The 281,002-nt window shown below is 45.4% G+C and overlaps 7 protein-coding genes and 1 pseudogene across 17 annotated transcripts in view; 4 read left to right on the top strand and 4 right to left on the bottom strand.

Moving 5' to 3' along the window:
- LOC149857650 (glutathione hydrolase 5 proenzyme-like) overlaps positions 1-19,468 on the bottom strand; it is a 27,824-nt gene extending 8,356 nt beyond the window's left edge. Inside the window, exons 1-2 of one of the 2 annotated variants that reach the window (XM_090061914.1) lie at positions 19,154-19,468; positions 1,677-1,807 (exon numbers count right to left, since the gene is read on the bottom strand). In XM_090061914.1, coding sequence (XP_089918040.1) covers positions 1,677-1,807; positions 19,154-19,314 — 292 coding nt within the window. In that variant the 5' untranslated portion in view covers positions 19,315-19,468. The remainder of the gene's footprint in view (positions 1-1,676; positions 1,808-19,153) is intronic. The other variant, XM_090061915.1, reaches the window with a different exon arrangement.
- A 21,018-nt stretch (positions 19,469-40,486) lies between these two features.
- LOC149857651 (U2 spliceosomal RNA) lies at positions 40,487-40,610 on the bottom strand (annotated as a pseudogene).
- Positions 40,611-94,694: 54,084 nt separating this feature from the next.
- Positions 94,695-126,587, top strand: SMPD4 (sphingomyelin phosphodiesterase 4). 2 transcript variants are annotated; one of them, XM_090061912.1, is made up of 20 exons: positions 94,695-94,833; positions 95,162-95,305; positions 96,009-96,095; positions 96,447-96,589; positions 96,740-96,815; positions 97,607-97,715; positions 98,163-98,215; positions 99,837-99,988; positions 100,345-100,477; positions 107,970-108,041; positions 112,663-112,752; positions 115,889-116,034; positions 116,769-116,859; positions 117,661-117,761; positions 118,733-118,896; positions 120,217-120,422; positions 120,766-120,999; positions 121,792-121,923; positions 122,302-122,430; positions 124,960-126,587. In XM_090061912.1, exons 2-20 carry the CDS (start codon positions 95,267-95,269, stop codon positions 125,284-125,286), a joined length of 2,484 nt encoding a protein of 827 aa, XP_089918038.1. In that variant the 5' UTR covers positions 94,695-94,833; positions 95,162-95,266; the 3' UTR covers positions 125,287-126,587. The 2 variants fall into 2 exon arrangements, with proteins under 2 accessions (XP_089918038.1, XP_089918039.1); XM_090061913.1 differs by lacking the exons at positions 94,695-94,833; positions 112,663-112,752 and having other exon boundaries at positions 95,020-95,305.
- A 59-nt stretch (positions 126,588-126,646) lies between these two features.
- CCDC74B (coiled-coil domain containing 74B) lies at positions 126,647-133,689 on the top strand. 4 transcript variants are annotated; one of them, XM_090061917.1, is made up of 8 exons: positions 126,647-126,914; positions 127,938-127,979; positions 128,724-128,783; positions 129,131-129,293; positions 129,892-130,102; positions 130,226-130,308; positions 131,688-131,759; positions 133,321-133,689. In XM_090061917.1, the coding sequence occupies exons 1-8, from the start codon at positions 126,752-126,754 to the stop codon at positions 133,457-133,459; spliced, it is 933 nt and encodes a 310-aa protein (XP_089918043.1). In that variant the 5' UTR covers positions 126,647-126,751; the 3' UTR covers positions 133,460-133,689. The 4 variants fall into 4 exon arrangements, with proteins under 4 accessions (XP_089918043.1, XP_089918044.1, XP_089918045.1 ...); XM_090061918.1 differs by having other exon boundaries at positions 131,703-131,759; positions 133,321-133,687; XM_090061919.1 differs by lacking the exon at positions 126,647-126,914 and adding an exon at positions 126,933-127,352 and having other exon boundaries at positions 133,321-133,686.
- Positions 133,690-135,024: 1,335 nt separating this feature from the next.
- MED15 (mediator complex subunit 15) lies at positions 135,025-175,116 on the bottom strand. Of its 3 annotated transcripts, none has more exons than XM_090062465.1 (18): positions 174,978-175,116; positions 167,966-168,053; positions 165,460-165,511; positions 164,316-164,345; positions 160,511-160,723; positions 159,112-159,386; positions 157,971-158,330; positions 154,944-155,045; positions 149,636-149,755; positions 143,179-143,321; positions 141,682-141,809; positions 140,780-140,914; positions 140,301-140,364; positions 139,072-139,138; positions 138,485-138,645; positions 138,088-138,254; positions 136,695-136,793; positions 135,025-136,549 (listed from the first exon to the last, which is right to left on the bottom strand). In XM_090062465.1, exons 1-18 carry the CDS (start codon positions 175,043-175,045, stop codon positions 136,416-136,418), a joined length of 2,406 nt encoding a protein of 801 aa, XP_089918591.1. In that variant the 5' UTR covers positions 175,046-175,116; the 3' UTR covers positions 135,025-136,415. The 3 variants fall into 3 exon arrangements, with proteins under 3 accessions (XP_089918591.1, XP_089918590.1, XP_089918592.1); XM_090062464.1 differs by having other exon boundaries at positions 135,025-136,552; XM_090062466.1 differs by lacking the exon at positions 149,636-149,755 and having other exon boundaries at positions 135,025-136,552.
- A 3,782-nt stretch (positions 175,117-178,898) lies between these two features.
- KLHL22 (kelch like family member 22) lies at positions 178,899-208,074 on the top strand. 3 transcript variants are annotated; one of them, XM_090062252.1, is made up of 8 exons: positions 178,899-179,281; positions 187,881-188,160; positions 189,724-189,889; positions 192,049-192,767; positions 194,187-194,379; positions 198,693-198,926; positions 204,450-204,530; positions 205,737-208,074. In XM_090062252.1, the coding sequence occupies exons 2-8, from the start codon at positions 187,934-187,936 to the stop codon at positions 205,995-205,997; spliced, it is 1,881 nt and encodes a 626-aa protein (XP_089918378.1). In that variant the 5' UTR covers positions 178,899-179,281; positions 187,881-187,933; the 3' UTR covers positions 205,998-208,074. The 3 variants fall into 3 exon arrangements, with proteins under 3 accessions (XP_089918378.1, XP_089918379.1, XP_089918377.1); XM_090062253.1 differs by lacking the exons at positions 204,450-204,530; positions 205,737-208,074 and adding exons at positions 200,043-200,087; positions 200,248-200,378 and having other exon boundaries at positions 178,918-179,281; XM_090062251.1 differs by lacking the exons at positions 204,450-204,530; positions 205,737-208,074 and adding an exon at positions 200,248-201,337 and having other exon boundaries at positions 178,949-179,281.
- A 315-nt stretch (positions 208,075-208,389) lies between these two features.
- On the top strand, positions 208,390-227,534 carry CRKL (CRK like proto-oncogene, adaptor protein). The gene is made up of 3 exons (XM_090062254.1): positions 208,390-208,947; positions 212,942-213,407; positions 223,478-227,534. The coding sequence occupies exons 1-3, from the start codon at positions 208,634-208,636 to the stop codon at positions 223,610-223,612; spliced, it is 915 nt and encodes a 304-aa protein (XP_089918380.1). The 5' UTR covers positions 208,390-208,633; the 3' UTR covers positions 223,613-227,534.
- A 21,286-nt stretch (positions 227,535-248,820) lies between these two features.
- On the bottom strand, positions 248,821-277,706 carry LOC149857657 (T-box-containing protein TBX6L). Of its 2 annotated transcripts, XM_090063488.1 has the most exons (13): positions 276,880-277,706; positions 275,893-276,160; positions 275,237-275,386; positions 273,250-273,326; positions 272,156-272,229; positions 258,693-258,837; positions 257,463-257,565; positions 256,702-256,866; positions 256,017-256,163; positions 255,040-255,110; positions 254,143-254,234; positions 252,550-252,745; positions 248,821-251,484 (listed from the first exon to the last, which is right to left on the bottom strand). In XM_090063488.1, exons 1-13 carry the CDS (start codon positions 277,044-277,046, stop codon positions 251,058-251,060), a joined length of 2,082 nt encoding a protein of 693 aa, XP_089919614.1. In that variant the 5' UTR covers positions 277,047-277,706; the 3' UTR covers positions 248,821-251,057. The 2 variants fall into 2 exon arrangements, with proteins under 2 accessions (XP_089919614.1, XP_089919615.1); XM_090063489.1 differs by lacking the exons at positions 272,156-272,229; positions 273,250-273,326; positions 275,237-275,386; positions 275,893-276,160; positions 276,880-277,706 and adding an exon at positions 263,222-263,400.
- Positions 277,707-281,002: the final 3,296 nt, after the last annotated feature.

Consider the following 281,002-nt stretch of genomic DNA (forward strand, 5'->3'; position numbering starts at 1 on the left):
TAGATTCAAGGAACTGAATGTTGTAATTCTGAATATTTTCCACAGTGCAGCCTGACGACAACTCTCGAGTCCTATTTCACTTCTACTTTCACTTCTACCTTCCACCTTTCTCTCTCACAAGCCAGATTATACTTATTTTAGAAAAAGGCTCCAACCAATCTGGAACTCATCATTCAGCAGAACTCAAAGACCAGATAATCCCCCACCCACAAGAGAAGTGTCAGAGACCACAAACTCTCTCATTACCCACTGTGTGTTTTGTTCATGGAAGTCCCTGCAAGCCCTCACCACCCAGTACCCTCATTGTTGCTTTGGTACCTCATGCCCATGAGATCAGTATGAGTACTGGCAACCACCTAACATTAGGCAGATATGTGCACAAATCCTATCTTAGAGCAGACCAGATTGCTGCAAAGATGACTTGCAACAGAGAGCCTGTCAGCCCCTTTCATGAAGCAACTTAAGGGATGCTTCCACCAGTAACAGGAAAGATAAGCAAAGTTAAACATGCTTTAACACAGTGCCAGAACCTCAAATGAATGCTGCATTGTGGATATGAGTCTACACTGGTATGGAGCATACATATCCACCATGTCAATAGACCTCTACTTGCAAGGGGCTAACACTGCTCTGACTGATGTTAATTATGCCAGCAAATGCAGGTTTTGTGGATAAGACTAAATTAGTGGGCCATGGTGCAAGTGAAAAGTTCTGCCAACACAACTGCAGTGCAATGCCAAACCCAAGTATTTCCAGGCTGTTACTGAATGTGAATTTATTTTTTAAACTTCCTGTGCAATTAGTAATTTTTAAAGGCTTTGTTCTGTTGGCAGATAAGGTACTTCTGGAAACCAAAGTAATTAAAAACATGAACAGGAACACAAAACTGAGCTAGAAGCCAAACTCAGCTACCTACAACCACTGGGGCACCGAACATCCGGACTTGGTCTGGACTTTGGATTCTGTCTCAGTGGCCTAAAGGGGGGATGGAAGGTCTGGGAAGCCTTCACTCCTTCATACTATCTATGTATATGCATCAAAAGCCCTGGTGACCTGTCATACACCATGAACCAAAAGGATTGATGGTTGTGTACTACAACCACATGACTTGATGTAGCATGTCCATCTGGAAGTCCTTTGCCAGTGGTATGTGAAAGAAAAGCAGTAAAGCATTAGGCCTAGACCTCTAGCTAAGAAAACATACCAAACATGGACAGCCACATTCATCCCTCAGCAGTCACATCAGGGCTCACAGTCAATGCTTTCCTTCTGATCTCGCCTGCACTAGCCAAGAATACTACAGATGCAGCATCTCAGGTAACCCAGGATCCATCCAAGTCAGGGTTTGCTCAAACTTTCAATTGCTAGACTGTCAGATGCAGGCTTATTTTTTTGGGTACTTTCTAAATCTTTAATCCATAATTTCTTCCTTCCTACACTTTCTCTGTGACTCTTTGCAATGTTCCCACCACTGCCTGGTAAGGGAAGAAATGTCTGACACAGCTCTACTGGCACAGATCATTTGGCCTGGGAAAAAGGAGTGTACCTTCAGAATGAAACATATAACAGAAAGGCTCCTTAAGCAGCACTGGCTTCACCAGCATGGAAACAGATGCCACAGGAGAACAGGAGTGTTTTGTGAAAAGCACTGGAGAAGAGGCAGGGCCTCACCATACCTGTGGTGGCACTGTAGATGGTAAATATGACCCCGCCCCCCAGACCCGAACTCTGGGGGTTTAAAACAGAGGTGCAGATCAACGCAGCAATTGCAGCATCCACAGCCGAGCCACCACGTTTCAGGATGTCTCTGTGACAGGGAGAGAAAACAGCATTAAAAAAACCAAACCCCAACCCAGCCAGGAGAGCACTGAGCAGCCCCTGTGAAATCCTTCTACTGCGAAGAGGCCACAACGGGCATTTGAGGTGGAGAGAGGAGTCTGTAGCTGAGTGCCCAAAGCAGCAGTGGAACTACACCAAAAAAGGGGAAGTCAGAGCAGCCAGAAAGGAGTTAATGTTTGTCAGAGAGAAACAAGTGAAGGACAATCTGAGGCCCGCAGAAGGAAATGGCACACAGAAATGCTATGTGCTACACAAGATTTACTTGGGCCAGAGAACTAGCCATAGAACAATCCACGGAATTTGCTAATGATTGGTACAACACAGCAAGGGTGTGGCTCAGGAAACACTGGAAAGGAGACCAGAGAGCTACTTCAAATGAGAAAGCTACTGTGACTTAACATAGCCTTGAAATCTTCACTAGCATCTAAAGTGGCATCACTGTATTGATTCTAAGTTCATTGACAGTGGGCGCATCTACACAAGAGAATTACTGCGCAGTTGACTAATTAGTTGCATAGTAAACATCTTGGCATCTACATGTCCGCCCCTATTAGGCTGGAGTAAACCAATTTACACCGCAGCAGGATAGTACATGTAAATATAAGTACTATCCTGCTAAAAGGTAAAAAAACTGCAGTACTGCACATGTAGATGCTGCCCCCGCTGGCTGGGGCACAAGTGTGCTTCAGTGTGGAGGCTGCCTGCCTGATAACTAAAGCTGTGCATTAAAAGGCACACGTAGATGCACTCAGTATGAGGAGGAGATATAGGTAGCTGTGAAGCAAACTGCACTGGACGCGAGCACTTTGACGCTGGAAATTCAAGGGCAACTTCATTAGCATACCCTCATTGGTAGAGTGAAGCTACTCTATTCTTATGTCAGGACAAGCAGGCTCAATCAAAGACTGGATCCCAATTAAAAGCTCATGTTAAGCCCCTTTCAGTATACCACCCAAGCCTGGGAATGATTAAGTGTACTCAAACATCTGTTCCAAAACCCACTCACTACAACCTTGGGCATCCACAGCTATTTTTACAGGATTTCCTGGGACTTCCAGTTGTGTAATATATTCTTAACTCTGACAAATTTTACAATGCCCCGGGGTTCCAGGGAAACTCACATGTAGAGAGGGTAAGACCTGCCCAAGATCACATGCACAGAGATAGAACAGGGCCCAGACCGCCAATCCAGAGGCTTAATCGGAAGGCTCTTTCCTCCAGCATGAGTTTAAACCCTTACACCATGAGCTGCAGAATGATTCAAAAGCCCCTTACTCTCCTCAGATGAAAGGAATGAAAGGATCAGACCTTCCCTGCATGGTAGCCAAGTTCAGAAACCATGTTCTTCTCAGTACTGCATCCCATACCACTCCCTCTATGTGCTCTTGGTAGCAGACTGACTATCACTCTGTTCAGCTTTGGCTAATTCCAAAAGGTCAAACATCATGAGTCAGGCCCCTAAAAACTGATAGCTAAAATGGTTTTAAAACTACAGATTTTCCAAAAAAATTAAAAAGTGCTGGATAGTCTTTTATTTCTCTTCTGGATTTTGACTCTGGGGAGTAGCATTGGGGTCCTGTTTTTAATTATTCTCACCTATGGTCCTGAGGCTTTAGGACTAACAAGATTCCCACACCCCCACAACATACACACATATCATGTCCTCCAAGAGCTGGTAAAACTGTGCCAGGCTTTGAACTGTTCCTTTGCTGGCCAATCAGGAACATAAAGCAAAGTAGTTGATAACCCCAATTCCTGCCACCACCGCCAACACATTGTGGGGGGCACATGCCCCCACCCCCCAAATTTCTGTGCCAACAGCAGGGTGCAAGGCACAGGGCTGCAGCCTGGCCAGAGCTAGGGCCCAGCAGCAGTGGGGAAGGCAGCAGCGGTGACATGATTTCTGTGTCAATGAGGGGGGCATGGAGCTGCATCCCAGCCAGCCCCAATGCCCGTCAGCAGCAGGGGCAGCAGTGGTGTGGAATTGTGGCCCCCCCCCCAGGAACATTTTAGCATCACCTATGCTTGCCAGAATCACTGTACAGCATTTTCCCAGGCATCCTTCAGGCCACAGCTATTGGCCCAGGACTGAGGTGTTTCAATGCCAGTTTACATCTGAGTCATAGCAGTAGTCCAGCCTTTATCCAGCTTGGTTTAGAACAGGGATTACCCCAGGAAAGGCTTTGTGTTCCCGTTAGGTGGCTTTCCTGGAACAGAGAAACTTAGTTGAACACAAGCTAGAAAGCAGAGCAGTCCTGGGAAAGCTGCTGCCTGCTGAGGATGCAGCATTGGCCCATGTTGCTTCTATGAGGGGCACAATGAAATAGGCTTTGTCAACAGAAGCAACTTCATGTCACCACAACCAGACCTGCCCTGGGGACTTTGCCATTATAGAGACGGGGCAGATGCACACAAACTCACACACGTGCATGCACTGCTATCCTGGGAAAGTGTAAGCCTGAAACCAAAGAAGGAAATTGTCTCGAACCTCAGTCTCTCACAAGGACCAGGCCTACAGAGACTTGTTTCACATCAGTCTTTGTGAATGCGGATCCAGATCTGCACTAGGGAATGTTCTGTCTGTAAACAGACATCAGCCTGGTATTTCCTATGAATGTTATCTTAACTCATGTGCTTAAGTCAAGCTGAGTTACTCTGAGAGCTAGCCAGTAGCCATCAGCTCAGCTACAACCAGGAGACAACTACGAGAGGAGAAGATTTCATTTGAGTTGGGGAATGTCTGTGTAAACAGCTCCCTGTGGGCATCAGGGAGCAGAAGTATGTATGTACCTACATATATACATGGACTGCTATTTGGTCTTTGTTATCTACAATCCTTTATCTTCCCTGTAGACTTTTGAAAAGGTAGCGGGGATTGAAAAACCCCAGGTTTAAATCTATGCTGAAACCTCTGTCTCTCCCACGTCCTAACATAAAGAAATTCCCTTCTTTCCACTCCCACCCCCCATCAACTCAGGAAGTGATGAGCCCACTGTTTAAGATGCACATGCGTGTATTAATCTTTGCCCATAGTAGATGCGACACAGATCACAGGCAAAGAGAATGGGAAGGACACAATGCCTGCCACAAGTAGCTGAAGGCTCTTCTTTGTCAGGGAGCCTTGCTCCTGTAATGACTCCACATGCTATGATGTCCCAGCAGATGTGGCTCATGTAAAGTTAGAAAAAGCATGCTCTCTTGGACAGAAACTGGGAGACCGGAAACCCAGTTCCCAGACCTGGCTCTGCCACAGAATCCTGTGTGGTCTCGGTCAAGTCAATCTTTCTGTGCCTCTGTTTGCCTGTCTGTAAAACAGAAACAAAATGATCTCTGTACCTCTATTAGCAAGTGTTTGCAATACTTCTGGGGGCTCCTTAGAGAAAGGTGGTGTGTGTTAAAAGTACTTTTATACTTACATACCAATGGAGTTGACCTAGGGGGAGGTGTGGGGAGTTATTACAGTCATTTTAGAGATTGGGGACTGAGATGCAGAGGCTGAAGGACTTTGCTGATAGTCCTGCAGTTATTCAGTGACAGAGCCAAGTTCTGGCCCTGACTTCTTGTCCTAACTCCTAAATCATGTCTAGGTGTCTGTGTCTTAAGCACCACTATACAAAAGCTGATGTCAGGAGCGGAATACCCAAGAGCTAAGTTGCAGGGAAAGGCTGCTTTTAGAGAAAGCCCTTGTGGTTTCCAACCAACTAGGAAACATTCTTTTAAATGTGACAAATTCAGGGATCCTGGTTTTCTGTTTCCCACAGAAAAACAGAGAAAACCATGGATTTCCCCTTTTTATCAGAGAAAATGCAGATTTCTCCTTTTAGCAGAGAAACCCACTGATTCCCTGCTTTTGCAAACAGCTCTGCAGGCTGGTTGAGCTTCAGCCTGCAGGAGCTGTTTGCAAACAGGGTGGGAAACCCCTGCCCTGCCTGCAGGGGAAGGGTGAGGGGGAAGGGCAGGGCCTGAGACTCCCAGTCAGCCACAGCTCTGCTCAGCTCAGCTTTACTCTTCGCTTCTGGAGCCTGAGGTAAGTGGAGCCTGCAGGGGGCTGGGGGCCCCTCTGGCAGGGCTGGGGGGTTGCGGGTCGGCTGGGGGCACTGGGGGGGGGGCCAGAAACCAGCCCTGCCCCCACCAAAGCAAGCAGAGCAGTGGGGGAGCCAGCTCCATGCTGCTTCTGCTGCAGCCGTCTGCTGTTGGGGCAGGGAGCTGCAGACTTGGGTCCCTGGCCCCATAGCCCTGGCAGCTGGGGGCCCCCTCCGGCAGAGCCGGGGGGCAGGGGCTGTGGGTGGGGGCAAGAGGCATGAGTGGGGGGGGCTGTTGTGGGGGCAATGAGGGGCACCAGCAGGGTTGGGATGACTTTGGGGGTGAGTGAGGGCACCAGTAGGGCTAGTGGGGGCTGCAGGGGACTTTTAATTTTAATAACAGATTTTGGGGTTTTTATCAGAGAATTTGTGATTTTTTTATTATGTCCAGATCCCTGGACATAATACAATTTAGATTTTAAAACAGCCATTCACTGTCAGGAATTGCTGACGCTTCCCTAAAACCAGCCACAGATTCCAGCACATGAGTTCATGGCCATATTTCAGATTTATTGCTGTGCTTACAAGCCATAGCAGACATGTTCCCTGGTTCCCTCTAATGCCTTGCCATTATCTTCTCCGTGAGAGCTGCAAGGATAAATCACTTGCATCTTCCTGCACTTTTAAATACCTTGTGCCTGAAATAGCACAGCCCAAGGAAGGATTAAGGACAGGTTCAGTGCAACACTAATTGCTTATCCGCTGCAGAAGACTAGCAATTGCTTAATCCCCCAGAGCACATAATTGTCCTTTTATGGACATCTCTTCACCTCATCCTGGCACACGCAGGCACATGCTGGGAATACAGAGCCAACACCCTCTATTTTAAAATACATGCGCTTAGCATGTTCCAGGGGAGGCAGGAGCATATACATCAAATATAGACACCCACAGGTGGCCTGCTACCACTGCTTCCATCACCTGCTTAAAACTTTTGAGTTGCCATATACTTGCTTAATGCACAATGCTGGTCTCATTAAACATCATCTGATTATTGCAAAACTTTCAAGCTTTGAGCAATGCTGCATCCACGAAGAGCTGGACATGTGATCTTGTATAATGTGGTCTTGCACTTATTCCCCCTCCTCCAAGTAGGAGTAGGCCCAGAATAATACCATGTAGACATATTTCATCTTTTGAAATAAGCCTTTGATTTTCACTAAGGTCAATAAGGGCTTCTCAGCCCAAAATGAAAATAATGATTGCATATTGAAGTGGGAAGGAAGGGAAGAGAAATCCCCTTCAAGGGAAGACAAAATCTTGCCTGGTGGGTGTTAGACAGGTAGTACATGGGTTTCATATCATAACAGAAGCTTCTTCATCCTTCCAACCCCGCAAACCCTGGCCTGTTGCATTGCATCTGCCGTGCTGAATGTGAGCTTCTCCTTGCTATTACCCTGGTTAGCATCCTGCTCTTTAACTGGGCTCCTAGATGTTACCATGGACAAATCAGTGTGATGACAGGACAGGACTAAGTTTGTTGTGATTCCTTTTAGCAGCCTACAAGGGCAGGGGAGAGGAGGCATCTCTTCATGTCAAAATAAGCTGGTTTGGTTAAAAATGTATGTAATTTTAGAAACACTGATTAACTGGGTGGCACACTAGTAACTCAGCACCAGGGGACACAGAACCGTCAGGCCGATCCCAAAGTGCTTCACATGCTCTCTTACTGACTGAAACCCCTGTTAAATGGAACCACGGTGAGGGAGAAGGGTCAACAGAGCATCCGTCCATCACACAGCAGCAATGCCTGCTCTCCTCAAAGCACATGTATACACGTACCGTTGTCTGCTCTGATGTACCGGAAATCCAGTGCACTGGAGCAGACTCAGTGATTCGAGTCTGCAGAGCATGCGCGCTGACACACCTGGTGCTGTGTCACATGCATTTGTATGAATGCTGAAATACGCGTCAGCGCACAGAAAATGGCAGTGTGTGTTTTAATTCAAAAGTACACTGCCACCATTTTCTCAGTGCTGACATGCATTTCACCATTTATACAAATGCATGTGACACAGTGCTGGGGGCTTTTAAAAGCATACATGTGTACAAATGCCCAAAGAAGCATTTCCAGAAGGTGCCTTCGCCACTGACAACACAGAGGGGCACTGGCCCGAGAGAGGGAGGACAGGATGCCATCTCTTCTGTCACCAACACCATTTCTCATAGCACTTGGGTTTTCCTCAGGCCTCCCACCCCAGCACAAACATCGTACCCTCATGTGTGCTGTGTTGGAGACAATCACACTACAAGAGAACATGGACTTCATTTTATACCTCAGCTGCTGCCAATATCTTGGAGTGCTATCTTGGGAAAGTGCAATGTTGAAGGCCAGCAAGCAAGCCAGCTCTTTAAGGAAACTTTTCCCCTAGCCAGGGTGGATCAATGCAACTACAAAATGACCAGCCTGGATTTGCCCATAGGGTTCTGGGGTCCTGCCCACCTCACACTTCTCTCTGCCCGCTATTCTCTCAGCCGCAGCCAGCAGAAAGCAGGAGAGGCACCACCGCGAGCTGCAGAGCAGCACCAGGCAGTGAGCACTGGCCACCAGCAGCAAAGGCAGCAGCAGCTCAGACACGCAGGGGAGGTCAGTTAACAAAGACATTGCTCAAAGCCTAGCTCTGCCCCAGAGCAGAAAATGTGGTCTTGGCTGCACTCCATGTAAACATTTAATCTGGGGCAGCCTAATCACTTCCAGTTAGAGGCGCTTTTGCAGAGGCATCCAGGGGAATTTCTCACAGATTCAAGAGAAAGAACAAGATAGGAACAAAATCCAGGCTCTTCCTAAAGCCTAAATCCCTCCTGGCTGTTTGTTCCAAGCAGTATTTTTCACGCCTGGTTGACTGCAGTGTCTCAGCATTTTTCAACATCAGCTCAGCTGGGACAGAAGCATTTGAGCCTCTACATTTTCCCACCCTCAGTGTCCCATCTCCCCAGTTCAGACATTAGCTACAGCAAGGGTGGGCTTTCATCCTGGGACCAGATGGAGAATTCCTGAGGCTGTTCTGTGACCTCTGGAAATCCAAAGATGACAGAAAATTTTTCTTCTTGAAAATGAAAACATAGATGAGACCTCTTCTTGACTTAGGCTCCATCTTCAAAAATTGCAAGAGGCTTTTGAAGAGTATTCCCTGCTTCAGAATGGGGCTGGATATGAAAGCAAGAGCTGCTGGACTGGCTGGGCCTTCTGGCCTCCCACATTCACAAGATTAAACCTCCAAGGCAAAGAGCAAAGCCCCAGGTGGCCTTGCTTCCATTATGGCCAGTTTTCAGCCTTTCTTTGGAATGTGCTAAGAAGGTAGGAAGACTTTGGCTGCTGGGAGGGAAGGTCACATTGGGATTCCTGGTGGCACTGAATCCCCATTGGCCCTGCCTTTCTCTTACAGAGAACAATCCTTCTATGGTAGGCCTTCCCAAAAATCCCTTGGCAGCCTGCTGTCTACCACCCCCTTCCTCAGTTTGGAAACACAGCCAGGCAAAACACCCTCTTACAGTGGTGATTGCGGAGGGTTGGTCTCTGGCCACAGCTCAGTGCAGACAGCCTGAGCAAAAGGCAGATGGCAGCAAATAGGAATACAAGCTTATGTGCCTGCCTGAAAGGAAAAGTCTTTTCTAATGCTCACAAAAAGGTTGTCAAGTACTAAAATGGCAGGGGAGCTGAGGAGTGCTCCAGGAGTGGCAGGGCATCTCAGGAGTGGCAGTGCAGACTGCCAAAGACAGTTGTTCACATGTGCCTTCTCCTGCATCTGCGCTCTTTGTGGGATACAAGAAAGGCAACCTACTGCTGGAGAGGGACTCAGCCACAGGATTCAGGGCGCTGGCTTTCATACTACTACAGCCTCACAAAATAAAGGCTTGGGACAGTCAGGTCCATGTTCGTTGCTCAATTCATTGCGTGTGCTCTCACACCTGGGTCAGCAGTACCTTGGACTGGCAAAGAGGGAACCCATTAGGCAGCAGTCCTTACCAGTCTCCAACTTCCATCATCACTAATAGTACACACAAAGGGACAAACATCAGTCAGCACTAAAACCCTTTCCTCTGACAAATGACAGAGGTGTCTCTCCTAGCCACTGGGTTGGGAAAAAAGCAACCAACCACTCAACAAATCTAGCACAGAACTTGTGAGTGATGTTAGCAGGGGCAGGGTACTTCCCACATGCTGACAGCTTTGTTCTCTAAAGAATCTGGAAGGTTGTATTGACATCATAGTGGCCCCAGGCTCACAAATGTCCCTGGGAAATGGAAGGGTCATCAGCTAGGATGGAACCACTCATTAGGGCGAAGAACAATGATGCCTAAGACAGCTTTGTTTCAAAGGGAACAGCTGTTTCTCTGTTGCTTGGAATCTGGTCCAACCATCTTTGAAACCAGTAGTTTTTCTATTGAATTTAATAAGCATTGGCTAGAGCCTATATACAATGCGTCTTACATACCATTTATCAGACACTTTAGAAAGTCTTGAGTTGCAGCTGTATGTAATGTCACAAGACTCTCATTACTGGTTGCCACTAATGACTGCTCCTTGTCAGCCAGGCAGATGCTTTATTTTAAAAAGTTTTGGCTTTAGAATTAAAATCAGAAACATTTCAAGATCTGGAAAAGATCCAGGTCAGGGGTGAGGAGAGCTGATTTTATTTCAGGGATTTTAGATTTTAACATCTTGCATCACGTTGATCCTTCCACAAACAGAAATGCAGAGGTCACGGGATTGGACAGGATTCGAACTACAGTGGCCACAAGGGAGCTCTGAGTGAGATGGTAAGGAGCTGGCAATGGTAGCTTGGACATAGCAAGCGGGTCCTTAGAGACAGTGGATTCTACTGGAAGTGATCAAGCGTGTAGTGTCAAGGCGTTCTGCGCTGTCCTCTCTTAGGCCTGAAAGTGATTGTTATTGCAGTAAACACAACCTTTTCTGGTTTTTTGTCTGTTACTGGCATGGCATAACTTTGGCAAACAAATCACTTAGAGAAAAGAAGGGATGTGGCTACAAATTTCCATTGCACTATGGATTTTTTTTTTTTTTTTGCAGGAAAGGAGGGGGCAGAAAGGAGGGAAGGGAATGGGAATGGGAAGCTTTCAGTTGAAGCAGTCCAGCTATTTCCAAGAATTAGATTAGGGAATATGTGGTTGTAAAGCAAACAGTGCATCACACACAGATCTTCCAGTCATTTTGTTGGAAGGCTCCAACCCTTCTTCAGTCTGGAGAAAGGGATGCTGAAAATGCATCTTTCACCTTCTCATGAAAATTCACCCCAACTAAGCCAAGACATAAAAAGAACCAATCAATCATTTTCAGTTGACATCTGCTCTGTAGAGACTTGGGAGCTTAACAAATAAGCTCTGGCTACAAGAGTTAATCTGCACCAAGCAAGTTCCAGCCCCTCAGAGCTTCTCCATGCCCATCACACTGGGCATGCACCATTCTCAGACCAGCTCAGCATGCCCCTTCCAGACTGCAAATGCTGAGCAGACTTTCCCTGCAACTGCTTTTCTTGGCTGCTGGGAGTCACTAGGTGCATTTACATGTGCAGTTAATGGGATTGAATTTTCTGCCTATGCATCTGGGTTTGGCACAAACTGAGCCCAACAGGAGCAGTTTACTCCAGGGCTGCTCCTGCCCTGCTCTGCCCCCCCCTTCAGCAGCCAGGGGAAGCTCCAGGAAGGGGGCATGAGGGTCAGTCCTGAGCTCCAGAGCAGCTGCTCCAGGGGCAGCTCCAAGCCACTGGCAGCTCAGGGCCAGCCAGGCAGGGCAAGCTAGTGACAGCCCAGTGTCCCAGGCTGGCAGCAAAGCCATGCCTCCTACTCCATGCTTCTGGGGGTTTTGCCCTTGCACTTCCCCTGGTGCCCTGGAGCATCACAGCAGGGAAAGAAGGGGAGTGAGTTGCAGGCAGCCAGTGCAAAGGAAGGATGAAGTTTGCCTGGCTTTCCTTGCTCACATCCATTGTGCCTCTAGGCAGAGCCTAGAGCAGGGGTGTCAAACTCACCTGACCCTGTGGGCTGGATGAATGGCTCGGGGCTGGTCATAGGGCCTACAGACCCTCTCCCCTCCACTCCTCCCATCCCCATAGCATACCTAATCTGATGGCTGTTCCAGCTAGTCCAGGATCCACGCTACACATGGAGGCACTGCATGGAGTGTGGGTACTGCACTGGATGGAACAGGCACCACGTGTGGTACAGTACCAGAGCAGAACTGCTGGGGCAGGTACCACGTGCAGTACGGTTGCCACTCCAGCCAGACTGCACTGCACAGTGACCATTCCAGCCACTCTGGGGCCCATGCCACATACACCATGGATCCCAGATAAGCTGGCATAGTTGCTGGATCAGGTATGCTGGGGGGAAAGGAAGGGGTGGGAGTCTGTGGGCCCAGTCCCACCTGCAGACCAGTCCTGTACCACAGATCAGACCCCAAGGCAGCACTGGGGGCCAGATGGCAGGGCTCTGCAGCCTACCCATATGTTTGACACCCCTGGCCTAGAACCTAGAGACTATGTCTCAATGCTCCCTCTATTGATACACAGACAACATGGAGAGAAAGTGGTCTGGCAAATGCAAAGGGTTAAGGAAACAACTGGAAGAACCTTGCCCACAACTGCTCAGTCTGGAGAAGCCAGGTCAAAGCAGGTGTAGTCACCATGGAAAGCCATCAGAGAGCCCAGGCTGAGGCCTGCAGGTGAACCAGGAAGCAGAGTGTGCTTCAACTTCCATCTGACGGGTGGAGCTGTAGCCACTGTGGGAAGGCTTGCTGTTCACACATCCAGCTCTGCTCCCACATCACTGCCAAGCACCATTGACTTTATCATGTTTCCTTTTATCTGTCAGGATGTTAAATAGCCAGATAAGGAAATGGGGAGTGGGTAGGGAAGGAAGTTAATGGCAGGAACAGAAGGCAGTGGAGGGATAGAACAAAGGCATGGGAGGATGAGGTGAGGATAGAAAATGCTCTTTGGAAACTGAGCAAAAGTCAAAGGCAGCAGCAGGGAGTAAGGAAGAGTAGGAGCAAGAGATGAACACAAGGAAGAAAGAAGTAAAGCTGTGGAGGGGGTCAGGTGGGGATAGGAAGAGGTGTAGAAGGGATACACTTCTATGACCAGTGCCATAGCAAGGGTGGGGCAAGCGGGGCAACTGCCCCAGGTGCCAAAGTGAAAGGGCACTGACAGGTGCTGCCCAGCTAGGGTGGGTGCAGAACGGAGCCGTGAGCGACTCCTTTGCAGGGGCATGAGGACAGGGGAAGGGCAGCTCCTGCTGCTGTGCGCACTCCCAGGCATAGGTGGCAGAAGGCCGGGGCTTATGGGGCCTAACCCCACCAAACATGGGGCAGCGGTGGCAGCGCACAACACCGCAGAGCAGCCGGGGTGCGGGCTCTGGGCTGCTGCAGCAGCTGGGGAGGAGCGGGCACAGACACAGACAAGCGGCCAGGAACTAAGCCCAGCCCTGCCATCTGTGGAGCAGTGCCCAGCAGGTAAGTGTGTACAGGAGGAGGTGGTGGGGAAGGGAAGGATCATGGTGGGGGGCAGATCAACGCCCCCAAGGTGAGGGAGTGAGTGGGGCAGGAGAAGGGGCTGGGGTGAACAGGGCCCCAGGGTGGGTTGTAGGAGGGTCAGAGCCTGAGTGGCACATCCAGAAACAAAGGAGGCTCCCTCCACTGTGCACACGCCCGGGGCAGGCATGGGGAGCATGTGCACCCCGGATCTGTGTGTGGGGCATAGGTGGAGTGCCATTGCTTCTGTGCCCCACTGCCTCTGGCCCAGCAACCATGTGACACCATGTGCTTCCCATTGCCGGGCAGGCAGGGAGCCTTGGCGCAGCCAGAGCACAGCGTTGTGTGACTGCTGGGGCAGAGGCAGCGGGGTGCAGAGACCCAGCCTGCAGCAGCAGCCCGCCTCTGCCCCATGCACGGATCCAGGGGGCACACGCCCTCCACGTCTTCCCCGAGGGTATGTACACTGGTGGGAGACTCCAGCACTCCTGGATGAGCTGCCCAGGCTCCAACCCTCCCATGACCTGCCCCAGGGCCCTGTTCACCCTAGCCCATGCCCCACTCCCTCCCTCACCACAGAGGCCTCAATCTGCCCCTATATGACCCTTCCCCCCACCCCTTCCCTACACAGTTACCTGCTGGGCAGTGTCTGTGTGTGTGTAGAAATATCTTTTAAGTTAAAGTTTTACTCAACCCCCCCCCCAAATAAGATTTTCTCCCTCCGCCTACGCTCCTGGGTAAGCATGGGGTGGTGCCCCCCAGATTTGTGCATGGGGCAAGGGAGGGTTGCTGCTGTGGGCTTTACCCTGGGCGCCCAACTTTGTTGCTATGGCACTGGATGGGACAGAAAGTCCATAGCACTACTCCTGCTCTTGTAGCTATATTGGGGGTCCTGTGAGTTTTGGGTGTCCCCATCCGAAAGCCCTAGCTGCTGGCATTTTGGGTGCAGGAGATCTCAGGATTCATTAAAGAAGCTCTCTGCTGCAGAGAACCGGTTGAAAACCCAAATTTCAGTGCACCCTAAATGCTTGAAAACCAGAAGGCAAAGCAATAGAACCCAAATAAAAATGAGGGAGAGTCCTGAATCGTGGCTCTGCTGGGTAACCAAGAGAATACACTGTGCTTTACATTTAAAAAAAATAAACCTTTGGAAGGTGCATTCCACACACTAGTTAAGACTGTGAAGTGAACACATCCAATAGCTAGGAAATACCAGAATTAAATCAGTCGTATTAGGCAGGGTTCTTTGAGTAGATGTGATAACTTTTATTAGACTGAGTAGTTGGAAAAAAGTTCTTAGCGTGCTTTTGGGTACAATTACCGTTTTCAGGCATAGGGAGTCTCTGCTGTTCTGAGACTCCAAGGAATGAGAGACACTACAGTGTGGCAGGATGTCAGTGAGAATGGAAATAGGTAGAAATTAGAAAAACAAAAGGTAAAGCAGAGGCTGAAGAGGTCCAGGTCCTTCAGTCTCTCCTCACAGGGTTTGCCCTGTAAGCCCCTAACCATATGAGTGGCCTCCTCTGGACCCTCTCGAGTCTATCAACATCCTTCTTGAAGTACGATGCCCAAAACTGGTCGCAGTACTCCAACTACAGTCTGACCAATACCGCATAGAGGGGAAGTATCACCTCCCTGGATCTATTTGTCATGCATCTGCTGATGCATGATAAAGTGTGGTTAGCTTTGCTGATAATTTCATCAGGCTGACATGTTAATCTTGAGAGTCCACTAGGACTCTGAGATCCCTTTCTGCTTCTGTGCTGCTGAGAGGGTCACTTCCCAGCCAGTAGATGTGCTGGATATTTTTGTGCCCTAGGTGCAGCACTCTGCACTTGTCCTTGATGTACTGCATCCTATTGTGTACTGCCCACTTTTCTAACCTGTCCAGGTCTCCCTGCAATCGTTCTTTACCCTCTGAAGTATGCACTTCACCCCACAATTTAGTATCATCTGCAAACTTGGATAGAGTACACTTCACACCCACATCCAAGTCACTGATGAAGATATTGAAGAGTACAGGCCCAAGGACCGAACCCTGTGGGACCCCACTACCCACCTCCTTCTAGGTCGATACCGACCCGTCTACTACTACTCTCTGGGTATGACTGCTGAGCCAATTTGCCACCCACTGGACCATGTAAACATCTATGTCACAGCCTCTTAATTTATTTATGAGAATGGGATGAGATACCATATTGAAGGCCTTGCTAAAATCCAAGAAAATGACATCCACCTCTACTCCTGAGTCTAAGCATTTTGTGATCCTGTCATAAAACAAAACCAGATTGGTCAGGCATGATCTACCTGCTACATATCTGTGCTGGTTTCCCTGCTGCATTATTTTTCCTGCTGGACTCCCACAGATATGATCCTTCATAAGCTTTTCAAAGACCTTTCCAAGGATGGAGGTGAGACTGACTTACCTAGAATTACTCAGCTCCTCCTTCCTCCCCTTCTTGAAAATAGGCCCTTTTCCAGTCCTCCAGGACCTGACCCAAGGGCCACAAGTGCTCAAACAGCCGTGCCAGTGGTTCTGCTATGACACCGGCCAATTCCTTCAGTACCCTTGGATGCAGCTCATCCGGGCCTGCTGATTTGAACACATCCAGTCCATCCAAGTGACTGCACCAAGTCAGTGTCAATAGTTGGTAGGCTGGTGTCCCTCTGATGCCCATCTAAGAACCCAGTAGGAGACTTATCTTGAGCCCTGTTCAGGAACACTGAGGCAAACAACTCATTGAAGAGCTCAGCCTTGTCCCCCCTCTCTGTCGCTAATTGCTCCTCTTTGTTCAGTAGGGATCCTATGCTGCCCTGCGCCTTCCTTTTATTCCCTACATACCTAAAAAAAGACTTTTTGTTGTCTTTAATTTCTGTTGCTAGCCTCAGCTCTGTTGTTGCTTTGGCCTTTCTAATTGCCTCCCTGCAAATGCGGGCCAAGTAGGTATACTCCTCCTCGGTAGCTTCCCCATTTCCACCACCTACATGCCTTCTTTTTTGCCCTTAGGCTCCCCTGGATTGTCTGCTCCACACGAGGAAGGTTTTTGGCTACTTTCCCCCTTTTCCCTCGTACTGGGATAGTCTCCCTCTGTGCCTGAAGGATCGCTTCCTTTAGGAACGACCACCCTTCCTGGACTCCCATCTTGCCAATACTCTTCTCCTGCAGTGCATCATTGACTAGACTCCTAAGCACACTGCAGTTAGCCTTCCTAAAGTCAAGCACTTCTACCCTACTAGTTATCTTACCCACCCTATGCCATATGGTGAATTTGACCGATTGGTGGTCACTGTCCCCAAGGTGACCACGAATCTGCAGTTTCCCTACCAGGTCCTCCCCCATAGCCGACACCAAGTCCAGTAAGGCATTTCCCTTAGTGGGACCATATATCTCCTGTGTTAGGTGAAGGTCCTGCACCCAGGTTAAGAACCTGTGTGAATGGTTGGATTTGGCAGACTGCTCCTCCCAGCAGATGTCAGGGTAGTTTAGGTCCCCCATGACAACCACATCCCTAGATAGTACAGCCTCTGAGAGCTGCCTCAAGAATGCCATATCTAGCTTTTCCTCTTGGTGTGGTGGTCTGTAACAGACCCCCACCACCAAGTCCCTTTCCCCTCGACCTCCATGTATCCTAACCCACAATGCCTCAACTTTCTCCTCTTCTGATCCCATTTTGATGAGGGTAGATGTATAATGCTCCTTTACATAGAGAGCAGCCCCATGTCCTCTCCTCCCTACGCTGACCCTTCTGTACAACCTGTAGCCCTCAATGTGTACCACCCAGTCACTGGTAGGGCCCCACCAGGTTTCCATTAGCCCCACTAAATCGAACTTACTATCTGCACACAGAAGTGTGAGTTCTTCCTGCTTGTTTCCCATGCTCTTAGCATTAGTATAGAGGCACTTGAGCCCTCCGAATGGTGCCTTTCGTGCCCCCGTTCTGATGTCCAAAGGTACGAACTAGGGCTGTGTGAAATGCAACCAGGGATGTTTTGCCTTGAGTTTCGAGTTTGGATGGAACAATGTTTAGTATCGAATTTCATTTCGAATCAAAACAGGTGTTCCGTTTTGCTTTGTCATAACAGGAAGGCTGTTTCGATGTTTCGCTACATCAGCTGGGGACAGGGAGTCAGCCCAGCTAGGCTGACTCCCCATCCCTGGCACTACATCGGGCCGTTTCCTTTCATTTTGATTCTGCTGTTTCAACCTCAAAATGAGTCGAAACAGTGTTGAAATGAAATGGCCGGTGAAATTTCACACAGCCCTAGTACTTACCTGGGGTGTACTTCTGCATGTCTCGCAGTTTGTAGTTGGTTGTCATGCAAGGATTTGTAGAAGCCTTTTCTAGATGTAAAAGCAGCGTGAAAAAAAAGTCAGTCACCATGCACAGGAGGAAGCAGTGCACAACCTGGGAGACTATGAACGTGAGGAGCTGGAGGGTGGGAGAAGAGGGGGACGGGACTGGCACCTTTAAAGTGAGTGGAGAAGGAGACTCCAGAAGCTTGGGAGACAGGAGATGGTGACTAAGGTGAGAAACACTGCACCTCACAGCATTATCGTAGCAGGTGCAGGAAGGAAAGGGGAGGCTCCCAAGATAGAGCAGAAGCAGCAGCAGCAATAGGATTCAGCAACTGTGTAGATACCGGGAACAATAAGAATGACTTGGGACTCTAGGACACAGGAAAGAGGTGCAGCTGCCAACGGAGAGATTAGAGGACTGAGAGCTTGGGGGCAAGTCACAGAAAAACCAGGGCAACACTTTCTGTCATCCAGAGCAGATACCACAGGGGATGTCAGCAGGAGCAGGGTGTGTACAAAATGCAGTACATGGGAAACATTAAAAACGCCGTATCTTCCCTTCAATAAGCTCAGACATTACATTTGCTGTCCCTGGATCCTGTATCACTAGGGCACTCCAACAGTAGCCCTGGGGAGACCCTGCTCCAACAGGTTCTGAACAGACAAGGGTTTCCTTATCCAATCTGAACTCTCTGGACAGAGATAGGCTGTGCGTGGAAGTACAGTATGGGAAGGATGAGCTAGAGACCTCCCCTTGTGTCAGCTTTACCAGGCACCTCACAGGATCAAATGGATTTTAACCTTATTGGCTTTGGGAGGCTGGGGCCATTCTTGGTGTACAAGGGAGGCACTGAGGCACAGGAGCTCAGGGAGTGCTGACTGAGTGCTTACACACAGGATGTCTGTGACTAAGCAGAGAACTGAATTACATGAATAGCATGACATGTTAACTCCACGTGTCCCTACATGCTGCTGTGGTCCCAGTTCACACCGATTGCTCAAGCAGCTGCTGAGAATCACTGCTATGCAGCCACCCTAGGAAACACTGCCCGCTCCTCTCTCCTGCCCCACTCTATTTTCATGCCACTGAGAAAATGCACAGCTGAGGTAAAAAATGTTGCTGACAAAGATTCCTGAATACTGTATGGGAAGGAGTTAATTAAAGGCACTGCCTATTTCTCCTACTTCACCTCCCAGTTCCAACCACATAAACATCTGTATCTTCTGGCAGCAGCTGGCTTAAAAAGCAGGCAACATTAAAGATGCAAAAGAAGAATTAAAAAAAAAATAGCAGGTATGTACAAGCTTAACTTTTTTGCCTCCAAACAAACAACTCATTAGATCCAGGACTGGGGAGACAGGGCAAAAGCCCCAGTGCTATCTGGCTGGCTGATCATCTGGACCCCTCAGAGAGGACTCTTCCCAAAGCAGAAAAGTCCATTCACATACCTGCCGATGTTGGAGCAGGTCTGGGTGTCGGCTGCTACTGCAGCATCCAGGTAGAGCCCAGGGGTGCAGGAGGGTCGAGTGAGAAAGACAGCAAGAACCACCACAGCAACCAGGGCCCCTAGAAGCAGCAGCAGCACCAGGCAGACCTTCCCTTTGGACATGGCTCTCCCAGCTCCCAGGGTAGCAGGGAGGTGGATTTCACTCCTCTCCCTTAGAAGAGAGGCTGGTTTAGGACTCTTCCTCCTCACCCGAGGGCGGCTCCTCCAGCAGGGAGTTCTTAGCTCTAGGGACCGTCTGCCTGAGTGCTGGCCAGATACAGATTAGTGCTGATTTAGACTGAGGCCGTTTTAAGTTAGTGGCTCTCATTCTCCCCCCTTCCCCCTACACACTTCCTTCCTCCCATCCCCTCAAAGCAAAACGTGGAGGGGGAACCACCAGCACTTACTGCATTTCTTTGAAAACATTTTCATTTTCTTTGAGTGGGCAATTAACCTATTTGTTGCTGGAACATGTTGAAGGAAAAGCCTTTAGCGTCCAGTGCTCTACACACTTCCGTTCTTGCTCACTGTCTCCAGAGGCAGCTCCCATCCTAAGTCTACGTAGGCACCGATCCTGCCAAGTGACCTAGGGGCTTGACTGCTGCCACTGAAATCAGTGTACAGTAAAGTGCAGCTTGATCTCTCTCACAGGCATGTTTTCCACTCCAGCCTGGCAAATTACCCTGCTCGGTCCACAGAATTTCCCTTTTATTGCCATGGCTATCAAGTCCATTCACAAACTTAAGATGAATTGGGAAACCACCTGAAGAAGCTCCCGGCAGAAAGGCAGCTGCTGGTAAAATGCCAAGGTGGACACACTTCAGAGATTTAAAGTGCTCGTAGCTCTAAGCCCTGGGCTCCCATCTGCACTGTTCAGTAATCCCTCAGGGACAAGGAGCCCGACAAGACCTGCCTCACTTGGTGTCAAAAGTTCTAACTCATCAGCAACTTCTTTTAAGCTGGAGCCTGTATTCAACCGGTCCTTGCTACCCATGCGAGAGCCTCTTAAAGGCACAGTTCCCACACCCTCCACCCACACCTAGTATATACACCCAACTGCTCAACTCCAGCCAGTCATGCTCATTCCAGAGTGGTGCTGATTGAGAACCGGGTCACAGCTGTCACAGGGCAGAAGTGTCCACATGTACGGCTCCCTACCACTGAGGTGGAACAGCTACCTTTGAGGTGCTGCGGCTCTGTCCCCAGGGGGGTGGGAGCGAGATCCCAGCCCAGCACACTTTGCAGATGGACAGCGGGGGGGGGGAGGGTGCTGGCACCCACATGTGGTCGTTCCAGGGGCTGGGAGACCTGTGGCTGGGGGCATTTTCACTTCTCTGCTTTTCTTTCTTTCCTAAACAAGAGTTCAGTAAAGTTCAGTAGTCTGGCACTGACTAAACTCTACAGCAACTTGCCTGACTTGGGGGTGCCCAGGAGGGAGGATGTGCTTTGACATGTTTTTGGGTGCCCAGAAGCTGGAGAGGAAAGACAGGGGGCATAGTGAGGGAGCATGGTCGAGTAGGGAGGGAGGGTATAGCTGGCTGCTAGAAAAAGAGTTTCTATTGACCAAGCAGTGCAAGGGAGCTCATGGGTTAAAAAGGGCCAAGAAAAGAAAAAATATGGGACTGTAGAGTTCTGGCCATGGACCAGCGTGGTCAGCTACAGCAGTGGTGGGATGGACTAGAGTGATGATCCCTCCTCAAGGACTGACCAGACTCTTGTCACAGAGCCCCTCGTGTCCATGTGTAACAGCAAACCAGCTCTAGAGTACATGGGCTTCCCCCCGCCCCAGCCCAGGCAGCCCCAGGGAGCTGAGGGGAACTCTTACCATCCCCAACTCCAGCCCCTTGCCTTAGTTGCTGCCAGTCTCAGGAATAGCCCAGGGGCTAACGGACACAGACAGGAAGCAAGCTAAGGAGCAGAGAGGTAAGGCAGTCCCTGCTCCACTGGAGCAGGCAGCATAGCTGAGGGCTGCAAAGCATCTTGGGAGACAGAGTTAACTCGCCCTCCTCCTAGCTGTCACCAGCCCTGACATAGTAGGGATCACAGAAACGTGGTGGGACTCATCGCATGACTGGGCGGTGAGTGTCAAGGGCTATAGGCTATACAGGAGGGACAGGATAGGAAGGAAAGGTGGAAGAGTAGCACTCTACATCAAGGAGGAATATACTTCCTCGTTAATTAGCAAGGGGGTAGAGGGGGGGCACTCTGAGGTGCTCTGGGTTAGAGTAAAAGGCAGTCCAGGGGAGAGAGACTTAACGGTGGGAGTCTACTATAGACCTCCCAACCAGGGAGAAGAGCTCGACCAGGAATTCTTAGGTCAGCTCACAGAGGCAGTGAGGGCTAAGGATGTGGTCATCATGGGGGGCCTGAACTTCCCAGACATCTGCTGGGAGGAGCAGTCAGCCAAGTCTGATCGCTCACGTCGATTCTTAGCCAGAGTGCAGGACCTCCATCTAACCCAGGTGGTGCACAGTCCCACCAGGGGAGACGCCTTGTTGGACCTGGTGCTGGCCACGGGTGATGACCTGGTGAGGGGGCTGCGGGTGATGGGCCACCTGGGAGACAGTGATCATCGCTTGCTGGAATTCACCATCCAGCGTAAGGTGGCAAAGGGCTGCAGCAAGGCAACAGCCCTAGACTTTAGGAGGGCTGACTTCAACAAGCTAAGGAGGATCGTTGGGGAAGCGCTGAGGACCCAGAGGGGAAGGGAATCAGATGTCGAAGGTGAGTGGTTGCTCCTTAAGGAGACGATCCTCCATGCCCAAAGGGAGGTAATCCCAACAAGGGTCAAAGGGAGCAGGAGGGCACATAAACCCCCATGGCTCACTAAGAGCATCCGGGAATGTCTCCTTGCTAAAAGGGAGGCATATACCCAATGGAGAGATGGGGTCATCACCAAGAAGGACTATGTTACAGTCGCCCGAGGATGTAGGGGGGCAGTCAGGAGGGCCAAGGCAGAGATGGAGATAGGACTAGCTTCCCGGATTAAGGACAATAAGAAGTCCTTCTTCAAATACATAGGGGGTAAAAAGAGGGTCCCGGGTAATGTGGGGCCCCTGCAGGACACGATGGGCAACTTAGTCATCACGCCAGATGATAAAGCTAACATATTTAACGATTTCTTTGCCTCTGTCTTCCTAAGTAGGGACCAGTTCAGCCACCTCCCTGCTGGGCCCCCCTCGGGCCCCGGGAGAAACACGCCTGGGCCAGGGGTTAGCGAGGAGTTAGTTAGGGTACTTCTGGAGAGGCTGGACGTGTTCAAGTCCGCTGGTCCGGACGATCTTCACCCTAGGGTTCTACAGGAACTGGCTGAGGTCATTGCGGGACCCCTGGCGCGGCTCTATGAGCACTCGTGGTGCTCTGGCGAGGTGCCGGAGGACTGGAAGAGGGCCAATGTGGTCCCTATCTTCAAAAAGGGAAAAAAAGAGGACCCGGGAAATTACAGGCCAGTTAGTCTTACCTCAATCCCGGGTAAGCTCTTTGAAAAAATTATCCTGGCACACATCCAGGAGGGCCTTGCGGGGGAATGCATGCTCAGGGGCAACCAACATGGGTTCATCAGTGGCAGGTCTTGTCAGACCAACCTGGTGGCCTTTTACGATCAGGTCACCAAATCATTAGACGCAGGGGTTGCTGTGGATGTAGTCTTTCTGGACTTCCGGAAGGCTTTCGACACTGTCTCTCACCCTGTCCTCATCAAAAAGCTGGGAGACTGTGGTGTCGATGCCCACACGGTCAAATGGGTCGCCAACTGGCTGGAGGGCCGCACCCAGAGGGTGGTAGTGGATGGGTTCTTCTCGACCTGGAAGGATGTGGGCAGTGGGGTTCCGCAGGGCTCGGTCCTCGGGCCCGCACTGTTCAACATCTTCATCAGTGACTTGGATGACGGGGTAGAAAGCACCCTGTTCAAGTTTGCTGATGACACTAAGATGTGGGGGGATGTGGGTGCACTAGAAGGGTGCAATAGGCTACAAGCTGACCTTGACAGGTTGCAACGGTGGGCGGATGAGAATAGGATGGGGTTTAACACTGATAAGTGCAAGGTGTTGCACATGGGGAGGAAGAACCGGCACCACACTTACAGGTTGGGGAACTCCCCTCTTGCCAGCACGGAGACGGAAAAGGATCTTGGAGTCGTCATTGACTCCACGATGAACATGGGCCGGCAGTGTGGGGAGGCAGTCAAGAAGGCCAACCGTACCCTGTCATGCATCCACAGATGCATCTCGAGCAGGTCCAGGGAGGTGATCCTCCCCCTCTATGCGGCACTGGTCAGGCCGCAGCTGGAATACTGCGTCCAGTTCTGGGCGCCACACTTCAAGAGGGATGTGGACGATATGGAAAGAGTTCAGAGGAGGGCCACTCATATGATCAAGGGTCAGCAGGGCAAGCCTTATGAGGAGAGGCTACGGGACCTGAACCTGTTTAGCCTCCACAAGAGAAGGTTAAGGGGGGACCTTGTGGCCTGCTACAAACCGGTCAGGGGGGATCAGCAGGTATTGGGGGAGTCCCTGTTCCCCCGTGCGCTGCCAGGAGTGACCAGGAATAACGGTCACAAGCTGGCGGAGGGTAAGTTTAGATTAGATATTAGGAGGCGCTACTTCACAGTCAGGGCGGCTAGGGCCTGGAACCAGCTTCCAGGGGAAGTGGTGCAGGCTCCTAGCCTAGGGATTTTTAAAAGGAAGTTAGATGAGCACCTTGCCGGGGTCATCTGACCCCGGTGCTCTTTCCTGCCAAGGCAGGGGGTCGGACTAGATGATCTACCTAGGTCCCTTCCGACTCTAGCTACCAGGAAACTATGAAACTATGAAACTTGATCCAGAAAGGGATCTGGGATAGATGTCCCATAAAATGGGTTGACCTAAATCAGTTAAGTCTGATACTACAACCAACCAGGTTTATCTTAAACCGGTTTTGGTCATTTTAAAGTGGTTTATGTGCACTGAGCTTCTGTTCTATTGCTGGTTTAAACCAGCTTCTGATCATTTAAACTGGTTTATGTGTAACTTCTGTTCCTAGCTTTTCCAGGCAGGTTTAAACCACTTTAACAGGCTTATGTCTGTCTGCTTCAAGTTTACTACATTTAAGCTAGTCTAAGGGTTATTTCTGTCCATACCAGGTCAGGTGTCTTGTACTGTCACATGAGTCTGTGGGTCTCTCCAGATATACTAACATCACAAATATTGGGTAGGGGTCACCCCATTAGTTTTAGTTGTGGCATATTCTAGAGCTCGGGTATCTCAACCTGCTGTGGTTGCTCAATGTGGATGCAGATACATGTAACATCTGAACAGTTTCCAGTGCTAAGGACATAAATTACACATAAACCAATATAAGTGATTGGAAACTGGTTTAAATCTGTAACACAAAAGAAATTCAGTGCGCATAAAACCCTTTCAAAATGGCTGAAACTGGTGCAGTATAAACCTGGATGGCTGTAGTATCAGACCTGACTGATTTAGGTTAAATTGGTTTATTGAACTTCTGTCCCAAATCCCCTCCAGATTCAAGTTAATTCACAGTCCCTCAGCATCCCAGGATGCTTTGCAGGGTGAGCGGGCTAGCCTTAGCCCAAACTGGCTGGAGGACTGACCAAAGATGTGCCACAGAACACTTGCTGTCTGTATAACAGTGAACTGGTTCAAAACACTGTTTGATTTTCCTGGTACAGTTTTGAACTGTTCCAGGAGGCTTTAAACAGGTTTTAAAGGCTTGTATGCTTGCCCACTTGAGGCTTAAATCAGGCTAAGTGTGACTGCGTGCCCAGGCTCTCTGAGGTTGTCTGCAACAACAGGGCCATCTCAGCTCCCCTTGTTTCCCTCCCTTCTAGAACCATGAAGGATTGCCTCATTCTGGCCACCCTAATGGCAATATATCCATCTGGGGTGACAGCCTCCTATATCCATGGACTGATTCCTGTAACACCACTGTGATTTGTTAGTGAATCTAATGGGGGGAGTTTAAACAGTGTTGACAAAACCCAGAACTCCCTAATCACATTTGTACTTTGCCTAACCTGTCTCTTACCAGCATTGCACAATGTAAACATTCTGGGTTTCAAAGGAGCAGCAAGTGACAACCTGCCCTGCACGGGTGCCGTTCTGGCATCTAGCAATGGGGATGGGGAACAGGGTTTGCTGAAAAAGGTACTTTATTTTAACACTGTTTTCTGTCTGAATTGGGACCACAGTAAACCTGAATTCACTGTAAACTCATGTCCACTAAGTTGTGTCCCACTGTCAGACCTACACGTCTAGCTAAAACAAATGTGATGCTTAGGATTGCCAGTTCAGTTGCTGTATCTTCCGGTAAGGATTTCTCACGGAAGTGAATAATCATCTAGGATGATGTTTTTTCTAGACAACATAAACAAATCTACGCTTGCTTTGCTCCAGGAAACTAATTCATCCAGTGGCCTCAATATGGACTTTTTGGCTTGATTTGTCCATAATTTTGACATGTGCTATGAGGTTTAACAGCTTTTGCAATCATGCTGTTAGTTGAGGACAGCATAACAAAACATTTCTGGCCCTTAGAATCATAGAAAGTGAGGGCTGGAAGGGACCTTAGGAGGTCATCTAGTTTAACCCACTGTTGAAAGCAGGACCATCCCCAATTAGATCATCCCAGCCAAAGCTTTGTCTAGTTTGGTTTTGAAAACCTCCAAGGATGGAGCTTCCACCACCTCTCTGGGTAAACTGCTCCAGTGTTTTACTACCCTCCGAGTGAGAAAATTCTTCCTAATATCTAACCTAAACTTCCCTTGTTGTAACTTGACACCACTGCTCCTTGTTCTGTCATCTTCCACCACTGAGAACAGTCTTGTTCCATCCTCTTTCAAACCTCTCTTCAGGTAGTTGAAGGCTATTAAATCCCCTCTCAGTATTCCCTTCTCCAGACTAAATAAGGCCAGTTCCCTTAGTTTTTCCTCATAAGTCATGTCCCCCCAGCCCCCTCACCATTTGTGTTGCCCTCCATTGAACTGTCACCAATTTGTCCACATCCTTTCTGTAGTGGGGGGCCCAAAACTGAATACAGTACTCCAGATGTGGCCTCATCACTCCTGAATAGAGGGGAATAATCACTTCCTTTGACCTACTGGCAACACACCTACCAATGCAGACCAGTAGGCCGTTAGTCTTCTTGGCACACTGTAACCCCCAAGTCCTTTTCTGCAGAGATGCTACCCAGCCAATCATCCCTGTAGGATGGGATTGTTCCATCCTAAGTCAGGACTTTGCACTTGTCCTTGTTGAACCTCATGAGATTCCTTTTGGCCCAGTTCTCCAATTTGTCTAGGTCACTCTGAATCCTAGCCCTACCCTTCAGCATATCCACTACTCCCCACAGCTTGGTGTCATCTGCAAACTTGCTGAGGGTGCACTCTATGCCATCTTCCAGGTCATTGATGAAAACATTGAACAAAACCAGCCCCAGGACCAACCCCTGGGGCACTCCACTTGATACCGGCTGCAAACTAGACATCAAGCCATTGATTACTACTCTCTGAGCTCAATGCTTTGTTACAAATTACACTCTTAAAGCCATGTGCAGTTTGTTCTAGGCTGGGGCAATGATCAGGCAGAGCAAGTATCCAAAGTCAAATACAGAATCTTTATTCACTCGAGCGAGGTGCCTCTGCAGAGAGGGACCCCGCCTACTAGTTATAATACTTTTTTATACTTTCTAAGTGCATAAGCATTAGTTCATGATTAGCTTGTGATCGTAAAAATACCCAATCATCTATTAACTAAATCACTATTCTATCCAATCAAGCGGCACTGTAAGTGTGAACACCGAAGTTTAACTCTCGTGACTACATGCCTCATATGTTTTGTCTCAAGATGTTTCTTTATCTAACAAAAACAAATTGTGCCCAACCTTCAAGGTTCCCCTGTTGACAAGACTCCCCTGTTGACTGGATTCAGCTAGGTTCATATCTTATCAGTAACCCTCACATAGTACCTCTCTTCCCTCCCAGCCGTCTCGTAAGTGCTGTGTCTGCTTTAAGGAAATGGAGGTGAAAGGATAAAGAAATGGCCTCACTTTTAGCATTACAAAGCCTTGCTTTTAGCCCTACAAGATTCATATACAACAGCTTCAGCCAGTTTTCTATCTGCCTTACAGTCCATTGAGAATACTGTGGGAGACGGTATCAAAAGCCTTGCTAAAATCAAAGTATACCACATCAACTAGTCTCCCCATATCTAAAAAGCCCGTCACCTTGTCACAGAAGACAATCAGGTTGGTCAGGCATAACTTGCCCCTGGTGAATCCATGCTGACTGTTCCTAATCATCTTTTTCTCCTCCAAGTGCTTAGAAATGGACTCCTTGAGAATCTGCTTCATGATCTTTCTAGAGACTGAGGTGAGGCTGACTGGTCTGTAGTTCCTTGGATCCTCCTTCTTTCCTTTCTTAAATATGGGCACTATGTTTGTCCTTTTCCAATCATCTGGGACCTCTCCTGATTGCCAGGAGTTTTCAAAGATAAATGCCAATGGCTTTCCAATCACATCAGCCAACTCCCTGCGTTGAGCCGCCCACCTCCCTGTGCCCGACCACCTTCCAGGCTCCGAATGCCTCCCTAGGGGTGCCTTATGCTTGGCCGACCCCTCTCCTGGAGCACACTCGCTAGTCTGGGGGTAACGTCGCCACCACCACCCCGAGAAGGATCTGTCTCGGCCCTGTGTCCTCGGGGAAACACAGGCCTAATAGTTCAACGGGTACTCGACCCAGTACAGGCACTTGGGGCACTTCCCCAAGTCAGGGGGCAAAAAGCAAAGTCTCCCTTAGTCCGCAGACCTAAGGGGTCTCTTAGGCATAATTTAGACCCACCCCACAATAAGTCTCCCACACCAGTCAAAAAGGAGAACTTTATTGATTACAAAGGGTAAGGTAAACTAGGGTCCACGATTGGGCAATATCTTAGAAATCCTAAAGAGCAAACAGTGTGGCTGAGGTAGCTTTTTGATTACGCATCTGTGTTACTGCCAGCTAAATATCTAATCAGAGCTCAAGTAGCTTACTCACAAGCATCTTCCAGAGGCTGGTGAAATTCCCCTCTGTAAGCAGGCGGTTTCTAGCTTGTGAGTTTGGGGGAGAGAGCCAACTTTAGATGGTAAAGCTCCTCTGTGTCCCCCGCATGGCTGCTGCTTCACCTCATGGCCGAAGAGAGAGACTGCCTCCTCCCCCCCCAACTTATATAGCCCCTGTGACCTCATTCACCTGGTCCAGTGGAGGTCAGCCCCAGTTGGCTGTCAGCCAACCAATTTGAAATCTATCACCTGTTACCAGGCAGATTCCAGCTCCCCAGGTAGATGCCCCCCACCCAGGTGGCTGATGCCAGTCACGTAGGCAGAGGGGGCAGGTTTCCCCCGTCCCTCAGGAATGCAGCCAGCTCAGGTTACCTAAAGAGACAGGCTGAGGTGTGAATCCTCTGCTGGCCCATCTAATCACATAGTCACAGGGCAGAGATTTTGGGGAGAAACCAAGGTGGCTTTCTGCCACAGTCCTTAACCTGTCTTTTAGCACTGAGGACTGCTCACCTCCTCCCCATACTGTGCTGCCCAGTGCAGTAGTGTTGGAGCTGACCTTGCCTGTGATGACTGAGTTGAAAAAGGCACTGAGCACTTCAGCCTTTTCTGCATACTCTGTCACTAGGTTGCCTCCTCCATTCAGTAAGGGACCCACACTTTTCCTGATCCTTCTCTTGCTACTGATATACTTATACAAACCCTTGTTACCCTTCACATCCCTCACTAGCTGCAACTCCAATTGTGCTTTGGCCTTCCTGACTTCATTCTTGCATGCCCAAACAGTGCTCTTATAGTCTTCCCTAGTTATTTGTTCAAGTTTCCTCTTCTTATAAGCTTCCTTTCTGTGATTTAGTTTATTGAAGAGTTCCCTGCTAAGCCAAGTTGGTCTTCTGTCATACTTGCTAGTCTTCCTGCACATCTGGATGGTTTGTTCCTGCACTCTCAGTAAGGCTTCTCTGAAGTAATGCCAGATCTCCTGGACTCCTCTTCCGCTCAGTCTGGCTTCCCAGGGGATCCTGCCCATGAGTTCCCTGAGTGAGTCAAAGTCTGCTTTTCTGAAGTCCAAGGTCCTTATTCTGCTGCTCTCCATCCTTCCTTTGCTCAGGATCCTGAACTCAATCATCTCAGGGTCACTGCTGCCCAACTTGCCATCCACTGCTATATTCCCCACTAATTCTTCCCTGTTTGTGAGCAGTAAGTCAAAAATAGCATGGCCCCTAGTTGGCCGCTCCAGCGCTTGTACCAGGAAGTTGTCCCCAGTACTCTCCAAAAACTGCCTGGATTACCTGCATACTGCTGCATCGCCCTCCCAGCGGATGTCAAGGTGACCGAAGTCCCCCATCAGAACCAGGGCCTATGATCAGGAAACTTTTGCTAGCTGCTTGAAGAAAGACTCATCCAGGCTTTTGGTCTTCATCCCCCAGCAAACCTTAAAGCCCTCCTCACTGGGCTAGCAAGCCTGTCTGCAAAGACATTCTTTCCTCTCTTCATTAGGTGGATCCCATCTCTTCCCAGCAATCCTTCTCCTTGGAAGAACATCCCATGGTTGAAGAAGTCAAATCCCTGCTGGTGACACCACCTGCGGAGCCAGGTGTTGATCTGCATGATGTACCTGCTCCTGCCCGGGCCGTTTCCCTTGACTGGAGGGATCAACGAGAATACAACCTGAGCCCCAGACCCCCTCCCCCTTGCCCCCAAAGCCCTGTAGTAACTCTCGATACACTCAGGGTCTCCCCTGGCAGTATCATTGGTGCCCACATGGATGAGCAGCATAGGATAGTAGTTAGAGGGCCAGATAAGTCTCAATAATCCCTTCATGACATCTCAGATGAAGGCTCCGGGCAAGCAGCATACCTCTTGAAACTACAGGTCAGGTCAGCAGATGGATCCCCCGCAGAAGGGAATCGCCAAGTACCACCACCCGTCACTACTTCTTGGTGGTGGTCATGTCAATCCTTCCCACCTTGGTGAGGCCTGGCCTGTCTTCTTTCACCAATGGAACATGCTCCTTCCTCTCTGCTGCTAGGGCTGCATATCTGTTCTCCAGATGAACGGCTGCAGGTAGAAGTGAAGATCTCTGCTTGCTGCCAGAAGTCACAAGCATTCCAGCTTCCACCCTCTTGGGTGTCCATATCCTCTCTCTTCTCTAGCACTGCATCTGGCATTTCTTCTCACACAGTTCTAGAGGTCTCTTTCAGCATCAAATTGATGAATGCCTCATAGCAGAGGATGCTTTGGAGCCTCGCAACCTCCTCCTGTAGTTCTCTTGCCTGTTCCCCGAGAGACACCACCAGGAGGCACTGCTCATACCACAAGCAATCCCTGACCTGGCCATCAATGGAAGGAAGCTGCAAGCCGCAGTCCCCACAGCACCAAACCTGGACCTGGGTGGAAGTGTCAACAGTGAGCTATCCTGCCTGGACAGAAGCCTCGCAGGTGCAAGCAGAGGCAGCGACAGTGGCTCTTGCATCGCAAAATTCTCCAGCCATTTCCCTGGGTCTCAGTTTGCCTTCTCTCTCTTACTGCTCTTCTTCCAAGCAGACTTTCCCTAGCAAACTCGCTTGGAACTGGGCTGTTTTTTTCTCGTTGGCCCCAAAGGATTCCCTTTTTTTTTCCTGCTTCCTTATGCCAAACTGAAAGACTTGCCCATCAAAAAAGGGGCCACAAACTCGCCTCAGTACTGACCTCAGCACTACCTCCAAACTGCCTACCCTGTTTGCAGCCCCTGTTCAATTTCTGCCCCCATCAGATTTCTGTCAGAATCCACAAATTACCTTTCCATGGACATTTCATAGTTTTCTGTAACACTACAGGGATCACTATGTTGGTGCCTGAAAACAAAAGTGCCATGTATTACGGATGGGTTCCCCCTTACATTAATGGTATAAGGAATAAGTCATCCCAGCTACCTTTAGCTAAGAGCCAGAAGGACGCTCTGCAGGGTATTACCCTGAGAAGTGGTTATGACAAATCAGTCTACATTTCAGCCAAGACTGGGACAATGAGAGTGACATATATACAACCTAGCTCTGGACTCTGCTCCACGGCATTCTGACCAAGTGCTCTTGTGTAGGGGTGCTCAACCCCCAGCTCACAGGCCAGAATCAGCCCCTGGCACAGTGTCATCCAGACCACAGGGCTCCCCACAATTCTGTGGAAAGGCTTACAGGTATGGCCCTGTTCACTAGATTGAGTGTAGAGGGTGGTACAGGGTCTACTCCCAGAGTGTGGGGCCCCTGGAGCCCAATCCTGGGCGGGTACAGGTGGCATGGGTCCCCAGAGGCTGATTGCAACTGGGAGGGGGATTGGTGTGGGGCCTCAGACCCCAATTCCAGGAGTGGTGGTGACGGGCCCAGTCCGGCCCATGGACTGGCCCTGCACCGTTTATCTGGCCCATGGAGCCAAAACTGTGAGCACCACTGCTCTACAGCATGAGCTACAGCTCAGGTTTGACTGGCCGATTTAAAAACAAACATTTATAGAGCGTGTGTGTGCATGCGCACATGTATGTGCGTGTGTGCATGCTGCATAAGCCATTCATGTCTAATATTGTCCATACTGCTGGAAAGGGACTGTGCCAGTATCCTCTGTGGAAGCATATGTGGACAGGGTAGCTTAATGTTTACAACCAGGGCCTTATTATCCGTTTCTCAAGCCCATGAGATTCGTATCCCACCTCCTCTGCACATTTTCACACAGCAGCACCCTCAGTTTGCTTGTCTGGGAAGCTGAATAAGGCATGTTTCCCCAAATACTTGGTCATTCCAGATACTTTTTAAACCTCTCTCTCTCACCAGCTGGCCAGCCATATTTGCCCTGACCTTCACTTTGCTGTGATACACCTGTGCACCTGCCAGCATGCACATTTCCCAATGTATTTGTTATGTGGTGTTTACATTTGCTTGTTCAGCTTTCTAAAACTATTCAAACCCCCCAATCCCGACCCTCTATTATTTTACCCCCATGTCAAGGCACTTGCTCTGTAGACCTTATCACTTTCTACACCATCAAAAATGTGTTTCAAGATCCTGAAAAACTCAGGTACTGAATACAATCCCAGAGGCAGGTGGAGAAATCATCTCCCCCAAACAGGTTGGAAAACACGTACAAGCATATGCACTGTTTTAATAATGGTTCCCACAAGAGTCTGGCTGATATGTTGAAATGCACCTGCTATCAGCCATCTTGAAAAGGCTTTCCTGTTATTTATGAAACAAATGTTCCCTTTCAACCTAATTCTTATGTATCATAATCCAAAGAAGTGTCCTTTTCCCTCTCTCTGCAACACCCACTGCAGGGGTGTGCTATTCGCTTAGATTCCCAGAGCAACAAATGTATCCAGTGTAGAAAAAATGTCTGATGTTGGAAGCATAATTATTGGACACTCAGGAGTATTCTGAGAGCTTCCCTATTCCCTGGAAGACATTGCTTCACTTGTTTTTGGTCCCCTGCAGATTCAATGAGTACACTTCTTGATGAAACCAAGGGCTCAATCCATTAGTAACCCAATAATGGATACTTTCCCCTCCCTTCCAAGTTATCCAATGGGGAATTCACACATACATCTAGGTCACATACTCCATGTCTGGGAATAAGCTTGCCACTCAGTAGTCCTAAATTTCACCTGTTTGCCTTCTGTTGCTCATAGGTTGTTTTTCAGTGCTGCTGTCTGCTTCCAGTGCCATGTTAGCATGTCTACCTGTGTCCAACATTAACAAATATCCCATTTGCTCTTACACTGAAAGACCATTCATAGAATCATAGCAAATTAGGGCTGGAAGGGACCTTGGGAGGTCATCTAGTCCAACCCCCTGCTTAAAGCAGGACTGTCGCTAACTAGATCATTCTAGCCAGGGTTTTGTTAAGCCAGGCCTTAAAAACCTCCAAGGATGGAGATTCCATCACCCTCCTAGTAATAATTTTTTTCTCAATATCCATTAAACCTCCCTTGCTGCAATTTGAGACCATTGCTCCTTGTTCTGTCATCTGTCACCACTGAGAACAGTGTTCCTCTACTGCAGCACTGTCCATTGTTCCTACAAAGGATTCCTCTGAGCCAGCAGTGCTATTTTCTTTTCTGTCCATGTCCTGCACTTTGCTGTGCGTGCAAACTCATGCAAAATGATTGAGCAATGGATCCATGATTAAAGAACCTGTCAAAACCTACAGTTTCGCTTTCTGGTATGTCTTACTTAAATCCATATTCCTCATGTTTCACTTCACACAGCATGTGGTAGGAAAGGATTCCATGTCACCATTTCACTGTTCACCTCCTCTGTAATTGTTAAAATCATGATGCCCATCAGAACCAGTGCCTGTTCTGCTTTCCTTTTTGCTGGCATCCACTCTTTTCACTTTGAAAGTGAAGCACAGTTTAAACCTTCTCCAGTTGCCCAACACAGCTTCAGGGTTTCAGCTTTGGCGGGACTTTGAAATGCTCAATTCAGGACTGAGCTGGGCTGAACCAAGCAGCTGACAGGTGGTTGATTGCTTTTAGATCTCTGGCTACCTATATAAACACAGCAGTTTGCTGGCAGCAGGCCACGCAGTAACAAAGCCTGGCTGCAAGGCCGAATGCAGCATCCTTGGAGGTAAGGACAGGGTCTGTAGGGGATGGTTTGGAGGTTCCTGCTCCTGGGCATGACCTAAAACTGCACCCTGCTGGGAGTGGGTGGTCTGGTGGGGCTGCCAGTGGTGCGGGAGCCTCCAGGAAATATCAGGCCAATTACCACCCTGGTGAAAGGTGGGTTGGGGTGCCTTAATAACCCCAGCTTCCACCACCGGGTGGGTAACCCCTAGTAGGGGCCAGAAGGCAGACCCCAGATAGAGAGAGGGGCTAGAGGCTCAGAGGTAGAATACCCTTGACTGGTCAATGCTGGGGACAGGACCAGAACGGTCAAAAGAGCCAGGGGCCCACTGTGAGGGATGCCCAGAGCTAAGGGCCTGGGGTTTCTGACGGGTCTTGGAGGTAAGGCCAGGGCCTATGTGGCCAAAGGTCCCGGGGGACCGTGCCTGAGAGGTGAAAGAGTTCAGGGAGCTACGCAGCCCAGAATGAGGGTGGAGTAGGCTGCCTGATTGGAGGGAATCTAGTTAAGGGTCTGGATTGGAAGATTGTGGGGCCAGTGATGATAAGAACAGTGGATGCCATCTGCAAGGCTTGGGCTGCAGTGTAGGGGAGGAAAGGGACCACAGAGAGCGCCCCTTGGCATCAGGGCAAGAAAATGAGCAGCCTCCCGCCTAATTAATATCATAATTATATATCATCAAGGTGTGGCAGGCAAGAAGGCAGGCGATTGACCCAGAAACAGACGCGTGGGCTAATGTCAGACTGGCCCCAAGGAGGCCCCCCTGCTACAAGAGCACTTTCTTGGTTTATATAATCCCTTAGTACTGTGTTGTTCAGAAGTCAGTCAGAACCAAGCTATCTCACATAGGTCCACTTCACACGGTGTCTAGATTCTGACTGGCCAACACTGCCTATCGCAAACTCATGCAGGAACCCACCAGTTCCAAATGGCTGTTGTGAGCACCTTTGACAGGTACAAGTCCTCACACTGCAAATGGCTCCCTGCATCTTCTAGTAAAAAAACCTCTTACAGTGAAACTGCAAGGCCCTGGCAAAAACAGCAAGGCAACACAGCAGCAGATGTAAGTTTTGGTGGCAAAGGTTTCGAGTGCAGAAATAGTTCTGCTCTTTTCTGGGGCAACAGTCCCACCGACTAATTTTTCTCTGCCCTAAGAGGGATCATAAATTTTCAGCTGGCTGCCCGCCTGCAGTATGCCAGTTACTACTGGTCCACTATTTTATCTTAGATCAAGAGCTCAGACAAGGTAAATTCCTTTAGAGACAGCTTTGTTTGTGTCTCTCCTGATTGGGTAGCACCCGCCGATATCAGAAACCACAGTTCTTGTACACTGAAGGAATCAGAGGCAGGTATTTAAAGGCATGTGTGGGCCTAATGATCTAGGCAGACACATCAGCAGCACTAAAGGCACCTATACCTATCTTGGACATCTGCTCTGATGCATGTTAATCAGCACACACTGGAGCAGATTCAATTGAGTCTGCTGGAGTATGCTAATTAGCATGCTCCAGCCAACTCCACCCATGTATTCAGCATCCCTGTGCTTCAAAATAGCGGTGGGGCACTTTAAAACTTGTTGAATGAACTCTAGTTAAGGCATCCCCACCATCATTTTGAAGTGTGAGATGCTGAATACATGAAGCTGCTCTTGGAGATGCTCTAATTAAAGCAACCTCCCATCCCCAAACAGGCACTTGCAGACTGTTTACACGTATCTCCCACTGCAACAGGGGCTGTCATATTCTATGCAATGGGTTCCCAACCCCCAGGCCGTGGCCCAGTACTGGGACACAAAGGGTTGGGTGTCAGTCCGCAGAAGGGTTGGCTGCTGGACCAGAACTGACTGCAGACAAGCAAACCATGGACTGGCAAGCAGAGGACTGGAAGTGACCAGCAGACAGGCAGCCAACCCTTTTTTATACAGATCTGGTTGCCCGCCTGCAGTATGCCAGTTACTACTGGTCCGCTATTTCCCGGTCCATGGTCACTTCCAGTCTGTAGTTTGCCAGTCCTCAACACAAAAAGGTTGGGAACCCCTGTTTTATGCTGCAATATTTGCATTAATGTTTTGCCCAAGAAAGATATGGACTGAGCAGGCATTTAGCAAACAAAGTCAGGGTGGGATATTGTTTTTGAAACTTGTTTATGTCAATACTATAGCTTCCTTTTTACATTGTTTTGTTCTCTTGCTCATTCTCTTCTGTTTATAATAAATTATTCTGTTTTCTTTCTGTAAACTGGTCTGAGGCCTTTGTTAGGAAGAATGGCATATGAACCCAATCCTGACCAATCCAAAGAGTTCAAGGCCCGGCCATTCTAGATGCAGTTAAACTTGCCCATAAGACTACACCTCTGAATTACCAGAATTGTATTTTATTTAACAAAAGGGTACAGCAATATTAAAAGGTTCTTTACCTAGATTATTTGGAATTCTGTACCATCCTTGTCCCAGACTTTCCACTATGAGTGAGAGCTTGGAAGTTTTTTAAACAAGCAGAAAATAAAACACTAGTAGATTTAAAGCAAAATGGATTGGCAACTTTCTTGTCTCCTGGGCTCCAACAAAAAGAAAAGAAGATAAATTATTCGGATTAACAAAACAGCAGTGTTTAAAATGAGAGCATTTACAAAGGTGGCAGATTTCTCATGGGGGAGGCCTGATGGGGTAACAAACAGTCACTCTTGTGAATATTTATGCTCTTAATGAAAATTAGCTAAAATTTTTAAAATTACAATTTTCCAAAATCATGCAAAAAACTAAAGGAACTCTAGCGATTTGGAAAAAAGTTCTTGGCAAGCTTTCAGGAGCAATCACTCTTCTTTAGGCACAGGGAGTCCCTGCTGTTCTGAGACTTCAAAAACAGTCTCAGAACAGGATAAACTCCTAAAGGGAGTTTATCCAGAATGCCACTGTATACATCTAAAAGGGACAAGTTAGATACCAGGGTTGGAGCCAAAAACAGTTTCAAGATGAAAATTAATTTAAAGATGGATCCTTAACCCCAGAAATTAATTTGAAGGGTCCTTAACCCCAGAAGAAGAGACTACACATTTTTTTTTCAATCCCTCACAATCTTTATTCTTCCTAATACAAATTTAACTGTTAAAGTGTCTCACTTTTTTCTCTATAGTATCTGATCCTGGCCACAGGCAGACCCAGGATAACAGAAAAGATGAAACGGTGATCTCTTTTTCCCTGCTGTTATGGGAGAAACTATGCTTTTGGAACCCCAAGGCTAGAATACGGCTATAGGACTCATGCTGAGCCAGTTTGCAAGAGTATAAGCTCCAAGACCCCTTATTCCAATGTTTCTCAGTGCCTGCTGCTGTGCCTTGCAGGAGATACTGCGACTACTTATAGCTGAGGTCTCAAGGGCTCTGAGGGCACAAAGTGCTGTCTGTCTGGCAACTGTTTTAAAACTGACTTAAACATCAAATCACCATATATACAATGCAGTGGCAAATTTGCGATTTTCCCATCATAGGACAGCATGTGGCTTCTATCTGTCTCTTAAGAATCCTTAAGAGTCCTCGCCTCTTTGCTGAGTACGCATATTTGTCAGAACAGGATGCAACTTCTCTGATACATGGACCTGCTTTGCATAATATGTCTCCTTACAAGACAGCTCAAGGCCAGTTTAACCCTGAGGTTCTCTAAAAAGGTCACTTGTGTCAGCCTCAAGGCCTCCTAGAAACTGGCTCTGGGGACTGGGGGGAAGGAGGGAAGCTACCAGCTCCCTGGTCTCTCCAAAAGCTGCTAACATGAGCATTCAAAGCACTTCTCTTGCTCGTTTCAACAGTGCTACTGTGCCCTGAGATTCCTGGCAAGCCATGCACTGTAAAGAGATCCAGACGTGGCCTCATCATGCTAATCTGGATTCCACAAAAAGTTATTTCCCCTTAATTATGCTGGTTTCAAATGGCAGCTTTCTTAGAAATTGTCCATCTTCTGAGGGAATTGACAGAGGCTGAGCCAGTATAGGGGGCCAGGAGCAGGGAAGGGTCAAGAGATAAAAGACCAACTCTCACGCATTCTCTTGTCATGCTCATCCTGGTGATTTGGCAGGGTAAGGAGATGGTGGGAAAGACTCCCAGGGACTGTAGGAAGCTAATTGTGTGTGTGGCCTGTTGCACCCTGCCTTCCATTCAGCAGAAGTGCCCAGAACCTTAAGTGCCTTGACCCCCCATTAACTTCAGTGAGACACTGTTAGGCATCTGCCCTCAAAGATTTCTTTGATGAACCCAGGCTCGACGTAGGGGAGGAACAACAACAAATAAGGATCCTTGTTGCTTGCAGGGAGGGAGAAAGACCTCTGCTTGCTGGCAGCACTAGCTTGTGCTACTCCCAAGCAAGAACAAGCCATGACAACATCTTTGGGTGCCCACAGAAGTAACAGTTGTATTGTTTCCAAGCGCAAGGGGCTTGGGAATGTTTCAAACAGCATAGTTTGAAATGGTGCATCCTGTTTTGCAGTACTTTGTTTGCTTTTTGGAACATTTCAAAGGGCATATACAGCTGGCCTGCACATCTGATTGGTGGAAGCATTCCAATTGTTACTTGTGCGCCCATCCTGAGAACAATGCCAGTTATAACAAGAGCGGCATGGTCCATGCCCACCCTGTCGGGAAAGACACAGGATGGGAACAGTCAGGAGGTGACCCCTTCACACTATTCTGTAACATATCTGCCACCCCAAGAAAGAGCCCACAGGGCTTTCTCCTTGACCTGGCAATTCCCAGGACATCTTTGGAAGCCCCAAGCTCTTGGGCATCAGCTACTAAGAAGGCAGGGGAAAGAGAAAACTCACAAGGGGAGGTCTCTCCCCGTGTTCCTTCAGGAGGAACAAAACGGGGCTAGGACTTTAAATACATTAGATGTACAGCTAACACGTGTAACCTGCACCCACATGTTCTGCAAATGAGCCCATACAGGCCTCATTAATAGCTCCCTGGCAACAGGGGCCAGAAGGAAAACATCAACAAGCAAGCAGAGAACAAGAGAAACTACATGAGAATGAAGAAAAGACAATATTTGCAATACCTGAGTGGGTTTGGTAGGATAAGCCCTTCCCTAAACAGGTAAGGGGTTAGAGGTGGACTGATACATTGATCCCCCATATCGGATCAGCACTGACATAGGGAAAATGGACAGTATTAGAAATCAGCTTTTTTTTCCTGATGTGGCTGACAATGTGGCTGATAAATACCCCGTGCATGCACACAGCCAGGAGCACAGCCCGGCGGCTTGGTGAGCAGCATCAGGAGGTAAGTCTGATGTGGGGGAAGGGGTGAAGGGATGTGGGGAGGCAGACTGAGCCTCCCTGCAGCGGAGGGAGGGAGTGAGGCAGGCACTGAACAGCTGCGGCAGGGTGGGGTGCAGGATGGAGCTCCAAGTAGCTCATCCAGGGGACACTGGTGGGGGAGGTTTTGGCAGCCATTTGACAATTTTCAGGTCAGGACACTTGAACACCACCACAAACAGTGGGATAAACATGAATGTCATGTGTCCCTGGAGGCTGGGGAGGGCAAGATGAGCTCCCGCAGGCAGTAGCAGTGGCGTCAGTAGTGGGAGCATGGCAGCTGTAAGCAGGGAGCTCCCGCAGGCAGCCATGGTGCTGTCAGTGGGTGGGGTTGGGGTGAGCACTAACCAGTGGTTGGCAACCTCCCGCAGACACCGCTGGCCACCACTGTGGCAATCGCAAACTGCCCGCAGACACTGCTGGTGGTGTTGGCAGTGGGGGGTGGGGGTGGCGAGTGGCGACTGCCCGCAGGCACCACCAGCAGTGTTGGCAGCACCTTTTCATACGGGGTGCATGGCCACACTCAGGGGGCGCGTGTGCACCCCCTACATGTTGCCAGTGGGCATGAGACTGATTCTCATCTCAAGTACTTCATAAGCAAACCAGCACCCTATCCAGCTGGGTATGAGCTCCCCTGCAACTTATGGATTGAACTAAACAGGACTTACTCTGGAGCTGGATGATTTAATGCCACACTTTATAAGACTGGCTTAAGGGCAGTCCAAAATGTGAGTGTGGTGATACACCACAGACTGCTGACACCTCCTCACATGTGCAGTACACCCATGCATCCAGGATGAGAACCTAGATAAAGTCTGATGTGGCCACAGTATTACAGACAACAATAAAGTAGCGGTGTGGCTCTGCCACATTAATGATGTGTAGAGCAGGGAATGAAGTCAGTACTGGGCACTCACACGTCACATACTGTGCCCCAGTCAAGCAGCCAGTATTACGAGCAACAAGTCCCAACTCCCAGCCCCACCTCTACGCAAATTTCCCTAAGAACATTTCCATTATACTCAGACTTAGTAACCTGGGAACTCAAGCCAGACCAGATGCCAGAGTTGTTTCAAAACAAAGCAGCCTCAGGGGCTGTCTCCTCCATCTCTAGCACTGCAGTGTGCTAGCCTTACCTGCACGTTGGACTGGAGCCAAACTCCAGCAGATGAAGAGCAAACTTGAGAGATCACCGGACAAAGTAAAGCTGTGTACCTGCAGTGGCACCTTACAACTAGGACAGGATTCAGAGGACAGACCTGCCCCAGCTCCTACTGAAGCAGTCAGGCTGCAAGTGGGGTAGTGTCTCAACTGACTCACATTAGCAATCATTTTAGAGTTAGCTGTTGGAAAACAGATATATAGATATTTTTTTTTTATTGCACCGCTTCTGGAAGCACTGCAATATCAGGCCAATGCATGGAAGGGATGGAGCAAGCTCCAGTTCCACCTCCCAACACCAAAAATCTACTCAATAAAGACCTCCTATGGAAGACGTATTAGGGACAACCACCTGCCCTGGGGAGCCTGCTAGATCATCAGCCCACATTCCTGAAACAAAGAATAAGAATAAGAAAGGGTTATGTTAGTTTTTTTAGCTAGGGGGCTGAGGCACATGACTGATGAAGAGAGGTGAGGGAACTGGGTCTCTTGGGCGTGTCTACACATGTACTGTAGTGCACATTAGCCTATTTTAATGTGCATTAAAGCATCACAAAAAACTCACGGTCTTTACCTAATGCTCATTAAAATAGGCTAATGTGCATTTCTAGTACCTTACCATGGAGGTACTAGATTTCATGAGCATTACCTAAAGCATTAATTGAATATGTAAACATGCCCATGTAACCTGGAGATGAGAAGACTGAGGGGGGATTTAATAGCAGCCCTCAACTACCTGAAGAGTGGTTCCAAAGAGGACAGAGCTAGACTGTTCTCAGTGGTGGCAGACAATAGAATAAGTTTCAAGTTACAGCAAGGGAGGTTTAGATTAAATATTAGGAAAGAGTCTCTCACTAGAAGGGTAGTAAAGCACTGGAACAGGTTACCCAGAGAGGTGGTGGAATTTCCATCCTTGGAGGTTTTAAGATTAAACTAGACAAAGCCTTGGCTGGGATGATCTAGTTGGGGACGGTCCTGCTTTGAGCAGGGGGTTGGACTAGATGACCTCCTGAGGTCCCTTCCCTCCCTAGTTTTCTATGATTCTATACTTCTTTGAAAGGCACCCTGGGCACTGCAAACTTGAGGGATTTCAGTGTCAAAAGCTACAGGGAGATGCCACATGACAGCACTAGACAAAAGGTTAATGGAGGGGCTAGTTGCCTTAGTCACAGCTGGGGAAGTGTGTCTCTATACTGGTAACAAGCCCATGCCTGAGTTTACTAGCTAGTACTGCACACACAAAGTCCTTCCCCTTCCTCCTTTACAATGCTTCTTTTTCTCAGAGATGTCTATCTAGTCTGTGTGCGCTATGCTGTGAGCCTCGTCATAGTAAACATCTCTTGCTCCGTTATGCCAGGGAACAAACTAAGGGGTTTGCAGCAGAGCTGGTCAGTGAGTCTGGGTGTGAGAATGCAACTTGGGGTGTTCTCAGGAGCCTGTGAGCAACAACTGCTGTTAAATCTGCAGCCCAGGTAGGACAAGGCAATAAAATGAGAGCTTTCAGAGCTACAAGTTAGTGGAAGCTCGACAAGGAGAGAGGTGCTGAAAGAGGAAGGGATGGACAGGGAAGGGAGGAACCCAGAGCCAAAGGCAGACCTGGGTTCCCCTTCAGAGGAGAAAGGGTACCCCTAAAAGGAAAGGCAAAGGACTTGTGAACCCCTATATGAAGAGAGGCCCAAGACTAGGCATGCAGCCTTCTTGGATTTGGGGCTAGATTTGAACTATTCCCCAAACAGGGGCAAGACGAACTCTATAGGCAGAAATATGCCTAGTTGACAGGGCTGACATGATGACAACCACAGGAAGTTGTCAGCCATCTTTGTGTGTGTATTGGCAGTTGCAATAAAGACCTTTTGAGGGCAAGAAGTCTCCCTGTCTTTTCCTGAGCTCTGTGATAGCACATTGATAAGCATAATAATAACCGGCATCTGTAGCGTTACCAGGAAACACTCTACTGATATGTGGTCAGCACAATCTTGCACCCCCACCAAGGCAGGAAATCAACAAGATTTTGTTCAACAGGCTTGTAACACACAGTGCCTCTTACTGCATTACAACCCCAACCCCATTTTGGATTAAACACTAATGAGGAAGATCATGATTGACATTCTGTCTCTCCTTTATGGCTTTGAACTTGCTTCTGAGAATGCACAGGCATCAAGTCATACCGAAACCATGCAAGGACAGTCAAAACCAAAATGAAAATGGTGCGAGTTAGATGGGAGAGCAAATGTCACTGGGAAAGGAGATGATGCTACCTGGGAGATGGAAATACAAATGAAGGAAAGTTGACAACCCAGGGTCACAATGTAACTTGAATTTGGCATACAAGACATATGCACTTCACTGTACACACTGTAGTGTAGGATGGGTGGATAAGTGGGGTATGAGCTCCAGGCAGGGACATGCCAGAACAGGGTGAGGAGTGGCTCACCTTCCCGCCCCCTGCCCCTCCATTTGCACCTCCTCTATAGCTGTAGGTCCCAGCTCCAGTGTGGAGGGCTGACCAGGAGCACAAGTGTGACTGAGTGAGGCTTCAGTGAAGAGACTTCTGGGAATTGCAATTTCTGTGCTGGAGGGAGATGTCCCCTCAATTTTTTCCTGCCAAAAACTGGTGATTTTTTTAGCATGTCAGTGGCAAAAAATGAGGTGACACTTCCTCTGGGCAGCAGTGAACACCTGTGCCACCACACTGATAATACTGCTCATTACACAGCATTGCTAGCCACAGCACTCAGAGTCCTGGGTGTTCAGCTTTGCACAAAATGCCAGTTCATTTTCAAAAGCCCTGGAGATTAGTTAGGCTGAGACAAGCTATTGCATCACATCAGCACAAGCTGTTCCGTCTTCTCACTGTATGAGCCCTGCTGCTCAGCAAGCAGCAATGAGAAACAGACACGCAAAGGAGCTGAACTCTGTCATGATGGGAAAGGGAAGCCAGGGACTTTATTTCCCTAAGGCCTATTTTTCTGTACTCCAACTGCTAAACCATGAAGAAAGGGAGAGGAGAAGAAAGCTGATGTGGCTGTGCAGAAAAGAAAGGATGCTGAAGATAGCCCTTGGCCACCAACCAGCCCCTCATTCTGTTTCTTTCAATAAAAACAAACAAATAACTTTAAAGAGGCTTCACATTACTGAATGATGCATGCCAAACCTCAACAGTGCAAATGGTCATGACTATGTCAAAAATCACTCCCCCTTCTCTTTTAGTCTGTACATTGTGTAAATACAATTGCAACATCCCCAGCAGGGGCCCTCTTCCATGCATCTCCAAAGCACCCTGTCCTCTTTATTTATCATAACAAGAGCACAGTAGAAGTAAAACTCTAAGACAAGGGAGATGGATCTGAATTGAGTTTATCTGAGTTGGACAAGAGTCTGGGAAAGCTCTTAGTTTGGATGAGACTAGAAACTAAAAAGTGGACATAATCTCCTCCAGGGAAAACCCATTTCTAACCCTTAGAAAAAAAGCTATTTCCATAATGTAATTAAGCTACATAATCGCAAGAGGCAGAATGCTGGGACATAATTGCTCAAGTCTACATGGAGGCCTAACAAGGCTTCCCAGTAGTTTTGCAAGGACAAGGTTTGGGGACTGCATTCTCCACAATCTCCTCTCCTCTCCACTCCACACCTCCTTCCCTCTCCCCCAGTGCACTGTGTCTAGTTTGGGCACACTACGCTCTGGACAAATTGGAAAAAATAGGAAGAGCGAAACAAAAATGAACAGAAGTCTAGAAAAGCAAACAAAGAAAGGCTAACAGAACAAGGGTTATTTAATGTGGAAAAATGGAGACTGGGGCAGGGGTGGATCTGATAACAGTCTTCCAATACCTGAAAGGTGATTACGATAAGGATGGTAACAGACTGTTTTCTGTGGCCTCAGTGGACAGGACAAAGGGTAAAAGTCTCAACTTGCAGCAAGGGAAATTTAAATTGGATATTAGGAGGAAGAACTCTCTCACTATGAGCGGTTCATCATTGGGACTACCCAGAGAGGCGGTGGAATCTCCAGCCTTGGAAGGTTTTAAGACAGAGGTGGGCAAAATGCAGCCCGTGGGCTGCATGCGGCCCACCGGGCCATTCTATCCAACCCGCAGGGCCCCTAAAAATTTAGAAAATTAAAGTTTATCTGCCCCTGACTGCCTGTCATGCGGCCCTCAATGGCTTGCCAAAACTCAGTAAGCGGCCCTCCTCCTGAAATAATTGCCCACCCCTGTTTTAGGAGCAGGTGAGAAAGATACTTGACTGGGATGATTCGTACAGGAAGGAGTCTGCTTTGCACCAGGGGGTTGGACTAGAGACTCCCTGAAGTCCCTTTCTGCCCTACTTTTCCACGTTTATTAGTTTTGTTTATCTTGCATCAGATGGTTTACTGCATCAGCATTGGAGATCCATCAACACTGCAGCCACAATCAAGAGCAGTGGAACCTCATTGTGTCATCTATGATTTTTCAACTCCCATTCAAAACAAATCCAGCAGGACATGTTTTCTTAAAGTTTAAAACTCATCAGAACAATTACTTGCAATGGCTGAAAACTGTGAAGCCATAAAACAAAGCGGGTGCTTGTCTCCTGCCCACGGGTGCCCAGAATGAACTCTATCTGAACTCCCCATCGGCTAAACTAGCTTCAAGTAGTACAGCAATGAGCTAAAATTGTTGCTTCAGAATGGGCACATTCCGAACATACAGGATTTTTAGAGGACTTTATCCAGTGATAATGTTAGAGATTTTTAAAGTTCAATGCAGATAACACCCATTCTTCATAAACTTTACCCGAGAGGCATCACCATCAATGGAGCTGCCTTGGATTTACTGGCCATTTACCAAAAGAGAGGTCTGACATTGTACTGCTAATGATTACCCAGAACAGCCTTCCTAAGAGGGAAAAGAGGTACAGTTGGCAATACTCTAGTTTCAGCTGTGCTGGGGTAAAACCAGTGTTACTCCAGGAAAGTCAGTGGCATTACTCTGGGGTTTAGAATGGACAGCAGAATTGGGTGTAGTACACATACCTTTGTGGGCATGTGCTTTGGAAGAGCACAAGTTTCAGGGGAATGTTTTTAAGTAATGAATTTTTCTAGTTCATGAAAGGTGAGTGGCCAAGATAGTAATCCTGGGAATGCTGGGGACTGCACATGGAAGCTAGTACAAGCAAGCCCTGCTCTCTCACACTACCGGCAACAGTCTGTATGCACTATCCCATCTGTAAAATTCATCCCAGCTCTACTACTAATCCTCCACCCTAGCCTGCAGCTACTTTCAATTATTGCATCTTCCTCTGCTGACTCACTGCATCATGCTGACTGTTAAATGAGCCACACTTTTCTTGTAAAAGGTCTATCTAATAGGAACTGTGTATCAGCAAGTGCATCAACACTGCCCCCCAATACTTTCTGGGGAAAGTATGTGTTACTAAGATGGCCAGAAGCTATGGATTCCACATCAATGAATCTGCTTTTCCTGACAAGCATTTCACTGAGATAACCCAGAGGGGTAACACGGAGCTGGCTGGGGATTTCCCCCTCTCATCTAGCTGGAAACTGAAACTGAAAATTACTGTGAAACTTTTCTGTCTGATCCCAGCTGCTCAAGTCTGGGCAGATCCTCAGCAGATGTATCTCCGCATTGCTCCCCTGAGGTCAAAGTGCCTGGAGATCCACCTCCTGAGAGTCTGGCTCTATGAGGGTGATAAATAAGATGGCAATGAGAACATGATCTGAAAAGATGAACCAATTTTACCTTTTTTTTTTTTTATTTCTGAGAAGTCTTGAGCAGCCTTCAGGATACAGCACAGTCAAGCAACAATGTGTAGAAAGAATTGAACTACAAAGCAAAAACCTAATTGCCCATCTCTCATAGCAGTCATTAGGGTAGTCAAAGTTACCCATCTAAGACCTGCTATATTCAGGCAATGGAACCACTCCCATTCATTCTGATGGTGCTGGATTGAGACCCAGGGTCTTCACCTGGTTTTTGTTATCCAAGGGCTGTTTTTCACCCCTTGGCTGCATCTGGATGAGTGCACACATGCCGCACATGCAAGAATTCCCCATGTTGCTACTTTGCAGCATTGGGGGCAGGGGGCAGGTTTTTGCCCCAGCCTCCCCAACCCCACCTGGGGTAACCTGTGACACATTAGAGCGCACATGCAACAGGCGTATGCCAAGGACAAGTAGCAGTGGCATAACATGTGCCATTGTTACCTGTCCCTGGGGAAACAAACATCCATGCTCCTCTGGACCTGGCCTTTATATGGCAATCAAAATAATGCTTAGTTCACACCTTGGCCCACCTTCTCACAGGCCAGGCACCGCTGCAGAAGAAGCTGTAGCATTCTGTAGTATATGTTGGTAGCAAAAGAAGGATCAGGGAATGTGTGGTTCCCTTACTGAATGGGGGAGGCAACCTAGTGACAGAGGATGCAGAAAAGACTGAAGTGCTCAATGCCTTTTTCAACTCAGTCTTCACAGACAAGGTCAGCTCCCAGACTACAGCACTAGGCAGCACAGTTTGGGGAGGAGGTAAGCAGACAACAGTGGCAAAAGAAAAGCTTAGGGGCTACTTAGAAAACCTGGACATGAACAAGTCAATCGGACTGGATGGGATGTACCCAAGGGTGCTGACGTGGTTGACTGATGCAATTCCAGAGCCACTGGTCATCATCTTTGAAAATTTAGTGCAATTAGGAGAGATCCCAGATGATTGTAAAAGGGCAAACAGTGCCCATGTTTAAGAAAGGGAAAAAGAAGGATCCAGGAAACTACAGACCAGTCAGCCTCACCTCAGACCCTAGAAAAATCATGAAGCAGATCCTCAAGGAATCCATTTCTAAGCACTTGGAGGAGATAAAAGTGATTAGGAACAGTCAGCATGAATTCAGTCAGCATGGGACAAGTCATGCCAGATCAATATGATTGCCTTCTATGACAAGGTAACTAGCTCTGTGGATGAGGGAAGACTGGTGCATGTGGTATACCTTGATTTTAGCAAGGCTTTTGATGCACTCTCCCACAACATTCTTGTAAGCAAGCTAAGGAAGTATGGGCTGGATGAATAGACTGTAAGCTGGATAGAAAACTGGCTGCAGCATTGGGCTCAGAGAGTAGTAATCAATGGCTCGATGTCTAGTTGGCAGCTGGTATCAAATGGAGTGCCTCAGGGGTCAGTCCTGAGGCCAGTTTTATTCAATGTCTTCATCAAAGACCTGGAAAAAGGCACAGAGTGCACACTCAGCAAGTCTGCAGATGACAACAAACTGTGGGTAGTAGTAGATATGCTAGAGGGTAGAGCTACAATTCAGAGTGACCTAGACAAATCGGAGGATTGGGGCAAAAGGTTTCTCATGAGGTTCAACAAGGACAAGTGCAAAGCCCTGCACTTAGGACAGAATAATTTCATGCACCAGGAGAGGGTGGGGGCTGACTGGCTGGGCAGCAGGTCTGCAGAAAAGGAGCTGAGAGGTTACAGTAGACAGTAAGCTGAATATGCGACAGCAGTGTGCCCTTGTTGCCAAGAAAACTAATGGTGTACTGGGCTGCACTGGTAGGTGTATTGCCAGTAGGTCAAGGGAAGTGATTATTTCCCTCTATTCAGCACTGGTGAGGCCGCACCTGGAGTACTACATTCAGTTTTAGGGCCTCCACTTCAGAAAGGACGTGGACAAATTGGAAAGTCCAGTGGAGGGCAACAAAAATGGTGAGAGGGCTGAGGACAGGGCCGCCCCTAAGGGAGGATGAATTGGGGTGCCTACTCTGGGCCCCGTGCTTTGGGGCGCCCTGCAGAGCCAAGCAGAGCAGCCATGGCAAGTCCACACTGCTGCCGGCCTCACATCTGGCCACTCTGCACTCTGCCCCCGCCGGCCCAATCCAGCGTGTCCAACTGCTCGGCACCCCACTCCCTGCCACCACCGCCAAGTTTTTCGTGTTCAGGGGCGGTGCCCCACACAGGTTGATTTACCCTGGGCCCCGCACCCTGCTCGGGTCATAACAGGCTGGAGGACATGACTTATGAGGAAAGACTGAGGGAACTGGGCTTATTTAGTCTAGAGTAGAGGAGACTGAGAGGGGACTTAATAGCAGCCGTCAACTATATGAAGAGGGGTTTGAAAGAGGATGGAGCAAAACTGTTCTCAGTGACGGCAGATGACAGTACAAGGACCAATGTTTTCAAGTTGCAGCAAGGCAAGTTTAGGTTAGATATTAGGAAGAATTTTCTCACTAGGAGGGTAGTAAAACACTGGAACAGGTTACCCAGAGAGGTGATGAAAGCTCCATCTTTGGAGGTTTTCAAGACCTGGCTAGACAAAACTTTGGCTGGGATGATCTAGTTAGGGATGGACCTGCTTTGAGCAGGGGATTGGACTATGTGACCTCCTGAGGTCCCTTCCAGCCCCAATTTTCTATAATTTTGGGATTCTGTAAGAGAAGCCTGACCTCCCAGCATCCACACACACTCTCCTGAACCGTGCCATGGTTCACCCTGGTTCGGCTGCCTGGAGCTCTCCACAGACAGACTGAAATTGCCCCAAGCATGCAGAGAGCCCAAGGCAAGGCAGCAACTGTTACTCTGAGCACACCAAAGACACAAGTAAGCCCAGGAACCAGATGCTGTAATTTCCCAGAATAACTTTACAGAGTAAAACCACAGTTGGTCAGGAACCTGTAGCAGATCTGTAAGACTCAAGTCTTCCCTCCACATGGAATTAAATATACAAGAAAATGCACCTCATGCATACACAACCGATTCTAGTTCCAACACTGCCCACTCCAGGGGTTCAAACACAAAACAAAGAAACACACACATACAAAATACAATGAGTTAGGGCCCCCCCCTCTCTCAAATCAAGTGCTCAGTTAAAAAAAATACTGAATTTAGGGCTCTGCTTGTTTGACTGCATCTTTGGCTTCCTCTGTACCCACACAAACTGGCCTCTAAAAATAAATATCATGCGATCCTCACATAAATGATTCCAGGAGCTTCATAAGAAAAAAGCAGCACAAAATACCACAACAGGAACCCTACAAAGTAACCACCAACAGTCCGCCACGCAGTCATGTCCACATTCTTGAGATACCACAAGCAGATTAGATGGCACTGGTGAGTATTGGGGCTAGCCATGTAAGAACTGCACTGCCTGAACGCTAAGCTGGTAAGTCTGTGGAAGGAAAGGAGCAGGGGGCGTGATGGAGGCCCCCATGGTGCGGGAGGGATTGGGGCAGGGGCTGGGGTTAGTGGGGCCAGGGGAAGCATGCGCCCTCCAGATTTGTACACAGGGCAGAGGTGGGCTGCCCACTGCAGGCTGGGGCTCTGTGCCCTGCTGCCCCCTGGGAACCATGCATACACACACTTCAAAAATAGCATTTCGCAATTTACATTCCAGATGTCTTGATTTTTAAAAGTTTGTCTCATGACTTTTGACACAGTGGGGTTAGCAATACTGTTATGCACTTATTCAGTGTGCAGCTAAGCAGAGCACCCTGCAGTTTAAAGCTAGCTCAGGTAGGTCAACACGAGCTGCAGTCATAGATATGACTCTCACTGACAGTAGGGGACTATACAGCTGCACCAGGGCCAGTACTGGAACAAACACTGCTCATGCTGGTGCTCAAGAGTTTTGGCTGCTATGTAAGCATTTGGGAGTGCTTACCTCCATGCTAGCAGCACATCTTCACTAGCACTCACACTGGTACAATGCTTGCTGTCTGGTTTATATGGAGTTTCAAAAGGTGTGCGCAAAGGAATGCAGGTGACCAGCTGTGAACAGGACTCCTGCCTGCCCTCGCTCATAAAAGCCAGTCGAGGGAGACTGGGCCCCCTACTGGCAGGGGTTGTTGGTGCCTCCCTTTGGACATCCTTAATTCTGCAACTGTTTGGCCCCTGCTCAAGAAACCACAGCTTGATGCAGATTCCCTAGCCAGCTATCACCCATCTCCAACCTCCCCCTTTTGGGGAAGGTCACTGAACCAGTGGCTGCTCAGTGGCTCTAGACACATCTGGATGTCAGTGACGGAACTAGCGTGGGGCAACCATTCCAAGAACTGACTTGAAAGTGCAGGGGCTGAAAAAATGGCTGCCGACACAGCCATACATTACACCGGTGTCCTAGTGGCAACTAAAAGTCAACACTGCCCCCAAGGGTAGCAGCTACCCAAGGCACCCAGACACATTGTTGTGCCTCTACTGGATGCAATCAGATTCCTGAATCTTTGTCAATATGGCTTCCATCCTGGCAATAGCACAGAGACTGTGCTCATGCTCTTGGTTGATTATCATTGCCTGGAGATTGACAGGAACATTTTTGTCCTGCTGATCTTACTAGTGCTTTCAGTGGCCTTTGATACAGCTGACCATGAGGTGCTGGCCTGGTGGGTAACTGTAGGTCCTCACCACGCACACACACCACCTATACCCCTTTAACATGCCACACATACACCTACTCCCATACTCCTACCATACCCACAACTCAACCACCCCCCACCCCCACTATACCCACACACCCCCCCCCAAAACCTCAACCCCACACCCACCATACTCCCCACCCCCACCCCACCATACCCATACCCACATCCAGTCCCACACATCCTACACCCTCCACACACATCCACACATAGACCCCACACACACACCCAGTCCCACACACCCTCATATACACCACCTACCACACACTCACACCATACCCACAACATCCCCCCCAACCACACCCTCCACAATGTATAAGCAAACCCCAATCCCCTCTAAAAAGGAGACCTTCCTGGGCAAGGGAAGAGACTTCCAGTGGCAAAGGTCAGGGATTAGGGAGCAGGAATTCCGGTCACAAGACAGTGACTAGGGGGTAGGGCACCTGCCAAGGGGTGGGGCCACCCTTGTGGCCCTTGACACCTCACCAAAACTCGTTATGCAGACCTCCAGCTGCAATAATTGCCCGCCCCTGGATTAAAAGAACCCTTTCTTGCAGATTTTGATCTGGCCACCATCATCTCTGCCTCCATAACCTTGGGGCAAGAATACTGCAACGTGTTTCTCATGGGGCTGCCCTTGACAAACGTCCAGAAGCTGCAGCTGGTGAAGAGCACTGAGGCTCATCTTTTGTCAGGAGCAGGTCTCCAGGAGCATGTAACTCCAGCGCTCCAGAGTTTCACTGACTCCCAATGACTTTCTGGGCACAGTTCAAGGTGCTGGTTTTGAAGTATGAGGTACTAAAATAGTCTGGCCCCTAGGTACCTAAGGGGCTGTTTTTCCCTTATGCTCCAATGCATTCTCTAAGGTCAATCAAAAGCAACTTCCTCCAGGTATCATCAATGCACTAACCTTGCCTGGTGAAAACAAACAGGAGGCTGTTCTTGGTAATCTTTCTTTTGTTCTGAAACTCCTCACTCATTGAGGCTTGTCAGTGCCTAAGCCTGGAAACCTGGAAGTGCTCTAAGACCTTTCTAAGCTTCTAATTCACCAGGCATTCAGCAGGCAAGTCTAAACTGGGATACTGCTCACTGGGTGTTTGCTCTGTACAGAACTCTATTGGCTTTTATAAGTTATTTGTTCTCTCCTGTATTTTCATCTTGTTTGCTTATTTCACAAGTCATTTCACTTGGAGTCTTGTAGAGATGGGCTGTATAGACCTCCAAGAAATAACCAAATGAAACCACAACAGAGCTGTGCAGCACTGACTGCCTGCTCCAACTCCACTGAGTGCGAGGAAGCCAGTCACAGATAAAACCTGCACTCTGGCCTAGATGCTCAGCAGTTTTCTAGATCAGTGGTCTCCAAAGTGGGGTGCACGTATCCCAGGGGGAGTGCAAGATGATCCATTGGGGTGCGGGAAGAAAATATTACAAATTATATATATATATATATAAATAAATATATATACATATATTGGGGGGGTGCTCAAAAATTTTTTACTGATAGGGATGTGTGATCAAAAAAGTTTGGAGACCACTGTTCTAGGTATCAGCCTATGTGTAATGTTTTTCCCCTTGTTGTCCCAGGTGCCAGCCTCACAACTTAGCCATCCTTGCACCCTCCTCCCCAACCCCCACAAGGTCTCCATTTTACCACTGGTGAGTAAAAAAAAAATTCTTCTGAGCCTACCATGGACTTGATCCCTCAACCCCAAGGACCCTGGGCCCAATTCTGCTTATATATGCTGATGTAAATCCACTGTCTGGTAGTTTGGGATATAAGCGGTGCCCCCCCCAATCCTTTACTCCTGGCTCTGGGCTCCTCTCTAGCCCATCACACAATTGCTGTGGCTCCCTCCTTAGGAAGGCCTTTCCTGTCACCTCTCCCAAGCATTATTATCTTCCCCAAGGGAAGAATAAAGGCCTCTTTTCCCCCTTGCCTACCCTTAATTCTTCCTTATCTCTGCAGCTGTTTGACTCCAACTCCACTGCTGGAGTTTACTCAGGCCTTCCCTGGTCAGACAGTCATGGAGACACACACTGTGTATGACCAGCAGATTGTCAGCTTCCCTGCCAGCAGAACAGTCATGACCCTCCTGTTCTCCAGCAGTGGCTCTTATCTATTTTGGCAAACACCACTGAAAAGTGACCTATTTGTATCCCCATCCTATCATTAGAGTCAAGGCAAGAGAAAAAGCATACCCAATGGACGGGTCTCACAAAGTCAACTCCAGAGGTCTTTTTGACAATGCTTCAGGATGTAGTATTGATGCTTGGTTGATACCCTTGGTTGATACCCTTGGTTGAGACTCTCCCTCACGTGCTGTGCAGCTGCAAGCCGTATGCCAGAGCCTGGCAGCTCTGCCACAAAGCTGTCCAGGACTGCCTGGTGAGGGCCATCCTGGCTGCGGTGGAGAAGATCTCCACGAACCACACTGTCCCGGGCTGCGAGAGCCAGATGCGACCCAACATAGTTATCACCGACGAAGAGGCCAAGAAGGTTGTGATCGTGGATGTCATCATCCCCTTCAAGAACTGGCACCCTGCCTTCACTGATGCCCGGGCTTGCAAGCAGGAGAAGTACACCCCGCTGGCCAACACCCTGAGGGGCCACGGCTACAATGTGACGTGCTCATCGTGGGAACACTCAGAGCCTGGGACCCCAGCAACGAGAGCGCCCTGTGTGCCTGCTGTGTCTCCCACCGCTATGCCAAGCTGATACACTGCCTCATGGTGTCCGACACCATCCACTGGTACCGTGACATCTACATGGAACACATCATGGGCCACCACCAGTACTGCGACCCCACCAGACGAGCTGCTGCCAGACCGGACGTGGAGGGGACCGCCTGAACACCCCCCCTTCCCCCCCGCAGACCTTCACTTCACTCCGAGAGGCTTCTTCAACCATGGACGACCCCGCTCCACCCGAAGAGGACCCCCATGATGAGACTCGATATGGACTGAGGCACTTCCTCTGAACCACTTCCTCCACCATTGCGGACCATTGTAATGTGTTTGTGTGTATCTATCTCCTTTCTCTCTCAACATCGCAAACCCCCTCCCTCCCCTTCCCCCCATTCCCCACCCCCAGGGTTAGTTGGCTAATATTGTATCTCCTATAACCTAGTTGCGTTCCCCTCCTCACCCCCATCCCTCTATTGTTAGTCCCTCACTCGGGTGCTCTGTATTTCCCTATCAGCTTTGTCATCTTTTTTCTGGATTCCCAATCCTAAACATTTATTAGTAAAAGTCAATCTGTTCTTGATGCTTGGTTTCATCAGTCAGACTTATTACTATTAAGAACTAGTGCTGACAGTGAGTTTGGCCAAGTACTATGTGGAAATAGAGACAGGGTCTGCCCCAACTGGTCACAGTCAAAAGAGAGCTTCTTAATTTAGAAATCTCTCAGGGTTTAAGTGGAACATGAACCTGAGGGTTCCAACTGGTTTGTGATTTTTTTCTAGGCTCAGGAATTAACCAGATGTTGGTCAAAAAAACAGAAGGGCCTTGTAGGATCCAGAGGACCTGCTGGTACAGATTAAACAGCCAGTGTGGGCAGCCAGAATAGGTCAGGGCCTTCAAGAAATCACCCACATTGTGCTAATGCTTGGGAGAGCCAGGCTGAGGAGCCTGTGCTTTGGGCTTTGTCCTTATACTGTTCAGGATTGTGGATCTGCATGCAGAGACCTGCAGTATCTGCAGAGACAACTCCTGTTCAGTGCAATTTTAATAACTCCTGATGAGGTCACTAGTACATGGGAGCAGAGGGGATATTTCTTCTCCAAGGCTGTCTGAGAGCAGCTCTGTCTCTTTCCAGAACTGTGGTTCAACAGTGTTTGTCCCAGATGATAAAGCAAAATGGGAATTTTGAGACATCCTCTGGAAACGGATTTAAGAGCAAGCAAAGCCTTCCAGGAATTCACAGTCAGTGAAACCACCAGCTGCTTACTCAGAGTGAGCTTAGTCAGAGCAGAGTCAGGCTGGCTCCACAAGAACCCTAGCAAATCATCAATGAGGTCTGCACCACAGGTGTGTCACTGTCCTTTGTAGTGAGAATTTCCTGAAGTTCTCCTTTTGGGCTAGGGACAGACATTCAAAAAGCTGGAGTCTGAATTAATTCCATCTCTGCAGGTCAGTCTAACCTGCAAAGACTGAACTGATTTGGAAGCGAATAGACATTCACTTTTGATTCTGGAAATGTAGGCACATGTCTGCAGTGGCTCAGGCTAGAAGCTGGGGGTTGCTAGAGCAGCCCTCCCTTCTCTTCAGCAGCAGCCACAAGGCTGGAGGGAAGCTGACTAGGAGGCATAGCCAGGCCCCTGGCAGGGGCTAAGTATGATTGGGAGGGGTTTAAATCCCCACCCTGGCCCGTAGGGACCCCAGCCCAGGTGAACCTGGAGGGGGAAGGGGGGAAACAGCCCTTGCCGGGCTTGTTTCCAAGGACAGACACTGGCTGGGGCAGTGTCTCAGGAGACAGGGGTGGGGAAGCAATTAAACTCCCCTGTCTCCAGGTGGGCATGGGACCCCAGCCAGGATCTGCCCCACTTTCCCCCCTGCTCCTGCTTGGGTTGTGGGGGACCTGGCCACAGCCAGTCAGCATGGCCCTGCTATACACCCAAGGCTGGGGCTGGGGCTGGGGCTGCAGTTGCAGCTGGGGCTGTGGGACTGAGCTGACCCAGCCTGCGAGTGCTGCTGAGGGTTGATGTACAGGAACCAGCTAGGGCTGAGCCACGAGGGCCAGGCCCTTTTCAGCGGGCTTCAGCCGTGGGGGTTGTGCAGCCAGATTGCTCCCAGCTGCCCATGCCTAGGCCCGGTGGGGCTGTCAAGGAGCTGCAGCCAGCTAGGAAAGCCCAGCCCAGCAGCCCAACCCAGCAGCACCAGTTGGGGCTGGCCAGGTAGAGGGCTGCCCAGGTTGGCTCGGTGGAGCCAGCAGGCCCCAAGCCCAGCAGTCACCTGCTGCAGCCACTACTGTGCCCTCTGTCCTGTGTAGCACCTGGCCCCTGCAGCTGAATCACAAGCTGCGGGCTAGCTGGGACCAAGTGGACTGTTCTACTCTCCTCACCTCCAGCTGCCGCTGCTGCTGACACCCCCACTCCTGCCGCACTGAACTGCACTGCTCTGGGTGGGCAGGCGGAAAGCTCCCCCTGCCCCGAGAGGCACTGCGTGAGGCAGAAGAAGCAAGAGAAGCAGCTGGAGGGGAGGGGAGCAAAATAGCCCTGCTAGGTCAAGCCAAGTTTCCCCTTGCTTCCAGTGGCTCCAGCTCTCAGCTGCTTTCCACCCACTTCAACTGCCTAGTGTAGTGAGCAGCCCCTGTGGTTGGGCGCAGTGGGTGGAAGGCAGCCAGAGATGGAGCCAAAGCATCATGCACTGGGCAGGAGCTGCTGGGCTGAAGCTTCTCGCCTGCCCATCCAGAGTGGTGCGGTGTGGCAGGGGCGAGGGCTGCAGCAGCAGCAGCTGGAGGCGAGGGGTTCAAAACAGCCCACCTGGCCCTGACCAGCCTGCACCTTGTGATGTGGCTGCAGGTGCCGAGTGCTGCACAGGACACAGGGCACAGTGGTGGCTGTGGTGGGCAGCTGCCAGCTCTGGGTCCACCAGCGCCTCTGAGCTGACCTGGGCAGCCTGCTACTCAGCCAGCTCCTACCTGTGCTGCTGGGCTGGGTTGTCACAGCCATCCCCAGCTGGCTGCAGCTCCTAGTTAGCTCTGCCTCGCCTGGGCATGGGGAGTTAGGAGCAATCTGGCCATGCAGCCCCTGCGATCCCAGCCCAAGCCACAGCCTGCTGGGAAGGGCCTGGCCCCTCCATGTCCACCCTCAGCAGCACCCACAGGCCAGCCTGGTTCAGCCCCACAGCCTCAGCCTCAGGCGAGTCAGGCAGATAGTGGGGCCATGCTGGCTAGCTCTGGCCACACTCCCTCCCCTGCCACTGGGGTAGGGAATGGCTTACAAAGGCTGCTCTGCCCTGCCCAGTTAGACTTGAGCTGCTGGTGGGACATGGGATGGAGGGGGAGATTAAATCCCCATTGACATGCCCAATCTATACAGACATTGGATGATCCAGGTCCAGCTAATGTGCTGCTTCTTCTGGGCATGCACTAGGCTTAGCATGGAAATGCACTGAGTTTAAAGTAAAGCACCATTTTTTGTTTGCTTGTTTGTTTTAAAGTCTGCAAGCAGCCACAGTGTTCAGAACATGGAGATCTTCCCTCCAGTCCTGCCTTCCCTCCTCTCACCTCGCTTGATAGACTGATCTCTTTACATGCTGGGCCAGATGCCTTGAATGGTGTAAATCAGCACTCTCCTTTGAGGAAATGTACGTGTGTGTACTGCGCTCACACACTCAAAACCCCATCCAAAAAGCACAAAGTAAAACCTAGGTTGTTTGTATTTGGGGAGTTCACAACCTCTTTGGATGACAGCAGGCTGCTACATTAAGATCAAGCCCTCACTCTTTGCTGTGGCTTCTACTTCTAAGGGCACCACTTCCTTGATTAGCTGCAGCATGGAGCTGTCTGAACTAGCTGGCATACACAGTGGCAGCAAAACCTCATCTGTGCAGGGAGATAAAGAACTCAGCTTTCTGGGAATCTGGGTTCTCTTGTATAAATGGGGTGCTAAGAAGAGCAGGAGACTCAACATTCACTACAGCAGTGGTTTTCAACCTGGGGTCCGCAGACTATGTTTAAGGCATCCACGAAAGATGACTGTGATCAATCAAAAGTGCGTGAATGCCCACACTAAATTCCAAGGGGACTGCACCTCCATTTGAAATTGTTTAGGGGTCTGCAAATGAAAAAAATGAAAACTACTGCAGTAGAGATCTCACCAAACTACCCTAATCGGTATAACAGACAGTCCAAATGACTGACCAAGCCTGCTTTTCAATTTGCTACTACACATCCCCCTCTATGTCAGACACAAAGTTAGCAGACGATATCTTTTTCCCTTGTAGCTAACTTTGGCTCCCAGCTCCTGCAAACTCTGCGGGATAGAGGAGGTCACCCATTATTCTCTGCAACAAGTGCCCTTGCTTCAAAACTGGCCCTGGCAGCAACTAAAATAGCTTATTTACTTTTCTTTCACTTGAATTTCAGATCTGAAAACACTGGAGCAAGGGGAATTTCCAGACAGCAACACCAATCCAGCCTCTTGCAAAACTCTCCCCTGGAGCTTCGGCTGAATGAATACTTGCTCACTTTCAAAGGTAACAATTCATCCCTTCAGGTAGCACCTTCTCCCCCAGCCATTTCACACCCTGTGCTGTGGATGCCTTTTTACATGGGGTACCTATACATGTGCCTGACACCTCCTAATTAGCATGCCTTGTGGAGAAGATTCAGTTAATGGGAGTCTGCTGGAGCATGTTAATTAGCACACTCCAGTAGCCTTGTTGTCACATGTATTCAGCGTCCGCGTGCCTCAAAATTGCCATGGAGGCACTTTAACTAAAGCTTATCAAACAGGCTCTGGTTAAAGCACCCCCGCTGTCGTTTTGAAGCATGGGATGCTGAATACATGAGATACTGTGGGCACTTTAATTAGAGCGGCTCCTAGGAGCCCCAGCAATTAAATGCCTCTTGCAGAGCACGTGTAAAAACGCCCAGGGTTTCCTATTCTGAGAACAGGGCAGGAGCTCAGAATGTTAATCATAGGGTGCTTGTACACGTGATGGTTGTCACAATGTACGTGTGCACATGAGCTGGGGCAGCACCTGGCCAGCCAGCAGCCCACCTGGGTTTCCATGCACTGTCCCCACAACCTTCTCTGGTGACCTAGGCACCCTCCTGCTGCCTTCCTGTGCTACTCCAGGGGCAAGCCAGCCCATTTCCAGGCAGCTTCAGCTGTCCTGCTGCCTACAGACGCCTGCTGAAGGCAGAAGCAGTGAGAGGCCCAATTCTTTTTTTTTGGCGGATTCTGCCCACCTCTCCTGTGGCCAGGGGGTGAGCCGCTGGTGGGCCAAGCAGCCTCTGAGCTGCAGGGGGCCCTGGTCCTTCCCTCCATGGTGGCAGCACCCCCAAGGGCTGCCCAGGCAAGCTGCTAGCAGACTGGGTGCTGCCCCAGCTCGGGGTTGGGGAAGAGTTGGATTGGACCGGGTACTGCATCAAAGCTCAGGCAGTACCAGGTCCACTAGCAGCCGGTACAGGTGGCCCCAGGGGGTGCCGCTACCACGGACTGAAGGACCAGGGCCCTCTGAAGCTCAGGGGGCCACTCAGCCTGCCAGCAGCTCACCCCCTGACCACAGGAGAGGTAGGCAGTTTCCACCAAAAAAAAAAAAAAAAAAAGAACTGGTTCCCCGCCATATGACAGAAAAATTGAAATGGTGGATTTCAATTAAAAAAAACCAGACAACTATTGTTACTTGAGTGGGTCAGGAAAATAAGTGTATGTTAGATCAAAGAATGTCTTTGATCTTTTTGCCATACCATATGTGCTACCTACAGTCCCAGGCATGTACTTCCCTCTCACCTTCCTTCCCTATAATAGCAGCTGCAAAATATATCTGCCATGCTGAAGCAAGATTTGCAGCTGCCTAGAAAGATAAAGAAGGTCACTTATGAGTCAAAAGCAGACCCCCTGGCTGCTCCAGTTTTTAGAGAGGTATTTTAAACAGGATGCCCAACCTTGAATATAGATACTCTGATCAGTATTTAGGGCACTGAAAGTGCTGGTGGACATTGTGCATGAACCATGGGTTGCAATATTATGATTAACATACAGCCTACACTACTTGAGCAAGGAAAGTGTTAAGCATTATGTTAGAAGCAACAAAGGGAAAAAAAATCCACCTTTCTGAAAAACTATAAAGGGTGGAAAAAACAGAAGAAAGCAAAGAGGAAATGTCTGATCCCAAACAATACAGTTCACTTCCTGCCATCTCACAATGATCCAAGAGACAGACCCCACTGGGACCCAGGAGAATGAAATGCCAAAAGTGCTAGGAAAACAACACTGGGCACCCCTGCTGTTGAGTAACAGAAGCCACAAGCACTATTCACTGGCTCCTTCTGGAATCCTTTGACTATAGTTGTAGGAAACCTTCATGTTTTTATGCATCACCATACCTCCTAACCACCCACCACACAGTTTCACATGGATTTGAATCTGTTGCTAGACCACAGGGGATCCAGACCCCACCACAAGAGTCTCACAGCCAAGGATGGTCATAGTGCATCTATCACGGCACAGGGCATGTTCCCTAGCCACAATCCTCTTGTCCTACGAAGTGCTTCTTCTGTGAAGCTTCTACCACCATGCAAACAAGCAAGATCTCTGCCTGTCCCTCCTTCTATTAGAGTGTCCAAGTCTGATCACTTGAACCTACTGGCAGAAAGGACTTTTCTTGCTTCTCTGAAAACTTGTTTCAAATTGACAGAGAAAATGACTTGGACTGTGTTTGCACTGCATTTCGTAGTGAGAACAGCAGGCACAGACACGGGCCAGCTGTAACTGAGTTTTCTGGTGATTCCCAGGCAGCCTTCCACAGCACATACTGAAGCCAATATAGCTGTAGTTTCACTGAGCTAGCCAGATGAAAGCTGGCACAGGTAGCCTACACGTTGCAGTCACATTTCCTGACTAGGGTCTCGATAGCCTCTTGCTATGTAAAAGTGCTCCATCAACCACATCAACAAGTTTCATTGCTCTGCTTTGGTATCTAACAACACAGTGGCTATACAGACCTAATTACCAGCCACAAAATCCAAGAAGTCACTAGCTACCTTCTGCCTATCAAATCAGAAGGGAAACAGTGGACATGTTTGGGGCATATCATGGGCCTCCCAAAAATGTCCTGGGGACCAACACGCAGGCTCCCACAGACAGCCTTCAAAATGAACACTGATTGGTGAGAGGAGCAGAGGCCATCTAAGAGGAGCCTTATGAGCTATCTTTAGCCAGCAGGACACAGCATTTGACTACCACATCATACAGGAGCTGGAAGCAGGAAGCAAACAGGAGTAAGAGAGACTACATTTTGCCCCATGTGCCAATCTTGGCACAAGAATAACAGTGGGAGGAGGGAGGGCATATGTTTCTGTTTCTACCAGGAGTGAAAAAGAATTCAACCAGAGGCTGCTGGAAAATTAACATTTTATAAGAACGGAATTGCAGAAGTGTCTTGGAACACAGAAAGCAAATGTTGTTTTGGGGTTCATCATAGGCATCTCCATGGCCTAGCCTCTTTCAACAGACCATACTTTTGGAAATGGATGAGTCAAGTATTGACAATGAACTGGGGACGAAAGTGGTCCCCTTTTTGGGGACCTTATAAGGAGTCAGGTTGGCCAACAGCTTTAAGCTGTAGCAAAGACAAATAAACATATATTTTAAAAACAACTAAGAGTCACCAAACATCTTAAATTATGGGCTCCTAAAGCCCACTGAAGTGGGGTGGGTTGCTTTCAAATTTGGTGGAAGGAAGAGTTTGTTTTGATATACTTTCTTATACTGTATTTTCTTATTCTGACATATTTCAAGCTGCCCTGAGCCTTTTTTGGAGGGGGGAAGGCAGTTTATAACTCAAATAAATTAATAAATACATTTTCTCTGAGCCAGCATAGATCCCCTGCATTTATAGAGGACTCTCAATCTTGTTTTGCTTTCTCTGACCCCATGGCTGCTTCCCAGAAGAACAGACTAGAAGTGTGAAAGTACTTGCTCTTGCATACTCTCTCAATACCCTTTCCTTCTTAGAAATCAGGGACTCTCACAAATGCTCTGCTCCCTCTCTCCATAGGTAGGCAGGCTCTACTTGCTCAAACAAGTCCCTAGGATAGACTCTGTTTCTTGGCATTGGCACACTACGCTAGTGACATCCAGATATATCATTAGCCAGCCGCCCTGCATTAATCCCAATGGAGCCTCCAGTTTCAAGCAGAAGAGGTTTTGATTTCTGATTCCAAAGGAGCTTACTCTGAAGCAACCCTGCTTGATGAAGTGCAACTACTAACTGCCCCACACGCGTCAGTCTTGAGTGATGGAACAGAAGTCACGACAAAGAAAGCCCAGGAAGGAGTCCTGGTCTCAGTGCATCTGTTGGACAGATGGAAGACATGTAGCCAAAATGCACACCTGATAGGACCCGCTGCTTAAACAACAACTCACATCAGCACAGCCAGGCACCGTAACTAACTTCTGCATCACTGAAGGAAGCTGAAAGAAAATTAGACTGCAGACTTTCTGGGGACAATGGTGTCTCTTACCATGCACTTGCAAAGCTGGGCCCTGCTAAGAGGGCCCTGATCCCAGGTGGACATTTCTGCTTTGGTCTGCAAACCGAGCACTGATGATTTGGGAGAATTCAGAATAAGTTACCCTGTAGTGGTACACATGGCTCATCTGGTTTTCTATGCTCTGTTCCTGTTAGCTTCTAGGAAGCTGCCATCAAGGGGCAAGGAAGTGGTGTTGCACCATGTGTCATAGCCTAACTCTGTCCCACACTCCTATGGGTCTGGGATCCAATCAATGAATTCACAGGCTGCTTGAATAGCCTTGGACTGGGTAATGACCAAACAGTCTGTCACCCCTCTTGGATAATGGGGTCTCATGGTATAGCCCCACTGACCTTGGAACCACGGCTTCAGCACCCTCAAGCCCTGCTTAACTATATTCACCCTACAGAGACATCCTGGCTTGGGGAGCTCTAGTTAATCCCTTCAGACACAAGAGGGCCTTAAGGGAAGGAAAAAGGCTTAACCAGCCTTAGATACAAACTACTCGTAGAAGGAGAGAAAGTCCCAGGAGAGTTGGTCAACAATTTCAGAAAGCCACCCCCTTGAGGCAGAGCTGATCTATCCCCTTTTGTGATCCCTGGATTTGGCCCAAGTTACTGCCAATCTAATTGCCTCTTACCAGCCTCTTCTGTCTCTGGCTATGACAAGGCTTCCCTGGCTAAGCAAATGCACCCTTTCAGAGTAGTTCCCACTACCTCGGAGTCAGGTGGTCCCTCACATGCTCATGGGCTGGGAGCAATGGCAGACTTATCATTCCCCCCCAAACACACACACACACACACACACACACAGAGTTCTGTGAAGGCCTGGAGTTCATTCAGAGTCAAAGGCCTGGGGGCAAGGACATGGAGGCTCAAGCACAGAAGAGGTACTCACTAAGGACTGCTTTAGCACAGCTTTCTCCACGAGGAGTCAGAGCCTTTCTACAAGATGATCTAAACCTGAAATTCAGAATTAAACACAGGCATTTGTTCCTCAACCCCACACAGGGGAAAACATGTTGTGCCCTTGCCCACAGATTTCACTGTGGCTCTTTTCTGATCCATTTATTCCGGTGACCAGGTGCACTTGCAACCCTCCCAGTCACCCCCAACAATAACCTCTAGCACAGCCCAGTCCGGTTCTGCTCTGGCACAGATCTCTCAATGTTGGTTCTTTTTTGATTCACTTGTTCCTCTGGCCAGGTGCTTCATCCTCAAGTTACCAAGGACCAACATAAACACGGAAAAAAAACTCTCTCTCCACTCTTTCCAGGCCCAACCAACTCTTCACCCCCAACCCTTTCTATTGCAATGAAAGAAAGCAAAATCTTGCACTTTCCTGAGCACAGGCAAGCCCCAGCTGGTCACTGGCAACCAGGCAAGACTACTGGCCCTACTTTTCTTCAGGAAGACTCTGAGAGGGGAGTCTTTCTTGGTTTCCAGCCTGTAGCCTCTTCTCTCCCAGTGAGCACCAGAAAACCCCTCTACTTCCCCTCCCAGCCAGTCCCCAACTGAGTGTGGCTTTTGCTGTACTCTATAGGGATCCAACACAGTGCTGATTAAGGCCCAAAGAACCCTTTCACTTAGCTCTGGGCTTTGCCATCACATTTCTCTTCATTCAGAAATAAAAGCTGTTCAATCCTAAAAGATAAGGATGCTCTTTGCATGCAAAAATAGGCAAACACACTGTACTGTAACATTCAAAAATTGTAAGTGGCCTGAGGTATCCAGTTCTAAATAGCTGGAAGGTGCCCAGCTTTCTAAGAATTGGACTTAAAGAAAATAGGGCCCTTTAAAATCGTTTCCAGCCAGGCACCTAGAAGCAACAGCTACTTCCCAAAATTTTGACATTAAAAGCCTTCCTAAGCACAAGGGTGCTTAGAGCCAGAAAGCATTTGTACTCCTCAGATGTCACCTAGAAAGGCAAAAAGCACAATAAAGTTCTGGAACCAGTTAAGCATTTAAGCACAAGGGGAGGTTTGGTACTTCCCAGGGCTTGGAAGGCAGCCCTGCTGTCATATTGCAACTGGCCTTGACTATTCAATCTGAAAACTATGAGCCTTATCGTCTCACAGTTCATCGTCAATCTCTTCTGCATAACAAAGCCAGTTATAGGCAATATGGACCCTTCCCTTGAAGCTGCTAAAAGTTTTTTGGATTCAAAGTTTGAAATAACAAAACTGTTTGTTTGAGAATAGAGAACAAGAGGTTGTTTTCTTGGGGGGGGTAGGGTGTATTTTTGTTAAAAACAACAAAAGGTTGACACTTAAGTAATTCATTTCCAGCAATATTATTTATAACATTATTTTTTTCCCCAGTGAACAGCAACCTTTTGCTATAAATTTCCCCTTTTGGCAAGTCTCAGAGGTAACCTTAAGCCTAACTTGTGCAAGGGGGTCTAACCACTGGATATGATGGGAAAGAAGGGAGGGGGAAAGGGATTACAAATTCTGATCTATCAGGATACTTGAAATGCTGGGAACTACAGTGAGACTGAAAACTGTCTCCACTGCCAGGCGTTCTTTCTGTGGAAGGGGAATTTTAGAACAGGGAGGGAAAAGGGAATTGGAAAAGGAAAAGGAGGCAGAGGGGGAAAAAAAAACCAAGAAAGAAAAAGCCAGGATTAACTCTTCAAACTGCTGTCCAGAAATCTAGTTTTTATTACTTTTATCATAACAGAGCACATTAGTTAGTGTTTGTTATGGAAAATTACTCGTAAAGCTGAAGAGATCCAAGACCAAAGGAAACCATTGTAAATGCTAACACACTCTGTTTCCATCCCAGAATTGCATAAAGGAAGGCTACTCAGCAGAGAAATGTGTGTCTTGATTTAAGACCACCAAATGCTCATGTAGCAGGTTGGCTTGGCCAGAAAAATAAGCATTTCATGGCTAATACAGCCACACTCTGGTAGTAGAGTTAAGAATGTAAATAAGGAAGTGTATCAAGCCACAGGTTGCAAACATACTGATAAACTGTTTCCTAAAGGGAGGTTCTGACCTCTGTTGCACCCCAGTTAATCGTCATCAATTCTGCTGTATTCAGAGTTAAGTCATTGGTGTGGTGGGAACCAGAATCATACCAACTTCATGAATATATTTCTTTTAAACAGGGGCAGGCAATTATTTGGACTTGGGGGCCATTTAATGAGTTTTGTTAAGCTGTTGAGGGCTGCATGTGCACGCATGCACAGACACGCACAGAGACGCATGCAGACAGGCAGGCGCACGCACACGCAAGCTCTCCCAGTGCCCCCTCACCTGCCCATACTCACCAGCATACAACCAGGTCAGGCAGGAGCCACACCAACTGTACCCACAAAGCCCAAAGTGGCACACGGGAACACAGTGTGACACCAAGTTAGCGGTGCCCACTCCCTTACCAAGTCCCAATCTGGCCCAGGGAGGTCTGGATACCTTGCAGCTTCTGACTCTCTTCCCCCTGTACCCCCTCTGCCATCAATGGCAAGAACCATACCTGAGCTTCAACTCTCACTGGGGGCTGGGGTGTCTGGTATGTGAATGGCCACAGGGTCAGAGACGCACACAGACAGCCTCACAGGGCAGAAACCTGCCCAGGAGTTCAGTACCCTCTGCCTCAGGGCAGGGAAGGTGAAACAGGGCAAGTTAGGGAGGGGAGTGACTGCTGCTGCTACAGCCAGCTGGCATGGGGAAGGGAAAATTGTGAGAGGTGCCAAAAGCCAGGGCAGCTGTGGGCCAGGTAGAATCATTTGGCAGCTGAATCCAGCCAGCAGCTCATATTTTGCCCATGTTTGGGCACCTGCTTCCATGTATGTATCATAAATTGAAGTAAGCAAGAGATGAGAACAAATTTCTATACTCCCCTGCCAAACAGCAACAGCACTTAAAAATTCTGGATAAAAATGACCAGTGATCTGTCAAGCTCCTAATGGGCAGGTGCCTGCAAGATTAAAATTGCTATCTTAGTAGGCAGCAATCAACAGCCCTTTGCTGGTTATCTTGGCTTTGAGGCCAGGGAGCCTCAGGCTAGCACTCAGTTTCCTCCTCCAGGTACTGCGTATCTGGAGTGGCTTGATCATATCTGTTAGTAGGAACGCATAAACTGGGACCCTTTCTGCAGCAGACAGAATTTTTAATTTCCTAGGACATCTTTGATCAGCACTGATGGGAGAAGCACTTTATCAGCTGAAACTCCCCAGAAAATTTAGGCAGGAAAAGGCCTGAGTTGCGATTCCCAATAAGAATTACCCAGGGAATTTTAGCTAGTCAGAATGGACTCAACAAAAGTAGAATCTGTCCAGGATACTAGTTTTAACAGCTTCTCTCTGACCAGAAGGTGCCCAGAGCTCCTTCAAGATCACAAGAGGACACGTTAGCTGAGAGACAGCACAAAGATCAGTCCAATGCTTTGCCAAAAGCATGCTTCAACATTGGCTCCGTACTAACTCCAAGGAAACAGACCTTTGCTGTGTTGGGTTGTTAGTCACTTCCTTCTAGAAACAGCAGGAGCACAGTGTAATATCCTGAGTAGAGTACATGCAGGCTGGAAACTGGTGGAACCACACAGATGGAAACTTCCCAGGGGAAAGAAGTTATGTAAATGATGATGGGTCAATTGTCAAGGGGGGGAAGACTGAAGAAAGAGGGGCTGGAACAAGATAAACAAGGTAGTGATGTGAGGCAGAAAAAATGGCTGGAAAGGGTCACAGACTTCCAGGAACTGGGAAACAGTTTAAAGAAACAAAAAAGACAGGGAAAGAAAGCTCAGCAATGAAATCCTGAGTCCCCCCAGGAATTGATCACAGTTTAGCAGCCAAGGCCATTATGAGAACAGAATGAATTTAACCTCCGCTTAAATTGGACAACCCCACCACCCCCTTGACAATGAGTGGGATTTGTATTCAGTCTCCCTGCTGGTTTTTAACTTCTGCAATACTGAAGGGAAAATGATCTTGCTTTTCCCCAAAATATGCCAAGCTTGCTCCTCTCTACTAATGCTGGGTCATGTGGGCAGGACTGTATCATCTCTGGCACAGTTCCTGAACTCACTTTGAAGCTTTCATCTGATGAATAACTGGGTTGGGCAGAGCACAAACCCATAAGGGTAGGGTATATAGCTGTTTGCTAGGCAGTGTAGCTTACAGTACGAGTAGGTTCAGCAGCCAGGGTCAGGGATCTGTGGATAAGGGATTCACACCAGCTTTGCCTGTGTTCTCCCTTCTTACTCAAACAACTGGACAAAATTTTGGTCTCACAGAAGGAGAAACTGGTGCCACAGTCAGATGTTTCTTTGATGCAACTATTTTTTGGTTTTGTTTTTTTACACAAAACAGATGAATTCCTGTTTCCTGAACACAGTGGAAAACAAAAAAAATGATCCCATTTCAGAGCTCAGAGCACCATGCTCAACCACCAACCAGCCCAAAAGTCTCTCCGGGCGTCTCCATGGGCTATGCACCAGGATATGTTTCTCAAACTGATTTCTTTGTCTCTCTTATGTACCACACTCAACAAGGCCCTTCTGCCCAGGTAGTTTGAATCCCATCCTCCATTTTCAAAGTTGATCTGGAACTTCTCCAAAAATCTCTCCCGGTTCCAAAGAACTCTGGGACCTTGTGGCAGAATCCCAGCTGGCTGCAAACTACACAAGACTGACTACTGGGAAACCCTATTATCCGTGTTAGCAAAGTAGAAGCATAGTAGAGACACCGCTTCTTTGTTACTAAACATAACACTCCATCAGCTTTTACTCCACAGGCAGAGCTAGCAGAGCAAAAACCAACACACCAAATTGTAATCCAGAAGCACATTACAAATGAGTTGTTTCCACCTCTAGATTTCCATTTGAATTCCTCTCCTAATATGTTCTCATGACTTTAGAGCTGCGTTTAGGGAAACAAAATTCAAATATAGTTTTTGAAATCAGTTTATCAGTCTCCAACCCACACGAGTCTGGGAAGTTTTCTTTGAGATCAGATTCTGTCATCTTACCGTGATTAGACTTAGTTTTACTTAGTTTCACAAAAACCTTAAGGGAACATGCGTCATAGATAGATCATTTGATCAACAGATAGGCAGAACTAATGATCATCAAAAATCCCAGGAGTGGATAACGAGTTTAGTCTTTATCCCCTAAAGGATACTCCCTTGTTTGCAGAGATACCAGATGCAGATACAGAATATAAATAAGTTTAAAAAAGGTTGTTGGAAATTATAGTGGCTACATGCTAATACTTTGCAGAAAAACAGTGACCCTAAGAGAGGAGAAATCTGTTTAGGGTATTTATCTGCTCCTCATCAGCCTTGTACAGTGGTTTTCAACCTTTTTTTTATTTGTGGACCCCTAAAAAAATTCAAATGGAGGTGCAGACCCCTTTGAAAATCTATTGTGTGTATAGCAAACATAACTAGATAATTACTGACATAGTGTTGTGTTAACAATAAAATTAACAACAATAACAATAATGGAATTTTGTGAACTCACCCCATTTTGTCCTCAGTTTCAATGAGATGGTTCAGTTTGCTTCTTGGCAGAAAGCATGCAAAAGTTTGGTGGGATAGGTGACTGTTAGAGTCTTAGATCTCCTCCAGCATCCAATTTGTTTCGGTATTTTGTTTTTATTTATATTAAGGTTGAAAACCCATTTTCACGTAAGTATGTGGCGGTGAATGGCATCAAGACTTTTTAATAGCCTTATATGTCAGATCAAGGTACTCCTTTTTTACTTTCAAACAGAATTGGGCAGGAGGTTACTGCTTCAATTCAAGTTTCAGTGCTGTGTCACAGGATAACTTACATAATTGCTCCTCTTCTTCAGCTGTTACAGACCTAGAGTTGCAGTCTGCTACACAGGGGTTATGTATCCACTCATTCTCATTGCCCATTTCAGGAAAGTACTGGCAAAACTTAGATTGTAACACCAGCAAGTGTTCCTCAACTTTCCTTTCCATATCACTGTCCAGTGTCAACTTGTTTTCAGCCAAAAAGCTGTCAAGGGTTTTGAATGTGTCAAAGTTGCCTTCTCTTACTCAAGAAACCCAGAGTTGAAGCTTCTTGATGAAAGCCATCAGATGCAGTCCCCTACATCTACACCCAGGTAGTCCCCCAAATTGGCATGTCAAACCCTCACACATTCACATGTATTAGATGTGCTATAAAGGAGAGAAGTCAGGGCACAGACTGAGCTAGTAAGTATACGTACATCCCACTGAACTTTTGCTGGTTGGTGGCCTCCCATCAGTTTTGTAAGGTGTCACAGAGCACTCAGGTGCCCTGCTCCTGTAAAGAGGGAAGGGGTATCACAGAGCACTTAAGTGCCCTGCTTCTTCTAAAAAAAGGAAACTGCAAGGGAAAGAGCCCTAGCAGTGCTTGAGAAGCCCCAGCTGCTGGTTGCCAGGGCGACCAGAGTTAGCTAGTGGCCCACACCTGCCAGTGGTCAGCTGACCAGAAGGAGCAGGGCCTGGCATATATAAACCCCAGGGCTGAGGCCTGGCTGGTGATTTCTTGTTGGTAGTTGAGGGTGAGTGTATTTTGTCTGAGTGAGTAAAGGGGGAGAGGCTTAACTGCATGAACAGCTCCTGATATTGGTGACAGATTGAGCACCCTTAGGTTAGCTTGAATGGTGTTGTTATAGCTGGGCAACTTGAGTTTGTTATAGCCTGGGGGCTTGTTTTGTTTGCTGTTTAAGACTTATAGCATCACCCAAGCCACAAGGGGATGAAGAAGGCCTCCTAGGGGGCCCATGGTAGTGTGGGAACCTCAGCCCCAGAGGGGGGGACACAGCGAGAAGCTCCTGGTGGGTTCCAAATATAGCTTTCTGTAATTGCCTCAAGGTGCTGCCAGTTCTCCCAGTGAAAATTCCATCCAAACCAGAATGCACTGTCTCTATCTACGTCTGTCTTTCTCTCTCACACACCCTCTTGTTCCAGTTTGTAGCTTGATGCTGCAGGGTGAGCAGAGGGGCCATGGGGCTGCAGCATCACCAGGTCCTATGTAAAGTGGCAGTAGGATAAAGTGGGGCTGCCCAGCTGCACTCTGCCTGCTGGTGCTGAAACCAAAGGGGAGCTGGAGCAGCAGCAGAAGCTTGCGTATTGCCTGCTGGCTCTGGGCTGCCTGCTGCTGATACTCAGGCAGCCTCTGACCACAGGGGGAGCAGCAGTAGCAGAACCAGCAGGACTTCCCACTGGGTGGGGACACCATCTTTACAGTCACCTTTTGCAGCCCCCCTAGACTGCTCTGAGAAGCCCATGGATTGAGAACTGCTGGCCTAGGGTCTCCATAACTCATATAAATGAATATATTTATCTTCATCTGACCTCTGTGCAGGAGGGAAGTGTTGTTAAGCCCAGTAGGGAAGCTGAGGCAGGTGCCTATGGCAATAGTACAGGCATATGCTTGAGTTCACCTGTAGGAATCACATGCCCTCATATCCACTCTTTCTTGCCTATAACACCTCTTTTAGCACACACTAAAGACCTCTGCACTGTGCACTCCATGTCCCAGGCATTGCTGCAATATGCATTCCATATTCCCTTGCAAGTTAATCATTGGGATGGTGGTCATGGAAGTTTGCATACAGTTGTGAGGCTTCTTTGCCTGCAGATCCATTTCCCACAAAGAAATCACAGCAAAACGGTGTGGGACCCAGCACAAAGAGAAGCCGGGGAATTTAGGGGCATCATGTGTGCTTAAACTGCTAGCATGTATACTAGCTGACTGCCTATGTGCCACCACATGTGTTATTTTTACAATATACAGCTTCCTTTTGTTTTGATAATTGTCCTCCTCACTCTGCTACTTGCCCCTCTGCAAATATGCATGCACAAGAAATATTTATATTGGTCCAGCCAGTCATTCTACTTGTCCCCTGATGTCAGTGGGAGGTGTCAGTAATCAAAGGCCATATAGAAATTGCTTTCCTATATGAAAGTTATTAGGGCCACTTTCCCCAAGCTTGGGTTACTGATGTAGTTGCAGGAACAGAGGTCCATGTTTGCTGTAGCTTGGTACCATATGGCACTAGTCCATTGGGCCTCTGCTGTCCTTTTGAGACTTCAGTTCATGGGTGTGAGTTTCCAAATGCCATTAACACTGGGGACTGCCAGCTACAGGGGGTAGACTTATAGGTTTTAGGAAGCAAGAGTCCAACAGCAGGGGTGGGGACATTAAGGCATGCAACTTCCCGAGGCCTTGAGCTGGTCGGGGGTCCCCACTGTATTAACAGTTGTGAATTGAGTAGCAGTTGCCAGTTTGGCAGCTGCTATTAGCAGTATTAGGCCTGACACTGACCCTCTGTATGGGGCCACAAAGGGAATACCCCACCCCTGGGTGACAAGTGGCTTGGCTCACAGTGGACTTTCATGGGCAGATTCCCTTGTTTTGTGAGCAGCCACTCTTCATTAGCAAGGTTGGGCTAATGTTGGCATTGGTCAATGTGCTGTACATACCCGTTCCTCTTTTCCCGCAGCATCTTTGTGGTCTAGCTGTGGCAGGGTGACCCTGGGACCCTGAGCCATGTAGGCCTTGGAAACTAAGGATGCAAAGGAAAGGGTGGACAAGAGGTGTCATGCATGCCTTTTTTGAACACTGGCAATGGGCCTCTTCAGTATTACTTCATGCTTTGCAACCATTATCCCTGCACGCTTTGCAGACCAGACTTACGTGGGCTCAATGCAGAAATCTCTCAAGGGAACCCTGGAGACCATGACACTGAGCTTGCTTTCTAATGCCTTGCTGTTAAAAACTGCCCTGGAAAACACCTGTGCCCTCTAATGGTCAGCATTTCAACTTCCACTGGCAGGGAACAGGGTGATGTTTGGGGTCTTGTTCAACAAACCAGGGATCCTTATAACTCTGCTTCCCAGGCTCAACAACCCATTTCTGACCTTCTGGAATGGAAAAGGTTGCTTTTCTAGACCACGGCAGGGGGCTCTGAAATTAAGCACTGGAGTGGTTTCAGAAGCCTTGTCAATTCATACATGTGAATGGAGAGGACCTGGCAGTCGCTGCAGTGGTCCAGCATGGTTTGCCTTGCTAACAACTAGTCAAGCTGACTAGCTTAACCTACCACTGCATGAAAAATTCACAGTCATCACATCCTAGGGCAGAAGGAGCATTGAGTAGCTATCTGTGTGACCAGGGCCTTGTCACTGCCAGTGCAAGAACCACATGGGCTTTGCCCATTCCGATTAAAGAAATACACATTTCAGAACTACCTCTTCAGTTATGTGGACTCTCTGCTGAAGGTTCCCCCAAGATGGCTGTGGATGGCAAAGGACTTAAGACAGTAGCCAGCTTTTTAGCCTGGTAACTCACTGGACAATCACTGATTCTGCCAACTTGCTGTATGCTCTAGAAGCAGCTCAACAGGCATAGGAACAACCATGAAGGGGGACCCCTGAGCCAACCGTGTCCTGGTAAACCTGGACCAACTCACTTGCCCATAATGAACTGCCAAGGCAGTTTTACGTTAGTGCTGGTCTTGCCAAGCTATTTTGTGTCCTCTGGGGTTTTTTATTCTTCAGTTGGGTGGCCAGAAGGAAAATCATGTGGTACTAGGACATGCATCCAAGCCAGGCACTATACAAAGCCTCTTGCTGCTTCTCAGTGGATGCAAGGCCAAGCGTGTGGAATATAAAAAAACTGCCCACATAACTTCCAACCATGAATCTTCTTGGACTGTGGCCCTTGGGTTCTTTTTTACTACTCACTCACTTGAGCAGTCTGGGAAGAAGCACATGGCAGAGTGGTGGGCAGCCTGCAAACTCCAGATGTGGTATCTGCCCTAGGGCAACATCAACCACCTCTGGCAGAACACAGCAAGATGAGGCATGAAGGTGCCACTTTGTGTTCAACCCCCTGCATTAAAAGGCTATTGAGGACCCGAGGAACCCCATGAATCACTTCAAATCTTCCTTACAACCATATGGTGCAAAACCCAAAACGCTGAGGATGCTTTTCAGCATGTAGTGGGCAAGAGCAGGTGAGATAGGGATGCTTCCAATGAAATCCTGCCCTGCCCTTGCAGCTGTTAGTTACACACTAGAAAAGGCACCATCCACCCTCCCAAACAAAACATGAGATAATGGTGAGCAGCACTTACTGGGAGAAGGCTGCTGAACGTGCTCTGCTCTGACATCATCTTTGCTGTGGCTATCAAGCACCTCTCTGAAATATTTTGAGGGCAATAAACAGGAATGTGGAAGTTGCTTCTGGGTCCTGGTGGTTGCATACATTGTTTCAGCTGCTGCCTTCTTTGGCTCTTCCAGCACTCAGTGGCCCATATGAGGCCTGCTGAACACAGCTGAAAGTTCACTAGTTGAACTGTATGACATGGGGGCTGTGCTGAAGATTACTTGCACTCTTTTGTTCTCCCTGCAAACAGGGCTTCTCTACAAGCCAGATGGCAGAAGGAGTTGACACTGTCACAATGTGCTACTGAGGAAGATCTGCAAGGGAAACAAGTTTAAAAGTCATTCCCGGATACAGTAGGGCACCTCCAAGTCTGGAGAGTGGAGAGGTACAGAAAGGCAGAGGAAGGAAATCTGGGATTGCTGATGACAGACTTCCTGTGAGTCTACCCTGCAAAGTGCAAGTCAGTTGGTGGAGGGTTTGGACATGGAAGCAAGCAGGGTCAGCCAGTTAGAACCTGGCCTGGACCTCAGAAGAGCTTCAAGGCAGCTGGGGCACCAACTCTAGGGCTTTTAGTAAAGATGGCCAGCACAGCATCTAGAAGTGCACACACCTCCCCGCCACTGCAGACATGTTCTGAGTGACTTGCCCTGAGGCTATTAACCAAACCACTGGTGGAGATGCAGTCCAACTGATGCGTGCATTCTGAGGCTGACAAAATTACCTTTTTATTTACCAGAGCTACATCTCACATTTGATATCTTGTTACCCAACTCTAAACACAAAGCAAGATCTCAAACTGAAGAAGAATTTCAGTAAGATGTAGGAAGGTAATGTGTTGGTTTGTTTGTTTGTTGTGGGAGGTCAAAAGAAAATAAGACCAGATGAAATAAAAAGCCAATGTTACTGGAAATGACCTGACAGGTTCATTTGTTACACAATGGTTTATGCTCTATATTAACTTGTGGAGCCACATACATCAATGCAAAGTAGGTGAAAAATGTTCCTGTATGAGAATAGTACACATCATGTGCAGTGCACTGGCAGCACAGATGCAGGATTACAGAGTTAAGCCTAATTCATTTGTTTGCATGAATGAATTCTGCAGTTTTTCCATCAGTAGCTGAGGGGAGGGGAGTGGTACTACAAGGCAAACTTAACTCTGTATTAATAAAGATTGTATCAGTAAATGTGTTTGGATTTTTCTCAAGTGAGAGACATACTTTGTGTAGGTGTTTATGATCATGTACATGACTGTTTATGGTGTAAATATACAGTTGAGATACTACTGTGGCTACATAAAGGCAAGGAAATCATATGATCCCCAAGTGCTTCTCCCCACTTCTATAAAGTTTATGCTAGTGACTCTGGAATTAAGGTCACATGCTAAGTGACAGATATATGGATGTGGTCTACATTTCCAAATCTTGACACATTCATTACATGACGGTTACAATAACTTTGAGAGTACTCATGTGTTTCCTTTTCCACCCATTCCTCCACTGCTGTATGTAGTTGCCTCTGCCCTTATTTCCATATACCCCATCCCTTTCCTCTCCCTTTAAACTAGGGGTGTCAAACTCCTCTGGTCCCACAGGCCAAATGAGTGGTATGGGGATGATCTGTGGGCCAGATCGGGCTCACAGATCCCCTATCCCTCCCCCAGCATAGCTCATCCAGTGGCTGCTCCAGCTGGTTTGGGGCCTGTTCTGTGCACAGTATGGATCTTGGAGCAGCCTGAATGCAGTGTGGTCTGGCTCAAGTGGCAGCTATGCTGCACACAATGCCTGCCCTGGCAACCCTGGGACTGCACTGCCCATGGTACCTGCTCCACCCAGTCCAGAGCCTAGTGTTGCACATGACACCTGCAAGCATGGCATACAGCACCCATCCCAGACTGGCTGGAGCAGGTACCATGTGTGACATGGGTCCTAGAGCAAGTGCTGCACATAGCATAGTCTGGCCAGGGCAACTCATACCACAACCTCAAACTTTTCTTGTGAGACTCATCTACCCTGAACTTCTACTCCTCTCCCTGCAAAAATCTTCATGTATCATCTTTCTGAAAATACCTGGACCATTTTCTCACTATTTTGCTCTTCTCAGATTTCTGAGGGGAAACGTTTTTTAAACACCCGCCCCCCCCCCACAAACCTTTGACAGAGAAAAATGACAAGAAGAGTTTTGCCAAGGGTCAGATCTGAGCTGACACCAGCTAGCTACAGAGTCAGGTACAGCAGCTACTGCATGTCCCCTTGAGCTAGTTAGCTCATGTAAAACCTGGCAAGCTTGAAAGCTTCTGGTGTGCCTGTTTCACGTATGTACAGTACAAGCTATTTGTTCTGTAAGCATTAGATGCAAGCCCATCTACACGGTCCAGTTCTTTACTGAATGTCATTTCAAGGTTTCTCCATAAACAGGATATACCATGGATCAGAAAGGACAAATGCTGATGAGGATGGGGGGAAAAAGTTCTTCAAATCTGGAAAAAAAAAACCCAAAACTTGAAGGTTGACAAATTTCTAGAGGGCTATTTCTTAGGAACTCCTTGCTCAGTGGATGCAAGGTTTGGAATATTGACCATGCCCTGTATTCCTGTAATACATACCAAATGTTGGAGCAATCTGAGTGAGAAAGTAAATTATATAGCAATTAAGAGTCAACCTTGAAAGAGAATGGGATTCACAGTGCTCTGCTATATCAAAGGCTGCCTCACCACTGAACCAAAGTGAAGCAGTCATTTGGCCTAGATTATGACAGCCTTAAAGAAACAGAAAAACCCAAGCTTTGCATCCAAGACAAAAATGTACTGTACAAGAGAAAGTTGTGGAATGCTATGAGATTTCTTATGAGTATACTGTTCAGAAATTTTCATACTCGTACCTATATGGCTGTCAAGGAGGAATGTGAATGAAGGTTACTATATTATGCTGGAAACAAAGTGCTATATAAGTGATTTGGAATAAACCAATGTCAAGCCTTCTTGCAGCAGGCTAATAAACTACTGAGTGTGGAGCAAAGTAGGATTGGTTTCAGAACTCTGACTACTATAAAGATGGTACGAAATAGGGCTGTGTGAAATTTCAGCAGCCATTTCATTTTAGAGGTGTTTCGGTGCCCAAAACACCAAATCTGAAACTAAACAGAAGGCTTCAAAACATCTCCAAAACTAAATGAAACTATCTGAAACATTTTGGAAATTTTTAAATTTTTTTTTAAAGTGCTGGAAGGCTGGGGCCAGGCTTCTTCCACAGCTCCTCCTGCCTGGACAGAGGCAGGCACAGCCAGAGGAGCCGTGGGAGAACCTGCAGCCACCCAGCTGTGCCTGCCTCTCCTCAGCCAATCCGAATCTCTGAATTAGTGCCAAAACAGCGTCTACTCCAAAACAGATTCAGCTGAATCAAAACAGAAGTGATCTGAAACACTAAAACGAATCACTGTCTTCCAAAACCAAAATGAAACACAGCCATTTCACACAGCCCTAGTATGAAAGTTTACAAATAATTGCATCTAATACAGCACTTACAGGTGGTAGTAGCAGAGAGCATGCATTAGTTGTGGTCTTTTCTTTTTAAATATAAGGATCTGGTCCATCACCTTGGCACACATCCAGGAGGGCCTTGCGGGGGAATGCATGCTCAGGGGCAACCAACATGGGTTCATCAGTGGCAGGTCTTGTCAGACCAACCTGGTGGCCTTTTACGATCAGGTCACCAAATCATTAGACGCAGGGGTTGCTGTAGATGTAGTCTTTCTGGACTTCCAGAAGGCTTTCAACACTGTCTCTCACCCTGTCCTCATCAAAAAGCTGGGAGACTGTGGTGTCGATGCCCACACGGTCAAATGGGTCGCCAACTGGTTGGAGGGCCGCACCCAGAGGGTGGTAGTGGACGGGTTCTTCTCGACCTGGAAGGACGTGGGCAGTGCGGTTCCGCAGGGCTCGGTCCTCGGGCCCGCACTGTTCAACATCTTCATCAGTGACTTGGATGAGGGGGTAGAAAGCACCCTGTTCAAATTTGCTGATGACACTAAGATGTGGGGGGATGTGGGTGCACTAGAAGGGTGCAATAGGCTACAAGCTGACCTTGACAGGTTGCAACGGTGGGCGGATGAGAATAGGATGGGGTTTAACACTGATAAGTGCAAGGTGTTGCACATGGGGAGGAAGAACCAGCACCACACTTACAGGTTGGGGAACTCCCCTCTTGCCAGCACGGAGACGGAAAAGGATCTTGGAGTCGTCATTGACTCCACGATGAACATGGGCCGGCAGTGTCGGGAGGCAGTCAAGAAGGCCAACCGTACCCTGTCATGCATCCACAGATGCATCTCGAGCAGGTCCAGGGAGGTGATCCTCCCCCTCTATGCAGCACTGGTCAGGCCGCAGCTGGAGTACTGCGTCCAGTTCTGGGCGCCACACTTCAAGAGGGACGTGGACGATATGGAAAGAGTCCAGAGGAGGGCCACTCGTATGATCAGGGGTCAGCAGGGCAGGCCTTATGAGGAGAGGCTACGGGACCTGAACCTGTTTAGCCTCCACAAGAGAAGGTTAAGGGGGGACCTTGTGGCCTGCTACAAACTGGTCAGGGGGGATCAGCAGGTATTGGGGGAGTCCCTGTTCCCCCGTGTGCTGCCAGGAGTGACCAGGAATAATGGTCACAAGCTGGCGGAGGGTAGGTTTAGATTAGATATTAGGAGGCGCTACTTCACAGTCAGGGCGGCTAGGGCCTGGAACCGGCTTCCAGGGGAAGTGGTGCAGGCTCTTAGCCTGGGGATTTTTAAAAGGAAGTTAGATGAGCACCTTGCCGGGGTCATCTGACCCCGGTGCTCTTTCCTGCCAAGGCAGGGGGTCGGACTAGATGATCTACCTAGGTCCCTTCCGACTCTAGCTACTATGAAACTATGAAACTATGAGAACAGGTAACACAGCTTCATGGACAACAGTAAAGCTAGAATAGAGAGACACCATTTCCCACGCAACTTTATTTTGTATATGGCTGTCAATCACGTTGTTGAGATCCCCAAGGCCTTGCCTATCTTGCAGGTTGCATAAATAGACTCCTTTTAGGGAAAGGAGTCTATTTGGTTGAACCAATGGAAAGTAGGGCTGTGTGAAGCTTCAGTTGCTGATTCAATTCAGCAGAGGTTCGGCCCAATTTGGCAGCTGAATCTTCAAATCCGAATCGAATCAGGAGAAATTGAATTGGAACTCTCTGAATCGATTCGGAGAGATTCAGAGAGATTTGATGACTCAGACATAGACACAGCTTTAAATGTTTTTTCTACATACCTCAAGGTACCAGGTGGCTTGTGAACGCTGAGATGGTGGGGTGGACGGAGCGTCCAATGGGAGTGTGGGAGGGTCTCCAACACACTCACCGGTGGACCCAGAAGTGGACCAGAAGCACTTCCAATCCACTTCTGGTCCACCGTGGAATGCATGGGGAACCCCTGCCCTCTAGTTCAGCAACTGGTACCTCCTGGGTCTAGGGGGGCATCTGGGGTTCCCCCACAGCCAACTGTCGAGCCGGGGGCATGGGGGGGGGTCCACTGCTGAGCATGCTGGGCAACTCTTCCCTCCCGCCCCATGCTCCTGTAGGAGCTCCATCTGCCCCACCATCTCGGCATTCACAAGCCGCGCCTGGTACCTCAAAGTACATAGAAAAAAACAAAGCTGTATCTATTGCCGAATCAAAATTGAATCTTCAGATTTGGATTCAGCCAAATTGAATCAGGACAGTGATCCAAATCAATGAATCAAATCACTGTCCCTGATTCATGCCGAATCCAAATAGAATATGGCCCATTTCGCAAACCCCTAATGGAAAGCCTCTGTGTGAACATCCTTAAAGCAAATTATATCTGTCTTATAAAGGATAGATATAAGATGGACAGAAGAGCAGATCCCTGGTGTAATTCACGGTACTCTGCAGGAAGTGCCATGATTTACAATGATCCCCCGGACCCAAACAGAAGTTTGCTGTTGGGTCCCAGGGATTGGGGAATCCCAGCTGCTGTCTAAAGTGGCTGAGAGCCTGCATCCACTTTACCCTAGCAATGCTCCTCCCTCCTCCCAGCCCTGGCACTGTTTTCAGAATGGGAAGGGTGAAAGGAGCTTGTTTTGGGGTCCCTCCTGCTTCTTATATCTCTAGACTATCAGTCCCTTGTTCTAAGGTCCTTTGCTGAAGGAGTTTGCAACAATTTCAACAAGTGCTACATTTGCAAACCCTCCACACAAGTGCCTGGGACTACATCCAAAGAGAAGATACCTAAGCAATAGGTTTTAATCATAGAAAGATAGGGTTGAAAGGGACCTCCAGAGGTCATCTAGTTTAACCCATGACCCAGGGCAGGATCACCTCTATCTAAACCATCCTATACAAATCTACTGTCTAACCTATTAGCAAAACTAGAGTGAACCCTAAACAAGCACACCCTAACCTGCCACAGGAAAGGCAGGGGGAGCAATGCAGCCAACGCTCTGCTGCAGCAAGGTTGTTAAAATATGCCTGAGAGATCCAAGGAAAAGGGCCATGCCCTCTGCTACAGAAGAAGGCAAACCCCCCCACAATCCATACCAATCTGACCATGGAGTAAAATTCCTTCCTGACCCCAAATATGGCAATCAGTCTGACCCTAAGCATAGGGGCAAGACACTCTAGCCAGGTACGTTCAGGTTTAAATTCCAGCAGGAACACTGCATACCCCAGTCAAAATTCCCAGCTTCGATTGCAGCCAACACCCAATGCTTCTAATGAAGGTAAAAAAAAAAAAAATCTGAGTAAAACCCCCACGCTCCCATCCCCCTCCAAAATGGGCACACTTACAGAGTCATAAAGTACACATGGGTAATATTTTATATTTCAGTCTTCTGTACCTAGGTTTGAGTTCAAGATTTAAAAAAAGAACCTTTCACAGGGAAATAGGAAATAACAGTAAATGTGAGCATTCAAAACAGTGTTATGCAAGCAGTATTAAAGGTACAGCTGCCAACCTCATACTTCTATCATATTGCATGAAAACATTTGTCTTGCTGTTTCCTCTGTTGTACCTTACGGGAAAAGGAGCAGAAGACGAGTCTTTGAGAACAAAAGACTATAGAGATCATATCAGCCAGAGAAAATCCTGTCAGCCTCATCTGGCTCAACAAGAATCTCCAGCCAACACCTGCAGATACTCCTGTGCAAGATTTCCATTTCCCACATGGTGATTAGTTAGAATAGACATATCCTAAGTTATAAAATATCAACAAAATGAAACAGAGCAGAGCATGAACAAGCATCTACATTTCAAAGTTGAATCAATGCAGGAATATGGACCAAAATGTAGTGATGCGTGCTCAGGAGTGGTTAGCTCCAAAATCTTATCAAAGGTGAGGTACAGCCATAAATCAGCAGATTCCAGGTCGCAAAAAATTCCACAGAATTTAGAATCTAGGCTCAGCCGTGATATCCCTATTGGCATCAGGCCATTTCCCTGTTGTTGATTCTTGTTTCTAGAACAAAAATACCCAACACTTTGCTCAAAGATTTGTCACGTACACAATAATTACCTCTGTGTTTTTCCTGGTAGAATGAAGGTTTTGCAGTCCTGCTAAGCTGTTCTTTCTCTATATAACCACCCTTCTCCCATCCTGGTTCCTTTCAGGTAATCAGTGTCTTTCTTAAAGCCAATGCACCCAAGAAACTCAGGCTTTATTTTTAAAAAGTTAAATATCTAGTCCTCAGGGTTGCAGAGAATGCCTGGCATTGGCACTATTGTATCGGAGCGAAAAGACATCTCCCCTTAAAAGATCAGGAGCAGCAGTCTTGAATGACCTAGTGGAATAGCAAAAGAGCAGCTTAACTGTATGTATACCACTCCCAGGAGCTGAGTGTACTGGCCCCACAATTCTTTCAAGCCCTACTTCCATTTTCAATAGGCCCTGGAACAATTCTTTTGCCTTTGTGCTAGGCCTCACTTCAGATAATTTCTTCGGTCTTTATCTTAAAAGTCCCCCAGGCAAATTGTAGTTTTAAAACAAGACTCTTGCAAATGTTACCTCTGCCATGGAGGCATGTTACTAACTCTTTTCTCTCTATGCTAAACCCTACATCACTGAAGTCAATGGGAGTTTTACCACTAGATATCATGGATACAGATCCCAGTCTCCTATAAAGGATCTTCTTGCATACATATCAGAAAGCTACTGCCCTCCATCTCTGTGTAACATCCTTACTTTAATCTTGTTCAGATGCTACATTAATCTTCAATAGTTAATGAGATATCTAAGGTTCAAGGCTTTCCATTCTCCACTCCTGGCCAGTGACCCAAGCTGTTAATGTTGATTTGTCCCAAATACCAAAGTCTGACCACCGGTTCATATGAAAGTGAATTCCCCCCATGGGTAAATGACTGAGAAGTCAGCAGCTGGGTCCCTTGAAGATGTAAATAGTTTTGGCAGGGTTCTGTTAGCAACAAGGGAAGAACCTACTCCATGTCACTGTCCTACAAACAGGAGATCTTTCTGAGATGACTTATTATTTAATATAATTTAAAATATCCAGAGCCCTTTAAAGTGAATGATGGTAACAACTAGAAGGGTAAAAACAACCTGAAATACCATTTCTGTCCCAATCTCCAGTCAGATGCATCTTTCTTAGACTGTACAAGAACTCTGACCTCCTTCCCTCTCCTCAGATGTTATTTTTAAATCATTGTACTTTATATATTATTAAAGAGCTAACAGCTGTGTTTATTTGGTATTTTTGCCATATTGGGGATTTATAAGCACCTGAAAGTTAAAACATCCTTAGGATATCTGTGCCCAAAGGCAGATATACAGAATCACTAAGGAAAACACACACAATCCTGTGGGTATAAAAGAGGCTTTTCAGAAACAGGGTAAGAACTTGTATCATACTTGTAGTTCTTAAGCACATCTCAAACAAGTAATTTTACTGTTTGAATGTCAGGTGTATGGAGAGACCAACTCATCACTGCATCCATGACCACCCCAAAGCCCACGGAAATCAGGGGGGCTCAAGGTACATACAAGGGTCTTGACTTGCAAGATCATGGTTAAAATCTAGAATAACAGCATTGGAGCTAATGGAGTTTCACTGAAGACTAGTGCAGCTGAGGTCAAAGTCAGACCTAGGAATGTCATTTTGGCAAAATTTACTATACAGAAAGCAGCCTGCTCTTTTCTTCTCGTCGTTAGCCAGTGCCAAGTCCTCCATTTGCTTATATTGGCACATCTTGCTTTGGAAATCTGCACAGTTCTCCAAAAAGAAAAAAAAGAGGTATCCATTTGTGGAATCATTTTCCTTCATAATCATCAGGGACAGGCACAGGAAATGGAGCACAGTACTCCTCCAGAGGCTAAGCTTGCTAAATTGAAGAGCCAATATACAACTCTTCAGACAACTAGAGCACCTAATTATATACCAAACACTCTTTTATTTCTTTGGGGTGGGGGGGAGGGGAATAGAAAAACTATCTATATGTTAGTGAAGCAAAAAGCAGAGAAAGGCCTCTTCAGCAAAGATCCATTTCAGAACCAGATCCCAGCTACCCCACGGCGTTGATCCAGGATTTGGTTTAGTATATTTCATCTGGCATGTTACCACTATATACGCTGCTGTCAATTATTGCAATTCTGTCAGTGTTCCTGTATTTGGAGTTTATTCTTAAAGCTTCAGGTTTTAGTGACATGGGAAAATGTACAAATCCCAGCTTTCACTTAAGACTATAAGCTCTCACTTTCTGGATGAAAAATGTAACAACCAGGATGGTAAAAGCTCAAAAGCTAGAAGGCAAAATAAAAGAGCCAAAAGCGATTACCTTCTGAAATCTCATTATTTTTAACCCAGTCTCATGATTACGTACGCTGCTGACAAAGGATTTGTGAACACTTGCGGCTGGCAATACTGCCAGTATGATATACAATGAATATTTAATGTAACATCCCAAGGCTCTCTCTCTTTGTTGAAAGCTTACAAAATATCTAAAAGTTACAAAAATCACAAGTCATCAACCAAAAATGTAAAAATAAATACCGGCAGAAATAAGCAGAAATGTAGAAGAAAACCTTGTTTTTCTCTCCCTGTTGCCTATTATTTAGGTTTCTTGGAACAGGGCGACTATACTCAGTATACTTTCTCCCCCAGGGGTTTCCTTCCCTGTTTTCTCTTTGCCCTCTGAAAAATCTGCATCTCAGCAGTTCTTGTAACAGATGTTCTCTACCTTTGATGCCACCCCAATTATTGAGGGCTATTTTGCACAGTTCTTACAAACCCAATGAGCTGTCACAACTATAATATTTCAGAATAGAAGAAAAGGCTTCTTTAACCACATTCCATTTTGCCACTAAAAAGTGATCCTGCTCTCAGAAAGGGTAGGATGTAATACTACGGCTGTTCCAGCATACAGAACTGGAGCACAAAATGTGCACTCTGTTTGCCAGGCATGGACTTGCCTCACTACAAGAAAAGGTACCTTATAGTGAATGGTCTCACCGTCTGGACCCAGTCCTGAGAAATGGTAAGTACCTCAATTCATGTTGGAATCAAGTGGAGCTGAAAGACTCAGGATCTCATTCAGTGTTAGGAAAAATGTTCTACAATGAAGCTTAAATAAGATATCACTCACCAGTTCTAACTGATGAATAAACTGAATGAGAGCCACTAGTGTGCCCTTGATCAAAAGAAGGCTAACAGCATGCTGGGCTGCATAGGAGGAGTGTTGCAAGTAGATTGAGGGAAGTGATTCTTCCCTTCTGTTCAGCACTGGTGAGGCCACATCTGGAGCACTGTGCCCAGCTTTAGGCCCCTGTAACAGAGCACTAAGGTGCCTGCTCCTCTTAGAGCAGAGATAAGAACCCAGGTGCAGGTTGCCATGACAACTGGTTAATGAATGAATTGGCCACACTGCGCCTGGTCAGCTGGCCGGAGAAGGCAGGGCCTTTGGCCCATATAAACCCCAGGGCTGGGAGCAGGGAGTTAGTTCCTTACTAGCAGCTGAAGGGGAAAGTGCCTGCAGGGGAAGGAAGGATTCAGAGATGTGGTAGCCAGCAGGTACACTCCCCTTAGGACAAAGGGGACATCAGGAGCTCATAAGGTATCCTTGCCTACTAGATACTGAGCCTGAGAGGGGGAGTTTTACTCTTTTAAAAGAGCAGAGCATGCTGTGAGTTCTGTGTTAAGTTACAGCCCAGGGACTCATGGTTGTTGGCAGTTGAGTGTATGCTGTCTGATAACTACTGGTGGTTTGGGTGAGGCTAGCTGGGGAAAGAATAGGCCTCATAGGGGCCTGCTACAGGGGTGTAGACCCTGGCACCAAAGTGGGTGCTGCACTTGTGGGGGGTGGGGCTCAAGCAGGCCTGGTGAGGACAAGGAGCTGAACTAATAAAAGGACTAGGCAGGATGATGCTTGTATCACCTATGAGGTCTGGGGTGTGGTAAAGGGGTGGCTGGAGCCACACATACAGCCCATAAGGCTGAGAGATTCAAGAACCATTCACAGTGAAGCAAGATGTCAGGGGGAGTAGAAACAACCAAGTTAATAAAATCAAGCCTGACTGAGCCCAAAACTAAAGCTCAAGGGCAGCCTCCCTATATTCCACAAACCAAGATGTGGTGGGCAAGAATGAGGGTGCTTGTAGGGCACGGCTCCCATGATTAAGGACCTGGGGGTAATATGGCCACCCCCAAGTACCCCACAGCTGTTACAGTCCCCCACTACAGAAAGGATGTGAAAAAGTGGAGAGAGTCCAGTAGAAGACAATGGAAATGATTAGGGGGCTGTGAAACATAACTTATGAGGAAAGGCTGAGGGATCTGAGTTTGTTTGGAGAAGAAAAGACTGATGGGGCTTTAATGATAGCCTTTATCTACCTGAAAGGTAGTTCCAAAGAGGATGGAGCTGGACAGTTCTCAGTGGTGGCAGATGACCAAACAAGGAGCAGTGGCTTCCAGCTGCAGCAAGGGAAGCTTAGGAAAAATCTTTCACTAGGATGGTAGTAAAACACTGGAACAGTTTACCCAGAGAAGCTGTGGAATCTCCATCCTTGGAGGCTAAGTGCTGGGTAGACCAAGCCTTGGCTGGGATGATATAGTTGGGATGGTCCTGCTTTGAGCAGGAAGTTGGACTAGATCAATGTTTCTCAACCTGTGGGGTCATGACCCAAAAAAGAGTCGCAGACAAACTGTGCAAAAATGGATCAAGAAACTTTAAAAATGGATTCTATTTTAAAGGAAAAAAAATGTGAGAAACCATGTCTGAGTTCCACCCTGCAATGGGCTGCCTGGAGGGGGGGGGGGGGGCCAGGCCCTCCATGCCACCCCCTTCCCCACACACACTGGGGGGTAGTGGGTTGGGAGTAAGGGGCACTAGGTCAGGACTGGCTGTTGATGTTTACAAATGGGTCCTGGTACAAAAATGTTGAGAACCACTGGGCTAGATGACCTCCTGATGACTTCCAACTCTAATTCTCTATGAATACCAAAGACTGAATTCAACCCTGTTGCACTTTCACTGAAGTCAGTGGAAACTTGTGATTCTATGACTTCACTGAAGTCAGTAGAATTACACTGTCTAATTGTTAACAATATGTTAAGTAAAACATCTTTCCAGTTCTTGACCTACTGCCAGCTCTGTCTCTATGATGGACCTAATCAAGCTAAGGAAGACAAAAATGTGTTTTGTTTGGGGGGAAGGGGGTAAAAATGTCACTTGTTCAGCCTGGATGGCAGGGGCTAGGCCATTAATTCTGGTTTCAACAGTAGCTACCTTTGGGAAACCCAGAACCTGTATATCTGAAGTCCATGGCTTTGACAGGAGGCACACAAAGCCCCCAAAATGTACATCTATAGGCTTCTGAACCACTGTATTCTAGGCAGAGGCTGAGAAATGGGCATCAGAGTCTTGTGCTTTTTGAGGAAAAACTAACTGTTTTGTACGAGTTATTGGGCAAGTGCTTCAGCACTACAGAAATGGATGGAATGCACATGGGAAATGTGCTCAACTACAGCTTAGTTGTACAAACAAAATCTGGAAATAGAGTTTTCTCACAGGAGTGGCTTCTCTACATCAGTTATTATGTTTACTTCAACAGTCTCTGTCATGCAGAGGCTCCCAAGTTGTGAATTGTAAGTACTCTGTTGCCCTTCAGTGGTTTAATGGAGTCCTTAGAGCTGATGCAAGGAGTAGGTAACAGGATCCAACCTTCCAAATGCCTTCCAAAGACCGCTTTAAAAAAATACATCCCAGATCTTCCTAATATTACTACTTTTTTGTTTTGGTTTAAAAAAAAAAAAAAATACCCCAAGTGTAACAGAAGTCTTATGATTAATGCTGGGAAGAGAAATGAGCTGTATGATTTGGAAGGAGGGAGGTGGCTTTTTTTTTTTTTTTTTAAATGTGGAAATGTTAGTCCATCCTATGAAAATGTTGGAGAACCCTATATCTAATTAACAATGGGTAATTTTAGAAGAGACTCGCTGTGCATAATCCAATTCTTTGCTCAGTATTGTTTTTACTTATCTCAGGATTATCTTGAACATAATGACCCTGAGGTTCCTGCTCCCCCAAAATTTTTAAATCTCTGCTAATACAAAGGTTAATGCCCAGAGCATTACCCTTTGCAACAAAGAACCTAAAGCACTAACTTTCTTTTATAGTGCAGGGTTAGGTAGATGCATACATCTGGAAATGGAAGTATCCATTGCAGACTAATCCAACACCTTCTTCAGAAGAGAAACAATGGGACATAACCATGAACAAAATTTTCCTCCTAGCACCACACAACTCTTATTATTTGCTTTTCCTACCAATGCCAAAAATTGACTGACAGTCCTTGGCACATCTATGCTGGTCTCTACCATGCACAGAAGGTTATTAGCCTAATAGGGCTCTGCAATAAGATTTTTCATTCCAAATTAATTTAAACAAAATAATGCTCACATATTAGGAATCCCCCTTTCTCCTTCTGAGCCATTTCACTCCAAGACCTGTTTGACCATAACTCCCACTAGCTACTTGCTTGGAATAGCTGTCATCACAATTGAACAAACAAGATATCCTCTGAGCTGTTTTATCTAGACTTCTACTCCTGATGCCCAAATGATTCTCCAGCCAAAGTTCTCCACCAATTATGATATTTCTTCCAGTAAGTACAGATAGTAAAAACAAGGTAAACATTAGCCTATGGAAATTACTTTACTCATCAGCTCTTTGGGGTACCTGTCTTGTGAAGAGGGCTGAAAGGGACCACATGAGGCTATCTAGTCTAGGTCCTGCTCAAGGCAGGATCATACCTGATTAAACCACATACAACCTGCTCTTGAAAGTTTCCAGGGATTTAGATTTTGTAACCTCTCCAAGTAATCTGTTCCAATACTTAACCCCCTTCATAGTCAGAAAGTTCTTCTTAATTTTCAATCTAAATTTTCTCTGTTGTATTTTGAGACCATTGCTTCTTGCCCTGTCCCCTATGGCTATAAAAGACTGTCCATCTCCACCCTTCAGGTATTTGAAGACTTATCAAATTCTACCCCACCCCCATTTTCTCTTCTCCAGACTATATAAACCTACTTCCTTCAGGTTTTCCTGGTCTCTAGTCACTTTTGTCTTTCACCATTGAACACTTTCTAAAATCTCCACATGTTTTCTCTTGAAGTGAGACCCAAAACAGGAGACTGTACTCCAGATATAACCTCACCAGTGCCAAATAAAGATGAAGAATAACTTCCATTGATTTGCAATGGAATACAGCCCAGGAAGCTGTTTGGGTTTCTCTTCATGAGAATACCACTAACTCTCAGATCACTTTCTGCAGTATTGCAACCAGGCCAATCATTCTCTCATGCATGCAACTGCATTCCCTGGTGCATGCGTTTGTTCTTGTTGAATTTCATTTTTGTTAGTTTGGGGGGGGGGGTTGTTTTGTTTTGTTTTTTTTGGGGGGGGGGGACATTTCTTCAGTTTAGTTAGACCACTCTGAATCCTCCAGAGCATCTGCAACTCCACTGAACTTGGGTGTCATCAACAAATTTGTTATAGCTGCACTCAATCCTAACCTCCAAATCCATTAATAAAGTTATTAAACAATACTAGACCCAGGACAAATCCACATGATATCTCTTTCCAACTAAACACTGAGCCACTAATGACTGCTCATCAGGCACAATGATGCAGCCAGCCACATACCCACATTGCAGTACTTTCATCTAGTAGTCTGGATTTCTTTAGCTTTTTAATGAGACTATCAGGAGAGACAGTGGCAAAAGCCTTCTTAAAATCAAGATGTATCCTATTGTGACAGGCTGGGTTGCAGAAGTGGCTGGGATGCTCCCTGGTGGCCATGCAATTCTTGCCAGAGCTCTAATTCCAGGAGCCCTCATCTCCTTTACTTGCCTGCCACACCTTAGATATTGATATTTTATTGGAAGGCTGCCTGAGGGACCTAGAGTGAGCCTGTAATAGTTTCCCATGTTGGGCCTCCGCCTCTGCCCTTTTTCTCTTGCTGAGCCCTCTAGCTCATGTCCATTGTATGAGATCAAGCTTCTGGGTCCCCAGCTGCTTGTTTGGCTTCCATGACCTTTTTCTGCCTCCTCTTGGGATGCTGAGCCTCCTTGGATTTTCTTTCTCTTTATCTGGGCCCCCAGCCCCGTCTTTGCCCTGCTCTAGGCTCTGGGCCCTCTGCCCCCAAAGTCTATGCTACTTAGGCACTAATGAAGCTGCCCCCTCTGGACTCTGATATTACCCCTCTGGGTGCACTTGTTACACCCCTCCAGGCACTATGGGACCTTCAGACCATCCCTCAGTCCATCCATCCCCCCACAAGCCACCAGACTCTGAGTACCTAGTCTCCCCTGGGCACCAAACCCTCTTTCCCACCCCAGCACTAGATCTTCTCTCCTTGTGCTTAGCCCCCTCTAGGCACTGGACCCTCCTATTTTTCCAGCCCCTCCTGATCCTTCCCAAGCACCAGACCAAACTGCAACCAAAATACAAGCCCCTTTGGCTGTAACAAATTCCATGCCCTCTGGGTCTTGGTGTGCTCCTATCCACCAAGGGTACTTGTCTCAACTCCTACCCGCTCCTGGCTACTTATCTCAATTCCTGAAGGCTAGCAGCACACTCCTGGGTCTAGGTGCACCACTAGCCTTCAGCTCTTCTCTTGCTGCTTCTACGCCTAGCATGCTCATGATCTGGCTCTCAGCCATAGGCACCTCTGCAGAGCACTTCCCTATACAGTGTTCAGGGCCAGACTACCTGCCCTGCCTCTGGGGCTGCTTTATATCTCTCTGACCCTGCTGTTCCCACTCAGATGACTCACCCCAGGGTTGCCTGCAGGTGTTAACTGGGCTCTGTGGCAATCCAGCTGCAGCTGTGCCCTGCCTGCCTTGAAAGGCTCTCCCTAAGCTCCTTGTCTCGTAAAGTGACAGAGCACCCCAGGCTCTCTGTCACACCTATCCAATGCTCTTCCTCTATCCACAGAGCCTGTCGCCTAATCATGGAGGGAAACTGAGTTGGTTTGGCATGACTTGCTCTTGGTGAATCCACGCTGACTGTTCCTGATCGCTGCATTCATACTCCAGGTGCCTCAAACTAGATTCCATGATGACCTGGTCCATGATTTTTCCAGGTACTGAGCTCAGACTGACTAGTCTGTAATTCTGCAGATCTTCCTTCTTCCCTTTCTTGAAGATGGGCACTACATTTGCCCTCTTCCAGGCCCTGATCAAACCTCCAAAAGCTTTCAAATGAGATGGACAATGACTCTAAAATTACCTCAGCTTATTCATTCAGCACCCTAGTATGTATCCCTTCTGGCCCTCCTGACGTGAAAGCATCTAGCTTACAATGAATCCCTACCTCGTTCTTCCACTATTCTAGGCTGTTTGCTGCTTTCTCTGTCTTTCCTGCCAACTGCATAGGATGTAATGGAGCCCTACACAGCACCTTTAAATTGTGAGTGGTACTGTTCCAGCATTTCTTACATTCTCAGCCTTCACACCGAATGCAGTGGAAAAGCAGGGATGGGCACTCAGTGTTTAAAATACACTCTTGTTATGTTTAGTGGGTAAGTGTGACCTCTAGGCTGATATAGGATGATGTGAATGCACCTACATGATAAAATGTTGATTCCATTTTTAAACAAGGTAGGGATGGGACACTTATATTCTTGTCAATATCAGTTCATGCTATATATTTCTTTATCTGGCCACTGGCATGATTCAAAGATGGATTAAAATCAATCCCATGAACACACAGTCAAACCAGAACTCATGGTATTGAGTTGTAATTCAAGATGCCAGAAAAAGGCTTAAATCACTATCTCAAATACCTGGTCACTATTTCAAATGGCTCAGGAAACTCCTGAGAGGAAAGAAGAAAATGGAGAGCTGTTTATTGCTACCCTGGTTCAGATGCAACTGTAGCCTAAAGATGCAGAAAAAGGAATTGGAGCCTAGAGACTCTGCTCTGTAAAACATGGGCCAAGAGACTCTACTTCTCTGTCTCCATTTCCTCTTCTGTAAACTGGAGATAACAGTACTTATCTACTTTAAAGCCCTGGGCAGGTCTGACATTAGTCCCACTGACACTACTGGGACTTTTGCCATCAACTATAATGAGAGCAATATCAGAGCCCCACAACTCCAAGCACTGCCACAGTTCTCTTTGCCAGGACCCCTGTATTAATTATACATGGTGATCAGAACAATTCACAACTTATTTACTGGTAATTATACAGTTCTTACTAAACAATTCCTGAAAAGCCCAACAATTGTTCTGTTTCCACTTTGTTCTCCATACATCTGGATGACAAACACCTATTTCTCACTCTTTCCCATTGCCAACTAATTGTATGGCCTATAGATAATGCAGCTAGACTTGTAATTTCTTTACTTTCTAGCTTAATTCATCTGTCAGCTTTTACAGCTCTGGAGATCTCAAAAGAGATTTACCACTAACTAGTAAAACCAGTAAGTTTTTTAGACGTGGCTAAAGATGACAGCTCTCTATCGCCACCTAGAGGGGATCGATCACCTTAGAGAAACTTTCCCTCTCAACCACCTCCGCTTCCAAATGCAAATGAAAATTATTCTTTCCTTGATCTACTAAATAAAAATATGGATATGTTTTTAAAGCTATACTCAGACAGCCTCACTTGTCATCTGATTACTAGCTACATCAGTGGTTCTCAACCTTTTCATACTCAAAGCACCCCTTTGTGAGATGAACAGCATCCCATTTCAAAACTTGATTGATTGTAGTGCTTACCTGCTTTAAGAGGGGTTAGGAAGGAGGAGAAGCAGCTGGCAGGGAAAACCCTGGTGGCACCCTTCAAAGGCTGTCACAGTACCTAGGGTGCCATGGTATGCTTGCTGAGGATCACAGAGCTAGCTACTTTCATTATATAGTGTACTCCATTTATACACATACGTACATAATTCACTTAACTGGATGACCCAATAGCCTATCCAAATCTTTTGCCTAACTGCTTACATTGTAACAAACTCTTATTATCTGCATATAGGTGAAGTGTATAAGCTGTTTAGGTACAGGGACATCACATTTCAGCTTCACTGGCCACATCTACATGAGATACTGACTATGCAGTAGCACTGTGTGGCACAAAGTGTGATGAGAAGTTACTGCGCAGTCAGCATCACCAAGAAGCTATTTGGGATGTTACTGCACAGTCTTTTAGTACTCGTGCATGCAAGTATTAAATGACTGAGAAGTAGCAACTGTGCAGTCAGTGTCTCATATAGATGCAACCTGTCTATTTTGTAACTACTGTACTGTTACCTGCACACACTAACTGTTGCTCTGTTTGTAACTAACTGGACTTCATTTGCTGCACAAGAAACAGTGATGGAGAGGCAGCTGTCAAAGGTGGGGAGCCAGTCAGTTCTGGGGCTGCTAATATCACAACCTTGTAAGCAATGCTCCTTCCCTATACAGCACTGGCAGTGCGGCAGTATTAGCAGTCTTGAAACTACGTACTCTCTCCTTATTTTCAAGGCTTCTAATAGACAGTTTCAGAACTGTTATTAAGAGCCATGAAAATGAGAACAGCTCATTAGCTTCAAGGCTGGTAATACTGCAGCAGTGGAGTGTAAACAGTGTTGGTTAAGTGTGTACTTCAGGTAAGAGCATGGCTTTTTTCAGTCAAGTCTATGCACTTCTAAGAGAGTACGCTACTGCAAACAGACTGCATCTGGGAATGAGATGTGCAAAGTCCACACAAGACAAAATGGGGAAGGAAACAAACAAATTTCCAAGACTACTGTGAACTAAGACTGCCTACAAAATGCTGAAGAAACAGCATTCCAGGAGGGCAGTTCTGGGAAGCTGGAGTACATCCAGGATCATAATGCTGTTGTTTTCCTGTTATTACATTTTGCTCCTTTCCCATTAGCTATTTCTTTTTTTTTAGCCTATTTCAATTATGTAAAGAAAATATTTTACTTGGACCAAAATCTTTACTACTCTATCATTTCAGCTGATTAGAATATTTTTTTTTACACTGATTTTTTTTCTGCCTGCCTTATGTCTCTTCATTGATAGCTACCAATGAAGTTCTTAACTAAGAGTAATGAAAGCAGCTGTCTCTGCATCATGAAATTTAGGAAAAATTTCTGCTGTTATAAACTTGTCTCTGCCTATCCAGAAGGTCATTTAATACCTTGCCAGTTAAATCCTATATCATTTTTTCTTACTCTGAATGGGATTGTGCTTTTTGAACATTGGCAGAATATTAGCACTCTTCTAATTTCCTGGAATTACCCAGTATCTCAAGATTTGTTTAAAAAAATAAGTTCTGGGCCAGAGTTCTTCAATCATTGCAAATACCTGGACCTGCTGCTTTCAAAATAAATATGCTTAGTAGATAACTACTAACATCTTCCTTCATAATCCTGTTTCTTTCTGGGTAAAAAACAGAAATATTTACTGGACATTTGTGCCTTTTCTGCATCATTATTAATAGACATTACCATCCTATCTAGTATTGGGTGTACATCACTATTATGATTTCTCTGGTTTCTACCATACTTTAAAAATTCACCTTATTGTCCTTAGCTCTGGATATTTCCCCATAACTTCCTTTATCAGTTTTCTACATGTCATGACTTACCACTTAGCTTGATCACCCTCTCTTGCCCCTTTTTATATTTGTTATATATGACTTTTTGTGTAATTGCCACCTTTGTTAATGAATTGGGATGTGATTTTAGCCAAACTTGCCCTCCATTTTTCAAACCTACTAAATTTCATTTATATTACTTTTTTCCTCTTAATCAACATTTTGTTTGTAATTTTCTCACCTCCAAAGAATCTGTCCCTTTTGAAGCAGAAAGCAAATATTACTGTTGAAACTGTCCACTGAGTCAGTTTGCCCATATTAAATATAATCATTTCATGATCACTGATCCTTACACAGCAATCAGTGTCTTGTTATTAATGTACCTTTATCCATCATAGTAAGGCCCCAAATAGTTACCTTGTGTTAAGACCAAAACCTTTTGGTGTTGAAGATTTTTTATTTTTTTTTAAATCTTTAAATTTTAGATATTCCAGGTGTGAGGGGGAATGGGGGTGTATTTACTACCAGCTGCATGAGATGTCCACCAGGTGTCTCCCAGTCCCCACTAGCAACACTGTTTTGCTTTCTATGAATTACAGGCTGGTTCTTAAGCAGTGGCTCATCCTGTTTAATTTGGTGGTCTGTAACTAGGGTGGCCATCAAAGAGGACATTCGGGTTTTCTGCTACTCTGTCCTCTATTGATAGGAAACTGATGCCTCTTCAAGAGAAAAATAGAGGACATAAAGGCATCCAGTTTTGTATCAACAGGGGACAACTGGATGGTCCTCTATGATGGCCACCCTATCTGTAACAGATTGCATCCTGGGCTTTGCTACACAGCCCTGTGAGGGGGTTGTCCAGACCAACTTTGATCCTTCCACCCTGGGTGGGGTCAAGGCAGAGGTGGGGGGCTGCATAGGGGTTGAGCGTCCTGGTCCTGGTCCTGGTCCTGGTCCAGGTGTGTAGGGCAGGGGCAAGTCAACCCTGATCCAGATACTCGGGGCAGGGCGGGGGACAAAGTTACTCCAATATGACCTGCACACGGGTGGAAGTGGAGTGCCTCTGATTCAGATACTGGGGGAGGGGAAAGGGGAGGGGGAGGAGGCAGCCTGGCTCCGATACAGGCATGTGACCAAGGTGGTGTGGAGCAGTCCCGATCCAAAGATAGGGGAGCAGCCTGTGCTGAGGTGGGGGGGGGGGCCCCAGCCGGGATCCCCCTTTGCTGCAATGGGGGTGAGGCTCAATCCAGCCACATGGCGTCGTCAAATTTCCTAACCCAGGGGGCAGCCCCGCGGGCCAGATTTGGCCTGGAGGATGAGCACTCCTGAGCGATGGAGTCGTTACACATTTTCAAGCACCAACTTCGTGGCTGGTCGGCTCTTGATCCGGCTGGACAGTCGCTTTTACCGTGCGATAGTTACTTTGCACCTAAGGCCTGTCTAAATGTTGACCCGTTAACTGCGCAACAGACGTAACGGGGACCCGGGGCCCTTGCGCCGCATTCGCTATAGCGCAAAATCCCCAGCGCGGGGCTGGAGGCGGGGCCGGTCCCCGAGAACAGGACACAGCGCCAGGCAACACTCACCCGCAGCGGCAAGGAGGAGGCGTCCAGCACCGAGAGGCCTTGGGGCAGGCCCCGCCCACGTGGCCGGCGCGCGGGTGATTGCGTCAGCGGTGGGGGCGTCACAACCACGCGACCCAAGGGTAACGGCGGCCGTTTGAAATGGCGCTGGCGGGGGCAGCGCCTTGGGCAGGTGAGGAGTGGCCCGGGGCCCTCGCCCTCGCCCGGCTGTAGCGCCGCTAGCCGGGGCTGGGTAGCCGGGCCGCAGCGCCGCCCACGTCGGTTCCCTGCTCTTGCCAACGTGGCCCTTGGCTCGGAACGACGAGACAAGCTGCCTCGGCTTCTCTTCGCTTTTTGCGTTGCGTCCGGTGTCTCCGGGCCCAGCAGCAGGCGCAGGGCCGCGGCTGAGGGAGGCCTGGCAGGGGCTCGGGGTTCTGCCGCTTCTCTTAAAACAGCCGTAGTGAGGTGTGGGGATCTGGCCCGGCTCTGTGCTGTACGCTGCCTCCTTTGTGCCTGCCCAGGGGGAGCCCTAGCAGCCTGAGGCTGTGGACAGCCCTTGCCCATCTGCTCCGGGCAGTGACTTCCTGAGACTCCACCACCTGCATTTGTCCATTCTTGAAAGAGTCATGGCACTTCCTCACCTGCAGCAGCCGAGCTTCTTACTGGTGAGTGTCTGCCCCAGGAGGCTCTGGCAGGGAGGTCTCGGATGCTGCGGGTCTGCCACTAACGCTCTTACAGTGAGCCATTTGGGATCGGGCAGGGAGTTGTCCATGGGGTACTTTCTGATGTGCTCCATGTAAGTCAGGCTCACTAAAGCACCCTGGAAGTAATACCCTGACCACTTGCAGAACTGCAGGGAAGTAAAGCTGGATGGAGCTCCTGGAGGTCATTTAGTCTCTAGTGCAACCCCTGCCCGAGGCAGGATCATCCCTATCTAAACCATCCCCTACAAATACATTGTTTATACTAACAAAACTATGCAATCGACCCCAAATGCAACCGCAAGCCCTAACGCCCTAACCTGACACAGGCAAAGCTCCTGCTGCTCCTGCCTCATCTGTCTGTGGACAATTCATAATGCTGCCCTGTTTTACCTGTACCTAAATGTTCACTAACCATCTGTCTCCTCTTTAACATGAAAGGTAAATCCAAGTGGATTAAAAAAAACTAGAGCTGAGATTAGCTCCCGTTCACATTCCAAACAGCCAATTTAGGATGTAAATAAACTAGTGCTATAGCAATGTCAATGGGCGTTGCTTTGCTGTGGGAGCAGTATGTAATACCAGATCTAGGGAATTCTGCCAATATTTGTCTGTTCAGCAGTCTTCTTGCTGAAGTGTTCTGATGTCAGAATTTTGTTCATGACAGGCCAGTTTGAAGGCAGATTGTGTGAACAAGCCCTTTGCTCAGAGGTGCCATGATCTGGAAACAGTCATTGAGGACTTCCCTGCCAAGGTACACAGTTACTATTTTTCATGAATCCATGCTGAGCTATACTTCAGTAGGCTTTCACAAATACCAGTTTTTGTTCCCACCTTTTCGAATAACGTTGAGGTCCTCAAATGAAGTGTTCTGAATTTAATAGCTTCTCAAACACTTCATTTTTTCCCCCCCAGTAATTAAAAGTAATCACATTCCTAAATCATATCTTTCATCCTTTCCTGAAGTGTCAAAAATGAGGACACTTTTGTCCTCATTTTTCCCTGTTAGCTGTGACACACAAAATACTGATGATCACTTGAATTCTTCATTGCCTTAGAAATTGTTTGTTTTGACCTGTCCCTTTTTCTGGCTGTTTCCCTGAAGGAACTGCATGCCATCTTTCCATGGCTAGTGGAGAGTATTTTTGGTAGCCTGGATGGCATCATTGTAGGTTGGAATCTTCGCTCCTTGCAGGGAAGAACACATCCTACAGAATATGCTATTGCCCTGGATTTCCTGGATCCAAGGTAAACTCACTTGTTTTGAAGCAGATTAAAAATGTAAGGGGAATCAATAACCCAGCCCTTGACTTGTTTCTTTTTGTACAAACACTCATCTATGAAAGATGCATAGAGAGAGATTTATTGTGGCTTTTTTCCTCTAATGCTTGTTTGCAGTGGCCCAATGATGAAGCTGGTTTACAAACTCCAGGCAGAGGAGTATAGATATGATTTTCCAGTTTCCTATCTCCCAGTAAGTAACCAGTAAATATTGTAAATATGAGAAAAAGATCCTGTTGTTGCGGCTATTGGAATATCTCTTGCTGTCAGGTACCCTGGGTTTGGTGAAGGGCCTGTTATTGTAGTTATTGATCTCTCAGTGTAGAGCAAGAGATCATGCTCTGAAGAAGAACTTTCTATAGTATTTAGAGGTCTGTTAGAAGAAGAGAATCTTCCATCCTTATGGATTGTGTAGGAAGTTGTATTACTTGTATTACTATAAGCACATGTGTGTGCTGTTCAGCTAAGGAACTTACTTTCTATTTGCTGTTCTGCCACTGAAAGAGAGGCTAGATTTATTATTTCAATGACTTACAGATATGGAGCTTTAAAACTACTTTTTCAAGCTTGTCAGAAAGAAACTGTTTCTGTAACCACATTTCATACTTCTGAAGGCACTTCCCTCCATGTGTAATGAAAACGAAATGTTCTCCTAGATGTGGAATGTAACACTTGCCTGTAGCAAAACAAGCCCTTCCTATGGTTGACTAGTTTTTCTAGCTGGCTCAAGTGGTGTGAGGCAATAGCTGTACCTTATCCGTATCCACAGTACCGGAGGTAGGGGCACTAGTGAAAAAGTCCCTGAAAACAAAGGGGCCTGGAAATGCTGTGCAAAATACTTTTTCCATTGCTACCTGAAGGTAACTTCTAGAACTAGAACCAGGAATCCTTTTACAACCAAATACATGAATGATTCTCAAAACCTCATTCAAGTAGCCTGTTTTGAGTAGCCTATTCATTATCTCATTATTTCTTATATTCCAGGGTCCTGTGAAGGCCTCAATACATGAGCGAGTCCTACCAGAATGCTCATTGTACCACAACAAAGTCCAGTTCCCTCCATCTGGTGGCCTAGGTTTGAACCTAGCTCTCAGTATCCTTTTACTAATTTAAGGGCTTACACTATCTTAATTCCTTTAATATTTTAAGTAACTAAATATGACAGGTTGAGAACAAGTTCTGCTTTATTCTCCTTTTACTTGACTCAGTTCAACAGTGTTCTGTATTAGCTCATTGCTGCAGTGTTTATGCTGCAAGATAATGCCCAGATCTAAAGTTACTGAAATCTATATTCTATTAAACATCATAGGTGGAGTGTTGGTCTCATTCAAGTCACTGATCAAACTATATCTGTTTTGCAAATCTGCTTTATGTATTTGCTAGGGACTAGCACACTGCAATATAATATAGAAACACAAGAGCCACCTTTAAACTAACTAAATCAGGTATAGGAAGTAGTCTAATCAAGGCAGCAAATGCTCATATGTTGCCAATAAGTGAAATTTTGTTGTATTGTGTATCCTTGACTCTGTCTCTCCAGATCCATTTGAATATTACATGTTTTATTTTGCAATTAGTCTCATCACACACAGAGTAAGTACATATTTTGTTAAACAGCACCACTTTGGCAAACCCTTTCTTTGTGGCACTTTTAAGACCCTACATGGCTTTAGATACAAGATTCAGGTTAGCTGGATCACATAACTATTCCTCTCTAAATGTCATTGGCTAAGTTTTGAACGTAGCCAGCAATTATACATATTACCACTATAAAGGAAGAAAACTAATGGTTCTTAAGGCTGCAATCCAGTGGGGAGCAACTTTTTGGCATAAATTAAGCCTGACACCCTCCCCAAGTACCTCTGATCCCCTTTCTTGTCCCATTTGATGCTTCGCTTTCTGTTCCTTGCTTAGTCTGCTGAATGCCAATCTGTAGAGGCTTCCCGTGCAACTTATGGAATGCATGTTGCTGGTTGACCACCCGTGCTATATTCCATAGCCTGTGGCTAAGGATAAATGAAGTATAGAAATAATTTAAGCTTCCTGTGCATGGTTACTTTATACCTACTGATCATGATGCTTATCTCTTTGTTGTAAAAACCTGCATGACTTCTTACGTGGTGTTGTACATTTAAACTTTGCCTTGTTTTTTAGCAGCATCTAACTGTGATCGTTCATCTGTGATGGCTCCTTGATGTGAAGTGTGCCTTATACTACTTTTACAAACTCTTCTGCAATGATTCATACCTCTTTAAAGCAGAACAGAATCCTGTAAATCCCTAGTCCAGGAGTCAGCAGCCCCCAGCACACATGCCAGTAAGGCATGTAAGGCTATTTTGCACAGCATGCCACAGCTGGCCTGGGATCTGGGCAGCTGCCACTAGCCATGGAACCTGGGCTACTTGGAATGGGCAGTGGGGAGGCTGCAAGCCCTGCTGAGAGCATCCCAGGCTCCATGGCAGGCAGCAGCTGCCCACAGCCCAGGCCAGGTATGGCAGGCAGGTGGGAAGCTGCAAACAGCTGCACCAGGCTCTAGAGACCCAGTCAGGCTCCACTGCAGAAGCGCACACAGCTTGGGGTGAGCAGCAGGGTAGAGGCCAGGGTTGCACTGCCCCCAGCCCCTTCCTGGCTGTGCACCCTGAGGCACCCATGCAGCCACCGCTGCCACAGAGCCAGCCAGGACTCAGGAGCCTGGTGCAGCTGTTTGCAGTTTCCTGGCTGCCTGCCACAGCTGACCCAGGTTCTGGGTAGCTGAAGCAGGTGGTGGGCAGACAGCAAACAGCTGCACCAGAGCCCTGGCACCAGCATCTTGGTGGCAGTGGCTGCATACATGCCTTGAGACACATGGGGAAGGGGTAGGGACCGTGCAATCTTGGCCCCTTCCCCACAGTCCACCCAGACGTGCTCATGCACCTGCTACTGGCAACGAGGATCAGGCCTCCTCACAGTTCCCCAGCCATCTGCCTCTGGCACACCAAGCTGAACAGCGGGTCAGGGTTAGGGTGTTTTTAGCAGTCCAGCTAAAAATGTTGTCAAGCCTTGCCCTAGGTAATTTCTTGTGTAACACAGAACATAGATACTTACCCAGTAATTTCTGCATCAAGCCTACAATGACACTTAGCAGATTTTTACTACAGATCTTGATATCCCTGTGTCCATTGATTTACTGTAATAATGTATCTTAATGTAAATATGTGCTATATACATATTTCAGAATACTCCCATCACTCATCATGTCAGTACTTCAAATAGTGCATACTTCATCTTGGTGGATGCATACCTGAAGTGGTTCCTCCCCACAGAAGGCAGTGTTGTTCCTCCACCTTCTTCCAATCCTGGCGGAACTATCTCTTCACCTGCTCCCAGGTAACAGCTAATCAGGTTAAATATGTAGTGCCAGTGCTAGACTGTACAGGCAATGGTCATAAAAGCTGGCTTGTTTGAACTGAGTTCTCATCACAGATAAGAAGAAAATGGTTCCATCTTTTTATAATTTGAATGTCTTATGTATAATACTTCACTGCTGACACCAGACAACTTGAAAGTCATTATGTTGCTATCTTTGTTCATGCTCCCATATCCTACCATGCTTTTTTTGTTAAGATGGCTGTCTTTGGCACAAATTTTTGTCCAGTTTTTCTTGGTTACAAGTTACAGTCCCTTTCCTGACCTTTTGTTGGTACTTGAAAATTATGGAATTTATGCACTTTTTTTCTCTAAAGGTCCCCATCAGTGCCTTTCACCTCTTATGGCATGCATCACACTAGCCTCCTGAAACGACATATTGCCCATCAGCCTTCAGTGAATGCAGACCCTGCTTCCCAAGAGATCTGGAGGTCAGAAACAATGCTTCAAGTGAGTCTGATTCTATGTCTTTTAATTTCTTCTGGGTAAGGCTGGCTGGAAAAAACTTATTTGCAGGTCAATTTCTTTTTCTTTACCGAAAGATAAAGTTGCTGTTCCATCCTCCCTAACTTGCTGCCCACTAATTTAATGGAAGGGTGCAGCTGTCACTTTATTATTGGAAAATGAAGCATTATGAAATTGTTAGGCTGTAATGTAAAATAAAGTGTTATGTTAGCCATTGATATAATTTGATAGGTATTAAAGTTATCACAGCTGGAAGGGCAATACAGTAGTGCAAAGGCAATCCAGGAAGTTTTTGGAGAGGGTTGGGGACAACTTCCTGGTGCAAGTGCTGGAGCAATCATACAGGGGCCATGCTCTTCTTGACCTGCTCACAAACAGGGATGAATTGGGCAGCAGAAACCACAAGATGATTGAGTTCAGGATCCTGATGAAAGAGAGAATGGAGAGCAGCAGAGTACGGACCCTGGACTTCAGAAAAGCAGACTTTAACTCACTCAGGGAACTCATGGGCAGGATCCCCTGGGATGCCAGTCTTAGAGGGAGAGGAGTCCAGGAGGGCTGGCTGTACTTTAAGGAAGCCTCCTTGAGAGTGTGAGAACAAACCATCTGGATGTGCAGGAAGACTAGCGAGTATGGCAGACCAGCTTGGCTTAGCAGGGAACTTTTCAGTAAAGTAAATCACAAAAAAGAAATGGAAACTTGAACAAATAACTAGGGAAGAATATAAGAGCATTACTCATGTATGCAGGGATGAAGTCAGGAAGGCCAAAGCACAGTCGGAGTTGCAGCTAGCAAAGGACATAAAGGGTAACAAGAAGGGTTTCTACAAATATGTCAGTAACAAGAGGAGGATCAGGGAAAGTGTGGGGTCCTTACTGAAAGGGGGAGGTAACCTAGTGACAGAAGATGCAGAAAAGGCTTACGTACTCAATGCCTTTTTTGCCTTAGTCTTCAAGGGCAAGGTCAGCTCCCAGGCTCTGCAAATGGCAGCATACTTTGGTGGGGAGGTGAGCAGCCAACAGTGGTGAAAGAACAGGTTAGGGACTGTTTAGAAAAGCTGGATATATATATATATATAAGCCCATGGGGCCGGATGGGATGCACCCAAGGGTGCTGAGTTAGCTGATGTAATTCCAAAGCCACTGGCCATCATCTTTGAAAACTCATGTCAATCAGGAGAGGTCCCAGATGATTGGAAATATTGCCCGTATTTAAGAAAGGGAAAAAGAAGGGTTCAGGGACCTACAGATCAGTCAGCCTCACCACAGGCCCTGGAAAAATCATGAAGCAGATCCTCAAGGAATCCATTTCTAAGCCCTTAGAGGAGAAAAAGGTGATTAGGAACAGTTGGCATGGATTCACCAGGGGCAAGTCATGCCTGACCAACCTGATTGCCTTCTGTGATGAGGTGACTGGCTCTGTGGTTGCAGGGAGACCAGTGGCTGTACTGTACCTTAATTTTAGCAAGTCTCCCACAGCATTCTTATAGGCAAGCTAAGGAAGCATGGGCTGGATGAATGGACTGTAAGGTGGATAGGAAACTGGCTGGAGCATCAGGCTCAGAATGGCTCAGTGTGTAGTTGGCAGCTGGTATCAAGTGGAGTCCCCCAGGTGGCAGTCCTGGGGCTGATTTTGTTCAGTGTCTTCATCAACAATCTGGAAGATGGCATAGACTGCACCCCCAACAAGTTCGCAGATGACACCAAGCTGGGGGAAATAGTAGATACACTGTGGATAGGGCTAGGATTCAGTGTGACCTAGACAAATTGGAGGATTGGGCCATAAGAAATCTCATGAGGTTCAACAAGGACAAATGCAAAATCCTGCACTTAGGACGGGACAATCCCACGCACCAGTACAGGCTGGAGGCTGACTGGCTTGGCAGCAGCTCTACAGAAGAGGACCTTGAGGGTTACAATGGATAGCTTAATATGAGCCAGCAGCATGCCCTTGTTGCCAAGAAGGCTAACAGCCTACTGGTGTGCATTGGTAGGTGTGTTGCCAGTAGGTCAAGGGAAGTGATTTTTCCCCTCTATTCAGCCTTGGTGAGGCCACATATGAAGTACTATGTTCAGTTTTAGGCCTTCCACTACAGAAAGGATGTGGAAAAATTAGAGAAAGTCCAGTTGGAGGGGAACAAAAATGATGAGGGGTCGGGGGATATGACTTTGTGAGGAGAGGCTAAGGGAACTGGGCTTATTTAGTCCAAAGAAGAGAAGACTGAGAAGGAATAAAAAGTCCTTTTTCAGATATGTGGGGAGCCAGAGGAAAAGCAAGGGCAACATTGGACCTCTGCTGAACCAGATGGGACAACTGATACCCAGGAAAAAGTCAACCTATTAAATGGGTACTTTGCATCGGTTTTTCATCAGTCCCGTGGGACACCCATGCCAACCACGGGACAGGGAGTTCCAAGTGAGAGAGATCCCCTGCCCTCCATTAATGCTGACCTTGTGAAGGAACATCTTGGGAGGCTGAATACCTTCAAGTCAGCCAGCCCTGACAGTCTACATCCCAGGGTACTCAAGGAGCTGGTGAGCATCATAGCCCAGCCCCTGGCACAGATCTTTGAAAAGTCCTGGCGCTCTGGTGTAGTGCCTATCTTCAAGAAAGGGAGAAAAGTGGATCCGGCTAACTATAGGCCCATCAGCCTGACTTCTACCCTGGGGAAGGTCTTAGAAAAGTTTATTAAATAGGCCATCCTTAATGGACTGGCAGATGCCAACATCCTGAGCTGTAGCCAGCATGGGTTTGTTGCGGGTAGGTCTTGCTTGACCAATCTCATTACCTTCTACGACCAGGTGACCCATCACCTGGACAAGGGAGAAGAGATTGATGTCGTATATCTTGACTTCAAAAAAGCCTTCAGTCTGGTATCCCATGATCACCTCTTGGCGAAACTGGTCAGTTGTGGCCTTGGGTCCACCACGATCCACTGACTGGAAAACTGGCTCTGTGGTCGGACCCAGAGGGTGGTAATTGATGGAAGTCAATTGTCATGGTGCCTTGGGACCAGTGGGCTCTATCCTTGGACCCATATTGTTCAACATCTTCATTAATAATGTGGACATTGGAGTCAGGAGCAGACTAGCCAAGTTTGCTGATGACACCAAACTTTGGGGCAAAGCATCCATACCAGAAGACAGGAGGGCGATCCAGGCTGACCTGGACAGGCTCAGCAAATGGGCAGACAAGAACCTGATGGTGTTTAGCACTGAAAAATACAAGGTTCTCCACCTTGGGAGGAAAAACCTGCAGCATCCTTATAGGCTCGCAGTGCTACGCTGGCTAGTACTACGGAAGAAAGAGACTTGGGAGTCGTCATTGACCAGAAGATGAACATGAGCCTGCAATGCGATGCTGCAGCTAGTAAAGCAACCAAAATGGTGGCTTGCATCCATAGATGCTTCTCAAGCAAGTCCGGGGATGTCATTCTTCCCTTGTACTCAGCCTTGGTGAGACCATAGCTGGAGTACTGTGTCCAGTTTTGGGCTCCACAATTCAAAAAGGATGTGGAGAAGCTTGAGAGAATCCTGAGGAGATCCATGCACATGATGTCAGGAAAACAGACCTTACAATGACAGCCCCATGGCTCTCCGCCTCTTTAGCCTGGAAAAGCACAGGCTCAGGGAAGATCTGATGGCCACCTATAAGTTTTATCAGGGGTCACCACCAGTACCTGGGGGAACGTTTGTTCACCAGAGCGCCCCAGGGGATGAACTGTTGAACCATTATAAACTGCTGCAAGACCTTTTCAGGCTGGACATAAGGAAGAATTTCTTTACTGTCCAAGCCCCAAGGTCTGGAACAGCCTGCCATCGGAGGTGGTTCAAGCACCTACATTGAACACCTTCAAGAGCAAATTGGATGCTTATCTTGCTGGGATCCTAATTTTCTCATTAGGAGGGTAATAAAGCACTGGAACAAGTTATCCAGAGAGGTGATGGAATCTCCATCTTTGGAGGTTTTTAAGACCTGTGAGACAAAGCCTTGGCTGGGATGATCTAGTTGGGGATGGTCCTGCTTTGAGCAGGGGGTTGGACTAGATGACCTCCTGAGGTCCCTTTCAACTTTACTTTTTTCTATGATTCCATGTCTTTTTGTGGGGAGAGAGGTCTGAGTCAGCTCACAATATAGACTAGTTTACAGTTGCTGTAACCTAGTTAACATTAGTGGAGTTACTCTGATTCAAGTTGCTGTAAAGGAGAGAATTGCAAATATGAAGTTGATTTTAACAGTGCTTTTCTTACCATGTTGCTAAACTGAAATGCTGACACTTCTAATATATAACACTGCAATAGACTGCACAGTAAGCTACCTGAATGTGTGTGGCCACAAGATGATCATTCCCCATAAAATGCAGGAATGGAAACTGAGGGCATATAAGTTTTTCATGTCCAGCTCCTCCTGACAGTTCATTGCATAGTTGCAGGAAATGTTCTTTGCCTTACTGTGGGAAATAATACCCACCTCGCAGGCACGAGGAGCATTTAACTTATTAATATTTTGAGAGATTCATGTAATTCTGATGTCTTCTATACAAAGCATTAATAACATTGTGTTAAGCCACATGTAAACTTAAACCTGAAACGCTGTCGTCTTTTCCAACTAAAACCACACCAAGGAATAATTAAAAACACATTTCCTAGAAGTCAAAAGCTAAAGATGTTTCCCCTCCAAAAAAGGGAACTTGTCAGTGTTGCATTAGCATTACTGTCTTAACCACCTTGTGCCCGTCTGGCCTCAAACATCTGGTCACGTGTCACTCTGGCCTGGATGTTTGGTGGTGTTTGCCTGTCCGTCCCAGATGTTCTGTCAAGTGGGTGTTTCCCTCCAGTGTAGTCTTCCCCTTTCTCCCCTGCCACGACTTTGAATCTTATTTCACTGGGGGGTCCAACCACTGGGTGTGTCTCTTGACGATGGGACGTCTGTCTAGTGGTTTTCTGCGAGGCTCCACCTCCCCTTTACCTCTCCCTTACACCCTGCCTTGACGGGTCACAGGTGTCCTCCTGCCCAAATCCCTAAGTGTTGGGTCCCCAAATGCGCTTGCTGGGAAGGTCCTTCCTGCCTACAGGTGCCCAACCTGCAATGTCCTGCCCTTGCCTCATGGCCGTCTATTTTTCCATGAGGCTATCAACCACCTTTAGGCTTAAACAGTAATCAGGCTCCACAAGCCCTGCCCCTCAACCCCTCCAACAGTAGGATACATAAAATACAAACAAAAAGATTACTGAGACACCTTGAGAGGCCTGCTGCCCCTTTATCCCCGGCTCCTCTAGCCTAATCACCAATACCCGCCCTCAGGTACTAGTGGTCCATATTCGGCCCTATACATGTCACGGGTAGCCTGCGGGCTACTCTGTACTCCTTTTTCCTCGTCTTCCAGCCTTTGGGTTTGCTGGACCTGCTGTAGTCCTTTAGCAGACGCCTGTCCTCGCGTCCCCCGTCGGGTCAGCTCTATACCACTGGGACCCGTGTTTTGCAACCCCTCACTCTGCTTGCACCACCCTTCTCCCACCTGGTGCACCTCCTTGGTTCTTCTGGAGCCCTCAACGGTCCCACCTGCTTTGATGTCTTGATGTATGCTGGTCTCTCCGGCTCCTCGGCTGTGGCCCGTGGTGTAGGGATCTTCCTGCTCCCCTCTGCCTTTTAGTCCGGATTCCCGGTTGTGGGAAGGTCTCTCCGGCTCCTTTTGCTGCTACCAGCAGCGTCTGTCCCGCGGTGTGTTCTACTGCGTTCTCCCCCACTGGGAGAAGCAGCTTCCAGCCCCTTTTCTCCCCACATGAGCTCAGGGAGAGCCTCCCCTGCAGGAGCTCCCGCTGGCCTCCATCTGCCACCCTCTTCCTTGCCGGTGGCCCACTTTATTTCCACCGGCCAGCTTTTGTGGCTGACGTCATTGGCCAGCCGCAACTGTATAAAGGCGTGGCTAATGAGCCATGCAGGTCCCGCCTCCAGCTCTGGCTTCGCCGCGAATCCTGATGCAGGTAAGAATTTTCCATTTTCTGTTTGTTTACTTTCACTTTCCTTTGAGGGTTCCTGACCCCAGGGCTCCCCCCTGGCCTTTTGGGGTCTTCCCTTCTGTTCCTCCCTGCGACACACCTTAATAATGCCCATCCCTCAGAGGTACTCTTTGGTTGACTGTGACTTTGCCTAAACTACAAAATTTTACTATCATGGCTACATAAGCCAAGAGTGTGGAAAACGTGCCCCCTCACTGATATTCTATGCTGATAACAGCATTGGTGTGCCTGCAGACTGACATAGGAGAACTTCTGCTGCTTTAGCTGATATTCTTCCAGAAAGTGGCATAGCTATGCTGGTATACTCTACGTCTCCACTAGGAAGCCGTGCATCACCGTACCAGCATAGGGTCTGTAATGTAGATGAAGCAGTCTCTCATTCTGCTCACCCAGCAGCTTGGGGGGTGGGGAATAAGCTTAATTTGATTCCTGCCTTTACATACTCTTCCTCACCTCCTTCCCCCAATCTTTGCCAATGTATCATGCAAATTCTTCTAGATAAGTGATCTCCTACGTGTACAGGAAGTGGTTGTCCCTATAACATGTTGGGTGCTAGTGTAATCTAAAAAATAAGGAAGTAGACAGGGAGATCCCTCTGCTGAAGTTGGTATTTGCACCTCTTACAAGTGTCTCTCACTCTCTATACTTACACCTAATTAAATATTTTACCAAACTTAAAGAAACCTATCCTTATACTAAGTTTTCTTTCAAGGCTCTTAGACACCAAGGCATTAAAGGTAATCACTGGGTTTTTATTCCTTAAAATAGTTTGAAAGGGAAAAGAAAACAGACGGAAGAGTCAAAGGGACAGGAATGGAAAAATATACCCAATACTTATGAAAAGTTCACAAATGAGCTCAGTAACATCTCCCTTTAGAGGAAGCCATAGGTCCTTATTGAGCATGTCAATTGGTAAATTGTGTGCTAGAACTCTAGATCACCATAATCCCAGATAAGTGCTCTGGTGTTTGAGCTAAACCAGCTTTTCTCTCGAAGTAACATGACTGTTTTTATAGTTCCTCACCCTTCATGGTGTTTATATTGCTGTAATATTTTTCTTGCATTTATACTTGCTGATTTGATTTACTGTATAAATGTTGGACCAAACTACTTTTGTGCCACTGCAGCAGACTTGAAGATAATGGGGTCTTGTATCTGTAACTGCAAGAACAGTTTGGCATCATAACTGCAAATTGCAGTATGCAATATAATGATACGACCATATGAAATTGTACTATAATGTTTGATCCTGTCATTAATAAATCTAGTAAAAGTGACTTTGGAAATAAGCAAGCCTACATAACTGAAACCATCTTTTGAGTGTGCTTAGACTGTTTTACAAGGATAATTTCCTCCTTTAGATAGTGATATACCATGGGCTTCCATTCATTCAGATTTGATTGATTATTCCTGGATGTTCACACTGTTCCCCACCTAAGAAAATGTTTGTTTTACAGATCTTTGTTGAAATGTGGCTTCACCATTACTCACTGGAAATGTATCAAAAAATGCAGTCTCCACATGTCAAGGTAATAGCTTGTGCTCCATTATTGTGTTTCCTGCTTCTGGCTTCTTTTCTTGAGGTGAAATTCCTATCATATAGAAAATTTTTCAGTGGATAGGTAAAAAGGAGAGAAACCACTTTGTCAGCATTCAGCACAAATGGGTCAAAGCTCCTAAACTCCAACAGTGATTGATAGTGTGAACAACTGCTTATATCATCTAGATCTGCCATCATTGAAAGAACTGAATTTATTTATGTATTTGTTTATTTTAAATTGAGATTGTGGACCAGTTGCAACAAACAATGTTACTCATGGGAACTGTAGCCCTCATGGAAGATCCCAACATAAAACATTTATATGCTAAATCCCACAGTGGCAACTTGGCAATACAAGACACTTACTTTGTTTCTAGAGCTAACAGAAAGTGATGTATTAATAAGTCATTTTGAAGATTGGGTAGTATATTTCTGAAGAGGAGGACTATTCACTCCAGAAGCTAAATCACAATGGAGGGGTGCACCAATAAAGATTTTCTTGGCTGATACCGATAGCCAATTATTCACCAGGCATATTGGCCAATACCAATCCAATAACTGATTTACAGGAATGCAGTTGGCTGGGCAGCGTGGACAGCCCTGTAAATAAGTCTGTGGAGCGAAAGGGAGGGGGGGAGGGACACATGACAGATCAAGACCCCCATGGTGTGGGAGGGAGTGGGGCAGGGAATGGGCCCCTGGGGCAGGGAGTGGGACAGAGCTGCAGGCAGCTCTTTCAGGGGATCAGGGTTCTGGCGCTTAAAAATGGCAACAGGGGCACCTGAACTAAAGTTCGTCAAATGATCTTTAGTTCGAGTGCCACTGCCACTATTTTTAAGTGCAGGGATACTTCTAACTGGAACCAAGCAGGGTGAGGGCAGATGCGGGCTGCCCACTGTGGGCTCAGGGCCCTCCACACTGCTGCCTTTGCCCTGGGTTCCATGCATTGGCTGTGTGTCCCCTGCCTGCCTGGCAGCAGGAGGCACAACTCACCACTCCTGCAACCCACATCTGCCCTTGCCCCACATACAAACTTGGGGGAGCACATGCCCCCCATCCCTTCCCCATAGGTGCACACAGTGACGTGGAGCTGCCCCCGGATGAGCCACCCACAGCTCTGTCCTGCTTCCCACCCTTGCCCCACTCCTTCCCTCACCATGGGGGCCTTGATTTGTTCTTCCCAATGCCCTTTCCTTACCCCATGCCCCTTCCACTTCACAGACTTACCTGCAGGGTACCGCTCTCCATGCTGCCCAGCCATGTGCCTGCTGTGGCTGCATGCAGCATCTGAGGCCCTGACCAGAAGGCACATTATATTTATCAGTACGTTATCGGCTACGCCAGCCAAAAAAAGCTGATAGCCAATATTGTTAATTTTCTTGGTAATAGTGTTGATCTGATATGGCACTGATGCATCAGTGAGCCTGTAGTTAGTAGTAAACTATTCCCCATGGTTTGAATTGGGTAAAGCTTATTTTTTTTCATATCTCCAAATTTACATGCACATCCTGTATTTCATGTTAATGATATCTGAAACGGTTTCAGCTTCTACAAAACTTGGGGGTCCCGTAAGAGCTTAATCAAATAATAAGACACTAAATTATAACAATTTGTGCAGTCCTGTTCAAAAATAAAAGTAATGCACTTAGAGGAACCTGGCTTTGGGAGAGTGAGAGGGCTAATATTTGAGGCGTTATAAAAATAAGGGAATTTGGGGGTAGAGATACTAATGAAATTCAAGGTTTTCAGGGTCATGATTGAGCTTCACATAAAGAGGGATTACTCAGGGTTATTCATCTGTGAAGGAATAAGATGCGAGTTGCTTGAGGGGGAAATTCTGATCATTCACTTAATCAGAAAACAAATTTGTTACATTTTGTTGGGGAAGATCATCGGAGGTATGAAATGCAGTTGGTTTGGGTTTGTTTTAATTCTAAAAAGTGATTGAGGTCAAACTGCAAAGTCTTACTTAGAAATGGTAGATTTCTGTTCAGGAACCCCAGCAGCATGGCTGTGCACTAGTGATGGAAAGGCTTTGCTTTTGAGTACCTTTATTCTGTGTGTCTGTACAGTCTTTGTGCATGAAGCTTCAGTGTTCAGGCAGAAAATGAATGCATCGCTTTAAACTTCTCTCCTCTGTTCACCCTCCATGGCTAAGATCCTTTAGTTTTCTAATGTTATGGGGTGTCTTGTCAGAAGATGACGCTTTAGCCTGAGTAGAAAAGTTGCTACACTGCAGAAACATATGGATAAAGCTGAGAGCACTGTTGCCACATAAGGTTCCTACCTAGATGCACTGGGCAGGATTGGAGGGAAACTGAGGCTGCCTGCCTTTTTACGTCAATCCCTGAGTGTTTCCCCCAAAATAGCTAGTCATGGAGATGTAGAAATTCCTCCTTTTGTTGGGGTTCAGGAGAGTGCCATCTTCATTCATTCAAAAAAAAAAAAAAAACCCAGTCCAGCCACACCTTTCACCTCCAGAAGTCTCAGATGGGTATATGGGATATGGAGACGGGAATGCCTCTTCAGCAATGGATACTTGTACAGACTATACTGAGGGTTTCTGAGTGGGCTGAAGAAAGCTAGTCAAACTCAGCTGTTCAAATAAAAATGGGAAATGAGAATTTCTGAAAGTGAGAATTCTTCAGAATCAGGAGGATTTTTTAATTCTTGAGACTAAAAAGCCTCAGAACACTGTAAACATTAAAAGAAAAATGATGTAATGATTATTACACTTCCCCTTTATATACTTCCTCTTGTATGCCTGGAAAGAGAGAGGGCTAATGCCAGAATGCCTCAGTTGCTGGGCCCACTTAGTATTTTAGAATACTGATTTTTAAATGAGAGAAAGACAGAGGGAAAAGAAACAGGCAGAAATTCAAATGATTCACATTGCTTTAAGATCTTTTGTTACTTGGTGTCATGGTAGCGTATTGGGGCTAGGACATGGGGAAGAGCAGTAGTAGAGTTTACTTCAAGAATTACTATCCTTTCTGCTTTGTCCTGCTTTAAATTGCTTCTGAGTGAAGAGTGACCCTGGAGACAACAGTTATTATGCTGCGTTCTTTACATCAGTTCAACTCCCTTCTGTTTTAATGTTCTCCCATTTCTATTTTGCTTTTCCCTCTCTGTCTGTTTCCCAGATGCTCAACAGGGGCCAAATCTGCAGTATCTTTCCCTTTTAGCTTCTGCTTTTGTCACAGCAAACCTTTAAAAAAAGGAGTTAATTACCTGCTGGAATTTCTCTATTGCTTGCTGCCCTTCCAGTCTCAGGTGCCACAGATCTCAGGACTGCATGTAGAACACACTTCAGCATGGGAGGGAGTTAATTATGGATGCAGAAGATGGATCCTGCTGCTGGGGAGCTTGCAGTGGCATTGCTGCTGCTCATCCAGCAGTGTAGAAGCAAAACAGAAGACACCTGAAAAACTGAACTGACCATAGCGAGAAGGGGTAGTAGCTCAAATGTAGAGGAGGTGTGATATGGAGAGTTGGTTTAGATGCCTGATATTGTTATCTGGGTCTATGTATAGGTGTATGTTTTTGTTTTTGGATTTTTTTTAAAATTTATTCCATACATGTGTGTCTGGCTTCAGTATCCTCTTCACCTGCTAAGTTGATGAGCTTTTAGAAAATAATTTTGTCAAAGGAAGTGTATATGAGGCTTGCAAAGATTTCACTATTTGGACAAGATTCTGTCATGGCTGGGCTTTTAGATCACTTACTCAGCCTGTATATCAGGCATGTCTATCTTTGTATATGGTATTTTTGTAACAGCAGAGAATATTTGCTCTTTGAACAGACTTGTAATCTACAGAAATGGTGCCTGCCTTTACCTAGACATCCAAGGTTTAGAGCTTGTGCTTTCCTACCTGGTCCCTGCCAGCTGCAGTTGATTGCACTACTTGGCACACCTCCAGTTACCCAGCACCTTTTCCTTTACCTCAATGTCTTGAGGACAAAGTGCATCTCCCTATCACTGGCATGAAAGCAATAATCCGTAATCTTGACTTCTCAAGTGTGCTCCAGACTTACTAATGCTTTTCACTGTCACCATGAAAACTGCAGCAGTATTTCCAGAAACAATTGAAAATATTCTGTGTGGTTGTCCCTCTCTCCTATTCTTTGGGCTTGCAGTCCCAGTTTTAATGGGGAGACTGGACTTATTTCCATGAGCCACAAGTTGCCTCAGTTATTTTGACAAAAGCTGTATGTCTTTCTGCACTCCTTTTTAGGTCACTGATACAAACCTACATGTCTTTGGAGTAGCAGGGCGGTCATAGCCAACACACAGTCATAGGTCGTCCTCCCCACATGCACATGACTCCCATATATTCAATGGGAACTTGACAATAGTGATTTGTCAATTATTTTCCCAGCTTGAGAGAGGACTGCAGAATTGAGCAACTAAGCACAAGAGGAGAAGAGGATACCACAGCTGCAGCTGTTGTGATATGTTGTCATTGACTTATTTGTGACATTCGTTTTTTTGGGTTTGTTTTTTTTTCCCACCACTCCTCCTTGGGATCATTCTCACTGTTGTTTTTTTTTTCTCTTGCTCTCTTCTCTCCTTTCCCCCTCCCTTCCTTTTTGTTTCTGTTGTCTCTCAGCTGGAGGTTCTCCACTACCGACTCAGTATCTCCAGTAAACACCACAGTAGTCCTGCCCAATCCGGCTACCAGGCCCTCCACGCATACCAAGTATTATCATCTTTTCATTTTGTTTCCTTTTTAAAAATCTTGTTCCATCATATAATCTGTAAAGTATATTAATTGGCACTAGGAGAAAAGGCTGGTTGTATGGCTAACGTGTGGTTTGCAAGACAACTGAGTATATTGCACCTGATATGGAGAAATGCTAATGAAGGCTGGAAGAAGCTGTTAGAAAGAACAATTTGGGATCCCTGTTTTAAGAGATGAATCTCTTCTAATGTTTTACAAAGAGAGTTTTGTGTATTAACATCTCCTTGGCCCAGCAACTTGTTTTGCTTATGGCAGATGTCTGTCTGTCTTTCACTGCTCATTTTATATTAATCTTGCACTGAGTGGGGGATAAGAGATTGCACAGCTGTACCTGTAATGAGTGAGATAAGTAATGTGTCAGCAATAGTTCTACACTAGTAGAATATATCTGGATGATACTAAACTAACACTGGCAGCTTGAGCTTGACTGCTTAACTTTGCAGAAGGGTACATGGGTTGCACATTTGCAGATTGTTCAGGAAATGTGCATTCCTGCATCTATTCCTGTTGGAACAGATTGCTGGGTTCACCTTCCCTACTTATTCATTGGGTTTTTCCTTTGGTTGGGCTTGTATTCCATAAACCTCCTATTTTAACATTGTGAGAATTCTCCTTACCTTATAACTATGTATTTCCTTGCTTTTCTATATGTAGTAGGAAGACTTCTATGTAGAATATAACTTTAAAATGAATTTACAAGTGCTCTGCCTGTTGTGATGCTGTTGATCCATGTAAGGGGGCAATCGCAATAATTGTTAGTGTAAAAACAAACCATGGAGATAAACTGCAAAAACAGCTGAAACATTACATAAAACTATAGCTCTTTTTTGGAAGTAGTCAAGCCAAGATGGTCAGCTCTAACTAGTCATTTTGAGTGCATCCAGTTTTGGGTTCCCAATTCAAAAGTAACTTCCAGGGCCCTGACTTGGAAATTCAGACCCCTTCAAGATCTCAGTCTGAGCATCCAGAAATCATATATCACTGTTGAAAATCTTGACCTAAGTTCCTAGCTCTGGAGCTCTGCTGCTTGTTATATACTGTACCCTCTCTTGCAGACTCTGGCTAGACTGATTCACAGCCATCTTCCCACTGGCATGCTCTTCTGTTTTAACTCCACCTCTACTGGGAGCAGGGTCTGGCAGGAGTACAAGTGGAGTCATATTTAGTCACAGTAATAAAGCATCCCATGCTTTAGAGAAGTCACAGTTTCAGCTACTTTCCTGCAGTAAGGACCCTTTGTAGCCTACTATCCATCAGAGCCTGAGCCCTTTCCTAGAGAAGCAAATGTGTCAGAAAATTTTTACACCTTCTTAAAAGTCAAAAAAACTTTTTTAAAGCTTCCCCATACGCACTGGAAGTAGCAGTAGGATTTAAGCTGTCACGAGTGTGCCACAAAGTCTTCAGAATTATGTTTAAACTAAAGAGGGAAGTAGATGTTTAAAAAGAAAATCCAACAAAATAGCCGCAAACAAAATCCTAAGTCTCGTCCTACAGCTCCTTTCTGGCATCCTTGGAACTCTGCTCACAGGCACTGGCAGCACACTCAGCCCAGAGTGAGTCTGTCATGCTTCTTTGTTACCTTGTTGCCTTTGTCTAGTCTTGATCTCCCACAAACAGCAGAGCTGAGAGCCTTAAGAAAGCTGAGCACTCTTCACCTCTGCCTCCAACGGTGGATTGAGACTGTTTCCCCAGGGCAGGAAAACATAGCAGCATCGTTGATTGTTCAGTGTCACCAGGCTCTGGGGAAGTAGAGGGTGCTTTTTATGGGGGGGGATGTCTGGGACAGATTGAGAATTGACTTCTTTTTATCTTCCCACACATCCATATAGCCACTCATCTAGTAGCAACACTACCTCCCACCCCTCTTTCCTCCCAACTCCTTGGTTCCTTATATTGAAAAAGATCTTTCCAATCCCCCACACTGTCAAGAAGGAGACTGAACTGCCTTTGAATAATCTTTAACCTATGTTGATGGTTAAAGTAATGGACTCGTTCAGGCTCCGAGCAACAGAACCAAATACCCTTCTTACTGTAACTTTTCTAGGATTCTTCTTTCTTAGAAGGCAGAAGAGCATCAGCATAGGAAGAAGTGCTTGATTAAGAGCTAGCTGAGAACACAACAAAGGTTCTGTTGTGCTATCTGCAGCAGCCAACTTTAAAGCAATAATTAAAGGATGGATATTGTTTTTTTTCAGGGAGGGGTAAGTTAAAACTTCCTGGTGATGTTCTGTTAGTACTCTTTAGAGGTGAGTAGAATTGAAAATAATTTGCAGAAGAAACCCATACACCCTTTCTCCCCACAAGCATGGTGACAAAATGGCCACATCTGCACAAGTGTGGACATTTGGTTCCCCAGGGACAAGTAGCAGCAAAACGCCTTGCGCCGCCACTACTTGTCCCTAGGGAATGCCTGTGCCATGCATGCTTTGGCATGTGACACGTTATCCTAGGTGGGGTAGGGGAGGCTGGGGCCAGCACTAGGCTGGCCCCAGCAGCCTTATCTGGGCTCTTGGGGGCCTCCTGGGGCTGCAGCATTGGTGATTCTGCAGCATTGGTGGCTGCCAGCATGGAGCCTGGCTGGCAGCCACAGCACAGCTCTAAATGGCCCAGCTCCACTTCTGAGTGGCACGTGCTGTCCATGCATGCACTGCTTGGCTTTCTTTTTCTGTGCGTTTTTTTTTTTTTTTTTTTTAATCCTGGATAGGATATCCAAGGGTCAAAAAAAAAAAAAGGTGAGCAGCAAGAACATGGATGGGCAGTGCTCCCTTGTAGCACAGAGAACATCTGAATGTGCGGTATGTGGCACTGCAGACAAGTTTGCAGCACCACATACCACATGGCTGCACTTGTCTGGATGCGGCCAATAAGCTGCTGGTGAATTGAGGGAGACAGAGGTGTGATGCACAAGCAACAAAGGTTGCTTGTTTTCTTGGGAAGCAAGTTGGTTCAGATCAGTCGGCACCAAACTAAACTGAAGAGTTTACAAGGGCAGGCTATTCTGTTCAGATTTCTGAAAAAAAATCTCACTATGCTGAGCTCTTTCCTGGAGGGTTAACAAAACTCCTTATCATTTTACCTGTTGCTTTGCATTCAGGAATCATTTAAACCCACTGAGGAGCATGTGTTAGTGGTAAGACTGCTTGTGAAGCACCTGCACGCTTTCACCAACAGCCTGAAACCAGAACCAATCTCTCCCTCGGCCCACTCCCATACAGCCAGCCCACTGGAAGAATTCAAAAGGTAGGTGTGTAGTCAGATTGCCTCTTGGGAATATAGAAAACAGCAATAACTATCTCTGCGACTGTTTTTGCTTCTGTTGAGAGCATGAAAGCAAGTTTTCTGACAGCGAAGATAAAAATTGCATTATAAGAAAGATCTGAGGGTTCTCTGATGTTCCTCTTGCCCTTTGGGCTGAGGTCAGGATTGGAAATATGAAAGGAAGTTGCTCCCAGCCAAAACATATCTTCTATTGAAAGCATTTCTCTGCTATCTTTTGGTTAAAAGTGAGGAGGAATCCAGTTGTCTTGTTTCAAGGATTTTCATCTTATCCCTCAAAGGCTGGGGGCTGATTATCTTTCTGATGCACCTAGTTGGACATCAGCTACCCAGCATCTGCTCCAAGAAAAGATGAAGCCAGGTTGGAAAAGTAGGCGGACAAACTGATGCAAAAATAATTTCTTTAAGATTTTCTGCAAGGGGCATGTGCAGATCAAAACAAGTTGGAAGGGAACATTGCAGTGTTTTATAATCAGATCGCCTGTAGTTGGCCCCACGGAAGTATCTGCCATGAAGTTACAGGTTTTGCATATAATCACTGTTGCAGACTCTCTTCAAACTTGCTGTCAGATCATCAGCGCCTTCAGCTGAGAGCAAACTGATTGAAATTGCTTCTCTTGTAGTTTCTCAAAAATTGAAGCGTTTGTTTGGTTTTTTTTAATTATCCACCATATATTTGTTTTGATTTCTCATTGCAGGGTGGTGATTCCTCGGTTTGTCCAGCAGAAGCTCTATATCTTCCTGCAACACTGCTTTGGCCACTGGCCTCTAGATGCCTCTTTCAGAGCGGTAGGAACTAGTCTCTCTCTTTCTGCTGACGCTAGACAAAATTAGAACTGCTAGTAATTCATTATGGCATTTGGCCCCATGTTTAAACTACTGTTTCTGAAGCACTGTTTCCTATTAATGATTCTTTTTCTAGAAAAGTGGAATCTCATTTTACACATATTAAGATAAGAGTTGGAGATGTCGAATAGGTTTAGGAAGTGGGATTCTGAAGTGTTGGTGAAATTATTGTGGTGGTTTGTTCTCTGTCCCTTATTGAAAATGGCCAGTGATTGAAGACTGGCTGCTGTTACTCCAGGGAACCTTATTGGTCATATACCTATTTATCCTATTTAATAGTATGCTTGAGTCAGGTTGGCAAAAGGATCACGGGGTTAATTTCTTCTAGCAAGCTGTTGTAAATAAAGGTTCCCTCATGCTTGTGGGATGAGGTGATCAGAACCTAATCACAGTTGTGGGATCTATAAGAACCTGGATTTGCTGGTTGTCAGTCAGCTCTGCTGCCACATCTGCAGTGTAACAAAACATAATGGAACACAGCGAAGAACTCTGCATTCCACTGAAGTTAATTAGGCCAAGTTTTTATTCTTTTGTCTAGTAGTTTCTTGTTTGAGGAATTTCTATACTGGAAAGTGAGGAGTGAAGGAGGGTTAACACACAACTGTTCCACAGTTGCTCTTTTTAAAAATGTTTAATGGCATGAAGAAAGTATGCTCCGTTGTCCACAAGACTTTAGAAAATAAACTTGCAAGATCCTCCTCTTCTGATGTAATTGACTCCCGTATATCTGTATGTTTGCTTCAGGTTCTAGAGATGTGGTTAAGTTATCTGCAGCCTTGGAGATATGCTCCTGAGAAACCACTTCAGAGTGCAGACCCCCAGCCTCGTAGTGTTGCAGAGAAATGGTAAGAAAATATTCCTGTATAACTGATGCAGGTCACACTAACTCTGACATCATCCAGTGGCTTTTGCTTACTGGTAACTTAAGATTTTATATAAGGAAATCCTGAAGCTAGAGTTTTAAACTCTGACTCCCATTATCACCTAGTTTATCATTAAGCTGTCAAGTTCCTCCTCCATTTTTTTTTTTTACAGAGTGGGAAGAGAATTTGTAATATCTTTCTATTGCTGCATGGTTCATGATATGGAAGAGGCTGAGAAATAGAGCCCTAGTTTTAATCCGTTGCATTCATTTTATGACTTATGGAGAAAAGTAGCTTTACTACTTACAGCAGGTGTTAAACTGGCCTACCTACTGAGAAGTACAGGGAAGATGCATCTGGTTTTCCTGACATGGGTAAAATTGTGTTATTTCCATTTACAGTTATTTTGCTTTGTGCTGGCTCTGTTCATTGTTTCTTCCATCCACCTTCCTCAAACTCCCTCCAGATGACCAAATTGAACTGTGCTAAGCTTAAATCCTTTGTCCATTACATACTAATAGTTTTTACAGTGCTTTCTGTTTTCCTAAGACCCTTGATGGCTCTGACCATCCAGCAGTGACTATGGGCTTAATGAAGAACCAGCATCAGTTTCGTGTGGATCATTGTGCAGGGGGAAGTAAAGTTGGTCCTTTTGATAGAAACTCTTCTTCCTGAGCCAGATGTTAAGTTTGAGCTTGTCTCTTGAAGCCCTGTCATTGCACTGCCAGGCCACCTACCCATTTTAATATCTTCTGACACAAACTAAGAGAATTGTCTCTGGTGACCGAAACTTCTTGTGTTAGGAGAGAGATTCTTCTGCATGTGTGACATGAAAAGAACAAGAAAGTCAGTCAGTAGTCTAAAATGTTCTTAAGAGTGATTTCCTTATCAGGAGAATATTTATATACTGACTTGAACAGTGCCATTCACAAATCAGTGCATTATTTTGACAGGGCTCCTTTTGTTCAAGAAAATCTACTGATGTACACAAAGCTGTTTGTGGGCTTTCTGAACAGGGCTCTCCGCACAGACTTGGTCAGCCCTAAAAATGCCCTGATGGTGTTCAGAGTAGCCAAGGTCTTCGCCCAGCCGAACCTATCTGAAATGATCCAGAAAGGTAATTGGATAACATGATGTCTACTTGATTTTTTTTCTCACCAATATCCACTTCTAGCCTCCAGAGCAGGGGTGGGCAATTATTTTGGGTGGAAGGTCACTTACTAAGTTTGGGCAAGCTGTTGAGGGCCACATGGGTTGCCCCGCCCATTTTGTGATGAAGTCCCGCCCCCTAACCCCTGACCTTTGCTACCAGAAGTCTCTCCCCTTGTCCCCTGGAAGTACTTCTTTCAGCAAGGGGCTTTGCCATCTCAAAACTAGAAAAATACCAAATTTATATTCTAAAAGAAAACGTCTACAACATTCATTAATTTGATTTCAGAAATATTTTTGTCCTGATTTACGTGTTTTTGTAGTGTACACAGAGGTGATTGCACAATAGCTTAAAATGAAGTCTTACTTTTGTATGTTGTGGGAGGTGTATAGGTTTGTGGGGGTATGTGGGGTGTGGAAGAGGGCATGGGTGTGTCTGTGGGGGTGGATGGCTGTGGGGTGAGGGAACGTGGATGTGGGTAGGTATGAGGTTTGTGGAGGAAGGGTGGCTGGGTTGTGTGACGGGGTGTGGGGGGTTGTAAGTGTGGCAGTGCGAGGGGGTGTGTGGGTGCATGTGTAAGGGGGGGGTGGGACACACCCTATGAATGTAGACACACACTCTGCCCCAACCCTTGCTCACTCTCTCACACACATACATCCCCCTCTTGCTCCTGGCCCTGGGGTACCAGTGGAGCCCATGCTTCCCAGTCCAGCGATCCAGCATGGGGAGATGGTGTGCAGGAGCTGTGCTAAGGTAGGGAACTGGCCCACAGTGGAGTGGGGCTGGACCACTTGGTCCTCCTGGCTCCCCCTGGGTCCTACTGCCCCTGGTTCCTGTCATCTTTGACAGGTAGCCTGGAGCAAATAAATATTAATTTACTAAATTTTTTAGGGGCGCTGTGGGCTGGATATAATGCCCTGGTGGGCCGGATACAGCCCGCAGACCGTATTTTGCCTGCCCCTGCTCCAGAGGCATGAAGATATGAACCATGAGGCAAGCGCTGACTCCTATGAAATGGTTCTAAGCACTGATATCTTTATTGCTATTTGTAGAACTAGTTCAGACATGTAAACAAGCATTTTTTGTCACTTTTTCTAAATCTGGTTTCTGTCTCTGATTCCTCTTTGTTTCCACAAAAAATAGTATTTCAATAGTAAGAGTATACTGCTGGGTATAGCAAAAAATTATGCTCCTAGTTTTCATGATCACTTGAGATTATGCAGCTAGAACCTCAAACCAGAAGGAAAGTGTAACAATCTGCACCCTTTGTCTGATCACAAATTCTAGGAGAGCAGTTATTCCTGGAGCCGGACCTTGTTATCCCTCACCGGCAGCATCGGATTTTCATGACTCCCACCCTTGGTGGGACCTTCTTCTCACCGTGGCCTCCAGCCATCACAGATGCCTCATTTAAGGTGAAGAGTCACATTTACAGCCTAGAAGGACAGGACTTTCAGTACAAACAGATGTTTGGCACAGAAGTCAGAAATTTGGTAAGCAAAAACTCTGCACCTTTATTCTTAAGTGCACGTTTCTATATTGAACATCTGCACTGTCAGGAATAAGACGTGGGAGAATTTTATTAGCACTTCCAAAACAATGGAGCTGCAACTTTGGAGGAAGCTGAGGTGTATTTGCATTTTTCTAAATGTCCCTTCACTCAGCAGTCCTGAGACGCAGCACATGGTTGCTACTAGCATGTCAGCTAAGGGAACGAACATACTGGTTCTACTCCGACTGCCAGGTCACCAGGCAGATTTATATTTTCTTAGCAGCATTTACTTGCTGCCTTTAACCTATTGTTTTCTCTGCTCTACCTTGTGTCTTATTTTTCAGGTGTTACGATTGGCACAGTTAATATGCCAAGCCCAGCAGACAGCAAAATCTATATCTGACCACTCTGCCGAGACCCTGGCTAGCAAGTCCTTCCTATCTTGGTTTAGGTTTGGCCCTTCTGAGATGAATGGTTCTTATACAGGCAATGACCTAGATGAAATTGGGCAAGAAAACATCAAGAAAACGGATGAATATCTGGAGAAGGCACTGGAGTACTTATGCGAGACCTTTAGGGTATGTCACTGTTTTCCAAGAGCTATTCTTAGGAATGAGTATCATCAGGAGTCAAGGCTCTTGAAATCTGTTTCCATCTCTTGTGTACTCATGGTGCCACCATTGCCCAATCACTTCACCAAAGCATATCAAAAGTGGCCACTTAATTTGGGTAGTTCAACTGGAGACATTTAACCTTTCATAGGTATTGGCCCCCCTGTAAACTGCCTCAAGTACAGTTGGAGTTAAGGAAGGATAGCACATCTAAATATCAAGCCTAACCCATCTAAATGTAGGAAAACAGAATTAAGTATGCATTTAGGTAATACATACATATAGTCCATATACCTATGTTTCCTGTTTACGAGGGGGCATTGTATGTTTTAATGTTTTTAAAGAATTTTAAATATTTTTCTAAATGAAAGCGTGCTGCACACCAGTAAGACTGGAAGATTGCTTCCTGTCTCATTGAGCTGAAAAGATAGAGAGGCTTTCTTTTGTAAAAGTTCACTTGAACAGGTCTGGTGAGAAAACAGAACTGTGCAATAGTCACGGGAAGACTAGGGCGTATTAGGACCTAGCAGTATTCTTGTTTACCAAGGATTATCATCTAATGAACACAGGATAAAATTGACTTAAATCTCAGCTTATAACCAAGACTGGTAAAAGGATCGTTTTCTGTACTTGCTTTGTTGGCAGTCATTATATATGCAGCTAGTGGTGACTTTCACTGCATAGGAGCCAATGAATAAATAGAATAGAACAAGAGAAAAGCACAAAAATGACCAAGAAACTGGTCTTGTTTTTGACTAGTTGAGTGAAGCCCAGCTGACCCAAATGATGATGAACTGTGGGACAGCTCAAGATGAGAACGGAAAGAAGCAGCTTCCAGACAGCATTGAGAGTGAGGATGGGTTAATTCTTACACCTCTTGGCAGGTATCAGGTAAGAGGGAAAGTTGTTTTTTTTTTTCCAGCCGATAAACTAGAACAGGGTCATCAAACATTCAACCTGTGGGACACCTGGAGGGGCTGGGAATTTGGAGATAGAGCTTGCAACAGAATTCCAGGTTATAAAATCCACCTAGGAATGTGTTTCAGTGGTGGTAGGGGAACAGCAGCTACATTAAGCCCCATGGCTCCCTGAGCTGATGGAGCAGCCAGCTTGTCTTCCTGCTGGAGGTAGATCTAGATCTGGCCTGCAAAGAACTCCACAGTCTGGATCTAGTCTGAGGAAAACAAACAAATTTGATAGTCGTGAGCAATTTAAAGCTCAAGCCTGAAATGCCTTTTAACGTTTGAGACTTTTTTAATCTGTTTCTAGATCATAAATGGATTGCGCAGGTTTGAGATAGCATACCAAGGAGATATTGAACTGCAGCCCATCAGAAGTTATGAAAATGCCACACTGGTACGGCTGTTATTCCAGTTGTCCTCAGCAATTAATCAAAGGGTAAGTGCAACATGAAGTCTCCTTTCCCTGTGTTTTCGGTTGTATAGAGATCTTCTTCATCTACCTGTGCATATGTATCGCTTATGGTACACACTTGTTCTGTACTCTCACTATTAATGTGAGTTCACCATGATCATGTACATATTCCCTGGTGTTTTTAGGTGGGCTCTTTAGCCTGGAGCAATTTTTATTTTCCTGTTGCTCAATTAGTAATAAAATATATTTCACAAGATTCACTCAGAATCAACTTATTTATCATAAAGATGACATTTGAGGTAAAAAGAATATCCTGCAAAAGACTGTATTACTATGTACAAGTATAGGGAAGAGATGGCCTCCACCACGGATGGTGTCCACCAGGGAGTGTAAGGAAACCTAGGGCTTCCAATGGGATACTTACATGTCTGTACACCAATGCCAGGAGCTTGGGGAACAAAGGAACTGGTCCTCCTGCTAAACAAGAATGACTACGATCTCATAGGCATAATGGAGACTTGGTAGGCTTCCACCTATGACTGGGCCACAGTTATAGATGACTATACCCTGTAGAGGAGAGATTGTGCAGATAAAAGGGTGGGGGTGTAGCTCTCTATGTCATGGAAAACTACACATCCCTGCAAATTGAAATTGGCACCCAGGGAGGACGACTAGCGTCCCTCTGGGTTAAAATATGTGGGGAACGTGGCACGGGACATCGTGGTAGGAGTCTCCTACAGACCTCCTAACTAGAAACGAGCTAGACCAGGAATTAGCCAGGGAACTGGCTGAGGCTGCGTGCTCTCAGTGCATGGTTGTCATGGGAGACCACCCGGACATCTCATGGGAAGAGCACACGACCAAATCTGATTGGTCTCAAAACTTCCTCACATGCGTGGACAAGCTCTACCCGACTCAAGAAGTCTTTGGGCCGACAAGAGGTAAAGCATTGCTGTACCTAGTACTGGCCAAAGGAGATGATCTAGTCAATGACCTAAGAATTAATGAAAAGCTGGGTGATGGTGACCACGAGCTGATCACCTTTACTATCCAACGCAAAGGTGGCAAGTCAGTCAGCAGTGCAGAAGTCCTTGACTTTAGGAAAGCTGGCTTTGACAAGCTCAGGAGGCTTGCTGTTGAAGCCCATGACTCAACAGGAAGAAGAGTCCAAAAGGAGTGGTTGCTCCTCAAGGGAGCGATCCTGACAGCACAAGCGTTGTCCATCCTATCTCAGAGGAAGGGTAGCAAAAGGGCACAGCAACTCCCTTGGCTCAGCAGGGCACTTGAGGACCACCTTGAGGACCCGCAGCATGCTTATAGGCTTGGCAGTGCTACGCTTGCTAGCACCGTGGCTGAAACAGACTTGGGGGTCATGATTGACCACAAGATGAACATGAGCCACAAATGTGATGTTGCAGCTGGTAAAGCAAACAAAACTCTGGCTTGCGTCCATAGAAGCTTCTCAGGTAAATCTCAGGATGTCATCCTCTCACTATACTCGGCCTTGGTGAGGCAGCAGCTGGAGTACTGCGTCCAATTCTGGGCTCCACAATTCAAGAAGGATGTCAAGAAGCTTGAGGGAGTCCAGAGGAGAGCCATGCACATGATCAGAGGGCAAGAGAATAGGCCTTATGAGAGGCTGAGAGCCATGGGACTCTTCAGCCTGGAAAAGCTCAGGCTCAGGGCTGACCTGGTGGCTGCCTAATAAGTATGTAAAGGGTGTGCATCAGGATCTGGGGGAATGTCTGTTCACCAGAGTGCTCCAAGGGATAACAAGGACCAGTGGTCATAAACTCCTCCATGACTGCTTTAGGCTGGACATAAGGAAAAACTTTTTTATTCTCCAAGCCCCCAAGGCTTGGAATAGACTCCCTCCAGAAGTGGTGCAGGCACCTACTCTGGACTCATTCAAGAAACGATTGGATGGTTATCTTGCTGGAATTCTTTGACCCTAGCTGATTTCCTGCCCCTGGGGCAGGGGGCTGCACTTGATGATCTTCCAGCCCCTAACGTCTATGAAATCTATGGAAGTGTAACAAAGGGGTATTTTGTTTTCTAAAATGAAGAGGAAGAGACTCCCAGCAAGTCCTTTCCACACACATCCCCCGCCCTTGTCTCCTATGTATATAAATCCTACCTAATCCTCTTTTCACCTTATCCCACCAGGATTCCATAGCTTGCTATTGTAGCAGAGTTTTCCCCTTGTTGTCTAGTACTTTGTAATACTGAGGGGAAAATGAGCAGAACTGATTAAAATTTGTGTTGAAGAGTTCTACATGTTGAAATATGCAATGTTATTTGTTTGGGTTACTTCCCCCCCTAGACATGGTTGTTGACCAGAGAAGGGGTGGGGAGGATGGGGTTTTTTTGGGGGAAGGGGTCCCCTCCTACCTTCACTGCTCTCTCAACGAGTATTAATAACCCTCTTTCCATCTTGTTTTAGTACAAAGTAAACCAAAAGATAAAAATTGCCATTATGAACTTAAAATCTTCATATTAATGTCATGTATTTTTATTTCCACTGTTATTAACTTCAAACTTTTCTTACCTTAGTTTGCAGAACAAATGGAGAATCTTTGCTCCAGGGAAGACTTTGTTGGCAGTTTTTGTCGCTATCATCTTATCAACCCATTCCTTGCAGAGAGAACCAGGCACAGCCCAATGCTGAAGCATAGATCCAGACACATTCGACGGCCAAAGATCAGTCTGAGATTTCTAGCCAGCTACAGGACTCTTCTTTCCTTGTTCATGATCTTCTTCATTGCATCCCAGTTCTGTATTGGACCACTGGCCTGCACTCTCCTTATTCTTCTGGCTTACCTTCTTTATGCAGTAGTGATGACTTTCTTCACTGAAAGATGGAAACCTCACCAACATTAACTTTCTCTGTCAGCACATTCTTGTACAGCAAACATTTTGAGATATCAAGTTGTGTTAAGTGTGTGAAAGGTTTCAGTTAAGGATGCTTTTTAAAGTATTTTTAATATAAAAATTAAGCAGGTTGCTAAACACAGATGGGATTGTGTGGTTGTAGAGGCCACAGTAATCTAGGTACATTCTATTTTTATAAACTCTTTTCTACAGTTTAGTTAAAATATTGAGGTAAAGCTATAGTATGTGATTTTGGAAAGAAAAGGTAAACCTCCACCATTTCTGGAGCCAACCACAAATGGTGAAATTAAGGAGCCCAAACAAACAGTATGTAGCCTCGCTTGTGACCGTATACCATACTACAGCATTTTATGTATGCCATTTTAAAGAGAAAATAGCTACTGGAGCTGCAGGGTTTATAATATATCATGATGAGTAGAGGACTGTTTCAGTATGCCAGAGGCAACAGCAGTCATGGATCATGGGATCTGGACACAAAGCTGACTACCAAAATATCAACAGGATGTAAATGACAGTATAGGCCAGATTAACTTTGCAGAAGAAACTCTCAGAAGAAAACTGAGGGTGAGGGGTTGAAATAGTTTGGCTCAGAGACAGGATAAGAGAGATGGAGAAGAGTGTGTGCATGTGCATACACGCATGCACACACTTTAATTTAACTGCCTGCATTACAACTGAACACTTGAGGAAGAGCTGCCATACGCATTGCTGTAGGCTAGCATTTGCTTGTTAACCCTCCTTTTTTCTCTCTGAACATTTGTCTTTGCTGCTCACTGACTTCAAACTATGAGTCTTCTGCTGAGGTGAAAAATTCAGCTCATCTCAGCTAAGGCTCTACTTCTGTGGGTATCCTGTGGTGCTAGCAGTACTGCACCAGCGCCCCATCAACACAGCCTCTAGCATGGAGCTACCCCAGGAAGTGCTAAGTACCATGGAAGTGACACTTTACCGTTACCTACAAAATGTTAAAGACAACTCTAAAGAGACATGGTTGTTGACCAGAGTTTTTCTCCTCCTGTCCACTATGTTAACAAGTACTAAATTTTAAAAGACTTGAAGCAAACCAGAAAAAAAAGAGCACTTCTGATTAACAGAGTGCAAGTTGAAGAGATCAGTCGGCTTAACCTCTTCTGTGAAACTGCCCGTGGGTGCTGCTGTGCTCCTAAGGGCTAGAGGAGGAGCGAGAGGCAGTGAATAACCACTTGCGTGGTGTGGAATAAGTGTTCAGGTCACTGGCTCCTACCTGTATTTAATGGATGCTTATAAATGTCAGTGCGGAAACCACCTTACCTGGCTCTGACTTAGGCTTTTTTTTTTTTTTTAATACTGGGGGTCAGCAGTGCGTGTTCAGCGTGTCCATGCTTGTTTCCAGCTATTTCACTAGCCCCCAACCCCACGGGCGGCCCCGTTCAGCCCGGGGGGGACAGGCTTCTTGCACTACAGCCCTTCGGCAATGAACCCTCCTCGCTGCTTGGGGTTTGTTTTTCAAAGCAGGAAGTGTCTGGTGCGTTTTGGCTCCCTGTTGGGCCGCTTCTCCAGGCAGCGGAGCTCAAAAGGCGGCAAACGCGTGGGCGCCGCCGGGAAGCTGCTCGCCGCAGGATGCTCCGCGGCGCCAGGTCAGACCTAGCGGCCTGAGGGGGGCACGCGGCCCCGCCCTGCAGCGCGGGCCGGACCATCCAGCGCCGGGGGCAGCCTCCAGCCCTGGGGCGTACCATTCTCGTGGTGCCATTGTGCTCCGCGTTCGGCCGATACCACCGTCGCGGGGCAGCGCTCCCGTCTCCATGGCAACGCGGTGGGCGGTGGCAGGGCCGGGGGCGCCGGGCTGGTGCAGGGCGGAGCTCGCCCCGTCGCTGCCCCCCCGATAGGGGTGGTGTCCGCGGCAGTGCGAAGCGGGCGGGACCCGGCGTGAAGCCCCGGCACCCAGCCCGACTCGGCGCGGCCCGGCCGAGCCACCATGGAGCAGGCGCGCAGCGTGCGGTTCCTGCAGGAGCAGCACGCCGAGATGCTGGCGCGGCTGCACCAGGAGATCGACTCCCTCAAGCGGGAGAACAAAGGTGGGGCCGGGCTCGGCCCGGGGCGCTAGCGGGACCCCGGCCCGACGACCGCGGCCTCGCCCCCCCCCCCCCCCGCATCCTCCCTGCCGCTGTCCCGGCGCCCCGGCTTGCTGCTCCGGGACAGGCGGGGGCGCGCCCTGCCGAGGACATTGCCCAAGCGGCAGGAGTCGATGAGCTGCTCAAGCGTCCGGCTCAGGACCCGGGACCGGCCCTGAAGGCAGCACTTGATAGACCAAGTCACCTGCTTATTTGGCCCAGTAATAAATTTAGTGAAGCTTCATTTTTGAGCCTGTCAAACTGGCTTGCTCTGCTCAGATACAGTAGGGTCTCTGCTCTCCAAGTAATCCTTCCTCTGACTCCACTTTCCCTTTCCCGTTCCACGTCAGCTGTATAATGCAGGAGTATCACATGACAGCAACTCCCCCTGAGCCCCTTAAATTCACTGTCTGTTTTAACATCTTCAGACTAAAGAAAACGTTCGAAATTGACGTGGGGGGAGATGCTTTGGGGACAAGTTACCTTTACAACAGAAACAAGTTCAATGGGAGAGATCACTTAGATAAAATTACTTTCATTTGATTACAGATCTTCATTATAAACTCATAATGAATCAGACACTGCAGAAAGGTAAGCTGCACTTCTGTGTTTCTCATAGGACTGGCTAGTATTTCCTTTCTTTCCCCAATTCATCCCATTAGTAATCAACATTGTGTTGTGATATTTTGCCCAATGCTCAGCCCAGACTCAGAGCTGCAAGAAAAGCTCCATTGCCGTTACTAGATTTCAGTTAAGATGATTGGCACTTCACCATCTACTTTTATATATGGAAAAATTGATGTAAATTTGTAGCAGGAAAAAGCTGAATGTGGTTGAAATGTCGTAAGTCTGACATTAGTAGTCATATGGGTGAACATGACTGATATATTTCAGTAATGGTTTAGGAAGACAGTGAAACACGGGTGCATGTCTGTGCTACAGTAATCTCATAAACCAGGTCTACACTGGAGACTTTAGCTAGTACAGCAAAGGCAGCTGGGGAACTTGCTTGGGTTTTCTGCAATATTTCTGTATTGTCCAAAGCCATAGTGCAGTGAAGCGCTTTTGTTAATACCGTATAGCTTATTTTGTGTGCCAAGCTGGTATATGCCCAGAAGCATTTTTGTCAGTATAAGCTGCACCTACATTAGGAGAATCTGCTGATAAAAAGTTTGACCTATAATTTCCTTATGCACTAATATTAATGGAATATACCCACACCTATGAGAGTAGCCTTCTGTGTTACCTGAATGTTTCACTGTAAACATAGACTTGGGTGCATTGTCAGCTCTGAAGTTACAATGCCCAGTTCATCATGTCATTCTTTTTTTGCAGATGATGTTTTAACCCCTACCTTGTCTTTTGACAAACCCTATTCAGGATGCAGTTCAGCAGGTAAGAACTTAAAACAATTAACTGAATTGCCAAAATAGTTTAGAAATTGGCAGAACAAGACTATGTTTGGGCTACTACAAATTTAATGATGCCTATTTGGTTAGTTCTGGTTGTGTCAAGACATTGTTGTAGCCCTTTAACATTAGCTAGGATTCTGTTGATGCTGCCCCTTGCTCTTTCTTAGCCAATTCCCATAAGCAATGTAATACCATCACCTGCTGTGTATTTTCACTGGATCTAAGGTGCCCAAGCCCTGTGGCTGCAGACTGTTCCATCTCTGGCCTGTTACATGCATGCGGTTACAAAACCTCCTACCACTCTGAAACAATCTTCTACTCTCTACACAGCTGCTACTGTAGCTTCTAGATATTCACTGAAAAATAGGCAGCAAGTGGAGCAGCCCAAGAAACAGGAATCAAGTACTGAAGAACAAGTGTTGAAGGTGGTACAGACAGAACCGGACCTTCCTGATTCAAAGGTGGAGAAGACAATAGAACAGGTTCCTTCTAGGTAAGAGCAAGGCATCAGCATGCAGCAGTCCATTTGGAAAACAGTCAAGTGGTACCAACATTTCTGTATTTTAGATCTCTATTTTTCTGAGCATCTCTCAGTGCTCACGTACCACAGACTTCAAAAAGTACAGTCTAGGTCAGGCTTTAGCAAATTATATTGGATTGCTCCTCTAATATCTGATTTAGGCTTTCTTGACATTTCTAAGATGCATGTAGTGCAAATGCATCTACACAGATGCTAGTGTCCTATTCTAGCAGTGATATTAGAGGAACTCTTTATGTATATAATCTTCCATTTTGGTGTAATATGAGTTACAAGGGACACAGACCCAGGCAGAAAAGTGTCAATCCCAAATTCTCTTATGAACTATCCTTTTCAGAGAACAGAGAGAAAAGCTGTTTAATTACAAATGAAGGTCTAGTCTAAGAGAGCTTAGAAAATGGCACCTGCCATATTACCTTTTCTCATAGGTGAAATGGTTGTAATACTTATCCAGACCTCAGAGCTATCAAAAGGCTAAAATTCAAAATACTTAAATTACAGTTAGACAGCATCACAAGGGAAATATATTTATTTTAACTGCAATCACTTCTAGAGAAATCAGAGAAGTTGCTGAGAAAGCGACATCCCCAATTCCATCGCTGTCAAGTCAAATTAGATCTGGGCACTCGCAAGTGCCAGCATCCTCCTCAAATCCCTACCTGGTGAATGTCCTCCCTTCATACATTCAGAAGCCACCTACGCTGGAAGAGTGCGAGATTGTCATTCGCCAGCTATGGAGCATAAACCACATGCAGGCCCAAGAGGTGAGGCTATCCCAGCTCTCAGTCTGTACTTCCACTGGCTTTGGAAAGCTGTGATCAATATAATGAAATAAGAGATGGTTGGGGAAAAAGGTAGAATGATAATTTTTCTTATCTGCCCTTCAGCTTATGTATCTGAAATCATACCTCCAAGATATCCTTAGGAACAAAAGGATTCCTGAAGACTATCTGCTAGCGAGTCAGATTGGGTAAGTTATATTGAGTTGTTTCAAGCCCTTAGTGTATCAGACATTCTAAAAATGTTTGGTACTGTACCACTGTTTCTATTTCACAGGTGCTAAGTTTTTTTTCTGAATGGATTTGGTGGATATTAAATAGGTTATAGGTGCAGACTGTCTAGACAAAGGTCACTGGTGAGTCCTGACTTTAAAGGGTTCCCTATTCTAAATCAGCATTTGAAAATTAACCGAAGCATCCCCATCTCAGATTTTGCCCAAATATGATTCCATTGCTGCCATTGTGTGCATAAAGGATTTTGATATCATGTCATAATTATATCTGCAACCAAAAAGCCAAATCTTATGCCCGAACCATTTTTGCCGTTTTGTAACAAGGCTGCTGCTTGCTCATGAACAGCACTAAACGAATGCCAAATAATTGTCTGCTATTGCTACTCGCATTCAATTTACTCCACAGCTAAAATAGGGTTATCAGTCTGTCCTTCTCAAAACACATATTTACACAGAAGTGTGCCTCAGCCTAGGAAGAGAAGCATAGCCTAAAGAGAAGCCAGTCAATCTAACTGGAAGTCTGACTTTGCTGTTGGGGGATATTAACAGTCTCAGGGGGTCAGATTCAGTTTGCATTGTAGTAAATGATGTATAAATCCATAAGAGTTCATTTGGGCAGCATCTATTGCTATCTAAATGGAGATGGCACAACAGATGAAACAGAGCAGGAGGTAAGAGGCCAAGGGTAGTCACCCTCATTAAGTAATACACACGGCAACACTCATCACAAATCTCTGCACTTTTGTCATTGCATCTCTCCAGTCAAAAGTGGGAAGATTCTCCAAAGCTGTTCAGGATTACATTAACCGTAAGTTCATATAGTTTAAGATGAGAGGCTGCCATTAGTGCTGAGCTCACTAACATAGGCTAGTAAATACTATCCAGGCAGTGCTGTACCAAACCCAGTAATTTAGTGATTACTAAAATGCATATTTTTAAATGGCACCTACTTTTGGTTTAAGGACCTCAAGACATGAAAAATGCACCACTTCCCTTGGTAGTTTGTTCCAATGAGTAATCATACTTGCTGTGGAAAAACTGCATCCAACATGAATTTAAAAGATTTGAGTTTCCAGCCCCAGAGCAGCTCCCCACCCAGCTGCTGAGGCTGGTCTCCATGGAAACCCTGGCCCCACCCAAAGCCATGCAGGCAGGGGCTGCTGGGAAATGGAGTCTGCCAGACTTCGCCCACCTATCCTATAAGCACATACAGTACCTTAGCCTGTTTCTGAAACTAGGTTCTTCAGCCTCTTTTCAAATCTAGATAACACATTATTAACACACTTGCAGTTCTCCTGTGGCAGAGTGAACTAGCCAAATATAATCATATCTACAAGTATGTTTCAATTTAGGAATCAAGAAATTACACGTTTACCTAAAGTGTCACTCAAGGATAAAGCTAAGAAATGGTAAGTACTCCTAATTTCTTGAGCAGAACTTTTTGTAGTAAATGGCCTACATAAGGTTGCCGTTTAAATTAATCTTTACTTGGCTTATGACGAGATTGCGTGCTTAAATGTTGTGTTATGATTGAAGACGAGTCTAAAATTGGTTCTCCCCCTTTTATCTCAGTTCCATTATCCAAGAGACTGCTCTCTTCCAGAGGGTCACAACTGATCAGAGGTCAACCCATCTACTCCATTCATGGGCCCTGTAGATTTAAGGAGAGCTCACTGCTTTACTTTCAGTACCATAATCACATTGTACATGCACAATAATTTCATAGCTGATAATCTGAATGTTGCTTCTGCATATTCACAGTACCACCTATTCTTTTTCAAAGTCTAGTATATAATTCTTGTGAGAGGGACATCACTGACTCCAAACATTTAGTGCTTTGGACACGGCTAATGCAGTCCTGTGGGATACTACTTTTCTCAAAGGATCAAACAGTTTAAGAGCATATCACACAGGTGAAAAAACAGGCAGTTAAAACCTCTCTCAGAGACATGCAGCTCCACTATGGAAAATAAGCAGCCACTTTGAATTACTTATACCATACTTATGTATACAGAGTCAGAGCTGATGATAAGATGTGAAACTATGAAACTATGAAACTATGTGTTGCATTGGCCCTGCAGTACTGAAGGAAGAGAAGTCTTTCTGGTTCCCATTCCCTTTCAAAGCCAGGCTCTACTCATAATGGTATTATATCTGTATTATACATGTCGTTTTATGAAGAGCTAATGCCAGCCAGCCCAGGAACACATTCTGAGCTTGTCTTTGCTCCAGTGCTGCAAGCCAAGATGCTTGTAAGGAAAGAAGAATGAACTAATCTTCTACATGAAATCAAAGCAGATAGAGAGCATTTGCTTTTCAACCTAATGCACCTTTTCCCACAGCACAACATACTCAAGTACCTCTTTGTAGTGCAAGGTAACAGGTAACCATGTGCTATTTAAGGAGTGAAGGGAAAGGAAGCTTTTCAACAAACTACACAATAAGATCTCCCTTCATGGAAGCATTTTTAAAGTATGGGGGAAAGGGAGAAAGTGTTTTTTAAGCTAGCATTTAAGATACTGATGAGCAACTAGTTAATCTCCTCCCAATATCTTAAAAAAGGATTAACCCCTAATGTTAGAAATCCAGATTCAGGCACTTAGTATTACAGGAGAACTAAATCCTGAACTTGGACTTTGGCAAATGAAGATCAATTCACATGAAAAGTTATGGTGTGTCTGTTTGCAGTTCAGTACTGCTTGTCTCAGCTGTTATGCCTCCAAAAATATTTAGCAGAGAAACCTTCCTCCCCAACACTATTATTGACTTACAAGGAAAAAATATTTGCTAAACACACCTAAGATAACTTCTAAGGTAAGAATTCACCTTTCAGTTGCTGGAGCAGAACACCAATAAGGGAGACTCAGACACACTAACTTGAATCTTTACCTGTTATTGATAAAGAGAAAAGGGGTCAAAGTAATCCCATTGTAATTAGTTTGTTACATTCCTCTATCCATCTATTTCCAGTTTAATTGTAGCTCCACTCCCTCCTGCTGAAAGGGCAGTTTTGCCAGCACTGAAGCAAACACTGGGAAACCGTTTTGCTGAGAGACAAAAGAAAACTCAAGCTATTCAAAAGAACCGCCTTCATCGGACCCTGCTTTAGCCTAGTGCTGCAGTTGTATTCCAGATCTCCTTCCTTAGGTGGATTCAACACCGTAAATGTTCCAGCATTCACTGCACCTGCCAGTTTTTGAGAGTTTACATTGTACTTTCAACATGGATTGTTCTGCTGCTATTCTCTCCATTTCAATTAAAAGTTGATTAAGGAGTAATTCTGATTGTCATCTGTTTAGGAAATAAAAAGACTGCTTATATATTTGCAGGTTTGAAGTGTTCCTCTGGCAGTTTCTGCAGAAACTGTCCCATTATACCCTGGGAAGGAACTGTTTACTTTGGGAAATTAATTTTAATATTGAAAGCCTGCAAAAGATCACTGTTTGATAGGCACTCTAGTGGCACAAAATTCTTCCCATCGTTAAGGCCAACTTCCATTCCACAGACTTCAGGACTTAGCTTAAAATAAGTAGCTTTACCATAGCCAAAAAAGGGCCAGTTTGACCAATAACACTGGATCACAGCTAACTTGTGATCACTGCCCTGCACAGCTGTGAATGAACTGGGCAAATCAATACCATAAGTTTATGAGAAATGCTGCCTTAACGTAATAACCTCACTGATGAGCTGGCAGTGACCAAGCTGACAGACCTCCGCCACAGAGACATGACTAAGTCTTCCACTGTACACCTTATACTCACCATCACTCCATTGCTTCAACCCTGTTGTGAGGGTTATTTCTATTCAATTCAGTATGGGGGGGGGGGAAATTCCCACCCCAGAAAAGTATGGTGACAATTCTGAAAATGAGTACAGTATGTGCTGCAGGTAAGCATGTTTTGTCATGTCAGCCAGCTGGTATGCCTGAACCTTGTCCTGAAGAAATCAACCTTAGGATCAATGCTTTTGTGATACATTCCTTCAAAGTTTCTGAGGCAAAGATTTTTTTGGATACCTTGTATTTGACAAAAATGCATTCAAAAACTTACCTAACACTATCCCCAGTTTGCATGACTTTGAAGAAGAACGTCTTGCATTCGCAAGCTGTCTAACTATATCTCAACTATGCAGTTGGTTCAATAAAAAAAGGTATCACCCAAAGAGATACTTGCCTCCTGAATAATCCCTAGACCATCACTCTAGCACTACCTTCAAAATATCTAAAAGTGAATGTCTCTACAAACACCTTGTTTCTGTCAGATGACTAGACAGTGCATGAGGAAAACTTAAGTGCAAAGCAGCTTTCATGAGATGAACACGGGTGCATTAAAAATGGACTCAGGCTATTAATTCAGTTTATGTAGACAGCTGTCTGACAGTATTGAGTTATTGGCAGTATGGGTTAGATATAAACTGAGAATGTTTTGCCTGTAGATAGCATTTCCCTTCTTCAGCTCTTAAACCTATCCTGTCGTGGGTTATGAACTTGGCTGTTATCCTGCAGCAAAGAAAGGAGAGCCACCACCTCTGCTCCCCAGCGTTTAGAAGTATAGGAATATCAACTTAGTCTACAATAAACAAAGTAATCCCAACCCTATTGATACTACAGAGCTGGTCCCTAATGATTAAGGGTGGAATGGCAAAGGCGGAATAAAATATAATATTAATGTAAAACACAGGAATAATAATAAATTTATTACAATAAAACAAAGGCAGATAATGCATTAGTTCATGTACAAAACAGATACCATTCCGTTGCCTCAATTAGTGCTTGCTAAGTACCCACGTTTAAAAACATCCTAAAACTGATGACACCACATATAATCACAGAGGCCACAGCAATTCCCTGACACTACTTTAAGAGGGTCCAGCTATACTCTTCAGGGACTGTTGCACAATACTGGGAAATATAACAGGGTGCGATGGGAACACTTGAGACATTGAAGTTTCCTTGCATTCAGCAATTAACTCTTTCCCACAAAGATGGGGAAAATGAAATGTAATCACACTGTATATTGAACCAGGGTTTCACTTGCATTACCCACAGCAGAGCATATGATGAACACCTGGGTGCCCCTCAGTGCCTGAAGCATGCGAGATCAGTTGTCAATCCTAGACCTAAGCTGCATTCAGTTTTTTAAACAAACAGATGAGAAGAAAATACAAGCACTTCAAAGAGCTGCACCAATCTCAAGAAGAGCCAAACACCTAAGAGACAAATGCCAGGTAATATTCAATTCCCATGGCAAAGAAATGCAGATACATAGCTGCAACCTTTTGGATTCATGTGCAGCACTATTTAACCGGTTTTTCTCTCTCCTGCCAATTTTTTGGGGAAAGGCATCAGTGTGTACATGAATACCTCTCCTTCAGATCATCCCACCTCTATGAGTGAGAAATGCATGGTCCATGCTAACCAACCATTCATACAAAGTAGTGTTTATAATAAGCTATAAAATAATTTTTCCTAAATTTGGTTTCCTTCCTAAAATGTAATTATTCAGATTTATCTCATATATCTGAGGGATGTCCTAAAAGGCCCGCATTTCTCCCATCTCTGAACAAAGTTGCCAGGCAACAGACTTCTGCAGCCATACGGTAGCTTGTGAGCACATTCTAGCTGCAGTAAATTTTTATTCCTGGGGCAACTTCATGTCATACAACATACAGTGTAAAAAGAAATACTGGCATTGGGCAAAGTCTGAAGCAAAATTAGGACATTCTCCCCTCTCCCTTCTACATCATTCAGACTCCCTGATGGAAGTCTACAAATAATTTCTTCTCTAAGAAGACAATAAAACCTCCTCCTAATACATCAAGAACAGTATATACATGTTCTGTATATGTGAAAATGCTGGCAAAGTTCACAAAGGCAGAAGATAAAAGCATGAAAGCTAAATCTAACACCAGGTTCTCTACTGAACCCAAAACCTAGAAACAAAACAACATAAGGCTTCTTTCTTCTGAAATTTCCTCCCCAAATGCCTGTGATTTTTCAGTGGCATGTGAGAGGCCAGCCATTGAGACCCAATTTCTTTGCTTTGTGATTTCTGGAGTGGGAGATGTTATGCAGCAGAGAGACAGGCTTGACGGATACTCTGCGCCCAGGTGTTTAAGAGGGCTGTGACCGAATGTTTGTCTGGAAGTTGCAACAGTTTTGATGTCATGTACCGATACACTGACTGCAAGAAGGGATTGGCTGCTGGAAAAGAAAAAGGAGACAGCCCAAATAAACAACTGCAACAAAAATGAATAGTCAAATGTTAAAGATTTCCTTCCCTACACCGCCCCCCACCTTTTCTTTCTTTCTTTTTTCAAGTACTACCATTCCAACATTCCCATACCATACTGTCGAGGATTGTCTATCCATAGAGGGCTCTGATCTGGATAATCTGCTGGAACACTGAGCTGCAGCGGTGGGACATTTGGAAGGTTCTTGTCATCTAGAATTCAAACATTCTCCATCAGAACATCAAAGCATGACTTGTGTGGAGTCCTCCTTTTATGCTATTCAAAACTACTCCCAAATCCTTCCCTGTCAATCCCAGCATCATTTCTGCAAAAGGAACTTGGCTGTCGGTTTTGGTTTTTGTTGGAAAAAATCTCATTTTTCACTGTAAAAATTGTCTTTACATACCAGAATCAACTTGAAATCAGCTCTACATTTCACATATGGACATCTTACCAATCTCCACCTTTTTCTGGAACTCGAGATGTCCAGCCACTTTTTATACTACATCTAGGTCGGTACCATACCACTCCCATGTTTGCTGGTAAATACTAAAATGAATCTACTTTGTGTCTCTCCACAACTGAACAAAGTTCATGTGAGATTCCACTCTATGCTTGTTCAGTTGAGAGAACAGATTCAAGGGCTAAATTATACTTTTTACCAACAGAACTTCTAGCGCAGATTGAAAAAATTTTCAAGGCAATCACAAGAAAATCCTGTTTCACTAGTCCTGACTTTTTGTTTTGTCTGCATGGAGTTAAATCATTTTCAAACAACAGGGAACAGTAAAGTTTAGGATCAGGACTTGTCAGCAGTATGTCATTTTCTAGCTTAAGCTGATCAGTTTGATGACCAGCCTGCACTGGTGCAATAGACAGGTGCAGACTGCTGCACAAATGAAGAGAACCAACTACACAACTGAATATTGTAATATTTCACACTTGGCATTCTGCCACTGTGGCAACAGGTATACAAATCCAATTAATTTCTCCTGTATTAACTCAGCAAGCTTTTTGATATACAAGAACAAAAACATAATTATGTTCATACACAGGCCACTTCAAACTGACAAGAATTCAGATTATCTAGAGACTTCTGCTTGGTTCTCAGTCCAAGGGAGACAAATGCACAAGGTGAAGAAATCTGCCAAGATTTCAGCTTACAAAAGCCACATCATGATCAGTGACTTGTTTAAAATGCTGCCTTTTTTGGTGTCAGGAATCATGGCAAAGGGGGAGCTCAGGTTCTAAGGAAAAAATTGCTTCTGAAACTACAAAAAAAAAAAGATTTAAGTGGATCTGGTATACAACCTGAGACTGCTCCTGAACAAGCCTGTGCAGAGAGTCAAAGTTTTACATCGCCATAACCTGTCAAGGATATCAAGAGCCTTGCTAATATTACAAGTTGACCATGTTCTTGATTGTGTGCGACCAAGACCTCTTTACATTCCTAGAAACAAACCAGACACTCCTTTAAAACAGAACCTTCAAATTCTTCTTGCTTACCTAACTTGCAAATGAGATGAACTGTTCCATTATTACTGCAATGGGAAGGATCCAAATTCACCAGGAATTTAGGATTTAATCTTGCAACTTCCCCTTGTAATACATTTGGTATGGTCTGTCTTTCATCCTCTTCATATTTACGCTTTCGAGGGGAGGCCACAGGGGCCCTGTGCAAAAATACATCCGAGAAAGGACTGAGTGAACATGATTCTTATGCCAACTCCACATTTTTTAAATTAAGCTGATTTCTGAGATACTTTACAGGTGAAAAGGAAAAGCACAGCACACTACACATGTATCCATATCTATCCCAGCTGTCCTCCCAGCAGTTCACCCAAATGAGCAATTCCACTTCAATAATCAGCATTTATACAAACAGCCGTGTAACAATACATACGTGATTGGTGGGCCATGGATTGCAGTCATAGCTGGCATAAAGGTACGATAGAGGGAATGGTTGAAGACTGGTGAACGGATGTTTGCCAAGACAGCATCCAAGAGAGGCTGGCACAAGTACTGCTGTTTGGTGGGAGGCACCGGAGGGGGTGGTGGTGTGGGCTAAGACACAAAGAAGCACCTCTTACTGTATCTGTCAGTCACACACTATTTTTAGCCCTTACTATTCATTCTGCAAACTGCCAGGAAAATAATCTTCCTTCTAGTTTGTTAAAAGCATGCAATGCGTTCAAGCCCATATTGCTCTGGTCACATACAGCAAACAAAATCCTAAGATTCTCTCGAAGAGTCTCCATAAAGCAAGAGTACTTGATGGTTAAGTAAGAAGAGTAACTTTTTAGGAGTTATGCACAAGGATAGTCATTCTGAATAGGCTAGTGTTTACCACTTTTCTGTTTGCTCAGCATTATCAAATATAGTCCTGAACACAAATAAGACATGAAAAATAGTTTTGCCAAACTGGTGCCCTCTCTGGCATTTACTGCCAGCCTAGCACCTGCACAAGGGAACGTGAACACCACAATTTACCACAGCCATGTCATTCTTGAGCTTCTCCAACGCAATTTCACACTTCTGTAAAGTCTTCAGAGGGCATCTACAGAAGAGAAAATCATTACCCACAACATGCTCATCTTGGTCAACTGTAGAGATTATACAATCAGAGTCTTGCATTACTACTATTGCAAGATTATTTGCTTCAAACCTAACCTTCTGGCAGATAAAAAGTCCTATAACAAAGTGATGCCAAGATGCTAAAATATTAATTTAATTTTTTCTAAAGGGTATTTTAAGGGGGAAACTTGAATAGAGAATACGAAATAAATGCCACAACCTAAAAGCTTGAGAGGTGCTTTCCAGCAAAATCAAATGAACCCAATGGACCTCTTTCATCATTCCAACTAGTCCAAACAGGGTTTTAATAGAGTATTAAACAAAAGATAATCTGGCTTCTGAACAAGTTTATATTTGTGCCAAATGTGCATAGCTTTCTATGGAACTACAGTAGATGTATGGAAGTTCCAATGCTGGGTCCTTAAACAAAATATTTTTGGCAGTATTTTTCACAAAGCTGTGTGTAGCTTTCTTCCAAGACAAAAGCTGGGAGCACATAAAATAGTACAGTCATAAAGAAACCATTGGTGGGGAGTTCTCAAACTTTTCACCCTCTATGATTTTCACCACACAAAGAAAATCGGAGCTACAAAATAATAATGATTTTAGCAGAAACAAGGAAAATCAAAATAGAGACAAGGGATTCCAAGCCTACTGCTGCTCTATGGATATACTATGTTGCTGTAAGATGATTGACTAAAGGCATCCATCCACAAGACCTCTATTCCACCAGTTAAGTCAGAAACCCACTGGTAGACCCTGCATTCTCAGCTTCCTCTAGCACAGTGGTTCTCAACCTTGTTAGACTCCAGTAACTCCTTGGAAAATGCCAACTCTTACTTTTTACTTGTATTTTGATTACTGAAAAAAAGTTTGATTTTTCTGTTGCAAAGAACTCAGAGACCACAGTACGGTCAGAATATTTTGTATCATTATGGATTCCTATTTGAAATTTCTGTGAATAGTATCTGTACATCTAACAGTGCTAAACATTGTATGGCACCCTGCAGCACACTTGGAAAAGATCTCAAGCTGTGGCACTGTAGGTGAGAATCACTGCTCTAGCATATTCCTGATCTTGGGTTTTGAAAAAGTTCAGTTGATTTGCAGAGACACTAACACAGCCAAACAGGAATGGAAGTTACCTTTTCGAAGGATCAGTCAAGATATCCAAGAGGCTTTTCATTTTACTCAGATCCTTTTTCCTATCTGAAAGAATATCAAAGTGACTAGTGAGCAATGCATTTATGCAGAAACAGCATCCAGCTATGCAAACATTAACAAAAAATTAAGGGAGGCTGGGAAAATGAAAACACCAATATCAAGATCTGAGATTCTCCATCTCTTTACGAACATTCTTCTCATAAAACTTTTATCAGACAGCTTGCGAAGGAGAGATTAGATACAGTAAAGAAAAACAAAAGGAAAGGGAATTTGATGATGAAATGTTGTCATGCTTCACAGTTTAAACTGCAACTACGAGAAAGTGATATCTGTTTCAACTTGTGCTATTGGAATAGGCCTGGTCCTCCCCCAAATTGATCATAACAGAAGTGTACCATTTATCTTCTATGTACTACTGACAGAATGGGAGATCTGCATGGCAAATCACAAGAGGCCACACCTTCATTTTTATCAATCTTATTGATCATCCTCCGGAGTGGCTCAATATACTTTGACAGCTGTTTGAGTTTGTCCAGGTATTGCTGCTCCTCAGACTGGTTGGAGCTGGCAGGACTCATGACTGAATTTGGATTTCCTGTACAAGCAAAAAAGAAAAGATTAAACATTACCATGTGTCAGAGAGGATACGGAAACATAGACATAGTTCTCAGCCTTCATAATCCAGACCCTTAGCCTTATTCAGTTTGTTTTGCCAGTGCAGGCCTCTGATCAGTTAACAAATCCAAACAAACTACTGGATATTCCTAAGACTTACTCATGTTTATCCAACTTTCAACATGCTGTTTCCATTCAGCAAGTTAATCTGTATATGATGCAGAACCTTTCTTTTACATCACCTGAAGAGGTGTAAATACTCCAGTCTTGTTACTAGTAGGAAAAATACTGTGCATCTCATTTTACAGACACTACCATGTGATAGTGTTACACCAGATTCAATGTGATCCCAACTCCAAGTTCTGTGTAGTTTCCATTAAGTCCAAGACAACTCTGCTGCTCATAATCCAACTATATTATAATAGCTTAAGAGTCATTGCTAAAGATTTTAATCTGCAAGAAACTCAAGAGCCACTTATCAAATAGGTGCCACCCATTTTTCAACTCTTCAGATAATTCAATGACAAAAAATCATATTGGAGACTATTCCAAACCAAGTGAGAGACTAAAATACTTGTCTTGGTGCATGCCCAGTGCACCACAGAAATACTGCTCACTCGGCAAAGCTGCTTAGAGCAGAGGACACATCATGAAAGTATAGGTTTCCATGTGCTTGTCACAGTTATTAACTATACAATCCTGGAGTATGGTCTGCAGTACAATTCTTGTCAACATCCCCCAAATTACCTGGAGTGTTCAAAGGCCCTGGTGACGGGACACTGAAATTCTGTGGAGTTCGTGCAGCTGCTGGGCTCTGAGAGGGTTGGGGAGAGGGACTGGGAAGGAAGCTGCTAGGAGATGGGGCAGGGCCAGAGCTGAAAAATGGAGAAGGGAGGAAGAAATCAATTCAGCCTTTAAAAAAGCACACAAAGCAACTTGTATGAAGCTAGTAGAGAATATGGCTAATCTGTGAGTAGGTGCGTTTTACTGATCACTGCTACAGAATTCTGAAAACCCCACTGGCTAGCACCTTGCAGGCCTGATCCAGCCTGGGGCATGCAACAGCAGCTCCAGCTTCAACTTGGGGTTCCCAGAGCAACTCCAGCTCCCACCTGTGCCAGAGCTAAAGCTGCCACTGAAACTGCATGCCCATGTCGTGGCAGCAGCTCTAGCTCTGAAATGGGACAACAAAGGCCCAGCAACTGAGGAGCTGAGGCAACAGCAGTGGTCACAGGCAAGGCAGCCAGAAGACAACCACGGATATATCAGCCCTGTATTGCCCTCCTGCCAATGACTGCCATGTCCACCAAGGTCTGAAGCCCCCAGATTCTACAGCAGGCCAGACCCTCAACTTCCAGTGGCATGATAGTACCCTGTAAATTTGACATCCCTGGATAACAGCATCCAGTAAAAATGCTCCAAAGCAGCTCAATTAATTTTCTTATTTTTGAATAGCAGACTCACAGCTCCTTGACAACTGAAATTTATAAAAAGGTCTCTACTTATTGTTATGATCTCCTCCAACCCAAAGAACATGCTAATACCCTTCTCTTTGGCTAAGCAGAAACCTTAGATTTAAAAAGGGGAAGTTAACTATATACAGTAAACTCTCTGGTAACCGGCACCTTACAAGCCAGCGTGCTCTGGTAACCGGTATGCCGGCTTGTAAGGAAAAGTGAAACTGGAAGTGCCCACTGTGGCACTTCTGGTTTCTCTGAGCCCCCACAGCCCAGAGCAAAGCAGCTTGCGCTGCCAAGCCCACATGGCCCGGGGGCATAACAGGCTGTGCAGGGCCCACCTCCCTGTCCCACGGGGCCCGCAGGGCCCATGGGAGGGGCAGCGATGCAGCGGGAGGGGCGGTGGGATGGGCAGCAGCTAGGGCCGCTCACTTAACCAGCATATTTTGTTATCCAGCATCTCCTATTCCCGGGGGATGCTGGATACCAATTTTTACTGCATAGCTAAATCAGAGTAGTCACAGAAGATAAATGCAGAGGACAAAAATAAGAGCAAGACTTCTTCAGGTTCCTTGAGATGACTGCCCAAATATACTACTGAAGAAGGTTCCCCAGCCCTTCTTCAGACCTGAGGACACTGCTAAAGTTCAACTCCCTTAAACCCTACTAGAAGTAATCAAGATTAGAGCTTAGAGATGATTTTGTTTCAACTTCCCTTCATATCCATGACAATCTGGCAAGAATGCCTCCAGCCACCACTAAAATCTGAGGTCATGTTCTGACGCACCTGACATTTGAATTTGGCTGGGAAGTTGGTTGCCCTGGCTGTGGAGATGGTTGTGGCTGAGGAGGTGGTGGCATTGACTGTGGTGTCTGAGCTTGCTGGACAGGTGAAGGGGATGACATCATGGTAATGTTGTTCTGGCTGACCTGAAATGGGAAAGAATGTGTTCAAGAAAGAAAGTGTATTCATCATAGGAAACTATCTAAAAAGCTAAAAGCTATGGTGAGAAGGTCATCTTCTGGCCTATAAAAAACAGAAAATGTTAGTTTCCTGAGCTCCTCCGCAATGGACAACCCTACCCACATCTTTCATTTCTCCCTTGAGATTGACAGGAATGTTTTGCCCAAACATTTAACAAGTGGCAATAAAATCCCACAAAACTTGTATTACTTCAGTTTTCATGATTGAACTCCTCCTTCCCCAAACCAACTGGTTTAGATTCAAATATCAAGTGTTCCACACAAGCAATTTTCTTTATTAGAACTAGAATAAATAGGTCAGAAAGGAGCAGACAGTCCTGATTTGAGACTTTATGACCACAGTTAAAACCTTCTTCATTTTGGCTTTTGAATTGCAACCTTCCAATCCTTCTCCTAATTTTACCTATGGCACAAAATAATTATCCTTTAGGTTGATGGTGAAGGAAAGAAGTATGGAGAGCAAACCTCAAGATGGTTTGCTCTGTTACTCAACTCTGGACATCTGGGGAATCTAGAGATATTTTTTCTAAGTGATTAGATGAAAAAGGTAGAGTGTTTTTAAGTCTTTAGAACAGAGTTGGTAACACATGTCCAAGGGACAGAGAGGGTGGGGGGAGAGAAAGAGGCCCTTCTGTACAACTCCAAGGACTTCAAGTCCACAACCTCATGAGAGGAAAACTCTGTGCACAATAAAGTTTATTACTTATCTTGCAATTAGAAGGTGATAACATTAAAGTTGACAGATTGAAAGACCACAGCATATTTCTATAATCTTGTGGTATGAAATTTGCCAGATTGCAAAGACTGTGCATGTTGACACCACACTACCTCCTGGGCTTGTCAGCTATCTTCTAATGGGACTTTTTTAGCAGCCAACAAAAAAATCCCAGAAGTCCCAACCATTTCCAAGTGAACAACTCAACAAAATCCATGTACCCCATGTACTTCATGGGCTGTTTAGATTGGCAGCTGTCCCTTATTAACTCATCACCCAACCCAATGTTTCCAAAAACCGTGATATTCAGTGAGGCAAATAAGTAGTATGAGAATCTACTACATGCACACAGGGCCACACGGTGTGCTTTGCTTGAAATGTCATGTCTTAAGGGTATGGAAAGCACTGAACTAACTGGCCGTCTTTGCCCCTTCTTTTTAGCTTTTACCCCTTGTGCTACTTTCAGAAAGTAACAAGTCAAGCTTACTACATTCCTACAGATGATGCTTCATAAAGAGAGGGATCAGAGAAATACCACCCCACCCCCCTCTGCTAACACGAAGAATACAACCACTCAAGGTAAAAGATAAAGTAGGTGTAACAGGAGGAACTGTCATCTTGAGCTAGAAAAAATAATAAGCCTAAACAATCCCTAGTTAAATGAAAACCTAAGGCCTCTGAACTAAGAGACACTAGCTGACCACCCAGTGGGCTACAGCTTAAAATCAATGGCAACATGACATACTGTGGCCTCATTTCTACTTTCTCATTCCTTTCCCATCCTCTCAACTAGCACTTTTAACATGCTATTTCAATCTCTTCCCAGATTCCTTGAGACATGTCACATCTTTTCCTCCAAACAAGCAATGAGATAGTGTGCACTAATTTTCAAGTGAGGGGGAACATTTGCCTGTTTGTCTCTTTGCAGCTCTTGAAGAATAAAGGTTTGGGACTGAATACTATAACTCTGCCTCCTATGTGTGTACTAAGACTGGTGGCAACAAGAAATCAGAATAAACACTATAACCATACTCCCTAGTGCTTATGATTTCATTTGTAATAATTTAGCTTGGCAGATGATTAAGAGCTGAACCCGAACAAAGGCTGCATCTAGTCTCGATTTTTATGTCAAACTAAGGCAGGTGGCCTCACAGGCTTAATTTTCAGAAGGTGAATGAGTCTGCCTTTCTAAAATACAGTCCTTTAAAGTGTATCAGGTTTGCCTTTCCAAACTATTTGTAAAAATTTAAACTTGCTCTTTCAGGCAGGAAGGACGTTTCACTAGGATTTCCCCAGATTTAATTTCCCAGTCTGTCACTTCCTGTCGAGATCCTTTCTTCTGGTTTATCACCCCTACTGAGCACATAAGATACGGCAGGTTGTTGAAAAGGAAAGGACAAAGTGTGGTGTACACACAGGCACAATCTGAGTGAGTTCTTATAGCTCTAACTCATTCCCAGAAAGTGTGTGTGTGTATGCAGAGAGCCCCTCCTTTAAAATTTGCTTGCTCTCCCTGATACGTTCCCTTGGACAAAGTTGTAGCTCAGTGTTGGATATGCAGTAGGATTTCACAAAAAGTAGATTTAAAAAAAATCCCTTCTGCAGCCCTGAACATTCACTACGAGTACAGTGCCACAGGAGACTACATGCAGACCTATGCTCTTACAGCCCACCCCCAGCACTCAAAGCTGAAGCACACACACTACTTTCTTTCCTAAAACAGCACCAAAGTAGCCACGTATAGCATCTTTGCCCACCAGAGGCCATTCTAGATGCAAATACCTTTTGATACATCATCCTACGATTAATTTTAGGATTAGATGATATAGTTTAACAGAGGGAACCTTGATTTTTGCAAGTCTCATTATAACTGACTCAGACTAGCTCAATGAAGTCCAGTTCAATGGGACTCTAGGTGTGCACAATAATGCTTGCATCCATCAAGTCTGTAGCAAGTCCAAAATTACCCCACATTTTCAGAGGGTAGGACATTATGATGCTACATAAACCTAGGACCTACCTTTGGAATGCTGAGTTTCAGGCAAGGAGCTGCACTCAGGAGGAAGGGCTAGTATGAGTTTCTGATCCTGGTAGCAAGAATGGAAGTACAATGAGCAGAAACTAATGGCAAACAAAAGCAGACTGCAACCACAGGGAAGTGAGAGTTGACAATGAAGAGGCAGGTGAAAACCCCTTGAACCTCACCTACAGCAGGTTCCTTTATCAGTCTGCATCCTTACTTGGTAAAAGCCAAACACCTTCAGGAGGTACAGCAGAAGGAGCAGTATGATCGGTTGCCAAAGACTCTTCTGGAAAAACAAGCCATTCCTGTGAACGCATTTCTGCTACAGAAATAAGTCAGTCCTTTAAAAGGGAATCTCACCAGGGAACGAGAACACTTTAGGCCTAAAGGAAAACTCCAGTGAGCATTTACATTGCAATATTATAGCTTTAATGCTCTAGCCAGTAAGCAAAGCCCTATGTATTCTGGACTCAAGTTTATCTACATGCCAGCCTGCTTTGTGCCAAAATGAAAATTCTGCAGAAGCACCAAGCGAGTGACAGACAGGTTTTCACATTCCCACTTGGATCATGATCCTTTGTGCTATTTTGATATTAAAATTCAGTTTTACTCTATTCCTTAACTCCCAGCATGCTTGAGGTTTTTGTACTAACAATTTATAACTGCATTGTAGAAGCTGAGGCTACAAGCTATTGTAAGGAAGCTGGAAATTTTTGACACTAAAGAATACAGAAGAGAATTTGGGATTAGTATATTAAGCTTTTATTTTTAGCATAAACGATTAGCCAAGTATTATTCAAATAGGAAAGAACTGATTTTTACTTTAATTTCTATCAGAAAACTTCAGTCAATCCAAATAGGTGAATGGGAACACTCACATTAGAATTAGGAAGACCCAATAATATGGTTTATATTCAGCTCATTCTTGGTAGCTGCTCAGGCATAAGGACTAAAAGCATAACTTTCAAAATTAAAAAAAATCTCAGTTCTAATTAATCAACAAACTCAACTACTATAAAACTGTTGAATACAATCCCCCATCACCCCACCACAATGCAGTAAGCAATATTACTGCTGCATTGTAACCAAGATCCTAGTGGTGAAGCTATTCTTTTGAAGAAACACTGAAACCTTGTGGCAACAAGGGTATATGCTAGTCATGGTACACAGGAAAAAGGGAAAGCTCATATTACATAACTACCATGTCTGCACAAGGCCTTTTCTTCAAAAAGGCATTCTTAAAATACAATTCCAAGACTCTTAACTTTGGTACCATCTTGAAATACTGAGGTCAAGGAGAAAATATTTCTATAGACTACCAATAACCAGTTATTATCAAACAGTTCTTTTCACCTATGATTGGACCCAGCAACAAGACATCTGAAGACCTGGTAAGGGTAATACATTTAACAATATTGTTCAAGCACTCCTCTCCAAAGCAGAGCCCAAACGCCTGCAGGACCAGCAGGAACAAGTTCATCTGAAATCCAAGCCTAACTTTTTAGAATCAACTGCACCAAGAGCAGCACACAAAATACACACTGCCCCTGGAGCTACTAACTGTCAGTCAGGCAAGTGCATTCTTTCCATCACTATTAAATTATGGGTGATTCATCTCACCATCTTTCAAGAGCTATTTCAGTATGTCCTGTGTCACATTACATACTTCCTCTCTTCCTGTCTTTGTTTTCCTAGTAATCCATTATTTTCAGTCTCTCATACACAACTAGATGCAGTTTGCACAGATTCACTCAATTCATGTTACAAGTTAATACCCAGAAAACAAAGGAATTTTAGCACTATGGGTCAAAATATGGGTAGATGAACTAACCAAGTAGCATCCTCCTTTTTTGGTTTTGCTTTAAGGGATGAAAGATGATCCACGTTAAATCCCAACGGGGTGGGGAGAGGACGAAAACCTGACTAACATAGCAGCAGCAATGTTCTTGGTTTTATTCCAGCTAACTATTCAGCTTCAAGCATAAAAACAGCAGTGAATGCATCTACCGGGTGCAGTCCACTGCATCCTTCTGTAGTGTGTTCCACCCTAGCCAATCCTTTTCTGTAGTATGGTGTGCCATCTATGCCCACCACTTCAGCAGCAACAGGGGCTTGAATTTAATGTATTCTTTATGGATCTCAGGCATACCAGAGCTCCAGGATTTTCTAGCAAAGAAAACTTAAAAGCAAACACTGGATGGATGGTAGAAACAACTTTTTATCATCCATTAACAGAAAGCAACACTACAGAAGCTGGAATTGTTTAGCTAGCACCAACTCCAGAGGTGATGGTTTTATGCACAAGACCCACTGAAACACTTGATGAACAGCAGGAATAATTGACCCCTCACTTTCTGCAACTACATGAGATACCGTCAAATCAGCAGCACTCAGGCAGTGCTGGGTGAGTAATTATAAACCAGAGCAGTGCATGATTTCCTAACTAATTCAGATAGCTAGTATGGGACTTATTGCTGCAACAATACTGGTAACAACATAACTACTCAACAGTTCCTCTGCTTCATTTATAAAGTCCCCCTCCCCCTGCTCCATCTCTCTTGCTCCTGAGATGGCATTTACCCTGGATAAGAAACAACCATGAGAAAAAGATAGCAGTGGTCCTAGTCTGTTGAGGCAGCTATGGTATTCTGATGCTATCCAACAGCAATTTGTAACAGCCAGCACCAGTCTGCCTAGACATACTTTTCACTGAACCTTTACTGTCTCCTACATTGTACTGTAAGAGAAAAGGCAAAATTCAGAAAACTTCCTGAATGAAGGGGTAAGTAAGAGTCACGCATGGAGGAATTCAGCATAATTGCTTGGGATAGGATCATATGCTATTTGCCAAATGACCACCTTATTTCAATTATGGATTGCTTGCAATCAGCAGTTTTACTGGAAACTTTAAAATGTCTTTTTTTTCTTTAGTTCAGATTGTTTTAAATAGCATTTCTTGTTTCTGCATGAGGTGCTAGGACACATCCAAATTTCTGTTCATGAAAGAGGCACTAACACTAGTTAGACCGATGCAGAGAATAAGCGAGTGTCAAGCAAGCTTCTGAACACAGCTAAGCCCATTCACTGCAGTCCTGAACTTGAATCCTACTACTCAAGTCCTGGAGCCCCTCTTCAACATGCAGTGTTTTGTGAGGTGGACAAAGATTAAGCAGAGACCAAAAATTCTGTTAATTTGACACATGAGCCAAACATGAATGTGGAAGTTTTAAACCTTACAATGAGACCTGTGTGCCATTTTAGCAATATTTCTTTTGATACCCCAGGCTCTCAAAGAGCTTCCAATTAGAGCGTATAAGATACATTTTGGATGGGTCTGCTCCAAAAAAATAAATAACAGCCCAACACCCTAAATGACCAATAGCAATCATCTATATTCTCTGCCCTTTCTAGATGGATGGAAATAAAAGTGAACGCCCCTTAGTTTGAGGACGAGTACTAATATTACCCAAGTACTGAACGCCTTGTAATCCCTGACACGACGTGCTTCAACTCAGTAAATACCTGTGGCATTTGCTGTCCGCCCAAAGGAATGGAGCTTGGAGGCGTGGCAGATACAGCTGTGGTAGGCGGGAACCGTGGTCTTATTTGCATCCCACCTCGGGCCATAGTTGCGGTGATCATCTTTGAGGACAGAGGGACAACAGACAAAAGTAATCGCAAAACAAGAAATGCAGTGCACTGGCAGGATGAGAAGCACATGCAACCTCCAGGGTGGGGTGGGGGCAATCTCTACAGTGATCTCTCCTCCAGAGATGAGCCTGATGTATCTGGTTTACAAATTAAATCCCCTCCTTCATATACCCTCCATTTCCATTTGTAGAGGGCATCCAATGAATCTTAGATATCTTCTGTAGGCTGATATCTAGATTCGACCATATGGTAAAAAGGGCAACAACAGCATTATTATTTTTTTTAAAGTTTTCCCAAATTTTGCCTGACAACTTGATATTCTAACAGTATTGGAAACAAGGGCTCTAAGATTGCTGTCAAGAATGCTCAATACAAGAAGCTTCTTTGTTCATACAGTGCCTTAAGTCTTGTTTCTGAAGTCCTCCCTCCCTATAACAGATTCATCAGAGGATTGAAAACCTACAGCAATAAATACATGTTGCAGTGTTCAACATAATGGGAATTGGAGGAAGTTTCAACAGCAACCATCCCTAAAAATCCTTCAATGAATCCTGCCATTGAGTAAGCAAGACCTCAGAACAAGGTGACCTATGGCAGTATAATGATTCCAAAGAAGAGGCTTCCATCATTGCAACAGAAAGGACTTCTTGGTTTAATAGAAAGGACTTTTACTTCCTTGCTTCTTACCACAACCCTGAGCCTAAGACAAACGTATAGTCATAAAGATAAAGACTGAATTGCCTTTGGATGGGCACCCTTTCCCCTTTAAAAAACTAACCAACTATCACATAGTCACTAGATCCAATAAAATAAGATTGCCCTCAGATTTGTTCATCCCTCTGATTCCTAAATTGAAAGGGCTCAGAAGAATCCCTTGTAATATAAACATCACTTGGGACACATTTTGTAGGTCAGTGCTAGAGTGGCTTTATATTTTAAAATACTATTAAGGATGAGTTACTCTCCAGAAATATCTATACAGGGTCCTAGTTCTAGTAAGCCAGAGAGATTAATCATATATACCCGCAGAGTTCTCTCTTATTTAAAGTACTATAATTATTACACCAGATGTGCCACAAGTCAGAAGTCTAGTGCAAATTTTACAGAAATTTAGCACATTGTTACTACCAAAGATCTCTGGTTTCCAATTTCAGGCATCTCAGAACAAAGAGATCCTTTTTACCGCTTTGACTGAACTGATGACAGAACTCTCTCGCTCTCTTTTTTCCAACCCACATCTTACTAAGGACACTGGCAAAATCGAACTAGTCTAGCTATGAAGGAAGTCTCCTTTCATTGAATGATTGTAGGCATTCTTGCTTAGTGTTCTGTGTCAATGGATTGAAGCAGCCAGCAACATGTCTCTAGAGAGTCAGAGAATGCATGTGCTTACAATTGTTAAAATAAATAAAATTAAATTACAAGACAGCAAGACTTTAAAAGAAAAGCAATAACTGATAAAGAAAATAGCATCAAATTCAGCACAGCTGTTAGTTCACAACGTCAGAGCAATGAGGTCCCCTTCCATCCAAGCAATGAGGGATGGTCAGAGACAGGATTTCAAAAGGTAAACAAATGAAAGCTTCAGATACCACACACACGTGCACATATACACACACAGCATGCAACGGCCACCACAAGCAAACACAACAACCCAGCATTGGCACAAAGCACAGGTGGATGCTACAGAGTGCAGTGAAGAGCTACAGTTATCAACATGAGAGCTGGTGGAGCAACACAACCCTAACAAAAAAGGGAAATTGCTGGCAAAAGAGCTAACCCTTGAGGCACAGTCACCCCATCAAACAGACCCATATGTGCTACTTTGAGGGTCCAAGAGTGCATGTCAAAACTCAGGGATGTTTTGCTGAACCGCACATACCCTTTTGGCTCCGTTTCTTGTGCCACACCACCAAAGTGTGCAATAGAGAGAATTTCCTCTAGTGTCAAGATAATTAGAAATCAACTCTTTATTAAGGAATCTGGCAAATCACTAAGGACCAACAGGGCAAACTCTTGATTGAAAGACTTCTTGCTGTGTAGGTGTTTAACGGTTTTGGCTTTTGTTTTTTTTGGGGGGAGTGGGGAGAAGGGTTGTTTGTTTTGTTTTTTAAATAAGAGCATGCTGTTGGAAAGGGAGAAAACATACCATTAGATTACACTGAGGCCATCACCTAGGAACAAGGTTTTCACCTCTTGACATCTTTAGAGATGTTCAACAAATTAATTATAGATTTCTGTTGGCTCAGTAAGAACTCCTGCCCCTTTGGTATTACAGTGATAGAAAATGGTTCAAGAGATTGCTGTTGCTTTATGCAAGCAAACAGGACAGCCACATGTCATCAGCAAGGCTTTTTGTTGTAAAAAGGGAAGGTTTCTGTGAAGACACTACTCCTCTAACAGCTTCTGGAGGCAACTTTATGCTGGAGGCAGGAAACATTCTTGACAGTCAAAAAACAGGACACATTAACTGGAGGAAGAAAAGAGTTCTATCCCAGAGATGGACAGAAGAGAAGAGGGAATTTTCCTTCAGGATAAAGGGAGAAACCCCATTATTTGATATTTTACATCAACTTGAATATAAGAGCTGAAGTCTTAAAACGTACAGATTTGTTCTAAATGCAGTCAAATCCCTAGGTTTGAGGATTCCCCAAACACCAAAAGCTCATGGAAAGCATCATGTTGGCATCACCAGATTGATGGTAAGCCAGCTCCTTGTTTTCCAAGAGAAACAAACAAATCTGCATTCCGTGCATCTCAAGTCACAGCAGAACAGAGCAGCTTAAACTCTGTTCAAACGTAAATTCAGCTGGTCACTGGTCTTCACAGCAATTCTGTAGTGCTTTCTGTGGACAGTGGTGACTAGGACACTGCACACTCAATTTACCTGCTCCATCAGTGAGCACACTGGCATTCACATAAGGAGTTGGATTGCTAAGCAGCAGAATGCTCATCTATCTAAACAGTTAGTATGACCACTGCAGAGAAGGGTTAAATTTCTGCTCTCATTTAATTTCATCCAAGGTAGGACTTCAAACTAACTTTAGTTTCACACAAAAGATGCTGGACAGAAACTTCAAGGAAAAGGAGACAATATAACAGCATTGATTCAAATCCCAAGACCATTTGAGAGTCAGAAGGCACAGAAGTCATATAAGATAGGAGTGTTATGGTTGGGTTTGCTTATAATAAAACTTTCTCTGAACAGATAACTCAAAGGATCATTATACATTTTTAGAGGGTTGTACATGAAATAAAGAGTATTTTTATAAGAATAAAAATCTATTTCTCTAAAGAAACCTAATCTTACAAATGAAAGACATTTCAATCATTCAATCAATGCTCTCAAGACCAGAACTATATTGAAATATTCAGCATCTAAAAATATTGAAACAGCAAAAGTTTTTAATATATACAATACTTGGTTATACCAAGTACAAAAATGTATACTTCATTATTGGACAGAATAGCATTAATTGAATTTTAGTAGATTTATAATGTAAAAGTATGGTTATAATTGGAGTTTAAGGGAATAAGCCTACCCCCAAATCAGATCTAGAAAGCTTTTATGCACCCCAACAGTGACCGATACCAAGTTCTCTCTAAATTCAGTCTACATGGCTATGTAGCTGTGATGCAAAACCAGCTGTCAACCACCTTATCACCAGAAGCTTTCCAGTAGCACTGTGGTATGAAGCCACCTGTACAGGAATTCATCCAATGAAGCAGGAATTAAAACTGCCCCACATGAACACAATCCATCTGCTTATGAGTTGGAGAGAGTATCATTAAAGGAGTGAAATGGCAGGGTCCTGATAGCCATCTCCTAACTGCCTGTAGCTCCCACCTGGAAGTTATTCATGAAACAAAAAGGGAAAAAAAAGTTTTCAAAGCATATGTTTAAACTGTAGTGAATGGATTTTGTGTTGCCGCCAGTGCTGTGTCAGCTGTACTTACCACTGCTCATCTTTCATCTGGTGTCAACACAATGCAAGAAATATAAAAGGCCCAGGATAGAAAGAGGTGCAATTGCCTAAGCAGAATTTAACAACCAACAAGATGGTGTCTTTGGGCCATATTAGGCTATAATCATAAGACATTATTTTTGGTAAAGATCTGAAGGATATAGGTGGGAAAAACCACTAACTGTCACACCTCACCCTACAGACAAACTTTAAAGTGCTGAAGGGGTTTGGAGTATTAAGGCCAGCACATTAGTACTGGCAGGAGCAAGGCACAGTGGACAGGAAGTCAGGAGACCCATGTTCTATATATCCAGTGCTGTCACTGACCCTGAGCCACCACTTTCCCCACCTGAAAACAGTGATAATTTTACTTACCAGTGTTTGTAAAATGCTTTGAGATGGATCACTATAAATGTAAATCACTAAATATTATATCAGACTCTTAGGAAAGTCCAGCAACTGGTTCAGCTCAAGCCCAAAGGACTTCTTCCCTTTTAGTGCTCACAGAGGATCACAGTCACCATGCCTACAGAGTGCATTTCAGGGTAAGAAAAACTGTGGGCTGGTCAATGAGTCCCACAAGAGATACCAAGCGAGGACTTTGCATTTATGATAGTTTACATGTGCCATTTATCTCAACAATTCACATCCAAGCTAAAAACAATCTGCATCTATTACCCATGTCACTCAGAACAAACGGGAGAGAAACAGGATGAAAGGAAGTAAAAGAAAGTGGTAGAGGAATGCTTTACTACCTATGCTACTATTTTTGTGCTTGGCACATGGAAATGAAGGGAGATCACATGTGAGTTAACACTGGCAGGCACAGATTCACAGAAGAAATATCAGTTCACATGACAAGGCAGTCATCTAAGGAAGTGTTATGAAAGGAGAAGTGAAACACTCCAGGAACCAACAGTTAGACCTGTAGCACAATCACGACAGGCAGTCTCAATGACGTGCATGGCTATGTCACTACAGGCAACAGTATCTGACCTACTCAGGACAGGCATGCACAGAGAGGATGACAATGAAATCCTGACTCCAACTCATGGCAAATGGAAACAGTGCATAATAGCCCATATCTCCTCCAGAAAGAGACAGCAGATGTCAGACCCTCATCAGAAAGCCACCAGAAACCCATCTCCATGCTCAATTTTAGCATGCACTCACTACAGGCCTGCACTAGTGACACTGGCTCCAGAGGCCCTTACCTGCCCTGAAGCTCCCATCTGAGCAGCCTGGGCCTGAGCTGCTTGGACTGCTGCCGCTGCCTGTTGCTGCTGCTGCTGCTGCTGCACCAATTGAGCTCTTACCTTAAGTATCAAAAGAAAAAAAAAAGGGAGTAAACAGGCATAACAGGTTATGGCAGAAGTGACCTTTCTATTGCATTATATCAACCATGTCTCCAGATGTATCCTTCAGTTAAGAGCAAACAAGAATAAAGTCAGGTATATAGTTACCGTGATCGTGTCTGACCTGCTTTATGAACATACATACTCCATTCCTATGAGTTAAAATAAACCTTCCCAATGCCAAATAGCTCACCTTTGAATTCCCCTTGCAACTCTTTCCCCACACTGCTATTCCTATAGACAGCCTCAGTTACCAAAGGTACCCAAGCTGGGTTAATTTCAGTCAAGCACACAATATTAAATGCCTGCACATTACAGCTGTTTTGAATTACTGTGCATTTCACTATGACTACTGCAAGTAGGCAACATGTCAAGGGTGCTCCTGGCAAGCAGGAATGCCTGCTGAATAAGTGCATTACTTCATCCCTTTGGAGCCAAGAACAGTTTCTGCAGTAGTGCCAACCTTCCCCCCTCAATAAGGTCAAGAGTGAGGAAAAGCCTAGAATTAAAACTGACCTCTTGCCTTCTTATGCACAGCACCCATAAACTCATATATCCCATACTAGGTCGCTGTCCACAGCAAAGGATCAGTAATGTATCATTTGGAAAAGCTGCATCATAAATAGCACAACCTACCTCTTGGAACAAAGCAATAAGAGATGCATGACAGAAGGGGTGGGGGGGGAAAATACCCTGCCTTCATTCACTATTGTTACTGTCATCTTTGCAGTCCAAGTAATGACATCAAGTAACGATCAGCTGTGGAAAGTTCAGCCAAAATGGTACATTCAAGCTGAGAAAGATTTGGTTATAATTGTTTTCACTTTCTTAAAGACAGATGCAAGATGGACACACTCCAAAAGCACATGCATTTATGCATTTGAACATGTTTTCCTCATACTCTATAACAAAATCACCATTCATCAGGAAGATGAGTCTTACCATACGAATTTTTAGAAGTACAACATCTTATTCGTCTAGCAAAATAAGAGCCAAATTTCAAACACTAGTTTCTTTCTGTAACATACAATAGGTTTCAAAGGATGCACCTACATATGCTATTAGTAGGCAGCAATAAGCTCCGGCACATACCATGCTGGAGTTTATTGCTCCTGAGCGCCTTATTTACTAGGGCTGTGCGAAGCTTTGGTTGCCAATTCAATTCAGAGGAGATTCGGCCCGATTCGAAGGCCAAATCCCTGAACTGAATCAGGAGACTCATTAATCTCTCCAAATTGAATCAAAAGCCTCTGAACTGATTCAGAGACTTTCAACGATTTGGCCATTGACGCAGCTTTATATGCATTTTCTATGTACCTCGAGGTACCCAGTACGGCTTGTGAATGCTGAGATGGTGGGGTGGATGGAGCATCCCACGGGAGCGCAGGGGAGTCCCCCATGTGCTCAGCAGCAAACCTGAAGTAGACCAGAACTACTTCTGGTCCACTTCCGGATCCACCACAGAGCACATGGGGACTCCGCCCACCCCAGTGACTGGCGCCTCTTAGGTCTGGGGGGCACCCAGCTACACCTTGCAGCTGACTGCCAAGCCAGGAGAGGCTGGGGGGGATATTGTGCATGTGCGTGTGTGGGGGGAAACAGGGGTCCTCCGTGTGCTCAGCGGTGGACCTGGAAGTAGACCAGAAGTACTTCCAGTCCATCACCAGGTCCACCACCAAGTGCACAGGGGACCACCCCCTGCAGGATGCTCCATCCGCCCCACCATCTTGGCATTCATGAGCCGCGCCTGGTACCTCGAGGTACATAGAAAAAACATAAAGCTGTGTCTCTGGCTGAATCAATGATTCTCTGAATCAGAATCGAATCTTCAGATTCAGCCAAATCAAATCCGGACAGTGATCTGAATCAGTGTCCCCCGAATCAGGGCAAATCTGAATTGAATACTGCCCTCTTCACACACCCCATATGTTTACACAGTGGGCCTGGGGGGGAGGGGTGGGTCAGCCTGGGGCTGCTCCAATCCAGCTCAATATTCTGCAGAGGGGCTGGCTGGGGCACGAGGGTGGTTTCAGTATGGGGCTAGCTGGCAGGCAGCCTGTGCACTGAAGAACCCTCATGCTGCAGCCAGCCACATCACCATCTACATGTGCAGTGTTGAAAAGTAAGAACTCCACAGCAGGGTAGTATCTGTATTTACAAGTACTGCCCTGCTGCACAGTTAATTAGTTTCCTATGGCCCAGCAGGGCTGCACATGTAGATGAGACACGTTTACTGTGGAGCTAATTGTGTACTCTGCAGTAAATGTCTCATGTAGACACACCCACTGACTGCTAAAATCCCTAGGCTTTGTGACTAAAGAACTATGCCATGCTGGCAAGCAATAAAGCAACATAGAAGGTAGCAGATCAAATTGTTATGCTTGACCTAGGTAAACCACTAACCTCTTAACACATTCAAGTATTTACCATCTCTGCTACTAGCACTGACAAGCCTCAGTTATTAATGAGAGGTTTCTACTTCCCTAGGGCAGCAGTCTCAAACTTTTTTGTACCAGGACCCATTTGTAAAAATAAATGGCCAGTCCTGACCAAGTGTCTCTCACTCCTGACCTGCTTCCCCTTGCTCCCAGGCCCCAGCCCTCCAGTGTGTGCGTCGGCCAGGATGTGGAGTGGGGTGGGAGGGGCCCCAAGCAGCTCCAAACAGCCCCTTGCAGGCTGGAACTCTGTCAGCCTGCAAGGGAAAAGCCATGGATTCCCACATTTTTCTCCTTTAAAGGATAATCCATTTTTAAAGTTTGTAAATATATATTTTTTCATATATTCTTGTGACCCACTTCTGGGTCATGACCCACAGGTTAAGAAACACTGCCCTAGTGAATGTCAGAGTACGCAGGCATCTGTTCTACTTTGGTCTTTAGCACTTACCTGCATTGCTTTTAACTGCTGTGGTGTGAGAGTGACAGGCATGACCTGACCAGGTATCTGTCCTGAGATTGCCTGTGCCTGAGACACCATTGGTTGGGGCTGAGGCTGGGGTTGTTGTGGAAGTTGGGACTGTTGGGCCTGAGCAACTTGCTGCTGCTGTTGCTGCTGCTGCTGCAGTTGCATCTGCTGCTGCATGACTTGCTGAGGTGGCTGCTGCTGTATCTGTTGCTGTGGAATTTGCTGCTGCTGCTGCTGCTGTTGCTGCTGCTGCTGCTGTTGCTGTGCTTGCAGAGCCTGAGCTGCCTGCAGCTGCTGCATCTGAGCAATTCGCTGTAGTTGCTGCTGCTGCTGCTGCTGCATCTACAAACAGGAGAAGCCAGGAAGCTGAAGACTCTGGTAATACATCGGCCATAAACCAGTGGCAGGCAGAGTCCTAACTCACCACTCCCAGCTAATGCTCAGCCCATATGGAAAGTCCTATTAGTGAGCCAATCTCAGTCTCCAAACATTTCACCTCTGTACAAGTTTACTTCTGGAATTTCATTACCATTCCAGATGGCTTCAAGACTGGTCTGTCACTACTAAAAGCCAGTTTTCAAGGCAAATGTACCAAGTCCTCAAAGCTCCCCTTATAGAAGGACATAAAAGCCACTTTTCAAAATGAATGCCTCTTTCCTTAAAAACAGGACTATGGGTTCTCTCTACCTTGATTCATGCTTTACATTTTTAGACTTCTGTTTAAGTGGCAGAAGTGATTTGCACAACTCTGACACAGCTGGTTTCCTTGGAGTGGCTGGGACATCTGACTGCACCCACCACCTTTTCCAAAGACACACATGTATGGCTATCCTTACACTTAAACAGAGAAAGGGGACAACATAGTAGCTTCCTCTCTTGTCATGAGAGAACAAACCAAATCAGGTGATGAGAATCTATCCCTTTTCACTAGGAAAGGGACATGTTTTTGCCAGCTCAAACTGATGCCATGCCCACACAACAAAGTATGTTAATCCCCTACTGTACAGAGGTGGCATTCACCATTGCTGTGTAAGCCACAGCTCTGGAACACAGGCCCCCTGGACAGGTGACTGACAGCAGATTGTCTGTTAATGACTCTTGTAACTCATTTGGTTTTTGTTACCTGCTGCTGGTTCTGCTGCTGCTGCTGTTGCTGCTGCTGCTGCATCTGCAGCTTCAGCATATGCTGCTGCTGGGCAGCTTGCAGCTGCTGCTGTTGCTGCTGCTGTTGGGCAGCAGCAGCTGCTGCCGCCTGCTGCTGTTGGACCTGGAACTGTTGCTGCATAGCTGACTGCTGGGCCTGGAACTGTTGCTGTTGCTGCTGCAGAGCCGCCTGTTGCTGCTGAAATTGCTGTTGCTGCTGTTGCTGTTGTGCTATCTGCTGAAGCTGAAGCTGGGCTAAAGAGAGTTAAAATGGATGCAAGACAACTGAAACAGATGCCTAAGAGTGGTCACCTGAGTCTAACGCCCATAAATTCTCCAGGAACTTAAAATACCTGGTTGTCTTTGCTCGGTACCATGTTACTTCAGTGCATAAATCCACCCTGACCTCCCATGCCCACATACGTATTACACACCTGTAAACAACATTTTTCAGTCATGGTGTCATGGCACAACCTGTTACCTCATTTCCTACAATAAGCCAACAATTTAAATGAACAGCTTAAGAGTGTAAATGAGTGTTAGGGGCAAAATTCTTGTGGATGGCATCTTTTATTAGACCAATATATGGCTGAGGTAGGCATAAGCAAGCTTTTAGGTATCAGTGTGCTGAGGGGAACAGAAAGAGGAGTCCTCACACTGTTCTACAAGGAAATGTTTGGGCAAAGTTTTGGCAGTTCTGATGGACTCCAAAGGGAATCTCATGCATCAGCTGTCAGTGTTAAGGACAGAGGGCCACAACACAAGGGAACAACAAAGACGTAAAGAAATGAAACACTGAGGGGAAGCCAAGAATTAAACATTCTGAAAAGGACTCCACTAGCAATATCCCCACTCTTGCCTGAACATCAAGGAATTGGATAGTTATGATATACGGTGGAGGTATCTAAAGGCAAACCTTCCTCCTCCCCTGGCTGATTGATACCAGTCTATTTTTTCCATATTAATGACAAAGAGCAAGGATACACTGGAGTCCTCACTCTTGCTCCCAGGACTGAGGACAGCATTGAAGACAGCCATAAAGTGTACTCTCTAATTCTCCCAACATCCTTCCACCTTGGAAAGGCTTCTGCCTTAAAACAATGGTTCCCAACACTTTTTATACTGCAGACCAGCATGGGAGAGGGACAGGGCACATAGAGACAGCTCCTCCCTCCCGGGGCTACCCCACCACCCAGCTTTAACTGCACACATGACTGCCAGCGGTGGAAGCCATTTGCCTGGGCAGACAGACAAGGGTCTGAGCGAGGGGCTCATGCAACAACCTGGCAGCCAACCCTTCATGGCCCAATGGCTGGGAACCTCTCCCTTAGAACGCTGATATCACCAGTTTATTATCTGAAGGCAAACTGAACACTTACTTTGCTGAGTAGCTGTAGAGACTCCAGGCATGCCATGAGGGGCCATCCCAGAAGTTCCAGGAGGCTGCTGCCCTGGCAGGCTCATCTGCTGCCCCATTGGCCCAAGTCCACTCATCCCACCCATTGGTGCTCCCTGTGTTCGTGAAGCCATGCCCATTCCAGCTGTTCCTGCAGGTGGGCCACCTGTTAGATTCTGCAGGGCATTCATAGGGTCTGTAAACACAACAGAAGAGTTACTAATAGAAAAAAACATGCAATTGTCTGCTGAGAGCTCTCCATGACAGCAAGCAACACAGAAGTCTGGTTGCTAGTGGATACAGAGTAGGACACAACTCATGAGTTCTACACTCATCACTTTGAAATTAACTTAAATGAATTGTCTTAATCAGGTCTGTTTCTATTCCTATACCAACAATGGGGCTAAACTAGGAGTGGGAAGAGGGGCAGAGTCAAACAGAGGCACCTTATCCGGCCTGAGGCAGGTTCCTCAGTCCTGTCTGGCCCAGGCACCATCTGATCCCTGGTGCATCCACCAACCCCAGGCACACAGTGGTGCTGGGGCAGCTCCACAGGTGGACTCCATTTCTAGGCAGCCCAGGTGGCAGCAGCTACTTCTGGCTGCTGTCACTGCTGGCCCCAGCTCCATGGAGACTGGCAGGGACCCATATGCACAGCCCTGCCCTGCACTGCACCCACTCTGGACTTGCCCCCAGCCAGCACAGAGCAGCTTGGGATCAGCCAGGACCTATGCGCACAGCCCCAACCCTGGGCCGCCCCATACCTGGCTCCAGACACACCTGGCCATGATGAGCAGCGGCAACAGCTAGGCAGAAGCTGCTGCTCTGTGCAGAGAAAAAGTGGCCACCTCCCCCTCACTGCTGCTGGGCACTTCTTGCTGTGGTGATCCAGAACCCGTGCCTGGGCTGCCCTGCGGCTGCTCTCCACCACCGTCACCACCACCACTACTGCCTCTAAGCCACCCAGTGGGGCAGTGGTGGCAGTGGCCCTGGGTGACCACTGCTTCCCTGCCCACCCCTCCCCCTGTGCCCAGCAGCAGCTTCTGCCTGGCTACCACCACTGTTCATTGTGGGTGGGCAGTCTGTACCAGCATGGGGTAGAACAGGGTTGCAGCTGCATGCACAGGTCCTAGCTGATCCACTCCATCCAGGACAAGTCTGGAGCGGGTGCAGGACAGGGCCAAGGTTATGTGCTCAGCTGCTGTTGGGTGTTGGTGGCAGAGAAGAGCAACAGCGCACATGTTGCAGCATGGGGAAGGGTGCTGACTGGTCTGCAACAGCTCCCCAAAACAGCTTATGGGGCCTGTGGGCCCAAATAATTGCCCGCCCCTGGCTAGAGCATAAGAATTATTTAGATGTTAATAAAAGTGCTTTAAATTTGTGATACAATATTTAAAGCTAAAAATACTCAAGAGAAAAGTCATCAGCTGCCTCCATGCTGAACTGACAAGACATGGCAAGCCCATCAGCCTCTCAGGAGAGCTCTGTGCCACTGTGTGGAATACATCTGGAATTCCAAAACCCAAAATGCAAAGTCATGGAGTGAATCTAAGCTAGATCGCTTCCTCACTGGGTTAATGAGGAGTGGGAGTGCTCAGGAGGCCACATGCAGCCTAAGGAAGGATTTAACAAGGTAATTCCTCAAGTTAGCGCACTGCTATCTCCAAGCAGTGGCTAAGCTTCAGCATTCAGCATAATCCCAGCAGAAAGTGATCAAAATATGAGGCTTTGTCATGGGAAAAAAAAGCACTATCAGAGAGACTGGGACTCCAAACAAATTTCTGAAGAAGAAAGGATTACAAACATTATACACATGCACACACACACATGCATGACAGGATTTTGCCCTGGAGTTAATAAATATCAAGCAACCCATCCTTAACCTGTGCTACAAAAAGAAGGATAGGATTACCACATGCTCTTTTAAAAAGAGATTAACATTGTACTAGAAGACATTTCTTCAGTCAGCTGCAGAGTCCCCCAGGACACACATTTCCTGTTGTTAGGACTAATCCACACACTTATAGAACAGAGCAGATATCAAGTTCACACACCAGCAAGAGGCTCAAGGAAGGTGACAAGGAGAAACTCCTGCTGGAGAGTCCAATGAACTCCACCAGCATTTGTTATGTAGGATTAATTACGACCAGGAACATGGGTTTTCCTTTTCCTGCAGAAAAACACAGATTTTCCCCTTTGAAGTGTGAAAGTGCAGATTTCCTCCTTGCAGGTTGGAAGATTTCCAGCCTCCAAGGAGCTGCGTGGGGATGGGTGATCACGACTAGAGATAAGGGGCAGGGTAGTGGGAGCAGCAGCTGTGACAGCTGGATAAACATAAGTCTATGGGACTGGGGGGAGGTGGGGGGTGGGGGACCAGAACTTGAGAAATATCCAGGTCTGCCCACTGGTGACATGTGGGGGGGGGGGGTGCAAGGGCCTGAGGGGCACATGCCTCCTCAGATTTCTGCACAGACAGCAGGGCACAGACCAAAGGACAGGACCTGGTGAGGGCAGGTGGAGTGGGGAGGGGAGAGTCGCCACTGCCAAAAGCCCCATGCCAGCCATTCTACCAAGGTGAAGCACCCCCTGCCCACCCAGCACCAGCCAGGGGGCAGAAGGGGATGACAACTCCACACCACCACCACTGCCTCCACAGATGCCAGGTGGGCAGGGGGTGCCTTGGCATGGTGGTGCAGTTGGCGCAATGCACCTGGTGGCAGCGGCAACAGCAGCAAGTCTCTCTACCAGCTGGACCATAGCAGCCTGCATCCTCCCCTTGTCCCCGCATAGGTTCCACTCCAGCTGCGCCAGGCTCTTTCCTCTATTCCAGCCTCAGCAGCTGCCACCTCCCATACATGGCAGCCAGGCCTCAGGTGCTGCTGACCAGCTGTGGCTGCCACCCACAGGGCAAACAGGGAGTGGGCAGGATGCAGCTGCCAGGTCCTGTAGCTCTGGCAGCTGGGGGTTCCCTCCAGCAGGCAGTAGAGCAGGGAGGATGCGGGTTGGGAGTGAGAGGAACCAGCAGGGCCAGAAGGCTGCAGGTTGGGAGTGAGGGACACTGGTGGGGATCAGGTATTTGGGGGAGGGGCAGAAGGTACAGGTCGGGAGTAAGGGGCACTGGCAGGGCTGGGAGAACATGGAAATGAGCAACAGCAGCATGGGAAGCGACAGGGCACTGGCATATCAGGGCTGCTCACTGCCACAAAGAAGAGGGCAGGGGGACAGCTACAACTGGACCCGTGCATCCTGGTGAATGAAGGTGGCACGGGGAAACTCTGATTTTCCATGATAAAAAAAACCAAAGTCAAACATCAAAATATATAGGAATTTAGAATTTATTTTATTATAGTGATTGAGGCACAAATGGGTTTTCAAACTGCTTTAAAATTGTAAATATATCAATAAAACTTTGTGTTCAACTGATACACGTGTGCACGTGTAGAAACATAGATTTGGGGTTTTTTAAATCAGAATTATGGGGGAGGGGGTTAATTAGAGAATTTTGGATTTTTTTTAACAGTGAAAACAAGGATCCCTGATTATGACTGACCCCAACCAGAAGGATAACAACAAAGATGTTAGCAAACAAGTGCTCCATGTGACCAGAGTCCAGCAGACGTACTAAAACAATTCACTTCAGTGTAAAATAGCTTAAATTATTATGTGCCCTTTGTTGCAAAAGGAATAATACTTAATATTCCAGCTGTGAACTCCACCCCGTTCTTCACACGCCACCAAAATTATAGGTTTATAGATCTTTTGTTCAATAAAGAAAAAGGAGTTCTTACCACTGACTGAGGCCTGAGATTTCTTATTGTCTAGAAAACAAAAAACGAACAGACAAGTTACATACTTTGGTGAAAAGATACACATGCATTTTGCATTTCAGACCTACCCACAACAAGCAATGCACAAATGGTGCAAAGAATTACATTTTTCTGTATTTACATCCACTTCAACATGCCTCCAAACAGTTTACAGAGATTACCTAAAGTAGGCTGCAACCCAGAGAGTAAGACCAGTATGCCAGGGGTGCAATGGTGTGCTGCTGAGGCAGACACATTCTGCAAGGTTAGGTCAAAGCCAACAGCACCCTATAGTGCTCTGAAGTCAGAGGGTACTCTTCAGTTGGGAACTCAGTGCTTGCCTATGAAGGCATATACTTCCAAGGACTGGGACAGATATTTTAGGCAGTTCCACTGGACAGCTTGTTGGTACAGCACAACACGGTTTGGGAAGACTCAAGCACTTTAGGAAGGTTCATTTCCAGAGGCTTCCTTGAAAAAGAATTACAACTAAATGGAAGGGCAGATATCAGAACTCAGGATACCAGGATAACATGTCTTAGAGCTTTGCTGTCTAACTCAGCTGGTTTGGTTTCCCAGCATTCTCCTTTTCATATGATGAAAGAAAAGACACACTCAAAAGGAAAATAATGGTTGGAAGGCAGACTAGAGGTTTCAAGAACTTTAAGTTCCTCAGTTATACACAGACACTACAAAACAGACTGTGTATTCAGGAGCTGGGCATGGATCCCATTTGAGAAATTACGAAAGCAACTCAAGAACAACTTGAAACACATTAAATACTAAAAACGCTAATCAAGGAAGTTATCGGTCACCTCTGTTCTTAACAGACATGCAGATACACACACAAGATATCGCAAACCCAGTGGACTGTCAGCAGAGCTCTGTGCAGTGTGCAGAGAACTGGCAAACTGGATGCTTATCTTGCTGGGATTCTCTGACCCTAGCTGACTTCCTGCCCCTTGGGCAGGGGCCTGGACCTGATGATCTTACAAGGTCCCTGCCAACCCTAATGTCTATGAAATCTGTGAAATGCAAGCAGCCCCAAAAGCTACACTTTAATCTTTATCATGCTTTCCAATGAGTATTTCTAACACTGTAACAAAGACATGTAAGACATACTTACGAATATCTCGAAAATGGATGATGAGACGGGCCACAAGAGAAAGATATTCATCCTGGAGACATTAACAACAAAACAAAAAAAACAAGCAGTAGCTTAGCACCAAGTGGGGAAGCAAAGCAATACATGACTCACCACTTCCCTTCATCACGCTGCCATTCCAGAGGTGTCCCTCTCCTCCCCCACAAGACCCTTGGGCTTTTCATTGTAGCGCCTTTGCAGATAGCAATCTGCTCAGGAATGAACAAGGGCAGGGCATGTTTCTAATAAAAAAGTCACTGTGACTAACTGCACAGGGCAGGAAGAGAAACAGCACAATCTTACAAGAAAGGGTAGGCAACTAAAATTACAGCAGTACTCTGTATACATTTACAGAGAAAATTTATTTCTGCTTATCTCTTACTTCTTGTACTCTACCCCCTCCTGTTGGAAATAGTTTCCTATACTTTCTTATTTAGCATCCTGATTTACTTTAAGCCACACTTGAGCACTGTCATCTTCCCACTGGGCAAGTTTTACTTTCAAGAAAATGTAGCATTTAAAAAGGGCGATGAACAAACAGCCTTAAAGACTGAAATCCCCAGTCTACCCACAGACCAGGTAAAATAGAGAACAGAAGAGCAAGTGCATAAAGGAACCACCGCAGCAGTAAGAAATTAGTTCTCCTGTTGTTCTCATCAGACTACCAGGACTGCCAATAGGGATGTTATTTGTGATGGCAGTTTTCAAACTGGGAAGAGCTGGGCATGCTCGGCATGCTTTAAGACAGTGATGCTACATGATTCTATTTTGCATGGGTTCAAAGCAAGGGTGGGCAAAATATGGCCTGCCAAATTATTCTCTCTGGCCCACAGCTGCTCCTCTGAAGGAGAATTGTATCTGGCCTGCAGCTGCCATGGCTTTCAGCACCTCGCACCCTTCTCCCTTCCTGCTACTGTGCTGTAGCCAGCTGCAGCAGCAGCAGCTTGGCTCCAGTGGCCAGGCAGCCACTCCCCCACCTGGCCTGGCCTGCTCGCCAGCCCCTGATGTACACTCCAAGGCAGGAGGCACTGAGCTCCTGGCCAGGCTTCTCTCAGCCGAGGCTGTCTGCATGCAGCTTCAACCTTGCAGCCATTCCCAGACATTGGCGGCCTGGCCCCTAGCAAGAGCCAAAGCTCAAGTAAGGTTCTCCCTGTTGGTGGGGGAGGAGGGTGCAGGGGAAGAGGGCCAAGGAGCCATGGGTTATTCAGTCCTCCTGTGCCAGGCCAGGGCCTGGTAGGAGCATGGGTGTTGCTAATGCGGGGCCACAATGTGTTCCTGCATGCAGCTCCCAGCCCCCTTGTCCCTACACCTCCTTCCCCATCCATGACTCCAGCATGTGGCTGGACCAGTGCCACACTGTGCTCCTTCAGGCCATGTGGGCCTAGCTGGAGTAGCTGGCATGGCTCCTGTCCAACCCAGCCACATGCCAGGGATTCAGGGTAGGAGAGGGGGTGCAAGGAGAGCTGCAGGGAGCTTGTATGCACGTGTGCCTGTCTCTGCGCATATGCGTGTACATGCATGTAGTCCTCAACAACTCAACAAAACTCACTAAGTGGCTTACTGCCCAAATAAGTGCCGGCCCTTGGCTTAAAGGAAGAAGGCAGCTTCAGGCATATGCAAGGCCGCTACTTCACCACTGTACAAGTGCTAGAACCATCTAGGGACAGCAACTGAAATAACCGAAATATTTTTAAGGGGGAAGATCTCTATAAGAACAAGTAGTAACTAACACTTGCACTTGACACATCGTAATGGCCTCTAAAGATTTCTCTAGAGCCTTGGGTTTCGGTTTAGTTTTGCACAGAGACACTTGCTACAGCCTGACAGCCAAACTTCCAGGAAGGCTTCAGGTTTTGCCCCTATAAACACATCCCTTCTATTGTTCCCCTGATCATCCCTATATAGTGCTAAACTGTACATGAATAAGCCAGCTTGGTGCTGCTGTGCTCCCCTTGCCTCCAGCTGCTGCTCCTCCTCCTACTCCTGCCCCCAGCTCTACTGCTTCTGCAGGTGGAGGGGAAACTTCCGCCTGGCTGCTCCCGCTGGAGGTGAAGGGAACACAGGAACATCCGACTGGCTGCAGCTGCACTGGGAAGTCTTACCAGAAGCTGCGTGCTGGCTGGAGCTGGGGATGGGGGTAGTGCAGGTGTGGACTGCTCGGATGGGATTCAGCCCAAAGTGGAGCATTGCAGGGGCAGCCACAGGCCAAATCCAGCCAGTTGGCGGACCATATTTTACCTGCCCCTGGACTATAGTAATTTACTGAACTGACCTGGCTCAAAGCCCAAAACTTCCCATCTCAATATTGTACACTTGAAGTATTTGTATTCCCTCAGGATAAAGAGATCCTATACAGTTATCATGGTATAACTAGGTATTCTGGCCAGATAAGCTAAACATCTGTGTGTAATCTGGAGCGCAACTTGTTTTTAACTGCTCCCAATGTTCAACATAAAATTCCTCTTAGAAATACAAGGAGATACTTTACCCTTGATTTAGCCTTCATAAAAACATGACTTTCCATATCTTTGCTGGATTTATTGTGGGCAACACCAGCCTTCCTCATCGCCTCATCACTGAAAAACAAGAGAGGATGTGAATAGAGGGCAACAGGAATCCCCTTTCCTGTTTAATATGGAGCTGGCTGGCAACTTTTCACCACTTAATTGCTAATAATTCCATTAATAAATTTAGAGCCAATGGTATTAAGTTCCATCCTTTCTACATCCAATCCCATTGATGTCAATAGGAAGTATCCAGGGAAATGCCAACACATCAACACAAGAGTGCTCTGATCATTTACCTCATTTCTAATGGAAGAAGCTGCTGAGGTAGGAACTACCTCTTTCAAGGTTGGGATAAGAAAATCAGCAATTAATTTCCATTCAAAGTGCCCTGGAGACCACTTTCTCATGTCAGGACCAAAGAAAACACCTTTCTAGTTACTTCATCTTCTCAAAGCAAAACTAAGCTGCAGTTAAACTGTCACTGAAATGAGTTCAACATGCCAACACAAAGCACTGCTTGTAATCATCTCCTTCCACCACTCCAGAGAAGCTCGCTCCTTCAAGCTTCTCTATACAAGGAAGTTACCAGACAGTAAATTATAGTGTCAGTTTACTGCACTGGGTCCTCTGCACTAAAGGCCTACTGGACTCTCAGTGCACAACAAGTGTAAGGTAGCTTACAGCACTTAGGACATGGCCCATATGAGCAGAGTAAGATCCCTCTCACTGTGCATACAAGTGTCTACAAGGGCACTTACTTTGGAGTAGCTAGTTTAACGTAAACTTACACCCTAGTTTACTCTGTGGTACCTTCATCCATAGAAGAAAACCCTTTAGATTAGTAATTCTTTGTAGCAAGAGGTAAGTTTTTATAGCATCCAGCACAATGGTGACCGGTCCTGACTGACAATACCAAGGATTCACTGCTTCATGTAATGAAGCACCAAGCCCCATAAATTTAATATATTATTGGTAGGGTACACCATTCCACTTGCACACCAGAGCGCCCCAAGGGATGACTACATCGAACGGTCATAAACTCCTGCAAGACGGTTTCAGGCTGGACATAAGGAAGAATTTCTTTACTGTCCGATCCCCCCAGGTCTGGAACGGTCTGCCAGCGGAGGTGGTTCAAGCACTTACATTGAACACCTTCAAGCGTAAATTGGATGCTTATCTTGCTGGGATCCTATGACCCCAACTGACTTCCTGCCCTTTGGGCAGGGGGCTGGACTCGATGATCTGCCGAGGTCCCTTCCAGCCCTGATGTCTACGAAATCTATGAAATAAACAGTCTAATGATACAGATTCACCACCTCCTCAGGGTTCACAACTATGGAGTAGCAGAAGAGCAATAAACCATCATAATTCAAACAAAAGCTACTGTTATTTTGGGAGGCAGAAGGTAGGAGATCTTCAGTGCCAAGTACCCACACAGTACCATTGGGATCAGGCCTCATCACTAACAGCAAAGTTCTTTTCCCTTTATTGGCACGGTATGCTGGACAGGAGAAGTTATGAAATCAGTGGCTTTTGGATTAGGTGAAAGAGATAGGTAAATCGAGGCCCCTGAAGTGAGGGAGGGAATAGGGCTAGGACAGGGGCTGGGCAGCATGCAGGATGAAGCCACAGCTCATCCAGGGATGCAGGGGGCGGCTCCTGGAAAGGCACAGAGGGGGGATATGCCCCCCGGATCTGCATGGGGGCTGGACAGGCTCCGCTCAGGGCAGGCGGCAACAGCGCTGGGAGCGGGGCTGCAGCCACCCCAGAATTCGCCAGACCCCGCAATTGCCACAACCCGCCCCGAGGACAGCCCAGCCCCCTCCAGGAAGAGCCTGGCACCACTACAGCTCCAGCCTGCAGCTGCAGCCCAACCCAGACAGAGCTAAGGGCACCCCCCCACACCCCTGTGCCCTCCCAGGGTGTGCAAATCAGCAGGAGCAACCTCCTCCCATGCCCCTCTAGATGAGCCATGGCTCCTCCCATGCCTGCCCTGGCTGGGCAACACCTGCCCAGCCCCATTCCCTCCCTCACCGTGAGGGCCTTGATCCCTCCACGCTTCTTCCCTTCCACCACAACAGACTTACCAGATGCACGCAGCTCTCCACATTGCTGGGCTGTGTTCCTTGCCACCTACATGCTGCGCTGCATCTGTATGCATGCATGGGGCATTTACTGGCCACATCAGGCCAATTTCCAATATAGACAACTTTCTTTATATCAGTACCAATTTGATATCGGACTGATGTATTGGTGCACCTCTAATACTTATGCCTTGGAGAAATTTGGTACATCTTCTTGCTACTTGGGAGGATAAACTGGATTTACTTAAGGAATTCTAAAACTCGGTATCGTCATATTCTTATTTATGATACATTTTAGTGTGCTACAAAATGGCGAATGATATATTGCTTATTCACTACATAATTAAGCTCTTGCTCACAATCTGAGTCAAGCAGCTTCATTAGGATAGCAACTAGAACTTATCCTGATGAGAAACACTAGCATGAGGTATATTAACCTCCTCACAGATGCAGACCTCCCACATGAGGGAAGGAGCCTGATTATTTTCCCACCCCATCACAATCACAGCCCTGCCAGGTTGCTCCAGATAATTCCCCCATCTTCCCCTGCACCTATATTCAACACAGTTAGGGATGCACTGATAAAGATTTTTGGGGCCAAACCTGGGGAAAAGGAAGCTCACGTGCGGTGGCAACTGCGCCATACCGCCCCCCACGTCTGGCCAGGGGTACAATTATTTTAAACGGTTGAAAACCCCTGCTCTAGAGCCATAGGGACAGGACTAGGAGCAATGGCCTCAAACTCTAGCAGTGAAAATTTACGTTGGGGATTCAGAAAAACTTTTTGACTACAAGGGTGGTTAAGCATTGGAACAGGTTACTACAGAGGCTGTAGAATCTCTATCTTTGGAAAGTTTTAAGAGCATGTTTAACACTAGACTGGGATGGTTTAGCATGAAACCTTGACCATGAAACCTCCTGAGGTCCCTTTGAGCCCTACTTTCCTGTGATCCTATTACATAAATCAGACATAGGACCATACCGCGGAAGATGCAGCAAACTGAATGACATCTAGCTGAGTCACTACCAGTGCTGTGTACTTAAAGGGCAGTGTTCACAGTGCTGCCAATGCTGATATATTAACAACAGTGGTTTAAGTACTTTACCAGTAGGCAGATGAGTAGAATTTGTTACAATGTAAGTAACACCCAGCATATTGGGGCTGGCAACTGTCATGCAATTAAGCAATTATGCACTTACTAGGCACTAAAGGCCTGTAAGTGCATTATTACACTGGAATTATAATACACAGCATCAAAGGCACCTTACAAATTTAACTATGAAACTCCTGTAATATAACAGGGCTAATACTTCTTATATATAACTTCTTTATATGGTTCCCTGATGGGAGACTTTTTTTAAACATCTGTTTCAATAACTTAGCTTCCCTGTATTATTTTCTTTCTTTCCCCCCCTCAAATTAAAGTTTAAGGACCATTACTTTATCTTCCCTCTGTCCAAAGAGTAGACTGAGAAAGTGAACAATTTTTGTATTATTATTTAGAGTCAGAAATGTTTATCTGCATTCAGCAGTGCAGACACACAGCCAGGCACCCAGTACCAGGAGCATTGGGAATTTTCAGTTGCTGCTGTGATCGCAACTGCCACTGTGCTGCATTTGCCAAGGGCAGCCACTTTTTACTCTGCCCACCCATTGTGGTGCAAGGGTGCCAGATGTCAGTACACCTCTGACACTGCCCTTGCTACAGTACTGCCTGCTTCCATCCATGGGAAACCTGATATTAATAAAACTGGTACAAAGTTTTTCTTGTTCTAGCTGCTTACTCACAAACACCCATGGCATTGCCCACTCCTATTCACAAGTGTAAATAAAAAGCTCAGACATGCCTGCTAGCATGCCCTGCCATTTGGCAGATAGTTGGAAGATGTAGGCTCTAGAGAAGCAGGTCCTTTACTGGGAACACCCTTATGCTACCCATGGAAAGTCGAATGACAGGGAACAATTATAATTCAAATTCTTACAAGATTTAGAGAAAAAATAATACCCAAGTTTCCCACCACTGAAAGGTATAAATGCAACCCAAATACTAACTTGCACCTTCTTGTCTATGTATTTATAGTACACAAGGGATGGATACAATTAAACCAAGTCATCAGCAAAGAATACCAATGCTCATAGCTCTCATTCACCTTGCTCACTGCTGCCCTAAACAAAGCTTCTGAAGCTTTTGATAGTTGCAAAGGCAGCAAATTACCATAATCTCATTACAAGAGCAAGAATCAAAGATGTACGCCCGAGGGACTGCCTCAGCTTCCCAAGCAGCCACACACAGAAAGTGACAGTCACAATATCCTTTACTGCCACACATGAACAAAGTATCCAGAGTGAATCAAGAGACAGAATCATAGACATACAAAGACATTTGTGGTCCCTATGCACTCCTCCAACGTTTCCCTCTACCTAGGAATGTAGCTTTCATTATCCAGAATTGGCCAACTGTTTCCAAACAGCTAGATAGGATAGAAAAAAATAGTATGTTGATTTGATTTTAAAGGATTATAAGGCTTGAAGATCATCTACTACTAACATTGCCTGCCCCTTCCACTGAGATTCATACACATCATCAAGACTGAACACTACATTACCTTTCACACTAAGGACACTGGCAAGGGAAATCAAGTACCAGTTACCACTCACTGGAGAACTCCAAAGACAAATGCAATGAAGCACTTCTACCCTTCCCATAAGGCTCTGCAGGGAAGTTAAGAAAACTCACTGATCAATAGTATTCAAGGCTGTTTAGAACTGCAAACAAACTAGCACAGATGCTTGACCTGCATTCAGTTCACAATATTCAATTGAATAAGGATGCCATTTCCAATGCATATTAACATCAGAGTGATAGAGGAAATTATGTCCAAAACAGCAGACCCACGTAAAGAGATTTACACAGTCAGTAGCAATAGCCCCTAAAGATGGGGCACATTAATTTTTCCAACAAGTTTTTTAATCACTATATTTAAAAACATTCTTAATACTTTTCAGATTCATAACAACAAGCCAAACATTCTTTGTGACAGTAAGGGAGAACTGGAAGATACATGCATGGGCCACTGAGCCTTGCAGCTGTTTAACAGGACCTTGTGAAACACTTCCAGTGTTCAGGGAGGTATAGGGAAGTCCCACATGGTCACTATTTAATTACTTCCTTCAAATACCAGTCACTTGGGACTCACTGAAAATGACATGGAAAGCATGGGAAAAGGAAGAAAAATAACTGACCAGAACTCAAATAAATATTCACATGCAATAGCTTGCAGCCATGCTGCTATATGGTAAAATGAACACATGTATCTAATACAAACTGTCATTTGATTCCAGTCACATCACATGAAAGGCAGTTAAATTAATGGTCTCATGTGTACCATATGCAAGTCCCATTTCAAACACTTCACTGTAATGCTGGCATACCTATACCCAGCAGTGGGGTTTTTTTTAAATAAGATATTTGCTTAGACTTATGGCAAACAAGACATGGTATGATGATGCACACTGTGATACGCTGTCAAGTGCAAACCACAAAAAGGTTTTTTAAACATGCTACAAATGTGCTGATGCCATTTTTATCAATACTATAGCCTACATACCAGAAAGACAATCTGTGCAAGAAACTCTATAAAACAGGGAGTTATTTTAACATTTTAATTTCTCAACCACCAGAGAGAAAACAGTTAACTAACATCCCCCAGTGTAAAAACCGTATTACCCTAAATAAGGACACAAGAATTGCCATTTACAGGGTCAGACCAAAGGTTCATCTGACCAGTGTCCCATGGCACACAGGGGCAGAGAGTGGATGCTGAAAGAGAGGGTGAACTGAGTCTGACCAGGGTTTTTTCTCTTGTTCCTCTCCCACTTGCAGCCTCCAACATTTAAGCTCTAAGAGGTTCTCTGATTCATAGGCTGCAGCCCTCGTTCCAATGCTCAATAGCTACTCTTTTCTTCAAGAATTTGTCCAGTCCCTTTTTTTAATCAAGCTAAGTCAGCAGTGCCCAAACCTTTTCGCTAGCAAGCCAGAAAGGCAATGACAGGTAAGCCTGCAAACCACAAATCTTAACTGGATGGCCCTCATTCATTGCCCAGGGCAAGTACAGCCCCATCCAGCCAGGGAAGGGGCCCTGACCCACTTTAGTGGGGGAAGGGGCATGGCCCACACCCCAGCCCTGCAGGGGGGAAAGGGCCCTGGCCTGGACACATAGGGAAGGGGCTGTGAGGGGTAGGGGGAGGCTTTGACTGACCACAGGCCTGATGTCATGACTCCATGTCATGGCTCTGCAGGCCAGAGGTTGAGCACCCTAGGCTAAAGGATCCTTTTCCACCAGCTTATTTTGCTTGTGTTTGCTTAAGCTGGTGCCAGGAGCCTTCCCCTCCAGAGAGGTGATCGTCCTCCATTGCCACAGGTCACTGGGAGAAAGCCAGTGCAACGGGACCAAGGAAAAGGAGTCAATGCGGGTAACTAACTCCACGTTACTGCTGGGGGGGGGGGGGAGGGAGTCCAATCTTATGACGAGGCCGGTGACTTTACAGCGGTCACACTCAGGCATCCAGGGAGCAAGCAGGTCCCTCCTATACGCAGCCCCCCCCGCCCGCGGGGTGGCTCTGGGTCCAGGCGGGCCCGTTACACACAAACCGGGGGCTCGAGAGCGGGCGGAGCGAGGGCCGGGCCGGGCACGGGAGCGGACACGACGACTCCCTCGCGCTCGCGCTCCACGGGGCGGCCGGCCCCGGCTCCCCTCGGGGCGCAGAGGCCCGGGGGCGGGGGCGATGCCAGGACCAATTGCCCCCGGCCGGCGGGCGCGGGGAGGCCCAGACGCAGCCCCTCAGCGGGGAGCCGGCGCGGCTGCGGCCTACAGCGGCGGCCCCGCTCCGGCCCGGCCCCACACTCACATCTGGCTGACCAGCTTCTGCCGGAAGTTGGCGCTGCGCCAGTCGCTGTCCTGCCCGGACACATCCATCGCCGTCGCCAGTCCCGGGCCCCGCCGCTACCGCTGCTACCGCCTCCGCCACAGGCTCACCCGGAAGTGGTATCGACTTCCGGCGTGGGAGGGCCCCGGGAAATGTAGTCGGTTGGCCTCGTTCTCGCACAAGGTCGCGCGCTGCACGCAGGGAAATGTAGTCACACGGTTTCCCGGAGCGTGTTGTAGACGTCACTGCGGCAGCGGGTTTCCTTTGCTGTGCGCAGGGGCGGGGACGCCTCCGGGGTAGGCCGGGGGTTTCCAGCGCTGTCCTGAGGCTGCGCGCGCGCGCTTCGACCGTTGCGGCTCCGCGCGGGGGGTCGGGTCCTGGTGCCGGCACGCTGCTTCTGTGGCGCCCGTTAACAAGCCCAGGCGCTATTTGACTTGATGTTAAAAGTCTCTACACCCGAGCGGTGCTCGCCATGTCCTGGGCCAAGGCACCTTACTTGCCAGCTGCAAAAGTAGCGGTCTTCGTGGCAAGTCCCACACCCGGCCGAAACCAGCTGAGACGACAGGTTTCCTGCCAGTTGAACGAGCCTAGTAGCAAAAAGGGCTTTGCACACTATTTCTCCCAAGTTTTTTCTTAAAAGGGTTTGCTCTTCCCATCGTCCTTTTCTCTAAATGGTTTGTCATTAAGTGTTTATACTTAGGGCTGTCGGCAGTCTGCTGCCATTAAAGATGTTCAGGACGTAAAAATCCAAACAGTTGTACAGTCCCTTCTGGCAAGGATCACAACAGGAAGTAATCATGGTACGGGCCTGTAAATATTTGCTATCTTGCTTAAACAAGGTTAATTGAACTTTGAGCTGGTGAAAAGTTCAGGATCTGTTGCTTTCTGTTCCTCCCTGCAAGGTCATCCCACCCTACTTCTTTTCGCAGAAAAGAAACACATCCATGTTACTTCTTCATTACACCCACAGATGTGCCAGAAACAACCGGGTAAAGGATAACCCACTATGCCCTATTTCTCATTCATATAGACAAAATGTCATTGTTACAGCTGGGCAAAGAAAGGTACTGAAGGGAGTTTTACGCTCAACTGCAGAGACGGTGGCTACAAATGTTGAGACATAAAGTAAAATAATTACAATGAAACCCAAAAATACAGCAATTAAGAACAGACAAGCATGAACACCGTATGTTTCCAGAGGCTGGGTGGGCCACAGCAACCACCGGCAGGCGGCCACAGTGTCAGTGCCAGGGGGGCGCAGGAGGGGGTGGTGAGTTCCTAGTCTCAATTGGCAACCACCTGTGAACACCGCCGGCAGCATTGGCGGTGTCAGTGGTGAGGGCGTGGCGTGAATGGCGACTCTTCACCATTACATCAGGGCCGTTGACAGCACTTTTCACAGCGGGTGCACAGCCAATCTCGGGGCGCACCCCTTACAATTCACCAATGCAGACAGGTTTATTTGGGTAAATCTGATATCCTTTATTAAACCAACTCAAATAGCTGGAAAAACATAAAAGCTTGCAAAAAATAATTTTTCCAACTATTTGAGTTGGTTTAATGAAGGATATCAGATTTACCCAAATAACCTTGCCTGCCTATGTCCTTAGACCAACATGGCTACAACCTATACCCCTGTAACAGTTAAGAGCAAGGTGTTTACTGGTCAGGTTCAGACTCTTGCTCAGACGACTCTACTTCAGCCTCAAATACCAAGGGTTTTTAACCTTTTGGGGTCAGTGTATCCCCGGCAGCCAGTCGAGAAGGCAGGAGTCCCCTGACTGCCAGACAAGCAGGGCTGGGGGGGGCCCTGCAGCTGATTGACAAGTGTGGTGGTGGCAGCAAAAGTACCAGCAGTGGTGCCTGCTGCCAAGTACTCCCTGAGGCCATCCCAAGCACCCCTAGGGGAAACCTCCAGTTGAAAACCCCTATCATATACTGTTAGAGGACTTGAAATGTAATGGTTCGCTATATTCAATAAGTGTAAAGTGTTGAGAAGATGCATCTAAAGATAAATCTTCCCTTTCCCTGGCTGATTCAGATCTGCTTTTCCCTTACAAGGACAAGTAGTAAAATGCACTCAAGTCCTCAGTCATCCTTCCGAGTGCAGTCAAGAGATGCACTGAGTATTTTCCTTCTCCTTTCATTTACTTTCAACCTTGAGAAAGTGTCTACATGGGGGCTTAAATTAGCGAGATCGTACATTGAACATTCTTACAGGGATTCGCAGCCTTCAAGTCCCTTGAAACACTTTCAGGCGTGCCGTGGGGTGCCACAGGATGTTATCATTATTTGGTGTGCAAATATGATTCACAAGATAAACCCAGAGTTACAATCATAGAAAATGAGGGTTGGAAGGGAAGTTAGGAGGTCCCTGCTCAAAGCAGGACCATCCCCAATTAGATCATCCCACCCAAGGCCATTTTTGTTGCCATTTGGTGTACTTCCTCCAACTTGTCCACATCCTTTCTGTAGTGGGGGGTCCAAAACTGGACACAGTACTCCAGATGTGGCCTCACCAGTGCAAAATAGAGGGGAATAACCATAGTTGTTTCATAGTTGTTGTTAAGGGCTGGAAGGAACCTTACAGATCATGGGGTCCAGCCCCCCTGCACTTGGGCAGGACCACTGCTGGGAGCAGATGACCCCAGCAAGGTGGGTGTCAAGACACTTTTTGAAGATCACCAGGGTATATGACTGGACCACATCTGAGGGGAACCTGTTTCAAATCCTTGGCACTGGACTTGTAAAGAAGTTTTTCCTTATGTCTAGCCTGAAACAATCCTCAATCAGTTTGTGCCCATTATTTCTTGTCCTCCCCGGGGGGGCCTTGGTGAACAGATGCTCCTCCAGACCCTGAGGTACACCCTTGATATACTTATAGGCTACCACCAAGTTCCCTCTGAGTCTTCTCTTCTCCAGGCTCAATGGTCTCATGTTTTTCAGCCTCTGCTCACATGACCTGGTCTCTAGGCCTCTAATCATGCGCGTGGCCCTCCTTTGGGCTCTCTTGAACTTGTCCATCTCCTTCCTGAAGTGTGGCACCCAGAACTGGATGCAGTACTCCAGCTGTGGCCTCACCAAGGCCAAGTACATCACTTCCCTCGGTCTGCAGGCAAGCTCCTACTAATGCAGCCCAGGATGCTGTTAGCCTTTTTCACAACCAGGGCACACTGTTGGCTCATATTCATCTTATTGTCCCTTATGTCCTGCACCAGGAGCACCCTGTGGCAATGCGGGAACCTCCTGATGTATAGTCACACTAAGCTTGAGCAAATGGACTGCATCCAAATGTTTCTGAGCAAACTCCAGTCCTACTACTGGGAAGCAGTGGGAGAGGATGGAGAGGATATTGCCAACTCCGCCTGGAAAAGGGACATGTGGCACAGGATGTTCAAAGCTCCCCCCGGAAAGGGCAGTGGACAGGGACAACGAAGGGGACAATGGCACAACTGGACCCAGAGACAGTGCGGGGGACAACAGGATCAGCAGCAGTGGAAACAACATCGACAGTGACTAGGACAGAGAATGAACTGAGACAGTAAACCCCAGATCGGGGCTTGGACTCAGGGGCTGGGTCTGAGTTAGGGAAGGGCAGTGGGTGGGTGCATGTGGGCACAGGTGCAGGTATTGTAATGGGTGCGTGGGCTTATTAAGGTGGTTTTAAAAAAAGGTGTGATGGAAGTCTATGATAGAGGATATGTATACATATAACTAGCTAGCTAGATCTAGATGTATTTTAATAATAATAATACAAAAAAAGATTGTCCCTGTAACCCTCACACGGGCATCCAGTGTCAGCCCCCCGAGTGTCGTGGTCTTCCTGAGCTCTTTGCAACAAGCCTTGCTCCAGTACGTGTCCGTGGCCTACAAGGGTCCAACCGAAGAGCTGACGTAATGAGGCCGGTGTCCCGGTGCCCTGCGGGCCGCCTCGGGCCGCGCCGCCGCCCTGCTCCGACGGGCCGGGCCCGGCAGCACGGGGCGGCGGACGAGGCGGGCGCTGGAACCCGGAAGCGGCGGGAGCGGAGGCGCTCGGGGGCGGCGCCAGCGGGACGGGCGAGGCGGGGGAGCGGGAGCGGGAGCGGGTGTGACAAGCCCCGGCGGGGGAGGGCGACGCCGGTGCCGCGTCCTTCGGGCTCCTTCGTGCTACCGCCGTCTCCGCGGCGCCGGCAGCGGTCGCGTGTGCTGCCCCGGGGCCCGGCCCTGCTCGGCCTCCTCCTGCCGCTGCGGCCGGCCCGGCCCTTGGGGGCCGCCCTTGGGGGACGAGGATCCAAGCGAATGAGCAGGTAAGGCCGCCGCCCGCCCGCTGCTTTCCCTCGGGGCCTGCAAGCCCTTCGCCCGCGGAGCCCTTGGGCCAGAGTCCAGCCCGGCCTGAGGCAGGTGCAGCCCTGGCCGGACCCTCCCCAGCCCAGCTGCCCCCGAGGGCCCGGCCGGCGGGCACAGACCTAGCGCTGCCAGGCAGAGCCAGGAGCGGGCAGCCACATCCTGCCTCTGGCAGTGCTGCCAGGAGCCCTGAAGAGGGCCCTGGCGGGGGAGAGGAAGGCAACCCGGCAGTCTGCACCAGTCTGACTAGGGGGGATTCCTTCCTGACCCAGATCTGGCATAAGTCCGATGCCGAGCAGAGGGGCAAGTGTCAAACTGGGAACCTGGGGCTTTTGTCACTGGCGCACCTCTGTGGGTCAGAGCAGCGTTCTGCTCAAAGCACCGTCTGCAGTGTTTCTCTTAACCTGGCAGAGGCAGGACTTGGACAAGAGCTGAGTCTGTGGCCATGCTGTCAGCCGGATGCCCCCCCACCTTTCAGCTGCGGTCCCAGGCATCACTGAATGCTTGGCTCCTAAGCCCCAGTCATAATGGAGCAGCCAAGATTTCACCTGTTGTCCTTTATAGAAAGCTAAATTTGTGCTAACACGAGTGAGTACAGGGTGGCACTCTTCATGGTGAAATGAGGGACATCCCAATACGCTGCTTGGATGTATGGGAACTTTGGATTTTGCATTTGTGATTGTGCAGTTAACACCTGCTGCCTTGTTTAGGTGCTAGAGAGTTAGTTGCGGCTTACATTTTCAGTTTCAACTTTGTTACTACTTAGCACCCACCTGCCTTCCCTCCCACACACTGTGCAACTGTAATGTTTCCTCAGCATAGTGTTTGCCTTGCATTTTTTTGCAGCAAATAGCGTATGATGAAGTGCAGAGTTGGGTGAGCTAATGTTGTATGCACAGCATGTTTGGCAGATTTCTCCTTTTCAGTTATTCTCCCAGTTTTAGAGACTGACACTAGGAAGGCAGCTTTTTGGGTTTGTTCTTGAAAATTGCATCTATATATTCCTCCTGGAACTTTTCCAGAAAAGCAGGGCATGTGGGACAATGCGGCCTGCCCACAGCACGAAACAGAACCAAGACAATAAGAAACAAATGCGGAGTCCATTTCCTTTAGTTTCTTCATTTCATGGTTAGTAGTGGGTGTAAAGATCTTAGCTCAGGCCAACATGGGATTTATGTGCAATTCCCAGCACAGATTGATCCTGACCATAATGGATGCTGTGGGGAAATTGCACCAGTGTGAACCTGGAGAGGAATAATTCTAAAAGAACGGCAGTTACTGATAGGTACCATTTCCATGTTTTCCCACTTACTTCCTGTTCTCCTGCTGTCTTGAAAAGCACTGAATTGATGTATGGCTTGTCTGCTTGGGTGCTTTACCCCATTTTGGGATCCTATAACCCCAGCTGACTTCCTGCCCTTTGGGCAGGGGGCTGGACTCAATGATCTCCCGAGGTCCCTTCCAGCCCTGATGTCTATGAAATCTGATTTTGAACTAGGTCATATCAGTGTAAAAATATCTGTTCAGATGAAGCGGTTCCTTAGGGTGACATAGCAAGTGAATTATTATGGTATTTTTACTCCTGTTGGAATTAGCAGTAATTTCCCCTTGCAGTAACGTGCATATGGTTGCATTTGTCTTCTGAGCTATTGTGGCAGTCCCACACTGCTTTGCACCTTGGCCTGACACCCTGGTCTGTTTTTCTGTGTGACATCAACTGCTCTGGATTCATAGTGACCAGCTGCACCGTCCCCCTGCATTTGACTGCTGGTCCATAGCCAGGTTCTTTCCATCATTTGCACTCACACTCTGGGATTCAATATTCCTAACAAGCATATCTAGCATTTTATTCTAGCCCTGTGCAGTGCCTCTGTAATGTGCCTCTTCCAGCTGAAGTTGTGAGGAGGTTTTGGATCTCTTCATCTTCTGGGAAGAGAAGAAGTTAGGGGAAGCCCTGGAGACCAGTACGGGAACAGAGATATTTTTGAGGGAAACATGAAGATGGCTGAGGGAGATCACATCCAGCATGCTATGCCCTGTCATATTCAAACAAAGTATATGAAGATGGCTCACACAAAAACCAGTGGACGAGAAATGAAGCCCTGGTGATGCTTGAATCACTTGTCCATTTTAAGATGAGCTGGACAGGATTTGGGCCTAGGACAGCAGCTTTGACCCACACTTCATCTCAGACATGGCTGATACATAGGAATACATGAGTACCATGTGACTAAGAACTCTTTGCAGGAAGATGGACCTTAGCCAGGAATTCACCGATACAAAGGAAAGTGACTGAGATCCTGTTGAAATGGACCTGGACACAACCTCTAGCCCCTTGGCCAGGCAGATTTCTACCCTTGAAAACCCTCAGGCTGCTGTCAGCACTGCAGCTTAGTAAAAGTTATTGGTATTGCATGTTGTAATATTCACATAGTATTTCTGTTTTCCCCAGAGCTAAACATCACCATCTTTGTGTTACAGTAATACTCTGTGTGCTTAGAATACTCTGACTGCCCTGGGTGAGAATCAGGGATCCAGGTTTTCTATTTGACACAAAAATGTGGTAAAACCCAGATTTTCTAATTTTAAGGAGAAAAATCAAACCCAGATTTTCTCCTTTTAAAGGAGAAAAACATGGAAAATGGTGGGTTCTCCCTTGCAGGCTTGCAGAGTTCTAGCCTGCAAGCGGCTGGAGGGAACAGGAGGAGAGCGGTCAGGCAGGGGGTGCCATGTGCATGTGTGCATGTATACATGCACATGGCCTCCAGGCAGCCTGGAGAGTGGCTCCTGCAGGTAAGTTGGGTGGCTGGGTTGTGGGCGGGGGGAGGGGATTGAGGCCCCCATAGTGAGGGAGGGGAGGGAGTTGGCTGGGGCTGGGGGCCTGGGAAGTGTGTGGGGTTTGGGGGCCAGGTTAGAAATATGCGGCCACAGGGCCCAGGTGAAGAGCAGAATGGAGCCATGGGTGGTTTGTCTGGGCTGGGGGGGCTGGCTCCCCACCATTGCACACGCTCCCAGGGGGAGGGTAACGGGGGGCATGTGCCCCCCAGAATTGTGCACAGGGAGGGTGTGGGCTGCCTGCTGCAGGCTTGGGGCTCCCTGCCATTTTGCCCTCCCCCTGGGGCCTCCATGGCGCAGCAGGGCAAGGAAGCTCCGTGGTGCCACCACAAATCCCGTGCTACCGTGGGGAGATACCCCTTGCTAGCCTGGCAGTAGTGGGAGGCACAACTCTGCACTACCACCCCCACCACTGCCGGGCAGGCAGGGGGCGTTTTACCATGGTGGCGCTTGGCTCACAGAGGTGGCATTGAGCTTCAGCACCCTGCTCTACCCTGGTGTACTGGGTCTCACCCACCGGGCCACAGAGGCTCCAGGGAAGGGCAGGAGGGTGAGGAGCTGGAGCCCACAGCAGGCAACATGTATCCATGTCCCACCCAGGTAAGAATGCAGTGCCTAACCCATGTGCATTAAATGCCTGCTTGCCAGTTGGTTCCCTCTTCTGATTGAGTCACCAGTTCCTGACCACCTGCTTAAAATAACTATATTCAGTGAGATGCAATAGTTAGCTGGCCTACCTTGCAACAGCCAGCCTGCCAGCTGCATCTCTCCCATTTCCTTTTACCCATTTAATCGAATCATACTCCACCCCCACTGCTGCAGTGGTTTCTCTTTTGCCAACACCAGAACCTTCATTCCACCCATTGTCCCATGTCAGATAGCAAGGAACACCTCTATCTTAGAAATGTGATTATCAAGAATGAGCATTCTGTAGTTCTCTTGTCAGGTAATGTATTGTGATCAACTCAACAATCCAGTTCAACAGTATAAAATTGTTTTCAGAACAAAATTTTTGGGAGGCTTTTTTTAACCATACAAAGCAGGGGTGATGTGTAGGAGGTACACGTGTAACCCCTGAGCATGGCGGTGCACCCACTACAAAAAGGCACTGCTGACACTGTCAGCGGCACTTGTGGGCAGTCACCGCTCACCACCCTGCTGCCATCACACCCAGCGTCATCTGTGGGCAATCCATGATCCCTGCTGGCCACTGCTGACACTGCAGGCTGTAGCTGTGAGCTTGCCACCCTCCCCCTCTTTCCTCCCCCTCCCTCTTCCCCCCGGCTGACAGTGCTGGCAGTGTCTGCAGGAGCTCCCCCGCTTACCGCTGCTGCACTCGTGCTGCCAGCACCATGCTACTGCTGCTGCCGTGCCCACCCAGCTGCCAGGGGCATGAGTTGTTCATGATACAAAGTGTACTAAAAAGTAGATTGCAGCAAAAATCAGACCCCAGGTAGAAAACATTACTGTGCTGTTAACAAGGCATCAACACTGTTAGTGTTCTGGATGCTTAAAACTCAGTGCAAATCGTCTCACTGGCACAGTGAACTTTAAGCATTTCCTCAGCATTGTAAAATGGGATTTTAGATACAGAAGATAGGTCTGGTCAGGTTTTAACACTGCAAGACAGGGCTGCCTTTACCTTGGTTCCTGAATATGTGGCTGTTGCTGAGTGACAAGTTCTGCATGTTGACTCTGTAGTGGGATGAAACTAGGAGGCTCAGCTGGGACACTGAACAACTGCATGTTTTGTTGGGCAAGGGCATGAAAGGGCCAGTTCTTCCCAAGAGGTGTGGAGTGGGTGTGAGAAGAGAGGCGCGTGGCACCAGCACCACAGTTTGTGAGTGCATGCACACTGCGACTTAAGAGTTGGGCAGTCTGACATCACAAACCCACACCCATTACTAGCGTTAAAAAGGCCAGGTTAGCATGGGGAAAGAGAGCAGTATGCCTGCATCAACCGCTCCAGCCGGAACTGGGGTAACCAGCTGACCCAGAGGGATCTCCAGCCATCAAATGGTTGCAGAGCAGTGGAGAAGAGGTCTGCATGGAGTCCTATACCCGGACACCAGAAGAGAGGAACCCGGAAGAAGATACTGGGGAAGCCTTATGCCAAAGCTCAGTGGAGGAATGCTCTACAAAAGGATAAAGTGTGAGATGTGAAATTCAGAGAAGGGGTCCTGACTGAGTGCAAGCGGAACTTCCAAAAGCAAAGTAGATACATAATTGATTGAAGACAAGAAGGCGAGACAGCCCAAAGCTACATGTGTATATGATGTGGGGTGAACCTTCTTAATGAATTAATAATGAAACTGATATGAGTGAAGAGAAGCACGATGAATTAATCCTTTATTTCATTTATGGGAGCATTATTTATTTTATTATCTATGAACTGATTTATCTATATTCAACACTGACAAGTGCAAGGTGATGCACCTGGGGAGGAAGAACCAGCACTATACCTACAGGCTGGAGAACTCCCTTTTCGTCAGTGCAGAGGCAGAAAAGGATCTTGGAGTCATCATTGATGCCAAGATGAACATGGGCCGGAAGTGTGAGGATGCAGTCAGGAAGGCCAACTACACCTTGTCATGCATCTACAGATTCATCTCAAGCAGATCCAAGGAGGTGATACTCCCCCTGTATGTGGCACTGGTCAGGCTGCAGCTGGAGTACTGCATCCAGTTCTGGGCGCTGCACTTCAGGAGGGATGTGGACAACATGGAGAGGGTCCAGAGGAGGACCACTCACATGATCGGGGCAGCAGGGCAGGCCCTATGAGGAGAGGCGACGGGACCTGAACCTATTCAGCCTCCACAAGAGAAGGCTGAGGGGGGATCTAGCGGCCTGTTACAAACTAGTCAGAGGGGACCAGCAGGCACTGGGCGAGTCCCTGTTCTTCTGAGCACTACCAGCAGTGACTAGGAATAACGTTCACAAGCTGGCAGAGGGTAGATTTAGGCTAGATATCAGGAGGCACTACTTCATGGTCTGGGTGGCTAGGATCTGGAACAACTTCCAAGAGAAGTGGTGCTGGTTCCTACCCTGGGGGTCTTTAAGAGGAGGCTAGATGAACACCTTGCCAGGGTCATTTGACCCCAGTACTCTTTCCTGCCGTGGCAGGGGGTTGGACTTGATGATCTTCTCAGGTCCCTTCCGACCCTACTAACTATGAAACATGCCTGCATATTAACTAACTGAATCAGCTGATTCAGGATTATTATAGATCAATTGATACTTATCAGGGACATGTTCTCCAATGTTTCAACTGCTTGCAGAAAGGCAAACATAATCCTTAGCCTGACCTCATAAGGTCCCTCCTAACCACTCTATATCATAAAATCATAGAAAATTAGGGTTGGAAGAGATCTTAGGTGGTCATCTAGTCCAACCTCCTGCTCAAAGCAGGACCATCCCCAACTAGATCATCCCAGCTAAGGCTTTGTTTAACCGGGTCTTCAAAACCTCCAAAGAAGAAGATTCCACAACTTCTCTGGGTAATCTGTTCCAGTGTTTTACTCCTAGTGAGAGAGTTTTTTCCTAATATCTAACCGAAACTTCCCTTGTTGGAACCTGAAACCATTGCTCCCTTTCTCGATACCGGCCATGTACTACCCCAGAATTGCTGTTATTAGTACTCTAGCCCAAGGCCTCTATCTCCCTACTGTCAAAACATGGCAGAACTGCATTCAGCATGCACTGGGCAGCAAACAGTCTACGAGCCACCTGCAACTGATAATCCCTATGAAATTCCCTACACTGTGGTTTGTCTCAGAAGTTTTCATAGAGATATCTCTGAGAGAGAATGGCTCAGAAATCCCAGAGATGAGAAGCAAAAGGATAGAGAGGCCAAGAGAGACCTTCTTTGTGATGAAGGAACTGGTGAAAACGGGACTGACTTGCTGTGGAGAAGAAGAATGTTGGCGTGACTTGGGACATTACAGACTGGTCAGGGAGATGTGGAGGCAGCTAATGGAGATGATGAATGTGCAGACCTTATTGCTGGAAAGCATACTCCACATTTAAGAACTCCAAGGCCAGACTGGGCAAATACAGACAATAGGAATAAGTGTTCTACTGGTTGCCCCAATGCAACCAGGGAGCCCTTTGCCCACAAGATCATCAATAGCCTCCTTGGGTTGGCAAGATTTACAGAACACAGCAGTAGGACATAATTAAGCACAGATCACACTACTTTTGCCAACACCAGAACCTTCAGTTCAGCTGACATCAGTTGAAATAGCCAAGACTGTCAATATGTTCAAGCCAAACTGGTTAGCAACTGCACGGTAGCAGTTAGGAGTAGTGAACTTCCACATGGCAAGGCCTACATGCTTTTGAAGGGCTAGCAGAAATTCCATATTGGTGCACTGTATCTGTGCCTCTAGTCTAATCTCCATGCAAATTCAGGGAAAATGTTGTTTATCCTTCTGGAGTTTTGTAGCCATAGTGGGTTACTCCAGGTATGAAGCACAGTCTACTCCCTGGAGTCTGCACATGTTTTGTGAGTCCAAAAATCGTGGTGCACAGAGTGAAACTGTTCTAAAAGAAGACATTTTTGAAGCTATAGCTTATTGTCTTCATCTGTACTATCATTCCTTTTTTATACAGCTTTTGGCAGGATAGGGAAAGCTGTAGCTGCAACTGCTGATGTTGCAAAAAATGCAGCCAAGACCACTTAACAGTATGACAGTTGGCTTTCAAAGTTGCAGCCATATGGTGGCAACGCATCAAATACATGTGCACTAGATGCTACATATTCCTATCTATCAGCATCATAACATGGAGCTTTGTTTTGTTCTTAATGGTCTTTTAGGAGTTTGAAAATGGTGTCAGCCACCCAAGAAGAGTGGCAAGAGGGGAACCATGGGCTTTTTGGTTTGGCTTCCAAACAGAGAACACAGTAACCTCTGGCTAACTTGTGCCAGATAATACCCCCTTGTGCCTCAGAGGAGCAATCCTCTAATGTGCAGCATTGCAAAGAAGCATGGAATGTGCAGCCACAAGGCAGAGCACATACTTCAGAGGAAGTTCTCACCTCTGTAGAAGCAATCACTTGTAAGGAAGTAAACTCTGACTGTTTGGTTGGATAGAGCTGCTAAATGACATTTGGTAAGAAACAGTAGAAGGAATTCCAGTGAAGCTTCTTGCTTCAAAGTAAATTCCCTTATGTTGGCAAATCCTTAGTTTCGTAATGACTTGTGGGAATGTGCTCAGCTAAAGCAATATGAAAAGGTTAGGACAAGGAGAAGTAAGTTTTGAGATAGTTTAGTAAATTACAGATGATGACTCAAGGGCTGTGTCTACACGAGATGCTGACTATGCAGTAGCTTGATACTACTGTGCAGTAGCACCACGCAGCAACAATCATGATGCAGTGCTACTGGGCAGTAGTATTAGGCTACCGGGCAGTAACATAATGAAAAAGCTGTTCATTAGTGCAGAACTCAGGTTGCTGCGCAGTCAGCGTCTCATGAAGACGTGGCCACAGAGTAGCTAATATGATACCAGAGGCATCTAAATCACTGTGTAACTTGGTACTATGCACCACAATTTACTCTTGTTTATACTTTTGTCAATCCAGATAGTGCTACTGGAATAGAATGTTGTTTTAGGGGTTTTCCATGTATTTAAGAATGGATTTGTTTTGATGACTGTGACACAAGCTTCAAAGTATTGTTCATAAAGCAGAAAACAGAAAACGTTAGTGTTTTTCTTATCTTACAGAATTCATCCTACTGTAACTGGTGGCTGCCAGGCACTGAACGTTTCTGCTTGGGATGGCGGAGGATCAGGAGCTTACTCAGCCAGGGAAGATTCACCTCAAGCCCTCACTTCAGCAGCGTACCAGCAACATCTATCGCAGTGCAGAGCATTCTCAGGCCTTGCTCAGTGGCCTGGTAACTCTCCGAGATCGTGGCATCCTCTTTGATGTAGTCCTCGTAGTGGAGGAGAAACCTATTGAAGCTCATCGTATACTTCTAGCTGCATCTTGTGACTATTTCAGGTGAATCACAGTGCTTCTATAAGTGACATATTTTTCAATACAACTCAAAGCAGCAAAACCCAATAAATTCTGAATTGTAGATGGTTTTCCCATGGAATTCTACATCTATCTCGAAGGATGCATGAAGCTACATGGAACTTGTTATAGCCTATGGTATACTCAGACACTGCAGTGCCTGAACATTTAATTATGATGCTGAACACAGGGATAAGAAAGAAATAGAAAGTCAGCCATATGATGTAGGATCCATTTGCTTTTGGGTTTCAAATGAGACTTAAATGAGTTTAATGCATTTTTAAGTATTTAATTTATATTTGTTCTCTATTCTTTCCTACCATTTTGAAAATAAAACCAATCTTTGTACTGCGCATAAAGTTTTTTTGCTTCCAAGTGCCTCCATTTCACTCAAAGCCCATAGTACTTTTCCTTGTTATAAATGTCCTGTATGTCAGAAATACTACACAGTGCATCCAGTGACACTGTTACAGTTTTATTGGCATCAGTGAGGTTTGGCCTATTATAGTATTTGTTTCATAATACATGGCAAGTTATACAATGTATTGTGGGAAAGATAGCTTTCTTTACACTAATTATTAGACTGTAATAACTTGAGGTATGCTGGTGGCAAATCTAACTCTGGCTGAATTTAATGGGGTCTTTCTGTTGACTTTGAGAGCTGGATCAGCCCTTAGTCTGCTAGGGATTAAAATTACTGAACGGTCACAATTTGCATCATCCATTTAATGTCCTACAAAATTTAATTTCCCAAAACAAATTATCATAGTTCTAGCGAATGGCACCCAAAAGTTAGGAAGCCATTTGTTTTAACTAATTTTATCTGGAAAAAGGCTAGCCTGATCCAAAAAATATACCTTCAGTTCTCAGCACATCTAGGCTAAAGTAATTCCTTTGCATTCCTGATGGTGCACTTGGGTATTCTCTCTGCTTTTATCACTCCCTATTCTTTCAACACTTCAAGCTTGATATAACAGACATAATTCTCTTAGACAAGAGAGTTTGGATCTTCTTGAGGAATCCATCAGCATTGTTTGGAGTTGCTGCTGAATGACATGAAGCCATCCTTTTTAGGGGCTAAGATTTAAATGCTTTTGCTCACTTCTGAACTGAGTGTGCTCTGTCAGTGATTCTAACACTTTCAGGAAGAGAGGGGCATATGATATGCACCTTAACATTGTGTTCTTTGTAGCAGTAGAGCACTGGCAGTAGGCTAGCAACTCCTATGATTTTTTTTTCTTTTTTGTTTAAACTTCTTTAAAAATGAGGGTTTACACAACAAGCTCTAAAAGACCTTCAGTGATGATAATCACATTGTCAGACACAAGAGTATGTTGGCCTCTTAGTCATTTGAGGCTTCCAGTCCCAAAGCTAGACAGCTGAGCATATCTTTCTTGGCATCCTGGATTTGGGAACAGGAGTACAGACTTTACAAAGCTGTCTGGCTGCTATCCATCCATCTGAATGTTTTGGATGTTCCCAGAATAATGAGAGGTTGAATTGTTACGTGGCTTTGATAAGTGCAGTATGTACTTTTTCTTTTTTCAGAGGAATGTTTGCTGGAGGCCTGAGAGAGATGGAACAGGGTGAGATTCGTATTCATGGAGTCTCGTACAATGCAATGTGTAAAATCCTGAATTTTATATACACATCTGAGCTGGAACTTAGCCTGAGCAACGTGCAAGAAATATTATCTGCAGCCTGCCAACTTCAGGTGAGGATTTAGGAGATGTGATGAAGAAGAAACAAGAGGAAAAGGGAAGAGGGGCAAATAAGGAATAGGGACATACAGTTTCAGATGTGTATAAACTAGATCTGGATTTTCTCTCATTCTTATAAGCAGTTTAATTATTTATAGTCCTTTACCATTTATTCAAAAGGCAGACTTTTATAATGGTTGACTTCCCCCAATATGGTCAATAATTTCTTTCCTGCTTAATGATATCTCATCAGGCACACTGTTAGAATACATTATGGTTTGTGTTAAATGATATCATGTTCTGTTCTGATAATGTTAGGATGCTCCAAATTTTCAGGATCTCATCTACAGTATGTGGGCTGATTCCACAGGTACACATCCCCTTCCCCCTTGTCAGTTTGGGGTCCCCAGGGGTTGCTGTGATGTCCCTGGCAGCTTTGCAACTGTGCCAGCTCCACCCCAAGAACACTCTCTTGTCTCGTCTGCCACGTCTTGTTGGTAAAATAAGTCAGGAGGCTGCCCACAGGCTTTCGCGTGGTCCTGGTCTAACAAACCTCACTGGTCCTTGAGCCCTTTGCGGGACTTCTTTGCAGTACTGTGATGCACTGGGCACCTTGAGCCTTATGGGCTAATTGCATGGCTCGTGAACCACGCCTACACCACACCCCATGCCTCACGGATGTTACAAAAATGCTGTTCCCTCTCTGGGGGTCTTTGCCTTCTTGGTCACCACCCCTTTAATCTACCTAGGCCTTCTAGCCTGGGCCCACTATGTTGGACCTGGCTTTGAGGCACTAGCTCCAATTGGTCTCTCCCAGTCACTGGGCCCCCGGCCTCCTATCTGTGGGAATCTTGGTCCCTGTCTGACTGCGCCTTTCTGGCATTGAGCCCTCCAGCCCCTGCCTATTTCAGTGCATTGCACTCTGTGCTCACTGCAGGCTCTCTCACTGTTCGTGCCCTGCCTCTGCCCTTATCAGGACTCAAAGGAATTCTGTGTCCCTTCTGTACCGCCCCTTACAGCCCTATCCCAAAACTCTGGTACAAACAACAACACAAACATAAGCCCCTGGGCTGTAACAGACCAATAACATTGAAGACTGTGCTCTACCCCTTTAAGAAGGCAAACTTCCAACCCTAGGACAGCATGTCTCCTAGCCCTGGGTACCTTGTGGGCTCCTGGAGCCTTACTGCTCTTGTAGGAAGCAAAACAGGCAACCAAACACCTCTGGGTAGCTCTCTTGAGCAGGGGCTGCCATTCCCTGGCAGTCTCCAGAGAGAGTGGAACCTGCTAGCTCCAGCCCTGAGCTTGTGTTCCCAGGTTCCTGCCTTCTTCAGTTCAGCTGATCACCTGCAGGTATTGGCTAATTTACCTTGTTAGCCTGTTGCTCAGGCAATATGCAGCTGTGGAGCTCTGCCTAACCTGCAGGGCTCCCTGGCTAGGCTGGTTCTGCCCATAAAGGAGCAGGCACATCTTAGTGCCCTGCAACACCCTCAGTGCTGGCCCATTAACTGGGTGGAACAAGGATCACAGTGTCTACAAAGCTTGCAGAGCTCTTGGTTTGCCATCAAGATATATTTTGCTTCTGTTTCTCATGTTGCTATCTTCTGAATGCTGTACAGGTTCTAATACTAGATCACATGCTCATTGGGTGGTTTACTCTGTCAACCCTAGTGGATTCAGCAGATGCTTCTCAGTGGCGACAGTCATCTCTAGTAAAAAGAACTTTTCTGCTTTCAGGATGTCTTTAATTTAATGGAGCAATTTTATACTGTACTCAGTAAACTACATTTAAGTATTAATTTTTCTTTCAAAAGGTTTCTTCTGCATTGGAATGATAATATCCAACTTACTATCCTATTGTGCATTTTGTGTCTCTGCGTTTAATGCAATATGTTTGGTCTGTCTGGAAACAGAAAAACTGTTGTCTGCTCATCTACAGACCCACATAGGATCATGTTCTTCTTTGGAGAAAGGTGATTGTGGTACCATGGCTTTCAGTTTGGACCAGTAGTGTAATAGGCAGAGTCATATTGTCAGCCTTCACAGTGATTGGTTTTCCTACCATTCCATACAACCTCATGAGCTGTTTTTCATGCCTTTAGGAACCTAGTCTCTCTAGTGCAATTCAAGAAGTGGATTGTCCAAAATAAACTATGTGCTCTGTCTCTTACAGATTCCAGAAGTCGTTAAGTTCAGTTGTGATTTCCTCATGCCATGGGTAGATGAGGAGAACATCCTGGATATGTACAAATTAGCTGATCTATTTGACTTGAGACATTTGTGTGAACAGCTGGACTCCTACATTCTGAAGAACTTTGTGACCTTCTCAAAGACAGAAACATACCGACAGCTATCCCTGGAAAAGGTCTACATGCTTCTCAGCAGCAACTGTTTGGAGGTCAGCTGTGAGAATGAGGTTTATGAAGGGGCACTTCTTTATCATTACACTCCAGAGCAGTTGGAGACAGATCAGGTCTCACTAATGGAGCCTCCAAAGCTATTAGAGACAGTCCGCTTCCCCCTGATGGAGCTCCAGATCCTGCAGAGGCTCCACGACAAGTTAAGCCCATGTCCATTAAAGGATACAGTAGCCAATGCACTAATGTACCATAAGAATGAATGTCTTCAACCCGTGCTTCAGAGCTCACACACACAGCTGCGGTCTGAGTTCCACTGTGTAGTGGGCTTTGGAGGGATGCATTCTACTCCGTCAACAGTCCTTAGTGACCAGGCCAAGTACCTGAACCCTTTGTTGGGAGAGTGGAAGCACTTTTCTGCTGCATTAGCCCCCAGGATGTCCAACCAAGGGATTGCTGTTCTCAACAACTTTGTATATTTAATTGGAGGAGATAATAATGTACGAGGTTTTCGAGCAGAGTCCAGGTGCTGGAGGTAAGAGTTGATTTCTGACACCATTCTCTGTTACCAACCAGTTACAACTCTCAGGTCAAGAAATCTCCACTGCAGTACTTTTTATAGTTGGCCAGAAACATTGGGAACTGTGTGGGTGGGACCTTACCGAAAGAAACGGCAAGGATGAAAGAAGACCAACCTGATGATAGTAAAAGAGGAAGCTTCTGTTTGAGCACACATTGTTTGCTTATCAGCCAAAAGAAGAAAAGCAAATATCGCAACACTACACAAAAACTTAGTTTGAGTTATGGCAAAATATTGAGTTCTGAGCACAAAACTGGCAGATAGGGCCTCCTATATGGTAATCTTGGCTCTTATACTAATAACCTTGTGCAGTTTGGTTAACTTTCTTAGCTTCTGTCTCATCTGTAAAATAAGGATTATACTTACTGATTATACTTACGCTGAATTAAAAAAATGCTATTATAAGTAAGTATGGGGTTTCTTACTGTTTACCTGAATATTGGTGGAGCAGAAGCTTTTTAAGCACTGCTACAGAAGAGACAGCTCTTCTTCTTTTTTTAGACAGAGGCTAAATCCCAAACTTGTAGTTTGCATCAGTGAACTCGAAATAGCAATATTCATAAATGTAATAGCAATAGGAAGTGAATTAAGGAACACTGCTATCAAAAACATTTTAAGCCAAGTTGCAGCGTTGGTTGCTTATTGTGATTTCATACGTATAGTTCTCTAGCACCAATTTCTTTTTTTTTCAATTTCCAGAGGGATAGAGCAAAGATCATTTTTAACTTTAGTTGTTTAAGCTTATTACATGATAAACATCTGCATTACAAACCTTTCTCACCATATTATAGTGATTTTCTTGAAGTTTTAGTTCAGTTGTTCTTACTTTCATACACAACCTGACTTTCAGTCCCAGCGGTTTCATTCATACTTCTCTTGTAATTAAGTTTTCCACAGTTTTACTGGAATGGCTATTTTAAGGCCCCTCTTACTCTGAACAAACCAAAGAAGTATTAAACATCCTTACCTTTCCTCCCTTTTTGAGATCCCTCATTTAGTCTTTGTGGTACTGTACGCTAATTTTACCTCATGGAATATCTGCCAACTAACAGGATTGTCAGTTTGTTTAGTGGCAGTGGTACAAAGATACAGGAAAGACTGAGCTTTCATAGTCTGGTTTATTTTTTCTAAAATATCTCTTTGCAAAATAAAATAAAATGAAACTTAACCAGTAGTGACACTTTGACATGGCTAAGTGTCATTGTAATGGGAACAGCACCTACTTACAAAAGAGCTGAATTTGAGCAAAGACAGTTTTGTTGTCCTGATCTGCCTGAAGCTGACCCATGTTCCAGCAATGACACTGTCTCAGTGTCTCACTGCTCTTTGTTGGCTGTGTGTTGGTAACATAGTTTGATCATATTCCTTTGCAAGATATGACCCACGACACAACAAATGGTTCCAGATCCAATCTCTGCAGCAAGAGCATGCTGACCTCTGTGTCTGTGTTGTGGATGAATACATATATGCTGTCGCAGGACGGGACTATCATGATGACCTGAGAGAGGTGGAGAGGTACGATCCTAAAACCAACACCTGGGAATATGTGACACCTCTGAGAAAGAAGGTAAGAAATGCATCTGCCAGCAAGCCCTGATTAGAATCATAAAATCATACAAAGTTAGGGCTGGAAGGGACCTCAGGAGGTCATCTAGTCCAGCCCCCTGCTCAAAGCAGGACTGTTCCCAACTAGATCATCCCAGCCAAAGATTTGTCTAGCTGGGTTTTGAAAGCTTCCAAGGATAGAGCTTCCATCACCTCTCTGGGTAAACTGCTCCAATGTTTTACTACCCTCTAGTGAGAAAATTAATACCTAACCTAAACTTTGCTTGCTGCAAATTGAGACTGTTGCCCCTTGTTCTGTCACCTGCTGCCACTGAGAACAGTCTAGCACCATCCTCTTTCGAATCCCCCTTCAGGTAGTTGAAGGCTGCTATTAAATCTCCCCTCAGTCTTCTGTTTTCTAGATTAAATAAGCCCAGTTCCTTCATTCTTTCCTCTTGTCCCCCACCCCCCTCACCATTTTTGTTGCCCTCTGCTGGACTCTCTCCAATTTGTCCACATCCTTTTTGTAGTGGGGGTCCAAAACTGAACGCAGTACTCCAGATGTGGCCTCACCAGTGCTGAATAAAAGGAAATAATCACTTCCCTTGACCTACTGGCAACACATCTACCAGTGCAGCCCAGAATGCCATTAACCTTCTTGGCAACAAGGCACACTGCTGGCTCATATTCACCTTATTGTCTACTGTAACCTCTAGGTCCTTTTCCGCAAAGCTGTTGCCCAGCCCATCAGCCCCCAGTCTGTACTGGTACATGGGATTGTTCTGTCCTAAATGCAGAACTTTGCACTTGTCCTTGTTGAACTTCATGAGATTCCTTCTAGCTCAATCCTCCAATTTGTCTAAGTCGTTCTGAATTCTAGCCCTACCCTCCAGCATATCTATTACTCCCCCCAACTTGGTGTCATCTGCAGACTTGCTGAGGGTACAGTCTATGCCATCTTCCAGGTCATTGATTAACTTCCCTGATACTTGTTTTGATCTCTCCTACATACTTTTTGTGGCTTATCTCAGGCATGGCTCTTAATTTTGTTATATTCAGGTGGAGGACAGTGAGCCAAAAATAGGGGGGCAAAGAATATCAAGAGGAGGTTTTGAAATACCATTGCATCTACATCTGTGTCATCCTTGTGTTGTCTCTAAACTGATCCTACTGAAAAACTACCTCTCCTCTACTATGTGATCTAGGTAAACTTCCTGGTTATATCAGAGAGAGAAATCTGAGTCTAGAAGTAGGCCAGTATAAGTTTTTGTGAGGTATGGTTCAGAGATATGATCCTCCATGGCAGCTCCATTAAAAGTTAGTAGTTTGTATCTAGTGGTTTTATGGTTCCATTTCTTTTCCTTTCACTCAGCATATGAAGGGATTATATTCTGTGGTGTTACAATAAGTCTTTTTTTGCTAGTGGACTCTATTTAAATAGATTATCCAATGAAAACAGTTCTTAAGTAAGAAAGAGTTTGATCCTGAAATATACTGAACCCTTGCAACTCCATCAGTTTTAATCAGCTACTGGTGCTTTTTAGGTCAAGGGGGCAACTCTTAATATGAGTAGAGAGGAAAAAATCCCAAATCATATGAGAAACAGGAACAATGTCTGTATTTTGAAACTCAGATGTCAGTTTTTCTGTCCCTCCAATAAAAAAGCAGCATACAATTGATTTTTAAAAATTTCTTAAGATTAGAGTTTTTGCTGGTGAAAGGTGCCTGCTTTATAGCTTCAGTTTATTCCCAGAATGAATACAGCATGGGTATTCGTAGTACAAGTTTCTTGCTGGCCATCTTCCCTGATGTACACCCAGCCATATGACTCGCATGATGTATCCTGCCACTCAGTCAGAGAGGAAACTACAGTGGACCATAGAATGATAGGAAATTAAGGTTGGAAGGAACTTCAGGAGGTCATTTAGTCCAACCTGCTGCTCAAAGCAGGACCATCCCCAACTAGATAATTCCAGCCAGGGCTTTGTCAAGCCAGGCCTTAAAAACCACCAAAGCTGGAGATTCCACCACTTCTCTAGGTAACCTGTTCCAGTGTTTCATCACGCTCCTAGTGAGAGTTTTTCCTAATGTCCAACCTAAACTCTTGTGCAACTTGAGACCATTGCCCCTTGTTCTGTCATTTGCCACCACTGAGAACAGTCCAGCTCCATCCTCTTTGGAACCCTCCTTCAGGTAGTTAAAGGCTGCTATTAAAATCCACCCCCTCAGTCTTCTCTTCTGCAATGAAATAAGTCCAATTCCTTCACACCCTCCTAAGCCATGTCTCCCAACCCCTCTCACCATTTTCGTTGCCCTCCACTGGACTCCCTCCACCTTGTCCACATCCTTTCTGTAGGGGGAGGCCCAAAACAACACAGTACTCCAGATGTGGCCTCACCAGTGCAGAATAGAGGGCAAAAATCACTTTCCTTGATCTCCTTGCAGTGCTCCTACTAAGGTAGCCCAGCATGCTTTTAGCCTTCTTGGCAACAAGAGCACACTGTTGGCTCATGTTCGGCTTATTGTCCACAGTAACCGCCTTGTCCTTTTCTACAGAGCTGCTTCACCAGTTGGTCCCCAGCCTGTAGCAGTATATGGGATTGTTCCATCCCAAGTTCAGGACTTTGCATTTGTCCTTGTTGAACCTCATGAGATTTCTTTTGACCCAATCCTCCAATTTGTCTAGGCCCTACCCCTCAGTATATCTACTACTCCCCCCACCCCCCAGCTTGGTGTCATCCACAAACTTGTTTAGGATGCAATCCATCCCATCTTCCAGATTGTTAATGAAGATACTGAACAAAACCGGACTCAAGATTGACCCCTGGGGCGCTCCATTTGATACCAGCTGTCAACTAGACCTCAAGCCAGTGATTACTACCCTTTAAACCTGATGATCCAGCAAGCTTTCTGTCCACCTTACAGTCCATTCATCCAACCCATACTTCCTTAACTTGCTTGCAAGAATGCTGTGGGAGACTGTAACATGTAACTGTAACTGCTATCTCAAGGTATATCCTATCCACTGCTCTCCCCGCATCCAGATCCAGTCATCTCATCATAGAAGGCAGTCGGGTTGGTCAACCATGACTTGCCCTTGGTGAATCCATGCTGACTGTGTCTAATCACTTTTTTCTTCTCCAAGTGCTTAGAAATGGATTCCTTAAGGACCTGGCTGTCTGATTTTTCTGGGGATTGACGCAAGGCTGACTGGTCTGTAGTTCCCTAGATCCTCCTTCTTCTCTTTCTTAAAGATGGGCAATATAATTGTCCTTTTCTAATCGTCCAGGACCTCCCCTGATCACCACGAGTTTTCAAAAATACTGGCCAGTGACTCTGCAAACACACCATCCAACTCCTTCAGCACTCTTGGATGCATTGGCCCCATGGACCTGTACATGTCCAGCTTTTTTTTAATAGTCCCTAACCTGTTCTTTCACTACTGAGGGCTGCTCACCTTCTCCCCAAACTGTGCTGCCAGGTGCAGGAGTTTGGGATCTGACCTTGCCTGTGAAGATCAAGGTAAAAAAAGCATTGAGTACTTCAGCCTTTTCTTCATCATCTGTCACTAGGGTACCTCCCCCATTCAGTAAGGGACCCACACTTTCCCTGACCTTCCTCTTGTTGCTGACATACTTGTAAAAACCCTTCTTGCTACCTTTCATGTCCCTTGCTAGCTGCAGATTCAATTGGCTTTGGCTTTCCTTATTTCATCACTGAATAATATTCTTATACTCCTCCCTAGTCATCTATCCAAGCTTCCACTTCTTGTAAGCTTCTTTTTTGTGTTTGAGCTTACCAGAGAGTTCTCTGCTAAGCCAAACTGGTAACCTGCCATATTTGCTATTCTTTCTGCACATTGGGATGGTTTATTCCTGTGCCCTCAGGAGATTATAATTCAGCCAGGGATGTGGGTGTCACAGAAAGGACGGATCACTTGTGACTTAGAATTTATGGCTGCTAGGCTATTCTGCCTGCCTTCTCAGTAAGGAAGCAAAAGCTTCTATACAAGTTTTAACTTCCACACAAGGGCTTTGGGATAAGCAAAGTAGGAAAGTGGTAGTATGGAAGAGCTTCTAGTTAAGGAATGATAAGACACCTGAAGCCACTGCAGCTCTGGAGGAGTCAGAAATTTTACTCTATATTAGTTACAGAATTGAATCTCACATTTATGGAATCATTACCTACAAAGAAATCCTTCTAAATGTTAGTGTCTGAGTAATCTGAAAGATATAACAGCTCTGATGTCTTGTATTGAAAGGAGGGGTATATGCTATACTTGAAGTGGGAGAAAATAGAGAAAACTTGCCCTTGATTTTCCTTGTAATGATTCAGGTATATGCACATGCTGGAGCAACATTGGATGGGAAAATGTACATTACCTGTGGAAGAAGAGCAGAGGATTACTTGAAGGAGCTGCACTGTTATGATCCAGAGGCTGACCGCTGGGACACCTTAGCAGATGGTCCAGTGAGACGGGCCTGGCATGGGATGGCTGCACTTCTGGGAAAGCTGTATGTAATTGGAGGCAGCAACAATGATTCTGGCTATAGGAGAGATGTTCACGAGGTAAATTATTGTGCTCGTCTCTTTTCTGCCTACATGCACAACTTTTGCATTTTGCCACAGTCCATTTATCTCACTGATGTGCAGCTGTCTGGCCTGCAGTTACTTCTAATTCCACTCCATGTAACCATTGAAATTTGCAGGGCTTTACTTACTGTTTGCTCCCTTATGTGTATTCTCTCTGACCCCTACAACCTTAAAACACTAGTTCTTGGGCTTCATATCAGGTTTTGTTTGCTTGTTTTAATCAGTGCTAGGTGGGTAATATCTGGCTGAGTATGTAAAATACCCAAAGATGGCCCATAAATTTAATTCTTTCTCCACTGTCTTGACACTTTCATTTTTGACATGTCAAGGACTTTTGTATAAGGAATGTGTAACAGCAGGATAGAGCTGTTGGGGATAAGCTGGAGGTGTTTACAGTTGGCTAACAGGTGATTGGGTTTTAGCACCCAATGAGATATGGAATTGGCAGAATCAGGTTTGTTGGATATTCCTGCCACAATCAATGAGGACTTGGTTCCTTACCTTATCTGTAGATTTGGAAAGACAATGCTGGATCAGTTACACTTAGTTCATCTTCCTAATGTTTTCTTTGAAAACAGAAAGACTAGGAATACATATATATTTGTACTGAAGCTTGGATGATACAGGGTAGAATACAGTATTCTCTGTAAATTAAATTTAAAAACTGACTATAAATGAAGGCTGTTGTGACATTTATGAGAATTCTTTTGATGTGTTTCAGGCTATGACATTGTGGAAGGGTAACAGGGAAGAAGCAAACATTATCTTTTATTCACTGTCTATGGAATGCACTTTATGATGAGGGCAGAACTAAATCTAGTCAAATGAAAGTGTTTGGTAACAAAAAAAGTTGTTAAAAAATCATATTAGCCCATTCCATGTATTTATACACGATTGGAAACACCTCTCCCACGCTTCAGAGAAGCGACTTACAACTTCTGTCTAGTTGGTTTCATTGTAACACCATTTCTTCTGTAGGTTATGGCCCATTTTGTCCTCTGTGTGTGTGTGTGCATACTTGTATGTGAATGCCTGCATATGTCTTATACATTCCTTCCAAGCTCCTCAGCTTCTGGGTAACTTGTTTTTAAGTGACTTGGAGCAGTAACCACCGTGATGGCATTGGACAAGCACTAGGTAGGCTTTTCTTTTTTGCATTTCATCTGTTTTAGCCTGCTACACTGTGTTCTAGTACTGAATGTATCTCAAAAGACAGAAGATGCCATGACTGATGTAGCAAAGGCACCCCATGATATGGCAAGATGTCTGTTAATATGTAGAATCTGTTTTCCAACAGGTAGCCTGCTACAATCCCTGCACTGATCAGTGGGCAAACGTACGCCGTCTCCCTGCAGGACATGGAGAACCGGGAATTGCCATCTTAGACAACAGAATCTATGTCTTGGGGGGCAGGTCCCACAATCGAGGGATTCGTATGGACTATGTCCATATTTATGATGCAGAGAGAGACTGCTGGGAAGAAGGCCCTCAGCTGGAAGAGGATATTTCTGGAATGGCTGCCTGTGTCCTCACTCTGCCTAGAGCTATTTTAATGGATGCAGAAAAGTCGACCCCAGAATGGTATGCAGACAGACTACAACATCATCCAGACTTTGCTTCCGAAGTTATGAATGTGTCTGACTGGGAGGAATTTGACAATTCAAGTGAAGATTAAGGAACTCAAACATTTTTGCAGGGAGGCAAGAAAAGTAAAATTTAGGGAAAATGTGTAGAAAGTTATTTATATCTTTCATATGACATACATTCAGTCAGTGTTAAACATTTGAAAACTTAAAAGAAATGTTCTGAGCAAAATGCCTTCTGCAATCAGTCTTCTCTATTTTGCCCCCAAGCAGTAGTGTGAAAACAGTCAAAGAATTACAATACCAAGGTTTTTGTCCTTTTGAGAGAGACTCTTCTCAAGACACAGAATGAGCAGAAAAAGACATAGCAGACTCGTGTTGGTACTCCTTCTCTTCACATTTTCAGCATGGTTCCTTTGTATGATCCTCTCAGCTTAAATCTAATGGCCAGCTTAACACAAGAAGATGAAACCTAGTGTCTCTGTCCTGGGCCAGTTGTCAGTTTGCTGTGTAAGGTCATGCAGCAAGAATAAATGTTGTAGCAGCAGCACTAGGAAGAAACCTGAATCCTCTTCACCTCTGGGCATGCAGGTATCTTCATAATAGGTTTAAAAACTGTGATCTGACACCCACTTCTGAATGTGTGTACTTCAGGTTTTATCAACAAGTTGAAAGACTTTTAGAAAATCTCTGTACTGATTATGATGAACTTTTAATTCAGTTGGACTTTTACAACCAACATTTGTTCACAAGTAAAATAATAAATTCTTGTGGGAAGTTTTTATTTTTCCTTTGGTTAATGTCTCTATTCTTTGATCAAAATGTGGGAATCTAAAACTTGGTGGACCAGATTAATTCATTACCTAGTGTCTTTTTTAATGTAAATGAGCTTACATTAGTAAAAAATATGACCCAACACTTACATTAAAAAAGACACTAGGTAATGGAAAATAAAAACGGGAGCAGAAATTGTTTTGCAGTAGTATAAGAAAAAAGCCAACAAGGATATCTGAAGGGATTGAAAGTCACAATGGTTCAAGGTCCAAGAAATGAGTGCCAGGAAAGTAATGCTGGACCATAAGGGCTGGGAATAAATGTTGCATAACCATTCCTTTCTGACTAGCAGTTTCTGCAACATAAGACCTTTAAAGTCGTGGAGGAACATGAGGACACTTCGCTGTCAAGCCAGGGGGCTCATGTAGGTAGTACCCAGGTAAGTGACAGGGGCCAAGACAGGCTTAGGAATAAGGGGGCAGCACGTGCACCTACAGGAGGCCTCAAATGCCTCTACACAAATGCTCGAAGCATGGGGAATAAGCAGGAGGAACTCGCCCTCCTGCTAGGTAGCAAAAACCCAGACCTAGTGGGGCTCACGGAAACCTGGTGGGATTCTACCCACAACTGGGCAGTGGACATCGAGGGTTACAGGCTGTACAGGTGAGACAGAGCAGGGAAAAAGGTGAGGGGGAGGGGTGTAGCACTCTAAATGAAAGAGCAATACACATGCTTGATGATCAGGATGGGGTCAGAGGAGGGGCAAACTGAGGTGCTCTGGGTAAGAGTGCAAGGGGGTTGTGTGGAAAGAGACTTGATAGTGGGCGTCTACTACAGACCGCCTCACCAGGGGGATGAACTGGACCTGGAATTCTCAGGTCAGCTCACGGAGGCTGTAAAGTCAAGGGATATGGTTGTCATGGGTGACCTAAACTACCCAGACATCTGCTGGGAGGAGCAGTCAGCCAGGTCTGACCGCTCACAGAGGTTTCTGGCCAAGTTACAGGACCTCCACCTAAACCAGGAGGTGCATAGTTCCACCACAGGAAATGCCTTGCTGGACTTGGTCCTTGCCACAAATGACAACCTGGTGAGAGGTCTGCGGGTACTCAGCCGTGATCATCGCCTGCTGGAATTTACTATCCAGTGCAGGGTGGTGAAAGCAAGCAGTACAGCAAAAGACATAGCCCCCACTCCTAGTGCCTTCTACCGCCCGTCAGGAGCACAGGCCAGCCTAGCCTGCCCCGTGCAGATCAGGGAGTGCGCACCCACTCCCATGCCCTCCTGGACCAGCAATGAGAGCTGCTGGAGAAACCACCAGAAGAGCAGCTTCTGGACCAGTGGTGCACGGCAGTGCAGTGGCAGGAGCCCCCCTTCTCATGTCCCGCACCCCCCTGCTCTGGCTGGATTGCTTGTTCCAGCCCCAATCCCTCCCTTGCTGTTGGGGTGTTGATCTGCTCCCCCCCATGCCCCTTCCCTTCCCCCTCTGCCCACCACAACAGACTTAACAGCTGGAGGCAGCTGTGTCCAGCGTGGTGAGGACTGCTGCCTGTTTAGTCTATGGCCGAACCTTTGAATTAGTGCTAAATCTTCAAATCCAATTCGGATTAATTGAATCAGGACAGAGACTCAAATCACTGAATTGAATCACTGTCCCTGCAAATCGGACAAATCCAAATCAAATACTTGCCACTTTGCACAGGCCTAATATCCAGCTAACCAAATTGTATAAGCTGTAGAAAGAAACCCAGGAAAATCACACAAATGAACCACTTCAGGGAAGGACTTTCTAGAACACAGTCTTAAAATACACTTTCTTGTACTGGTATTTTGAGGAATTATGACTATTTATATTTCGCATAAGAAAATGTTTTTAACAAAAACAGGGACTTAATTAAATGTGGATCTTAGTTGTAATGTTTACTGTGCACCTGTGTTTTATCTATTTTAATTGGTTGGAAGACCATTACTAGCAAAGATGAATAGTATTCTTTATACATGCTTTTTAGGTGATGCTGTCTCTAGTTTCAAGAGAGAAAGGGGTTAAGCAGTGGAATGATTCTTTGTTCTGCTCATGGAGCCATAGTGTTTTCTTTTCCTATACATGCCACTAGAGGGTATTGCACAGTATTGCAAATAACTGGGCCTTCAGGCCAATTCTTGGATTACATAAGAGAGTTCAAGGTAGGGCAACTGGTATACTGTTCTTCTTAAGCAAGCCAGAGAAACAGATGGTAAAAACATTTTGCTTTTTAATTTCTTCCTGTTCCTGCATTACCTTCCCTGTGTTGGAGTTTTGACATTTAGATGTTAGCCAGTGCCTGAGACTTTTTTTTGTTTAAATAAACACTGGATACTGTGATGGTATTATTTAATGCTGAGGACTGATAGTGTGTCTCTCAGCATCCAAGATAAAGTTTCTACTTCAGGCCTTTGCTTTCTATGGGAAATAAAATTTAGACCTCAAATGTTTCCCCTAAAGCACTGCAAATGCGTTAACAAGTGTTGTATTCAGCCATTGTTTTAATTGATGGTATGACATAATACTGCTAGGTTCCTCTGAAAATGTCTGTTCTAAAGAAAACAGTTGTACATTTTCTTTAGGCAAAAACATACACGACTATGGCCCCAAACAATTCCTTTTTAAGATACGAACAGTGTGTTCTAAAGTCATGGTGTATGACTCATCTATCTGCACATTTGCTTTAGTAAGTAACACAGAACTTTAATGTACTTTCAGGCAAGCTGGTTAGGAATGGCTCACTTCAGTTGTAAGTGGATTTTTTTCAAATGCATGTGTTTCATAATAAAATGTCTTAGCGTTAAGCTGGAAACACATTACATGCAATGGTAAGCCCTTTGTAGTTCTTGTTTACTGGGGAAAAAACATCCTTCCCAGAAATAAATTGCAGGAAATGGTACAGGTTGATGTGTTCAGTAATCACAGATGGTATGATCTCTAAAGAGAGACTTTTTTTGAGGGCCTTGCCTTTACAAGCTCAAATAAGACTTGCACTTTCTGAAAGAAAAGCATGCCCTAGTAAGGGTTCTACTGTATTTCAGTTTTAACCCAGTTTTCAGTGATTTTAATTTAATTCCTATGATTTCCTGAACATGTCAGCCTTGTGTTCTTATTTTTCAGGGAGTTCTGGATGACAATGGCATAGTACAAAAGGTTCTAGAAATCGGAAAACAAACCTGTGGAAGAGCTTCAACCAATAAAGTATAAGTATTTTATTCTGTTCAGAACATGTAATTAAACACTGAGAAGTTCATCTTACTGATATATTAGGAAGGTCAATAATTGAGTTTATTCAATTGTTTATCTACTTTCCTGTAATATTGTCCAGAACAGTAATGATGATCAATATGCAGAAGTCTCATCATTGAACCCATATATATTTTTCCGCTTATTTACTAAGGACATCTCAAAATGTCAGGAAATCCACTTTTGCTGCAATAACTGTAAAGACAGGAAGAACATAGGCTGCAGGCTCTAACTGCTAAGGACAGAGCTTCACTTACCCCTAACTACAGAGTGAAAATACAGAATTAGAGAGGTGATTGTTCCTATGCATTTACAATCTGGACACAAAGCTCCATTTAGCACAAAGCACCTTGTAAACCCTTAGAAAATGTTACAGTTAAGAGAGCCCAAACCCATGGTGTGCTATAATGTGCTTTCCTCAAAATGGAAGGCAGTGGATTTAGAACAGGGATGATTTAAAAGTAATAGTTTGAGATGGGAAAGAAGGGAGTCACTGAAGAGAGATTTGAAGGGGGCAGAACTGGGTATTGCTGTCAACAAAAGGAAGGCAATCTGGTTCAGATGCAGGAAATGGTATGATAGAATGCTTCAAGCCCAGAGTTGGATGAAAAGTATGAAGGGAGCAGTGAAGTAAGTGAAAAAAGCACAGATGTGGGTAAGAACCAGATTGTATCTTGAAGGTGAGAATAAGGAGGTCAAACCTAATGCAGGAAGAGGAAGCCAATGACAAGGTTCAAGAAGTGAAGAGATGACTTAGTAAAAGCATTTTTAAAGACTCTGAGAAAAGCATGGTCCATACAGTAGTTGGGACCCTTGGTATTACATAAGCTAAATTGCTTCTATGACTACAATCTTTTCTGACTTCCTCATTCTATTTGCATTGCTTTAACAAACAGGTACTAGACATTTCTAAACTATGCCTTTTAAATCGGAGAGGTACCAAGCCCAGAGCCCACTGGTATTTGTACTGAAAGTACTGCCATAACCATCAGGGTGCAGAGGTCCAATGTGAAGATTCCCTATTATATTCAAATATGCAACATAACATTATACAGTACTTTGGCAGAAGCCATAGCTGTTTAACACAGTTTGCAGCCTGCTGTTTGCATTTTTGCTGGATTTGCACAAATTTTAGTGAACTTATTTACTGAACTTTTTCAGGCTTTTACATTTGGAAGAGAAAACTGCTTATTGCTGCGTCTGCTTTTGTTCCAGAAGAACTACTGCTCCTGCCATTTCCCTTTTCCAAAACACCCATCACCAAAAAATACAACTTTCAAAATTGGTTTATCCATTTTCATCATCTTTATTTTCAATCAAAGGATTTTGAATATTCACTACCAAAACAAAACAAAGCATTCCACCCTCTTCTCCTGTTGTCATGCCCAGCTCACCGGTTGTATGATTGTCAGCAAGTCATGACTGGGAATGGTTAAAATCAGGATCTAATTCAGCTACAGTTATTGAACTAGAAGCAGGAATTACTTCAGGGAAGTCCAGCAGCCTGTGTCTATGCAGGAAGTCAAAATGCAGGTTTGTAGAAGTCCCTTTTGGACTAGAATTTTTGGATCCTTCTCTGTTTAAAAGATGATGTTCTTTAATTCTCACTCAAGAAAGCAAGGTAGGAAGTAGTTCAGTTCCATACAGCACAAAATTACAGACTGGTTCCCATGCTAGCTGTCCAGAGCAAACCTATTACAACTAGACCAATGTGTGTTTTCTAATAAAATATTGCTTACTCTTGACATTTTAGTTGTTTTGCTAACTTAAAGGGATTTCCAGACAAAACTGGAATAGAATCTCAAACTAGCTTATGACATCCCTTTGCTATGATCTGGTTTATTAGAAAGTGAAAGATGAATTAGTAAGAAATTAACAGGAACTTCTTCACTGTTGTCTTTTAACTGTCCCTGATTCTGCCACTGAATCACTGTAGCCTTAGACATATCCATTCTCTCTACCTCAGTGAGGTTTAATTTTGTGCCTGTAAAAGAGTTGTGTGTATAATGCATTTTATCAAGTATCTCAGAAGCACTAACACATCAACAATGCTTTTAACTAAAAATATTATAAAATGAAAATGCTGTCTCAAGTCTCCTATTTCAGCCATAATTACACAGACATGACTGAACCCCATGCTTCAATTGGTGTAAGGCAATGTTATGAATTTCACAATCTAATCAACTAGAGTTGTGAACTCTTAATAGGAGTTGAACCCAAGTCAAAATGATTAGGCAACTTTTCCAAGAGAGCTATGAAATATTTTTGTCTAGATATGAAGCTGTAATTGGTATTCTTCACACCTGGGCCTAATCAATTTAGTTAGTACATATTACTGTATGCTGTTACAGATGTCATTTGCCACCAGTGAGATGACTGTATTTTAGTGGTTGACACAGTGATACCTGTACATGTAAAATTAGCGGGGTACTTTGGGAGCCTTTTATACCAAGGCTGGTATGGATACTGTAGTTGAAATAAGGTTCTGGTTTTGATGTGATTTCCATGTCATATGAATTAGACAGGAAAGTTTCAGTAATAAGATTTGGATTCCTGCTGGACTATTTATTATGAGTTGACAGTTGTACCGTAAGTAACTAGCAAAATTTTATCTAATTTTGCCAGAAAAATTGTGACCCCTGATACCACAATGTGGCTGTTGTGTGCAGCTGTTTCTTGGACAATTTAAGGTTTTAAAAGTAAGTCCCTGTTTTGTTAAGTTTTTCTTTGTTGGGTCCATTTGGCCAATGTTTTCCAACCTACAATATTTAGGCTTACACCAGTTGCCAAAGAATGGGCAAAATACATTGGGAAACTTGTCAAATGTGGAAGCACAATCAGCAGCAACAGGGTACAAGGGAAAGAGAGATGAAGCATTTAAGCTGGACCGAACCCTGAACAGGGCCCAATTAGTAACGAAAGGTTTTTTGTCTTCAGTCCGGTTCTTAATTCAAAGAGCCGTTTTGACGTTTCAGTGCCATGTTTCTTCGCGAGGGCGCCAACCCCTTAAGTTGAAGGAAACGTGAGTTGAACTCCAGAAAAATCATTACGTGACCCCCAAATTCAGGGTGGGCTTCCTGGTCTATCGGTTTTGAGCCCACCGAGGTGTGTGGGCACAGCGATGTTCTGGGTCATGACAAAGCAGAGGACCTCGCTGCCAGGGCTACCAGCTTTTACCACTGCTGGTTTCCCGTGCCCCCCTGCTACATGACCCTAACAAACGCCGGTCCACAAGCATCCTCGACCCTCCCGTGGGCCCCCAGGCGACGTGGGGGTAGGGTGGCCATCACAGACGACGGTCTGGCTGTCCTCTACTGATACGAAACCAGATGCCTTTATATCCTCTATTTTTCTCTTGAAGAGAAGACATAAAAACCAGAGCACATAAGGGCGTCGGGTTTCGTATCAACAGAGGAGCAGACAACCGGAGCGTCCTCTACGATGGCCGCCTTACGCGGGGTGTCCATCCCTCCCCGCTCAGCTCCTGGGGCCGGCCCTTCCTGGAGTATCGGCAACCCTCCCCGGGAGGCCGATCCGCCCCGGCTCCCACGAGTGTTGCTGGCCCGGGAGAGTGGACACCCAGCCGGAGGGTCCGCGGACAAGATGGCCGCCGGCCGGGGCTGCCCTGCCACATGGTCCTGGGCTGGGTGCGGGCCGCAGCGCCTCGGGGCGACCGGCGAGGGGCACCAGGCCCAGCCCCTCCCGGCCCTCCGCTCCCCGCGCTCCGGGCGGGGAGGGGCCGGCGGCCGCGGAAGGCGCGTGCGCGGGGCGGCGCCTCCTCCCCCCGGCCGCGAAAGGCGCCATTTTGGCGCTGGGCTCCGGGGACAGCGAGCGCCGGGATAAAGCACCAGCCCGCCCCGGAGCTGGCACTACCGGCGCCCCTCAGCCCAGCTCTCAGTGCTCGCAGCAGCCGGAGCGCGAGGCGGGAAGGGAAAGGAAGAGGCGGGAAGGGGAAGTAAGGGGAGGATGCCGCGCACGCCCCGCCGCTGAGGGAGACGCAGGGGCCCGCCCGCGCTCGCCCCTCGGCCTGGCCTGCGAGTGCCGCCGCCGCCTCCGCCATGTCGTCGGCCGCCCGCTTCGACTCAGCGGACCGCTCGAGCTGGTACGTGGGGCCCGTGTCGCGGGCCGAGGCGCAGACGCGGCTGCAGGGGCAGCGCCACGGCATGTTCCTGGTGCGGGACTCGTCCACCTGCCCCGGCGACTACGTGCTGTCCGTGTCCGAGAACTCGCGCGTCTCGCACTACATCATCAACTCACTGCCCAACCGCCGCTTCAAGATCGGTGACCAGGAGTTCGAGCACCTGCCCGCGCTGCTCGACTTCTACAAGATCCACTACCTGGACACCACCACCCTCATCGAGCCCGCGCCCAGGTACAGACCCCCGCCCCGCCCCGCCCCGCCCCGCATGACCCGTCCGCGCCAGGTGCGCTCAGGTGAGGCCGCGCTGGGCTGTCCTGCCTTGGGCCGGGCCCGGCCCGGCCCGGCCGTCGGGAGGGCGTGGCCGGCGCAGGAAGCTGCTCCGCCCGGGGCCTGGGCGCTGCCTCTTGGTCACGGGCCTGGCCCAGGCAGCGCGGGCTTAACCCTGCTGCCCTCCTCTCCTGCCTGTGCCTTTCGGGGCGGTTTTAAGCCCCGGCAGTGCGGTGGGCAGCCCTGCTTGACTCATCACATGATGTAATGACATTCATAACTGATCTGGTGTACTTGGGAAGGCGAATTTTACCAGCTTACATTTTAACCCCCTAGTCTGCTGCATAAATCGGATTCAGCGTTTTAATGTTTATGTTAATGAGCGCCTTATCATTTATCACCCCCCAGGTGACTCTCCACAGTCTCCTGGAGATTATATCTTAATTCCTGGAGAGTCCAAGGCAGTCCTGGAGGGTTGGCAACCCTGCCTGGCAGAGGTGTTTTAGGTGGTGGCTTCATGGTCCTTGGCCTGTGTTTTTCATGAGTTTAAAAGCCGAACCTCCCTGTGGTGGGGGGTTGAAGGACATGCCTTGTCTGTCTGACCCTGTAGTATGGAAGGGCTCTGTATCTGAACATGTGCAAACCCCCCCCCCGCCTGTGGCTTAGGCCTGGAAAAGATTGATTTTGTTTGGGGGGGTGGCATTTGCTGCAGGCCCATGTTGATGTGACACCCCCCCCCCGCCCCCCCCAGCTGTGCTAGTGTGACTGGTCAGCTAGTGCTTGCCCTGATGTGTGAGGCAGTTCCCAGCTTTTTGCATCCAGTACAGACCTGTACAGCTGAATCATAAGGAAACATAGAAGCAAATATTGATAGGCCAAGTGCTGCTTTTTTTTTAAAATGGGGTTTTGGCTTCCTTCCTCTATTTGAGCAGTTTAAAATTCTCACCATTTGCATCTCCTCAAGACTTCTACTCCTATTCACCTAAATTGATTCTTAATCAGATTTGGACCCAAATTTAGCTTTGCCTTTAATTGTTAAGGGTCAGATACTCTTTTGGACAAAAATAAGTGCCTGAAGAAGGAGCAGAGCTTGGAGCTGTCAGGAAAAGCTTCTTGGTCGAGATACCAAGCAATGAAGCAGTTCTCCGAGGAATGTGGTAGAAATGTCATTGCTTAAAACTTTGGAAAAATGGTGTATAGGTAACGACTGTGCTTTGGCAGGAAGACGCCTGGACTGGATGTTCCCTGATGCTCCTACACAGCTGCAGGAGCAGTTGGATGGAGACGTCCAGCATTTCTGTACAAGTTTGTCAGTGGAGGAATGTGGCTTGTTGGTGACGTTCCTTTGCAGTCTTCACTTACCTTTGGTTGCTGGTTGGGTCTGTTCTGTGACTGGATCTTCTTTTAACCCATTTGCTATTTTTTGATCCTACCGGACTTGATCCAGACAAATGTGTATTTGGTATCTGTTTGGAGGTCTCAAATTGTGTTTAGGTGGATTTGCTTCAATTATATTGATAAGCAGGCAGAAGTACCATAGAAGTAAATCCCTCTTCCTACAAAAAGAGTTGGATTGTCAGTTATGTTGAACTGCTAAGCTTCCTGGTAACTATTGCAATACTGCAGTTTGGACTCATTACAAGAAAAAATCATATTGTACCCACAGCTGTCTAAATCTTTACTGTGAATCTTTGTATTAAAGATTAGAAATGCAGTGACTTGGTTAGGGTCTAAAGTCTTCCTAGAAAGAGGCCACATTCTGGAAGGAAGAGTTCAAGATATAATAAATATTAAAGAATATGTTATCCACTGGCTCTTCTCTTCAGTGAAGTAACTCACTCCAAGACCTTGGTTGGGTAGAAAAGGGTGTTATGCGTAATGCAAGACTACTTGTTGTATAACGAGTGATGGACCGTTAGCGGCATAAACATCTGATGTACAGTAGCATTTTTCTTTACAAGAGCTGACACTGTTTACTTCAGTAAACATTTCAGAATCATCTATTTATCAGTAACCTTATTTTGAATTGGCCAAGAGTTTCTGTCCATCATGGCAACTGCCTCTGTGCCCTCTTTTGGTTGCTCTTTGCTTTCAGCCAGCATTAAACTTGTCCACTATGTAATATATTTTTCATGATAACTAGATTTGTGCTTTTTATATGGGTATAGGAGCAGTGAAGATGCAAACACAAAAGCACCAAAGTACCAGCCACAGGGTTTCTTAGCGTGTTGTTTAACTCACACTGGTAAATCCTGTCTCATTTACAGTTGTACTTCCCAAGTAATTTCCTCAAGTCATGTTGGATTAGTGGCGGGCAAAGCACTGAAGAGGCATTTTGGTGAGCTGTAATTGTGAATTATTGTCAGAAAAAGTGAATATGAAGATGGATAGTAAGTGAATGAATGTACTGTAAATCAGGGGTGGGGATGTGTCCAAGGTATGGCCTGTGGTCAAAATCCAGCCCACAGAGGTGTATTATCCAGCCCCTGCTGCTACCCCTGGGTCTCAGTCACCCATAGGCAGCATGCCGGGTATGCAGGATGACCCTGTGTGCTGCATATTGTGCTCATGCCAGATCTGGAATGTGAGGCCAGTCTGTGGGTCTAGTCTGGCCTGTAGACTGGCCCTCTGTCAGTCATCAGCCTCACAAATGAGTTTGACACCCCTGCTGTAAACACAAAAGTACTATTTACCCTTCAGTTACATTTCTCACTCAGTTTTATAGCACTAAGGCATACTTTAGTAGGACTCTGCTGTGAGACAAATTCACGCAGACTACAGGGGATTGGTTATTTAATACAACTTCTGTTGCTGTTTCTGAAATACAAGTGCAGTGAGGTCAGTTAAAACGGTAGCTATGCTTGGGTGTTGTCTTTTGCAATTTCCACAACCCACAAGAGTTTTCAGGCTGTTAGAAGAGCAGTTTCCCAACTTTTCTCTCTGTCTGTCTCATCCTCCTTCCTGAGAAGTCATAGTGCCTTGTTTATTTCTGTCCAGTTCTTGCTTAAATAGTAGTACGTAGACTGCCTCTAATATTAAACCGGCATGATTATTGACTGTTTTAGTGCTGTGTAAGGGCCTGCATCACTTAGCATCACTTTTGCTAAGCAAAGTTCACAGCAGCAGAGGAACTAGTTTCTTTAATCAAAAAGATAACATTGGATTGTGCAGCTGTGTAGGTTAGAAACTTTACTTTTAAATGGGGATTTTAAATTCTATGGAAATGGGCATTAGATGACCGTATCTGCCCAGAGTACTACACCCTTGCCATGGAAGAGTAGGGGTTTTTTTTTTTGGTTTTTTTTTATAAGCCTTCTACTGCAGAGATTTGGATATGTAAAATAAGGAAAGGATGCTGAGGGTCTTGGGTTACTTTCTCTGGACAACTGGAGATCTAGGGTTTCTCAGCTACCCGAGCCACTTCAGTACAGAGAATTGTAATTCATCTCCTTTTAAATCTGCAAGTATTTCCCAATATGTTTTTTTTTGTTGTTGTTTTTTTGGAGTGGGGGGCTGTTGTTTTTATAAATAATGGTTGTCTACTTAATTGTTGAAGTGGCTTCTATGTTTTCTGTGCATTGGGACATTTATTAACTTAAACTGGTAGCATGTGGATTGCCTTGATTTGAAGCACTACAAAGTACCTGACTTGGAGTCCATCTGGAAGAGAACTTTTTGTATCCTTCTCCTAGTTCCCTCTAACTGTAATGAGCATATTTGTGGTAACTTTTTAAATGGGTTCTTGGGAGAATAGTCTCTGTGGGTAGTTGCTTTGTACAGTACTTCAAGTAAATGGTTATAAATTTGACAGCTGAATTTTAGCATCTCTGTCATCTTCAGTTTTGAATTAAGAATTTCTGGAGGAAATGGTAAAGTGGACTTAGCGGTACCCAACATAAATACCTACTTGTGATACTAACTTCACTTTGTTTGTTTAATTTGTTTGTTTTATGTTCAGGTATCCAAGTCCACCAATGGGATCTGGAACAGCCCCTACTATGCCCACTGCAGAGGAAAATGTGGAATATGTTCGGACTCTCTATGACTTCCCTGGGAATGATGCTGAAGATCTTCCATTTAAAAAGGGTGAGATACTGGTAATTGTAGAGAAGCCTGAAGAACAATGGTGGAGTGCCAGAAACAAGGATGGCCGTGTTGGGATGATCCCTGTTCCTTACGTAGAGAAGCTAGTCAGGTCTTCCCCACATGGGAAGCATGGGAACAGGAATTCCAACAGTTATGGTATTCCAGAACCTGCCCATGCTTATGCTCAGCCTCAGACCACAACTCCCCTTCCCTCTGTATCCGGTACTCCTGGAGCAGTGATCAACCCTCTGCCATCAACACAGAATGGACCAGTCTATGCCAAAGCTATTCAAAAAAGAGTACCATGTGCTTATGACAAGACTGCCCTGGCATTGGAGGTAAGGTTTTTTTTTTTTTTTTGTTTTGTTTTTTTTCCTTCAGTGTTTTTGAGTGTGTGTTTTGTGGTTGGTTGGTTGGTTTGTTTGTTTGTTTTTCTTTTCTCTCTAAATAAGAGAACAATTTTACTAATGGGTGATCATCTTCCATGTATAAGCAGGCCACACAAACCAGTAGTACAAAATTTTGTTCTATTTTTTTTTGTCGCAAATAACTGAAAAGTCTTTCCTCAGTCCAGAATAGCTTTGCAAAAAGGATTGCTTCATTGATGCCATTTCCTGTTAGATAGAGTCCAGGGTGCATATAAAAGCCATACCTAACTCATTCTGCTAACTTATCTGTTCAGTAATAACTGTTTTGGAGATGGGGGAGAAAAACTGCCTTAGAAATGTGAAGATCAATGGCTATGGAAGTTACAAACTATTTTCTCAACTGTTTTTCTGCACCTGAACTATGGATGGCTTTTTTTGGAGGGGGGGTGGGGGAAGGGAAACATGAAGGACCATGGTAGCATTCATGGATGAGAGAACTTGTAGCATCTGTCAAGAAAGCTAACGCTGTTGCATCAGTTGGCCACAGATTAGTTGTAGCTTCAAAAGGCATATGAACTTTCCCCTGACCCTCAGGCGCTGAATTCTGCCCAGGATTTTTGAGTCTTGCTTCTGAGTGGTGTCTGCACTGAGTATGTGCTGCTCATTGCAGCTATCGGTGCAGCTGTACTGATATAAATATGGTGGTGTAAACAAGTCAAAACTGCTGTTTAGTAGTAGTGAATTATAAGCAGCAGTCTATGCTAGAGTTCTTGGGGAGTTTTATCAGTGGCAAGATACCAATGGCTGATATTGGGGTATGTAACTAATGTATACAAGTACAATTTTTCAAAAGGGTTTTAGTCCCATTGACTGAAATCTAGGCACTTGGAGACACTTTTTTGATTTTTTTTTTTTTTTTTTAAGTTACTTAAGTGCTTTTGAAAACTTTATCTGAGACCTAAATTAGCATGTTAGAATGCAAGGCTGCAAAGTAGTCAATATTTGAACATCTTCTGGTGTCATACAGAACATAAAGTTCCAATCCATGCCTCTTTCAGGGATAACTTTGTAAAAGCTGTGTCCCCACTGGTCTTTAGGGAACCATGTTTAGATGTGCTCTGGCTAAACTGAATTAAAGCAAACCATAGGAATATTTTATCAGTGCTCTAAAACATTTTGGCCTTAACCAGCATGGACGTGGCCACATGGCATTGGAAATGCCGTTTGCAGAAAATGGCAGGCAAGGTTCTTTGCATAAATCTGACATCTCTTATTAGATCAACTCAAGTAGTTAGAAAAATTCTTAGCAAGCTTTTGGGTAAGACACTGGGAAGCAGAAAATGTAATGAAAACTAAGAATGGTTCCCACAGCCTCGGAGCCCGTGCACACAGGATTGAAATACCTACCACTAAATGTTGCTGGAAAAACCCCCTGCATTTTAGACAAAAGCCATTTGTAATGGGACACTGCAGACAAATGGTACAATTTCTCTGTGCACTTCATATATTCTGTCAAATTATTATCTACCAGTTTTTCTAGCTTATGCACATTTACAAGTGTTTCCCTAAACTTTTTTCTCCTTCAATGTTTCTAAAATCTGTAATTAGGCTGTTGACTTAATGGGGTTAAGGATTAAAAGTGCATCAGGACTTTACAGTGGGAGTGACAGGAGGGAGCCAGAAGCCTACTTATGGGAAAATATATTATATTAATCTTACACCAGTGATAGGAGCTAATTTTTCTGTGACAAATTTATCAAAGAGCATCTTGCTGAGTGTTTTTGTACTTCTGAACATAAAACAAGGCAGGAAACTTGGTTTGGAGTGGAAAATGTCTCATGGAAGCCCCCAAAAGAACTTTTCTGCCAGGTGGGTGGGAGAACTGCTTGTAGGGATAACTTAAATAGGTTGTTGTACTGCTTTTTTAACATAATTATCAGACTTAGTTCAGGCAGCGTACTCATGACTATTGTGCATGCTGGGGCATCCTGGGGTGCTGCAAAATCTTTTTGAAGCGTGCATTAGGTGTGAGGAGATAACCACAGGCTCAGGCCTCTCCCTGCCTGGCCACTGCCGTACCAGAATCCTCTATGTACGTTAGACATGTCTGTGTGCCCACACTCAAAGCCCAGTTTTTTTTCTCTTGCCCAGGCAGGGGGTCAGACTTGAAGATCTACAAGGTCCCTTCTAACCCTATTTCCCTACTTCTATGATTCTATGAAGCAGGCCTAATACCATAGGGGTATATCAACGAGTGCTTAAAAAAAATACAGCAATCCAGGAATTTTTATGACCTCCATTCTGGTTACCTTGCCTTAAGAGGTATGTCTCTAACTGACTATCTAAGACGTATGATTAGACAGAGATTTACTTAACTTTATAGATGTAACTATTCTGGTCCCTTTTAAGGTTGTAGTTTTGGTTCTGACAAAATGAGACTTATTTGGAGTGGAATCCTTTTCTTTAGTGTGTTTATTATTAAGAGCTGATAGAAGAAAACATAATACTAGCTTGTCAGTGATTTTTTTTTTTTTTTTTTTTTTTTTTTTTTAAGCATTGGATGGCTTCCTCTGGTGGTTTAAAGAATGTCTCCTAATTTAAGGAATTGTACAACTTATCTTGCTGAGAACTGAAAAACTGCCTGTTGTGGTGATAATGATTAAAGCAGGGATACCTAATTTTGGGATGAGCATTAACATTTTGAAAAGCTAAGTGGGCTAATATCAGTTTTTAGAGGGAGAGCAAAGTGTGCAGAAAGGGTAGAAATAGAACTGGAGCATCCAGCAAATTTATATTTTTACAGATTATATTGGTAGACTGCAACTTGTCATAACTGATTAAAGCTAGAAACTGGCAAAATGATGTTGGCTTTATAAACTTGCTCACTTAGCGAAGCATTGAGGTCTGTAAGTACTGCCCAGTGGGTCTCTCCTAAAAAGATCTCATTAAGTCGTAGCATCTTTCTAAGGGATACAAAGGGATTCTGTGGCAGAAATAGAATTCTGAATCCCTTTATCTTTTAGTCCACTGTTTTAGCCAAGAGGCATCCTTTTTACTTCTTAGAATCTCTGAAAGAAGGAATTGTGGTGGAGGGAAGGGACAATGTTCTGGAATAGAGTACTCTGTACCTCAGGCTCTGGTTTATGTTGGGCTGCTTTTTCCTCATAAGAAAGGGGGATGGAAGGAGAAAAGGGGACTCTGAAAGCCACCTAGTGTTTCTGGCAAGCTAAGGAGGTGGTGAGTTCCCTAAAAGCAGAGATGTCCTAGCTTTCTGGATTGAGGGGGTGAGGGTGTTAATTTGCAACTTCATGGCTGATTTTTGACTAGCGTTCTAATGAGTTCTCTTACCAGGAAACTAATTTAAGCAATATCTGTGGGTCCAGGGGCTATGCCTGTCTTTCCTGTTGGGTACCTCCATTGTTTGCTTTCCTGCTGACGGCTCCATGCCCAACATTAGTGGTACCCAACATGCTTGCCAGGTCAATTAGTAAGTACTCTCCTCTTGCTTTTAACTCAGTGTGAGCTGTTTCCCTCTAGAACTGATGTTTTAATATTCAAAACAAGACCCAAGCCTTAAAATATTTAAATTTTAATTACAAGGCAGCTGCCTGAGGAACAGGGAGGTCTCAGTCAACCTGAAGGCTAACGGTGTTTAAGTCTGAAGTAGGTTCATACACTTCAACAGCCAGAGCCTTCATTAGGGGCAATAGCAATGTTTTGCAGGTCTTTGTCTGCAGACTTAAAATGACATTGTGTAGATTTACATGAAGAATGTTACCTTGGGAACTGCAAGAGTTTTGTTTTGTGGTTTTTTTTTTTTAAATGGAAGCTTAGAATGTGTGGATGTTGCCTTGGAAAGATTTCTTTTCAATACGGACAGTTGCTTTTGAGCCCTACTTAGAGCCAGCTGTGCAGCCTGCATCTGCATTATGTTCTTAGTCTTAAGTTTCCTACAGCATTTGTTTCAGGTGGCATTTGAATGTGAGCATATACCTGTGGAAAATGTCCCAGTATGTTTTTGGAGTTTTTTAGTGAAATAAATGCAGCTGTTCACCTTAATTATATCATTGACTTTTAACTTTTTTTCTCTTGGGCTTGTTACAATTAGGTTGCAAAGAAAACAATTAAATTGTAAAGGTAAATTGAGACAAGTAGGGCAAAATGTGCCAGTAGTTGGAACCTCTTTAATTCCCTTGCTGAAGTTGTACAAAAATGAGTGGCAAAAAATTAGGCTGCTACTCTGTGTTAAATTCCTGCAGAAATATTTCTGGAAGACAATAATGCAGGTAAAGAGATTTAAAATTACAAGTGCATATATTTATCACATGTACATGCAACATCTACCTAATACCTCCAATTTGTACTTATCTAGCTGTGGGTATTTGTTATGAAATTACCTTCAGAAAAAGGTCACTGTCATCATAGGTGCTGATTAGAAGTGTGGTAACTGTTCCAATCCTAACACTGAAGTTGCTACTTTTGACAAAGCAGTTGCTAGTTAGAATCTCTTTAGAGTAAAATCTCACTTGGCTGTATTGAGAATCTTTGAGTCCCTTTTTCCTCCTTTTTTTTTCTGTCCATCTAAAATACTTATTGTGGGTCTTTCAGGCTGATGTTGGAGTGTGCCCAACACCACTGTAGGAAGAAGTGCTACTCACCCTTATTTACAGATGGGGAAATGAGGCATAGAGGCTAAATTACTTGCCCAAGGCCCCACCCTGGTCTGTCTTTGGCAGAGCTAGTAACTTCACCAAGCTATCACATCCAAGGGCTAATTTCCCCAACCACTGGAGTATTCATTTTGCTTAAGCACCCTTTACACCTGCTTGAGATGTGGCTTGTGCTGCTGCTTGCAAAGCGCCCAAGCTTGGGGTGGAGGTTGGTTTGAGCTATCTCTTTTGCCCTTTCAATTCTAGATAATGCCAGGAGCTCATCTAAAATCTGGTAGTCAGTCTGTCTTCAGTTTATTAGGGGATGCTACACTGCTCACAATTGGGGGTGCACCGATAAAGACTTTTTTGGCTGATATCAATGGCTGGTTAATTAAAAAATCAGTCATATCGCCCAATACCGTATGCAGCCCAGCAGCTTGGAGAGCAGTGTCTGGCCAGTAAGTCCGTGGGGGGGGAAAGGGCATGGGGGGGGTGGGGCAGATCGAGGCTTCCATGGTGAGGGAGGTTCTATGGGTTAGACATCCTGGTTTTTTTGGGGGGGGGGGTTTCCCTCCCATCCTCTATGAGCTCTGAAAGAGAGATGAGGAAGGGTATGACAAAGCTGAAAAGCTTTGCACAATTTGCCTGTTGTTGGCTCAGCTCCTTCATCTACCAGTGATATCAAAAATGCTACTTCAGCATGCCACCAGCTTCTGCCTTGCATGCAGCTGGACTTGACATCAGTTCAGACTGCTATCTTCATGGTTCAAGTGGACCTCATATTTATTGCTCTCCTTCCCTGCCCCTTCTACCGTACTTGAGCCTAATTTTGAAAGGGCAGTCAGACCATCATGCTCTCATCAGCATTTGCTCCTGTCAACCATAATATTAGTTCTGTTGCACACCTATTTTATTAGGAGGTAGACTGAGATTATCAGCTCCATTGATTCTAAGCAACTTAAGACTTCTGGACCTATGGACCTCTAACAGATTACCAGTAAACCAAAAGTTTTTTTCTCTCCTTTAATGTTTCTATGGTCAGTCTAGTTCCTACTTATTACTGATTACTTCATAAAGTTGTTAATGGGTAGCCGTAAACCTAATTTGGAAGTAACCTGTGAAGTGTGTTTTCTGAACTAAAATGCACACCACTTTTACAATGCATGAGTCACTTCCAGTGGAATGTGCAGGTATGGAAGTCTTGAGTGCATGATTAACACCAACTGCCATACTCCAAGGCCTGTGTTTTTCCTGGGGCTTTGAATTCATGCTGTAACTAGAATGTAATGAAAAGCTGCCATCTAAGATGCATTCTGATTTTTATCATTTGGGTGGAACTGCATGGCTGCATTTCTAAAGTATTGCTCACTGCAAGAGTTTTGCTATGCTTCCCTCTTCCATCCATTGAGGCCAATGTGTTTTCTAAACTAATGGACATCTCCGGCACCGTGAAACTAAGCAAGCATTGTCCAAAGTTAAATCCGGATGGAGTTGACTAAGGTCATCCAGAAAGCTTGTAGCAGAAATCAGAGCAGGACCCAGGTCTTTTGATCCTGTCCTGTGCTCTGTCATTAAGAGTTGTACTGGATTAATGTTTTGTTCTCTAATAACTTTGTCTCCTAAAGCTATCAAGATGCAGAGGTCCTTGTAATAGGTTTTTTTTTTTTTACCAGCACTTGTTTTTACCACATGCAGAGAGTAGTCAACTCTGTCATAATATAACTCCTCAGCTAAGACAAATCCAAGAATCAAACTGACTTGACGCTGACAATTCATTAACATGTCTGCTCAAAATCTTGTTTTAATATCCACTTTCATCAAATTGTGCTCAAGGGAATCGCTTTATTTTTATAGCTGTACCAGTCCATGGTTATACAGAAATTTCCAATTAAAGAAAGCATAACTGACTAATAATTTTTAAATAGCTTCTCTAGAAATGTGCATGATCTGAATCCTGGTATGTTACTCTAACTTTTACATTTCCAAGGTAGTTTGTTACCCAGTGCTGCTCAGCAGATAAATATACTTGAGGGAGACTTTCCTGCTTTGTTCTTGAGGAAACTTGTAGCTACCAGCACTTAATTATGCTTTTTTGTGAAGAATAGTTTGAGGGTTTGTTGTGTCTTTGTTTTGTTTTTTTAACTTCAAAGTCAGCAGTGTAGAAAATTTCAGAAGGCAAAGTGGCAGTACTATCTCACCTTAGTACTCATCTGCTATGCAGCACTCTACTGTCAAATGCTTGTTTTGTGTTGAGGCAAGGTTTTGTGGATGATTATCTTTTTATTGGGACTGCATGGCAGTTAGGACAAGCTTTCAAATGCAAGGCTTTCTTCATCAGGTCATGTTTTAAAATTCTTTGTAACAACAGAAGCAAAGCTGTCTTGAACGCGTCAAAATACAGAGTTGTGTTTAGAATCTGACTTAATGTAAGGAGTTGTTGAAGTCATGTGGACCTAATCCAGGTAAATGGGGTGATGGTCTAAACCTTGTATGTAACCCGAAAATCTTTGTCCCTGGAATCTTTCATTCACAGCTGGTGGTGGTTTGACCTTCAGGGCAGCCAGGCAGTTTTGTTAGAAGCAGCTTCTGTGAAGCCAAGGCAGGGTAAAATGCACTTTTCCTCAGACCATGGAGGACATTGTGCTTCTTTAAATTGTTGATTCATAAATGCACTTGCTTAGTGTGGTAAACACTACACTGCTTGGAATAATTAGTGCATTTTTATGAATTATTATGAAAGTGTACACATGAGTTTCAGCTAAAAGTCTATTTGGATGAACTTCAGAAAATGCATACACGGCAACAACAGGAGATACTTTAGAGGGTAAACGGCCAACACTTTCTTGAGTAGATCCTCAGGAAGTGTGGGATGTTTCCAGTTAACTTATTTCTGTGACCCAGGTGATATATGTCAGTCAGTAAATAGTGCTAAGTATAAAATTCTGCTTTTCACCAAGCTTATTTAAATGAGAGAAAGGAAGGGTTTAAACGAGCAGCTTTTTCTTTCTTTTTAAAGATTAGGTATATTAACTTGTTTCAAGTTTGACATCCTTGCAGGTCTTGCGTAGTCTTACATTCCTGCTTTCAAAGTCGTGCAAGAGCTCTTCACTCTCCCCACTTAAATTTTATCATAGCTTTAATATAGTGTGGTGAATCTGTTTGAGCTTCTGAACTTTTTGGCTTCTGAAAATTGCTAGATGCATCAAGCTCACAGTGACTGTGGAGCTTGGAGATTATAGGTGCTTTTTTTACAATAAAGGAACTGTGTCATCCCCATTTAGTATTTCATGTCACTTAAATGTAATATACTATTTTAAATGCAGGCTAGGTATGTAAGAGGCCAGTTTGGAGCAGATGGTACTAATTCTGTCTTTCAGCAAGATATTGTAAGGAACCTTTTAAAGTCTTTGCTAAAAAGATTTAAAAGTTAGTGCAACAGTAGTATGTAGAGACAAAGTGTATATTTCCTACAGACTTAAAGAAACTGAAGCTCCTTGTAATTTAAGGCCTCTGTTCAGAACTCTTAAAACAAGGTAGGGTTTTAAGCTGAAGATCATTTTAGGCTGTGGGCAACTGTATCCTGTACTGATAAGGGGCACACCACCTTACAGAAAGCCAGATACAAGTATTTAAATTAGGAGTGGCTGACCTTTTCTGGCAGGTGTGCCATGACTCAATCCTTCTTGCTGTTGCTCTGATTTTCCATTTCCCAAGGCATACCTGGGGTACCAGGCTGGAGGCAGGGGGGTTCGAGCAGGGGCAGGACACTGCTGCAAGAGTCACAGCTGCTGCATCCTCATAATGTGAGGGAAGATGCAAAACTCCACATCCCAGCTGTGGCTACAGGGCCAGGGAAAGATCAACTTGGCTCTTAGTGGTAGGTACTGCTATCCTGTCCTGGTTGTGTGGCTCCACTCCTTGCCTCTGTTCTGGCACCTCCCTTTACTGAGTGCCTGGGGTTTGTCACAAACAGTAGCCGTTTGTGCCAGTTGTCACACATGCCACAAGTTGGCAACCTTGATTTAAATGTAACATGCGACTGGTGCACTGGTAGAAAGATCTCCAAGATGTCAAAGGTGTCTGACTTGCTACTCTGTTTAGAAATACTGAATACTATGGAAGGCTCTGGTTCTGAATAGCTACGACGAGAGAACTGGAGTTACTGTGCAGAACTAGGAAGACTGCGTTAATTGATGCTTAAACATTCTTTTAACTGTAAGGGCTTGAGGGTTTTCCTAACAGTGGAAGCTTTGCTTCTGTCATGTGAATTGCATTTTGTCCTCATGCTTACCTGTGGAAGTGGCGTTACTTCCATAAGGGAGCAGGATTTGTTCTGCCTGTAAAACTGGAAACTACTATTAAGCTACTAATACTACTATTCTGGCATCCCCCCTCTTTCTGAACATTTGCTGTCATAACCATCCAAATAAAAAGAAATGGGAAAGGTGGTAGCAAAACCTTGAAAACTGTTGCAGCAAGTCAGATGTGGTCAACAATTACAAAGCTAAACAAGAAGTACTTCAAGGAGAAATTAACAGTTAACTAAAGCTGATGCTTGTGGGCAAGTGTTACTGGCTATTCTGCAGTGTATCTTTGCACCTCTTATCCCTCATTTTCATTATGAAATAGGAAGAAAAATATGGCTGTAACAGGAAAGACCCATCTTGGAATTGCTCCTTTAAGTCCTTAAACAGGAAGTGCTGCTAGAAAAAATGGATAAAGCTAGAATCTTCCCCCCTCCTTTTCATATGAAATTCATTCCTTTGTTAGCTACAGCTACTTTGTAATAGAAAATGTTACATTGATTTAGAAAGCTGCAGTGGCTCCCTGTGCTGTTTTTGTCCAGCTATGATAGTCATAGGAATGTGAGACTCCCTACAGTGACAAACATATTTGATCAAATAATGAAGACTTTCTTTAAAAGGCTGTAATGTTGAAGCAATAGCGTACATACTGTGTTGCTTTGAAATAGATACTGCATCTAAGTTACTTCTGATGTTAGCCTTAATAGTATTGTTTTACATTTGAGCTAAAGATAGTGTTGTGCATGTGAAGTGTAAGCGGTATACTTTCCCAGTGGACAGACTGAAATGTACATGTTTTTTGGCTCAACTAGCTTAATTTGTCTCATGAGTAAAGTAACTTGGATTTAAAATTTATTTTTCTTGTACTAAGCACATACCTGAAGTTTAAGAAGAAATTCAGTTGATGTCAGAATGGAAAAAATCTGTTTCAAGAATCTTGTGGATTTTAGGGGTTTTTTTGGGGGGGTTTCTTCCTTTTTAATCTTTGAATGTAGTATTGTTTTGCCTGTCTTCTGATGGGTTTATTATTTATGCTTGAATGATGTTCCTATGTATGATGATAACACTCTTTTCTGTTATACAGGTTGGAGATATTGTGAAGGTTACAAGGATGAATATAAATGGTCAGTGGGAAGGTGAAGTCAATGGCCGAAAAGGGCTCTTCCCATTTACACACGTCAAAATAATTGACCCTCAAAACCCAGATGAGAATGAATGATTCCCATTGCCTGACTTACCCTGCTGCTTCATTTTTATGGCTATCACTAGCATTGTTTGAGGTGGGATGATTAAAGACCTGTTGCTAGCATTGCCCATTTTTCCAGCTTGCTGCAATTTGACAATTGTTTTAATGAACTTGTGGAATGCACACAACTGAAGTCACCTGCTGACTCATACCATAGTTGCATCATCAAGAATGTAGTTTCAGTTGTAGATTATATTGGGCCTTAAGCTGGAGAAGACTGAAACAGGCATATAGGAGGTAACAAGCAAGAAAAGTCTTTTTCCTGTCAAGACTCTCAAGGACATGTTCTAGCCTGTTCAGTAGGAGAAAGTTGCCGCATAGATCAAATATAAAACTTGTGGATCACTGTCCAACAAAGAACAGCGACAATAATGCAATTTTGGGGCTGAGACGGAATTGGTTTTAAGAGAATAATCTATCCTAAGGCAGTACAGTCAAATACTGGTCTCTTTAAAAGACAATAATTGAAGCTTGTGTATTCTGAGCAGCTGTGTTAACAAGGCTGTTTTTGTGATACTACTCTTAAAGCTTGCTGTTGACCTTTTAGAAATAAAGTTTGTGATTTGAAAGCAAATAACCATTGAAAATACTGCATTGAACCGGAGACATTTATTTATAAGGAAACTTATCAGTTGTTACACTCCTAGCCTGTGTTGCCATTTTTTCCCAAAACGGATTTTTGCAGATAACTGAATGGGCATGTAAAAGTTGATGATGACTGCAAGCACTGTAACTGTAGAAAATGAACTTTAAAGGGAAACACTTAAGCTAGATTTACACAGATTTTGTGCTAGCCCTAACTAGTCTGGTAAGACTACATCTCTCTTCAGACATGGTAAGTTATGTGGGTAAAGTTCTGTTGTCACTAAGCTATTGCCTGGAGGTATTGGATGCCCTGATTTGCCACAGAGGGTGTGGAAGTCGGAAAACAGTAGTGCTGAATAAATTTTAAGATTGCTAAACCATTTCTGCATAAATTCTCTAACGTCCAGAACTCTCGTGGTGTAGGATCCAGCCTTCTCCCACCTCTCTTCTGCAAACACCATACCCTTATTTCCAGTGTTTGGGCATCTTACTGCCCTTCTTTTGTAGTGGTTGATACTTCACTGTCCCAACATCTTGTTTTGCCTCTCTCACTTGGCACCCATTGAGAATCAAAGGCTTGTGGGGAAAATCCACACAGCTGGCTTTCACATGCGACAGTTTGTTCAAACTCTGGAGAGGAGCAGACTTTTATAAGGGTGCCTTGGACCAGTATAGCTTATTTGTCTTCTCAGATGCACACCAAGTATACCACTGATCTTGCAGCCACACTAGGATTGACTTATTTGTCTTTGACTAGACTCATACAATTAAAGCAGTACAACTTGTGTCTAGACAAGCCCTTAACTTTGTGTTTGTGGCATGAAAGTTTAGGTATATTGACATTTTCTACCTGCCTCTTAAAATGCATTTTTAAGGTGAACTGAAATGCTTCTTTTAAAACAGTAATGCTGATTTAATAGGATACAGATGGAAACAAAAGTTATGAAACTACCTTCTGGGTAGTCCTTCTCTAATCAGTCTTTGTAGGAGATTTCTAACCTAAACAGCTGGGTGACACATTTGTTGTGGAGTTGTTGATTATTCCAGAATACCTTAAGGTATAGCGAAATGCAGAAATATTGCAAATAAAGTTCATATTTCAAGTCAGTTTTTCTAAATTCTGAATTATTTTGTGTATGTTTTCATCTTAAATTGAGATGTGTATGATCATGGGCTCTCAAACCGTTGGACATGTTGCTCTTGACTCCAGTTGAAGTGCCTTGAGGTTAAGTAGAAGGCACTGAAGAAATGCAGAAACGCAGCATTTTGCAGCGAATAATTCAGTACTGGAGGGGTTAAGTTTTTAACAAAAGCATCTCATTTCACCCTTTAAATACATTTTGTAGTGCTGATCACGTGGCTGGACAGTCTGGAGGGACTAGTCTTAAAGCATTTTACTGCCAAACAAACTTACTGTGAAGTAGAATAGCATTGATTGAATTACCTGGTGCTTTGGAAAGAATTCTTGACAATGGGCATTGCACTGTCCTCTGCTATGGTAATAGTTGTACAGTCATAGAAACTGAGTGTCCCTGTGTGTCTGTGCCCCGATACCACCTTAAGTTGTTATGGAAATTGTACTACTGAAAGTACTCTTGTGAATATATGAACTGTACTAAACTGTCTGCCACATGCAAATCCTGTTTTAGTCCTGGCCCAGTGATTGATTGACAAGTGTCTTCAGAAGGCAGATTGGAGGGTTTCCCTCTTTTTCTAAAATTTGGAACACTGAACTATCAGATCAACAATCACCTGGGTAAGAGCTCTTGATACTTTCTCTAAAATTAAAACCACTTTCTTAAATGCTCTTCCTCATTGGATATCTTTTTATTTGGAACAGCATAAGCAGTGCTCTGGATTTATTTATTGGTTTTGATCCCACAAAAGTGGACCACTTTCCCTTCCAACTATGCAAAAACGTCAGTCAGTGACCAGTGTCAGAATGCAATAGCACAGCAATGCGTGGTGGCCTCTCATGCAAAGGAAAAAAATCCTACGTCTTTAGTTTTGGGCCACTCTCGGACTCCATGCTTCTGTGAGGAAGGGATGTTTGGTTCACCTGTGTTGCACAGTTTAAATGTAGCATGTTGAACAGGTTAAGTTGACTGTAAACTTGCATCAAACTGTCCTTTGCAATTTTATAATAAGACAAAAGTATTTTCATACAAAAACTGCATTTGATCATGTTTTCTTTTGATGACTTGGTTTCTCAAGATCATGTGTTGCATGCTGTGCTGTTGGCATTCAAGAGACTCTTAAACTTGTGGACAAAAAACTTACTGTCAGTGTAGATGTTCTTGGGAATAAACATGCTAATGAATCATGGAAGTTTATCAAGTGATGGCTTCAATCTATGCATCATTAAATGGACCATGTTCCACACAACTTTTCTGTAGTTTGTCTGGGTTTCTAACTAGCAACTGGTGTAAATGTTAGTTGTCAAAACAATTAACAACGAGAGGTTTGCTGTTTGACTCCTGTTTATGTACATAAAACACTCAAGCCTCTGACCAGTCTGACAAGTTAAAATGGAAACTAATCCGTGTCCACATCACTGGGTAAGCACTAACTTTAATTCATTGTTTACAAGTTGGGCTGGAAGATACAAAAGGGAATATCCTGTTTTTGGGTTAAGGCTCTTGAGCCTGAATATTACTTTTGTAAAGGGAAAAATTGCATTTTTGTGCCATTTCATGTGCCTGTAACATAACTTTTTTTATATTGTATTAACACCCTGGGAATGAGTGGGCTGCCAACTTTTTTTTTTTTGTTTGTTTATAGTAAAGTTTTCAAGCATCTCTCAATAGCTGCATTTGACAGTGAGACCTGCCTCTCTTAGTCTTTTACTGCCTTTTGGGACCAGTAGAAGTGTTCCTGTTCCTGTATAGTTGTCAACTTCTGTTTACTTAATTGTGTATTATTAAATGAAAATGTGTTCTGGGATAAGGAAATAAATTCTGCAGAGGGAAAGGTGGCCTTGTATTTGAGACAGTCTTCACTGTGTAAACATTAAACAGTTGATGTAATTTAAAGACCATGAACTTCAGGCAATAATATTAAGTGTAAGCTTTTAAAGTTTATTTTGGGGATCATAGCTTGTTTTATTTTTTGTGCTATAAAATTAACAGTATTAAATGAATTATATTCTTAGAACAGATGGAGTGTCTTTCTTAAGATTAGTGCCTTTTTATTTTCCTACTCCATTTATTTCATAGCACTGATCCAAACATCAAGCCAGTAGGCTTTTTTTTTTTCTTCCTTCAGTGCCCTGTTTGTACAGTCTAAATAAAACTTGCATCAACTTGCAGTACCATTTGTTGTCTTAGTCTTGAAACTTTCTTTAGTATTAACAGAGCACTTTAAATTCTTGCTTTGTCGTCACCAACATGTAAATCTCATACATGAGCTCTTGAAGTGTTCCCAAAACCACTGGGGGAGAGAAGTTTTCTGCGTAATCTCACCTGCTCCTCACTGTTACCTTCTACATGTTATCCTTGTCTCCATCCTCCAAAACACACTAGTCTGCTAAAAAGCCTGGTCTGAGCAGTGGAGCTACTTTTATATTCACAATCTCCATTTGTCCACATTCAGAGATCTGTTTTTTGGGGTTGTTTTGTTGTTGTTGTTGTGTGGTTTTTTTTTTTGTTTTGTTTCGTTTTGTTTTTGAGCCCGGAAACAACATTTTTGTCTTGCTTCTTTGGTGCTACTCCTATCGGTAAGTTATGCTCCTCTTTGCTAAAAACGAGTTCTAAATGTAGTTACGGACAGCTTATGCCTCGTCCAGTGTCATATATATTGAGTTTGCTCTCTACAAGAACCAGTCTGTACACTTGGCAAGTATCAGGCCTACACCAGTCTGAATCTACAGACACTATGCAACATTTAAAATACTGCAGAATGAATTTGCATAAGAACAAGCATGTTAGTTACTGTAGTTACTTCATATGAAAGACCCAAGGGTCCCACTCCTTTCTCAGGTCTTTTTGTCTGAAGTAGCTTTAATTGGGACTAATTTCAAATGGTTGCTCTCAGTGAGGACCAAGGGCCTCTAGCTTCATAGGGTTGGGAGCAGGAAACTGGGAAGGAAGAAACTTATTTTTAAAAAGCCTCTGGAGGGAATAGTCTAAAAGACTTGACTCATCTGTTGCAGGGGAGAGGCTTAAACAATAATTTGGCTACAACCAACAAAGTTAAATTGCTCTAATTTGTACTAAGCTGCATTTCCCACCTTTTACTAATGTTTGTTTAATTTCTCCTTTTTCCACTGTTTCACTCTAAAATCACCTGTGCCATTTAAGAGTAATCAGGTGTCATAGGAAAACTTGGAATGGGCCTTATCACAGCTGCAAGTGTTCACCTTCCTTAAACTTGGAGGACAGGAAGTGCTGAAAGCAGTCTTTTATCCTGTATCCAGGGAGAGTTACCCATCCTCTGTACTCCTGTCATTACACCCCCCTGCATCTATGTCTACTACAGGTGTGCGGCACTTGAAGCAGTAAGGCAGTTTCCAGTTTTAGCACTTGCCTTCCATATCCAACAGCTCTTGACTTCTTTTAAAAGGAAATTTAAATTAATGGCTTGGACAATTACACACAGGAGAACACAGCGTGTGGGTTGTGACAGGAAGGTATCCCCACTTAACAGAAAACTATAACCAAGATCAACACTTTAAGCAAGCTGGAATGGGCTGTGGCTTACAAGATTCCCCCCTGCCCCCCAAAGTGCTTTTTGAATAAGGTGTTTCTTATTCAGCAGCTTCTGTTACCTGTATCTGTTCGGAGAAGGGGATCTAAGACTTATAACAAATTATGAAAAAATTAGTGCAATAGCTATGAGTCGGAAAGAAAGCAAAATCCAAGTGTACGCATTTATTTTCTGTCACAAGATGAAAATGGCAGGTCTCCTGGGAAACTAGCAATGTGCACACTACTGTACCACTTCTTGCTGTTCCAGCTGGTAGCCTGCATTGGAACAGTACAAGACTCACAACTTCACAAATGGGCTCTTGTAGGGAACAGCAGCACCAGGTCACCCTGTGGACCCCCAATAGCTCTACCCTCGTGGTAATGATGAAAGCAATTACTCTTTTCTTTCTTTGGTATTTCCCTCCTGCTGTTGAACACCTTCAAGCTTCCAAATGAAACTCCTGCACCTACCCTCTGACAGCTATGTAATATCCTCCAGCACCTGAACAACTAACTAATTTAGAAGCAGCAGCACTACCATGAATTCTCTCATAAAGATATTTTTTTCCAGTAAGGACTTGTAACAGCCAGTGATTCTCATCAGTTGCATATCACCCAATTAAGGAGCAGGTGATCAATGTGAGGGAATTCCCTGTGTGATGACATTGTTTTGCAGAAGCATTTACTGCAGAAACAGCACCTCTGAGCTAGGAAGCATTAGATATTAGCATGTCTTAATTTACATATGAAGATATGAAAACATTGACTTGAACAGGGGGCAGTCAGACTCTCCCGTGCTCTCTACAGGAAAGGGGTGCAGGCCTGTAACAGTTGAGCCAACGTACATTTTGTCTCCTGCCTGGTGCCAGCAAAATGTCTCCTCAAATTGGCATGGAAAATGGTTTAACTGATGCTTCCATTATGGGCAGGAGCTCACAAAGTTGAATGGCGTGTAACTCATCCTTAACAGTTCTAAAAACAGGTCTGCCCTGCATGTGCTCTTGGTTGAGCTATTTGCAGGGTGGGTTCACGGCCACTTCCATGAGTACGCTATGAGGCCAGTGTCTAAGCATACGTAATACTGCTGGCAGTTGTTTGGTTTTGTTCACTTCAAGCAATCTAATTCTGGGAGCCAACAGTTCTGCCAGGTTCATGGGGACTCCTATGATTTCTGATGTTCCTTAGCTTAAGTATCTCTTCCTCTGCTTTTTATCTAAGTTGAGGAAATATGCTTTGGGATGCAACAAATTGGATTTTTATCACACCATAAGTGACAAGTATCTTCTCATGTTTCTATCTGTACGCACTGTTGAATGCAGTTGGCTCTAGTCTTTCTAGCAAAAGACTAGAATTTAGTAATTACAGCTATGTAAGACAATCCAACAAGTGCCTTCTGCTACAGTTCTTAAGGATGAGGTGATGGATAGGGATCTCGGTGAATCGCGGAGGAGAAAGCGCTCCCCACAGCAGCTTGTTTAATTTATCCTCCTGCCCCACCCAACCGCCTCTGATTAGCAGCTGGGCCCTGCCAGCCTGCCACTTGCTGCTGATTGCTGGGGAATTGAAAAGCATTTCCCCTCTGCCAACTTGGGGAGGGAGAAGCAGCAAGCAACAACAACAACAACAACAACAACAACAACAACAACAAAAATACATGAGTTCCTGCAGGTGGCATTTCCTTTGCGATGTACAGAGATCTGAAGTGATGGATTGTGGATGTAAGCTACTCTTGACCCAGAATTACTTGCTGCTTGGAAGAGTTTACTCTCTCTTCTACTATCATAAGATCTGACTTAACCTTAATCCTGTCTAGGTTTTTGTTTTTAAATAATTTCCAGTGCTGCATGGTCAGAGGTCTGTTTGAATTCTCCCACTGGAGAATAAATTCTCCCAGCAGGAAAATAAATAACTTTCTGGCCAAGTTATTCTCAGCCCAGCATTTCTTTAAAAAAGGAAGGTACTGCTTAACTACAGAATTTAAGTGTCCTGAAATCATGAGCCCCCGCTTCACTTAGTTTTGTCAAGGTATTTCAGCCCTATTTTGAACTAAAGACGTGTTGTTTGTCCCTGTGCACATTTATACAGCCCTTATATTATATAACCAAGCGACCAGGTGCAGCCTCCTTGCCTATTTCAGTTTTTCCAGGATGTCCACTGTGGGAACAAGATAGATGTTCATTCACTAGTAACTAGAAACAACTCCCGCAGCTTCCACAGGTTACAAGTCTGGTCAAGTTTAACAGTTACTAAAAATGTTCCACATCTCTTCATTACCAGGCCCCCAAGCTACACAAGACCCTACACTTGTTGGTATCTTAATCCCAACTCACAGGCAGAGAAATGCTTGCTACTTCAGAGTTACAACTGAATTGTTATTGCTGTCACATGCAGTACTACTGCCTGCACTGATCATCTGGAAACTGGGAATGGCATACAAGCTATTCACTTGCCCAAATCCATGCAGTTTTACCTCTTTCTCTAGCATTTTATACAAGATATTCCATAGTTTCCTGTGCCTGCAATGATGTAATGATAAAATGGTTCTGCTGATCTCCTTGTAAAGTCACCTGGATTCTCTACCTAGTACGCTGTGACTGTTATAAATACACTGTTAAAAGACAATTCAGAACGCCTGCTACCAACAAATACATTTTCTTATTGCAGTATAAGGGCAGAAGCAACGGGCAGTGCAAAAGGAAAAAACAGCTGGGACAGTTCTGGGCTGGCAAGTAAAGACTCCTTCATGTGGGCACTCAAGACAGGCTCTACCCATTAAGCAATGTCCCGTATGTGTTAAAACCACACACCCACCTAATACCTCATCAGCTAGTTGTTTTTATTCTTGTTGCCCTGGGGAGCAGTTTATGCTCAGATCTCTTCCTGGAGAATTGGCAAGTCACAGTATGAGAGTTGGAAGCTTAAGTGTAAGTGAGCAAAACTGAGGAGACTGCATGGGAAGAACCCAAGGTGTTCTCCACATCCTGTACTGATAAACTGTGGCTTGCCTGTTGCAGAAGAGCTCCAAGGAGACACAGACTTTCCTCATCCTGAAATGTAGCCCAGGCACCCAGTCTGTCTGACTCCCTGCCCAGGCTGACCCCGAACAGCCTCCTGCTTGGGAAGGAATGGCAAAGTGATCACAGATCTTCCACTCTGTTCCTGTTGCTTGGCCTACCCAGGAGCACCTGGCAACAGTTCCCTTTTCCCAGCTCTCCCCAACAGCCAAACCCAAGAAAGCAAGCTTCTTGGCAAGTGGTAAGGAATACGAGAAAACTAATGACAAGCAAAATGTAAACCCAGCCGGACTTCATGTGGCAAGATACAGGGCAAGCTGCATCAGTTTATTTTAACACAATTTAGTTAAGCCACAATGGTAGCTTAAACCTGATTCACATAGGCTTACCCTGCACCTATACACTGCGGTTACTCATAGGAAAAAGTTGCCCTAGTTTAAGGTATTGTTTTAAACCAATTCAGCTAAACCAATGCAAAAGGCTATGTTGACCATATTTATTTCAGATTAAACCAGACTTATTTGAGTTTAATTATAGGCTGGTTAGTCTCACCTCTATCCTTGGGAAAACCTTTGAAAAAATTATCAAGGATCACATTTGTGGAAGCCCAGCCAGAAAAATAATACTGAAAGGCAACCAGCACGGGTTCACAGCAGGTAGATCCTGCCTGACTAACCTTGTTTCTTTTTATGACCAGGTCACAAAATGCTTAGACATAGGAGTCAAGATAGATGTCATCTACTTGGATTTTAAGAAGGGCTTCGATACGGTATCGCATCCTATTCTCAAAACAAACTGAGTGGCTGTGACAGATGATTACACGGTCAGATGGGTGGCAAATTGGCTTAAGGGTCTCACCCAAAGAGTGGTGGTGGATGGGTCGGTATCAACCTGGAAAGATGTGGGCAGCGAGGTCCCCCAAGGCTTGGTCCATGGACCTGTGTTATTCAATGTCAACAGTCTACATCAAAGCAATGTATCTTCATCTTAGAGAAAATGCCTTATAGATGTCAAGCTAAATCAACTAAATTAACTGCTTTAATTTAAAAAAAAAAATCAATTTAGCCAACCCCCTCAAGTGGATGCACAAGTCAGTTTCCACCAACCTTAAATCAATTTAGTTTACTTTGGTTGTAGACTTCCCCCACCTGCAGTACCACGAGACGAAACCAAGGTACAATTCAAAGCCAGCTGTTAGGACTCAGACCCAGCTTTACATCCCACAGGGACTCATCAGGGTCCCAGGGAGCTGTGCTTGTTAGGTAGCTGATAATGAGTCCATAGTTGGTTCTTCCACCTTCCAGTAGGGCATAGGGATCCCCTGAAGAAGCTAAATTAAGATTAGCCTACCTGTCATTGAGTGCGTAAATATGGTATACGATCATCAATATGCACCATCTCTACCCACAGCAAATGATGCCTGGGGCATGTCTGAGGTACATAGACAGGGTGGGAGAGGCCAGGGAAACTTACTCCAGCCCTCTCCTCAGATAACCCTTCCCGCATGGGCTGCCTCCATTGCAGGCCAAGGGAATGGTCTGTAACCAGAGCCCTCTCAGCACAAGCTATTTGCTTCTGATTGCCAGGTGCTGCAGGGCTTGTCTAAGCTGAGTTATATCTGGGCTATCCTCAGGGAACAAACTCCTGGTTTGCAGTCCTGTCTGGCACACGCAAGGGCAGCTGAAAGTCAGCTCCCCTACTCTGAAAAAATCCTATGCTTCCAGCCTTGCAGTTGGTGTAGTAATTAAGCACTAGGCCACAGAAGCCAGTTTGTTTTGTTGGCAATTATTACCGTGCCTCAGGGGGTGCTGCAATAGTACTGATTCACAACTGCAGCATCGCAGGGTTGTACCAGCCTTATCTCACTAGCTCTCACGACACTCCTGTTCGGTAGGTCATTCTTACCGCCACGTGTCAGCAATGGGAAGGTGGAAACAATGAGGCTATACAGCAAAAGTGTGAGCACAGCATTGTGCAGGCAGTTTTGCACACTCCTGACTTGCCTGCACACATGCATTGCTGGCGCAGAAGCCCCAGTGGGTGTGCGCAAATCTGGATCCTGAAGCAATGTGTTTGCAAGGAAGTCAGAAGTGTGCAAAACTGCACAGACAATGCTGTGCTCACACTTGTCCTGGATATCCTCATTTTTTCCACCTCCCGATTGCTGAGATGCAGGAGTTGAGGGCACACCCAAGCAGAGACACACAAGGTGGAAGGCAGAAGAGGGAGAGCACTGTACACGGTTTTAAAAATTTGCTTCAGAGGGACAGATAACAGTGGGTCAGTGACATAAATGGATTTAAAACTGCCATGCAAGCTCTTGATCAATCTACTCAACCAGTGGACCCCAACCCAAAGCTCGCAGGCAGCTCCCCCTCCATAAAAGTGTCAGCATTAAATCAGAGATTGACAGAAAGAACAAAGCACAATGAAACCGGCAGCACATTACTTGCTCGATACTGTTACTCATGGAGTAGTGAAGGTTGGGACCACTGTGCTAGACACACTGCCTCCCTTGTAATGCTAGAGGCCAAGAGGTACTGACAACAGCTAGAGATAGAAGAAAGCACCTCTAGCTCAGGAGTTTTGTTTGGCAGCTAGAGATAAGGCACTCTCTCTGCATTCCTCTAGAGGTCAGTGTTACTACTGAATAGACGTGTAATAAAATACGGGAAGGTTGCACAAGTCCACTTACTTGCTATTACTGAGCCAACACAGATCGCCAATGGGGGGCTTTGTGCATATCCCGAGTTCTGCAGTCGTTATTCTCAGGTCTGTTCACTCAAGAGCTACATGTTTATGATGCAATCAGGGACTTTTTTGCTTTGGTTCATAAGTGCCAAAAGCAGATGTTACCTGGTTGGTTAAGTGCTGTCTGGGTGAGTAAAGTGAACTAGGATTTCTGCTTTCTGAGCTGTTGGGCTAATTAGACAAACCCTTGCCCCAAGCACCTCCCCAGCCTTTCTCCACAGACCCACATGTGCAGTGGGAGGGTGAAGGGTGCTCCCAGACATTCATGGCACAAAGCTAGACAAGGTCAGAACAAGGTCTAAAAATCAGAAACTTCTGGTGTCAAGGACCCACATGGTGTCCCAAACAGCAGCAGCTGCTCATACTAAAACGCCAGGGGACTTCCGCGGACACTCAGGGACTAGGGAGGCAGGCTAAGAAACCTGAAAAAAAGCAGCTGAACGTCTGACTAATTCCCAACAGAGAAAACCATTAGCTCAGGGGTACACAGCCTGCATCCTGCCAGGGCAATTCCAGCAACCTCCATCACCCCCAGTCCTTCACTCAGCCACTTTATTAAATGAGAAAGGATAACAAAACCCAGCAACTCCCAGGTCCTCGCTGTGCAGCATTTCATTTATCTGCAAGTGCAGCTGCATGAGCAGCCTAGTTTCCTGCTTGTGAACAAGCCGGGGCCTCACAGTCAACCAAGGAGATGCAAGCACTGCCACCCCTCCAGGGGAAGGTGCATCTATACAGGCTTCAAAAAATCCCTGGCACAGGTACCATCATTTCAGGACTGTCACTAGTGCTCTTGCATCAAGTATTGCTGTCACTGCAGGGTACAGATCAAGGAAGGCTTTTCCAGCACAATCAGAGTTTGACATTTATTCCCAAATGAATGCTTTTCAAAATGCTTTTGTTGATTTAACAATGATTACATCAACACTACCATTTTGAAAAGCTCTGATTTCCAGCCCTTTCTAACAGCAAAGCCATGTTTTCAGTGGAAGTCTATATCACCGAATAGTAGAAGAGCAAATCTCTGCAAGCGATTATCTGATCATTTTACTTTGATTCATTGACCAGAATCTCTTTTCTAACCTGAGCAACCATTGTTCCAACTTGTAAAAGGCACAAAATGCCTGGCAGCCTCCGAACAAGATTAACCTTGTAAAACACTGTCACTGGTAACCTCTCAAGTGACTAGAAACACGTCACTGAAGAACAGGAAGCCCCGTTGGTTTTATGATTTTGTAACGCAAAAAGAACTCAGTTTATTTAAAATAAAGAAGTCTGCATTGCCCCAGGACTTTGCGCTGACATTTTCAGGCCTCACAAGGTTTTCCTGGAGAAAAACGGAAGTGAAGAAAAGCAGAGCGCGCACACAAGAACAGAAGAAAATGGAGCCCTCGTCCTGCCTCCACGGTCACAGAGGAGCACATCTTTCATTTCTTTAGAGCAGGGTGTCAGAGATCTGGCCCATGGAGCCCCATCATGGGGCCTGTGGTGCTGCCCATGAGTTTCAGACATGACTCTCACGCTGCATGTGCCCTGCCCCAGCCCAGCCCACTGCCACATGCAACATGCACCAGCCCTGGCCCCAGATGCGGCACGTGGGGCCGGTCTGGGGCACGCATGGCGCTGGGCTGGAGCACATGCAAGCAGCACCCAATCCAGCCCATGGACTGGCCCTGTGCTAAACTGGGCCTGATGAGTTTGATACCTCTGCCTCAGAGGTTCCCTGTGTGTGTCCTGCTTAGCCAGGAGGTGGCAGTACACCACTGCAATTAGTCACTTGGTGAATGCGCAGTACATTTTGAAATTAGCATTTCATACCCTTTGCCGCCTCATCCTCAGCAAAATGGTTCTCAAAGGGCATGGACAGATACTGAGAACAGGGCTAGGACCACTCCTCATATAAACCTATTCCCTTAGGTTTCGATTATTCAAATACAGCGATCACGATCAGGCCAAAAACAGCCAGGTCAGAATCCTCCAAACGGGCAGTGCTCCTCTGTAATACTATTATTTTGGACTTTGACAGCATCTTCCACCAGGGAAGGCACAACCTTCACCACATCCCTGTGGGCAAGGCGCTGGGCCTACATGCAAGTCGGTGGCAGAGGTCAGACAGGAGTCCCAGGCTCTCCACTCCGTAGTTCTCTAACCCATAGGTGACACTTCCTCATGCAAGCCTCTCTTCCCCATGCTGGTGCTAAACTTTCATTACCCTGGTAAAAGGAAACCAATTGCATCTTTACTATATCCTTAAACCTCTCTCCACCCATAAAACTAATAGGCCAAACCATTGATGTGACACTGCCAAGTACTTTATAATCCACTTACTACTTCTGACTCAGGGACTCAGGCTGGCCTAAACTCCCCCTCTGGCAATGAGACTGAAGAGAAAAATAACCGCGTGGTTGCCAACTTTGTGACTTGATGTGGGCCAGAGTCCTACCGTCCTGGGCTGCACCAGGTTTCATCAGCTACTTGGATAGCTTGCAGCCCCACAAACGGCAAGGCTGGCCACGCAACACTCATGTGATTTTCAAACCATCTTCGAGTCCTGACATTAATACTGCTTTGGTCATCTCTTATTTGATAAATATGCTTTGACCCAAAGCCCAGCGTCTCCAGGCATTTCTGCTGGAGAAGCCGGGACCTTTAGTGCTTAATACCAGCAGCTGAGTGAAATTCAGCCCATCTCTACTCATTCCAGGTTCATCTATGTTGGTAAAATGGCCATTGCTGATGACCTCTGTCAGTAGCAGATCGCTCTGGCTCTCCATCAGGTGCAGCTGAAACCATCTTAGCTACTAGCCTAAGTAGAGCAAAACCATTAGTAGTGACATTACTGAGCATGTACTAACTGCCCTGATTGCATGGTCTCCAACAATGCCAGAAATAGCTTTGTTCCAGTTTCACAAGCTGTTGAGGCTCTCAGCACTGCCTCAGGTGAAGTTGCCAACAGAGGGTCCTTGCTTGAGTGTTGAAGAGCCCATCAAGTTTGGCTCAAAAAGCTACAGCAGGGGTGTCACAGTGGGTGAAGCCAGACAGGGACAAAGCTTTCTTTGTAAACACTTTGCTGTTTGTTTCATTTGCCACTGAAACCTGCTGGGCTGAGCCAGTCTATTGTGATTACAAAAGAGCCATTCCTGACATTATTATGGTAAACCTTACTTAGCGCTGTAGAAGAGACTTCCCTCCCAAATGACTTCAGTGCGTGTTTGGTGAAGCTTTAGGTAAAGTATTAAGTATGAGGAGGAGGCCCAGTTTCAGATAATATCCTAGAGAGATGAAGGGATTAATTCTGTTCTCACAGCACTGTAACCCTACCAATGTCAATACAATTATTCCAGATTCACAGCAGCATCAGAGAAGAATAAGGCCCAGAAAGCCCCTTGCTGGCTCTGTTACTAACTTGCTGTGTAAACTTAGGAAAATGCCAGGTTTGTGCCCTTTCCTGCTTCTTCCTGATGCGTGAAAGCAGCCTAGGAAAGGTTTACTTTTTATAACTTGTCTTTTCACTTTAGAAATCCTAGCCAGTTTTCCTGGTTGGTTTGTTTTTGGAAGACTGAACAGTTGGGGAGGTAGCACAGCCACCCTATCCCCAAGACTGAACAAGTGAGACGGGAAGGGGTTTTTACTTTGATCGTCTAAACCCACTTCTTGGTGGTCACCTCTGGCTCCAATGCCTGACAAACAGTTTGGGGAAAGGTTTTTTTTTTGTAATGGAAACCAGCACTTTTGACAAGTAAAAGCTAAGAGTTTTTCCAGGAAATTCTCCAACTCTAACAGGAAGAAAAGACTTCAAACTTCTGATGCCATCAAGGTAAAAGCAAAAGGGAAAATAAAAGCTTTTTGGGCCTCCAAACAGCAAAGGGTGGGTGAAGGAAGAGGAACAAAACTTTGTTGCCCTTCTGGTCTGGTACCTTTAATCACTCCAGGCTTTGGTTCCCCATTTATAGCATTAACTATGGTAATACTCTTCTGCCACATAGAGATTCTGAGAAGTTTAATTAGTATTTGCAAAACAGTCCAAGGACCCCGGATGACCAGGGCCAAACGTTCTTGATATTTAGCCCTTCAAGGCTGAATGCTGGTTTCCCTCTCTCCACTCCATCCTGCACCTACAAAGGAACAGACTACTGCCTGACGGAGCTCCAAGGTGAGCTGAGTAGATAGTGCCTCTTAGACTTTTGTCTGATCGTGAACAAATACTGAAGTCCCCAGAGATTTCTTCCTAGCTTACTTGCAAAATCCACCTAATTTCAGGCTGTCTGCCCTAAGGAACTTCACAAAGCAATTCAGTGGCACAGCTGCTGGTTCACTTGAACTGAGAGTAGTACTGGCAGCAACAAAAGCAGAGACAAGGCCCTAAATACTTCTGGCATTTTTACCACATTCATTTTTTCTGGGATTTGCAAAGTAGCTTTAGTGCCAAGGATCCCTTAAAACACAATGCAATCTGGATGCCTGATTCCCTACAGCTGTTTTGAAAACTGCAGGTGAAACCTCTCAGTTCAGCGGAGCCAAGGGTTGCATGGACGACCAAGTCTCTTGTAAAATTCCCTAGTGTAGGCCAGCCTTAAAGTTGTGAGCTAACCTGAGCCAGGCTGGGAACAGAGCCCTGCCCTGCTGGCTGAGACAGGAAACAACCGCGTCTCCATCATCCTGTCCAGCTTGGCAACTGCTTAAGCTCCAGCTGGAAGCCTGCTGCGGCCTGTGCTGCGCCTTCAATAGGAGGTGGTGATTCCTTTGCTCCAGCAAGGGGAGAAGCCCTGAAATTTGTCCCCAAGATGAGGTCTTCAGTCTCAGTGCCTCTCCCATTCCCAGCCACTTGACTGAGAAGTGACATCCTGAATGCCACTGGGGCTTCCTTGTCCGAGGCTGGAAACTATTTTTGATCCAGTACAGAGGCAGGTTTAACAAGCTTTAATACTGAAGCACAAATCATTTGGTTTAATACCCACGTAAGTGCTACTGATGGTTAAAGCCGGATGGGAGCTGGTTTACAGTTTCTGACACCCAACAGCCACTACTCCCACTTCAGACCCCATTTGAAATTGGAAACTCAGTCTGTGGGAGGGGTGCTAAAACCCCAAATGGTCAGGAGGTTCCAGGCATAGGGATTTCCGTCTGCATTTAGATAAATGTCACCAGCTTTTTAAAACCCAAGCTCTATGAGGCAAAATCCTCTGAGAACTGGTCACTTCATGGTGCCCCAGCCCCTGGCTGGTAGAAATGCCTGAAGACTCCCAGCTCTCGCATTATTTGCCTTTAATCCTTAGACACTGATCAGTTGTAGCTGGGCTTTTGGATGAACTGCTAGAAACTGTGATGGGAAGAAGCAGGGGCATGGTTAAACTTTCTTCTGATAAACATGGATACAGCAAATGGCTCCACATTTATCTCCCCCTGGGCTGCCACAAGCCTCTGCTTTGAAGATTGCTGTGCCTGGGGCTCCAAACCCCAGGCCAGGCTATCTCAAATTTTTGGGATGTTGCAATTTTGCATTTAGACCTGACCTATCGGCACCAGATCAGAGCTACAGACTGGACCCTACACCCTGATCTGGATCACGCTGTTCTGACCCAAAGCTCTGTCAGCCCATGGCAGGAAATGCTTCTCGACAGGAGACCATTCACAATGCTGCACTGGGCCTGTGGGGACAAGAAAGGAGCTTTCCTGGAGATGTTTCCCTGCTGGATGCAAGATGCAAATGGAGTAGATTTTCCCCAAGAGAGGCAGACAGACAGACGCTTTTACACATCAAAGGAAAGAGCTTTCAGGGATACGTACAAATCGATAGCCTCCTTTTAAGTACCAAGTGCATTTGTTTGAGTGTGGGCGATTAGTCCCTCAGGATGGCGGTAGGACAGGCAACCATTAACAGACACTAGGACAGGATGGAGCAGGGAGTTCAGAAGTGTGCATACATGTCTTGGCTATGTGCTGGCCTCACGGGGATGAGGAAAGTCTGGGGCTCCCCACCAACCTCTCATCTCCAAGAAATACCGTCATGGTGTGTGGAATAACATGCATCTGGGGGAGAGTCTGCTGTCTCCAGTGAATCCTGGATCTGCCCATGAAAAGGATGGATAAAAGGGACCCTTGCATATGGTTAAAGCATGGGACTGTGAGTCAGCACCCATGGGGCCCACCCCAAGCCATCAGAGTTTGGTCAAACTCTTTAACCTTGCCTTGCTTTCCCCAACTGTAAAATGGGTATTTGCTATGAATTTTGAATGTATCCAGCAATGTAAATGCCATCTCATCTTGGGGTGGGAGGACACTTGCAAAGTTTAATTCATTAAGGTCTCTAGAATCCTTTTAGCAAAAGAGCTATAGACAGGCAGAGGACCATAATGTCCTGGGCATAATATGAAGCACAGGTCTTGTCCACAACTTCTGAAATGTGTATTGTCCCAAGGGTTTGTGGGGGAGAGCAGACAGCGAGCGGTTTGACACTGGTGTTCCAACTGGACCAGTTTCAACGTAATCCTCATGACATTCCTACAAAACAGGATAGCTTTAAAATACCTCCTCCCCCACCTCTGTTGGCTTGGGACAGCCATCACAAAGTTTCAGAGCTACAAGCGGTGGGGGTGTTGCAACTGCCCTACGATCTACTACAAGACCCATAAATGTTCCAAAGCTGGGGCAGCATATAGAGCCAGGGACCGAAGGAAATAGCATCTGTACTGGGGAATGACATAAGCAGAAGGCTGGCCCATCAGCCAGCAAAGAAACAGGACTAACTCAAAGCCTAGTGATTTATAGCTGTCCAGCTTCTAAGCATCTGGGGAGCAAATGCCCTGCAGGCCGCACATCCATGAGCTGCACCAGGGCAACCCCCCACCCAGCCACAAGCTGTGCAGATATCCCCTGCCACTGAGCCATGTGCCTGCCTCCCCCCTCCACTGCACTGTGCACCTGCACCCCTCCGTGGGCCCTTCCTACCACACACCCATGCAGGCCATGCAGCCAGAGGAATGGCAGGGCAGGAGCAGTGGCCATGTGGAAGCCCAGGGACTGCAGCTTAACCCCTTGTGGGCCACATGCAGCCCACAGGCTACCATTTGGGACACCCCTGGTTTAATACAATTTGACTCTCAGCTTGCACCCTGACCTCTCCCAGACAGGAAACAGGTCATTTCCAGACAGCCTGTTACAAAACAGTTTGCAGCCAATCTCATTACAGGGGATATTGCATAAAGCCTCAAACTGCCTGAATCTACGATTTTTAGGACATGTTGCAAGGCACCTCTCTAGGGCTCTGTGAAGGGCTGGTGCCTGTGGTCAAGAGGCAGGCTTTTTTGCTGAACTGTTTTCATATTTGGTTGTTTTTGTTTGCTGCTACTCAGCATTGGGGCACATGGATCTGTTTTTCTTTTTTTGGTACAGGCGGTTGGAGCAGACAATAAATATGTTTTAACATGCTGGGCTGCAACACTTACACTGCAACATTTTTGCATCCCTAGCTGCTGTGCCCATGCCCCCCCTTATGAAGGCACACATCTCCTCCTTCCCTCCTGAAAATTCAGTAAAGAGCAATGGGCAAGTCACAATCTGAGTGCATCTCTGCAAAACTGGAGAAGATATAAATTAAATACATCCATTACACTCACCGAGCAGGGTGCTGTCTAGTCAGACTTGCTTTTTAATACACCTGCAAGTCAAAAGAAAAAAAACCCACACTCATTATGGGCATGTAACAGGTCATTTGAAGCAGCCTTTTAATTCATTAAAACACACTGAGAGAAACTTTAACATAACTTGAACTAAATAACACAAAAGTTACAAGGCAAATTCCCTCAGCTGCGGAGACTTTTCCAAGTGGTTTAAATGGTCAGACTGTGCTCCCTTAAGGTTCGAAGTCGCTCCCAAGCCGTAGCTCTTGACAATGCTTTTGTATTTGCTTTGGGCCATAACTACTTCTTCGGGTGTTTAAACGCAGGCAGCCTGCTTCCACATGCCTCAGTCTGCGCTGCGAGCCTGCAAAGAGCTGCCACACCCGCGCATTCTTTGCACGCAGCCCGTGTTTAACCATCACATCTGTCACCACCATTCAAGCTCCAACACATCCCTGCACACCCTCGTAGCAATGCCTTTTTACATTTTACCTGCAAGTTCCAGGAAGACCCGACCCACGGGGAAGCTCCCAGAAACAAAAGCTGTGCTGAACTGAGGGCAGACTCCCTGGGTTAAAAGGCAGAGGTGGAAAGCTCTAGTGTGTGAATCAGCTTTGGGGAAAGCAAATGCTGGGGAAAGAAATGGGCTACTTTTACACTGAGAAAATGTTACTGAGGGTACTTCTGTGGGCTGAAAAACTTATATAGAAGTATATATGTGCACTTTACTTATACTTTATCCACATGCATATATACAAGTGTCAGTTGTGGTCTCATTGATACGTTGGGGCTTATAAGTTATGAGGAGACTGCAGAAGCCAGAAAACAGAAGCGTGATGATGATCCACCACCTGTTGGTGCTTTGGGAAGCCCGTTCCCCTTTATCCCCTTTGCCTAGTTTCCAGGGGGCACCGTAGCCACACGCTTGTGCTCTCAGCTCAGTTTTTCCCTTGGGCCTTTTTAAGGCAGGCATGGCAGGCCCTCCCCCTCCTCCCCACACGACAGCTGCTGGGGCATACTCACAGTAGTAAGAGCAGCAAGCTGCACCTAGACTCTGGTTTGAAGGCCTCAGAGGCTGCCTAGCCCTTTCGCGAGCAGGAGTCTGGGCAGCAGTGGGCCTGAGCACGTGGGGGCTTGCAGGGAGTTGTGAGGAGCGAGGTTCCCACTGGGCCTGAGCCACAGGGGGTGGAGCGACCTGGAGCAGCGCTTCGCATCTTTACGATGGCCAAGGGGGCTTTAATCTTTAATCGGCAAAGGCTGCTATTTCTTATCCTCATCCTGAATGCCGCTTGCCTCCTGTTAAGAGGCTCCTTCCGGGACCTTTGCTTGGTACTTGGGAGTTAAGTGGCTGTTAAGCTGTGCAATAAAAAATGATTTGACATTAAGCAGCAGGACGTGTCCCTGACCTAGCGCTTGTCCTGCCTCCTGCCTTTTCTCAAAGCAGCTGTGGACCCACCGATCGAGTTGGCGTGCACACCTGCAGGAACAAGCCCCTCACGCATGGATTCGCAGAGGCTGACACGGGACACGAGCTCACGAAGCTGCTCCTCCTCTCACAAGCACAGACACAAGCACAAGGCAGGGACCAGTCCACAGTGCAGGCCCGTAGGCCCCTTGCCAGAGCCTTCCCCCATGCCCCTCAGAGCTCCCTTCCTGCCCGCTCAGTCTCAGCTCCTGCTCTCACTCCACCTTATTCCCCTGGTACCACAGGGTCTTTGGCTTCATCCAGCCTGGAGGGACAGAAATTACACATTAACTCGTATATGTGATCAGAAACTGGTTCAGATCTGTAACACAATAGAAGTTCAGTGCACAAAAAACACTTTCAAAATGGCTGAAACCAGTTTAAGATAGACCTGGATATAGATTTAATATATTTCATAGACATCAGGGCTGGAAGGGACCTTGGAAGATCATCGAGTCCAGCCCCCTGCCCAAAGGGCAGGAAGTCAGCTGGGGTCATAGGATCCCAGCAAGATAAGCATCCAATTTACTCTTGAAGGTGTTCAATGTAGGTGCTTGAACCACCTCCGATGGCAGGCTGTTCCAGACCTTGGGGGCTCGGACAGTAAAGAAATTCTTCCTTATGTCCAGCCTGAAACGGTCTTGGGGTGCTCTGGTGAACAATCATTCCCCCAGATACTGGTGGTCAGCCCGATAAACTTATAGGTGGCCATCAGATCACCCCTGAGCCTGTGCTTTTCCAAGCTAAAGAGCCCCATGGCTCTCAGCCTTTCATCGTAAGGTCTGTTTTCCTGACCTCTGACCATGCACGTGGCTCTTCTCTGGACTTTCTCAAGCTTCTCCACATCCTTTTTGAATTGTGGAGCCCAAAACTGGACGCAGTACTCCAGCTGCGGCCTCACCAATGCCGAGTACAAGGCGAGAATTACGTCCCAGGATTTGTTTGAGAAGCATCTATGGATGCAAGCCACCATTTTGGTCGCTTTACTAGCCACAGTATCACATTACAGGCTCATGTTCATCTTGTGGTCAATGATGACCCCCAAGTCTCTTTCTTCTGTAGTGCTAGCCAACGTAGCACTGCCGAGCCTATAAGGATGCTGCAGGTTTTTCCTCCCAAGGTGGAGAACCTTGCATTTTTCGGTGCTAAACACCATCAGGTTCTCGTCCGCCCATTTGCTGAGCCTGTCCAGGTCAGCCTGGATCACCCTCCTGTCTTTTGGTATGGATGCTTTGCCCCAAAGTTTGGTGTCATCAGCAAACTTGGCCAGTCCACTTCTGACTCCAATGTCCACATCATTAATGAAGATGTTGAACAGTATGGGTCCAAGGGCAGAGCCTTGGGGGACCCCACTGGTCACAGGGCACCATGATGAATGACTGCCACCTATTAGTACCCTCTGGGAGCCAATTTCCCAGCCAGTGGATCATGGTGGACCCAAGGCCACAATTGGGCAGTTTTGCCAAGAGGTGATCATGGGATACCAGAGTGAAGGCTTTTTTGAAGTCAAGATATATGACATCAAACTCTTCTCCCTTGTCCAGGTGATAGGTCACCTGGTCGTAGAAGGAAATGAGATTGGTCAAGCAAGACCTACCCACAACAAACCTGTGCTGGCTATCCCTTAGGATGTTGGCTTCGGCCAGTCCATTAAGTATGGCCTCTTTAATAAACTTTTCTAAGACCTTCCCCGGGATAGAAGTCAGGCTGATGGGCCTATAGTTTGCCGGATCCACTTTCCTCCCTTTCTTGAAGATGGGCACCACAATGGCCTTCTTCCAGTCTTCGGGCACTACACCAGAGCACCAGGACTTTTCAAAGATCCATGCCAGGGGCTGGGCTATGACGCTCGCCAGCTCCTTGAGTACTCTGGGGTGTAGACTGTTAGGGCCGGCTGACTTGAAGGCATCCAGCTTCTCAAGATGTTCCTTCATGAGGTCAGCACTGATAGAGGGCAGGGGATCTCCCTCACCCGGAACTCCCTGTCCTGTAGTGGGCATGGGACTGATGAAAGACCGACACAAAGTACCCATTTAATAGGTTGGCTTTTTCCTGGGCGTCATTTGTCAGTTGGCCCATCTGGTTCAGCAGGGGTCCAACGTTGCCCTTCCTTTTCCTTTGGCTCCCCACATATCTGAAAAAGGACTTTTTACTGTCCTTGATGCTCGAAGCTAGTTGGAGTTCAGTTGCTGCCTTGGCTTTCCTGGTTTGCTCCCTGCAGGACCGGACCAGTGCAGAATAATCCTCCTTGGAGGTGAATCCCATCCCCCATCCTTTGTAGGCCTTTCTTTTTAGCCTCAGGAGGTCTGCTAGGTCCCTGGAGAGCCAGGGGGCTGCTGTGCCCTCTTGCTGCCTTTCCTCCAGGATGGAATAGACTTAGCTTTGCACTGAGAATCGCTCCCTTGAGGAGCAACCACTCTTCTTGAACTCCCCTCTCCCTGGGATCACGGTCCCTTAGGGCCTCACTGTCAAGCTTCCTGAGCTCGTCAAAGTCAGCTTTCCTGAAGTCAAGGACTTCCGTGTTGCTGACTTGCCAGCTTTACGGTGGATGGTGAAGGTGATCAGCTCGTGGTCGCTGTCACCCAGCTTCCTATCGATCACTAGGTTGCTGATTAGGTCATCCCATGTAGCCAGTACCAGGTCGAGCAGCGCTTTGCCTCTCATTGGCCCATAGACTTCTTGAGTCAGGTAAAGGTCATCCACGCACAAGAGGAAGCTTTGCGACTGCTCAGATTTTGCTGAGTGATCCTCCCACGAGATGTTTGGGTAATTGAAGTCACCCATGACAACCATGGTCCTGGAGCAAGCGGCCTCAGCCAGTTCCTGGGCGAAATCCTGGTCAAGCTCAGGACTTTGGGTGGGAGGTCTGTAGTAGACTCCCACTGTTGTGTCCCCTGTGCTGTGTTCTCCACAGATTTTAACCCAGAGGGTCTCCAGTCGTCCACCCTGGGAGCCAATACCAGCTTGCAGGGACGCGTAGCTGTCCTTGACAGAGAGAGCTACACCCCCACCCCTTTTGTCTACTCGATTTGTCCTGTACAGGGTACAGCCGTCTATACCCGTGGTCCAGTCATGGGTGGAGTCCCACCAGTTCTCTGTTATCCCTATGACGTTATAATTATTTGCACAGTATCAGACTTAACTAATTTAGGCTAAATCAGTTTACTAAACTTGTCCCACATCCCCTTGAGATTCAAGTTAACTCACAGTCTCTCAGCATTCTAGGATGCTTTGCACCTCCTCCACAAATTTCTCCTTGCAGGGTGGCTATGCTCGCTTTGGCCTACGCTGTCTGCTCCAGGGAGGCAAGCTCTGGCACCCCCTGGCCTGGGCCCCTGCAGGCATATAACTACATTTCCAGAATCAAAAGTGTGTTCGCTCACTTTTTGGTTCAATCTATGCAGCTTAGATTAACCTGCAAAGATTGAATCGATTCAGCCTGGGACTTTTTGACTGTCTGCACTTAGCCAAGATGACAGACTCCCTTTGTTCCACAACCACTGCGACCTCTAGAAGCTGCTGGAAAGCCACCTTCCCTCCAGGTGTGATGGGTTAGCCAGTGAGGCTACCTGGATGATGTCATGCCTCCAGCTGGCATCAGCCTGACTTATTGGCTGGGTGTTTATCCAGCTCCTCCAGCTCAGGCAAGCTTTTCTTAAACTCAGGAGTTTTGGGTCCTTCTGTAGATTTTTATCTACTGTTGCTGCAAACACAAAAGGGAATATAGCACAGGCTTGAGGGGCATATGCATGTAAAGGAGGTCCTGTCCCTCAGGCTTTTTTTAATGGGTTGAGGGATTCATGGACAATTATTTTAATTGTTAACACTACCCTCTGCAAACAGGCTCTCTGTGAAGCTGCCTCAGCATACGTCTTTGGCTGCATCATCTGTGCTGAGCCTGTAATTACCCAGGACCACAGGTCTGCTTGCAGTAACTGCAATGCTGACTAGGCTGCTTTAAAAAACACCAGGGGAAATCAGTGCAAACCCATGATTTTTATTTCAAACTTGAAATGCAAACCCTGTTCCTAATGCACGTTCCCCCTCCCACCCCCACCAGTGTCTTATGGGAAACAAGCAAAAAACATTGAAAGAATACACACAATTCCTCAAGGAGTTACTACAGGGGATTCTGAGTCACATCCAGGGATGCAAGAAGATAACAGTGGGATCATCAACATCATATGGATAAAACAAAATTCTGTTTGAGGACATGTCATCCAGTACCTGTCCCCAGGTAAGATGATTAAACTGGAACCACTGGTGTGTTTGAAACAGAAACACAGAAAACATACTCATAATTGTACTTTGGTGGTGCTAATGACCTGCCTTCCATATGTCTCCTTGTCTTTTTATTAAAGCTTTACAACACAATGTCTTACAGACACAGGAAACAGCAGTTCAGTTGAGATAATATAGATTTTCAAAATACCAAAGCCAAACAGAAGCAAGCCAGTGAAAACGCCACGGACAGGAGAAAGAACAGAGTGTGAAGTGCACACCAGCTTAATAAAATAACAAAGCTGTACAGCTTTTAACCATAAAGAGCAGCAAGAAAACAAATGTAATACTCTACTAAGTGGAGCTAGGATGATTCACTAAAGACAACTATATATAGCCCTGTAACATAGAAGACAACTAAGAATAAAGGATTCTTCCTCAGCATGATGTTGGGTTTCTGGAGGGTCTGTTAGTCCGGTCGGACTAAACAGCTACAACAACTCATCATCCATGGTGGCAGTCCTTATGGGACTAGTTTTTCAGAATGGAAAGCCATCATGCCCATATTTCTAAAGAGCCCCAGATCGCTTTCTAACAGGGCTGCCTAGTTCTTTGTCATGAACCATTCTGACTACCTCAGTGGTTTTTATTTTCCAAGTGTTTACAGCATAATCCCCATGGCACCCTGACAGGACGATATCATCCATGTCCTAGATGGCAAAACAGAGACACAGAGGTAAAATGAGCAGTCTTAGGCTGCAAAGGGAAGAGGATTGCTTTCCATGGCTTTTCTAGGTCATCTTGTGAGTCTTTTCCTAAAGGTGGGCATTACGGTATCAGTGCAAGAGAGATCAAGAGGGGAATCTTCTAGAACTGACATGCTATTGGGTTTCTTCCAGACGATTTTCAAAGGTCTGTAGCCATTTTACTCATTTAAGAAGCCTGACACCTCAGAAGATGCTTGCTAGAGGTTTCTGCTCATCAGTTATTCTACCCCAACTAAGACAGTCTTTGGCATCTGGCTCTACCTTCCCGTGTGCTGGTGTCTGAACTAGGACAGAGAGGGATGTTTTGATGTACGGAGTCCTTTTTTGTCTAGGCTATGCCTTTTTTTAATGAGCCACTTGCCCTAGCATTGATGTGGTACAGAGCTGGTATGCACCCTTATTTTACCCAAAGATGGGTCTAACCTGTGTGCCGCAGCAAAGTTAAGCCCCTGTTTCTGCCGCTGCATAACTCGAATGTCCTTGGTTTGACTGACGAAGCACTCGCACCGCGCAACCTGCTTCGGGTGCAGAAGTGATTAGCGAGGTTCTGATCACACAAGAACATCACCTAGCGCTACAATGCAATGATACAAACCAGCAGTAAGTTGTAAGTAGTACGTCATTTCAAAGTTATTTTAAGAGCAACAATAACCACAATCTCTGACACCCTGACACAATGACACACCCATGCCACCATATTTGTGCCTCAAAGGAATATACCCAGTCTTGAGAGAGAAAGACATCCACACACCCAACACCCTGGTTTCACACCCCACACACGTTCCACACACAAAACACATTCGCTTAAGGACATCTTTGTACTCAGTGCAAATGACACGCCCCAGCTGACTGTTACATATCAAACCGCAATTTATTTAAAGTGTTACAAGAAATCATTCTTAAATAAGGTCTAAGATCATGTTTATAACCACAGGAGAAGCAGAGGGTTTTTCCCAAGGAGGACTCCACTCCAGCGGCAATTGCGAGGAAAACAAAATTAGAGTGAAATGAGAGGATGTGCTTTCCAAAATGATGGGCGGTTTGGAAAAGGACCACAAAGGTGGAGCGGAGAGGAAGCTACCCTCCTGCCCATCTGTATTGCATTATGTTCCTAGCGAGGCTCCAAAGCAGGAGCAGAAACATGCCACTGGCCTGTCTCGCAGCTCCTGCAGAGCACTATGGAAGTGACACCTCACTCATCAGGCAGTATTTCAACAGGAATGTTTGTTTAAAGCAAGCGTCTAGTGAGAAATACCAACTTGGCCAAAGCCTGTGCACCAACAGGACTGTTGCATGAGCTGCTGGGAGCAGGACAATAAAACCAACTAGACAGATCACTTCACTGAGGCTGTGGAAGAGGCAGAGGTAGAACAACTGAGGGTCTCAGTGCAAACAAGAGGTCAGAGAGAGTGTGAACACTGCTGCTCAACAAGGGGAACTCCAAGAATCCCAGCATCCTCCAATCCTCCTAGGTCACATGGCAAACAACCAGAGGAACAGCAACTCAGTGCAGGTACATGTGGAGTGACAGGGCTGAACTGAGAGGGTATAAATGGGCAGGCTGGGCAGTCAGAGCACACAGAGACAAACAGAAACTTGTAGTTGTGTCATTTGTTTGGGATTAACTTCCCACTATCCACATGATCTGTACAACTCTGCTCCAAGCATGCATACATTACTCTATCTTTTACCATTATATGCCTTATAGGCAAAGGACCAGGAGGATAGCTGCACTTTTTGTCTACACTAAGAGAGGAAGCTACTCCAGGAACACTGAAATGGCTAATTATCTCTCACTTGTCCATGTAACGATGTCTCCTTCAAACAGCCACTCTGCGCATGGCTCTGCTGTTTTGTTGTGAGCATCTGTGGTGCATGCTGAGACTCCTTAAGCGCCTTGCATGCTCCCAGGACTGGGTTCTTTGAGTAAATGTTAAATGTAACAACATGCAAGAATCATGGGATAAAGTTGGGAAATCAGCTGAACCACTGCATTTGCAATGCTTGCAATTATCTATCCACAATTGGGACAAAGCACCAAAGAATGCACTGGTTCAGTCAGATCTTAAAGTAAAGATATGGCCCCCAGGAGATGCAATGAGCACTTGTAAAACGCACAGGATGGTTGTTGCATGAGGCACAAGGAGCTGTACTGATGTTTCAAAATTATGGTGCCCCAATCTATGCACTATTGCAACACCCTCTTGCCTAGTGTAGGCAAGGCCACAAGGTGGCAACCCCAGAGCATATTTTAAAGTGGATTTTGTTACAATGTTCTCTGAGTTCTTTAATTTGAAAGAGTCCTCCCCCATCACCAGCAGGCATAGGGGAACAGAGGGTACTGGCTCCAGTCTGCCATGCTCCCATGAGCATGCCCTGAAGCCCCTTGAGCATTATAATCTGTGGAAAAGGGAGAGTAGCTCATTGCCCTGTACTGGCTGTGGGAAGGGACCATCCACTGGCCTAGGCCTTGCTCAGTGCCATATGGATTGTACACTGGACCTCGGGCCCCTGGCTTCCCAGCAGAGTCTACAGCCATGTTAACCACCCCGGTGTAGTCTTGAGGAGGAGGCAGAGGTGGGGGTAGTGCAGGCAGGTTGGTGAAACCTTCTGACAGCTGTTTAGAATCATGGTCCGGCACCGTGGCTATGTCCAAAGGGTGGGATCTGGCCCGAAACTCATTCAAGGTGGCGACGTTGCGCGCGGGAGCCTGCTGCGTGTCCCCCGTGTCATGGAACCTGGGCCCAGAGGGGGGAAGGGAAGAATGAGTCAAACCCACGCCAGCATAAATACTCTGAATTAACCTACATGGGATGTGGTTCAAAACTTCACCCAGGAGAGCGCGGGCAGGCTATGGACATGGGGCACAATCACTTCCCCATGCAATTTTAAACATCAATTTTCCTTCTCAAAACAATGTGCTTATCAAGGTAATCCGTCTCCACATCTGAACTCTGGCAGCTCTGCCTCCCTCCCTATGCCCATCTAGAGCTCATCTGTATGGGAAAATTGAGAGCTCAATTAATCCAGTGTGAATGTACAGCACATTAGCAGTCTGCGCTCACCTTCCATGTGAACATAAGTAGTGTGTAGCAAGTATGAAAATGGAATAAGCTACCTTGTGCTGAGTGTGCAGGAAGAATATGCACCCGGGGTTCATGCAGAGTAGTTAGCATGTTGTGATTTCACACCTGAGCTTACTCTACACTACCTTTGCCATCTAGACAAGCCCTTAAGAAAGTCTTAACTGTACATTTAACCTGGATTTTAGCCAAGCCCCCTAATATTCACCCAGAGAAAAAGCCTCTGACCTACATTTGCAGGTGCTTTCCTATCTTTCTGAGCTGGGTAACAGAAGCGGCTGGGCTCTACTTTAAATTGGGTTGGAACCTGTCTCTTTTGCAGTGAGGACACAGAGGGAAAAACATCACATGAGCAATAAGAGCCCCTGAATGCCCTCTCCTCACTGTGACAGACAAGTTCACCCATGAATGCCACAGCTGACTAGGAAAGAATTCTGAAACATTTCAGGGCAAAGAAACAAGGACAATGCCCTCAGACACACTGGACTAGTGGGGAAACAATGAGAAAAAGTTTCTCACACTCACGTTTGGTTACCTGAAGTGCAATCCCCCATGTTAAGTGCAGTGGAGCTATCCCTTACTCAATTCATGCTGCTTCCTCTCTAACAGAAAATACCGGGTCACCCTTATAAGAAAAACCCCGTAAGAAATTGAAAAAAATGCCAGTCCTGGATCTGGACCATATGTACTGTGGGTATACAGCGGGGAAGTGGGACTCACCTGTATGTCTGGTAGGTGGAAGGAGTTGGCACTTGCTGCTCTCTAGCAGTTGCTTCTCTTTGGTCTGCTGGTGCTGGTGACACTGCAGGGATGGCTTGGCTGCCGTTCTGCTCCGAGACCCAGAAGGGGTATCCACCACTAACCGGGATGGGATTCTGCTCCTCTTTCACCTCCACGTTCTCATCCTTCACAAAATCTGACTCACAACAGGGAAAGGAGAGGGAATGAGAGGGGAGCAGGGAGAAACCAGGGCTCAGAAATAGTTTGTTTGCAGTTGGATTCAGTCCAAAAACACACTGCCTCCCAGTCACAGGGTCTCACAGCCATTACTGCAGGCCAGAGTGATAAGGAGTTTGCAAATAATCAGAAATGTCAGCTAATTACCAGGCATCTGCCAGTGCTCCTGAAACAAAGGCTGAGTATTTTTCTAATCTCTCTCTCATTCTTGGACACAACACACAAGAATGTGTGCGCCCTGAAGAAGTTGGCAGGCTGCACACTAGGGATTCAGCGAGGAATTAGAGATGGAAAGACCCATCAGGTTACAGGCTCTCATAAACGGTTGCTGGTCACATGGCATTGGCTTATCCTTCTCTCTCAACTGCACTAACTGCAGATCAAATAACTATTTGACAATTAACTGAAGGACTGTACAAGCCATGCCCCCTAAATGGGAGGCAAAGTACCTGCCATACAATCTGGCAAACATGGCCCATACTATGAAATGTTAAGTATCCCCATCTCAGCTTACTATGTCCAGCTCCCTGCCACTGTTGGGTTCTTCCCTACAACACATTTTCAAGTTGATTGCTCAATCTAGCTGTTTGGCTCAAGACTCTCCTACAGTTTAATGGAGTGGAGGGGTAGTTATAGGAAGAGCAGTTATGGTGTGTTACATATATATTCTGGAATTGCATGTCCAGATAGCAGACTATGTGTGAGCAGAAGGGCAAAAATCTGAGTAAGGATTCCCACTGCTGTGTGATGGCATGGAGGAAAGTTCAGGTGCACCAGGTCTTTTGCATGCGAGGACCCTGCTTTCTTGTTTCACGTTCCTTGTTCCCATATAACTGTAGATAGCCTACCTCTTGTAGTTCCAGATGCCTAGACCAGCTGTGAACCCCTCTCCCTAACATTGATCAGGGTATGCTCCTGCTCTTTCCCTTGTCAGCAGGGAAAAAGATCCCCAAGATCTGCTCACACACTTGCAGCTACTAAACATCTGATTTGGAAACTGCTCTGCAAGTTCTTTTGCCTTTCTTGCCTCTGCCATATACTCGTCTTTCCCTTCCCCTCCATCTTTCTTATTTGGCTTTGCCTTGTCCCTTGATGGCAGGACCCTGATCCATACATCCACCTGATGCAGACTTCTTCAGCCTGTGCACCCAGCTCCTCTTGTGAATTATGGAGTGAGAGTTAGCATTCTACTTCCTTCCTACTAAAAACCGACTTGCACGGTATCCTCCAAAATCCCTGCCCTCAGTGCTGATGAATGCAACTCTGTGCAGACAGGAGCTTTAGCAGACCCAAGTCACTGTCTTTTCCTCCCCTTAGCATGATCCCTGTTGGCAAATCTGTTGCTGACAATATTACCCGGTTCCTCAGCACCAGACTCTGTTTCTTCTGGGAGCTTCCTCTTCTGACCTTTGGCTGGGCTAGGTTTTTGGCCTTTTGCTCGCCCTTCCCTATGAAAAGAACAACATATGAAAGCAGGTTTATAAAGCCTTCCTATGTAGCTACCTGTAATGGGAACTCCAGAGCAGAAACAAGATCCTGGTGTGTCAAAGAAGCAGGAAGACCAAATATCTAATAACTTCTGCAGAGAGAGGGGTTGAGCTTAGGATCTCCAGTGTTTTAGAAACCACATTTTTGCCGTCCAAGAACCAACCCAGAGCAATCGGCTTCTTTGAACTATGTTTGTTCAAATGTTCGGACTGTAGTTAGTCATGCTGACTGCAACTACAGAGTGGCAGTCAGGAAGAAAGACTGAATCACCCCTTCCCTACTGTGGAGTTTTTACTTGGGCTTTGCACAAAACACACAATCACACTGGAAAGCCTCAGCACTGAGAGTTTGCACAGTCATTTATGAAAATGGAGTGCTATCTTATACATACAAGAAAGTCTGCTGAGCTTTTCTTTAAGAAGGGATGATTGTTTCTGAGGGAACATGGGGCCTATTTCACCCCCAAACAGTCCTATTATTGGAAAACATCAATATGAAGCTTTCAAAAGTTTGTTTAAATGGAAATCACTTTTGACCCAATGACAAAAAAGGAGTCACTTTTCCAGACAAAAAATGACTAAAAAAAGCCTGCAAGTATTTTCAGTGACATCTAACCTCCTGGTTGTGTGGGTGGGGGAAGTACCCCCACACCAAGGGCGTGGTGATGAAGGAGCACCCGGATGCTGGATGTTAGAATTAAGCTGGCAACCAGGAGTGGCAGTGATCTAGTGCAGGCTCACTATATCCTCATGAGACCACAGTTACCTTCGAGTGTTCTTCCCGTGTTCCCGGAAACCTTTAGCAAAAGGGTTGTTGTCAATTTTGAGTTTTGTGATCTTAAAAAAAAGAAATTAGATTCAGTAGTAGAAAGAACAGTTGTCTTGGCTGCCAGGGCCAGGTCTGTATTGCTCTGAAGCAAGATTCCCAACCCCAGTACTGATACAGATGCTCTCTCTATATATTATGGTCCATTTTTGGTAGTTATATGGCCCCAATCTTCACAGGATCTTATTGCCTGATTGTCTTTAAGGTATTTATCCCACAAGACACCTTTTTTAGGTGGGGAACTGAGGCAGTGGAAAGCTAAGCGACTTGCTCAAGGCCACATACAAAGTCTATGAACAAGCAGGGATTTCAAACCAATGCCCCTCACTACTGGATGATTTTCCCTCTCAAATTTAAAAGATCAAATTTAAGCAGCAATACAGATCTGACTTTAAGCCATCTAATAACAAACGCAGTTATAGCTGCCATTCTGTCACCAACACCCCCCATGCTTACAAGGTACTGAACATCAAGGTTGCATACCTGTGCAATATGGATTGCTGAAGGAATTACTCCTCCATCTCCAGCTCAGAGAGACTCTTCTATGGAATGGGTCACAGATGGGGGCAGGGGCAAGAGACAAGAACTACTAGTGTTATCTCAGATATGGGTATAGAGAAAGTCATGAGTGTTACCCTCAGAAGACAGGAAAAGGGGGAAGGATATTTGTATTGCCCATAAAAATGAGGGAGGAGGGATTCAGATACTGTCTGCATAGGAGAAAGAATACCTGTCCCATCCTCATAGGTGAGTTAGAGGGAAGGGGCATTGCCACATTATTTGCAGAAGCAGGGGAGGAAAGACTCCTTTTGTTGTCCATATAGGCAGTGGAAGACCTTTCTCCCTGGGGGCAGCGTCGAGTGTACATGCTTGGTATTTACCCAGGTGCAGAGGGCTAGTGCTTATACACACTGTACCTTCTCATTTTGGTAGGCAGTAACAGAGGTGAAGACAGTCTCAGGGAAGCTGAACACCTGGAAGATGCTCCAGCGGACACTGAACAGGTCATCTGCCTGTACTATGTGGAAGCGCGGCTTGTAACGGTGCATGGAGTGAAGGATGATCTGGTGGAGAAGGAAACAGGAGACTTCCAATTGCAGCACCACTTAGCCAGCTTGCTGTTGGCATAGTTTGTACTTCCCAACCCAGGTCTCAAATTAAAACTTTACCTTTGTGATGACCCCAGCTCTATTCAGCTCCATAAAATAGGCATTTTCTGTTTAAAATGGGTACAGGGGTAGTATTGGACAAGTGTCCCATTTACCAGCTGTAGGATCAGAGGAATAAACCCAGTGGCCCAGCAGTGGGTATAAAACAATGGAGAAGGAAAACACATTGCAGCCCCTTCTCTGACTAGACAGCTAACATATCCCGAGAGTCAGTGCATGAGTTATCAAGAGCCACCAAACCCATGGGTGCAGTGTACATGGATACCATGACACTTTCAACACGCAGAGATGCTGTTCTTGCATAGGTAGTAGAAGAATTTTAACTAACTCATTTAAATGCTCATTAAACAAACAGTTTTGGTTGAACTTCCTTTAAGAAGCAAATCCTTCCTTCCAGGAGTTCCAGTGAACAAAAAGCTCAGTTACAACTCACGTGTCCATGTTGATCCAGGGTGTTGTTGGTGAGTTTCAGCTTTTGGAAGGAGACAGGTTCTTTCATCCAGTGGCTGCCAGGAGCTGGAGAATCTGGATGGACATATGTACGGCAGGGAAGCTGTGGCTCTGCTTTTCCAGCGACTTCCCACTGATCTTTATTCCACTGGAAAAGGAAACATAGGAAATCCCACAGTTTAGTAGCCCCGCTCTCACAGTATCAAAGTAACAATGACCAGTACCTTTGCTTCTTTACTTAACGCAGTGGGGATGTCTGACATGACAGAGTGTGGGCTATGTCTGACTGATGATATGAAGGTACTATGTCATGTTCTTATGTTAGTTTCCATGATCAGCCCCCTATTTGCTTGCCCTCTCTACTAGTTTGGGGGCATTTTATAAACATTAACTGAGTCAAGTCTCCATATTTACTATGTCAATGATTTAAAACATACTTGTGCACTTTACAAATTAAAGGATGTTATTCTTCCAGCTGCCAGCTCTGCAATAATGGCGACTGGGGACTGATTCAAAGAATGTTATGAAACCTCCAGAAGACACCTAATTCTGGTTGGTCACCAACTAGCACCTGAAACATAAGTATTCACACTATGTAGAGGGCCAGCACTTATATCCTATATAAGATCTAAGATAACTTAAATGGTGCCTGGGTGTTTTACTGGATCCCTGCATACAGGTGAATTTCATCAACTGGAACAAGCAAGAGGACAGAATGACCTTTCTCCCCCTCAAATTATTTACCTTGTATCTGAAGTTGTCCATTGGCACGAAATCCACCAGCATGAGGTATTTAGCATAAGGGATCAAGCCAGAGACTTTGATTTTGCACTGTGGAAACATTCGTCTGAAGAAGAAATAAAATATATATTACAAAGGTCTTGTTCTTTTTTAATAGTCTAGTCAGGCATTTGATCTTGTTTGTGGTCTGTCAGGCAAAGTGCTCTTGGGATCATAGTGCAGATCAGCCACTGACATTTTTATTAACCTATTATCTAGCCCTACTCAAAGTCACTAGTGGCTTGCCTTTTCTAGCACTCCTACTGTTGCTATTCCTAATGTGCAAAAATGGAAATTTTAAAGAAAATTTAAGTGTAGACAACGTTCAGGGCTTTCACTGTGTCTTGCCCAGTTGTAGCCCTCCAGGGAAACTGATTTTTTTGTGTAGGTGGCACCCATCTGAGAATCTGTCTAGCTCTCCCCTCCCCTCCTCTCTCTGGAAACTCTCCACAACTGCTGTGACTCCTCACAACACTGTTAGAGGTCACTGATTTCCCTTCCTTTCTTATGAGGACTGGTTCAGCAGCTCTCCTTACTCACAGAAGATCCCTTTATTAGGTCTCAAAAGGTCTGGCACCCTCTCTTCTTGGCTTTATCTTGCACAATATATTAAAGTTCCATATCCTCCAGCTATTTGTTCCAGAATGCATCATGCTCCTCAAGGCATGAAATAGTTAAATTTAAGAGCAGCATGGGTCCGGTCTCTTCTTTGACTTGCATCATCCTTTGCACAGTCCATCCGAAGTGTCCAGCTCCAAAGCTGGACGCCAGAAACTTCCCAAATGTTTCATCTACCATGACCTGGAGCACCTTCATGCCTATACATTCAAATTATTTGCCTATGATGCAGCAGCCATGTTTGCTTGTGAGGCAAATGGGATCTAGGATTCAATCTTTGTGTGGCAACCACAAAACAGTGGAGGCCACTGACACTGTTTGATGCAGGAGCTATAGCATGGGATGGATTTTTCAGTGTATAAGTCACCAAGTAACCTGGGTGACATTCCCACTTCAGAGCTAAAAGACCTCTAGATTCTTTGATGCTGCTGTTGTTCTGCAAGGGGAAGGAAAAACAGAATCTGGGGCTTAAAAACTAGCTTGAAAGTCACCTTTCCAAAAGTGATGTACTGGGTGGGAATGGTCTGCATGCAGCCTGCACAAACGTTGTGTGCACAGATTTCTGGCCATCCTTACCTGCCAGACTTAGTGATGATCATTTCGGTTCCTATTTGGTGAAACTGCATCCAGAGGTCCATGTCCTCTAGGGTAACAACAATGGAGCTCTGAGGGTAAGACTCCAGGTTGGAGGAAGGCAGGATATCACACTGAGTTTTCACATCTAGCAGGGAAAGTAAAAAGAAAACAGTTCAGTTATGAGGAAGTCAATGCCAAAATGCTTCAGACAGAGCTTTCAAACTTGATGTCAGTGCCTGTTCATCTGAACGTCTGTGCTTGGAAATGGCCAGTTGCAATGTTTCAGGACCTGCTGTAAGACTTGTCCAGTGTATACAGATCATCACTCCTCCTTGTGGCCGGCCTCAGTATTGGTCACTCCACAATTCTCCCATAATTAACGGAGCTCAAAGAATGTAAGCTTGTGTTGAAGATCCCCCTGACGTGTGTGTGTGTGTGTGTGTGTGTGTGTGTGTGTGTGTGTAGGTGGGGGGCTCTGTGTGTATACATGATCACAACTGAGATACACTGAGAGAAATTACAGCACCTACAGATTATTTCAGTTAGGTTATCTTAGTAAACAGAAAAGTCTGTTCCAGATACTTTTCAAGGCAAATATCCTCCTTAGTTGAGATTTTAGCTTGTGCACCATGCCATGGCTAGCTTACTTATTTTATTCTATTCAGTGTTCAAATGGAGATCAACAAAGCAGGACATTTCGCTGTTACAAGGCATCCTTATCTAAACACAGTCACATAAAGTGTTTTAATTTGAAACAGTCACATAAAGTGTTTTAATTTAAAAGGAAAGGGAATGTTCATTATGACAGGGTCAAAGCAATCAAATAGGCTGGGGCAGATGGATCACTGAGCAATTCCCTTTGGAAACTATATGTATAGCTCTCCAGGCCTAGCAATATCTATCTGAACAGATGGCGCTCCTGTGAGATACTGGAGAGCAAGTCACTTCACTATTCTGTGCCTTAGTTTCCCCATCTGTGGCATGGAGATAACAATACTAACTTCCTTGGCAAAGATCTCTAAAATCTCTGGATGATGCATGTTATAGAAGACCGTAGTACAATTACTACAACACAGAGGGCGCATCTACACATTCATTAATGTGCTATAATTATGGCACATTAAGTTTAGTACCTATAATAACAGGTACTAACTTAATGCACCATAATCAGTGTTACTGAGCGTTAGAACATTAGAATGGTTTTTGCCAGCCGCGCTAATGTGCAGTAAGTAGAATTAGTCTTCTGTGCATTAAGCGCCTCATGTAGATGCGCCCAAACTGACCAAAATTATACCTCAAACTCAAAACCAAAAGGCCAGTGCTGCTCTTCTCTCTACTATGTGATCCCATCGATGTGCATGGCAAAATCCTGCTGATTTCAGCTGGATCTGGTTTTGACTCATGTTCTTATTAGTCAAAGTTTTGAAGAAAATAACTCTTTGATTGAAATATTCAGAACTGCAGTGCTGTCATCAGTGTAACAAAAGCAGGTCCATTTTTAAGACAATGATACATTATCAGCCATGCATAGCCACTTATTTTAATAGGGGATTGCCTCTTAGCCTGCACCCGTTCTTATATAGACACAAGGGAATTTGTCACTTCATTACAGCTTCCTTGGTCAACATCTTTAAGCAAATACACACGAAAAGTAACCAATTATTTCCACTGAAAGAAGGCCCATCCAGAAGGATATGTTTTCTGACTTTGGATGCAGGCAGTTTTTAAACATGATGTTATCAGTTTGCAAAGCTATCTAGGTATTTAAAAAAAATGGTATTTAAAAAAAGACTTACCACCCCTAGACTTGGTTGCTTTGATCCAACATTAATAAACTGGCTAAGAAGTGACACCTAGTTTGCTCCCTAAGATTAGCCTGTTAACATCTTCTTACTAAAGCTTCCCTCATATCCTCTAGCAGAGACATGAAAGCTGCAATGAGATTGTGCATTTTGTAGTTCACTGCAGACCACATATCAAAAGGAGTTACAACAGAATTGGGTTGATTTTCAGCAGGAGACAGTCCAGTCACAAATACATGCAAACAGATTTTGATTGAATAGATAGATACTCATCTTTTACTCCAAACCTATTTTACAATTAAACCTTTTGGTAAACAAATTCCAAGACTGTTAAATGAAACAATCAACCCAACTTTGAGGCCTTTACAAAGGCAACACTATTGGTGAAGTCGATGAAAATTAAATTCACAGTAATTTTGCTTGAAAAAAAAATCAAACAAACACAGATCTCATAATCTGGTTGTATAAGAATAAAACCACAGTGTACTATATGACTAAGACACTACAGGAGACAGAAACGGCAGTGAACATAATCAATGTAAGGGCAAGGTACATCAAAGATTTTCAAAAATATTTAAGGATTTTGGTGCCTTAGTTTTTGAGTGCCCAGGATGACACTTTAAAGAATATTTAGAGAGAGAGTGATCATTGCATGGATGTGATTCTGAACCAAGCCAGGGGCTAAGTCCTGCACACAGCTGGGAATTTGAACAATAATGTGGAAAGGTTTGTGATATGCTCTTCAGATACCGAAAAAGGCGAGCAAAAGCTCTGCGGGTAGCAAACTGTTCAGAACTTTAAAATAAAACTTTATAAAACTTTTGGATGCATTATTTTATGTTATTTAATGAGGTATTTCCACTGTGATGTTCACTGGAATTTTTGTCCTCCTCTACCCCAGTTTCCACTAAGGTTTATGTCTTCTTGTTTTTAAGTTAAGCTCTGGAAATCTAATGTGGTTTTAAGGGTTATATTAACAGAATTATTTTTTCCCTGGAATCTTGGGCTCAAACTATTTTAGAAGGTATTGATACTGTTAACAGGAAGCAGTGATTATAATGCATGCTTTTCTCTGTGTCAATGTATGGTCAAACACAAGGAGACTCCTGTGCTTGAAGCAGGGCACGGCTTGGCTCTGTTCTTTGCTGTACTGTATACTTGTTACATGGATGCTGGCAAGTCACTAACCTTGTTTGTACCTCAGCGTCTCTGTCTGCAAGGTGTTGAGAACATTTTCCTATGCTAAGGGGCACATCATTCAGTGATGTTTATAAAGCACTTCGAGATCCTAGCACAAAAGGTTATGGAACAGCATTATAGAAAGCAAACCGGGCCTCTTTAAGGAATTGCTCTAACTCTTGCAGAAGTGCTGTGGTACTGAAACAAATATTGTCAATTTAGTTTTAAGGGTTATATTAACAGAGTTCCTGTACAATATATAAAATAGGGTCTAGGCACCTTGAAAATATCCACTGGGACCCAGATAAAGTATTCCACTTTTATCAGAATCAGTTTCAATTACATTTGCTGCTGTTATACCCCCAGTGTAACAGCTTAAAGATAAAACCGTTTGGCTTCCAGGGACTGTTTGATGTCCCTGAAAAAGAAATACATTTCAACATATATAGCTATCTCAAAAAGGAATCTTGCCAAAAACTGCACAGGGTAGAGCCAAAAAAGGCCTCCAGCAAATAGCAAGTCTCCTGAAATTGCAGTTTGGGGCATTAAAGAAGGGAAAGTGAAAGGCTCAGTTACTGCTTGCCTAGTCCCATTTTGGGTTTGCTTCACAAGTACTATGATTTTGCTTCTCAAATCCAGTCATGCATTGCCAAAAAATGTTTTGATTTCCAATGCAGTGTGATACATATAATGACATGAAAAATAACAAGACTTGCCTAGACACAGTGATGTAAGATAGACTATGCTTTTCACTGTACTTCCTAAGCTTTTTAAGTTGAAGTCCCGCTCAGTGTGGCAAGGAATCACCATAACATTCCTTCCTTTCATGTTCAATTCGCTATCGTAAGTATTGCTTAAAAAACCCCAAAACAAAACAGTGGCAGCAATTAAAATCATCTTTGTCACTGTAAAGCTACTTGGCTTCTTAGGAATAAATCAGCAGTACATGGGTGACAAAGGGAAGCGGTAGGTAGTTAGCCATTTGAAACCTGTATGTGAAATTAACACAAAACTCTGTAAGTCATTTTAGTAGGACCAATGAACAAAAATAAGCAAATAAAAATCCCTGGTGATCAGTATGGGACATAAAATGATGTTCACAGGGTTGAAAACTTACCAAGATCATGGCATATGGTTCTTTTACTCTTGGAGGGAAGAGAATATACAGAGTCAAGCTAACCTCTGTATCATGGATCAGAAATGCTCTAAGTTCCTTAACAATGTATGTGCATTTTAGATTTCTATATGGCATTTCATCCCCAAGGAACCCATGGCACTTTGCAAACTGGATACTAGGGAATTAAAAGAAAAGCACCAAAGTAAACCTTTGCTTGTCTTACAGCAAGTGCCACAAGATGTCAAATGTTCACACAGAGCATCCACAGCTTCCATTTGTCTTCTCCCTCTCTAGGAAGATTTAATGCCCCCAGTAGTATCCACAAATGCTGATGACCTGTTGGTACACTGTTCCCCTTTTTAAACCTCAGTATACCCCTGGCACTATTTTAGGGTCTTCCCTACACATTGAGAAATGGAAAAGTCACCTACCAGATAAAGCTTGCATTTTTCCATGTACCGTTAAGTCATAGAAGTTGCGCAGGCAAGAGATCCACCAGAGCTCCTCTCTCTTGAAAACCAAAGTAGTCCAGTTCAAAAGCAAAAGTCTTGATTTCCCAAAGCAAGCAGGAGCCCTTCCTTCTGTGATCCAGTGTCAAGAGTGCCTGGGACTAAGGATGGGACTCCAAGCTTAGCTAGCCAAGGTGAGTTAGTTTTATGAAGGCTAATGAATAGGGAGGAGCTTCTCCCCAGGGCTGTCCCCTTGCAGTCCTTTGATGTCCAAAGGGACAAAGAGAGGAAGGATCTGCAGCAATGGCTGGGGCTAAGGGAAGAAAATCAAAGAGAATTAACATGGCTTTGACATACAGGAAACCCTACAGGGGAAATGCACCTTGATTTACTGCTAACACACTTTTAAACAAATAGAGACAAGACCAAAAACACCAGCTGAAGAGGTACCTACAAAAAATAATTTCAGACTTAAGATTTCCTTCAGGCTGCATTGATGGTTTGATAAAACTTCTATCTCCCAAACAGATTCCTGCATTCCAAATACAGTTTGGGCTTTCTTTTTTATGGTTGATTTTGGGTCTTTATTGATATCAGGCAAATTTAAAAAAAAAAGATTTCCTCCCAGTCTGAGTAAAAGAACTGGCTAATGCAACCTTTCACAGTAATAACAGATATTTTGGCAACGTGTTCCTTTCTCAGTAGAAGTCTTCAGCCCAGTAAAGATCTACAGCCCCAACCTAGTTGATAGATCAGCTAAACATTACTTGCCTAGCCACTGTCCCTTTTACAGTGCTCAGCTATATGAATTTCTTATCACACAAGGTTTGATAACACCCACAGATACACTAGAAATCCTTAAGTTCTTAGTTAGGCCTGTACTGTACTGAAAAGATTTTCAGGCGTGATTGTGTCAGTAAGAGGTTAGGGTTTTTTTGCTGACACAGCTGCACCAGCAAAAGCCCTAGCGCAGATACTATACTAGAGGCAAAAAAGTCCTTTTGCGGGTATAGCTTGGGGAACTGGTATAAACAGCATGCATAAAATAAACTCTGCTGGGATAAATTTTGCCTACCCTAGAAGGATATAATCTCTTAAGTAGGGATAGGGCTTAGATTTTCCTTATATTTCATTCTGGGAAAAAAAAGTCTCATTGAATTCAAGGCTAAACAGAAACTAACGCCTTCCTAGTTTGGCCCTTAATGAGTTTATTCTGTGAGTGTGACCATTAACATTTGTGCTTGCAAGTGCTAAGAGAGGGGTAATCAAATGTCAAGCTTTAGGGCATAAGCTGGCTACCATATGTGTGAGGAAGGGATTTCTTCACACCTATATACAGCGTTGCATTATTGGCTATGCATAGTTTGGGCCAAAAGTGTGGTTTCAAATATCAATCAGTGTCCAACACAGGATACAGGTCTCAGTGGCCCAGGGTCTGATTCCCTACAGCAAATTCTTATGTACCAATCTTCTATTCATATCAAATGGCTTCACTGTATTGCTATGGATGATTTAGGGACCAATCCTGTTCCCACTGAAATAAGTGGGAGTTTTGTCACGCACTTTAATGTGATCAGGGCCAAGCTTTTAGTTTGGTGCATGTAACATATTTTTACCATGCTCATCCCTTTAATGGGTGTTTCTTTAAAGTGGACGTCAGCATAATTAATATGAACCGCAGAAAGAATTTCAGCACCAGGAAGAGATATTTTCAGCCACAGGAGTTAGGCATCTTTAGTATGCTATATCTCTTCCTTTGGCTTTATTTACTTTAATCACTTGCCTTGCAATTTTCTTCTTTTTTGTAGCTCTGTTGCTTATAAATTGACTGCAGTTAGTTAGGTTGTTATACCCAAAATACACTGATGACACGAATGGATTCAAACCTTCAACACTGAACAGGGTTAAAGTCCACTCCCTTTTTACTACAGGGCCAAATTGAGACTCTCACCTTATTGTTTTTATTCAGACAAAATTCCTCAGCAACTCCAATGGGAACTTGCCTGAGTAAGCACTGAATGAGGGCCTCAAGGTTAGCTCAGAAAGTAGGTGGGAATGGAACCGTTTGCAGATCTTTTATCTTTCCCCTGAACTAATTCGTTCACTGTCGGATATATCAGCAGCATGTGCTTTGTGTCACTGCAATTTAGACTGCACTGACGGAATGTACTTTTTTTTTTGGCCTTGGGTCGGAATTAAAAACGTTGTCCCTTGATTCCCCCTGCTAAAGGGCAGGAAAAGTTATATTCCCCAGCTCTAGACCCCAATTTCTGTAGCAGCAGGCTTCAGAAAAAGGGAGTCTCCAACCCCAGGAGAAAGAGTGCCTTTTCTAGTAGTGCATTGTATTCTGGGGCATCTCAGTTGTGGAGGATCAGGGAGAAGATCTGTGGGGCAGCTGGGAAGAGGCAGGTACTCATCCCTGGGAAAATTCCATCTGAGGAGGGATTTTGAAGGAGGTGTCAATCTGGATCCCCTGGAGACGCAAGCACATTTTTGCTGGCTGCCTTTTAGGAATATGGGGTAAAATACAAGACAAATAGGGTATTCTCTTTCAGAAGACATCTATAAGGTGTGCATAGGTTAGAGGGAAGCTATTGTGTGGGTCTGAAAAGAAGGTCCCATGGAAAAGATAAAAGAAAAAGAATCAGATCAGTTTTGCAGGGAAGAAGATTGGTTTTGAGATTAGGGCATTGGACCGAGTACACAATTTGGGCACAGATAATAAATCAAACAGTCCAGGAATGGGAAGAGGAGACCAGGTAACAGGCTGCCTGAAGATCCTGAGTCTCTGGACAGCGTTATTTTAGGTTACGAAACAACTCAACATGTCCACATTAAAAAAAATCAGAACTAAAAAGGATCAAAAATATAAACTGCTAGCTTCCAGCCTCCTTCACTGGCGCTCTCAGCTCCATCGCTACAGCACCAAGCAGAGCAGGATAAAAAATGCCTCTGGCTGCTCCCCACCCCCTTCCCACCACTGAGAACAAGGGAGGCAGTCACTGGATCTTTCTTAGCTTCTGCTTCTCTAATGCTGAAGTTTCTGTCGCAGAAAGACGCAAGGCAGCTGTAATCAGAGAGCCTGAGACATGCCCTCATTGAGGAAGATGGGAGAAGAGAGAGAAAAGTGGGTCACATTCAAACTTGCAGTGAGCTGAATTAGCATCCCACTCAGTCAGAAACTGCACAGCAACAACACCGCCAGGGATTTCAGACAAGCGCACCACCTGACTAATGAGTGTGTGTCGGGGCTGGGGGGGGGAACCAATTTGGCATGCATCTCAGGACTCATTGCTTCTGCCATAAAAGGGCACCATCATATGATCTCCCTTATACCTGTCATTTGGGCACACAGTATCACTGTCTGGTGACACACATTTTCTGCAAATACCCATTGCTTTCAGCTCTTTCCAGCTGATTGATGGGAAGGTGGAATCATTAATTCCCAATTACTAGTTAACAACTAGTTCTCTCCTAGCCATTCTAGCAGTGATAGAGACGTTTTCAAAGGGAAGAAAAGAGAATTTGTTATAATTGCTAGAAAGTGTGGCTAATAGCAGCAATCCCCATGAAATTCACCACCAGCAAAGGGGGGAATTTAGCACATTACCCTCTGTCTGTGTGTCCCCAGTGTGCCTGAGGCAGTACTCTGAGAAATCAGATGTGAAAAGGCTGGTGTCTAACAATTCATGGGCAAATTGGAGGGGTGAGAGGGAGGCCAGGAGGAGGAGAGGGATGGGAGTGAGAATGAAGCACTAAAATGTGAAAGTCAGTGACATACAGCTCTGCTCCAAGCTCATTTACAGCGGTGGATAAAGATCATATTGTGCCTGACTCTAAACAGGAGATCCCCCAGCATGCTGAAGGGAATGAGGGGAGAAGGGCATGGGTGTGGGATGAAAGGGGTGGAGGTGTGACTCAGCTGTTATTTTGTGCCTCTCCAATGAGCTGAGTAAGTAGAAGCAGCAGTCTTAATGGTTTTAACATGACAGCCATTTTCTTCCGGCGTATTTCACAGCATGAGAACTTTTTAGCAGATAAAACACAGCAGGAATCCATGCTGCGGTTGTCCACACATACGCCATACCCCAGCCTTGCTTGAACTGCTCAACTGCAAGTTCTTTGGGACACAGACCACATTATTATTCTGTTTGGTACAACAGTGAGTATGGCAGGGTCTTCTTGGTCCAAGCCTCGGGCTCCCAGGTGCTATGACACCACACGTAACAAACAGCATGGTGCTGTCATATTAAACATCAGCAACCTTGTGCCTTACTCACTGGGGTCTGATTCTGCAAGAAACTGAGCACCTTTTAGCTTTGTTTTCCATGTGGAGCTTCCAGAACACAATCCCACCCACCCTGACACACCACCAGGGCTGCTGAGTTATCCTGTACAAAGGTACTGCCAGGAGCAAGTGTGCAGGTACAACAGAAAGCCAGGTCAGTTATAACAAATGCTTAGGGACCAGCTGGTCTCAAATCACATGTTAAGCCCTGCCCGGGCCATTTCTGATTTAATTTGGGAGCTCACAGTTTGTCAGAAGAGGATGTCATCTGAGCACCACAGTTCCAGGACTGTGAAAGAAGCAGAATTGTCCTCCAGAACTTGAACCTTCATTCATAAAAGCATCTAAGCCCTAACAGGTGCGAGGAAACTTCTGTGTTTAACTGAAGAAGTGCTGTCTGCTTGAGTTTGTCCCAGAGCTGTGTGAGCTGCAGTCTGTTCATCTTAATGAGGGACTAGTTCTGGAACTTAACAGTTTAAATGTCAACATTGTTAATTGTCTTAGCGGACAGGTCTAGGCAATGTGCCTTCGCCACAATCTCAAAATGCCTCCTGTGCTTCCCTATATGCCAAAACCATTAACTTTCCACCCCTCCAGCTTCCATTTGGAAACTTCTGTGGTATGTGCATTGCTAACGCTAGCGTGTGTGGATTAATGAGCATGGGAAGAGCCTACCATGAATGGGACATAATACAGAATGAGAAAGGATTGGGCAATGTTACTCCCTTCAAGACCTGGAGCAGCAAAATGGCAATAAGGAAAATGCTGCAGTGTGTGAACTGTCCTGGTTTGTCTTTGACTTCAAACATCTCACAGGAGAGAGAAAAAAAGCAAATGCAAATCTGTCCCCTCTAAAAGATCAGATGCCTGAGCAAGAAGCATTGGAGGTGAGGGAATGGACCATCAGGCTGACGTTCCCCTCCCAGCTTTACCACTGCCTCATTCTGAACTTGGGCAAGGTCTCTGCAACTCCTCTCAGGGAAGGGACAGGGAGTATTGGGAAGCCAAAACTAGTGCTTTGAGATCGTCTGATAAAGTGGCAGAAAACAGCAAAATAGTATCATTTGGAGAGGTTCCTAAAGTGTACAACTTTTTACATGTTGGTTAAAAAAATCCAATTTCCTTTTGTGCTGTAATATAAGGAGTGGGTTCTTGGTAGCTACTTAATGTAGCTCAGGTGATGCACTGCTTTCCTTTGATGATGACACACTGCACTTTTTAAATGACAAGTTTTGAGTGCTCTTTCTTGGGAATTCAGCTGTCAGTTGTTCAGATGTGAAAGGTCAGTACCAGCCAGAGGTTTGCAGGGCTGAAAGCTGCATGCTGAGTCTCGAATTGTATTAGCCCTGAAGTCTTCTGTGTATTCACAAAAAAGAAAAATCACATTTGGAATAACACAAATACTTGAAACTGTTTAATATGTTGGTTAGAGGGGGCCTGTTGGTAGCATCTCCATGTTAATTCACAACAGGACTCCTGAATCGTGGTGCAGTGTGAGGTACGCTGGTCATGCTCCTGTTACCACCTCAGAGGTGGCTGCATTTCAGTGATGCTGTATGTAGCTTGCAAGAACTGTGGGAACCTCTGGGGTAAAAGCAAACGTAAATGCAAAATAACATATTACAATAGTAACTGAGGCGTCACTTCTGGAAGGTTTGTGGATTGTGGTATCTGGTCAAAGGAATATGCTTGTGAATTGGAGAAATTAAGCTGCTTCCCTCTTCTCTTTCTCATATCCCCCTCCCATCTCCCCTCTGTAATCTGCACCCACTTCTCCCAACTGACTGTTTAGCACTGAGACAAGAAGGGAAATACTTAACAGCCACTTAGCACTACAGGCTGAGTTCAGGCTAGAGTAAAAATCTTGAGGCCTTGTGCTCTTTCAAGTTCTCAGACTCCTGATGTTAGGTGCACTGTTTTCCTGTCAGTCCATTGTGTTTCACAGACACTGCTCAGCACTCTGTCCCATTCAAATCCACAAAAACACCTTTAGAAAATGCTTTACAGCTTGCAGGGGACAGGACAGCAAAAACAGCTTCACAACACAACCAAGAGGAGGAAAGGAGCCACAAAGCATAATACAGTACAATGCCTTCCCTCTTGTGGGCTTCCTGGGAAGCCCCTATCATTAGTGCACCTGAGCATTATGTAAGGCGAAGTCAACAACAAAGGAAGAATTGAATGATTGCCAGAGACAGAAAATATACATTTTACAGGGTGAAGGTGGCAACAAAACACTGTATATTTAATACACAGACATAGTAGTACAAAGGCAGAAACTGCACAGGGTGGAACCTTAAACATTGTAGGTCCAACTAAATGGGGACCAAGATTAGAATAAGCCCTGGTGCGATTTTACTGCACAAAAATGTGACTGACAAGATTCTGCAAAATAAACATGCTCTCAGGTTTACCAATCTCTTCCTGAAACCAGAAAGGGCCAGGCCCAGACCCATATGTTAAAACTCCTTTGACTTAGGGCTCAGATAAAACAGAACTTTACTCTTGGTTCTGCAAATATACCATGATTAATCTTTGCAAGTATTAGAAGATTCACTTATCAAATGGCCATGTTATAAGACAGACCTTGATCAATTTATCAGTTTGAAAATTAGTTTTACTTATTAAATAAGTGGGATACAGTCACATTGTAAGACTGATTCAATATAATACTATACTATAGTGCAATAAGGTTTTACTGTCATAAAATTAACAGTAAAGGAGTCTGTGGCACAACTTACAAAGAGTTAATGAACTTGCTTAAATATTTAACTGCTCAGATCCAAAGTTTTTTATAAACTGTACTCTTTCCCATAGCTCTCATCTTTCAACGTATTTTACAGATTTGCTACAAAATTCCATCTTTCAGAGAATAACTAGGATCATTATTAGTAAAACAGGTATTAAGTTTCAGCTACAAGATGTAATACTTGGGACAAGGAAATGAGAGCCAGAATATGATAAACAAAAGCTAAAACTGGTCGGAAAGTTCTGGCTAGGAAATGCATCCTGCCATCCTCTAGTGCAGCCTGGTTACGTTAAGTGTGACATATGATAGAAATGGAAGAATTTAAATATAATTTTCAAAAAAAATTCTGGTCTTACTTCCTTGATTATATTAATTTTACATTAATTCATCCCTATTTCTGTATTAATATATTTACCTTATTTTTTTCTATTGAAATGTGATGTATATGTAGGCCTAATGCATGTAAAACACTACACAGCCATGGTATATGTATACTGTTTTAGAAAGGGAGCCAGAATTAGATACCCACAAAAAACTATGCATCCTACAGGAAGAAAGAAGCTGAATTCTGAGAGCCAGAACATATATCTATAACTTGCAGAAAGAATATGAGCTGATAGACTGAGTTACAGGACATATGAAAAGAAGAAACTAAATTCAGAACTAGATTTACAAGGTACATGTTCAGAAATCTATGATGGGATACATATGCTCTATAGGGAGCCTGAAGCCAGTAACAAAGACCCATAAGTTACATTCATCATAAGCAGGAAGCACCAGTCGAAATGGTTGACCACAGAGAGAAGGAGCAAAAACAATGTTCAGTTTTATGGATAGTTTCAGAGCTGTATTTTCTCCCACCCAACTTGATCAGCACCTGGTAGCAATAATGAGATCTGTGTCAATAACAAACAATTTAGACAGGATTGTCAGGCATGGAAAAACACCTGTCTGGTGTCATGGATTCCAGGGGCCTAGTGGTGGATCCTATAGCCTATGGATTTACACACATTTGCATACACTTACTACTCTGTCTCTTTCATGCAGCTGCTGGTTTATCTCAAATTCCTCGATTTTTTTCAAGTTAGCAAGTTCCACATCCTTGTCCTTTGTTGTAATCATGGGCCCGGGGACAAGCTTCAGCAAGGAATCACAGGCCTGAGGCTCCTCCCTGCCACCCCCCAGTATACTGTGAAATGTTTATGACCAGGATCTTATGACTCTGAAGGTGCTGAATAGCTTGTTTTCTCCAAGTTTCAACTCCTGATGGGCAGCTACAGACCAACATTTAAGCCAGTTTGGTCCCTGGTTGTGCATTTTATTGCCCAGTTTGTCTCTTCAGCTCACATTTGTAAACTCCAGAGTAAATTTCTCTTTGGTTAACACTCTGGAGCTCAAAGAACTTTTCGTGTTTTTATTACATCCTTAGTGATTAAAGGCAAATTTAACCTCAAAACATTCCCTGCTGTGAGTATAAAAGCATGGCATCATATTGGGTAGATGCATTTTAAAAAAAATTAAAAATTAGCCCTCCTAGAGTGGACAAATGTTTTTGGGTTGTTTAGGTGCATGGTGGTGTCAATGAATAAATAAGTTGCAGTTCCTTGGGAAATCACTGGGTGGCATGTGGCTTTGAGGTGAACAAATGACTGTGAAGCACAATCAATGACGATGCTCAAATTTTGCATTCAGTTTCTAAGTGGGAATTTAGGAAGTGATGGAAGTCATATTTGGGATAGGAGTTCCTCTGAATTATCACTCCTGAGGTTACCGGTTTGTTATAGTAAAAGTTCTGCTCTGAACATAGGAAGATCCAGTTCTAGTGAACTCTGGGAAGGCTTTGGGCATGCAAGGAACAAATGGTCTGCTTCACACTTACCAGTGGGGAGCTCACAGCATGTCTCCTCCACACTTGCTTGCTTTACTACCTCAGTGCCTCTGACATTTTTCCTTCTACAATGAAGAAAAACAAATTCAGCCTAACACAGTACAGAAACATCTGTTTACACATGTCCATTTACAGGTGTTCACACAAATATATAATGCCTCCACCCTTGTACTTACACCCACAACTCCCAGAATACCTGCACCTCCAACCCACCCCCATGCATACTGCTTCTCCCCCCTATGTAATAAATACAAAGAATAGATTAGCTGGTTAAAGCTTCCTTGTAAGCTTTTTGTTTATTCTGCACCCACACTTGATTTAGGCTAGGATCCCCAAAATCAAGTTTAAAAACCCCAACATTTCCAAACAGGGGGAGCTACTGCTCTGCATTTAGTGCAGTTGCTCTGCCTGGTGATTTTCATCCCTGTCCAAGAGTTTATAATCAAGGCAGATGAGACAACAAAGCTGGCAACAGCCCATGGGAAGGAAGAAACAGACAACAAAACTAAAGGGGAAAGTGAAATTATCTTGATACAGCAATGTATAATTGATATTTCAACACAACTAGTGTCTACCAAGGTTTGCTTGAATAACAAGGAATGGCACTACCATATTTATAAACATTCTTTAGAGATTTTAATCATAGTTCTAAAAAGTTTGGCTCTATCCATGTAACATCACATCAGGACTCATTTTAAGTGGCACTTTCTAACTGTGTTTCCCATGCTCCTTTTAAAAGACAGTTCGGACAAGCCATGTCTGAGCTGCAGCATTTATGTCTCTTAGTCAGGTGCACATCATCAGGATTCCATGAATCCAAAAGTTAAACTAAACCAGTCTTGGAAAAATAAATGTCATTTCAAATTCAGACACACCAGTCTTTTTGGGATTGCCTATGGTTTGCTATTAATGGTAAAGGACTATCAACCCAACAGAGGCAATCACGGGAGCTCTAACATAGAAAGGGTGCTAATGATAAAACTGCACCAGTGAGAATAAAATGTGAGGGATTTCTCTCTAATGTGTTGTGTGGAAAAGATCTAGGCAGCTTGGCATAGCAGGAATTGCTTGAAGAAACAGCTTACCGATTTTTCTTATAGCTGAGCCCATTCTCTCTAAAGCCTTTTGCAAATGGATTATTATCAATCTTCATCTGGGTAATCTGGGAGGGGGAAATAAAAAAGAGAGAGAAAAATGGATAGAAGACATCTGAGGATGGAGACACAAAGCAGCAGCAGCAGCAAATAAGCAAAAGGGTTTAAGAAAAAAGGAAAGAAGAAAGAGGAAAAGAGGAAAAGGAGAGTGAGAGATAACAAAACATGAAAAGGAAGAGAAAAGAAGGGGAAAGAATGAGGAAGAGGAATGAGAGAAGAATATTTAGTTATGCTGATACTCTCCAATATTTTGGTGCAATGGCTAGTCTCACATGTCCATTTAAAAATGGAGTTTATTTGAAGAGCAAATGGGACAAGAAACTACTAAGAAGAAAATCCCTCTGGAAATCTGGAAACAGAAAATGGTAAAACCAGGGCAACTGCTGTCCTTGTGGGCAAGAGTCCAGGAGCAGACTACATCCCAAATCTAGTACTTAAATGTGCTGGTTCTTAGAAAATAGAAAAAATGCACTTGACCTTAAAATAGAAAAAATGCACTTAAGAGCTTCTTTGGTTTTCTCATTTTTGTCACCACAGTTACACAGGAGAAAGCAAAGAGGAATCACGTTCATCACATTCTTTTTCATATTCAGAATCAAATTGGTAGTCCTGAAAACGAAGGGTTGAGGATGCCTGCTAGAGTCAACCATGCTATATTGCCTCCCAAGCACAGCATTGCCCATATACCAGTGCACCAGCACTGTGTGATAGTACAGAGAGTCTTTCAGATGCCTGCCTGGTTAGCCTTGTTCTCGTGCTCAGGTCTAATTATCAGGTGATTACCAGATGATCTAGGGCTGACCAGGACTTTTTCCTCAGATCAGATTGATAAAAACCCAGGGTTTTCTGTGAAGGATGGAGCATGGATATTTTACTATGATAACCTGAGCATCTTGTTTTGTTCTCTTATTCACTTGTTTTTTAAGTTATAAGGCACCCCAAACCCTTATCAGGAAGGGCCACATATACATTGAATAAATAAAGATATCATCTAATTTTCTTGCCACTGCATCCTTGGTACTTCTGATCTCTAGCTGGGAGACACAATTTTAGCCTCCTGTGGACTGAAATGTTTTAGTTTAACATACATTGTTGAAATTGGTATATAATAGATGGTTGGCTGAAATTTACAGTGGAAGGTCAGAACGAACTATTAGTTCTAGTGTAACCCTTTATATATCACAACTTACTAAAGTTATTAAATCTCATTTCTGAAATCAAAACACCTTTAGCTATTCCAGCACTGGGTTTCTCTTCAGACAAAGCCATGGTAAAATTACAAAGGATTCTTTGTGATGTGGACAAATGATGTGGACAGTTACATCATCAGACTTAAACATTTTCACTTATAATTTGGCAAGGATTTGACTCTAGGTCTCTACTAAGTCCCCTCATCTACGTGAGCGCCGACAGACGTGTTAAAAAGACAAAACAAAACAGTGCTTTACCAGAAGAGGAATCACATCGGTTTGACCTGGCTACCCAGAGTCTATACAGATTGTGCACTTCAGCAGGGCTTTTTGGTGCTTTTATCCAATAGGTGATTGATTGAATCACCTATTAGACAGAAATGTCAAAAAGCCCCGCTGAAACACATGAGCTATACAGATGCTGGGTGAACCAGCTCAAACTGACACAAGTCCTCTTCTGGGCATGTGCTGTGCTTGGCGTGGGAGCATGCTAGGCTGAAAGTAAAGTGCAGTTTTGTTTTTTTCCAGGTCCATAAGCACCCAATATTTTAATAGCTTTGATACCTGAACCATTACCCATCATATTCATCACACATTAGCTCATAGGGCTAATGCTCATTCTGCTTTGAACGAAGGTTTATTTACTCTTCAGTGACTCCTGCTTTGTTTCTTTGGCTTGTGCCAAGTCAAGGAACAAGGAGCTGGAAGAGGATGGAAGGAAAAGTCACCTTGGAATTTTGATAAGCTGTCACAGCCATAAAAGTTGTTTCTGGGAACACAAACGTAGTCACAGCATTCCAGGGCAGGGTGAATGTGTGGTGGCTGGTCAGTACCACATGGAACCGTGGCTGGTATTTGTGCATCGAGTGCAACATAATCTAAAGACAAAGAGAAACAATAGTCAGGAATATCTAATAACTTCATTGTCTCTTCCTCCTATCACTGCCAGCAGGACTCCATGGTCTCAGAAGAGCAACCTGGAAACACTGCAGATAGAGTAGCACGGTGCAGCCACACCCCACCACTTTCAAATAACTGTTCATGTGCTAAGTGAAATACAGGACCCTATCTGGTTTAAGAGGGGCTGCTTTCCAAAGAAAGGGATGATGGTTAATGTCTTGAAAGGAGCTGAGTCAGAGGCTCTAACAGACCTTTCCCACTTTTATTTCCAAGTGAAGCATAATTCACGTTAATATCAATATCAGTTATGGTTATGAAAAGGGGATAACAGTACTCTCCCTATCGTGTAAGATCAACAGAACGGTATTAGGCTCCATCCTAGAACAGTTATGTGCAATGGCCAAGGCTACCTATGGACTAGTACTTTGCAGCACCACACTTCTATTCTAAACTGAGTGTGGTGAAATGGTCAAGCTTTTCTTACATGTTCACACTGCTCCAGGGTATTGTTGGTGATCTTGAGTCTCTGGAACGAGATAGGTTCTTTCATCCAGTGACTGCCAGGAGCAGGGGAATCTGGATGGAGGTAGAAGTGGCTGGGGGAGTGGGGATCAGCTTTTCCAACCACCTCCCAGTGGCCACAGTCCCACTTATATCGTGCATTGTCTGAAGGCACTATATCCATCAGCATCAGGTAGACAGAATGAGGATCCAGGCCTGACGCTATCATTTTGCAGGGTGGGAACATACGTCTGCAGAGGAGGAAAGGAAGGGTTAAAAGAAAGAGATTTAATTTTATGATTGATTACACATTACAGAATTCATCCAAAGGGGTCACAGTACCATTCTTTGGGGAGTGTCATTGTGCTATATGTAATAAAAACTGAAGATCCTGGCCAGAGAATACATTGAATCCTTTTATTCAGGATCTGGGGATCAACCCTGGGGTATATAGCTATAGAACAATTTAAAAGGAAGGAGTCTGAGCCACTCCTTTGAAAAAGTGCAATGAGGTTGTATTACTGAATTACAGGTATCATATTAAAAAAGCTGCAGTACATGGGATATTTCATCCTGTGTGCTCTCCCATGGCTATGGTGTCACTGCTCTTAGTAGGCTGTATGGCATGGAATTTTTCCTCAGTAAATATTGTTGGACTATTGCCCACAAAGGACCAAATACTCAAGTGCACATCTCAGCTTGGGTTGCGTGCAGGTAGCATGCTTAGACTCAGAACTCAGCATCGCTTTGGGGGACTCAGCACACTGGTCGCATCAGCTTGAGCAGCAATGGCAGACACAACACTAAACTGGCTAGACAGGGAGAGCCACTAAGAGGCAGGTAAAAAAAACAGCTGCAGAGTGGCACAGCTGATGGAATCCAAAGGGACACAGCCCAAGGTAAGGTGAACATGGAGAGGACAAAAAAATCTGTGCAACACTCATGTCTGGTGATACAGGTTTGTTCTCACCTGCCAGATTTGGTGATGATCATTTCAGTGCCAAGAGTGTAGAACTCCTCCCAAAGTGCCTTGTTCTCCAAAGAGAGATGGACCCTTCCGTAGAATCCATTTACAGCTGGCGGGAGGCAGCCCTTATTCCAAAGTGGGGCAAGTTGCAAGCTCTGAAGTGGAAGCATCTGGAAGCAAGTGAGTGAGCCTTGGCACCTGCTGTATGGTGGCAGAGGGTCACACTCTCACAGGAAGAAGGGGAGAAAAGTAAATGTGTTATTGCATGCCCACAAAGCTGGAATCGAATTAAAGCAGCTTCAGCTAGAACATGAGAAAATAACACCCTAAGTTGGCCATATGAATCAAGTAGCCCTGGGCTAAGCAAGGCCACCTTCCCCTCTGCTGATCCACTTCTACCCTACTCCACTACCCAGATGTCCTGTCTCCTTCTGGGTTCACCAGCTCACATCCTGATTGTCTGTGCTTCAAGGTTGCTAAGGATCTGTGGCACAGCCCTAAAGATGAAATACTAGAGCTCACAAAAACATTCAGAAGGTAGCATGAAGGAACTGAATTGGAGAGAAACCACCTGTACATGCCAATATTCAACTGCAACAGAGGCCACATTCAACCAGTTCTTGGGCCAACATCTTCATTTAAGAGTCTCCACCACAAAGAGCCTTCAAATCCCAGGTTGGGAGGACAAAAGCCATGCAGGTTACACTGTCCTTAATTTTCTCTGAATGTAGGGGATGAATGATGAATGACACCTGCAAATCTGTTCTGCCTCAGTCTTGACAAATCATAAGCTAATTCAATCACAGACTTGAAAAGCTATTTCAAAGGGGAAGGGCTCAGAGCTCAGAATCAAAGGTTACCTGAGTTCTCTTACCTGGCATCGGGACTGGTGCCCTCTGCTGGTTGCCAAGGCTGCAGCTGTCACAAGGCTGATGTCTGTAATGGCACTGGTGCCTTGAGCTACTTACATACAGGTGTCCTGGAGCATGAAGCATCACGATAGAACCTGAAGAGAGGCAAAAGGGGTCTGACTCCAGTGCTCTCTAAGACAGGGGAAGAGCGTACCACTTGTTGAAGTAAACCTGCAAATTCAAAGGAATAGACAGAATGAAACAGGGAGGTCAAAATGAGTGAAAGCGTGAAGGTAGAGTGAAAAAAGGGAAAGAATTAATGACAAGAGGCAATGGAGCCAAAATGATAAAGAGCCAAGGATATATACAGGCAATGCAAGCTTCTGCTTTTGGTGTCCTCTCCCCAAACACAAGGGGACCTGCCATCAGCTTTTGTACCTAGCAAAGAAATAGCAAAAAGAAAATCCTATATTTCCACACATCATAATTCACAAAACCTCAACTGTTTGCTCCTTGGGGAGATGCAAAACTGTCTGAATGCTGCTGAGTCTCATACTACACTCCCTCTACCATCCCTGCGATTGGGCCAGAGTTGACAGGGTAGGTGCTCACAGGGGTTTTGTTCCCCATGAGATGTCTCTGGGTGACAGTGGAGGTACTAAAGCCAGCAGCCATCCAGTTAAGGTTGACAAAAGATTGATCCAGGCACAAATGAGGCTATTTTTCTGCCATTCCAAAGTGCTATGTTTACTGGCTGTTCTTCTCACAGCTTTCAGAGAGGTTCGAATGGCTCTCAAGGGAAGATGGGCCTTCAATTTATGCTAGCAACGTTCTCTCAGTGCATTTTACTCCTACACAGTGGCTAGTATGCACTTGCTCACTTTCCACGTCTCAGCAGATTCTTGCTAAGATCAGATGCCCATTTTCATTGCCCCTCTCTTTTCTCAGCTCAGATGCAGGAGATACTCTGCAAATGATATTCCTTTTGCCATAAGAATGCCAACAGCAGCGCGTCTAGGACAGGGGACAGGAGGGACAATGGCTGCTTTTTCCCCGCTATCTCAATGTTAACATACATAAAAGTACCAAACTGGTATGTGTAACAGCTGCTTCCCTGCACTGTCCTGCCAATGTGCTGTGGAGGGGCTAACTCTGAAGATGAACGCTTTGCCCTTTATTTATCACATTTCCTTGGAGGCTGCCCACACAACTGGTGGTACCTAGGACAAAGACATTGATCCACTGAGAGCAGGAATGAGATCCAAAGCTCAGCTGACCAAAGGTCATTACATGAGGGTTACAGCCACTTTATAAAGGAGGTTTGTTAATTCTTTTTTTAAATAACACCCTTCCCACATACTGAAATAAAGCAAAGTTTATTATAACATGTTTCTGGAGATGAAATGGTACCAGATGGAAGCTGAAAAACATGCACCATCCGTGGGTGGGGGAGGGGATCCAAAACAACTGAGCCCATTGTGAAGGCAGGAGATGTTTTTTTTTAAAATTGATTTTTGTACCAAAAGTTGCATCAGACATTTCTCATCAGTGGCTCCACAGTCACACATGGTTGGCTTCTGCTGCCACTGGAATCAGTAGATGGTATCCCATTGACCTCAGCATGATCCAAAGTGGCCTGTGCCACTTAACAGATGTGATGTCAATGCAGATTATCCAATATTGCAGCATGCAGACCCGAAGCCAGTGAGATACTCCAGGCAAGAGAAATGGTGGAGAAGAGAGGCCAAGAGGGCCCTCTCCCTGCCTTGAGTACCCCCTAAGTTTGTAGCTTTGGGCACTGTAGACATTTGGGTTTAACAAAGTAATTTCTTTCTTGTTTTACTTGTAGGATAGTTACCTGACACAGGCCAGAGTTCTGTAATACCCTTGCCCCACAGGAGGGTTAGTATCCTGGCTATGAAGTACAAGCCAGCTAATCAAATATCTGGAGAGTGAAGATGGGAACATGCTGCAGTGGTTTAGGATTAGATAGTGTCATCAGTGGGGTTCACCTTTTATAAAAGCAGCTTGTCAACACAAGTATTTCAGAATTATGAGTTTGGTCCCAAAAATAAAAATAATGGCTTAAAAACCATGAGTGCATTGTGAGTCCTGCTTATTTGCTTTCTGATATTAATCTTTAGGGATGATATTTCAAAGGTTTAAAGTGTTCATGAAAATAAGCAAACTCAATTTTGGATATAACCATTGACTCTAGGAGCAGGTTGTCTAAGAAAGATATCAAACACTGCAAAAATTGTGATAAAACTGCAGGGTCTGGCAACACTGCAAGAATGACTCAGGCCAGGATTCAAGTTTACCCACCACTCCAAATTGGGAAGGGGGTCTCAGAAAAATGTTTACAGTTTCTGCTCATCTTTTAGATGGATGGGTACAAAGGGTTGAGAGTCATTGTGCAAGACTCACTGGCTGAGATTTTATTTAAAAATATACAAACTAACTAAACAATACATGTCTGAGTTGGATTTGGCTCTCAGCCCACAGAGTTCATACGGAAGGGAATATGTTAAATATATGTTTCTTGTTTAAGTATTATTGCTTGATAGGAAACTTTTCCTTCCTTTTTCTTGCTAATTCCTGTTATATCAGGGAGTTATAAGTAGCTTCTTTGGAAGCTTTGAATCACAGAATCATAGAAAATTGAGGTTGGAAGGGACCTCAGGTCTTCCAGTCCACCCCCCTGCTCAAAGCAGGACCACTACCAACTACAGCATCTCAGCCAAGGCTTTATTTAGCCAGCTCTTAAAAACCTCCGAGGATGGAGATTCCACAGCCTTTCTGCAGAACCTGTTCCAGTGCTTTACTACCCTCCTAGTGAGATAGTTTTTCCTAGTATCTAACCTAAACTTCCCTTGCTGAAACTTGAGACCATTGCTCCGTTTGTCATCTACCACTACTGAAAGCAGTCTAGTTCAATCTGCTTTGTAACAACCTGTTTGCAGGTAGTTGAAGGCTGCTATTAAATTCTTGGTTTCGCTACTTCTCTTTTACAGTAGGCACAATAGTAACAATGAGGTTAGAGTGGGATTTTATGCTCAGTTAAAAAAGTTAACTAATCAGTTTGGCCTCAGTGTTTGCCTGTCAACAGCAAGGAACCAAGGATGAAGCAGAAATTTGCATTTCTAATAATGCTGTCCTTTAAGTAGACACAACAGCCAATCAGCTAGCCTTTGTTCACAGAGGAAAACTCTACAAATAGAATGAGACTAGTGCAAGAGAGAACAAACTTAATATGCAAATTCTCACTAGTCTGA

The sequence above is a fragment of the Crocodylus siamensis genome, chromosome 9 (assembly GCF_052110815.1).
Source record: "Crocodylus siamensis isolate JL-2025a chromosome 9, ASM5211081v1, whole genome shotgun sequence".
In the NCBI taxonomy this organism is placed as follows: domain Eukaryota; kingdom Metazoa; phylum Chordata; order Crocodylia; family Crocodylidae; genus Crocodylus; species Crocodylus siamensis.

What these genes read in the sequence shown, in the direction of transcription:
- KLHL22 (XM_090062251.1), top strand. Translation starts at nt 187,934, where the DNA reads ATGGCGGAGGATCAGGAGCTTACTCAGCCAGGGAAGATTCACCTCAAG. An exon ending in GCAGAGTCCAGGTGCTGGAG is followed by an intron (nt 192,768 to 194,186) that starts GTAAGAGTTGAT and finishes TTCCTTTGCAAG; the next exon opens with ATATGACCCACGACACAACA. An exon ending in TGACACCTCTGAGAAAGAAG is followed by an intron (nt 194,380 to 198,692) that starts GTAAGAAATGCA and finishes GTAATGATTCAG; the next exon opens with GTATATGCACATGCTGGAGC.
- SMPD4 (XM_090061912.1), top strand. Translation starts at nt 95,267, where the DNA reads ATGGCACTTCCTCACCTGCAGCAGCCGAGCTTCTTACTG. An exon ending in GGTCAGAAACAATGCTTCAA is followed by an intron (nt 100,478 to 107,969) that starts GTGAGTCTGATT and finishes TTTGTTTTACAG; the next exon opens with ATCTTTGTTGAAATGTGGCT. An exon ending in CCACTGGAAGAATTCAAAAG is followed by an intron (nt 116,035 to 116,768) that starts GTAGGTGTGTAG and finishes TTCTCATTGCAG; the next exon opens with GGTGGTGATTCCTCGGTTTG.
- CRKL (XM_090062254.1), top strand. Translation starts at nt 208,634, where the DNA reads ATGTCGTCGGCCGCCCGCTTCGACTCAGCGGACCGCTCGAGCTGGTAC. An exon ending in CTCATCGAGCCCGCGCCCAG is followed by an intron (nt 208,948 to 212,941) that starts GTACAGACCCCC and finishes TTTTATGTTCAG; the next exon opens with GTATCCAAGTCCACCAATGG. An exon ending in AGACTGCCCTGGCATTGGAG is followed by an intron (nt 213,408 to 223,477) that starts GTAAGGTTTTTT and finishes TCTGTTATACAG; the next exon opens with GTTGGAGATATTGTGAAGGT.
- CCDC74B (XM_090061917.1), top strand. Translation starts at nt 126,752, where the DNA reads ATGAACCCTCCTCGCTGCTTGGGGTTTGTTTTTCAAAGCAGGAAGTGT. An exon ending in ACCACATGCAGGCCCAAGAG is followed by an intron (nt 130,103 to 130,225) that starts GTGAGGCTATCC and finishes TCTGCCCTTCAG; the next exon opens with CTTATGTATCTGAAATCATA. An exon ending in AAGGATAAAGCTAAGAAATG is followed by an intron (nt 131,760 to 133,320) that starts GTAAGTACTCCT and finishes ATCTATTTCCAG; the next exon opens with TTTAATTGTAGCTCCACTCC.
- LOC149857657 (XM_090063488.1), bottom strand. Translation starts at nt 277,046, where the DNA reads ATGCTTCCACTTCAGAGCTTGCAACTTGCCCCACTTTGGAATAAGGGC. An exon ending in ATGCTGTGAGCTCCCCACTG is followed by an intron (nt 258,838 to 272,155) that starts GTAAGTGTGAAG and finishes TTTCCCTGCTAG; the next exon opens with ATGTGAAAACTCAGTGTGAT. An exon ending in CTGCCTACCAAAATGAGAAG is followed by an intron (nt 255,111 to 256,016) that starts GTACAGTGTGTA and finishes CTTTTTTTTAAG; the next exon opens with ATCACAAAACTCAAAATTGA.
- MED15 (XM_090062464.1), bottom strand. Translation starts at nt 175,045, where the DNA reads ATGGATGTGTCCGGGCAGGACAGCGACTGGCGCAGCGCCAACTTCCGG. An exon ending in AGATGGGAGCTTCAGGGCAG is followed by an intron (nt 149,756 to 154,943) that starts GTAAGGGCCTCT and finishes CTGTCCTCAAAG; the next exon opens with ATGATCACCGCAACTATGGC. An exon ending in TCATCTCATTTGCAAGTTAG is followed by an intron (nt 136,794 to 138,087) that starts GTAAGCAAGAAG and finishes TTTGAATTCTAG; the next exon opens with ATGACAAGAACCTTCCAAAT.